This window comes from Octopus sinensis, linkage group LG4 (assembly GCF_006345805.1).
Source record: "Octopus sinensis linkage group LG4, ASM634580v1, whole genome shotgun sequence".
NCBI classification, from domain to species: domain Eukaryota; kingdom Metazoa; phylum Mollusca; class Cephalopoda; order Octopoda; family Octopodidae; genus Octopus; species Octopus sinensis.
In genome coordinates, this window is record NC_043000.1 from 152,846,141 (window position 1) to 153,081,140 (window position 235,000).

Here is a 235,000-nt window from a genome sequence, read left to right on the forward strand (position 1 = left end):
ATTTTCTTATCTTGTATTAGTAATTTGTGGTAAATCCTTTTACCTTTGCCAATATAATACAGTAAATGAATTGATTGCATCGCAATCATTAACATTTATGTATTAACTTTGTTGGGTACTTCACTAGCAGTATATTGGATATATGTTATCCCATGGAGGGTTGCATTTACAACCCCTATCTCAATTTGTATATATATATATATATATATACATCTCAGTCATTTCACATATCTGAGGAAGGGTTGTCAGTAAAGCGGGTGGAATAGAATAGGGGATAAAAATAATGGTTTAGCAAAGCTGCAACGACTTTCAAGATGCTCAAACTCATCTGGAGATCACAAAGTTCTTCAATGACTACCTTCGCACATCTGTGAATAGATGTATCCGTAAAATCCTTCGGGTGAGATAGCAAGACAAACAAAGCCTTGTGGCAACAGGTGACCCACAAAACTATCGAAATCCAGATCAAAAGAAAGAAATGGGACTCAGTAGGGAGACACTCTAGGGAAACCTGTTTCCAAACATTACAAAGTAGGTCCTCTGATTGGCACCACAAAGGGAAATTCAACATGGAGAAGTTACCCAGAAACTGATGCAGTGGTAGACAGCTACACCTGGGGATTACACAATCAAGGGCCTGAGATCGAGACAGACGAGGATCTCTTGTTGACACCTGGAGTCAAAGGAATTTCGAACATATATATATATATATATCCCAGAAAACCGGGGCCTTGCGTATCACGTCAGGTCGACGATGGGAAGGATGGCTTCCATTTGCAAATACTGATAGGGCACAGAAAGTGTGTCAATAGCCAGCTGAAGAAGATGTTCTCTGGGGCTACAAGCTACAGTAGCATCTACCCTTAGTGGTTAGTCACATTTAGTTGGCAAATATACTTCACACACACACACACACGCATATATGTATATATATATATATATATGTGTGTGTGTGTGTATGTATATATATTATTTCGCTTAGGCATAGCTATACTAATAACCTAGTGTTAGAATTCAATATACGTATGCTTTAGAACAAAGCGTCAGTCAAGTACACATCAGTAATAAGAAATTGAGAAATTTATGCTATGAACTTCATAAGCTTACAGATGTTTCTGTTATAAGGTACAATGCACTCATAACTGAATACTTAAGTATTACTCTATAGCCTCATCAGAACTTGAAACATGAAGTACTGTAAGCTAATGTAGTTCATAACATAATAGTAATTTCATTTCTCATATAGACACCAACAATCGCTTGTTCTTGAAAATTCAGATGGAAACGTTGCTGTTGCTTTTGTTATTGGCAGAACATTCCACTGCTTTCTGACACGATAAACTCGTTAAAATTCTTTTATCCATGTCGCGTTTGTTGTTAAATTCTTTCCTTATGTCTTCCACAATATTCCGCTCCAAAGTCATTGAGCTATTTTTGATACCAATGAGTCCAAAGGGGACACTCAACGTGACTACACTTCTGTTCAGAAATAGCACCGAATCATTCTTAGATCCCATCTCATTGTCTTATGACAAGGACACGCTAGCTAATGTAATCCCGGATTCCTAATTTCTTTGTCGTATCCACAGAGAGTAGTCTCCCTTATATAGCTGGCTTTTTTTGTTTTTCAGGAGGGACATACAGAGATATAGACCAAAATGAGACTAAGAGAGAGAGAGAGAGAGAGAGAGAGAGAGACAGACAGACAGACAGACAGACAGACAGAGAGAGACAGACAGACAGACAGACACACAGACAAGTAGGCAGTGAGAATTTGACTTGAAATCTATTTATCGATTCCCAAAGTGACGAAAAGTGGAGACGCAATGACCCAGTAGTTAGGGCAGCGGACTCGCGGTCGGAGGATCGCGGTTTCGATTCCCAGACTGGGCGTTGTATGTGTTTATTGAGCGAAAACACCTAAAGCTCCACAAGGCTCCGGTAGGGGGTGGGGGTGGCGACCCCTGTTGTATGTACTCTTTCGCTCCAACTTTCTCTCACTCTTTCTTCCTGCTTCTTGAGTAACGCTGCGATGGACTGGCCTCCCGTCCAGCTGGGGGGGGGGGGGGAACACATACGCCACAGAAACCGGGAAACTGGGGCCATGAACCTGGCTAGGCTTGAAAAGGGCGGAAAAAAGAAAAAAAAGTGACAACAGCAGGACGAGAAGTTGGTGCGCAGACATCCAGAATAAATACCGACAGGCATTCTATTTGTTTAACTCTTCACCCGTTTACTGCTTTACATTCTCTAAAAAGACGAAATGAACTTGGCTGCAATGCCTTTGATCACAAATCTGCTGTTATCCCGTTCCGCCCATAAAACGTGTCTTTTAGTGCAGATAACACCACGCTTCACATTTTTCATTACATAATCTTTTGCTCACAGGCTTACTCTCTCAGTTCACACGCAACTTAAAACACTTTGCTCTTACATACACTACTCACATGACCGATGACATCGAAAACGACCTCCAAGGACGACCTACTTACATTACGCAACCAGCAACACACACATACACACACGGGCGCGCACACACACACACACACACAAATATCTTTTACTTGTTTCAGTCATTGGACTGTGGCCATGCTGGAGCACCGCCTTAAGGGGTACAGCCGAGCAAGTCAATCCCCATACTTAGTTTTAAGTCCGGTATTTATTCTATCGGCTACTCTGGCCGAACCGCTAAGTTACGCAGATGTAAACAAGTGCCCACTGGTTGTCAAGCGGTGTGCAGAGAAAGGGGTCAAACAACACAAATACTTATTTCTTTATTGCCCACAAGGGGCTAAACATAGAAGGGACAAACAAGTACATGCAAAGAGATTAAGTCGATTACATCGACCCCAGTGCTTAACTGGTACTTAATTTATCGACCCCGAAGGGATGAAAGGCAAAGTCGACCTCGGTGGAATTTGAACTCAGAACGTAACGGCAGACGAAATACGGCTACGCATTTCGCCCGGCGTGCTAACGTTGCTGCCAGTTCGCCGCCTTCAAACAGCACAAATACTAAAACAGACAATAAACGCTTTGGTCGATCGGGGCTGCTGTAAAAGACATTTGTCCAAGGTGCCGCGCAGTGGAACCGATCTCCAAACGACACGGCTGGGAAGTAAATTTATAAAGTATAAAGCTACGTCTGCATAAATACACCCACACGCGCGCGCGTGCGTGTGTATATACATACTAAGGCGCGTGACTTGTGGTTAGTGTGTCGCACTCGTGATCGAAAGATCGTGGTTTCGATTCCCAGACCAGCGGTGCGTCTTGTTCTTGAGCAGATCATTTCATTTCGTGTTGCTTCAGTCTACTCATCTGTAGAAGGGTAACCCTGTGACAGACTGGCGTCCCTTTCAGGGAAATTAGCCAGCGAGGCAACATCACTTGAAAGCTGCAACAATGCGGAGAAGCGTATTGTGACCAGCGGTGTATAACCACATCCAAGAGTCTGGTCGATACAGTTATACATACATACATGTATACGTGCGCGCACACACACACATATACATACATACTCTTTTACTCTTTTACTTGTTTCAGCCATTTGACTGCGGTCATGCTGGAGCACCGCCTTTAGTCGAGCAAATCGACCCCAGGACTTATTCTTTGTAAGCCTAGAACTTATTCTATCGGTCTCTTTTACCGAACCGCTAAGTTACGGGGATCGTAAACACACCAGCATCGGTTGTCAAGCGATGTTGGGGGAATAAACAGACACACAAACACACACACACTCACCCACACACACACATACATACATACATACATACATATATATATATATATATATTATATTATATAATATATATATTATATATACATACATATATACACATATATAGGACGGGCTTCTTTCAGTTTCCATCTACCAAATCCACTCACAAGGCTTTGGTTGGCCCGAGGCTATAGTAGAAGACACTTACCCAAGTTGCCACGCAGTGGGACTGAACCCGGAACCATGTGGTTCGTAAGCAAGCTACTTACCACACATACATACACACATACATACATACATACATACATACATACATACATACATACATACATACATACCTATTTCTTTACTACCCACAAGGGGCTAAACACAGAGAGGACAAACAAGGACAGACGAACGGATTAAGTCGATTATATCGACCCCAGTGCGTAAATGGTGCTTAATTTATCGACCCCGAGAGGATGAAAAGCAAAATCGACCTCGGCGGAATTTGAACTCAGAACGCAGCGGCGGACGAGAGAGAGAGAGAGAGAGAGACTGAAAGAGAGAGAGAGACAGACAGACAGACAGACAGACAGACAGACAGACAGACAGATAGACAGACAGACAAGTAGGCAGTGAGAGAAGAGACTGAGGAGAAATTTAACCCAATATTTGACTTGAAATCTAGTTATCGATTCCCAAAGTGACGAACAGTGGAGGCGCAATGGTGCTAACGTTTCTGCCAGCTCGCCGCCTTAATACATACGTACATACATACATACATACATACATACATACATACATACACACACACACACACACACACACACACACACACACACACACACACACATCTACATATGAAAACATATACAAAAGTACTGTGAATAAAGATAGAGTGACCCGAGAATATTGTGCCAGACTTTAATAATAATAATAATAATAATAATTGTGTACAGTGCTCAGGTGCACTACAACTCATCTAAAGTGTATATATAATCAGGTGTAGTTTCGGCGGATTTCGGAAAGCATGAGGGCCTTAAAAGATGCAGTGTCATGGCAGTCAACAACTGACGCAGGCAGTTTATTCCATGCTTCAGCAACTCTGAGCGTGAAAAAATGTTTCCGAAAGTCATGGGAGCTGTGCTGTTTTCTGACTTTGTAGGTATGTCCATGTGTGTTGGACACATGGAGATCAAAAAGGTGTTCAGTGTTGTTGTTGGTGAGGTGGTTGATAACTTTGTGGGTGTTTACCAAGTCCGTCGCCAAACGCCGGAGCTTGGCAGTCCGAACTCTCCTCTTACAGCAAGAAAATATCTCACAATGCATTTGCAGTACCAGTGTTGATTCCGAGATTTGGATTACTTGACGGGTCTGTAGAAGAAATCCACTCCATGGACGTTAAAACCTGTGATGGCTTTCTCAGTCGGAATGAGATCCAGTTCTCCATCGCTCTTAAAGATTGTTGAAGGGTGAGTGAGTGAGTGGGTGTATGTGTGTGTGTGGTGTGTGTGTGTGCGTGTGTGTGTGTGTGCGTGTGTTGTTGTTATTAAGCAACAAGACGGGTAAGGGTGATTAGGTGATGGTCTAGGGCTTAGGGGCGGGAGACCCCAGACCTTGGGGAAAAAAAAACTTTGGTCGTCTTGTTGTAGTCTTCGTTGACGTCCAACACCACTGGAAGGTGGCCCTCGAAGTCGCTGGAAATGGAGATCTCCAGGTCCAAATTCTTGAACGGCTGTGTGCGTGTGCGTGTGTGTGTATGCATGTGTGCGTGTGTGTAAATGTGTATGTGTGTGCACGTGAGTTTGCGAGCACACGCGTGTGTATATGTGTGCGTATGCGCGCATATATGTAGAGGGGAACGAAGTGTTGATGAGGCAATCCCTTCGATTCGAAATTTCTTCGTGTATTGTCATGTCGCGTAAATGCAGGTTGCTCTGCTTGCCACGATAAAATAAGTTTATTTATAGATTAGCTTTAACTATTAATTAACCCTACCCAGAGTAAATATCCTCTGTGTAAAGACCGTTGACATCAAAGTTTTAGTCATTGTTGACATCTCGTCTAAACGAATTTATTAAGCGATGTTGGTGAGGGCTGTTCTTGGTCGTTTTCGCACCCCCGCCTAACAATCACTCGCAGTAAAACAGTGAAGGCTTTGGGTTACTTTTAGAGGGAAGTACTGGCTTTGAATGTTGTCGTAATTGTAATAATAATAATAATAATAATAATAATAATAATAATAATAATAATAATAATAATAATAATAATAATAATAATAATAAAAACATTGTGTACAGTGCTCAGGTGCACTACAACTCATCTAAAGTGTATGTATAATCAGGTGTAGTTTCGGCGGATTTCGGAAAGCATGAGGGCCTTAAAGGAAGCAGTGTCATGGCAGTCAACAACTGACGCAGGCAGTTTATTCCATGCAACTCTGAGCGTGAAAAAATGTTTCCGAAAGTCATGGGAGCTGTGTTGTTTTCTGACTTTGTAGGCATGTCCACGTGTGTTAGACACATGGAGATCAAAAAGGTGTTCAGTGTTGTTGTTGGTGAGGTGGTTGATAACTTTGTGGGTGTTTACCAAGTCCATCGCCAGACGCCGGAGCTTCAGTGAATCCATGCCCAGGGAAACACGGCGCTCAGAATATGGTAGGTGTCTGATGGAGGGTATGCGTTTGGTTGCACGTCTCTGAACATAATTGTGTGAGTATAAATGTTTTCTTTATTTCCGGATTATTTTTGTCATCTTCCTTCCATTTCTCTTATAAATCATAATCTCTCTTGTTGTCCATTTTGATATTTCTATCTTTCTTCTCACTCATCTTGTTTAATTCTTCCTTTATAATCTGAGCGGAAATGAACGTACTAAAAAAAGCACACACAGTCCAAGGGAGGTAACACGTATCTGCAAAACATTTTGTTGACGATTTGGCACGATTTGTTTCAGCGAATTCATTTCTTTATCATAAAACTAGCTGTATAGCCCAGCGTTGCTCGGGTTTGTTTTGACCCTTTAGAATTGGAATTTTTGAAAAGTAAAAATTTTGCATTATGTAGCTTCTTATTCTCTTTTAGTGAACATTTTTCTGGTTGAAATACACCGAAAAATGACCACACAGCAGTCAAAAAATCGTAAAAACCCGGGATTTTCATAGAAAAAAAGCACCTTTTTTATATAAATAATGTTTGGTCTTAACATGGTCTGATTTGAATTTTTTCTTCTATGGAAGGAAGAGCAAGCCTTCTTCTATCATATTCTCAATTTTGGTCTACTTGCGCCGGAGGAGATAGTGTTAGTTGAAGGCTACCAAACCTGCCATACACATACAACTTCAGCTTTATATAGAGAGAGATAATGTACTAATGTAACATAGCTTGCCAGTCTAAAATACCAATTCAAAATATTGGCAAAAGGCCAGCAATTTCGGAGAAGGGACTAAGTCGATTATATTGAAACCAGCGTTCTGCTGGTACTTAATTTATCAACTCCTAAAGGATGAAAGGTAAAGTCGACCTCAACGGAATTTGAACTCAGAACATGAAGACGGACAAAATGCCACCAAGCTTTTCCCCGGAGTGTTAACGATTCTGCCAGCTCGTCGCCTTGCCTGTTCAAAATATTCTTTTCTACTCTAGGCACAGTGGAGGTACATGGCCTAGTGGTTAGGGCAGCGGACAGAAGGTAATGGCGAACTTCTGCTGACTCTTTCGCCACAACTTTCTCTCACTCTTTCCTCCTGCATCTTGCAGCTCACCTGCGACGGACCGGCGTCGCGTCCAGGTGGGGAACCAAGGAAACCGGAGGAGGTCGAAACTGACATTTCAGAGTTCTTCGCTTTGAAACAAAAGAGTTTTACATTGGTGGGATTAAAAAGCTTGTAAATAGATGGAAGGAAGTCATAGATAATCAGGTAAAGTACATTGATGATTAAATTTCAATTAAATATAACATTTGATCACTTGTTTTCTTTATTCAAAATTCGGACAGAATTTATGGGATGACCATATATATATATATATATTAATGAGTTCAGTATGCGGCAAAGTAATTTATTTTACTAAGCCCTTTTATATAATGTAATATATATATATATATATATATATATATATATAGCAATTAAGGGTAAAACTAATTAATTACGAAGTAATCAATAAATTTCACCAAGTAGAATTCGGTATGAAATCAGGACCGTTATACGGTAAATTCTAGTAATATTAATATTGAGGGGTCAGCAAAAGAAATGCATCACCACATACCAAAGTTCAGAAATAGCAGCCAAAATCTAAGCCATTTCTTCTACTTAAAAAAAGGGTCTACCAGAGAAACCATAATACTTGAATCTTATGCCTGGATGAATAAGATTCAAGTATTATGGTTTCTCTGGTAGACCCTTTTTTTAAGTAGAAGAAATGGCTTAGATTTTGGCTGCTATTCTGAACTTCGGTATGTGGTGATGCATTTCTTTTGCTGACCCCTCAATATTAGTATATATATATATATATATATATATATATATATATATATATATATATATATAGCCCCTCCTAAGAAAACAAATCTTGACAACACTACTCAATTTACAGAGACAGTTAGTAGTAATTTGCGGTCACAGTCAGTTGAACTTGTCAAAAGATATTATCAGGTGTTCTTCAAGGAAAAAGGAAAGTAAACTATGAATGTTAATCTTAATTTTAACTTAATTTTTTTAAATAGTTCTTTTTTCTCTACATATTCCATTTTAGTACTTATTTTTGATAAGGTTTTTCAAAAACAGAAACATGTAAAAGGAAAATTAAAATGTACCCAATTTTAAGAAAGTAGCAGTTTCGATTTTTTTTTTCATACACATATGTGTGTGTGTGTGTGTGTGGTGTGTGTGTGTTGTGTGTGTGTGCATGTGTGTGTGTGGAGGCGCAATGGTCCGGTGGTTAGGGCAGCGGACTCGCGGTCGTAAGATCGCGATTTCGATTCCCAGACCGGGCGTTGTGAGTGTTTATTGAACGAAAACACCTAAAAGCTCCACGAGGCTCCTGCATGGGGTGGTGGCGATCCCTGCTGTACTCTTTCGCCACTACTTTCTCTCACTCTTTCTTCTGTTGGCCTGTTCGCTTAGCCAGCGGGGTGGCGTCATTTGAAGGCTAGTTAGTTAATTTTTTGGCTCAAAAAGCAAAAAGCAAGGCCATGTAGGGGGACATGGAGTTATGTACAGGGTGGTGTTCATGTAAAGAGTTCAGGCCACTTGAAGTCAAGGGAGACTTTGAACCGAGCGGTCGTCGGCATCTTCACCATCTCGTCCGGCAGCTTATTCCACGGATCCGCAACCCGGACGGAGAAAGCCCCTCTCCTTCGATTGAGATGAAATCGTCGCAGATAGAGCAAAGCGCATTGTGACCAGCGATGTGTAGCAACATCTGATAGCCTGGTCGGTCACGGTGATATATATATATATATATATATAAGTGTGTGTGTGTGTATTTATGTGTGTGTTTTTGGCCCCTGCCATCGCTTGACAACCGATGTTGGTATGTTTATGTCCCCGTAACTTAGGGGTTTGGCAAAAGAGACCGATAGAATAAGTACTAGGCTGACAGAGAATAAGTTCTGGGGTCAAATTCTTCGACTAAAACCCTTTAAGGTGATGCCCCAGCATGGCTACAGCCAAATGACTGAAACAAGTAAAAGAATAAAAGAATAGTCAAAGGGAGAGCACTCTTAGAAATAAAAAGTTTTAAAACTAGTTTTAATTTCATTGTGTACAAAAAATCAGCGAATTCTTTTGACTATTAAAAAACAATGTCGTTTAAATTCAACTTAATATTCCGGCATTTTTGTAAATCTCAGAGAAAATATGGGAAGTGTTTGCTGGCCATACACATTTTGTACTTTTATTAGATTATTATTTTTGCATATTTTTACATTCATAAGAAAGACATGAATTTTTTTCTATGAATATTTTGTATCATCATCATCATTGTTCGACCGTGGTCGAGACAATGGAATTTACCATGCTACGCCAGACTTCACGGTCCATCATGGCATTACGGAGGTCCTGTTGCTGGATGCCTGTATCCCTGGAGATTACATCAGGGTAGGAGACTGTGCGCCCTCTGGTATTGCGAGTAGATGGCTTCCAGAGGAGAAGAGTAAATGACTTAGCCAGAGGAGGAAAGCGAATTGATCGAGTCGGCAACGTGTTGGATAGATTCTCTCGTTTTAGTCGTTCAGATGTCTAAGCCCTGACTTCAAATTCCCCCGATGTCGACTTTTGATTTATACACAAATATCTCAGTTTATCAAAAATTATGATGATGTAGGCGCAGGAGTGGCTGTGTGGTAAGTAGCTTGCTAACCAACCACATGATTCCGGGTTCAGTCCCACTGCATGGCATCTTGGGCAAGTGTCTTCTGCTATAGCCCCGGGTCGACCAATGCCTTGTGAGTGGATTTGGTAGACGGAAACTGAAAGAAGCCTGTCGTATTTATATATATATTATGTGTGTGTATAAGTTTGTATGTCAGTGTTTGTCCCCCTAGCATTGCTTGACAACCGATGCTGGTGTGTTTACGTCCCCGTCACTTAGCGGTTCGGCAAAAGAGACTGATAGAATAAGTACTGGGCTTACAAAAGAATAAGTCCCGGGGTCGATTTGCTCGACTAAAGGCGGTGCTCCAGCATGGCCGTAGTCAAATGACTGAAACAAGTAAAAGAGAGTAAAGAGAGTATGTACAGCAAACGTGCGGCTAGATTTTAATATAATCTAAGAGTAAGTTGAAGAAAATAACATGTAATATAGTTGGCTGAAAACCTTCAAGCTTTCATTCTCAGCACACAAACACATCATAACCAAGAAACATGAGCTAGAAGGATTATAATTTCAGAGACATAGCTAGAGCATAAACTGAGAATAAATATTAGCAATGCCTACGTTACTAAGGTGGCAGGTAGACAGTATTAAAAGGCGGCGAACTGGCAGAAGCGTTAGCACGCCGGGCGAAATGCTTTGCGGTATTTCGCCTGCCGTTACGTTCTGAGTTCAAATTCCGCCGAGGTCGACTTTGCTTTTCATCCTTTCGGGGTCGATTAAATAAGTACCAGTTACGCACTGGAGTCGATGTAATCGACTTAATCTGTTGGTCTGTCCTAGTTTGTCCCCTCTGTGTTTAGCCCCTTGTAGGTAGTAAAGAAATAGGTATTTCGTCTGCCGTTACGTTGTGAGTTCAAATTCCGCCGAGGTCGACTTTGCCTTTCATCCTTTCGGGGTCGATAAATTAAGCACCAGTTACGCACTGGGGTCGATGTAATCGACTTAATACCTATGTCTGTCCTTGTTTGTCCCTTCTATGTTTAGCCCCCTGTGGGTAATAAAGAAATAGGTATTTCGTCTGCCGTTACGTTGTGAGTTCAAATTCCGCCGAGATCGACTTTGCCTTTCATCCTTTCGGGGTCGATAAATTAAGCACCAGTCACGCACTGGGGTCGATGTAATCGACTTAATACCTATGTCTGTCCTTGTTTGTCCCTTCTATGTTTAGCCCCTTGTGAGTGATAAAGAAATAGGTAGACAGTATTAAATCAACGGAAAAACTAGGAGGCAATCCAACGTTGTTACACGGACAATAACTTCAATGTAAAAGTCGAGCTATCGGCAATGGTGACGTCAGTGCTGAAATTATGTGAAATCTGGGAGTAAAGACATTGCGGTGTTAAGTTAGTCAGTGTGACTGGCCAGTTGGAGCAAATGCATGGCAGCATTTGTTTCGGTTTTATGTTCTGAGTTCAAATTCTGCTGGGGATTGACTTTGTCTTTGATCCTTTCGGTGTCGCTAAAGTAAGTAGCAGTTAATCACTGAGGTAGATGCAATCGATATCCCCTTCCACAGCTGTTTGACAAGACAAGACAGATCTCGTCCTTTCTTCTTCTCTAGCATCAGACAATTAAGCTAGCTTTCCACGCGTAAAGAATCCGTGGAACGTGAAAGTATTTTATTGTATTTTACTACAACAAACTACTAACATGTATATACACGAACAAACGACGCGTCGACGTCGTTTTTATTTTATATAGTAAGAAAAATCAGCGAAATAAATGGCCATCTTCACAACTAATTGTTCTTCACTCTTCAGTTTTACGCTGCACCATAAAATTATCAACCATCTTACAAACAATAATAATAATAATTGTGTACAGTGCTCAGGTGCACTACAACTCATCTAAAGTGTATATATAATCAGGTGTAGTTTCGACGGATTTCGGGAAGCATGACGGCCTTAAAGGATGCAGTGTCATGGCAGTCAACAACTGATGCAGGCAGTTTATTCCACGCTTCAGCAACCCTGAGCGTGAAAAAATGTTTCCGAAAGTCATGGGAGCTGTGCTGTTTTCTGACTTTGTAGGCATGTCCACGTGTGTTAGACACATGGAGATCAAAAAGGTGTTCAGTGTTGTTGTTGGTGAGGTGGTTGATAACCTTGTGGGTGTTTACCAAGTCCGTCGCTAGACGCCGGAGCTTCAGTGAATCCATGCCCAGGGAAACAAGGCGCTCAGAATATGGTAGGTGTCTGATGGAGGGTATGCGTTTGGTTGCACGTCTCTGGACAGATTCCAGGAGGTCAATGTTCTGAGCAAGATAGGGATTCCAAACTGATGATGCGAATTCCAAGTGTGGTCGTACCATAGCTGTATACAGTTTTAAATAGATGGCTGGAGAGCGGCTAACAAAAGTCTTGCTGAGTGATGCCAAGACACCCTCGGCCTTCTTGACAATTTTAGAGATATGCTTTGTCCAACGCAAATCACTGCTGACAGTGATGCCTAGGTCACGCTCGCAAGAGGATTTCTTGATATCAGTGTTGTGGAGGGAGTATGTGGACGCAGGGTTTTTTCTCCCAAAATGCATGGTGGTACACTTGTCCACAGCCAGTTTCAGTTGCCAGTCTGTGATCCATTGCTGCATTGTGTCTAGGTCTGATTGCAGGAAAGAGTTGTAGACATCAGGATCAGTCCTCTTGATTTCAAGGTACAGCTTGATGTCGTCTGCATATTTCAATACTGTGGCATTCTTTAAATTGGCATCTATGTCATTAATGTATGCCACAAACAGGAGGGGACCAAGGACAGATCCCTGTGGTACACCCGATGACATCTCATATGGTGTAGAGTGCTGTCCTAGAACTGTGACTACCTCCTTTCGGCTGAGGATGAAGGATTTCAACCAGTTAAAAAGGTCATCCCCCACACCCATTGCAGAGAGATTCACCATAAGCCTTTTGTGTGGCACAGAGTTGAAAGCCTTAGCAAAGTCAAGGTAGACAACATCCACCCATGAGCCACTGTCAGTGATCTGAGTAATGTCCTCAAGGAACTCGACAAGCTGGTCACTGCAGCTGGAGTTAGGGACAAATCCATATTGTGAGGGTCGGATGAGACTCTGAGAGCTCCAGAAGTTCCAGAGTGTTTCTCTGGCACACGATTCCATCAGTTTTGCAATACAGCTAGTGAGACTGACTGGGCGATAGTTGACAGGTGATGTGCGGTCACCCTTTTTGAACAGAGGAATGACACTGGCAGTTTTCCACTGCTCCGGAGTAGCACCATTGTTGAGACAGTACTGGAAGAAAATAGAAAGCTGGTGTAAAAGGAAGTGCCTGCCACGTTTGAGAAGCAGGTATGTAACTCCATCGAGACCAGGGGAGGCATAGTTGCGCTTATTTTGAAGGTGACGTCGCAGCATTGCAGGTGTAAATTCCATAGTTGTTATGGAGTTTGCTGTTAGTGATGGTGAAGATGGTACATTTTGACTTTCGACAGTGAATATGTTTGCATAGCACTCGGCAATGAGTTCTGCGCATTCCTTGGGGTCGTCAGTGATCTGGTTCGTGTGAGGGTTGCGAAGAGGGCCCACTGGAGAGTGAGGTCTCTGCTTTGAATGCACATATTTCCAGAAAACCTTGCTGTCAGGATTGGCTGCTATGCACTGTTCAAATTCAAGCACTGCATTTTTTGTCACTTGCATTTTTTGTCACCTTTTCAAACTCCACCCGTCTAACACCCGTGGACATATTTACAAAGTCAGAAAACAGCACAGCTCCCATGACTTCAGGAAGCATTTTTTCACGCTGAGAGTTGCTGAAGCGTGGAATAAACTGCCGGCAACAGTTGTTAGTTGTCGGAGCACTGCATCCTTCAAAACTTCCATGCTTTCTGAGATTCGCCAACACTACACCTGATTTTCTCCCCTCCATACACACACAGGCATATATCTGACTCATACACTGTTCGCTTTCCAGACATTTTTACATTACTGCATGTACTTTATATGCACTTTCTGACAAGTTGTGCACCTGAGCACTGTATACAATAATTTCATTATATTATTATTATCATCATTCAATCTGCAGTGTTACTCTCGACTTCTCTCTCTCCTCCCAATTATGTCTTTACAATTTAGTGACCCCAGAATAAAGAACAACAACATTCTTTACACATATATAATACAAAAATACCCAGATCTTTACCTTTTGACCTACAGATTTTAAAAATAATTTTTTTTTGTAACTAAACACTTAAAAACTTCGGACACTGACACAATGTGTCATATAAAACATCTTTTACTCTTAGCGTTTTTGAGAAAAAAACTTAATGAGATAGTCATTAAAATAGAAATGAAATTTCAAAATTTATCCTTTCTGTGCGGCCCGGTACTAGTGCACGGGCCACTAGTTGGGTCCCTTCTCGCGAGTGGCCTTTTGGGAAAAAAATATTGTAGAGGAGTGGCTGGGTGGTAAGTAGCTTGCTAACCAACCACATGGTTCCGGGTTCAGTCCCACTGTATGGCATCGTGGGCAAGTGTCTTCTGCTATAGCCCCGGGCCGACCAATGCCTTGTGAGTGGATTTGGTAGACAGAAACTGAAAGAAGCCTGTCGTATATATGTATATATATATATATATATATATATGTATGTGTGTTTGTTTGTGTGTCTGTGTTTGTCCCCCAAGTATTGCTTGACAACCGATGCTGGTGTGTTTATGTCCCCTGTTCATTAGCGGTTCGGCAAAACAGACCGATAGAATAAGTACTGGGCTTACAAAAAAAATAAGTCCCGGGGTCGAGTTGCTCGATTAAAGGCGGTGCTCCAGCATGGCCGCAGTCAAATGACTGAAACAAGTAAAAGAGTATGTATTTTCTTAGTTTTTACCCTCTTCCCACCGTTTCTTTTTATGTATACTTAAATGGTTTCCCTCTTTTTAACGTGCAGATATTTTTGCTTGTTATTATCATAAATGGTCATTAATCAGGCAATCGACCGACACTAATTGCATCCTAATTGCCCTGCACAAGAACCAGTAGAACAGGAGTGATGGTACAACACACTCAGCCTCTTTAGCGTGTATCTGCGTGTGCTTGTGAGTTATCTTCGAAAGTTTTGCGATGTATTTATTATTGTTTTCTTTTTACATTTATTGTTTTACTAATTGCTATCCGGCACCCGAAAATGACGCGCAGACTCGGTCAATGGAAAATCTAATTATTTCATACACGGTGTTTATGCTGTTAGTGAAAGCGATACAAAAGTTTACAAAGTTTCAATAAGAGACAATAGCAAGATATCCAGGCGGTGACAATCGAATACATACACACGCACAATCATACGAACCGGCGGACATACACGCTGACAAAAAGACTTTGTTTTTTTTTTTAATGCAGATATAAATTAAAAGCTACAAATACATGTATGTATTACATACACACAAACACACACTAATTTGTTAACTTGAAAGAAATAAACTGTCCGTCGAAGTGCGCCCATAAATTTATTTTGTGTTTGATCTCTGATGGTCCGCGAAGTAAACAAAAATATCGAATTTCTATTTTATACCTATTTCTTTATTACCCACAAGGGGCTAAACATAGAAGGGACAAACAAGGACAGACATAGGTATTAAGTCAATTACATCGACTCCAGTGCGTAACTGGTGCTTAATTTATCGACCCCGAAAGGATGAAAGGCAAAGTCGACCTCGGCGGAATTTGAACTCACAACGTAAGATGGTATTTTATACCATCGAGTCTTGCCTGTTCCGCGTTGTCAGTTCCAACTCCTCCAGGGTCGATTCTCAGGAGCTGGTAAAATACCAGACGTATACTAAAAGCTATTCTACTGACTATATCCCTACCCTTGTGTTGCTTCATCCTTTCGGGGTCGATAAATTAAGTACCAGTTACGCACTGGGGTTGATGTAATCGACTTAATACCTATGTCTGTCCTTGTTTGTCCCCTCTGTGTTTAGCCCCTTGTAGGTAATAAAGAAATAGGTATAGAAACGTTAGCACGTCGGGCGAAATGCTTAGTGGTACGTTCTGAGTTCAAATTCCGCCGAGGTCGATTTTGCCTTTCATCCTTTCGGGGTCGATAAATTAAGTACCAGTTAAGCACTGGGGTTGATATAATCGACTTAATCCGTTTGTCTGTCCTTGTTTGTCCCTTCTGTGTTTAGCCCCTTGTGGGTAGTAAAGAAATAGGTATTTCGTCTGCCGCTACCTTCTGAGTTCAAATTCCGCCGAGGTCGATTTTGCCTTTCATCCTTTCGGGGTCGATGAATTAAGTACCAGTTGCACACTGGGGTCGATGTAATCGACTTAATCCGTTTGTCTGTCCTTGTTTGTCCCTTCTGTGTTTAGCCCCTTGTGGGTAGTAAAGAAATAGGTATTTAGAAATTTAATGTACAAAAATTTTTTAATAATAGTAATAAAGATAGGTTTGCTGAGAAGATATATATACTTTGAGTAAAATCTTTGTTTAAATACTTTAATAGTTCTCTTGGAATAACGTCAGCTGGGTTTTGTTGCGTAGCGTGTGGCGCATAAGTCTATAAACAAGCACATGCCTAGCTGTGAATGAGAGAAGAAACGGAAGAATGTGCGATATTTCACGACTGGTAAAGAAACTATGAAAGGAAGGGTGGGGATACTGCCGTGTCTATAGCAGTATCGTGTCTTGTAACAATGGCGGACTGTCCGAACGAAGTGCGTAATCGGATTAGGGTTGGACTGCTCACAGGTAAACAAACCACTTATTTAAACTATATTTGAGACTCACATCGAATTCTTTTGAAGCCAATTCCATTGCCTTTGTTACTGACGTCAGTTGTCGATGCTGGCTTTTGGCAGCACCAACTTCGCTTCTTCACGTTATTATGGTTTATAATGTTGTAGTTTAACAAACCGTTTTCTTGTATTTATTTATCCTTTATCCATTCCCGATGATCTACGGTTCATAATTCACAGAACTAAAACTAACAGTTATAATTATTTTGCGTTGGATATATTCTAAAGAAATTCTTTAGCGTAAGATTCAATATTAACTAAGTCGCTCGGGTAAATAACCTTGTGCAAAATATGTATATTTGTACTTTTCATTATACATACACACGGCATGTACATCATGTGGTTCTAGTTTAGAGAGAGAGTCTGCTCTCTGCTCTCACATCACCGACTGCCGAATGCCTTTTCATTAACTTTTAGTATCGGCCTAAATAATATAGTTTTGAGTCCCTTCCTCTGTCTTTATAACGTTATATCGTTTTATATTCAATCTTATTGTTCAATTTGTAAAATTGCCGCTGTTTAATGAGTGTGTGTGTGTATATATATATATATAGCATAATTTTCACAACAGATTCCGATATAATAGTAATTTACACCATCTGAGACGTATTAACAGAAAATTTAATTTAAAAATAATATCCATTTTTCAGAAAGCTACTAGGAAACAAAGTTAGTGGTGATGCTTATTTCTGTAGTTATACCCATCTATCTATCTATCTATCTATCTATCTATCTATCTATCTATCTATCATCTATCTATCTATCTATCTATCTATCTATTTATCTAGCTAGCTATACACACACACCCATCATATATATATGCTTTAGAGTGTGCTTCTTTTACGGATATATATAAATATCCGTAAAAGAAGCACAGCCTAAAGCATAGAGCAGTAATGTATTTATATGCTGTTAAGTATATGTCTGGTCATAGTGACCAATGGTTTCGCATCCACAAAGGGCTTAGCCCCAAGAACGTCTCGTCAGACTCTAAAGCCGTCCTTGGGGCTAAGCCCTTTGTGGATCCGAAACCATTGGTCACTCTATGACCGGACATAGAATTAACTACATAACATATATTTCGTTTTTGTATTTGGTTTGCAAGATTCTTTCTGCGAATTCGTGTGTTGAAGCATATTTTGTTGTGTCTGTGAAGAGTCATTGTGTTTTAATGCCTTATTAATTAACACACTCACCGGTTCAATTTCCACTCATTTACTTATTTAATTTTTTATTTTGTTTATTATTTTAATTTTTAGTTTTTTTATTGAAAAATAAATAAATGAGTGGAAATTGAATCAGTCTGTGTTAATTAATAAGGTATTAAATCAGAATAACTCTCCCCAGACAATAATATACATATATATATATATATATATTATATATATATATATATATATTGAACTCATCTCCAGATATCTTGACCGTGTCCTTGCCCCTAGTAGCTTCCCTCCCCTCTCACATCCATGACACCAATCATGCGCTTCGTTTGTTGAACCCTTTCTCCTTCCCTCATAGTCCCTCTAAACTTCTCTTCACTCTCGACATCCAGAGCCTTTACACAGTGATCCCTCACTACGAAGGGCTGCGTACACTCCAACATTTCCTTGACCTTCGACCCAATCCCCAACCCGACACAACCACACTCGTTCATCTGGCCGAACTTGTCCTCTCACTCAATTGCTTCTCATTCGCTGGTGATTTTTACCAGCAAGTCTCGGGAGTGGCTATGGGAACAAGAATGGGCCCCAACTATGCGAACCTGTTCGCTGGCTATGTTGAGGCTCAAATGTTCTCAATTTTCACTGGTCCCACCCCTGAACTATACAGCCGTTATATTGACGACTGTATTGGTGCGATCTCACTCTTCTGTGAACATTCAGACTTCTTCCTCTCTTTTGTCAAATCTTTCCATCCTGCCTTCCACTTCTCCTGCTCTATCTCTGTCTCCTTCCTTGACATTTCAGTCAGCATTCATCACTCCTCTCCCCCCCCCCTCCATCCACTACAAACACACAAACTCACACTCATACCTCAACTTCTTCTCCTCCCACCATAAACACACCAAGCTTTCTATCCCCTATTCCCAATTTCTCCGTCTATGCAGGCTCTGTAGTGACACCCATGACTTTGAGACTTTGAAAAGTGTGGGAGCAGTGCCATCCATTGCACCCTCTTAGGAAAGGGCATGCTTTAATTTTTCTACAGATTTTAAAGTTAAGTTGAGTGGCTGTGTGGTAAGTAGCTTGCTTACCAACCACATGGTTCCGGGTTCAGTCCCACTGTGTGGCACCTTGGGCAAGTGTCGTCCACTATAGCTTTGGGCCGACCAAAGTCTTGTGAGTGGATTTGGTAGACGGAAACTGAAAGAAGCCCGTCGTGCCCTTCCTAACGCCAACACTCACAGAGTGGTTGGCGTTAGGAAGGGCATCCAGCTGTAGAAACATTGCCAGATTAGACTGGAGCCTGGTGCAGCCTTCTGGCTTCCCAGAACCCCGGTCGAACCGTCCAACCATGCTAGCATGGAGAACGGACGTTAAACGAAACGATAATATGTGTGTGTGTATGTTTGTGTCTGTGTTTGTCCCCCTAGCATTGCTTGACAACCGATGCTGGTGTGTTTATGTCCCCGTCACTTGGCGGATCGGCAAAAAGAGACTGATAGAATAAGTACTGGGCTTACAAAGAATAAGTCCCGGGGTCGAGTTGCTCGACTAAAGGCGGTGCTCCAGCATGGCCGCAGTCAACTGACTGAAACAAGTAAAAGAGTAAAGAGTAATATAAATGGAAAATATCTTTCAAAGTTAATTTGTTTTTCTTGTATGGTGATCTCAGTTTTCTATGTGAAGCTATGTGGCTAAAGTTAGATTTTCTATGAGGACTGTTTCATTCAATTGTTTTTGCCATTATAGTAACCATATCAAAAGCTGGTCAGTTGCCATGAGCAACCACTGTAAAAATAGTAAAACTCCTCGGCCAGTTGATATGATGAATTAAAAACATTTGAGATGTACATGAGGATTAATGTTATCTGTGATTAGATTCTGGCCCATATCAGGTAATATTCCTAGACTATCTGTTACCTATTCCAGACAACTAGCTGACCTGATATATATATAAAATGAATTGATTAGAGAGTAAAATTCCTGAAGCAAATTTGAAATCAAGACATTTTTTTTATTTTTTAATCTGAAGAAGGAAGTTTTATGACAAAGGCCTTTAAATGAGTTATTTATATTCACAGCAGTGGGATAAGCTATGCCACTGCTTGGTGGAGCACCCCTTCACTCCCCGTCCTCTACTGCATCATAGAGTTTATACAGCATATTTGAAAAAGCACTGTCTAGGGCAGACCATCCCCTTGTCCTCCCTTAGCTATGTGGCTGATGCATAGAGCCATTTTTGTTTTGGTACTGATAAGACTTCAGTAGATTTGGCAGTGATGTGGACAATCAAGCAAACTTAGAGACATACATTAAATTAAAGGATCTTTTCTTGCATTTGACAATGAGTTTTCACTTGTTCAATGAAGAGGATTATCTCTTTAATGAATTATAGTGTTAATGACTTAATATTCCATGGATACTTGTACTTAAATTTAATCCTCAGATAGAATCAGTGTGACACTGTGTAACAATGCTGGCCTTTTGAATTACTGGTACGGCGCAGTCATCGGGCTTCCACAATTTTCATCTTATAGCAATTTTATCTGCAGTTCTACCCTTAGGTAAAAGGCTATTGTTGAAGATACCCACCCAATCTGTTATTCAGTCAGTTCGCCTTGGGCAGTTCTACTTTAGCCCCAGGCTGAGCAAAAGCATTGTAAGTGGATTTGGTAGGTGCAAACTGAAAAAGCCCATCATATATGTATGAATGTATGTGTGTATTTGTATCTCCTTATCTGGACATCACATGATAGTTGTAAATGAGCATCACCATCATGCAAGCAGTGTCCTTCATTTCCAATCTTGCCCAACACAATTGACTTTCCGCTCTCCCCAAAATTTCAGGCCTTGTGCCTATTGTAGAAAGATTTTGTAACAAACATTATACACACGACAGCAAGCAGACAGGATTGTTGGAGCGTTAAATAGAATACCTTGTGGTATTTGTTCGATGGTGTTACTAGAATGTGTGACGCCCACGGCAGCCCTTGTGTTTGCCATCCCCACCGCTTATACTAGCCTAAAAAGTGCTCCACCCTCATACAAGCGCCATCTGAGACGGACTGTCTCCTCACAAAATCTCTCTGCTAGCTATGCTACTATGTTTGTTTCAACCTGCTGCTCTTAGGTAAAACATGTCTAGTCATGGGGAAACATTGCCTTGCTTGGAATCAAGTAAAGGTTGGTGATGGGAAGGGCATCTGGCCGTAGAAAGTCTGCATCAACAAATTCAGTCAGACTCATGAAATCATGGATAAGTGGACAATAAGACAATGATGGTGATACTCTCTTTGCTCTCTTTTACTTGTTTCAATCATTTGACTGTGGCCATGTTGGAGCACTGCCTTTAGTCGAGCTAATCGACCCCAGGACTTATTCTTTGTAAGCCTAGTACTTATTCTATTGGTCGCTTTTGCCGAACCACTAAGTTACCAGCATCGGTTGTGAAACGATGTTGGGGGAACAAACACAGACACACAAACATATACATACACACACACACATACATATATATACATATATATTCAATGGGTTTCTTTCAGTTTCCGTCTACCAAGTCCACTCACAAGGCTTTGGTCGGCCTGTGACTATAGTAGAAGACACTTACCCAAGGTGTCACGCAGTGGGACTGAACCCAGAACCATGTGGTTCGTAAGCAAACTACTAACCACACGGCCACTCCTACGCCTATAAGCATGATGAGACAAATTCAGCTAAAGTTAAATTCTACTCTTACTGTAACTATTATGTCGATTGTCAGTGGGAACAATCCCACTTACAGAACAGACCAAGTTCCCAGTTAAATAACAACCCTTGAATATATTGAAAATTCACTATTCCTGTTTCTTAATGTTCAATACCAAATTTTTGTTGAAGACAAAGGGAAAAATTTACAAACATCCTCAACTGTCACAAGATATTTGCAACATCCTTTTTCTCCTCTTTTGCTTTTCCAATATTAGTTGTCGGAGCACTGCATCCTTCAAAACTTCCATGCTTCCTGAGATTCGCCAACACTACACCTGATTTTCTCCCCTCCATACACACGCAAGCATGTATCTGACCCAGACATTTGTACACTACTGCATGTACTTTATATGCACTTTCTGACAAGTTGTGGTGCACCTGAGCACTGTATACAATAATTTCATTATTATTATTATTATTATTATATTAATAGTTATTGCCAAGGTAATATGGTAGTCCATAAATATAAGACTACCATATTAGCTTGGCGATAACTATTAATATCCAGTACCGCTGCCGTAATCTCCTTTAGAGAGACTTAGAAATTTAAAAATTTCTATTATTATATTCTTTTTCTTATTCTCTCCGTTCACATTCTGCACACCCATCACCTTTCTTGAAGGCTAACATGGATTGGAGGAGTCTGCTTTCCAACTTCTCTTCATCTATTTCTGTTTTATATTATCTTTAGCATAGAATATATTCTCTAGTGGTAGCATGGAATAAACTACTTATGTTGTTAACTACTGGGACTTGGCTTCCTTCAAAAAATTCTAAGCTTCTTGAAATTTGACATTGCTATTTCTGATGTGAATACACACCCTATTCTCCCCTTGGCCTATTTACTCTTTTCTGTCTTTTTTAAATTTTTTCCCCCGTGCTGGTGGCACGTAAAAAGCACCATCCGACCGTGGCCGTTTGCCAGCCCCGTCTGGCACGTAAAAAGCACCCACTGCACTCACGGAGTGGTTGGCGTTAGGAAGGGCATCCAGCCGTAGAAACATTGCCAGATCAGACTGGGCCTGGTGCAGCCTCCTGGCTTCACAGACCCCGGTAGAATCGTCCAACCCATGCTAGCACGGAAAGTGGATGTTAAACGACAATGATGATGATGTATACTGTGCATCTACTTTTGGCTTTTATTGCTGTCATTTTTCACTTGACTTGTTGCTTTCTGTCCCCTCTTTTACCCTTTTCCTATGAATTGTAGTGCATATGAGCACCACAATAAGATTATTATTATTATTATCATTATTATTATTATTACTATTATTGTGGTGAGCTGGCAAAATCGTTAGCACGCTGGCCAAAATGTTTAGTGGCATTTCGTTTGTCCTTCGTTTGTCAGATCTGAGTTCAAATTCCACTGAGGTTGATTTTTGCCTTTCGTCCTTTTGGTGGCTCTATAAAATAAGTACGAGTTGAATATTGGGGTGAATGTAATTGACTTAACTCCTCTCCTGAACTTGCTGGCCTTGTGCTAATATTTGAAACTGCCATTATTATTATTGTTAAGGTAGCAAGCTGGCAGAATCATTAGCATTCCAGACAAAATGTCTAATGACAGTTAATCTACCTTTACGCTCCAAGTTCAAATTCTGCTGAGGTCAGCTTGGCGTTTTTATCTTTCAGGGTAGATGAAATAGGTACCAGTTGAGCACTGGGGTTAATGTAATTGACTCCCCCTCTAAAATTGCAGGCCTTGTGTCTATAGTTGAAAGGATTATTATCATTAAAGTGGTCAGCTGGCAGAGACATTAACATGCTTATCAAAATGCATAGTGGCATCTGGTTTTAACTGAGTTAAAATTCTGCCAAGGTCAGTTTTGCTTTACATCCTTTTGAGGTTGATAAAATAAGTACCAGTCAAGTACTGGGTCAATTTAATTTCCTAAACCACTTCCCCAAAGTTTTAGGCCTTATCTTGTTCATGAGGCCCACTGTTCTAACCTAAGTGTTTTCTTCTAAATATTCCTTTGTTTTGCTAGACTATGAGCGATGGCTAGAAGTATATTGAGTTAAACTTCATAACCAGCTGATCTAGCAAGCGGGGCCTCATATCAGTGAGGGATCTGGTGCGCATTGATGCTGTCGAGAGGTAGGCCCCGAAACGGCACGCATTCTCTCCTGATGACCCCATACACTTGCTGGCTTCCGGTATACGGAGCTTTTAACTGGTAGCACTTGCATGTGCAAGTTGTTTGCAAGACATCTATGAATACAAAACCATTGTTGCATGACACTTGGAAACTATTGTTGCATGATGTTTTCTCAGAAAACATATGACAAATGTAATGGCATGTTGAGGGAAATCTTTAGAACTCAAATATTTAAAATAGTTAGAAGAAATAGAATGTGAGCCCACAAGAGTGTCTCTACGTGGTCAATTGATCTCAGAGAAACAGAAGTCAAGTCTTCTCAGATCATATGTTACCATCATAAGGACATTCAAAAATGTAAGTCCTGCATTCTTTTAAAAAGATGGAATGGTCATGGCTGAATGGAATATCTTTGACCATAAGTCTGTTTGCTCAGTGTTGACCTGGGGTTAAATACCAAAAGCTGAAGTACTGTTTTTGTCAATGAGGGACCCTGCTTGTGGTCTCACAATATCTTTGAAGTTACAAGAAAGATACATTGAGTAATGTAGTCCTAGATAAACTTTACTTGAAAAAGAAAAACACCTTGCTGGTTAGCTGGAAGGATTTGATCATGGCTCTCACCTGGGGCAAAATAACAGCTGAAATAGAATTGGTATTTTTAGTTCTTATTCCCAAGTCTCAGATCTTGTACATGAAGATTAAGAAGTTACGAGTTTAACATATTGAGTTCTGCTTTGTGTTCTGTTACGTTTTTATTAATAATTCTTTAATAATTTATCCACACTTTAACTTTTCCCTTTTCTTTAATCATATTTAATTTAATTAATTTCAGTGAGTGACACCTGTTTTTCAAAGAAAGCAGATGACAAAAGTGGAGCTGGTCTCCGTGCTCTCATTCTAGACGATCGAATGTAAGTATTGTGGTGTCTAATTTTATTTGTTTTTGTTGATGTTTTTCTTATTGTTGACTATCCTATCCTCAGTCAATAATAAATATTTATGCTATCTGTTTATCCATCAGTTGACTCCTGTGACGGTGGCTCGTAAAAAGCACCCACTACATTCTTGGAGTGGTTGGTGTTAGGAAGGGCATCCAGCTTTAGGAACATTGCCTGATTTTAAGTGTTACAAAAAGCAGAGCTACAAACACATCATTCTTATGCATTCTTATAGAAAATATCAAACGTATCACAATGAAGAGTTTCATCATCATTATAGTTTTAATGTCTGTTTCTATGCTTGCGTGAGTTGGATGGAATGTTTTGAGATGGATTTTCAATGGCTGGGTGTCTCTCCTGTCACCAACCCTCATGGTGATAGTAACCCCATACATGCACGTACATATATAAACACAAATATCATCTTCATCATTTGAGGACCATGTCCCATGCTGGCATGGGTTGGATGGAGTTGATAGGATCTGATACGTCCAAGGACTGCATTGTGCTCCTGTTTCTATGGTTGAATGCCCTTCCTAACTCCAACCACTTTATAGCATGTATTTGGTGCTTGTTTCATTTCACCAGCATTATCAAGGTTTCCATGCAGCTTGCAGGACTATGAATCCCATGGGAGGTGGGGCCAGCATCATGCTAGGGGACAAAGGGATAAAGTATGAGTGAAGTGTGGTAGGGAGTCAGAACTGGTTCTTGAAGAGGATCTGCGTGGCTGCTCATATTTAGCAGATGAAAGGAGAGGAAGAGAAAATGGAAATGATCAGTAGGAGCAGCAAAGAAATAATGAGGATAGGGTGCTTGTGTGGCCCCTCAAATCACAAGGTGAGTAGAAGTGGATAAGTGGGTGATTCGCAAGATTGTTTGGGGAGGAGAAGATGAGGGAATAATGAGGTAGATTAACTGTAAAAATTGGGTAGGGTTGAAGGATGGATGATCAATGAACCCTCAGGTAAGGAAAGTAGAGGGATGTATAAGAGAGTAAGATGGGGCAAGTGTCAGGATAACAATGATGATAGAGTTGACAGGCAGAGTACAAGATAGATGACAGGGCTGGGTAGTCTGCAGGAGCCAGGGTGGTGTAGTGGGGTGGGGCATAATGATGGGCTTCTTTCAGTTTCCGTCAACCAGATCCATTCTCAAGGCTTTCATTGGCCTGGGGCTATAGTAGAAGACACTTGCTATGCAGTGGGACTTAATCCAAAACCACATGGTGGGGAAACAAACTTCTTATCATACAGCTATGCCTGTGCCTAATATTTTCAAGGAATATCTGGATATCATTAAAAAAGGAAAAATGCATTCAAAAGTATTTAAAATGAGTGTGTGTGTGTACATTTTCTTGAGATCAATGCTACATAATTCTATTATAAAATTAGTTTTAATACCCAATCATCTTGGAACAAGCTTATAAACATTTTGTATCCTGTATGATATATATTTGGAAGATAATATAAACACAGAATGGGTTGAATGTTGGGTCTTCAGATTAAAAAAATATGAACGTGTCTCATTTCTCATCAAGTCTTTTACTATTACAAGTAAGACCTGACTGATCAAAACAGTTTATTTTCTTGCTAGAATATGAAACAAGTATGAGCAGGAGTTGTCCACCATCATAACCAAATAGTTAGGTCCTTTTTAGCCTGTTGAAATGTCAAACCGTTTTTGCTTCTTAGTCATAACACTGTTGGGCGTCTGAAGCACTTCCTCTGTGATACTATAATCTTGTTGGAATATTTCTTAGTCATAACTGTTTTGGGTGTTAACTTGTTTAGTTAAGGTTTGTTTTTTTTTCATATTTTTTTTAATCAGTAGATCTAATTTGTAAATAAAGAATAATTCATTAATTAATTAAAGTAAATAAATAAGATAAAATGTGATTAAATAAATTTCTGTATGACTTTTTTGTTTGTTTGGCATACTGCTGTTTGCTGCTTGGGTTAAAAAAAAAGTGAGTGAGAGAGAGAGAGAGAGAGAGAGAGGGGCTATGAGCAAATTGTTCTTGAATAAGTTGGTAAGTAAACTAGAGTTTTCGAATGAGGGAGATGGCCTATTTTTAATTTTATTTGTGGAGTCCAAAATGTGCAACATGAGTACACTGTCCAGTATCCTGTGAGCAGAGTGAATTGTGAAGCAGTTGAGAGTTGTTTTCATGGGAACAGAAGTCTAAAGAATAAAGTAAACACATGTTCTTGGATTCATAAATGTAGTCTTAGTAAAACACGAAGAATTACTGGTTTTACTCTTATAGAAAGTAATAGAACATAAATTTCTGTATTTTTATTATGATAATCCCTCCACTTCCCTAACAACTGGATCTATCTTATGACATTAGCAGTTGTCATTGGCATCGTCAAGGCAGTAGTGAGCTGGCAGAATCGTTAGCACACCGGACGAAATGCTTAGCGGTATTTCATCTGCCGTTACATTCTGAGTTCAAATTCCGCCGAGGTCAACTTGGCCTTTTATCCTTTCAGGGTTGATTAAATAAGTACCAGTTATGCACTGGGGTAAATATAATTGACTTAATCCATTTGTCTGTCCTTGTTTGTCCCCTCTGTGTTTAGCCCCTTGTGGGTAGTAAAGAAATAGGTATTTTACCTCTTACTACATTTTGGGTTCAAATTCTGCTGAGTTTACCTTTCATCCTTTCAGGGTCAATAAATTAAGTACCAGTGAAACACTGATTAGATGTAACCGATTAATCCCCTCCCCCAAAATTTCAGGCCTTGTGCCTATTGTAGAAAGGGTTATTATTATTATTAAGGTTGCAAGTTGGCAGAATTGTTACTGTGCAAAAATGCTTAGCGGTATTTCGTCCATCTTTACATTCTGAGTTTAAATTCCGTCAGTGTTGACTTTGCCTTTCTTCCTTTCGGGGTCAATAAATTAAGTACCAGTGAAACACTGGGGGGTCAATGTGATCGACTGTTCTCCTCCCCACAAAATCCAATCCTTGTGCTTATGGTGGACCCGTTTGAAAGGGCTAAGGTCAGACATTTTCCTCTTTGGCCAAGGCCTCATCAACTTTTTCAAGTTACACTTGAAAAGGAAGATGAGAGTTGAGAGGGAAGTGCTGCCTGGTAGCAAGTTTATTGAAAGGTGGGTGAATGTCGCAAGAATGGCCAGTATGAACGGACCAATTCTGAGGATACACCTGTGAAAAATTAAAAGGAAATATAAAAGGAGAAAGGGGCTCTCTACCCCCATTTTGACCAGGTTCCCGTGGTTTTTATGGGTTTTTCCACGAGTAACCTTTCGAAGCGCCTCCCCCTATTGGGAATGTTAATTGTTACTTATATTTCGTTGTTATACTGCTTTTGTACATGGACCTTTTTTCAAACGGACAAAACCCTTTGTAACTTTCATCCTGTGTTTTGTCCCTTTATGTTTTAATTGATTTTTGTTAGCCCTTGTGGCCAATAAACGAACGAATTATTATTATGGAAGTGTGCTGGCAGAACCATTAGCATGCTGGACAAAATGTTTAGTGGCATTTTGTTCATTGTTAGATCCTGAGTTCAAATACCACTGAGGTTGACTTGGTCTTTAATTCTTTCATGGTTGATAAGATAAGTACCAGTGAAGTACTGGGGTCAATGTAATCAATGATCCCCTCCCTTCAGATTTCAGGCTTTGTGCCTATAGTAGAAAGGATTATTTTTAAGGTAGCAAGCTGGCAGTATCATTAGCACAATGGACAAAATGCTTAGCTGCATTACGTCCATCTTTAGGTTCAAATTTCAACAGTCACCTTTGACTTTTATCCTTTTGGGGTCAATAAAATAAGCCCCAGTCAAAAACTGAGGTCAATGTAATTGTCTTCTCCCATCCCCAAAATTACTGGCCTTGTGCCAACAATTGAAATCTTGGGAAATATCATGGATAATTTCCAGATGTCCTTGACCTGGCAGTGCTACTTTGGCGGAGGGGTGCTATTGGTTCAAGATAAACTCTGCAGGCATGGATGGGCTGTCAGATGGTCTTGTCCGAGATGCATGCAGAGTGACGAAACCATTCTGCATAGACTTGTCCAGTGTCCAGGCATTGCTAACTTGTGGGGTTATGTTGAATAGCTACTGTCATGTGTTGGATGGATCCTTCTATCAGCTGAGTCTGTAGTGATGATTGCCCCGCTGCCCTCCTTCAATCAGGCAGGCAGGACAGTTTTCCTTTGCCTGGTGGCTGTCGCGAAAGAGGTTGTTTGGTGGACAAGGCCGAAAGGCATGAGGACAGATACATTCCTCTTTGGTAGAGATCTCATTGACTTCAAGTTTCACTTGAAAAAGAAATTGAGAGTGGAGAGGGAAGTGCTATCCTTGAGTGAATTTACTGGAAGGTGGGTGAAAGTTTTGAAAATAGCAAGGGTGGATGGTACCTGTGAGTCATCATCATCATCATCATCATCGTTTAACGTCCGTTTTCTGCGCTAGCACAGGTTGAACGGTTCGACCGGGGTCTGGGAAGCCAGGGGCTGCACCAGGCTCCAGTCTGATCTGGCAGTGTTTCTACTGCTGGATGCCCTTCCTAACGCCAACCACTCTGTGAGTGTAGTGGGTGCTTTTTACGTTCCACCTGCACAGGTGCCAGGGGAGTCTGGCATCAGCCACGATCGGTTGGTGCTTTTAACGTGCCACCGGCACGGAAGCCAGCCAAGGCGGCACTGGCATCGGCCATGTTCGGATGGTGCTTTTTATGTGCCACCGGCACAGAAGCCGGTCGAGGCGGCGCTGGCATCGGCCAAGTTCGGATGGTGCTTTTTATGTGGAAGGAATTGGAGAGGGCACTTGCTCTTGGTGTTCAGGGAAATCTTGGATAGTGGGGTTCTTCGATTATCCATAAATGTCATCCTGTTTCTAGGGGGCTGCATCTCTATCATCCTCTCCCCCTTTTTTAACCTTTGTATACTTGTATACTACATATTTGTCCATTCCATTTCATTGTATATTATGTATACTTAATTATTTTTTAATGAACCTCCACACTTTAGGCCTGACTTTGTAATGTCATCCTCATCCTTCGCCCTAGTGGCAAATAAATGAAATCATTATTATTATTATTATTATTACTACCATTATTATTATTATTATTATTACCATTATTATTATTATTATTACCATTATTATTATTATTATTACCATTATTATTATTATTATTATTATTATTATTATTATTATTACCATTATTATTATTATTACCATTATTATTATTATTATTATTATTATTATTACCATTATTATTATTATTATTATTATTACCATTATTATTATTATTATTATTATTATTATTATTATTACCATTATTATTATTATTATTATTACCATTATTATTATTATTATTATTATTATTATGATTATTATTATTATTATTATTATTATTATTACCATTATTATTATTATTATTATTATTATTATTATTATTATTATTACCATTATTATTATTATTATTATTACCATTATTATTATTATTATTATTACCATTATTATTATTATTATTATTACCATTATTATTATTATTATTATTACCATTATTATTATTATTATATTATTATTACCATTATTATTATTATTATTATATTATTATTACCATTATTATTATTATTATTATTATTATCATTATTATTATTATTATTATTATTATTACCATATTATTATTATTATTATTATTATTATTATTATTACTACCATTATTATTATATTACCATTATTATTATTATTATTATTATTATTATTATTACATTATATTATTATTACCATTATTATTATTATTATTATTATTATTATTATTACCATTATTCAGTAGTTTTATTTTTATTTTTATAGCGTGCTTTCACTTCACTACCGAGCGCAGCTCTGTGTGCCTTGGGTATGTGCTGTGATTTGTTGTGATGCTCTGATGGTTATTGTATGGAAAGTGTTCTGCGTAGGATGTGTGCAGTGCCTAGTAGTGCAATTTTCTGTATGTTATATGTTTTTGTAAGTCCTGGTGTTTTTGTTATGTATTTGTCTGAATATTTTTTTATCATGCCTAATGCACCTACTATGATAGGAATTGTTTCTGTTTTCAGATTCCACATTCTAGTTACCTCTATTTCCAGGTCTTTGTATTTTGAGAGTTTCTCCATTTCTTTTAGAGACACGTTGTCATCTGCCGGTACTGATACATCAATTAGAAAGCATTTTTTTTCTTCATGGTCTCTACAACTATATCTAGTCTGTTGGCCTTAATTTCTCTATCTGTGTGTATCGGCATATCCCAGAGTATGGTTGCTTTCTCGTTTTCTGTGACCTTTTCTGGTGTGTGCCTATACCATCTTTTTTCTTGTTATTATTCCATAATGTTGGCATAGCTTCCAATGTATGTAAGTTCCAACTCTGTCATGTCTGTGAATATATTCCTTCTTAGCCAGGACTGGGCAGCTAGAGATAATATGATTTATTGTTTTCTTGTCCATCTCCACATATTCTGCAGTGACTTGTAATATTTCTTTTCATTACATGTTTTTGGTAATTTCTGGTGGGGAGGCTTTGGTCTTGTGCTGCAATTAAAATCCCTCTGTTTCTGCTTTGAGTCCTGAGCTTCTCAACCATTGCTGGGATTTTTCTTTGTCTATTCTTTTGCGTTTAGTTTAGTCCATTAGAAAGAAATAGACAAGAAAACCTTATTATTATTATTATTATTATTATTATTACCATTATTATTATTATATTATTATTATTATATTACCATATTATATTATTATTATTACCATTATTATTATTATTATTATTATTACCATTATTATTATTATTATTACCATTATTATTATTATTATTATTATTATTACCATTATTATTATTATTATTATTATTATTACCATAATTATTATTACATTATTATTATTATTACCATTATTATTATTATTATTATTATTATTTACCATTATTATTATTATTATTACCATTATATTATTTTTATTATTATTATTATTATGATATTATTATTATTATTAATTATTATTATTATTATTACCATTATTATGATTATTTTATTATTATTACCATATTATTATTATTATTATTATTATCCATTATTATTATTATTATTATTACCATTATTATTATTATTATTATTATTATTATTACCATTATTATTATTATTATTATTATTATTATTATTACCATTATTATTATTATTATTATTATATTATTATTACCTTATTATTATTATTATTACCATTATTATTATTACATTATTACCATTATTATTTTATTATTACCATTATTATTATTATTATTATTATTATTACCATTATTATTATTATTACCATTATTATTATTATTATTATTATTATTATTATTACCATTATTATTATTATTCTTGTATTTATTCTTATTATTATTATTATCATCATCATTATTATTATTACCATTATATTATTATTTTTGTTAAAGTGGCAGTTAGCAGAATTGTTAGCATGCTTGACGAAATGCTGAGCAGTATCTTATCTGTTGCTATGTTCTGAGTTCAAATTCCATCAAGCTTGACTTTGCCTTTCATCCTTTTGGGGGTCAATAAATTAAGTACCAGTGAAACACTGGGGTCGGTGTATTCAATCAGTCCCCTCCCCATTAGTTTCAGGCCTTGTGCCTATAGTAGAAAAAAATTATTATTATTATTGAGGTGGTTAGCTGGCAGAATTGTTAGCATGCTGGATGAAATGCTTAGCAGCATTTTGCCTATTGCTACATTCTGAGTTCAAATTCTGACAAGGTTGGCTTTGCCTTTCATCCTTTTGGGGTCGATAAGTTAAATACCAGTGAAACACTGGGGTTGATGAAATTGACTGGTCCCCTCCACCGAAATTTCAAGGCCTTGTGCCTTCAGTAGAAAGGATTATTATTATCATTACTATTATTTAGAATCATTCAACAAAAGGCCTTAAGATATTTGTTTCATCTCGTTATGTTAGGGGTTCAAATCTTACCAAGGTTAACTTTGCCTTTCATCCCTCTGGGGTTGGGCATCCATAAAATAAAGTACCAATCAAAAACGAAGTCCATTTTATTGACCAACACTTCCCCAACAAATAATTTATGATTTTGTGCCTTTATTTGAAATTGTTATTATTATTATTATTACATTGTTACCAAAACAGTTCTTTGGCAGACATGCTAGTACTAAATCTAAATACCTTGCTGTGTGGTTTTCAAAACTGCCAGAGTTAGTTTTGCTTTCAGCCACTCCAAGGTTGTTAAAGTAAAAGTGAAAAAATAGGCTTGAGAATTAAATCAACTACTCTGTTTCCTTATTAATTTTTGGCTTTGTGTCACTGTTTGAAATTCTTTTTATACTTAAACTAAACAGCTGTTTATAATGTCCTTTGTTATTGTTTTATAGTATTCCAGGTGTAGTTGAAGTACAACAAGTGGTTGCAGATGAACTACTTGAAATTAAGGTTTGTCTTAATTTTCTTGTATGTGTATGTATATATAGCGTGTAATGTATATATGTTTATTTATATGTTTGTGTATATGTGTGTGTGTGTGTATATATATATACACATACACACACATATATATATTTATATATTTGTGTATATATATATATATATATATATGTGTGTGTGTGTTTGTGTATGTATATATATGTATATATATACACAAACACACATATATATATATTTATACGTTTGTGTATATGTTTGTGTGTGTATATATATTTTTGTGACCTCGTGTGTACCGTTGGCAATTTGTTTCCTTTGTTTTCCCTTCTCGGGATCTTTCCTTCTCCTATGTTTCCGACGAAGAGCTCCACTCGAAACGTTAAACCCTCCTTCTTCCCTTTCCTGAGCGTCCAATAATACTATATTTGTTCCACGTCCTTGCGTTGTTGTGTTTTTTTGTGTTTTCTTGTTTGGATTAACTATATATATATATATAATATATATATATATATATATAATAACATGAGGGAATATTATTCCAAACTTACAGGGAAAAATTAAATTTAGAAATACTAAATCAAATTTCACAAAATACAATATATATATATATATATATATATATATATATATATAAAAATTAGAAAAAAAACACCTATTATCAATTCAATAATGAAAAATTAAATTATATCATCTAAAAAATTACATATTATAGAAAGATTAAATATAAGATAAAACATATAACAATGATTAAGTAATGTGCAAAATAATAAATAACACGTATATATTTGGTAGAATATATATATATATATATATATATATATATATATATATAAATAGATGAGTGTATTTTACCTTGTTAACATTTAACACAGATAAATGAATGAATAGTTACCAGGACAGCAAAAATCTCACAAGTAAAGATGTTGTAACTCCTTGTTTATAAAGGTTGAAACTTCGTGTTTACGTTGAATATTTGAATAATATTTTTTGCTAAAATGTCGTATTGACAAGTTTCGTTTTTTCCCTTTCCCGAAGAGAAGATTGCATTGTTTATACCTTTTATTCTTTTGAATAAGTATCAGTGGAATTTTTGAAACATATGTAGAAAGAAAAAATACTTGTTTAAACCTGCGTTAACTCCATTTTTTATTCCTATATATATATATATATATATATCCAACCCATGCTAGCATGGAAAGCGGACGTTAAACGATGATGATGATGATGATGATGATATATATGAATGACATTCATGTACAATGATCACATGATGTCAAAACAAGGAGACATAAATATACTCATGTTCACACATACAATCATATATCCACCATCAACATTTAATGTTCACTTCTCCATATTTACATGAGTCAGACAGGATTTGTTGAGGCAGATTTTGTACAGCCAGATGTCCTTTCTGTTGCTAACCCTCACCTGCCTCCCAGCAAGGAAATATTTCCTCATGGCCAGGCAATGTTTTTCACAGAAGACTGGAAATAAACAACGTTTCTTGCATGATGATGATGCTCGTTTACAACCATCATGCCAAGACAAGAGTGCTTACAAACTCATATATGCATATACATATACAGGGTGTGTAAGATATTTGAGGACAGATTTATGTTTAAATAAAGAACAGATATATAATAACAGATAATAACTTTATTTATCAAAAAATGCTATGAGGATAAAAACAAACCTTTTCTATAATGTTATTCAATAAAGCCACCTTCAGCTTCAACAACTGCTTCCATATGAGATCTAAATCATCTACATGCTCAAATCAAGTGGTCTTGGTTCATTTTGGACATTACTCTGACTATGGCAGCTTTCCTCTCTACAACGCTCCACATGTAATAGTCCAGCGGATTGAGATTTGGGGAATTAGGAGGCCAAATGTTAGGGGTTATGTGATCATGAAAATTTTCAGCCATCCATTCTTGTGTTACTAGAGCCATGTGTGATAGTGCAGAGTCTTACTAAAACACATATGGCCTTCCATTGCATACACTGTCTATCCAGGGCTTACCAATTATTTCCAGGACTTCATTGTAGGTGGCAGAGTTAACTCTAAGACCTTGTAGAAAGAAGTAAGGAGGCATCACATGTCCTTCATTGCTGGCAACCCCAAAAACCATGACAGTTGCAGGAAATTTTCTATGTATAATACTTGGAACTTCAGAAAGGTCTGCACATAACCATCTGTCATTTCTTCTGTTAACTTTTTGAACTCAGTCGAAGTTTTTCTCGTTTGAGAAAAACCAAATCAAATCATCTGCTGGATTTTTCAGTTTGTTTAAGAACCTTTTAGATCTGATGTAGTGATTTTCTTTTGCATTTTTTGACAAATTAACCCTTCCCCATCATATAAGACTTATATCTGATGTCTTCATGGACAACATTTCTGACTGCTCCTTCTGACGTATGGAGATCTTTTGCAATTTACCTCATGGACTTTCTGGGACTGTAATCAATGGTCTGTTGAACTTGCTGGATAAATCCAGATTTTCCTTAAGATTTCAGAGTGTTTAGAATGCATTTCGTGCTTTGATACTGGTGATATGTTTCCATCTTCTGTCTCTAGCTCCTTACAAACTTTGTAGATGAAAGATCTGGTAACTTTTAAAAACAGATATTTCTAAATCGCTATGCTCAGACTTTCTAACTACAATAACAGCATGCCTCTTCATCTCTTGCGTAAGCTAAGGGCCTGCCATTATTATTTTCTGAAACAAAAATTATACAGAGTTAGCGAAAAATGCAGCAATGACCCAAAACAAGATATGTCCTCAAATACCTTATGCACCCTGTACATATAGGTGCAGGAATGGCTGTGTGGTAAGTAGCTTGTTTCCCAATCATATGGTTCTGGGTTCAGACCCACTGTGCTGCACCTTGGGCATGTATCTTATACTATAGCCTCAGACTGACCAATGCATTGTGAGTGGATTTGGTAGACGGAAACTGAAAGAAGCCTGTCGTATGTGTGTGTGTGTGTGTGTGTTCCCCCCGCCCCAATTGACAACCGATGTTGGTGTGTTTATGTCCCTGTAACCTAGCTGTTCGGCAAAAGAGACCGATAGAATAAGTACTAGACTTACAAAGAATAAGTCTTGGGGTTGATTTGTTCAACTAAAGGCGGTACTCCAGCATGGCCGCAGTCAAATGACTTGAAACAAATAAAAGAAAAAATATGTATATATATAATCTGTTACAGTTGTTATATAGCTGCTTGTATAAATACGTGTTTATATGTGTTACTGTTGTTAAATCGTCTATATATACCTCTTGTCACTTCTGTTATAGCAGTTGTATACTATATCTTGTTACTGTTATAATATACATACATACATATATACAAACATACATACATACATACATACATCTCTCTCTCTCTCTCTCTCTCTTTATATATATATATATATATATATATATATATATTATATATATATATATATATATATATATATATACACACACATTCATATATAATCTATTATTGCTATTATTATACAATTATCTGTTAAAGTTTACTTTAGCAAGCTTCTGTCCATGTGCAATATATTGGTTTGCCATTGGCTGTTGACTAATCTATTTTAAATCTCTTGACAATTACGGGAGACAACTCTGTACTTCGGTCCGTAACTGTCCTCACTGTTCTTGCCAAAGTGGTGACGATGGACTAAAGAAGTAAATGTCTAAGAATACACATTGTAGAAAACTTGAAATGTTTAAAGAATGTACAACACAGAGACTCTCCATCATCATCATCATTTAGCGTCTGCTTTCCATGCTGGCATGGGTTGGATGGTTCAACTGGGGTCTGGGAAGCCAGAAGGCTGCATCAGGCCCAGTCAGATCTGGCAATGTTTCTACGGCTGGATGCCCTTCCTAACGCCAACCACTCCTTGAGTGTAGTGGGTGGTTTTTACGTGCCACCCGCATAGGTGCCAGACGGGGCTGGCAAACGGCCACGATCGAATGGTGCCTTTTACATGCCACCGGCACGGGGACCAGGTGAGGCTGGCAACGGCCATGGTTGAATGGTGCTTTTTACGTGCCACCGGCACGGGGGCCAGGTGAGGCTGGCAAACGGCCACGGTCAAATGGTGCTTTTTACATGCCACCGGCACGGAGGCCTAATAAGAAATTCAGCCATTGTTACCATATTTAATACAACATTTAGTTTATTGGTGATTTGGTACAGACAGTGTGTGGGAAAGTTATTTAAATGATTTGATGATATCAGAATTGAAGTGTCATTGTGACGGTGTCCTTTTAAAGATAATTATTATTGATACCTGTCATCAAAATATTGATGTCTAAACAAGTCTAACTTTGTGCCAGTCGTAAGTTGATAGAAAGTGATGTGGCTTGTCTGACATTAAAACAGTTACTCTAATGAATGAATGTTTACTAGCTTTATCAGTAGATAATGTTAAATTTGAATGGCATTGAATTACAATGGATTCAAGCCTAACTGTTCAGGGTTAAATTTGGTTCACAACTTCATGGTTTGAGGTACAATCTGATGGTGCAGAAATCGGATTAGGCCCAAGTGTTTACTATCATAGTCTCTGGTTTTCCAAAAGAATTATGAGTGGAATTTGATAGGTAGAAATTGTAGGAGTTCCGTAGAATTTGGCTGATAGACTTCATCTGTTATCTAGTTCATCTGTTAGACTTCATCTGTTATCTAGTTCATCTGTTAGACTTCATCTGTTATCTAGTTCATCTGTTAGACTTCATTTGTTACCTAGTTCATCTGTTAGACTTCATCTGTTATCTAGTTCATCTGTTAGACTTCATCTGTTATCTAGTTCATCTGTTAGACTTCATCTGTTATCTAGTTTAACACAACTGCTTGACCCTTGAGTGTTATTGGCAGAGTCCACTTGATTGCAAACATTTGAGCCAGGTAACCTCTTTTTCTCTGCACTTACAGAGACTTTGAAATAGGAGTCATGGACTTCCTTTTCTGTCTACACCATTAAACAAAAAGAATTGTAATGAATGGTTTACAGTTGTGACCCACCTCCCCTCTTCTCTCCCATTCACCTGTCTTTTGCTCCCTTATACATTCTTGCAAACCAACACTCCTAGTTCCTCTCACTCCACTCATTTCTACTCACCTTATACCTTGAGGTCGGAAGGGCACTTGGACACGTCATCACCATTGTCTACCTGATTATTCTCCTGATTATTCGTACTTTCTCCTTTCTCTTTTAAATGAGTAACCAAATCATGTAGCTCCCCTATGACAAGAAACTACTTTACTCTCATATTTCGTGCTGTAACTCCTCATCTCCAAGCATAAAGCTGATTCTATCTTGAAGTTTATAGTCTTTTTGAGCTGCATGATGACTTGATTAGTGCTAGTGACATGAAAAAAAAAAGCACACTGTAAAGTAGTTGGTGCTCGGAAGAGCATCCAGCCAAAGAAACTTGTCTTTGGACCCATTGATCCTGGTACCCAACCCATGCTAATTGTAACAATGATGTTAAATGATGATGATGAATAAGGATTAATTAAGGTGCATAAATGATTGATTGAGAATATAAAATGTAAATTAAAATGGGCATATGCTTGATAATTTCAATATTAAAATTTAAAAAAAGAATACAACTAATGAAAAAATACTTTGGGAAATTGGAACACATGAATATGACGATGGATTCAAATCTATATTTAACTAGCAGTATCACCCGGCATTGCTCAGGTTTGTTTCGACCCTTTAGAATTGGAACTTTTGAAAAGTAAAAAGTTTGCATTATGTAGCTTGTTATTCTCTTTAAGTGAACATTTTTCTGGTTGAAATACACTGAAAAATGGCAACACATCAGTCAAAAAAATCGTAAAAAAATAGGGATTTTCATAGAAAAAAAGCACCTTTTTGATGTAAATAATTTTTGGTCTTAACATGGTGTGATTTGAATTTTATCTTCTATGGAATGAAGAGCAAGCCTTCTTCTATCATACTCTCAATTTTGGTCAACTTGTGCCACAGGGTCTCGGAGGAGATAGTGTTAGTTGAAGGCTACCAAACCTGCCACACACAGACAACTTCAACTTTATATATATTTATAGATTGTAAAGTGTATCTTGGGAAAAATCACTCATGAAATCCATACCTCTAAAATCTATATCCTTGTGAAGAGTTGAATATAATATAGTAATCTAACAAAAGGCTTGTAATTATACAGATCTCTATTGTGTATAATAATGTGTTGTACCATCCATGTTGTCTGTTTACAGTTAGGTGGACTTTTTGCTATGGTGACAGCATATTGTCAGATAAATAATGTAAACCAAGGGTACTTCATTAAAAATCTTTTATCATGTCGTAAGCTACAGCTTTCAGTGAATCTATAAGCTTTAATAAAAGAGAATAATATAACAAGTGGATTATGGGCCATAAGATAATTTCTGTTATAGGAAAATATAGTTTTTGCCTTAAAACCCTTTCAAAATTGTAATAAAATCTCTTAATGAAAAGATTCTTACTTAACAATCATTAATATTTTTTTTCACAGGATATTCTTAAAGATTGGTGTGATAGCCTGAAATTAGACCTAATTCTAACTACAGGAGGCACTGGTTTTGCCCCTCGTGATGTCACCCCAGAGGTAAGTGAAGACTGCACTTATTTTTATTTAGTCGAAAATAAACCATTTCTAATTCAGAAATTACTGTATTTACAGAAATTCATCTCTATTATCATGTGTGTATCCCTGTTGCTTTCCTCATTTATCCTTACAAATGGTCTAAGATGTAATTCATAGCTAGTATTTATTCATATTTGACTAGAAATGATATAATCAAATGAATAAAGGTAAGTGAGCCATGGTTAATGGATCATGTGTTCAAATCCACTCTAGGGTTTTCATTGTATTTCAGGCTAGGATGGTACTTTATCTTATTTTATTTATCCATTTATGCATGCCAGCATGGAAAGTGGACATTAAACGACGATGATGATGAATCTCAAGTATTCATAGGGTTGACACATATTAAATTTGGTGGTTCATAATATAAAATTAGAATGATTATTAGAATGAATGTATGAGAAATTTCATAGGTGCAGGAGTGGCTGTGTGGTAAGTAGCTTGCTAACCAACCACATGGTTCCGGGTTCAATCGCACTGCGTAGCATCTTGGGCAAGTGTCTTCTGCTATAGCCTCGGGCCGACCAATGCCTTGTGAGTGGATTTGGTAGACGGAAACTGAAAGAAGCCTGTCGTATATATGTATATATATATATGTATTTGTGTGTCTGTGTTTGTCCCCCATAGCATTGCTTGAAAACCGATGCTGGTGTGTTTACGTCCCCGTCACTTAGCGGTTCGGCAAAAGAGACCGGTAGAATAAGTACTGGGCTTACAAAAAATAAGTCCCGGGGTCGATTTGCTCGACTAAAGGCGGTGCTCCAGCATGGCCACAGTCAAATGACTGAAACAAGTAAAAGAGTAAAGAGTAAAAGAGTACCTTCATGTATGAACCAATGTGAGAGCTTGTGGATAGTTCCATGGCCTACAAGAAACTGCAACCAAATGTCCGTTAGATCACATTATCCTAAAAAGGTAAAGACACAAGGATAATGTTGTTCTAGATTTATTATTCTTTTACTGCTTTCACTCACATCTTTCAAGTGTTTTAGTCATATCGATTCCAGTACTTCTTTCCATCTGTTATTTATTTTTTCAGTCTCTATTGAAAGCTGTAAATATCATTTTTGACAAAAAAGGGACAGAGCCCATAAACGCTAGCATGGATACACAATGTGTGTGTGTGTGTGTGTGCCCTTGTCTGACTCATGCCCTCACCTTCCCACTGTTTGTGGGTGTATGTATATATATGCATGTATTCATGTGTGTGGTAAGAAGCTTGCTTCCTAACCACATGGTTCTGGGTTCAGTCCCACTGCATGGCACTTTGGGCAAGTGTCTTCTGCTCTAGCCTTGGGCTGACCAAAGCCTTGTGAGTGGATTTGATAGAAAGAAACTGAGAGAAGCCCATCATATACATATATATATATATATATACACACTAGCAGAGATACCCGGCATTGCTCAGGATTAAAATGGCACAGTTTGCATATATTATATTACAGTTTTGTTGAAACAGGTGATTATGGGAAAGTGCAGCATTGACAACAAAACATTTGTGGAGTAAATGATGGACTAATCTGACTAAGTAACATGCTATGCATTCGTTTGGAGTATTTCAGTCCCTCATCTGTCATAGAAAATTGGGGGTGGGGGTTATGTGATTTTTGAATGCACCAAAAAGCTGTCAGTGGATATACTCTCTTTTGCTGCAGTCTGCGTTGTTGTGGTCAATGGTGCCCACTGAAGCCCAGCAAAAGTCACCAGTGGTGTCCCTCAGGGGACTGTCTTGGACCCGCTCCTTTTTATAATCTACATAAACGACATTTCCAGCATCGTAAATCACTGCAAAGTGAAAATATTTGCTGATGACATTAAACTCCATCAAGACATCATTTATATGTGTGTGTATAAGTGTATCTATATATGTATATATATATAGGCGCAATGGCCCAGTGGTTAGGGCAGCGGACTCGCGGTCATAGGATCGCGGTTTCGATTCCCAGACCGGGCGTTGTGAGTGTTTATTGAGCGAAAACACCTAAAGCTCCACGAGGCTCTGGCAGGGATGGTGGTGATCCCTGCTGTACTCTTTCACCACAACTTTCTCTCACTCTTACTTCCTGTTTCTGTTGTACCTGTATTTCAAAGGGCCAGCCTTGTCACTCTCTGTGTCACGCTGAATATCCCCGAGAACTACGTTAAGGGTACACGTGTCTGTGGAGTGCTCAGCCACTTACACGTTAATTTCACGAGCAGGCTGTTCCGTTGATTCGGATCAACCGGAACCCTCGTCGTCGTAACCGACGGAGTGCTTCCATTTATATATATATAAATATATATATACATATATATCAGCTATGTTTAATGAAATGGTTGAAGGTGATTATGAAAATATAACATAAAATAAATTCATGGTGAATATTTGTCTCTCTGCCCCATGCCACAACTACCACCAGTGTGAAGTGTGGGTTTTTGAGCTTCATTAAAGGATGAACAAGCATTTATTGTATATCAGTTGTTTCGGTATTGTTGTTGATATAACAGTGAACAATATTTGATTCACTAATCTCTTTTTTTTATTATTTTTCGTTCTTTGGCAGGCTACCAAGATGGTCATTGAGAAGGAAGCACCAGGACTGTCCGTGGCAATGATTCAAAAATCTCTTGAAATCACTCCTATGGCTGTGCTATCTCGGTATGAAGGCATTTTCTTTGTATTGCTTTAACTAAGTTAGAACTTTATGCAAGAGAGATATGACTACCATTTGGATTGCTGCCATGACTATCATTGTCATCAATTTCATTACTATCATTCTTGTGTTTCATAGTTCTTATCATTGCCATCATATTCTACAGTTTTTTACCATCATCAACATTACCGTTTCTTATTTGTTACCATGAATGTCCTTTTTACCATGTTAGTTACCAGCACCATTATTTTCATCATATGATCATCACCATCACCACCTGAATAGAAGATAATTGTCCAAGGTGCCATGCAGTGGTCTGAATACGAAACCAAATGGTTAGGAAGCAAACTTGTTAACTATACAGCTGTACCTACATCTAGCAATTTTTGTGTCTAGATATGTCCAGAAGTGGTACTCTGGTGGCATGATACAATAACCATCACATGGTTATTATCATTATCAACACATGGTTGTTATTATCAATATCATTATCATATGATTGATATTATCTAACATCATTGTTATCTCATGATTGTTAGTCAATATCACTGTCATCTCATGATTGTTATGATCAACATAATTGTCACCTCATAATTGTTATTGTCAGCTCCATTGTCATTGAAGCTCTCTCTCTATTAACTCCATAATTCTTTTTACATTAAAACATAAAATATTGCATTTTGTATGTTTGATTTGCCAAGGCACATCATCATCATCATCATCATCGTTTAATGTTCGCTTTCCATGCTAGTATGGGTTGGACGATTTGACTGAGGACTGGCAAACCAGATGGCTGCACCAGGCTCCAATCTGATTTGGCAGAGTTTCTACAGCTGGATGCCCTTCCTAATGCCAACCACTCCGAGAGTGCAGTGGGTGCTTTTACATGCCACTGGCACGAGGGCCAGTCAGGCGGTACTGGAAACAGCCATGCTCAAATGTTGTTTTTTTACATGCTACCTGCAGAGGAGCCAGTCTAGTGGCGCACTGGCAACGACCTTGCTAGAATGTTTTTTCACATGCCACAGGCATTTTTATGTGCCATTGGCACGGAAGCTAGTCTGCTGCTCTGGCAATGATCACACTTGGATGGTGTTCTTGCCATTCCACTGGCATAGATGCCAGTTATCGAATTTGATTTGATGATAAACTTCTTTCAGTTTCCTTCTACTAAATCCACTCACAAGGCTTATGGTTATCTGATGGTTCTGGCAACCATAGCAGACAATTCTCGTCTATCAATGATGAGTCCTTTTATGTACCACAATTCCACATGAAAGGTCCTCTCAAGGTAAATAACACAGTAATCTGTGTTCTGACGCAACCTCTGCATTAAGCTGGAGATCAAGATTACTGAATAGAAGATAATTGTCCAAGGTGCCATGCAGTGGGCTGAATCTGAAACCAAATGGTTAGGAAGTAAACTTGTTAACTATACAGCTGTACCTACATCTAGCGATTTTTGCATCTAGATATGTCCAGGAGTGGTACTCTAGTGGCATGATACAATTTTCATGCATCAAGCTTGTAACTTGGTTTCAGTTCTCATTTCTAGCTTCTTCCTGGTACTTCATTGGTTACGACGATGAGTGTTCCAGTTCATCCAATTGATGGAACAGTGGCGGAGCATTTCACAGACACATGTACCCTTAACACTTTCGTTACTGCATTTATTCTGAGATGCTCTGTGTTTCTTTAAATTACTTTAAATATAACAAAGAATTTAATAAAATAACTTAGTTATCATTAAGTTAGTGTTAGGAAGATAAATTATGATTAAGGTTTGGTGGAAGATTTTAATTCAAAACTTATGAAAACAAGACATTTGTACTCAGAGCCAGAGCCAGTTTCAGCCGGGTTGGTAATGAAAGGGTTAATGTAATTCTCAGGGAGAATCAGCATGACACAGAGTATGACAGGGTTGGCCCTTTAAAATATAGGTGCCACTCATTTTTGCCAACTGAGTAGACTGGAGCTATGTGAAATAAAGTGTCATTCTCAGACACCACACATCACCAGGAGTTGAACTCACAACCCTATGATCATGAGCTGAATACCCTCACCACTAAGCTATGTGCCTCCTCAGCTTCTTCCATTACATCATTGTTGGGAAGTGTATGAATGTTGCAACTTAATTTCTTTTCCTAAAATCCTCAAACTTCCTGTTTGTTAGAAAATTTCATCATACATGAGTATATCTAATTAGCTTGGTTAATGATCTTGATATCTCTGTTATCTCCATAGATTAGTGTGTGGTATCCGTGGTCAGACCCTAGTAATAAACTTGCCAGGCAGTGCTAAAGCATCTAAGGTAAGATATATGCTTTATTTCAGATTTGGTATGCACATGCACACATACACACACATTTAAACACATGCACTTACACATTTGTAAATAAATATGTGTTTTAAGTGAATAAAAAAAATGTTAATTTCTAGAAAATACACTGATGTCAAGCACAAAGCAAAACATAGACCTTTTTAACATTCTTTTTTGTTTAGCCCTGGGCCACTTCTGATTTAGCAGACCTCTGATCAATGGCATGCCATCATATCATTTTGGGAATATGTCTAGGCTTACATTGTTTAATATGACTTTTATTTAAAATAGCTGTGATTTCATAGAGGTTTGGATGCCTTTTCTAGTAGGTTGATTTATATAGCTAATCTCAGCTCATATGCTTCTACTAGTACAGTAGTACTAGTAGACATCATCATAAGCTTATGACTGGTATTATCATAAGCATCTTGACCATAACCAGTGATGTTATTACAACCAACGGTATACCATTAAAGGCGGCGAGCTGGCAGAAACGTTAGCACGCCGGGAGAAATGCTTAGCAGTATTTCGTCTGCCGTTACGTTGTGAGTTCAAATTCCGTCGAGGTCGACTTTGTCTTTCATCCTTTCGGGTTCGATAAATTAAGTACCAGTTACGCACTGGGGTCGATCTAATCGACTTAATACCTATGTCTGTCCTTGTTTGTTCCCTCTATGTTTAGCCCCTTGTGGGTAATAAAGAAATAGGTATACCATTAAATGTCATGATGATAAATTTATAAATAGTTATTAAACAATCTCTCTCAGCAATCATCCAGTCAATGTATAGCTTTGTCCCATACATTTAATTATATGATCTAAGCTGTTCTTGAAAAAAAACTGAAGACCTTGTACTGATCATTTTCCATCATTCCTGAACATGAATTCAGGTCATAGGGATCTAACTAAATACTGCAAAACTTTTATCCCAGTGTTTTACTGATTTTTACCTCTCCATCTCTTTACTCTGCGCCAAAATAATGATGATGTTTGCTTTAATAAAAGGTAGGCACAGATATGGGCTGTGTGATTAAAAAGTCGCTTCCCAACTATGTGGTTATTATCACCGTGATCACCGTGACCAACCAGGCTATCAGATGTTGTTACACATTGTTGGTCACAATGCGCTTCGCATTGTTTTAGCCTTCAAATGACGCCACCCCACTGGTTAAGCGAGCAGGCCAATAGAAGAAAGAGTGAGAGAAAGTTGTGGCGAAAGAGTACAACAGGGATCGCCACCACCCCCTGCTGGAGCCTCGTGGAGCTTTAGGTATTTTCGCTCAATAAACACTCACAACGCCTGGTCTGGGAATCGAAACTGCGATCCTACGACCGCGAGTCCGCTGCCCTAACCACTAGGCCATTGCGCCTCCACATGTGGTTATTATCAGAAAGATAATTCCCGGTTTATCTTTTATAAAGTCATTGTATCAAGATCTATACTGCATGGTAACTTTATATGTATATATATAATTTATTTTCTTAGATAAACGCACGAATATAACTTCGAGTTTCTCTCAAGACAAAATAGCTCTCACCACTGAGTGTACCTCTAAGCAGTTGCTCAAAATGCTAGAAATAGTAGCTAGATCTCCTTTTGTCATACATTATGGAGTTATTATGAGAATACATATTGTAACATAAACCGAAATACTTACGCTGGAAAAATAGGCTGGGTGGTCATGTGTGGAGCGCCTTTGATGATAAGTTTCCTTCGTTGGGACTGACCTGCGGCTAAATCACCAGTCTCATCACATATTACTTGCAGAGTTATGTTATCTTAGATTGATCAGTGCAAGCGAGATAACTCACAAAAACCATAGAGGTATTTATTGCGAGTTGTGTCCCTTGCCTGTGATGTTGCTCCACGCATCAACGATGTTCCTGAGGGAGTTTTATCTCTGTAGTGTAAATAGGTTCGGTGGGTTAATGTGGGAGGAGGCGATGTTTGATGTTATTGTGATCTTGATATGACAGCAGTATTAACATTTTATATGTTCAAACGTGCTTGTTTTGTATCCTAGTTTTAGTTTTTCCAGTTCTCGGATCAGTTTTCTCTGCTTTACAAATAGTATAAGTTTGACAATTTTGCTCTGGTCTTCCTTATAAGGTCATAATTATTAAATAATATACTTTTCATTATACATCTCTCTAATCGTCACCTTTGTGAGTACAAAATTATAATTATAATTGCTTAATTATCCTACATCAGTGGTTTTCAACCAGGGTTCTGCGGAACCTTAGGGTACCGCCAGTACAGTTCAGGGGTTCCACAAGAAGTTATAAAACTGCTAAAATCGGCAGTAATTTTAAATTCTCCTGTGCAGATATGTGTGCATAAGACTATTAAATTATTGCACAGGGGTTCCTCGAGCCAGTGGAATGTTTCCTTGGGGTTCCACTCCAGCAAAAAGTTTGAAAAGCACTGTCCTACATGTTTGTATCATAAGTCAATTATTTAATTTTTTTGTTTAGTTCAGGTCTAGAGTTGTCACTTTGCTACCGAAGATGACATTCACTTCTCACAGCATTCTATTGTTAATAATTTAAATTTACTGAAATTCCAAGATTATCTTCATGAGAATGTATTTTAATAATGATTTACAGCATGTAATTTGAATTTAATGGAATGTCTTGGTTTACATATACAAGCATAGTTGTGTGGTTAAGAAGTTAGCTTGTCAACCACGTGGCTTTGTGTTCAATCCCACCATACAGAAACTTGGGCAAGGATCTTCTATTATAGCCCTGGGTTGACCAATACTTTGCAAAGGAATTTGGTGGATGGACACTGAAAGAAGTCTATTGTATATATATATGCAAACATGTGCATATGTGTTTGTGTGAATATCTTAACAGTACATTGAGCTACATTTATGGATAGTAGCTAGATCTCCTTTTGTCATACATTATGGAGTTGATATGGGAATACATATTGTAACATGAACAGAAATACCTATGCTGGAAAAATAGGCTGGGTAGTCATGTGTGGAGCGCCTTTGATCATAAGTTTCCTCCGTTGGGACTGACTCACTATTTGTGACTAGACTGCAACAGGTAACATTTTTTGACTTTTCCTCTCAACAAAGGGTAGTTTCCCCTCAAAAAAGGTAGTTCTGCCCTTTTGGGTTTCCTAGGATAAAAATAGGCAAGAATTGGTGATAGGAAGAACATCGGGCTTTTCATGTTGCTTGCATTCCTGAATAATTTACCCAGTAATTTCCATACATGTATGTGCATATGTGCATGTATATATAAACATATCTTTGTACATATGTCTGTCTGCATGTATGTATTGATATTTGTTTTGCATGTGTGTGTATATGCATGCTTGCACATATGAGTATAAACTAATATTAACACACGCTCAAACCAATGAACTCCAGTATTAATTTCAGTCTGGTATTTATTTTATTAATGTATATTGATTTATTGGTTGTCGTCCAAACCATAGTTTTGAGATTAGTCCTACTGCATGGCTCTTTGGTCCAGCGTTTTCTATTATAGCATTGATTCAACCAAACTCTTGTGAGTTGATATAAAGTGTATATCTCTTCTATCTTTTCATCATCATCATCATCGTTTAACGTCCGTTCTCCATGCTAGCATGGGTTGGACGGTTCAACTGGGGTCTGGGAAGCCAAAAGGCTGCACCAGGCCCAGTCTGATCTGGCAATGTTTCTACGGCTGGATGCCCTTCCTAATGCCAACCACTCCATAAGTGTAGTGGGTGCTTTTTACGTGTCACCGGCACAGGTGCCAGATGAGGCTGGCAAACGGCCACGATCGGATGGTGCTTTTTACATGCCACTGGCACGAGGTCAGTTGGGGCGGTGCTGGCAACGGCCACGTTTGGATGGTTCTCTTACGTACCACCGGCACTGGTATCACAGCTGCAATTTCCATTGATGTTGATCGATTTTGATTTTGATTTTCACTTGCCTCAACAGGTCTTCACAAGTAGAGTTTTGTGTCCCAAGAAGGAAAGGTATGCATAAGTGGACTGGCTATATCCCATGTAGAGGCCACGGGTTATGGTCTCATTTGTCCTGCCGGGTCTTCTCACGCACAGAATACTTCCAAAGTCTCGGTCTCTAGTCATTTCCTCGGTGAGACCTAAAGTTCGAAGGTCGTGCTTCACCACCTCGTCCAAGTTTTTTCTGGGTCTGCCTCTTAAATCTTCCACTAAAGTAGGAGCCAGTTTCCTACAAAAATACAAGGCTCCATCTTCAGAATATAGTTAACACGGACAAATTCACATTTGGAACTTGAGAAAAGTCTTGCATATTTTTACTGTTCCACTCACAGATTGCACTTGTAATGTACGAATTAGCCGGTCGATTTCTCTTTCTGAAAATCCCAGTTTAACCGGGTATGTATGTATGTATGTATGAACATATGTATGTATGGGTGTGTGTGTTTGTGTCTCTGACAACGATGACAATGTGTACACACACACAGACACACACACATGTATATATATATATATATATATATATATATATATATATATATATATATACGAGGGGCGTTCAATAAGTAATGCCTCTGACCCACTTGCAGTTGTTTGATCTAGCTGAAATTTTGCATGTGCAATTATTTATATCTCTATAGATTAAGTGGAAAATTACAGCTCTGAACTAATTGTGGTTTCTGATTTACAGGTGTTTGAACTGAGTCAAGTGTGAAACGGAGCCTGTTGAGTGTCGAGCAGTGATGCGGTTTTTGTATTTGAAAGGACGCACACCGTGGGAGACTTTTGATGAAATAAAAGTAAATTATGGTGATGATGCCCCATCATATGACCTTGTAAAACGCTGGCATCGTGAATTCAAACATGGTCGGAACTTTGTGGAAACAGCTCCCAAATCTGGTCGCCCCCTTCTGCCATTGATGAGGCATCTGTCCGTCAAGTTGAGGCTGCCATTTTGGAAGATCGACACATAACTATTCGCCAAATAGCCCATGAGGTCAAGATTAGTACTGGGTCTGTGGAAACTATCATTCATGACCATTTGCATATGCAAAAGGTGTCTGCCAGATGGATTCCCAGGTTGCTCACACCTTTCCAGAAGCAAGAACGCGTCGATTGCGCGAGGATGAATTTGAAGATGTGCCAAGAAGATGAGTCAAAATTTTTCAAAAGACTGATTACACAGGATGAAACCTGGGTCCATCACTATGATCCAGAGACCAAAGCCCAGTCAATGCAGTGGAAGCACCGTGACTCACCCCCTCCAAAGAAGGGAAGGGTGCAGCCCTCCGCTGGCAAGGTCATGCTCACAGTCTTCTGGGACCAGGACGGAGTAGTGATGACAGATTTCCTGGCAAAGGGTGCCACAATTACAGGAGTCTATTATGCTTCACTTTTGAGGAAATTAAGAGAAGCTATCAAAATCAAGAGGCGGGGCAAGATCAGCAAAGGCATTCTCCTGCAGGACAACGCTCCGATCAACAACTCGCGTGTCGCCAGATCAGAAGCACAGGCGTGTGGCTATGAACTCATCCCCCATCCCCCTACTCTCCTGACCTGCACCCTCTGATTTTCACCTCTTCCCAGCCATGGAGTTGTTTTTGAAAGTAAAGCGTTTCCCAGATGATGCAGCCTTGATTTCTGAAGTCACGTTGTGGTTGGAGGACCAAGCTGGGGTCTTCTACAAAAACGGTCTTCAGAGCTGCATCAAACAATGGGAAAAATACGTAACTCTGGGTGGTTCCTATGTAGAAAAAGACTAATAACTGTGCCAAGTTTCGTTGCTCTACTGCTATGGGAAGTGGGTCAGGGGCATTACTTATTGAACGCCCCTCGTATATATATGTATATGCAGGTGCTGGTGCAATGTAAAAAGCACCCAGTACACTCTGTAAAGTGGTTGGCATTAGGAAGGGCATCAGCCATAGAAACCATGCCAGAACAGACAATGAATCCTGCTGTGGCCCTCAGCCTTACCAGCCCCTAACAAACCATTTAACTTGTGCCAAGATGAAAACAGATGTTAAATGATGATGGTGCTGGTGGTGGTGGTGATGATGATGATGATGGTGATGATATATATATATATATATATATATATATATATCCGGTTTCTGACTGAAGATTAAAGGCTTTGAATGGCCCGTCTGTTTTCTGTGTTCGTCCCTTTGTGTATTTCACGTTCTTGTTTCTTTATATATAATTTTTATTCCTATATATATATACGTGTGTCCTTGTCTCTCCAGTCCTTTAGGACATTTTCATTTCCTTTTGCATTACCCATATTCATCTGTCTAATAACCACACAGCTTTTTTTTTTTTTGTTGTATATAATCATTATATTTATTCTAGTTTGTTTTTATCATTGCCCTGTATGTTCATTAGCTGTTCTCAATGACTTTTTTTGCACTGGTAACTCCAAGAAGGAATAGTCTTTACAGTAATGGCATGAAACTATGATCTCTTGGACATTGATTGATGAGGAATTAGCTACAAATTTTCTGTGTTATGGTTTTGTCAAATTTTCTGTTTTTGACTGAGGTTAACTTAGCCCGTCATACTTTTGGAGTTTGTAAAGTAAGTACCAGTGGTGCACTGGGGTCGATGTAATTGACTAGCCCTTCCCCAAAATTTCAGGCCTTGTGCCTCTAATAGAGAGGATTATTATTATTATTATTATTATTACTACTATTTCAGTCATTTGACTGTGGCCATGCTGAAGCATCACTCTTTAGTCGACATCAGTTGTCAAGCAGTGGTGGTGGTAGTGGGACAAACACAGACACACACATACATACATACACACACACACACACACACACACACACACACACACACACACACACACACATATATATACTAGCAGTATCGCCCGGCGTTGCTCAGGTTTGTAAGGGAAATAACTATATAAGCATTTTTAGAGAGTTACTTCCCTTATATAAACCGAGCAAAAAATGCATTAAAAATGCGAAAAAATGATGGTAGATATTTTATCATCGTAGATATTTTATCATGCGTGCTAATACCCAGAAGGGCTTGATATGAATCACGACTATAAGATACCCACTTTTGGTTAAACTGCACTGCAAAATGTGGGAGTAGTTAGGAATCTAAATTGGAGGAGACAGACTCTCACACACACAACTTCAGTTTTATATATAAAGATATGATGGGCTTGGAGATAGTGGTGTTGCTGGCTGGTGCGATTTTGTGGTCTGCTGGTATGCTGTGAGAGATCCAGCGGGCCTCTAACTGGTTCCCCAATCTTAAAGGTGTAATGTGGATGTGTAATGATGGAGTGGCTGGTGTAGTGGTGAGGCTAGCTGCTGTGGTGGTCTTCCTCACAGTACTTTATGGGAGACAAAATGTGTATGTCACACCACATTTTTGGCCTTGTCTGTTATCCCAATTGAGTGTCATAACTCTTACTTTGATATTGTTCATAGCTTGTGCTCTTGAAAATGCGACATATAATTGGCCATGAGAAAATACCGGTTGAGGCAAATGTATTCCAACTTTTTCAAATGTTTGCCCTTGAGCCTTATTAATTGTCATTGAATATGCAAGTCGAAGTGGAAACTGAAGTCTGTTTAGTGTGAATGGAATATTTGCATCACTTGGGCTTAATTTAATTCTAGGAATTAGAACTGTACGACCTCTGTTGGAGCCTGTTACCAGTGATGCCTCTACACAATGTTCATGAAGTCTTTACACTTCCATGTGAGTTCCATTGCATAATCCTTGGTCGATTGAAATATTTCTTAGCAGCATTATAATAGCCCCTACTTTTAAGTTGAGGCGATGAGGAGACATAGCGGATGGAGTGAGTGAGTTTATGAATTCAAATGAATAGTTCTGAACCTCCTCTTCATTATTGCAGGACACTGAATCTGTGCTTAAGTATGTTTTAAGTGCCTCTGGTATAATATTAAGAACTTTTTCATTTATTGCAAGACAGTCAGAATTTTTAGGAGATAGAATTACTCATTTTGCCATTTCTTCTGGCATGCAGTTGTTGAAAATTTCTGGGTACAAATGTACAAATTGAAATGCAAAAGAATGAAATAATAAATAGATTTATGAATGAAAGTTTGGTTATTGCATTTATTTTCACACTTATTGCAAACATGTTTTAACTAACCTATACTACACACACACACACACACACACACACACACACACAAATACATTCATATATATGTGTCTCAAGTTGTAGCTGTAATTCAAAGGGGCCAGCCTTATCATATTCTGTGTGAGGCTGAATCTCCCTGAGAACTACATTAATGTTATGTCTGTGGAGTACTCAGCCATTTGTGAGTTAATTTTATCCTTGTGTGGTAATGAAAAGTGAAATTGACAGCCAATATTTGCTGTGTCTATGTATCAATGAACTTTCCTTTTGGATTTATGTATCTACTGGCTCTCACTTTTTCTCTTTTTCTTTCTTTGTGTCACTCTTCTCTCCCACTTTTGATTTAACAGTGTGTATATGTCTCTACTTCTCTTGCGATGTGATAAACATTTGAAAACAAAACGAATGCCGTCACCACTCACTGTCTCTTTCAGTCTCTCTCTTTCTGTCTCACTGTCTCACTTTCTTTCTCTCTTATGCCATCTCTGAAACATTTAAAAGCACAAAATGAACACTGTCACCACTCACTCTCTCTTTCACACTCTCTCTTTCTCTTTCACCTTCTTTTTCTCTTACTTCCTCTCTGTCCTTTTGTCTTTCGCTTTGCCACTTCTTTGAAGTAAGTGTGATGCACACAACAAGTATGTACAAAAACAAATAGTTGGCGTATTAATATTATTGGTTATTATTATTATTATTATTGCTGTTGTTACTGGTAATTTATTTAAAAATGGAATTTCCTTGAAAATTAAACCTGTGTATCCCGAGTAGAAAATCTTTATTTGGCAGTTAGAAGTCTTAAAAGTTAATTAGTAAATTAACCATTTCTGAGTTTGCGTGCATGTTACTGTCTCTGTATTTTACACCTGTCACATATATCTTATTTTACATGGGAAAATCTAGTTTTGAAAGAATCTTGAACCTTCAGATTAGGCTAACAATGTTGAGTTATGCTAACAGTGACTATTGTAACTGTTTAGTTCTGGATCATCATTGCCATCTATCATGATAGACCAAATCTATGGTATTGAGCAGAATATTTGCTGTAGTTCATCTTTTATACCAAAACAAAACGATGTACATGATAACACTTCCAATCAGTTAAGATTAGAAGCCATGAGAGCCACTGCCTGGTACTCACCAGGGCATTTATTATTATTATTATTATTATTATTATTATTATTATTATCATTATTATTATTATTACTACTACTACTACTACTACTTGCTGGACCTGTGAAAAAATCACAGAAAACATAAAAAATGTAAGTACTGGTGCCATAAGAAATGTTCTTGGTCCTGCTCATGTTCTGTTGTCAGATAGTGTATATGGCATTTATCACACTTTTGATATCTTAGTACAACACATAACAGCCACAGTGGCGATACAAATGCATGGTGATATCAGTGCAAGATTTTACCCTCAGGTTTATGGTTACAGACAAAAAGCATTTCAGCTACTTTGTTTTTGTATTTGGTTTGCAAGGTTTTTTTTTTATGTGAATTCATGTATTGAAACAAAATTTTGTTGTGTCTAGAGAGAGATATTTAACCAATTGACATTTTGGCTCCCTTTGTCTTGAAATTGAAGGTGGCAGACTATGCTAAAGAATATGGTGATCGAGTGACAGTGAAAATCTTGAGGCACTTCGAAACACTGCCTGCTTTTTTCTTGCAATTTTCTATGTACAGCAGCGTTGCTAAGAGAATGGAGGAAGCAAGAACAGTTTGAGGCTGTTAAAATAGCGTAAAAATAAACCTTTGTTGTTCAGTCTCACATTGGCTAGAACTAAAGGAAGAGTTAGAAAAATACTGTTTGATAAATGTGAGGAATACAAAGAAATGCATTTCTACCTATATAAATAATTAATAATAATGCCAAGAAATAAAAAAAAAAAATATATATATATATATAGGCGCAGGAGTGGCTGTGTGGTAAGTAGCTTGTTTACTAACCACATGGTTCCGGGTTCAGTCCCACTGCATGGTACCTTGAGCAAGTGACTTCTACTATAGCCTCGGGCCGACCAATGCCTTGTGAGTGGATTTGGTAGATGGAAACTGAAAGAAGCCTGTCGTATATATGTATATATATATATGTGTGTGTGTGTGTTTGTGTGTGTTTGTCCCCCTAGCATTGCTTGACAACCGATGCTGGTGTGTTTATGTCCCCGTCACTTAGCGGTTCGGCAAAAAGAGACCGATAGAATAAGTACTGGGCTTACAATGAATAAGTCCCGGTGTCGATTTGCTCGATTAAAGGCGGTGCTCCAGCATGGCCGCAGTCAAATGACTGAAACAAGTAAAAGAAATAAAAGAAAAGAAATATATATATAAGGTTTTGCTGGAACACAAGTTTGGTGTTACCAGTTCACGAAAAAGGCAGATTTTGTTAATGTGTGCAAAATAACATTCATTGCTAAAAATATGCCAGTAGATTACAAAGAAAAAAAAATATTAGAATAAAATGCTTTCTGCTGTATACCCAAACTAATCTTTTTTTTTTTTTGTGTATGTGTGATGTTTTACTATTGTATTTATGTACAATATGATATTTTCACTGTACACGAGTGTTCTTCTTGGCTGATTTCCTGCTTTATGTTTAGCTATGCTGGTAACTTACTTTGTACACAAATGTGTTCTACTGATTCTAAACAGCTATTGTTTTTCTTTGCCGTGTTTTTATAATTGTGTTCATGTGTGATATTTTCACTGTAAATAACTGTTTTTGTCTGATTTCCTGATTTACCGATATTTTCATCTCGGCTAGTAGCACGCTTGTTATAAAATGGTTCCTGCTATGGTTAAGCTTCTTTTCTAGTCTTCTTTGTAAATTACAGTAGTATTGTTGTTAAAAAGATATTTCTAGTCTATTTGCATGTTTTGCTCTTCTTTCTCTTATGCTGTGGTTATATATTTTGATAGGCAATAAATGCTTAACCCCTTACCCGGCAGAAACGAATATATGCGTTTTGACCGAAATCGTTTTTTTCTATCTCTGGCGAGTTAACTCGTCAAAAGATAGACTCGCCAAAATCGACAGCAAATGAGTTCCTTCGTCTATTATAAACTCTTTTTTGACATATACGAGTATATTCGCTCACTTTATACGTCTGGCAGTGACGATTTCTGCCACCTTTCGCTTGAGTAAGGCATTGAAGACCGAGTATGATTTAGTCACCTGGAGACAGTCGAAGGGTTGGAAGGCACCTTTTATGAATAGAAGTATTCACTTTGTTTTTACGTTGTTTTTTTATATCTTTATATTATAACCCCACCATGTCGATAACCAAATAAAATAACATGATTTTTTGTAAAAGTAATAGGATTTATGAAAAAAACGGGTTAACTCGTTTCTGCCCAAAGCGGTAATTTAAAATCAATATTATTGAATTAAAATTCATAATAAATAAGGTTTGAAATATACCTTGAAATCACCATTCAAAACATAGTAAAATAAAACAATTAAAAAATATGTCTGAAAAAATACATTTATTTTCAAAATAATTGTTGGGCAAGGGGTTAAATACAAAAAAATAATCAGAAATATTAAATTTCTAAATGTCTCAGAGAGACATGAGCGGTGGAGGAGCAATAGAGTGGTTGTATAAAGTCAACTTAATGTTTAGCCCTAGGAAGCATCAAACGCTTCCTGTCGGCTCTATCGCTCCACCACCGCTCATGTCTCTTTGAGACATTTAGAAATTTAACATTTCTGATTACGGTAACCAGTGAATAGATTTCACTGTAAACATATATATTTGTGAAGGCTGGACAGGCTCCTCAATCAGCAGATCTCACTATCCTGGGCTGATGACAGGTTAAGACCCAGAAACATGCATGTCCTCAGGTGTGAATCTTGGCTGGTGGGGGTGCTTACCTCCCCTTCACAAACATAAGGACACAGGGGGAAAAAATGTGTCAAAGCCGACAGGAAGCGTTCGATGCTTCCTAGGGCTAAACAGCAGTGGTGTAATTCCCATACGGGACTGTCACATTAAGTTGACGGTATACAACCACTCTACAAAAAAATATTCTTTTTAATATTCCTTGTTGAAATTGTGTAGGGGGTGGGGACAGTATCACACATACTTATGAGCATTATATGGCACATCAGCATCGTTACATTGTTTTCCATGATGGTATGAGTTGGATGGGTCATCACAGGTAGGTCTTATTTAGAATTACTGCCATCTAGATGCGTCAGGAACCATTTCTCATTTTCGTATTTAATTTGTGACAGGGTTTTTATATCTGGACGCCCTTCCTATTGTACTGGAAATATTTGTGCGTGACATTAGCATTGTTGAAGTTGTTTTGCTCCCTGCATTTCTAAAAACTCCTCTCTTCCTTGCCTTATCTCTGTTTCTTCCTTTCTTTCATACATAGCTAAGTGGGGAAAGAACCAGGTTAACCCTTTCGTTACCAAACCGCCCAAAGCCGTCTGAAAAAAATTTTGGTTAATGTGACCAAACCGACCAAACCCGCCCATATTTACCTATTCATATTTAAATGAGAATATCAGAGCAAATCTCTTTAGTACATTTCTGAAAACAAATGATTATACTTCGTAAACAGTTCATCTACAGTTTTGTACAATGATCGAAGTGTAATTTTAATTCCGTGAATTTTGGGAGATTTTTTTCCGAAATTTGTTCCTATTGTGTTTTCAAAATTTGTAATTCTGACAAAAAATGGATACGAATTTCATTATATCAAGCAGCGAGTCAGAATTCGAAGGATTTTCTACTGAAGACCTTGATAAATCTAACTCTATGACTGAAAAAAAAAAGCACGTGGTATTTGATAATGAATCTGATGTTTCATTTTCCGAAAGTGAAAACAGTGAATCCGAGAGCTCCGACAGCAATAAAGAAAATGAATTGGCACCTGAATGGAGTGAAAATTTAAAAAGTTTCTTTCTGTGATTTTTCTGAAGAAACTGGACCAAGCCACAGACTTTCCCAGGAGAGTAAAGCCTTAGACTATTTCTTTTTACTTTTTCGAATGAGCCTATCTGAAATCATTACGGTGGAAACGAACCGTTACGCTAAATGTAAACAAAGTGAAAGAAAGGATAGTTTGTGGTTTCCCACAACCTTAAATGAAATTAAGACTATTTTGCCATAAATATTATTATGGGTATCAGAAAGCTACCCAGAATAACAAATTCTATCGTAAAATTTTGTTGTATACCCAATTGAAATTTTGTTCAAACATCGCTATAGAAAATGGGTTATTAGCTAAGCTAATAACCCATTTTCTATAGCGATGTTTGAACAAAATTTTAATTTTATATTTTGTTGAATTTACCTGTATCTACCTGCAATTAGAGTCACTTTGTGACAAAAATTATAGTATAGAATTGGTTGAGAACATTTCATTAAATTATCTTCCAAAAATCAAAAAGTTATAGTTGTTTATTGAAACCATACTAAATTTATGATTACGTTAGAAATTAATTGAAACACATAAGGGGTGTATTTTGGTCAGAAATATAGTAACGAAAGGGTTAAGAGCACAGCAAATAAGTGGGAGAAGAGAACCCAAGTGATAGGAGCAAGAGATGATAGGAGAGAGAGAGAGAGAGAGAGAGAGATGCATGATGGTTGATAGTAAGGAGATTGGCTAGAAGCAGTGCAACCAAAATGATATAAGAGAGAGTGAAGAAAAAGAGCCAAAGTGTGAAGGTGATAGAGGAGAGAAAGGGAAAGGAGAGAAGCTGGGTGAAGGATGGAGTTTTGAAAGTGAGAGTGTTGGGAAAGGTAGAGAGAATTAGTGATGAATGTAAATAATGAAGGAATAATGAGAGAGAAGTGAGAAATGATGCAAAAGGATAATGAGGAGAGAGTCAAGTATAAGCAGTTCTATTGTGATGTCTTCCTTTGTTAGACATGAGAAGCAATTAGGAGATACTGAGGTGTATTGTACTAGGAAAAGGGTGAGAGTAATAAATGAGTGAATAATGAAGGAGGGGGGGAGATTGGTAGAGGAAGAATCAATTTGAACACAATGGCTGGGAGACACTTGAATATATATATATTATACACCTGAATCTCAATCATCATGATCATTTTCATATGCTTGTCCATTCCTGCATTGATTGAGTGGATCTTCTCCAACACAGTATTTTGGGCTCATTAGGTCAGGTTAATCTTCATTACTTTGTCCCAGGCCATCCATAATCTCATTTTTCCTTTGTATACAATATAAAAGCATGATCGTTACCAGCGTCGTCTTACTGGCACCTGTGCAGGTGGCATGTATAAAAAGATTCGAGCAAGGTTGTTGCCAGTACCGCCTGACTGGCCCCCGTGCCGATGGCACATAAAAAGCACCCACTACACTCTTGGAGTGGTTGGCAGTAGGAAGGGCATCCAGCTGTAGAAACTCTGCCAGATCAAGATTGGAGCCTGGTGCAGCAATCTGGTTCGCCAGCCCTCAGTCAAAATCGTCCAACTCATGCTAGCATGGAAAGCAGACATTAAACGATGATGATGATATCTGAACACAAACACATCCTCGCACAACATTTTCATTTCTTGTACTTTTTCAATGCTGGTGCGAGTTGGATGTTGCTGCTCATGTCTACTTTCATTGGGAATTACTACCCTCTGAAGGGGTCAGAGGACAAAGTCTCACTTGTATGTTCTATTTCAGCTTGGTTCTTATGGCTGGATGTTTTTTCCTATCACCAATCACTTTACAAAGTATACTTGATACATTTTAGCATGGTACCAATACTAAAGAGGTTGTCATGTCTTTGACAAATCTAAAGCATTTCTCTTGATCCTATATTGTCTCTACTCGTTTGCCAATCAGTTTACAGGGTGTACTGAATACATTTTATGATGGCACCAGCACAAGAGAAATACTAGTCTGAATGGCTCCACTTGATCCTGTCTCCAACAATTCGGTGCGAGATGTCTATGTTGGTTGGGTCATGCCCTCCATCATCAACCAGGAGAATTCATCTATGAAGCAATTGCCCCAGCTCCCCTTCAGGGTTGGCGAAAGCGATGTGGTGGACAATGAAAAACCTGGCTGATGACAGTCAAGGCTGATCTGGAACCCAACCTGTGCCCCCATGACTACGGCGTTCACTGCTGGAATAAGGAGTGGTTGGAGATCATGTAGTCATTAGCCTCAAATCGCCAGGTCTGGTCAGCGTTTGTGAGAGATGCAGTATTGAGGATGAATGAAGCCAGCTCAACCCACCCTGGGTGAATGCTGTCTCAAGACAAGAAGACAAGACTTGATCCTGCACTGTCTCCACTTATTTGCCAGTTAGTTTACAGAAAGTACTGAGTGTATTTCATAGTAGTACCAGCAAACATCGGATGTCTTGTCTCTTACCACACTTTTACCACTCCCCACTATTTGTTTGCACAAGCTAATATTACTGGAAAGGAGAAGAGAAAGAGTAATGACAGAAAAACCAGGATGGATGGGTAATGAGAGGAAGAGTATGACAGCAGAAACTTAGTGGTTAGGTAGAGACGAAGAACAATGATAAGTATGAGTGGTAGATGTAAATAACCATCATCATCATCATCATTTAGCGTCCGTTTTCCATGCTAGCATGGGTTGGACAACCATGCTTTTCCAAATTTAATATCAAGTATGTGTATGTGTTATGAAGTGTGTGTGTATGTGTGTGTTTCTCTGTCTGTCTCTCTATATGTATAATATTTATAATTCATAAGACCATGAGCTGGCAGAATTGTTAGCACATTGGGCAAAATGCTTAGTGGCATTTTGTCCGTCTTTATGTTCTGAGTTCAAATTCTGCTGAATTCAACTTTGCCTTTAATCCTTTTCGGATCGATAAAATAAGTACCAGTGAAACACTGGGGTCGATGTAATCAACTTATCCCCTCCCCAAAGTTGCTGGCCTTGTGTCAAAATTTGAAACCAATATTCATCATTCATAATTATTGTTTGGTTTTACCTGCTAAATGCTTATCTTGTCCTCAGTAACCTTACTACTTGGATTAGGTTAATTTTGCTCTGCCATCAGCACTAAAGAGTTGTCTATAATGTGTAAGGTTTTATTCATAGTCACTATTCTCTTCAACAGGCTGTCTTCATTGCCAGTTATAACATCCACAACCCCTCTGTAAAAATTTTCATTTGGAGTTACTGTTTTACTAGACCAGTTGCCTTTGTTGTGGCTTTGCGAAGTCCACATCTCTCTCATTTAGACTTTTGTTTAGAGTCTATAATGCTGGTATTATAACTCATAATGTATCTCTTGAAAATTACAATTATACATCTTTAGGTTCAGAAACCGGTAGGTGGAAGAGAGAAACAACAACTTTTGAGAGATTAGGGGAGAGAGTGAGGATCATCATCGTTTAACGTCCGTTCTCCATGCTAGCATGGGTTGGACGGTTCAACTGGGGTCTGGGAAGCCTGAAGGCTGTACCAGGCCCAGTCTGATCTGGCAGTGTTTCTACGGCTGGATGCCCTTCCTAACGCCAACCACTCCATGAGTGTAGTGGGTGCTTTTTACGTGCCACCCGCACAGGTGCCAGACGGGGCTGGCAACGACCATAAGAGATTAATGGTGGGTGGTAGAATAAGCATGTTAAAGGAGGAGAGTGAGAAAGATGTGATGAAGGAAACAGAGATATTCATGTGATAGAGAAGCGTGCAGAGAAAGAGGAGCTTGTGAGAGATATAGTGAAGGGGTACAGACAGGGTCCAGATGAAAGGAGAGATGAAATGAAGGAGATAGCATTAAGTAGATGGAGAAAAAGGGACATGAGAAAGTGAGAAAGTGGGGGTATGTATGTCGTTTTAGAATAACAACATTGCCCTGGTGGAAAGAACACACATATCTCATTATCAGTTTTATGTTCTTTTTTTCCATGCTTGCATGAGTTGGATGGTATTTTGTTGAGGCAAATTTCGTATGGTTAGATGCTCTTCCTGTTGCCAACTCTCACCTGTTTCCAAGTAAGGTAATATTCCCCCATAACCAGACATGCTTTCATGGAAGATTAGGAAGTAATGAAATTGCTTGCTAGATGGTGACATTCATTTACAACTCAATATCCAGGAACAGAAACAGTAACACACGCACACACGTATATATATATATATATATATATATATATATAGACGTAACAGGTTTCTTGCAGGTTCTGTCTACTAATTCCACTCACAAGGTATTGGTTGGGCCAGAGTAGATGACACTTGCCCAAGATGCCACACAGTGGTATTGAACTTGGGATCATGTGATTGGGAAGCTGTATTTATGGATATATAAATATATATATATACACACACACACACACACACACACACATATATATGTAGTTGAAATTTACAGAAAAACAAAAGCTGAAGACAGGTGTGCAAACAACAAGCAGGTGTATTAGTTTCACACATATGATGATGATCATCATCATCATTTAACGTCCGTTCTCCATGCTAGCATGGGTTGGACGGTTTGACCGGGGATCTGGGAAGCCAGAAGGCTGCACCAGGCTCCAGTCTGACCTGGCAGTGTTTCTACAGCTGGATGCCCTTCCTAACGCCAACCACATATATATATATATATGTGTGTGTGTGTGTGTGTGTGTGTGCGTGTGTATGTGTGTGTAGCCTATGTAAATACATATGATGTGTATGTTGTACACTTGTAGGGAAAAGTGATATTTGGAAATCTGTGAAATTGTAGAAACTGTATATTATATCATATTCCATATATTGACTTTTTACAATTGTTTCATCATTTCATTACAGGAATGCTTTAGTTTTATTGCTGTTGCTATTCCCCATGCCATCAACGTATTGAAAGATGAACATGGGGAAGTAGCCTCAGTGCATCATTCAATGCAACGAAATCGCTGTTCACATGATGAAGATTCAAGCTGCAAAAATCAAACCAATCCGTTGCCAACCAGTTTCGGTCTCAGGGACAAGGTAAAATATTTAAAACTTTTTATTGATATTTTAATTTTAAAAAAACATTAAAGCTTGTCTGTATTCAATGTTTGTCTTCTGTGCCTCTGTGTGTGTGTGTGTATATATATATAATATATATATATAATAATAAATATTAGGGAATAAATCCAAATTTACAGGGAAAAAATCAGATTTAGGATTAAATCCAATTTTATAGTAAAATATTATAAAATATTATTAGAGACAAAACCACTATTTTGCAAAACAAACAAGGAAAGACTTAATCAATACATAAAATTTTAATAAATAGTCAAAAAAACCACCACTACAATTGTTTCTTGTCTTGATCGACAATCTTCAGGTGGACTTCCAATCTAAAATATCAATATTTTAAAATATAAAAATAATAATTTTAAAATAATTAAAGTATGAATGAAAAAATATAAAATATAATCCATATATAACCTATATATAATCCATATATAATCAATATATAAACAATATATAAACTAAAATAACCTATCAACAATTAAATATAAAATATAAAATATAAAATATAAAACAAACAAAAATAATAATAATATAATAATAAACTATATATACACCCATACACATATACCTAATTATATATACCATATCTAACTACATACACTAAATCACACCCCTATATATATATCCCTATACATACACATAAAAACGTCTAGGCAACTATAAATAAATAAAATAGCTAAATACTTCAACACAATACTTATTCATACTCCCACACACACACACATACAACCCACATTCACGCTCTAGAAAACGGACATCACTTAAAATTATGAACGGAGAAATGGAATAAATGGAATTAAAAATTATATTCACTTGGTAAAACGAACACTACTTAAAAATTATGAATGAAACAATGCAATAAAACAACAGACATCGCAAATAGACACAAATTACTACGAATTCCTTAACAAACCTACCATGATAAACCAAAACTCATAAAAACATATAATGATAAAATCTCCCTTTACTAAACTCTATAACATACCTATATAGCAATCCCCCTAACCTAAACATTCACATACAAATACACACACGTAAACCACACACCCACGACATATACAAATACCCACACCACTTACACATACCTATACATACATATAAACCTCAACATATACTCCAAAAACCCACTCAACCCCACACAGACAAATAAACACAAAAATTATGAATGGATTCTTTTATAAAACTACCATGATAAGCTAAAACTCACAAAACATAAATGATAAAACCTCCCTTTACTAAACACTATAACATACTTATATAGCAATCCCTTTAACCTATACATTCACACACAAATACACACACGTAAACCACACACCATAACAAATACAAACACCCACCCCACTCACACACACCCACAAGTACATATAAGCCTCAACATATACACCAAACAAAATTACTTTACCAAGGAACTTAACATATGTATAAAAAGTATAACCGCTCTGGAAACGAACATCTTTTAAAATAATGAATGGAGAAATGGAATAAATGGAATTAAAAATAATATTCACGTGGCAAAACGAACACCACTCAAAAATTATGAATGAAACAATGTAATAAAACAACCAACATCGAAAATAGACAAATTACCACGAATTCCCTAAAAAAAACCATGATAAACCAAAACTCTTAAAAACATATAACGATAAAATCTCCCTTTGCTAAACTCTATAACAAACCTATATAGCAATCCCCCTAACCTAAACATTCACACACAAAAAACACACACGTAAACCACAGACCCACGACTTATACACATACCTATACTAACTTATAAACCTCAATATACACCAAAAACCCACTCCCTCCCCACACAGACAAATTAACACATACATCCCAAAACCTAAATAACAAACCCATATACACATTCACACACAACACACACACACGCAAACCACACACACACAACAGATACATATACTCCCTCACATATACGCATATACATACTCACTAAACTCGATATATACAACAATATTTACACACCCACACTCATACAGATAAATAAATTATACAACTAAAAACTCACACACAATCTCATATACATAAACACTCCAATAAAAAACAACATTAAATACATCGTAATTAACCAGAATATCAAAAATAACAATATGACATAAGGAGAATAAAATACATACTTACAAGTCAGTTTCAAATTATGAAGTGAAATTAAATTCTTAGCCGTTAAAAAAACCAAACCAAAATTACGTTACCATAGAAATATAACTTATGTAAAAAAAGAATACGCGCCATGGAAAGTAAACGTCATTTAAAATTATGAATGGAGAAATAGAATAAATGGAACTAAAAACTATATCCACGTGGCAAACCAACACTACTTAAAAAAAATTTATTATGAATGGATTCTTTAATAAAACTACCATAATAAATTATTATATACAATTATGAGCTTTAGCTCATCTTAGCAGCTCTAACAAACAACTTGCAGTAACCCAAATCTATTCTCGATACCTGCCTTACTACTACACTATTCCATTCCCAATTCCAAGCACGCTAGCCCACCACCCGGTTACAATTCCCAACTCCACCCATTCATTCACAATTTCAACGACGTTCAACTCCACAGCGCTACATATAAGCCTCAACATATACACCGGAGATTCGCTTTCAATCCGTGCGGATGGGTGAGAGTATACATTAAGTGTAGTGATGGGGCTCCCATTACTATACACATTTGTACCTGTGTGGTAGTCTCCATGTGTATATTCACGCACGGGTATAAATGCAGGGGGTACACGCGCACGGCATGTACGTGTACCCCCTCACATGTACATATGCATGCTAGTTGGGCTCGACATGTGCAACAATGTAATCGCGCCCGCATACATGCATATAGGCGAGTTGCACAATCAAAATACGTACACGTGTGTGTGTGCGTTCCCTGGTTGTGCAATTCACCCATCTGGGTGTGAGTGGGTGTAAGCGTATTGCTGTGGATGTCGAGCTTGATACGTATGTATATGAGTGTGTATTGGGGGGTTGTACGTATTTATTGTGTGCATGTGCTTCACGCACGTGCGTCCATGTATGGATGATATGTTTCTTTATTAGCCACACAGGGCTGAACACAGAAGGGACAAATTACAAAGTATAGCTTTTCTTTTTGGGGAGAAAAAAAAAAACTAAAAATAATAAAAAAAAATAAAAAGGGGGTAGGTTTTCGATCAAAAGTGATCGTAAAAAGACAGAAAAAAAAGAAAAAAACGATCAATAGGGATCATGTATCACAGAAATGTCATGATGTAAAGTGTAAAGGGGAAGCAGATAAGGTTTATCTGTGGAAAGAAAAGCCTACGGAACAGACCACGGTAACCTCGGTCAATAATGTCACATGTTAACATATTTATTTGCAAGTAAGTAACTCTCTGTTTAAAATTTTTCGGGTTCATAGGATTATGTTCAAGGTAGCTTCGTCATTTGCCACTTTGTAATATTGTTAGCTTATGATATTGTTCTATAGTACAGAAATGTTCTATATAGTATATAGTGTAAATGTAGCATGAGCATTCAAACATCGTTACTATCTTTCTAAAACTTGCTGCATTTCACATAAAATTTTTGGTTCTTTAACCCTTTCATTACCAACCTGACTGAAACTACCTCTGGTTCTGTAGTACAAATGTCAAGTTTTTAATTAAAATCTTCTGCCAAACCTTAGTCACAGTTTATGTTCCTAACACTAGCTGAATGATAACTAAGTTATTTTACTAAATTCTTTGTTATATTTAAAATTAATTGAAAGAAACACAGAGCATCTCAAAATAAATATGGTAACAAAAGGGTTAAAGTTATCTTGGTGTATAAGTTGATGTACCTGCTTTGGCTTTTAATTTTGGTATGAAAAATTCAACTTGTATGCCAGAAAATATAGTGAGTGACCTAAGCCTTAAAATATGTGTCTCTTATTTTTGAAAAAGGTATGTGGAAAGCGCAATCAGTTCTGATTGAAAATGGATATCATTTCTACTATATCATCGAGAAGTTAGAATTAGGAAGCACTGCTCTCTGTAAAAACGTTTGCAATTCCAATCAGAAATTAGATGTAGTGTTATAAAAATAATTTTAATAAAGAAGAAAAAATTGTAACTAGGCGCAGGAGTGGCTGTGTGGTAAGTAGCTTGTTTACCAACCACATGGTTCCGGGTTCAGTCCCACTGCATGGCACCTTGGGCAGGTGTCTTCTACTATAGCCTCAGGCCGACCGAAGCCTTGTGAGTGGATTTGGTAGATGGAAACTGAAAGAAGCCCGTCGTATATATGTATATATATATGTACATGTGTGTGTTTGTGTGTCTGTGTTTGTCCCCCGAGCATTGCTTGACAACCGATGCTGGTGTGTTTACGTCCCCGTCTCTTAGCGGTTCGGCAAAAAGAGACCGATAGAATAAGTACTGGGCTTACAAAAAGAATAAGTCCCGGGGTCGAGTTGCTCGACTAAAGGCGGTGCTCCAGCATGGCCACAGTCAAATGGCTGAAACAAGTAAAAGTAAAAGTAAGTAAAAGTAAAGTTTATGAAATAGAAAGAGTTACTTAAACAGCAAACCTAATGTTTGCCAACTGTCTCTTGTCCTTCGGGTATTATCCTTTGGTAGTCTCCATCAGTTTATTTTACCATTACCAGAAAGACTTCAGTATTTTTAAGTTTAAACGATCCTTTCATTTCATACTCAGAGTTTCTGTCTCCAACTCTTTTGTCCTGCTGTTTTAGTTGTCTGTATGTCAGTCTGTCTGTTCATTCACCCATCCCTTCCTCTGTCTGTCTGGTTACCTCATTCTCTGTCTATCTCTTTTTCACTCTTCAAATTTCTGAAATGTTCCCTTTACAACAACAAAGCAAAACAAAAACTACATCTCTCAGTTTCATTGAGTCACTAATCATTCTTCTCCATCCTACACTCACAGATACATACTCTTACCATTTTCATTGGAGTACAACAATAACAACAACAACAACAACAATAATCCAAAAATTAAAAAGGAAAACTGTTCTCTTTTGTATTTTCAGCATTAATTTTAGTTGACAGCACGCTATTTAGGATGAATGTTTTTTGTCATAAGAAACCCCTAAATTTAGAAACTGTATATTGTAAACAAATTTTAAATATTCTTTGTACACCCTGCACAAAAATGACACTAACAAACTGTGACATAAGCAACAATGACAAGAACAATGGTACATAACATACCAGGTAGTGTTTTGGAGATTGATGCTGGCATATTTGGTAGAATCAGTTAATTGTTATCACAGCTTTAATTCACAAACTGTTAATTCTCCAAATCTCTGCAGTTCAAAATAATCCAACACTAAAATTGTTTTTTATATGTGTGTGTGTGTGTGTTTGTGTGTGTGTGTGTCTATATATATCTGTAGAAAAGGCATGGGTAGAAATTCCATAAGATGTGCCCAGTGTAAGCTATAGACACATAAAAGGTGCAGCAATATCAAAGGAAGGTTAACTGTGAAAATAGTTTGTGTGTGGCAGATACACAGGGGCAATAAACACCACCCTGTATATATGTATGTATATATGTCTGGTTTCGTATGGTCCATATGTCTTCTTTTATGCAACAAGAATGATCCGTTTCTCAACTGGATTATGACTTGCAATGAAAAGTGGATTCTTTATGACAACCGTCAACACTCATCTCAGTGGTTGGATGCTGACAAAGCTCCAAGGTACTTCCTGAAGCCAAAGTTGCACCAAAAGAAGGTCATGGTGACTGTTTGGTGGTCTGCGGCTGGTCTCATCCATCACAGCTTTTTGGATCCAAGCGAAACCATTATGGCGGAGAAGTACTGTCAGCAAATGGATGAAATGCATAAGAAAATCCGACAACAACAGCCAGCATTGGTCAATAGAAAATGACCAATTCTTCTCCACGACATCGCTTGGCCGCACGTCCCTCAGCCGACACTGCAGAAGTTGAACGAATTGGGCTACGAAACCCTGCCTCATCCACCTTACTCCTCAGACCTTTCGCCTACCGACTATCACTTTTTCAAGCATCTCGACAACTTCCTGCGTGAGAAATGCTTCAAAAACCAAGCCGATACCAAACACACCTTCAACAACTTCATCGCCACCAGAACGCAGGATTCTTACGGTACTAGCATAAATAAACTTGTATCACGTTGGCAAAAGTGTGTTGATTCTGATGGTGTTTATTTCGATTAATAAAGTTTTTTTTTGAGCCTAGATATGTGCATCTGAATTTAAAGGTTAAAAACCACAAGAAGTTTCTTGACAACCTAATAGAAATAGTGTGTTTATCAGAAAATGGCTTGGTCTGCCAAAACCCCTGAATACAACTGCACTATATGGAAAACCCGTGCTGCAACTACCAATAACATCAATCGCCAAAGAATATAAGGCAGGAAAGGCAAGGACAGTAATGATGCTAAGGTATTCAAAAGATCAGAGCATCCAAGAACCCCCCCCCCCAATGGTACGAACAGGGAGGAAATGGAAGGCGGAAGAGGCAGTAAACAGGGCGATCGGAAAACTAAGGCACGCAGATATAGTCAGAGCAATGCAAGAAGCAAGAGCCAGCCTGGGGTTGCACAATTTCAGGCCATTTTGCAAGAGCAGTATAAAAGAGATGAAAGAGGCAGTGGTATACAAAGTGAGAAAGGAGGAAGAAGAAAGGCGAAATGTACATTTGGTGCAATGTAGTCAACAGGGACAGTGCTTAAGATGGGAGGAATATGTGATCAGCTGCAGAATATCATGGAAGGAACTTAGGGCTTGGGAACAAGCAAGAACATTTTTCCTGATCAAGTCTACCTTTGACGTTCTACCCTCACCGGCGAACTTAGTCTGGTGGAACATAAAAACAACCGATGAGTGTAGATGTGGAGAGAAAGCAACGGTTAGACATGTTCTGTCAAACTGCAGACTAGCACTAGAAAGGTATACATGGCGTCATAATCAAGTCCTCAGTGTCATAAGTGCAGCACTCAAGGAGAAGATCAAGAGGTACAATAGGGGAGAGTACCCAAAAGTGGAAAAGCACAGGAAAGTATACTTCCAGAAGGAGAGAAATGGATATAAAACCAGGCCTACAAATAAAATATACAAGATAGACGAAAGATGGAAGGGATATTGGGAGGTGGCCACGGATTTGGAAAGACTAGTAATATTTCTACTTATAAAAACGACAAAAAGATCAGATTTAGTCCTATTGGACAGAGAACGGAGAATAGGAATTTTGTTAGAACTGACAGTGCCATGGGAAGAGAACATCGGCAATGCAGAGAAATGAAAGGAGAAGAGATATGAAAAACTAATCGAAGAGTGCAGAGAACAGGGATGGAATGTCGAGTATTACCACCTGGCAGTGGGGGCTAGGGGCTTCATTGAAAGAAAAATGACAACACTATTCAAAAGATTTGTTTTTTTCTAGCTCTGAGCTGAGAAAACTAAGGAGAGTACAGGAGGCAGTCGAAAAAGCCAGCTTCTATATATGGCTGAAGCATGAAGACCAAAAAGCATTGGTTGACTTGAGGCTGCAGTAGAAGATACTTCTCCAAGGGGCTTTGCTGTGAGATAGGACACATAATTACATGATTACCAATGTAAACTCCATATCTATTCAGCCATACCTGCACCTATGGCATCGGCCATGATCGGTTGGTGCTTTTAATGTGCCACCGGCACGGAAGCCAGCCAAGGCGGCGCTGGCATCGGCCACATTCGGATGGTGCTTTTTATGTGCCACCGGCACAGAAGCCAGTCGAGGCAGCGCTGGCATCTCTTCTGAAAATGAGGTACTTCAGTGAAATACTCTCATGAAGCTCCAGGTACTCCTCAAGTTACAGTAGGGTACATTACTGCAATTCAGTTTCATAATCTGAGCTTTTTAGTCTTTGCTGACATAAGAGATAATACACCAGGGTGGTATATCTAATCAGTGCTGCCAGTCTACTTGTTACATCTGTAGATGAATATCTTCATATCTGGTTGAAATTTGATACATCTGGAACAGTGAAGATCAGTGTAGGAATAAACTACTACATTTACATCATATAGATAACACCTACCACCACAGCAGTATTTGATGCATCCAACTGTGTTCATTTGTGTTCAATCTGAGCACCTCACTCATTCGCGTTTGTGCATTTCTACTCATAGAATTTTGATAATCATATGCAGCTGATAAAGTTTTGGATTACAAGACAGATGGTCATCAGCTTGTTGTTTGACACTTAGCTGTGTCCATATCCAATATATTTAACTCTCATGATTTCAGTCCATGTGGCAGTAACAGAAAAAACAAGATAGATTTACAGTTTATAATAAGCATTAGTGGTACTAATGTGAAATTGATGGGTGGTTCATCAACTTGCAGCGATGTGGCCAATATGACTACTGCTTGGAGAGGGATGGGTTCCATCAGGCAGGCTTGCTCCAGACTTGCTCTAAGAAGATGAAGTCTTCAGTGGTGTCCCGACAACTCAATAGTTCCAAGGATTCATCATTGCCAAGAAATATAAATACAACGATATGAGACTATATATACAGACACCCACATACACATACATTGCCTTTTAAAAAATTTTTGTTTTTCACACACACACACACAACTTTTCTCACATCAAGATGAACTGAGTTACATTTTCTGTCTAAATCTAAAGACAAATTACCACTGTATTTTTTTCTTTATATATATGTATATATTTATTTATTTATTTTGGCTGTTCTTGATACCAACTAAAACAAATGAAAAATTAAAAGCACAAAGAAAAAAAAAAAACGACAAAAACAGCAAAAGACTGAAAAAATATAACCTAGACAGAAAACAACTATTTTATTACATTCCTTCATCTTCAACGAACCTAGAAATTGGACACAGTTCAATAATATTAATTCACAGAAAAAAAAAAAAGAAAAAAAACAGCAAAAATTCTCCCACCCACTCTTTGTATTCTTAGATGGGAATTTTTTTCTTTACGGAAATAACCTAATTTTGGTTACAAAAAAATCAAAAAAATCTTACAAACAACTATGATGATGGGTGGTGGGTAGTGGTAAGATTCTCTTTTTAATGACTGATGGTGTAATTGGTGAATCTGCGTGTGTGTGTGTGTGTGTAAGAGAGATGACATTAAACTTTAAGTTATCAACAAGTAAATCTAATGCTTTATACTCTTTAATTATTCAGGGAGTTAGATTAACCTACAAAAAAAAAACAAACAAAACAGAAAAAAACCCCTAAAATATTCATTTTTGAAATCTTCTCAAAGCAGACCCATTTATTTAATTTATTTGTTTATCATTATTAAAGAAAAGGGTGGAAATGTTGGTGGAGATTACAGGATAGGATGGTAGAAACAGCAGCACTTAAGATTAAGCAGTTTTCTGGTATCTAGTTATGTAGTGCCAACCCTCTGTGTTCTTAGTTCATATCATGCCTACAATAACTATCTTCCATCATCTCTAAGGGTTCATAACTTGTGTTAGGCATTTATTTTTACTCAGAATCAATGGAGAAGGGGACCAAAATGCTACTGCAATAGTCCTTACTGCATCAGGCTAGCGTATTATGCACCTGCTGAAATGAGTTCAATGCACCTATTTCACGTCTTTACTGTCAATATGGGAATTTCTAGATGGTTGTTCAACCTGCTAAAAAGAGTGACCAAATCTCTCTCAAACCATACTCTAATGGATACTTTGCATGATCTAGTTGCAGATACACTAATTTAGCAGAAATGATAGGGTGGCCATAACTGGAATGCATGTCTGATCAGGGTTAACTTGGTACTAAACAACAGCAATTGCAGTCAGCCTGACTTTGTTTTACTATATCAGACCTGGTTATAAGACGTTCCCAAGAACTGCATCTCTCTTCTGTAAAGAATTTGACCTGCAGGAATTCAAACCGAACACTGACTATATCAATTCCAAAAGTCTGACAGGAGAGGGAAACATTGTAGGGTAGGTGTGAGAGACTGGATCTGGCCGAGTTAACCAAAAAACTGGTAGAATGTTTGGGTTACATAAGGCTGATTTAAATCCTAAATGTTTAATGGTTTGTGCCATATTCTTTCAAGTACCAATTCTGCTAAGGCTGATTAAATATGTACTGAACTTTTACATGAAAAATATTTCCTTTTAATTAAAGAAATGTGACTATTTTAGGAAGTAGCGGTTGTGTCATTGACTGAAATTGTGTTCTTGGTATATTTAGTTTAGAATATTGTTTTCATCCTCTCCATCACTTCTGCATATTTTCTCATCATAGTTTGTTTTATAGCTATAGAAAATATTTTTATTTGAAACAATAGGCGCAGGAGTGGCTGTGTGGTAAGTAGCTTGTTTACCAACCACATGGTTCCGGGTTCAGTCCCACTGTGTGGCATCTTGGGTAAGTGTCTTCTATTATAGCCTCGGGCCGACCAAAGCCTTGTGAGTGGATTTGGTAGACGGAAACTAAAGGAAGCCCGTCGTATATATGTATATATATATGTGTGTTTGTGTCTGTGTTTGTCCCCCTAGCATTGCTTGACAACCAATGTTGGTGTGTTTACGTCCCCGTCACTTAGCGGTTCGGCAAATGAGACCGATAGAATAAGTACTGGGCTTACAATGAATAAGTCCCGGGGTCGATTTGATCCAGCATGGCAGCAGTCAAATGACTGAAACAAGTAAAAGAGTAAAAGAGTAATACATATTATATGTGGTCAACTGAAAGGACTAGAGGGAGAAGAAGGGAGAGCGAGAAAGCCTATAAGTGACCATATGGGCATGTGAAATATTGTGTTGTAGCAGTTTCTGACATTGTGTACATGTTAGTGTTAGTGATTTTGATAAGACTGAAACTGTGACATAAGAGTGAATGATAATCCTGGATTAAGCACGAATGAAATTAGATTTTGAGATTTAGGCAACAATTTGTTGACTGGTTCTAGAAAATGAGGTTTTGATGAAAATAGATGAATAACTACAACTTGGCAATAATTTGTTGAATGGTTCCAGATAATATGTAATTTTGATGGAAATAAATGAAGAAAAATAACTTGGCAAAAATTTGTTCAGCATGGTTACAGTTCTACCAGATGGCAATAAATCATTGAGAGAAAGAATGAGGATACTCTAACAGAGAAAGGTTTCCTGCTGACTTCAGCAAATATTTGTTTTTTTTTCTAAATAATTTTGCAACTGAAGAAGATTTATTGAGAGTTCAGGATTCCAGTGCCAATTCAAAACTATAGGAAATTTAAAGTTTGTATTGGTTAGCAGGTATTATATTAAAACTCTCCAATTTGAACACACTAAAAGTAGTCTCTGTTAGCAAATTACTCTTAAATAAATAAAAGTAAAAATAAATAAATTAATTAATTAATTAAAAATAATAATGAAACTAGTGTGCAAAAATATAAGGGCTCACATTTCATGATGCATGATTTTTCTTTCTATTTGTTACTTTTAATTGGCTACCCTTGAAAACTTTGTAAAAAATCTAATATTAATGTACTTAAAAGCCTTTGACTGTCTGGTGCCAGAAACTCCTCTCTATAAATTAGTTATGTTCGTTAAGTTCCAAACATACTGAACTACAAAAGAAACGTCGCACTGTAACAGATTATTTGTTTCACACACGATTTTGAGATTATATGGATTTTATCACATTTCTAGGTAATTTGACACCAGGAAGATGTCACTGGTCCACATTACCACTCTCTTTTGAAAACACAAGGATTTTATGTTGGGTTCAAACTTGTTCACTTTTCATGAACATGGTAATGCTCACAAATGCATATTTATGAAAAGCATAATGTATGTACAAAGTGTTGACTCATTGGGTATAAAAGGCTCCCAAATTTACTAGCCTGTCATTTGTTTCCTGAATGCTGCAAGCATGCCAAGACTTACACAAAATCAGAGGGAGCAAGCCATTGGATGTCTCCATGGGTCATTGCTTATGACTTGAACTGCGGTATCCAGACAATTGAGCGACAAGGGGAATGACACAATGCCACAAACAGCACAGATGATCATCCGTGCAGTGTCTGACCGAGGGGTACAACAGTATATCAAGATCGCCACCTTCACCAACAGCATTTAATTCCAGAGGACAACGAAATTAGCTAGGCAGGCCTTAGGTACTCACCACAGTTTCATTTGTGCAGAGACGGTTCGCCGCCAGCTGAGATCTTTCGATCTGTCTTGTTGATGTCTGGTTAGGGGCCCTATCCTCACAGATCATCATTATGGGCGTGTCTGCAGTGGGCTCAAAAATATCAGAACTGGTGATATCAGCAGTGGAGGATTATAGCCTTCTCTGATGAAAGTCAATATTGCATTTCTGTGGCAGATTGCTGAGCTAGGGTTTAGAGAAGAAGGGGTGAATGTCATGCTGATGGCTGTGTGGTGGAGACTCATGGAGAGGACAGAGCATCATGGTATGAGGTGGGATTGCATTCAAACAGAAACTTGGACCAGTGGTCTGCCAAAACATTGGCCAAGGCTGGGATGATAAAGTAACTGCTGCTCACTACATCAACCGAGTGTGTCATACTTTGCCTGTCATCAGAATCACATGTTCCAACATGACAACACCCATGCCCATACTGCCATGTTGACAACAGACTTCCGCCAACAGCACAACATTCAGACACTGCCATGGCCTGCCCTAAGTCTGGACTTGCACCCATAGAGCACCAGTGGGATGAAATCCAAAGCAGGCTAAATGCCATCGTCCAAGGCTGAGAACTGCTGCACAACTCACTGCAAGTTTTAACAGGGTGTGGGCTGCTATCCCCTTGGCCTTCTTCAATCATTTGGTGCGTCCAATGTACAGAAGATGCCTGGTGGTAATCAATGCTAACGGTGGGTACATGAGATATTGAGTTCATCTCTTTGGATCTAGGACACTGTCATCATGTGACACCATATGTCAAACATGCTTCGGAAATGACATTTTATCATTAAAAAAGGATAGTTTCTTAATTAGCACTCTTCAGTCAATGTTATGGCAGTCTCTTAATAAACCAGTTTCTATTTAATATGTGTGCAATGTTTCTTTTGTGGTTCAGTTTATATCTTATTTCTGAGATTGATGTGTCTTATCAGACTGATCCTTTGCATTGTGAGACAAAAGGCAGTGAGATTGATTGAAGAAGCAAAGGCAGGTGCATACAGGTGAAAATGACGTTGTAGAAGGTTTAGAAGAATAAAATCTATTTTATGTATTGTTACACTTAGGAATGGTTATCTTTTGCTAATTGAACACATGCACAGTTTATTCCCTTTAGTTTTATTAGTATTATATATATATTTTTTAAATTTACTTGTCCATCAAAGTTCTTTTATCATACACTCTGTGACCTCTTCAGTGACTCTGTCTCTTGTGTCACTTCTTGCTCTGTCTATTCCATCTTGTTCCTAATTATTCCCAAATGAAATAGGCAGGACAAGAGGAGACACATGGGATAAAGAGTTGCTGAAGAGGCCACAGAATGTGTGATGAAAGAACTCTAATGGGCAAGTAACCTAAAAAAACTATAAATACTAATAAAACTTAAGTGAAGGTCAAATAAATAGTCTGCATGTTTAATTGGCAAAAAATGACCATCCCTAAGTATAACAATATCTGTTTCAGCATACATTTTCACAATCAAAAATCTTGCAAAATAAATGCATGAACTTAAACTATTTTATGGTCCTAAAAGAAATAGAGAAAGGACCAAACTGTTGTGGAACCAGTTTAGATTAAACGAAACAAAAAAAAAGGTAAAATAATAATAATAGAATGGGTAAGTAATTTTACATACATTTTGTAGATTCCATCATCTCAGATATATCTTTATATATAAAAGTGAGGTTGTGTGCTGTCTGTCTCCTTCGATTTAGATTCCTAACTACTCCCACATTTTCCGGTGCAGTTTAATCAAAACCGGGTATCTTATAGTCGTGATTCATATCGAGCCCTTCTGGGTATTAGCTTGCATCTACAATGAGTCTACGATTTAAAAAAAAATTTACCATCAATTTTTCCCATTTTTAATGCATTTTTGGCATATATAAGAGAAGTAACTCTCTAAAAATTTATTATTAAATCTCAGAAAGTAAAAAGCTACAGTAACCCCCCCCCCCTTTGTGGTTAGCCATATTGAGATGGCTATTATACTTTACATCTCTAAAAATGCTTATATAGTTATTTCCCTTACAAACCCGAGCAACGCCGGGCGATACTGCTAGTATGCTATACTTTAACATGGAATATATTTGTAAAGAGCTTACTTTTGGTTCTGAAGAAGAAAGTTTATATCTTGGGCCATACTTCATATAAGATCAATATATTTTTGTGAATATACATATGCAGTCATCATCATCATCATCATCATTTAATGTCCATTCTCCAGGCTGGCATGGGTTGGATGGTTTGACCGAAGCTGAACAGCTGTAGGCTGGTCAGCTTCTGTAATGAATCAAATATCATCTACTCCACTGTTTAATCAAAAAGACGTGAAATAGCCTTTTAAAAAAAAATATTGAAAAATCTCTAAAACAAAATAATTAGGGACAAAATAACTGTCTCCTGCATATATTAATTTCTAATGTTGGCACATCATCATCATCATCATCGTTTAGCATCCACTTTCCATGCTAGCATGGGTTGGACGGTGCAACTGGGGTCTGGGAAGCCAGAAGGCTGCACCAGGCCCAGTCTGATCTGGCAATGTTTCTATGGCTGGATGCCCTTCCTAACGCCAACCACTCCATGAGTGTAGTAGGTGCTTTTTACGTGCCAGACGAGTCTGGCAAACGGCCACGATCGGATGGTGCTCTTTATGTGCCACCGGCACGGGGGTCAGGCTAGGCTGGCAATGGCCATGAACGGATGGTGCTTTTTACGTGCCACCGGCATGGGGGCCAGGCGAGGCTGGCAACGGCCACGAACGGATGGTGCTCTTTACGTGCCACCGGCACGAGGCCAGTCAGGGCGGTGCTGGCAATGGCCACGTTTGGATGGTTCTCTTACAATGTCACAAATTCGGGACTGAGAATAACCAGTTCACTTGTCTTGATAACAGAAGTATGTAAGGCTTGTTGAACCTAGCAGGATTTGAACTAACACTATAAAGTGTCAACTATATACTGCAATACCTTTTATTTGCTAGTCTATGAACTCTGGCAATTCTTTACCTTATTTCTTTTGTTAATAAGCCAGGGGTGTAACCAGCCCACTTATGCGTACCTTCCCTTCATTGGATGCTGCTTGCGAAGACCTGTTGAGGCAAATGAAATCGTAATCAAATTTGATGACTGGCATCTGTGCTAGCGGAGCACTAAGAGCACCATCTGAGAGTCATCGTTGCCAGAGCGGCTAACTGGCATTTGAGCCAGTTTTTGTGGCCGTTGCCAGTACCACCTGACCGGCCCCCGGCACGGGGGCATGTAAAAGCACCGACTACACTCTCGGAGTGGTTGGCGTTAGGAAGGGCATCCAGCTGTAGAAACTCTGCCAGATCAAGATTGGAGCCTGGTGCAGCCATCTGGTTCGCCAGTCCTCGGTCAAATCGTCCAACCCATGCAACCATGGAAAGCGGACGTTAAACCATGATGATGATGATGATGATGATGATGAAAGTGCCTGTATTCAGTGTGATCTGAATACAGGCCCTTAACTGATTGCAATTAACTCATCATTAACTGTAATTGTGATGGTGAAGGTGATATTATAATTCCATATTTCTCCTTTCAAATACACTGAAGCATGTTCATATTCATATTTAATAATGCCAGTTCCTGATGTCTTTTCGGCATGCAATCTATGAGAAGCGAAGAATTATAACAACACGAAACATTATTTGCTGACTCCTATCTGTCTGATGTTTCTGTTTTGTTGCAGAAAATAAAAAGCAACAACAAATAAAAAAACTGCAACAACAACAACAATAAACGATAATTACTATAATTTGGGTGTTAAGTTTGTACTTTTCAGTCTTACATATTTGTTTCTTGTGTGTGCGCATGTGTGTGTATTCATGTATGTATGTATGTCTGTATGTATGTATGTATGTATGTATGTATGTATGTATGTATGTATGTATGTATGTATGTATGTATGTATGTATGTATGTATGTATGTATGTATGTATGTATGTATGTATGTATGTATGTATGTATGTATGTATGTATGTATGTATGTATGTATATTTATACACATACATTCATTTATATGTATGTAATATACCAGAGAAAAGTGTTTTTTTTACATTTGGTGGATATGAATTATAAATATGTGTCTTCCCATACGTCATCTTTTCTCACTCCACAATGTACGACAGATGTTAGATGGAAAAACAGATAAAAAAAAAGAAAAGAAAAGAGAGATAATATACCTTGTGTATATGTGCATAGAAGAGAGTAAAAAAAAAAGGACTGAATTAAAAAAAAAATATGAGAACAAGGGCACAAACCAGAAATATGTTGTAGTGTAAACAGAAAATTGTTTTATACATACCTTATGACAAAATAATGGTTTCTGGCATAGGCATGAAACCTGAGCCTCTAAGTTAGGTGAAGTGGATTGTAGTGGCATTCATGCTTTTCTTTATTTCTTTATTGCCCACAAGGGGCTAAACACAGAGGGGACAAACAAGGACAGACAAAGGGATTGAGTCGATTACATCGCCCCCAGTGCGTAACTGGTACTTAATTTATCGACCCTGAAAGGATGAAAGGCAAAGTCGACTTCGGCAGAATTTGAACTCAGAACATAACAGCAGACGAAATACTGCTAAGCATTTCGCCTGGCTTGCTAACGATTCTGCCAGTTCGCTGCCTTTATGCTTTTCTAAAAGCAGTTACTGATGTAATTATAACTAAAAACTGAGTCCAACTTATGCATTTAATTAATGTGAATTAATAGTCACACTAGTTCCGCAGTTCCGCATAGCCCCAGCCCATTCAAAGTACCTTGGATTCCAGAACATCCCGCTGTGCTTGAGGAGACCTATTGAGTCAAGTACATGAACATCGAAATATATATCAATGGAAATAGTAGTTGTGATACCTGTGCCAGTGGCACATAAAAAGCACCATCCGAATGTGGCCGATGCCAGCGCTGCTTGACTGGCTTCCGTGCCGGTGGCACATAAAAAGCACCATCCGAACGTGGCCGATGCCAGCGCCGCCTTGACTGGCTTCCGTGCCGGTGACACGTTAAAAAGCACCAACCAATTGTGGCCGATGTCAGACTCCCCTGTCACCTGTGCCGGTGGCACGTAAAAAGCACCCACTACATTCGTGGAGTGGTTGGCATTAGGAAGGGCATCCAGCTGTAGAAACACTGCCAGATCAGACTGGAGCCTGGTGCAGCCTCCTGGCTTCCCAGACCCCGGTCGAACCGTCCAACCTGTTCTAGCGCGGAAAACAGACGTTAAATGATGATGATGATGATGATGACTATGGTGATTACTACCATTTTATAAGTAAACATTAACAATAGGGTGAAGAGAAAGTTGCTCAAAGGAGTATTCTGTATTTGAATACTCATACAGTGTGTTAGGTATGTAATATAGTGAAGTGAAAAAAAAAAACTTCATTTGACTAAGATAACCTTTGCAATTAGAAGACAAAATCTCCCCTGAAATTGAGTTATTTTCCTCTTAGTTCTTTTGTTGATGTTCATAGCCATTGTCACAGCTTTTCCGCTTATTCATTTTATACTCATTTTTCCATGTTAGTTTGGGTTACATGAATATATTACCAAGGCATTGTTTTGCTGTTGTCCGACCTTCCTCTTGTTAGTTCTTACTATGAATAACAAAATGAATATTTTGTTCCACATAGGCAGAACATGGAGTGGCTGTGTGGTAAGTAGCTTGCTAACCAACCACATGGTTCCGGGTTCAGTCCCACTGCGTGGCATCTTGGGCAAGTGTCTTCTACTATAGCCCCGGGCCGACCAATGCCTTGTGAGTGGATTTGGCAGATGGAAACTGAAAGAAGCCTGTTGTATATATGTATATATATATATGTGTGTGTGTGTTTGTGTTTGTCCCCCTAGCATTGCTTGACAACCGATGCTGGTGTGTTTACGTCCCCGTCACTTAGTGGTTCGGCAAAAGAGACCGATAGAATAAGTACTGGGCTTACAAAGAATAAGTCCCAGGGTCGATTTGCTCGACTAAAGGCGGTGCTCCAGCATGGCCGCAGTCAAATGACTGAAACAAGTAAAAGAATAAAAGAGAGAGATATTTTTGAAGGCGCAAAGCTTGTGGGTGACTTGTTGATAGGGGTAAATTACAGCCACGCCACCACCTGTAGCAGTATGAGTTTAATTTGTTCCATGACTGAGCTCGTCTTACAATTTACTTGTTTTACAAATTGATTTTCTTCATTGAAATCAACTAAAATATAATTAATCTGTTATTAATTATAACAGATTAATCTGTTATTAATTATAACAGAGCTGGCAGACACGGTAGCACGCCGGGCGAAATGCTTAGTAGTATTTCATCTGTCGTTACGTTCTGAGTTCAAATTCCGCTGAGGTTGACTTTGCCTTTCATCCTTTCGGGGTCGATAAATAGAGTTCCAGTTTCGCACTGGGGTCGATGTAATTGACTTAATACCTATGTCTGCCCTTGTTTGTCCCCTCTGTGTTTAGCCCCTTGTGGGTAATAAAGAAATAGGTATTTCATCTGCCGCTACATTCTGAGTTCAAATTCCGCCGAGGTTGACTTTGCTTTTCATCCTTTCGGGGTCAATAAATTAAGTACATGTTATGCACTGGGGTCGATGTAATCGACTTAATCCCTTTGTCTGTCCTTGTTTGTCCCCTCTATGTCCCCTTTCATCTTCTTGGGCTCAATAAAATATGTACCAGTTGAAAGCTGGGGTTGATTTAATCAACTTAACCCCTCCCCTGAAATTGCTGGCTTTGTGCCAAAATTTGAAATCAGTATGTCTTGTGTGTGTGTGTGTGTGTGTGTCTGCAACTACAATTTTTGTTTATTATATCATGATTGAGTTCAGGAATACTCATTCTCGTTTGGAAAGTGTACCATTTGATCATTATCTTCTTGACAGCATTTGATCATACCATTTGATCATTATCTTCTTGACAGCAAAACATCATAAAGTCAGTTCCAACATGAATAATTTTACATATGAGAACCATATGATTGCCTTGCTACTGTCTCTGATCATAAGTTATAATGTTCAAAGTGTTATGTAAACAAAAAAATACAAAATCTGATGTTAAATCATTCTTATAATCATTACTGTTCTATTTACAAAAAAGCTCTAATCTGCTGTTAAGAGCCGCTCTATTAGAAATCCCTTTTCTTCTAGTAATTGCTACTTTTTCTTTCCCATTCAGCTGTTGTTGATCCACTGCTACATGAAGTTATTTTGCAAGCCATTTGCTAGCTTATCTAAGCTGCTTGTAAGCTCATCTGTCCATGGTGCTTATATAGTGTTAACTAAAATCTCCATGTGGAGGCACAATAGCCCAGTGGTTAGGGCAGCGGCCTCGTGGTCGGAGGATTGCAGTTTCGATTCCCAGACAGGGCATTGTGTGTGTTTATTGAGTGAAAACACCTAAAGCTCCATGAGGCTCTGGCAGGGGGTGGTGGCAACCCCTGTTGTACTCTTTTGCCCCAACTTTCTCTCACTTCCTCTTCCTGTTTCTTGAGTAACGACGTGATGGGCTGGCGTCCCGTCCAGCTGGGGAGAACACATACGCCACAGAAACTGGGAAACCAGACCCATGAGCCTGGCTATGCTTGAAAAAGGGCGCATAAATAAAAAATAATAAAATCTCCATATTCTATGGGGTGTCATCACCATCATAATGTCCACTTCCAATGTCCACAAGTTGAGGTGGATTTTCTCTGGCCAGACGCCCTTTCTATTGCCAATTCTTATTTGCTCCCAAGTGAGACATATTTTTACAGAAAATTGGAAATGAAGCCCACCACTTGCATGACGGAGACACTTATTTGAAACTATTAGGCAATGCTGAGGCAAGGAAACAATAATGCATGCATGCACAAACATGTATGTGTGTGCGCGCACACACACACACACACACACAGACAGACAGACAGACAGACAGACAGACAGACAGACAGACAGAGAGAGAGAGAGAGAGAGAGAGAGAGAGAGAGAGAGAGAGAGAGAGAGTGGGTGTCTTTCAGTTTCTGTCTATCAAATCCACTTGTATGGTTTGGGTCAGCCCAAGGCTATTGTAGAACACATTTTACTCAAGGTACCACACAATGGAACTGAACTCAGAACCATGCTTTTGGAAAGTAAACTTACCACACAGCCATGTCTGCATCTCATCATTTAACATCCATTCTCCCATGCTGGCATGGGTTGGACAGCTTGGCAAGAACTGGCAAAGGACCATACCAGGTTCCATAATCTATTTTGGTTTGGGTTTTTTCCTATATATATATATATACTAGCAGTATCACCCGGCGTTGCTCGGGTTTGTTTCAACCCTTTAGAATTGGAATTTTTGAAAAGTAAAACTTTTGCATTATGTAGCTTGTTATTCTCTTTAAGTGAACATTTTTCTGGTTGAAATACACTGAAAAATGGTGACACAGCAGTTCAAAAATTGTAAAAAAATAGGGATTTTCATAGAAAAAAAGAGCACCTTTTTGATGTAAATAATTTTTGGTATTAACATGGTCTGATTTGAATTTTTTCTTCCACGGAAGGAAGAGCAAAGCCTTCTTCTATCACACTCTCAATTTTGGTCAACTTGCACTGCAGGGTCTCGGAGGAGATAGTGTTAGTTGAAGGCTACCAAACCTGCCATACACAGACAACTTCAGCTTTATATATATCTTCTGTGTGTGTGTGTATGTTTGTAGAAATGGGGGTAGCTGAAGCCCAATAGGGACTGAACTGCTCAAAATGTCACTAAATAACAAAAATTGATGTTGAAAGCTAATAAGGTTTAAATTATTCAACCTATTAAATAGTTGTTTTAAGTTCTGAATCTTAGGACATCACAATAGTGACACAATTGTTACTACTGGAAACTAATCAGTTCATTAAGTTACCTATTTTTATGCTTCAAACCTTTTGAAGTTGTGTAAACCAGAAATATCCTAAGAATAATGACAAAGAATCCTGAGTGCTGATTACTAAGATTTTGCAGTATATTTGTTGCATTGTAGAATAAGGGTAACTAATCAAATGCCACGGTAGAAGAGCCCCACCCTCCCCTAAAAACAAACTTCCCTATGGTCATCTGATCTGGTAGAAATAACAGCCAAATCTCTTTAAATTTCTTGTAACCATTATTAAAAATGGTTCTAGATAAATGAAATAGATTAGTCACAGCTGGAATGCGTTTGATCATAGATCTGCTCAGTCAGGGTTGGACAGGGATTTAAAGAAGAAAAAAAAACCAAAAAAACGAAACAGAAAAAAAAAAGAAAACTTTCAACCCAACCATTAAGCAAAAATCTGACACATCCTTGAGATTCTTTAATTCTCTCTAAGTGACCTGTAATAGATCTGTCACAATTATGTTAGTGTTCACAAGTGAAATAAGTAAGTGCAACCCTGTTTTGTCATGGGGACTTGAACTTGTAACATAAAGCATTAAGAATAAAAATTGAAACGAAACTACGAATAAATAAGTGAATAAAAAAAAAAAAATTAGGGAAGTTGATAAACGAATGAAAGCAGGGCTGTTCTGGTAGACGCAGTGTCTAATCCTTGAGGTAGAGCAAATAGAAGCAAATAAATCAAAGAGTTGTTGCTTTTTAATAAGGCTGTGTCAGATATGGTTGCATGAGCATATATGTAGGGTGCAAGTTATATGTAAAGGAAATACTCTAACTGTGCAGGAAGTATTAAATATCTTGGGTATTTGTGTGTGTGTGTGTAATGTAATGTACATGCATACACAATGCATAAAAACGAAGATATGTGTGTATGTATGCATGTGAATGAATACATAGCTGAGTGGATAAGGTACTGGATTTTACCTCCCAGATTCTGATTTCAAATCTGCTGCAGACATTTCGGTATATTTAAGAAATATGCTTGGTCCACATCTAGTTGCATGTGAATGAATGCATAGCTGAGTGGATAAAGTTTTGGATTATTACGTCCCAGATTCTGATTTCAAATATACTGCAGGTATTTTGGTATATTTGAGAAATATGTTTGGTCCACAACTAATTGAACTTCATCATGTAGAATTATTTGAGAATGTTATCCAAACTAGGCTAGCATTCCATTTTTAAGTGAGATTTAGCCCTCTTTTAGTAATCTTGCTTTCTCCTTAATCTACAATTTCTATTGCTACTACAATAGGGTAAAAAAAAGGGTAAAGACCACCTTCGGTCATGAATGACCATGGGATTGCACCTAGAAAGTTCCCCACCAAGGCACAAGTCTGGGCAAAATTGTTTATGGAAGACCAGCAGTCACCCATACATACCGGCCTCCCCTCTCATGCCACCAGTGTTATCCAAGGCAAAGGCAAAGGCTGATACAGCTTGGCCCCAGTGATGTCACAACTCATTCCTACAGCTGAGTGAACTGGAGCAATGTGAAATAAAGTGTCTTGCTCAAGAACACAACACACAGCCCAGTCCAGGGCTACTACAATAGCCTCCTCATATTTGGTTGGTCTTGCACCCCCACAAAGCCCACTCTTCCTACTTAATTTTCCTCCTCTCATAACCTATATTACATCAGAAAGTTTTGTAATAACCACTCTAAGTAGTCCTTCTCCTTCCAGAATGTCACTCCCTGAAATTCCTTTTCTATCCATATTTTTCCTAAAGTTGTCAACTTACAGTTATACAAGTGTTCCATGGGCCTCATTAACCTTATCTTTCTCACAAGGCCTGTGGAGGGCATGGATACATCTTGTATGATCATGTTATGTATGAATGAGGACAGATGCATAAAGAAATGCTAATTTCTTAAGTAGATGGAACTTGTGGAAGAGAGAGAGACCCAGAAAGACATTGAAGGCTGATCTTCAAGATATTGAGCCTTACAAAGGAGATGACGAAGGACTAAGATATCTGGCACCTTACTGTACTCAAGAAGACCCACCTGCCACAGCAGAATTGATATCCTAAATCCACCTTGGTAATGCTTGTCTGTGAGGGGATCTTCTCCACTCCCACCTCTATCCTATCTGCCTTTTCAACCATTTCCACCTACATTTCATCCCCTAAATCCCATTTCTTCCCTATCACCTGAAAGTATAATTGGTACATACTACTGCCCCCTGCTTTCTCAATTACCTTTCTACCCCACCCCTGGATGACTTCCATTTACCATTATCTTCTGCTTACTGTCTCCACCAATCACCTCTTTTCTGTGCCTTCTCTCCTCTACTGTTTTCCATCATTAACACCTCACTTATCTGCCATCACTTTCATTGACTGTTGCCAATTTTGTACTATAAACAAAAATATAAAAAACATCTTGTGGTGCGAGGTCTGGTGAATATGGTGGGCATTCTATCAAACCACTTTGTCCAATCCACCTGTTTGACAAAAATCCCATCAAAAATAGGCCCTTTCATTACTATGGTAGTGTAGAAATGCCCCATCTTGCTGGAAGTAAAACTCCACATCTTCAAAGTCCTCTTGAATGCATGGCATGGCAAACTGAAACAGAAAGGTAATGGCACCATTCAAAGTACCATCATCAAAGAATGGCCCAGTTACTCCTTTTGATCATAAGCCAAACCAAATTGTTATCTCTTATTATAAAAGGCAGATTTTATCTGCCTCCCTTTGTCAGTTATAGAAATCTACAATATAGGATTTCTTCAATTACAATTTACTTAGTATTTTTAAGAGTAGAATGCATCGGGTTTTGCCAGGTCCACTTTTTAAAATTTAAACTCCAATTAAGCAAAATTTACAGAAAACTCACATTCTGGTGTGTATGTCAAATGCTTTTCTTAATGTGGTTTACACCACACGCACACGCACACACACAGTGAGCAACGAATAAAATGAAAGTAATTCACCTTTTGTAGTGAGTGACTCTTTCAGTCTGCCACTTCCTCTTTACACACATAGACACGCAAATATATAAATAAAATTGTAAACTAACGTGCGTGTGTGTGTGTGTCTGTGTGTACGTGTGTGTGTGTGTGAGGGTGTGTGTGTGTGTGTGCGTGCGTGCGTGTGCATGAGTGTGTGACAGGAAAATTTTTTAGGACGAATATAAAACCTATATCGGCGATGTTTCGCTTGTCGTAGCACAGGTTTCCGTCGATTTCCGTAAAAAACTTTTATGTTTTTACATAAGTAATGAGAGCGAAAGAGACTAAGTGAAAGCGATTGTATGACGAGGGAAGTTCTTTTGAAGTTACCATGCATGGGACGCATTGATGTACATGTGTGTGTGTGTGTGTGTGTTTGATGGAGTGCGGGAGACAGACAGTATGTTGTGTAAGTGAAGTGCTTCTGTTAGTGTGTGTGAAGAGACAGAGAGAGTAATGTGTGAAAGAGAGAGATAACTGAAATTTTTTACTCGGTTTATGTGTATATGTATGTATGCATGTATGTGTGTGTGTGTGTGTATGTATGTGTGTGTGTATGTATGTATGGCCGATTCAGTGTTTACATTTTTTACGGAAATCGACGGAAACGTGTGCTACGACAAGCGAAACATCGCCCCTATATCCAAGTAGCAGAAAGATCGCCCAAAAGTGTATATAGATATTTAAATGTATTTATATATTCATCTATACACAGATGTATGTATAATGTGTGTGTATATATTTCCATACACGTAACCATTCACTCCGCACAAAGTTTTTTAGGACGAAAATAAGATCTAAAGTTATCTCTAAGAAACAGAAAGATCACCCAAAAGTGTATATAGATATTTAAATGTATTTATATATTCATCTATACACACATGTATGTATAATGTGCGTGTATATATTTCCATAGAGGTAACCATTCAATCCATACAAAGTTTTTTAGGACGAAAATATTTATATATAAAAGAAAGGTTGTGTGTCTGTCTACTCCGATTTAGATTCCTAACTACTCCCACATTTTGCGATGCAGTTTAACCAAAACCGGGTATCTTATAGTCGTGATTCATATCGAGCCCTTCTGGGTATTAGCGCACGTCTACGATGAGTCTATGATTTTACAAATAATTTACCATCATTTTTTTCCATTTTAATGCATATTTTAAAAAATAAACGGAAGTAACTCTCAAACTTCACACCAATATGCGTGCTCATATGCGACGTAATATCACATCAGCAGCATTTCCTCACACCCTCCTTGCACTTGGCGAAGGCAAAATACCAGGGGATGAAAATGGTAATATTGCCATCGATTCCATTTGTACCATTGTTAAGACGCCTTCTGATCTCAGAGATGCAGTGTTCCCAGATCTACAAGCTAATTATCAGAATATGGATTGGATTGGCAAAAAGGCTATACTGGCCCCGAGGAATAAAACTGTTCACCATATTAATGATGAAATGCTAAAACTCATTCCTGGGGAAGTCTATGTATATCAGTCTATCGATACAACTCCTGACCCAGAGGACGTCATCAACTATCCAATAGAGGTACTCAATTCCTTTGAGCACCCCGGACTACCACCACACTTTCTCAAACTTAAAGTTGGTGCCCCTATAATGCTCATCAGAAATTTGGTTCCCCCAAAACAATGCAATGGCACACGTTTGATCGTTAAGTCCTTATCTCCCACCGTAAACTTATATCAATATTTGCCTGAATAATCATCATAATTCAGTGCAATCATTAACAGTACTTTCAAGCAATTCAGCCCCAAGCAACGCCGGGCAATTCTGCTAGTTCCTAATAAATTTACATGATATCTTTCCATAATATGGGAATTCTCAGGTTGCCAGTAGTTGCATTTGTAGTGGTTAATTCAGCCATTTAATTTAAATGTAGCCTCATCACTCCAAACCATTCTTTTTTTGGAAAGTGTGCTTCTTATACAGATCTTGCTGGTTTCCACTTGTAAAACTCCATTCTCCAGTTCAGATCGTCTTCATTCTTAAAATGTAACTTTTCCAATGACAATGCTTCAAAATGTGATAGATGCTTGATTTTGAAATTCCTCTCTCATGACTCATTTGCTATACAGGTTTTCTTAAACTACTAGCCAGCAAGATTCCGAGTTCAATTCCAGGCAGTGACCTGATTAATAATAATAATAATAATAATAATAATAATAATAACAACATCAAAAAATACCTTAGGAATGAGAACCCAGGTTCAAAATTTCTCCAAGACACCTGATGAAGGCTGGAAGGTATATCAGCTGAAACGTGTTAACAACAAACGAGATGAGGACAAATATCTGTCAAATGTAAATAATGCTGCTGTAAAGGAGATACATGGCTATCCAACCTGAGGGAAGAGAGAGAGAGAGAGAGTAGGAGACTGCAAGAGGTAGTAGGAGAGAGATGGTGGTGAAGTGCTAGTGCATACTCACAAGGAACAGGGATCAAAGTATAAAGGGGATGATAGAGTAAAGGAAGAGAGAGTTAGATGGTGGCAAGTGCCAGGACATTAACCTCAAGATATAGAGGTCATAATATAAGTGGTGAGGTATTGCCAAAGAAGCTTGCAGGTCCAAGAGTAGTGCAGTGACTGGTGAAAACTGGGTATTTAAAGAGGGTGGAGGACTGGGATAACAATGATGCAGTGAGCATGATCATGAGGACAGGATTGGGGATTGAGAGATAAGCATAGTGCATGAGAGAGGAAATGTGAGGAGGAGAAAAGATGTAGTTTGGTTTGTTGGAATAGGGTGGGTGGAAAGTTTTATTGTTACATGTGGGTGGAACACTCAGTGCTTCTAGAACTCAGTTTCACTGATGTGGGTGGGTTTTCTCAAGAATCTTATGCCACCAAAAATTTTGATCCATTGTTATTTCCTCCATGAGGCCCAACATCCTGAGATGGGTCCTCACCATTTCATTCCAATGAAGGCAGTCTGCTCTGTTGGATGTGTAACATCAGTGTGCATGTATAACAAAGTGTAAGTGTGTGAAGAGAACAGGTGAGCATAAGAGGAATCAAATGCAGCATGTAAGAGAGAAGACTATCTTGGTTTGGACATTTGATGTGTATGAATGACGACAGGTGTATAAAGAAATGCTGATCACTGAAAGTGGATGGTACTTGTGGAAGAGGGAGATCCCGGAAGACATGGGGTGAAGACCAATCTCAAGACCTTGAGCTTCATGTTGGAAATGACAATGGATTGAGCTGTCTGGCGATGTGAGGTTCCTGAGAAGAGTGCAGGCTATTTTTCTGTGAACAGCAAGGATCTATTGAAATAAACTTAATGGATTTTTTGAAGTCTCTATCTACCAAATCAGCTTGCAAGGCCTTGTCAGACCATAGTTATAGTAGACGACATTTGCCCAAGCTGTCATGCAGTGAGACAAATGTCTGGACATCCATATACATTTTGTGTAGCGAATTCTACTGTGAAGGCATTCACCAGTCTGATTCATCATCATCATCATCATCGTTTAGCGTCCGCTTTCCATGCTGGCATGGGTTGGACGGTTCAACTGGGGTCTGGGAAGCCAGAGGCTGCACCAGGATCCAATCTGATCTGGCACTGTTTCTACGGCTGGATGCCCTTCCTAACGCTAACCACTCCATGAGTGCAGTGGGTGCTTTTTACGTGCCAGACGTGGCTGGCAAATGGCCACAATCGGATGGTGCTTTTTACGTGCCACAGGCACGGAAGCCAGTTGGGGCGGTGCTGGCAACGGCCACGTTTTAATTCACTGGTAGAAATCACTTGTCGAAGGTGTTAATCTGTGGGATTAAACCTGATACGACATGATTGTAAAGTGTACTTCTTAACCACGCTGTCATGCCTACACAGCCAAGTTGGTAAAACCGTTTCAAGTGAAAAGAACAAAATAAACAATTTTTAATGGATTTTACAACATTTTCGTAAGAGAAATGGAGAGAGTGTGGGGTAGGTTGAAAAGCACCCACATGTAAATAAATGTTCAGTGGCATATGTGGCTAATAGTCAACATAGGTTAATGTCACCTTTAGTACCAGAGAGCAAAATTGACATCAATGTGAATATAATTACAAAGTATTTTATGAATTGGAAGTAATAAAACTGGTTGACTGCTTCAAAAACCATTAAATTTCACTGACGTACTTGGTTAATATTACGATATTGCTTTTGCCCGACAAGTGTTATGCAGTTTCGGTGGCTTTATTCATAACCTATTAATTAAGCTAAAGTTACCGTAGTAGTGTATATTACATAACTATATGCATTTTAATTAAGTGTTACTATGTTATATAACTGTTGTTTGTAATTTAGTTTTTGTTTATTTTATATATCCGGTCTTTAAAATTTTATTGCATTGAATGTGTAGAATTATTGTACAAAGTGTGTAACACAAGGGTTACATAATAACTGCTTTCATGAGGGAAGGAAAGTGAAACTGATGTTGTTGTAGCTGCTTAGTTGAAATGTTATATAAATAACTAGCAGTATCACCCGGCGTTGCTCGGGTTTGTAAGGGAAATAACTATATAAGCATTTTTAGAGAGTTATAGCCAAAAACATAGCAAAAAAATGCACTAAAAATGGAAAACAAATGATGGTAAATTTTTTTTTTTAAATCGTTGACTCATCGTAGATATTTTTAGAGAGTTACTTCCCTTTTATAATAGCGAAAAGAATGCATTAGAATGGAAAAAAATGATGGTAAATTTTTTTTTAAATCGTAGACCCATCGTAGACGCGCGCTAATACCCAGAAGGGCTCGATATGAATCACGACTATAAGATACCCAGTTTTGGTTAAACTGCACCGCAAAATGTGGGAGTAGTTAGGAATCTAAATCGTAGGAGACAGACACACAACCTTACTTTTATATATAAAGATATGAAATTCCAATAACCTTATTCTATCAATAATGAAAAACTGGGCCCCCCGGTTATCAGCTGCTGCCTATCTCTCTTAGATTATATTGTCTAAATACACTATGATTAAATCAATATGATTTGCTGGGTTGATTTAATCACTATAACTGAGCATGTACCACTTTTGTTTTTTCAAGAAAAACACGGTGGATCTGCGAATTGTTCAACTTCCTAGCAATAACAACTAGGTTGGTACTAGTCTTGTTTTGTACGATACTGAACAGATTTTCTTTCATGTAACAGCTGACAATTCCGATTTTTTTTTTTAATCTTCCTCTTTTTACTTGAATAAATCCACCCTCCCTCCATGATTGGTTTACAGATCTCCACAGCCTTTTTCTTAAGCATTTATAGGAAACATTGAAACAAATATTTCGTTTTTGGATTTGGCTTGCAAGATTCTTTATATGAGTTTGTGTGTTGAAGCATATTCTGTTTGTGTCTGGGGAGAGTCATTTTCTTTTTGTGCCTTATGATTTAACCCTTTCGATACCAACCCAGCTGAAACCAGCTCTGGATCTGTAGTACAAACGTCTTGTTTTCATAAGTTTTGAATTCAAATTTCAACCAAACCTTAGTCACAATTTACGTTCCTAACACTAGCTGAATGATAACTAAGTTATTTTACTAAATTCTTTGTTATATTTTAAAGTAATTGAAAGAAACACAGAACATCTCAGAATAAATACGGTAATGAAAGGGTTAACACACTCACCGGTAAAATTTCCACTTATTTCTTATTTTTATTTTCCTAAAATTTTCGTTGCTTCTTGCAATCTTTTCAATAGTCTTGACTCTGTCCGTTATTTACACTGCGTTACTTTTTGTTTGTTTGTGCGCATGTGTGCGGATCAGTGTGCATGCATGCCTATGCATGCATGCATGTATGTATGTATATGTGTATGTATGTATGTATGTATGTATGTATGCATGTGTATGTATGTATATATGTGTGTGTGTGTATCTGTATGTATGTATCCTGTATATTCATGTGCTTGCATGTCGTGTTTGTGTATTGTGTATTTTCTATGTATGTGTGTGTGTATTAGCATGTGTCTGTATATATATGCACTTCTGTCTCCTTGTGTGTGCATGTCTGTGTGTGTGTGTGTTATGCAACTATGTACCATGTTTGTATGTATGTATGGATGTGCATCTCTATATGTGTAGATCCATGTCTCCATATACTCTTTTACTTGTTTCAGTCATTTGACTGCGGCCATGCTGGAGCACCGCCTTTAGTCGAGCAAATCGACCCTGGGACTTATTCTTTGTAAGCCCAGTACTTATTCTATCGGTCTCTTTTGCCGAACCGCTAAGTGACAGGGACGTAAACACACCAGCATCGGTTGTCAAGCAATGCTAGGGGGACAAACACAGACACACAAACATGTACACACACATACACACACATATATATATATACATATATACGACAGGCTTCTTTCAGTTTCCGTCTACCAAATCCACTGACAAGGCTTTGGTCGGCCCGGGGCTATAGCAGAAGACACTTGCCCAAGATGCCACGCAGTGGGACTGAACCCGGAAACATGTGGTTGGTTAGCAAGCTATTTACCACGCAGCCACTCCTGCGCCTAACTGTGAAATCTCCCTAAACAAATAGTATAAAACAAGTCACTCCACTCTCCTGAAATATTGTTTGTGCATAACTAGGGGAATTGGGGTTATTGCTGGATTACATGTAATATCTGAAAGTATAGTTTCTTCAAAAATTTGCACTTAGAAGTTTGAGAAATCCTTCATCTGATCAGTGATTTTGGTATGTGAAGACATCTCCACCTCCTCTGCAGGTGCTGCAGTGTACTTCCACCCTGTATTGTGATGCTCCCTATGTGGTCGATGGTGAGCGAATCAGCTGCTTTAGTGCTGGTGGTGTGGAAAATGCCCTCTGTACATACTGCAAATTATTGAACAGCAGAGAAAGTGTAGGGTTGTGAGATTCCTTTAATACTGTGTCTCCAAGGACTTTTTAATGTCTCTAGTATTATGTCATGAGAAAATGCACCCATTACACTCTGTATAGTAGTTGGCAATAGGTATAGCATCCAGCCATAAAAAGCAAGTCAAACAACACATATGAACAGTAGCTTTGAAGAAGAAATGACTTTGATGACCTGTCTAACCCATACCTATTTCTTTACTACCCACAAGGGGCTAAACACAGAGGGGACAAACAAGGACAGACATAGGTATTAAGTCGATTACATTGACCCCCAGTGCGAAACTGGTACTTAATTTATCGACCCCGAAAGGATGAAAGGCAAAGTCGACCTCGGCGGAATTTGAACTCACAACATAACGCAGATGAAATACCAATGTGGAAAGTGGGCAGCAGCAGCAGATGACAATGACAAAGAGATGATGATGATGAAGAAGAAAAAGAAGAGGAGGAGGAGGAAGAGGCAGTACCTCCTCCCCATCTAGCCACTGATTGTTTGAAATTAATAGAAATTAATGCTGAAAGAAAATTTAAATAATGTCATTATCAAAGTGTGTGTGTTTGTGTGTGTGTATGTGCACTGGGAGTTGTGGACGTACATATATGAAGTGGTTACTGTTTGTTAGTTGGTGATTAATTTATTTTTGTCATTTAAACTACAAGGAACCTTGCTTAAAGAATCTATCACTATCCTGTGAAAGTCTGGTTAATTTCTTTGAGAAATTTCTTTAATGAATTAGCTGAAGTGGCCAACTTAATGTTGTTGACTTAGTGTCGTTTCTTGCAGACAGAAAGTATAAGAGAGTGGGAGGAAGAGAGAGAGAGTGAGTGACTGAGAGGTAGAGTAACAGCTGAGATGTTGGAGGAGTTTTGAGTAATAGGTTACAGAAGGCGGGAAGTGGTGTGGAATGATGGGTGGGCGTCGGGAGGGAGGGAAGAAGGATGGCTGAAAAAAAACATTTGAAGGAGAAGAGAGATTTGTCATTAAAATTCTTTCTCTACTTCTTGTCCTTCATATCTCCTCTTTATTCTCCTCCTCCTCTTTATGTATCTCTGTCAGTGTGTCTTTTTCTTTTTTCTCTACCCTTTCTCTTTCTCATTCTTTCTCTTTCTCTCTTCTCTCTTTCTCCTGCTCTCTTTGTCTGTCATTCGCTTTACCATATTTTTTTCACACTGCTGTTTATTTCTTTTTGTTCTTTGTTAATTGAATGAAACTTTAACTCTAGCTCTGTGCGTGTGTGTGTGTGTGTGTGTGTGTGTGTGTGTACGTATATGTATATATGTGTATGTATGTTGTGTATTTTACTATTCAAAAGCTTTGTTAATTTTGGTCATCCCATTAAATAGTATGTTGTCAACTAATTCCTTACTAAGTATTTTGAGTAAAAGTTATGTCTGGTGTAACCATCTGGAAATAATTAATTAGAAATCAGCTAATGAGTGGGTGTCTATGTAGTTGCTCAACTAACAAGAAATAGAAGCCAAATCTCCTTCAGATTGCACCCTACTGTCTTAAAAAGGGAAAGATATACAAGAAAGATAATGTAGCTTTAACCCTTTAGTGTTCTGATTATTCTATCAAACATAATACTTATTGATTCACATTGATTTCAATTAATCATGCATTGTCTCATATCTTCAAGATCTTGATGGTGTAATTACTCAATGTAGAATAACATTGTAGGGTAGGTGTGAGAGCCTGGATCTGGTCAGTTTGAACATAAAACAGATTAAGTATTTTGGCCGGATATGGCCGGTTTAAATACTAAAGGGTTAAATACCTTGTGTCTGACTATTCAACTAGTTACTTATAGTTAGAATGTCTTTGATTGTGGATTTGTTGGATCAAGGCCACCTGGGGCTAAACAACATTTAGAAAGGTTTTACAAAAAGACTTGCTCTGCAACCACATGTTTGCAGGCTCAGTCCCACTGTATGACCCCTTGGGCAAGTTTCTTCTACTATGGCCTCGGTTCAACCAAAGCCTTGTGAGTAGATTTGGTAGACGGAAACTGAATGATAAAAGACACTTGCCCAAAGTGCATTATAGTGGGACTGAACCTGAGACATTGTGGTTGCAAAATGAGATTCTTAACCCCCCCCCGGCCATGCTTGTGATTATGATGATGATGACAACAAAGATGTTGCCTCCAATGCCAGCAGCAGTAATGGTGGCCATTGATTGATTGATTGATTGAGACTTGTTGAATGTACTTTACTCTATTGAACATCCACCATCCAAATGTGGCCGATGCCAGTGCCGCCTTGGCTGGCTTCCATGCTGGTGGCACATAAAAAGCACCATCCAAACGTGGCCGATGCCAGCGCTGCCTTGGCTGGCTTCCGTGCCGGTGGCACATAAAAAGCACCATCCGAACGTGGCCGATGCCAGCCCCGCCTTGGCTGGCTTCCGTGCCGGTGGCACATAAAAAGCACCATCCAAACGTGGCTGATGCCAGCGCCGCCTTGGCTGGCTTCCGTGCCGGTGGCACATAAAAAGCACCATCCGAACGTGGCCGATGCCAGCGCCGCCTTGGCTGGCTTCCGTGCTGGTGGCACATAAAAAGCACCATCCAAACGTGGCCGATGCCAGCGCCACCTTGGCTGGCTTCCGTGCCGGTGGCACATAAAAAGCACCATCCGAACGTGGCCGATGCCAGCGCTGCCTTGGCTGGCTTCCGTGCCGGTGGCACATTAAAAGCACCATCCAAACGTGGCCGATGCCAGCGCCGTCTTGGCTGGCTTCCGTGCTGGTGGCACGTAAAAAGCACCAACCGATCATGGCCGATGCCAGGCTCCCCTGACACCTGTGCAGGTGGCACATAAAAAGCACCCACTACACTCGCAGAGTGGTTGGCGTTAGGAAGGGCATCAAGCTGTAGAAACACTGCTAGATCAGACTGAAGCCTGGTGCAGCCCCTGGCTTCCCAGACCCCGGTAGAACCGTCCAACCCATACAAGCGCGGAAAACGGACATTAAACGATGATGATGATGATGATGATGAAGAAGTGATTCAAGTAACTGAAGTACATTGAGGTGTGTTAGCTTCTTTGAACTGAGTCCTGAGATAGGATAGAAACTCAGTGCTGCAACCAGCCAAAGTATTCGTTAATGGTTCCAATTTCCTTTCTTTGGTAAAGTTACGAGCTGTGCCTTGTCAGCATATTTATTTAGTTTCACGAGAAGGGAAATGAAATAGGCGCAGGAGTGACTGCGTGGTAAGTAGCTTGTTTACCAACCACATGGTTCCGGGTTCAGTCCCACTGCGTGGCACCTTTGGCAAGTGTCTTCTACTATAGCCTCGGGCCGACCAAAGCATTGTGAGTGGATTTGGTAGACGGAAACTGAAAGAAGCCCGTTTGTATATATATATATATATATATATATATATATGCGTGTGTGTGTTTGTGTGTCTGTGTTTGTCCCCCTAGCATTGCTTGACAACCGATGCTGGTGTGTTTACGTCCCCGTCACTTAGCGGTTCGGCAAAAGAGACCGATAGAATAAGTACTGAGCTTACAAAGAATAAGTCCCGGGGTCGATTTGCTCGACTAAAGGCGGTGCTCCGGCATGGCCACAGTCAAATGACTGAAACAAGTAAAAGAGTAAAAGAGATATGCGTGTGTGTGTTTGTGTGTCTGTCTTTGTCCCCTTAGCATTGCTTGACAACCGATGCTGGTGTGTTTACGTCCCCGTCACTTAGCGGTTCGGCAAAAGAGACCAATAGAATAAGTACTGGGCTTACAAAAAGAATAAGTCCCGGGGTCGAGTTGCTCGATTAAAGGCGGTGCTCCAGCATGGCCACAGTCAAATGAATGAAACAAGTAAAAGAAAAGAGAAATAGTGACAGATGAATGCATTGGCTACAGGCACAACGCAACACAATTCTGGTGATGAGCTTTGAACCAGTTAAAATTCTGTGATAATGACTCCCATGATAATTGTCAAGAAAGATTTTTGAGGGAGACAGCAATGAATAACAGTGGTGGTCTGTTATTCTTTTACTTGCTTTGGTTATTTGACTGCAATCATGCTGGAGCAATACCTTATAGAGTTTTAGTCAAAGAAATCGGCCTCTGAACTTATTCTTTGTAAGCCTGGTTCATATTCTATTGGTCTCTTTTGCTCAACCGCTAAGTTATGGGGACATAAACAAACCAGCATCGATTGTCAAGTGATGGCAGGAGGACAAACACAGACACACATAAATACATACATACATATATATATCGATATATATATATATACACACACAATGCCTCCCCTGGCACCTGTGCCGGTGGCACGTAAAAAGCACCCACTACACTCACGGAGTGGTTGGCGTTAAGAAGGGCATCCAGCTGTAGAAACTCTGCCAGATCAGACTGGAGCCTGGTGCAGCCTCCTGGCTTCCCAGACCCCGGTAGAACTGTCCAACCCAAGCTAGCATGGAAAACGGACGTTAAACGATGATAATGATGAATGGGCTTCTTTCAGTTTCCATCTACCAAATCCACTCAAAAGGCTTTGGTCGGCCTTTGGCTATAGTTGAAGACACTTGCCCACAATGCCACACAGTGGGACTGAATCCCAAACCATATGATTGAGAAGCAAACTTCTTACCACATAGCCATGTCTGGACCTGTATATTTTTTGGGAACCCCTCTACATGTTACCAAAGTTACCAAAACTTTCATGTTACATTAAATTCTTCATACACACACATACATGCTTATTTATAGACAAATACTTTCTCTCCTCCCTGTATTCTGGTTTATCCATATTGAGTCATTGTGTATCATGTTATAATGTCTATTCTATCTGTTGGTATTACAGTATAGTATACTTGCCCCATTAGCTGATATGACTAAATGATACTGAAGTACCTATCTCCATTGATGTGAATATATTCTATACCAGTGGTTTTCAACCAGGGTTCCTCGGAACCTTAGGGTTCCGCCAGTACAGTCCAGGGGTTCCACAATAAGTTACAAAACTGCTAAAATTGGCAGTAATTTTTAATTCTCCTGTGCAGATATGTGTGCATAAGACTATTAAATTATTGCACAGGGGTTCCTAGAGCCAGTGGAATATTTCCTTGGGGTTCCGCTCTAGCAAAACGGTTGAAAAGCACTGTTCTATACTATGTTAGTGTGACTATATATTCTATTGATGTAACTCTTCTATCCACTCATGGGATTGTTATACTGATATAATTTTTTCCACATGTTGATTTGACTGTATACCACTTATGTGTTATATCGTAGATGTGTCTCTTCCATCTTCAGATGTGACAGCATACTCATATATCATTATGTCTTTTCTGGTTACTGGTGCAGCTGTGTATCATACTGACACACGGTTACATCAGTGTCTCCTTTGGGTATCTATATCCTGTGAAGTCAGTGTAGGAACCTATAAAGTTTACTCAACCTGCTACATATTGTAGCAGCCATATCTCACTCTGTTATATCCTTATGGATAAATGAATACACAGCAACAGTGTAATAACAATATCATCATCATCATCATCATCATCATCATCATCATCGCTTAACGTCCGTTTTCGATGCTAGCATGGGTTGGACGGTTCAACTGGGGTCTGGGAAGCCAGGAGGCTGCATCAGGCCCAGTCTGATCTGGCAGTGTTTCTACAGCTGGATGCCCTTCCTAACGCCAACCACTCAGAGAGTGTAGTGGGTGCTTTTTATGTGCCACCGGCACAGGTGCCAGACGAGGCTGGCAAACGGCCACGATCGGATGGTGCTTTTTACGTGCCACCGGCACGGGGGCCAGACGAGGCTGGCAATGGCCACAATCGGATGGTGCTTTTTACGTGCCACCGGCACGAATTAAAACAAATAGTAGTAACCTCATGGAACGTAACAACGATCTTTTAAGAACCAACAATCCAACATGCTAACTCAAACTGTGAACTTTGAACTCCAGCTTTGAACTATCAACACACGAACTGTGGAACTAGCATGAACTACCTCACTTACTCAGACTGCTACTATTCATGTGTAGTAGTCCAGTCGATTCTTGCCAGGAGGGCATCATACTCTTGTACAACATCTTCCCTTCTGAGATTTCATGTTCCACAGGAATATTCGCCTGGCCCCCGTGCCGGTGGCACGTAAAAGCACCATCCGATTGTGGCCGTTGCCAGCCTCGCCTGGCCCCCGTGCCGGTGGCACGTAAAAAGCACCATCCATCCGTGGCCGTTTGCCAGCTCCGTCTGGCACCTGTGTGGGTGGCATGTAAAAAGCACCCACTACACTCACGGAGTGGTTGGCGTTAGGAAGGGCATCCAGCCGTAGAAACACTGCCAGATCAGACTGGGCCTGATGCAGCCTTCTGGCTTCACAGACCCCAGTTGAACCGTCCAACCCATGCTAGCATGGAAAACGGACGCTAAATGATGATGATGATGATTCTTTCACTTGGGCGTTTTCTCAAGGTGTTTGGTCTGCTTTCTTTTTCTCACGCTGGTTCTACAGGACTCAATTACTTTTGATACTGGTGCATCGAATATTTCACAGAATACTTCCATGAGAATTTCTTCATGATCTTGGGGATGCGTCTTCCTTAGTTGGTTTATATGTCTCTGTTGTTCACTGTGTGACCCTTTAATTAGCTACATCATACTTCCAAATTTTCTGGTAACAAGGCCATCTTCCCAGCCTTCTTAATCATTTCTATAGGTTTTACAGGTTTTGGAATGCACTTTATTTCCTATCTAACCTACTCTTTTTTACTCTTTTACTTGTTTCAGTCATTTGACTGCAGCCATGCTGGAGCACTGCCTTTAGTCGAGCACATCGACCCCGGGACTTACTCTTTGTAAGCCCAGTACTTATTCTATCGGTCTCTTTTGCCGAACCGCTAAGTGGCGGGGACGTAAACACACCAGCATCGGTTGTCAAGCAATGCTAGGGGGACAAACACAGGCACACAAACATATACACACACACACTTATATATATACATATATACGACAGGCTTCTTTCAGTTTCCGTCTACCAAATCCACTGACAAGGCATTGGTCGGCCCGGGGCTAAAGCAGAAGACACTTGCCCAAGGTGGCACGCAGTGGGACTGAACCTGGAACCATGTGGTTGGTTAGCAAGCTACTTACCACACAGCCAAGTGTATTTCATTGGCTCTTTCGTATTTCCTTTGCATCTTTTTTCTCTGGTAAAAGCTTATCAAAAATGGATTTTATCCTTATTGCGAACATCAATTCTGTGGGAGACTTCCCTGAATTTGTACTTGGATTGGGGGGGGGGGGGTCACTCTGTATATTATTAAGAAATTTGTCAGTGCTTCATCATTACTTAATTCATTCCTCGTTTTTCTTAATGCTCTCTTAAAGGTGTCCACAAATCTTTCTACCTGCCCCTTTGCCCTCAGGTGGTAGAGTGGAGTGAAAATATGCTTTATCACATACCTTTTACAGAAGTTCTTGAATTCATACCCAGAGAACTGCATTCCATTGTCTGAAAGAAGCATGTCAGGGACACCGTATCATAAGAACTTTATTGTTGTTTTAGTGGTTGGTCTATAGCACCTGCAAACCTCCAGCCACTTAATATAGCTATCTACTATGATTACGTAATAAGCGCCATTTACCAGTCCAACATAGTCAATGTGTAACCTAGACCATGGGTTCTCTGTCTCTGGCCATGATTGATATTTTACCAGCAGGGTTTTGACTGTAAGTGTGCAACCTTGGCATGTTCTCACCAAGTTTTTGATATCTTGGTCCATAGATGGCCAATAGACATAACTCCTCTTCAGTGCCTTCATCCTTGCCATTCCTGGATGTCTGCTATGAAATTGTTGCAATACACCTTCTTGTTATGTAGTTGGAACCACCACTCTTGGGGCATACCTCAGAATGTTGTCGCAAATTGAAAAACTATTGGCATCTAAATTTTTATTCTGTTTATTTTTTAAATCTTTTATTTTTGTAATATACTCATCACCCACAGCTTTCATTCTTATATCTTGTGCTGTCACTGGTAGTTCTTGGATAACATTCATAATAACGCTATTAATTTCACTTTCTGCCTGCAGTGCGGCTATAACGGTCCCTTCTAGTGGTTCCATATTTTTTGGAATTAATCTCGGAAGGCAGTTCACATGACTGATTTTTTCAATGGAATGTATTGCATTTTGAAATTATAATTTAGTAATATTACACCCCAACTTTGCAAGTAGTTTGCAGTATGAGTCGGTAAACCTTTTTTAGACCCATAAATCAACTGCAATGGTCTATGGTCTGTTTGCAATAAAAAACTTTTTGTTTCTTTATTACCCACAAGGGGCTAAACATAGAGGGGACAAATAAGGACAGACAAAGGGATCAAGTCGATTATATCGACCCCAGTGCACAACTGGTGCTTAATTTATCGACCCCGAAAAGATGAAAGGCAAAGTCGACCTCGGCGGAATTTGAACTCACAACGTAACGGCAGACGAAATACTTTTGCTGGATGTACAATGTCAGTGTGCATGTAAGACAGAGTGTAAGTGTTTTAAGGGTAAAATTGGGTATAAGAAGCATCAGATGTTGTGTGCAAGAGAGAAAGCTGCACTGGTATGATCATATGATGCATATGGATGAAGACATCAGCATCAGGAAGTGCCAATCCTTAATGTGGAGGGGACCTGTGGAAGAAGTAGACTCAGAAAGATGTGGGATGTAGTGGTGAGAAGTAATCTTCAGATGTTGAGCCTCATGGAATAAAAGACAAGAGACTGAGACTTCTGTTGATTTGCTGTGTTTGAGAAGACATGTTAGTTAGTTAGTTAATTTTTTGGCTCAAAAAGCAAAAAGCAAGGCCATGTAGGGGGACATGGAGTTATGTACAGGGTGGTGTTCATGTAAAGAGTTCAGGCCACTTGTGGTCAAGGGAGACTTTGAACCGAGCGGTCGTCGGCATCTTCACCATCTTGTCTGGCAGCTTATTCCACGGATCCGCAACCCGGACAGAGAAAGCCCCTCTCCTTCGATTGAGATGAAATCGTCGCAGATAGAGCTTTTCGGAGTGACCCCGCAGCCGACGCTCTGGAGCAGGAGTGAAGAACAGCTCTTTCGAGAGGTTACACTTTCTGCTTATGATGTTGTGAGCAAGAATGAATCACCACAGCGTCGTCGTTTGTGAAGCTGAATAAAATTGTGGCCGGCCATGATCCCCTTGAACATACACACACACACACAGAGTCTGTCTTCTGTCAAAATGTCCCTGCAACCCATCTCTCCAATGTTATCCTCTATCCCACCACCCATGATCACTACCCACTATAGGCACCTTCCCTGTCTCTCATGTGCACGTGTTTATCCATGCACTCTCCATGCCCTCACATATTACCATATCCCTCCCCCCCTGCACCAGACACTCCAATTTCTCTCACTGTCACTTTCTACAATCACCACTTCTCCATCAATAAACATCTCCCTTCTCGCCCTTATGGAACACTCCCCTCTGTCCCTTCTGTACCACTTATCCTCACCCCCCACTGTTACATGTGGGTTGGTTCCTATGTATCTCCAACACCATGTTTCTCTCTCTCACACACACGCTCTGACTGCCTCTCTCTATCTTTTTCTCCAACTCCAACCCTCCTTCCTCTCCTCTTTTCCTACTGGGGTAGCCAAATACCTTCTCTATAGTAAGACCCCTATCTCTGTCCCTCTACCGTACTCTAACCTCTTGCCCTGCATGATGCCACTTCCTGTGCTACCACTCCCTCTCTCCACTTAGAGGTCTTCATATCAGTATTGCAAGTTATTTGGCAAACCCACTGGTATCCTGTTAAAAGCACCAGTGCTGGTGACATATAACAGTCACCCAGAATGCTCTATAAAGGGGTTGGTGTTAGGAAGAACATCCAGCCATTGAAACCTTGCCAAATCAGACAATGGGGCTTGGTGCAGCTCTCCGCTTGCAAACCGTCCAACCCATGCCAGCATGGAAGACGGGCATCAAATGTCAATGATGTCTATGTATAACAGTTACTGTATGTAAAACTCAAATATAACACATACTCTTTACTCTTTTATTGTTTCAGTCATTTGACTGCGGCCATGCTGGAGCACTGCCTTAAGTCGAGCAAATCGACCCCAGGACTTATTCTTTGTAAGCCTAGTACATAATCTATCTTTTGCTGAACCGCTAAGTGACGGGGACGTAAACACACCAGCATCGGTTGTCAAGCAATGCTAGGGGGACAAACACAGACACACAAACATATACACACACATACATATATATATATATATATATATATATACACATATATACGGCAGGCTTCTTTCAGTTTCCGTCTACCAAATCCACTCGCAAGGCATTGGTCGGCCTAAGGCTATAGCAGAAGACACTTGCCCTAGATGCCATGCAGTGGGACTGAACCCGGAACCATGTGGTTGGTAGGCAAGCTACTTACCACACAGCCACTCCTGCGCCTATTTATAACTTGTAGATAGCAAATGACTGCTTAGAGCTGAATAGAATCTGAAGAAGCCTAGTCATTGGAATGCCACCTTTTCAATGTAATAGATATGTGATAAGAGTTTTATTCAGTATGTTGTAGGTGTGTGGTTGTTGAATATTTAGTTATGAGTCCGACTACTGTGATAGAAGTTTATGATTATGTTGATGGCAATACTGTCATTTCATGATCCAGTTTTGGTCATAGCATCTATTATTGCACTGTTGCTTAATGAGGATATACATAATAGATTTACTTTTTATTTATATCCTTAGGATAAAGACAATAGATTTGTCATGAGGAGCTATATAATAGATCTAAGATAATAAATTACAAAGAAAGGAAAAGAAGAGGAGGGAAGGACCCTAATCCTAACAATTTTAATTTAATTAATTTCTTTTCTTTCTGTAAACGTTTGTAAATATGCGTAGGTGTGCATACTGACAGTAATTATATATTTTCTGTGCACTTGTGATTGAGCCTGTGTGTATATATTTGTGATTGAGCCTGTGTGTATATATTTGTGATTGAGCCTGTGTGTATATATTTGTGATTGAGCCTGTGTGTATATATTTGTGATTGAGTCTGTGTGTATATATTTGTGATTGAGCCTGTGTGTATATATTTGTCATTGAACCTGTGTGTATATATTTGTGATTGAGCCTGTGTGTATATATTTGTGATTGAGTCTGTGTGTATATATTTGTAATTGAGTCTGTGTGTATATATTTGTCATTGAGCCTGTGTGTATATATTTGTGATTGAGCCTGTGTGTATATATTTGTGATTGAGCCTATGTGTATATATTTGTGATTGAGCCTGTGTGTATATATTTGTGATTGAGCCTGCGTGTATATATTTGTGATTGAGCCTGTGTGTATATATTTGTGATTGAGTCTGTGTGTATATATTTGTAATTGAGTCTGTGTGTATATATTTGTGATTGAGCCTGTGTGTATATATTTGTGATTGAGCCTGTGTGTATATATTTGTGATTGAGCCTATGTGTATATATTTGTGATTGAGCCTGTGTGTATATATTTGTGATTGAGCCTATGTGTATATATTTGTGATTGAGCCTGTGTGTATGTATTTGTGATTGAGCCTGTGTGTATATATTTGTGATTGAGCCTGTGTGTATATATTTGTGATTGAGCCTACGTGTATATATTTGTGATTGAGCCTATGTGTATATATTTGTGATTGAGTCTGTGTATATATATTTGTAATTGAGTCTATGTGTATATATTTGTGATTGAGCCTGTGTGTATATATTTGTGATTGAGCCTATGTGTATATATTTGTGATTGAGCCTATGTGTATATATTTGTGATTGAGCCTATGTATATATTTGTGATTGAGTCTGTGTGTATATATTTGTGATTGAGCCTGTGTGTATATATTTGTAATTGAGTCTGTGTGTATATATTTGTGATTGAGCCTATGTGTATATATTTGTAATTGAGTCTGTGTGTATATATTTGTGATTGAGCCTGTGTGTATATATTTGTGATTGAGCCTATGTGTATATATTTGTAATTGAGTCTGTGTGTATATATTTGTGATTGAGCCTATGTGTATATATTTGTAATTGAGTCTGTGTGTATATATTTGTGATTGAGCCTGTGTGTATATATTTGTCATTGAGCCTATGTGTATATATTTGTGATTGAGCCTGTGTGTATATATTTGTGATTGAGCCTGTGTGTATATATTTGTCATTGAGTCTGTGTGTATATATTTGTCATTGAGTCTGTGTGTATATATTTGTGATTGAGTCTGTGTGTATATATTTGTGATTGAGCCTGTGTGTATATATTTGTGATTGAGTCTGTGTGTATATATTTGTGATTGAGTCTGTGTGTATATATTTGTGATTGAGCCTGTGTGTATATATTTGTGATTGAGCCTGTGTGTATATATTTGTGATTGAGCCTGTGTGTATATATTTGTCATTGAGCCTATGTGTATATATTTGTGATTGAGCCTATGTGTATATATTTGTGATTGAGCCTGTGTGTATATATTTGTGATTGAGTCTGTGTGTATATATTTGTCATTGAGTCTGTGTGTATATATTTGTGATTGAGTCTGTGTGGATAAATTTGTGATTAAGCCTGTGTGTATATATTTGTGATTGAGTCTGTGTGTATATATATGTGATTGAGCCTGTGTGTATATATTTGTGATTGAGCCTGTGTGTATATATTTGTGATTGAGTCTGTGTGTATATATATGTGATTGAGCCTGTGTGTATATATTTGTCATTGAGTCTGTGTGTATATATTTGTGATTGAGTCTGTGTGTATATATTTGTGATTGAGCCTGTCTGTATATATTTGTGATTGAGTCTGTGTGTATATATATGTGATTGAGCCTGTGTGTATATATTTGTGATTGAGCCTGGGTGTATATATTTGTGATTGAGCCTGTGTGTATATATTTGTCATTGAGTCTGTGTGTATATATTTGTGATTGAGCCTGTGTGTATATATTTGTGATTGAGCCTTTGTGTATATATATGTGATTGAGCCTGTGTGTATATATTTGTCATTGAGTCTGTGTGTATATATTTGTGATTGAGCCTGTGTGTATATATTTGTGATTGAGTCTGTGTGTATATATTTGTGATTGAGCCTATGTGTATATATTTGTCATTGAGCCTGTGTGTATATATTTATGATTGAGCCTGTGTGTATATATTTGTGATTGAGCCTGTGTGTATATATTTGTCATTGAGTCTGTGTGTATATATTTGTGATTGAGCCTATGTGTATATATTTGTCATTGAGCCTGTGTGTATATATTTGTGATTGAGCCTGTGTGTATATATTTGTGATTGAGCCTGTGTGTATATATTTGTGATTGAGCCTATGTGTATATATTTGTGATTGAGCCTGTGTGTATATATTGTGATTGGGCCTGTGTGTATATATTTACGATTGAGCCTGTGTGTATATATTTGTGATTGAGCCTGTGTGTATATATTTGTGATTGAGCCTGTGTGTATATATTTGTCATTGAGTCTGTGTGTATATATTTGTGATTGAGCCTATGTGTATATATTTGTCATTGAGCCTGTGCGTATATATTTATGATTGAGCCTGTGTGTATATATTTGTGATTGAGCCTGTGTGTATATATTTGTGATTGAGCCTGTGTGTATATATTTGTCATTGAGTCTATGTGTATATATTTGTGATTGAGCCTATGTGTATATATTTGTGATTGAGCCTGTGTGTATATATTTGTGATTGAGCCTGTGTGTATATATTTGTCATTGAGCCTGTGTGTATATATTTGTGATTGAGCCTGTGTGTATATATTTGTGATTGAGCCTGTGTGTATATATTTGTGATTGAGCCTGTGTGTATATATTTGTGATTGAGCCTGTGTGTATATATTTGTGATTGAGCCTGTGTGTATATATTTGTCATTGAGTCTGTGTGTATATATTTGTGATTGAGCCTATGTGTATATATTTGTGACTGTATCTGATTATGTATATAATTAGTAACTTTCATTGTTGTAGTCATTTGCTTGTAAAAATAACTTAAGGGTTTCCCTTTTAGAAGCTGATTCTATTTTAATGAATTCCACCATATTTAATAATGTCTCCATCTGCACATGGTTCTTCTTAATGATACTGTATGCAATATAAGAATGATACTGCACACAATATAATGCTTTGTGGTATCTAGTTACGTCCTTTTATGTTCTGAGCTCAAGTTCTGTTAGAATTGGCTTTGTTTAGTATCTTTTCTAAATTGATTCCTAAAGTAATCAACCAAATAATGGATGTTGATTTACTTGACTGTTGTTTTCCTTCAGATTTTAACTTTATATTGAAATAGTCATAACTGAGAAGCTATACCTTCTCATATTTTTCTGTCCTCTGCATGTGTCTCTTCCCAAACTTCTCTGTTGAACTTGTACCAAATTAGATTTGTCTGCAAAAGACCCCTAGGTGTTTTCTGGATACTTCCATATACAGCTATAAATAATAGTGACTTTCAGAGTTACCATGGTCATTTGAATGGTTTTTGAATGACCACAGCCAGTTCAGAAATTGCCAATTAAACGAAGTAATTAATAGGCATTTAATGATAATAATAAAACATTGTGTACAGTGCTCAGGTGCACTACAACTCATCTAAAGTGTATGTATAATCAGGTGTAGTTTCGGTGGATTTCGGAAAGCATGAGGACCTTAAAGGATGCAGTGTCATGGCAGTCAACAACTGACGCAGGCAGTTTGTTCCATGCTTCAGCAACTCTGAGCGTGAAAAAATGTTTCCGAAAGTCATGGGAGCTGTGTTGTTTTCTGACATTGTAGGCATGTCCACGTGTGTTGGACACATGGAGATCATAAAGGTGTTCAGTGTTGTTGTTGGTGAGGTGGTTGATAACTTTGTGGGTGTTTACCAAGTCCATCGCCAGATGCCGGAGCTGCTTATGTACATACATCACAGCTAATGTTAGCATCTTGTTTTCATATTTAGTCTTAAAACACCCTTTTAATGGTTTACATTGATTAAGAGGTTAGGGAATAAGCTGAGGAAGAAATTTCAATGCCCTGATTGGATAGACAGAGAGCAAACATTGAGAAGCTCTTTCGTCAATAACTGCTCAGGACATTTTCATTTCTTCTTCAAATACTGCTATAGTCTTTGGTTCAAAATATTCTATTTACAGCATTATTAAGAATGTGTCGCCTTACTGGTGCCTGTGCCGGTGGCATGTGTAAAAAGATTTGAGCGAGGTCATTGCCAGTACCTATTTCTACCCACAAGGAGCTAAACACAGAGAGGACAAACAAGGACAGACAAACGGATTAAGTCAATTATATCGACCCCAGCGCATAACTGGTACTTATTTAATCGACCCTGAAAGGATGAAAGGCAAAGTCGATCTCGGCGGAATTTGAACTCAGAACGTAACTGCAGACGAAATACCACTAAGCATTTTGCCCGGTGTGCTAACGTTTCTGCCAGCTCGCTGCCTTGCCAGTCATTGCCAGTACCGCTTGACTGGCCCCCATGCCAGTGGCATGTGAAAGCACCCACTACACTCCCAGAGTGGTTGGCGTTAGGAAGGGCATCCAGCTGTAGAAACTCTGCCAGATCAAGATTGGAGCCTGGTGCAGCCATCTGGTTCGCCAGCCCTCAGTCAAATCGTCCAACCCATGCTAGCATGGAAAGCGGACGTTAAACGATGATGATGATTGTCAGTTCTTCAACCAAGCCACATTGTCATCACCACTATCGTTGTTGTCATCATTATCATTGTTGTTGTCGTCGTATCGACTGTCCTAGTATTAGTTGGGTGAGGCTTTCTGAGGTAGTATTCTATGGCTGTGTGCCCTCCTTGACTGAAAGCCTTATTTGTTTTTCAGTTAAGCTATTCTACTGCTCATTGGATGTTTCACTCATGAGCTGCAGGACATATGTGGGAGGTAGACAAAACTTCTCACTGCCTAAATCATGTCAATGTGAAGAAACACAGAGATACACTCACATTTATGATGAGCTTCTATACACTTTGAGCTTATCTTGTGTAAGACATCAGCTAAGTTGTAGCAGGAGGCACATGCTCAGAATGTAACTATGTGATGGCATCCAAAACCACGTAGTTGCTAAACTTCTTAACCACAGAGCTATGTCTATGTTTTTTTGAATAACAAAGTTAAGAGTGATTATACTTTTGACCATTGGGAAATTATATTATTTACTGTGTGTATGTGTGTGTGTGCATGCGTTCGTGCTTACGTGTGTGTTTTCATTATACAGCCCACTCTGGTTTTGTTACTCTCTCTTTCTTTTACATGTATACTCTGTTCTCTGTGTATGTGCATATGTCCTAGAAGACACTTCATTGAGAACATGGTGTAAGGGGGTAGGGCTGGAGGAATAAAACTACTCAGGCATAACAGTTGGTGATGCAAAACAGCAAGGATATAGAGCAGTGGTTTTCAACCAGTGTTCCGCGGAACCTTAGGGTTCCGCCAGTACAGTCCAGGGGTTCCGCAAGAAGTTACAAAACTGCTAAAATTGGCAGTGGTTTTTAATTCTCCCGTGCAGATATGTGTGCATAAGACTATTAAATTATTGCACACGGGTTCCTCGAGCCAGTGGAATATTTCCTTGGGGTTCCGTTCTAGCAAAACATTTGAAAAGCACTGATATAGAGACATGAAAAACTCAGGAATGTCTCTTCCAGAATTTGTTTGGTTGGGTATGATGGGTTAATAAATTCATCATGGGAGCTGGAACAGTGCCCATTGCCTGTACAGGCCTTTTCAGTATCAGTCAGTTCAGTTAATTTCTTCTCTCCTTCTGGAACATAAATAAACCATCAATGACTTTTCTCCTCTGTTCTTGACTTTGGGTTGTCTTTCCTGTTTCTCTCCAATTGGATCCCTGCTTTTTTGACTCTGCTTCACTATCCTGACGAAGGTTCTCTAAAGAAAAGGCTTTCTTCCCCCCAGGACTTGTTGACTTTGAATTGTCATCAATACTTCGGTAACTTTGCTTTTTTCTAGGTCTAGATAGGGTTGTTGGCCCTGTACAAACCTATTTTTACCATTGAGAAGAGGTGATCCATATTAGTCAGGCCTCTGCTCATTGACCTGTCCAACATGGGAAGCCCTACTGGTAGCTTGCCCACCTCTGGCATAGCTCTCAGAGCCATTCAGGTATTCAGGTACAGAAACTGCTACACCATAAGAACTAGGCCTTGTGATGACCATATCAGAATGGTGAGATTGATATGGTCAATGACCAAAATGAACATCTGATGTTAAAAATAGATAACTTGAACATTGAGGGAATCAGGTGTCTGTTCTGAATATTTGCAACAGATTGGACTCTGCTTTTAAAGGATCCCATTGTTGTGCAGGTGCTGTTAAACCCCTCACCTACACATCCGAATGAAACATGCTATTGATCAGTGTCTAAAATCTTTATATATAAAAGTGAGGTTCTGTGCTGTCTGTCTCCTACGATTTAGATTCCTAACTACTTCCACATTTTGCGGTGCAGTTTAACCAAAACCAGGTATCTTATAGTCGTGATTCATATCGAGCCCTTCTGGGTATTAGCGCGCGTCTACGATTTAAAAAAAAATTTACCATCAATTTTTCCCATTTTTAATGCATTTTTGGCATATATAAGGGAAGTAACTCTCTAAAAATTTATTAAATCTCAGAACGTAAAAAGCTACAGTAACACCCCCCCTCCTTGGTGGTTAGCCATATTGAGATGGCTATTATACTTTACATCTCTAAAAATGCTTATATAGTTATTTCCCTTACAAAGCCGAGCAACGCCGGGCAATACTGCTAGTTTGATATAAATTTATTTTGCCAACTAAATTGTTGTCTAATGCTGTTGTTGATGTTGTCATACGTTGTTGTTATTGATGTAGTTGTTACAAGTAAATTACGAAGACAAAATATTAAATTGTAACAACAAACGAATCCTGAAATAATAAACAAACATGAAGGTGATGACATAGGGAATCTTATTTAAGGATTAATATTATAATGCCAACTGCACCTCCACCTTCTTCTACATCCACCCCGACAGTTGTAAAAACAGCCATGAACAATAACAACAAGAACAACAGCAGCAAAAGTAAAAACATCAGTGACGATTATAAATTACAACAGTAACAGGATCAACAGTAAAATGAATTGGAGGAGAATAACAGCTGGCTGGTGATTAATTTGTTTCAGGAACTGGAGGAGAAAATGTTAGGCATGTTGTAAATTTTACTTCAAGGTTTGACAAAGCTATAGATTTCTTGGTATTACCAAGCCTCAGGATATATACGTATTCGGAAGTGCAATGGCCCAGTGGTTAGGGCAGCGGACTCGCGGTCGTAGGATCGCGGTTTCGATTCCCAGACCGGGCGTTGTGAGTGTTTATTGAGCGAAAACACCTAAAAGCTCCACGAGGCTCCGGCAGGAGGTGGTGGTGATCCCTGCTGTACTCTTTCACCACAACTTTCTCTCACTCTTACTTCCTGTTTCTGTTGTACCTGTATTTCAAAGGGCCGGCCTTGTCACTCTCTGTGTCACGCTGAATATCCCCGAGAACTACGTTAAGGGTGCACGTGTCTGTGGAGTGCTCAGCCACTTACACGTTAATTTCACGAGCAGGCTGTTCCGTTGATCGGATCAACCGGAACCCTCGTCGTCGTAACCGACGGAGTGCTTCCCCCCATACATATTCACATATTCACATGTTTTATATACATATAAAGAAGTTGTATATGTATATATTTGGCTGTGTATACGATTGCACACTTACTTACACATACATATTTCTCTAACTGAACCCAGATATATGCGTGCGCACACACACACACACACACACACACGTGTATTGATCATTTTGTCCCTTAAATTTAGGTCATAAGAAATATGAGGGATGTGGTCTTTTGCAGTTCATCAAAGTTCATTCATATCTTGGAAAAAGAAAACAAAAGCATGTGCACGCATAAACACTCATAGTATACATGCATTTGTATATAAAATATATGAGTGTGTCTGTGTGTACACACACACTTACACACATAGGCGCAGGAGTGGCTGTGTGGTAAGTAGCTTGCTAACCAACCACATGGTTCCGGGTTCAGTCCCACTGCATGGCACCTTGAGCAAGTGTCTTCTGCTATAGCCCTGGGCCGACCAATGCCTTGTGAGTGGATTTGGTAGACGGAAACTGAAAGAAGCCTGTCGTATATATGTATATATATATATATATGTGTATGTGTGTTTGTGTGTGTCTGTGTTTGTCCCCCTAGCATTGCTTGACAACCGATGCTGGTGTGTTTACGTCCCCATCACTTAGCGGTTCGGCAAAAGAGACCGATAGAATAAGTCCCGGGGTCAATTTGCTCGACTAAAGGCGGTGCTCCAGCATGGCCGCAGTTAAATGACTGAAACAAATAAAAGAGTAAAAGAGTATACACACACACACACCCACATATATATATATATGTGTATATGCTCACACACACATGTATATATATTAGAGTGGCCCATAGCAAAAGGTAATTTCCTGAAAGTTAAAATGTTGCTGCTCCTATCCCTTAATTCTGTTCCAATAGACAACATAATAGGGTGTGCAAAATCTCAGCTTAATCAGACAACTGCTTGATGACCCCCTCAAACGCCTCTAAGTTGGAACATAGTATACGCAACTATTAATTCTGTTCAAAAGCGATATACTGTTCCCTTTCTCGACCATTTTCTTATTTCTTCTTAGAGAAATTTATGTGGGCACATCCAGGCAACCCCAACAGATGTTTAAAAATGTTCTGAATCAAATTTACTAAAATAGTTAATTTGAAAAATTCCTGGAATAAGATGAAAAACTTAAGAAATGTTAGGTTTTCTTAATAAAGCACACAACTTCTATAAGAGAAATGCATTTTTATTTACAGCAATCATTTCTATAGAATCAAAAGCATAATGTGAACTCTGGACACTGAATATTGAACATTATTTTCGCATAAGAGAAGATTTAGTATCAGTTGTGTATGTTTTACAGTTTTTGGTAACGATCTCATCATCATCATCGTTTAACGTCCGTTTTCCGCGCTAGCACGGGTTGGACGGCTCGACCGGGATCTGGGAAGCCAGGGGCTGCACCAGGCCCAGTCTGATCTGGCAGAGTTTCTACAGCTGGATGCCCTTCCTAACGCCAACCACTCCGTGAGTGTAGTCAGTGCTTTTTACGTGCCACCACCACCGATCGTAGCCATTGCCAGGCGAGGCTGGCAATGGCTACGATCGGTTGGTGCTTTTTACGTGCCACCAGCCACACACAATAAATACATAACAGGTTTCTTTCAGTTTCTGTCTACCAAATCTGCTTGTAAGGCTTTAATTAGCCCGGGACTGTAGCGGAAGACACTTGCCCAAGGTGCCACACAGTCAGACTAAAGCAAACTTCTTATGACATAGCCACCTCTGTGCCTAGCAAGCAGGTCTTCGCAAGCAAGACCCACCATACAGCTGAAGGAGTTTTCAGTCAAACTGTCCAACCCATGCCAACATGGAAAACGGACATTAAATGATGAGGAGGATGAGACACTTAACCTCTCAAAAGGAACCACCAGATCGCTGAACAGTAAATACTGAAGAAATAGAAGCTAAAAAATTTTATGAATCTTTAAAGGATGCAAAGGCATACAATGAAAGACAGCACACAACTATATTACCTACTGTAAAACAAATTGTTTCTCAGTTTCTTCTTTTGTAAGAATGTTATTGTAATCCTGAATGAGTTTGACCCCTCTTTCTGCAACATCATTCACAACTGTCTTCTCAAGTTTTTCAAGTCCACTTTTGTCACTAGGCTCATCCTTCCATGTTGAACGGTCTTTGTGGAGGAAATCAATGCTGATAGAAAAACGTCATGAAGAAAGTTTTTGTACCAGTCATTACAAAAGACGAAAAGTTGATGTTTGTAAAGGAAGGAAAGTCATTTTGGTGCCGAATGTACCTCTCCAGTTGATATTTTTCTTATTCCTCTTCTTCATCTGTGTCTACTTCCAGTATAACTTGAGCAATATTTGCCTTCACTTCCATTGGAACATTGTCATCAAATATGGATAAAGCCACAATTTCAGGAGCTAAGTACCAGAGATGGTTGGAAAATTTTTTTGTACCAACCTTACTGATTACTGGATCAATATCCTGATAATTTATCAATTGACACATGAATAGGAAATCCCGATAAGGTGCTTTAATTGCTTCTGATGACAGAAACCAGGCTCAAACATACACTTGAGCAAGAAAAATACATATTTTTCTGAAAGAGTTCTTCTCCTTAGGAGATAACTGAAATTGATCTTGAAACAGTTATATCTTGCATGTGTAAATTGCTTTTGACATCTACCTGGCATGACTTACAGTTCCTGGTGTATGAAATGATATCCCACTCTTCAGAATGCCACCAAGAAAGATCATCGTTAACTCCAACAGTTCTCAGTAATCATTTCATTGCTGCTTCTGCATAGAAAGGTGGTATTCAAGAAATTCAAGAATGGTAGAGTGGGCATCATCAGACACTTCATTGCTACCAGTTATGTAAACCTTCTTGTTGAGTTTTGTTTGGGTTTCTGTATATCTTTTGAAAAACACTATGTCTGGACCAGAAATGGCATGCATCAGTGAGTCAAAACAGCTCCTAAAAACTAACTAAAAAATGTGATGATAGCAAGATCATGATTGAACAACAGATCATGGTTGAACAATTTTTCTAGATTTGTACAGGCACCATTTACTTGATCTGTGTTCCTTGCTATTGTATCACAACAAAGTGCCTGAATTTGATCAGTTACACCCCACTTCTCCACTGCTTGGTAAACCGCCATGGTTTGCTGTTGTCCTGAAGATGTTGGAATTTCAGGGACTCCCAACAATTGCTCCTTGCCTTGAAAAGTTATTATTGCCAGTCTCTCAACCTTTTCAATGCCTGTGAGCGCTGGGAGGAGCTTTCCATCCCAGTGCAACACTAATTCTTGACAGTTGTTTAGGTTAAATTTGTGCTGTATGTCTGTGTATCTCACTTCTCTAAATTTTGTTCTAAGGTGTATATTTTATGTGTGAACACTTTCATAACTCAACTGTTCTGGACTAATCTGCATAGAGGATTTATATACATAACTAGCAGTATCGCCCGGCGTTGCTCGAGTTTGTAAGGGAAATAACTATATAAGCATTTTTAGAGAGCTACTTCCCTTATATAATCTGAGCAAAAATCATTAAAAATGCGGAAAAATGATGGTAATTTTTTAAAAAAATCGCAGACTCATCGTAGATGCGCGCTAATACCCAGAAGGGCTCGATATGAATGACGACTATAAGATACCCGCTTTTGGTTAAACTGCACCGCAAAATGTGGGAGTAGTTAGGAATCGAAAGAGACAGAGTCTCACACACACAACTTCAATTTTATATATAAAGATGTCTCTATACTCTATTACTGGTTCCAAACGGTTGTGTAGCCATGCTGGATCACCACCTTTGATGCTACTCCATCCTCTTTTGTTCTACAGTCAGTGAATGAGGGAATTTGAATTTGCAGACATCATCTATGTCTCTTGTTGCAATGATGATTCATCAGAATCTTATGCAGTAGAATGTCTAAGTGTTGTCTGAATTTGTTGGCATCTACTCCCTGCAGATCCTCTATGTTTTATGAAGTGAGAGATGGAATTGCAGAGCTGTGGTCTTTTGAAACTCTATAGCTATTACAGTATCTAGTCCTAATCCAATATGTAGTGTGAAGAACTTTTACCACTGTTCAATGGTACACAGTCTAGCAATTTGCATAGTTGGTATTATTTCCGTGTAAGATTATTCAGATATAAATTACAGCTAATTTTCCCTTCTTTAAGGCAGGAAATAAATTCTTAATACTTTCAACCCCTCTGAAGTGCAGCTGCTTTCAAATCATTTCATTATTTCTACTCCAGCAGTAAGGGTGATATTGTGAAGTGCCATAGCTGGGAACAATAACCCATATGACTGAGAATAATTATATTCTAGAAGACCAAATTGGCTTCTTGTTCTGTTGTTCTAAATTATCTCTGAATCTATTCTGCTAATTCTTTGAAAATTGTTATCTTATTAATATATCCAAAAAAACAAAACGATATGTTATTACTTATAAGTTGCAGATGTCACATAAATCTGAGTGCCATTGGAATCCTCTTTGTTTATCAAGTCTACAAAGTATTAGAGGATTGATAATGAAGTATTTGTAATTTTTCTGCATTGAATTTCATGTTGTTTCCATCAGCCCACTTGTAAATGAACGCAAAGTTTTCCTGTAGGTTGTTGACATCATCAGGGCTTGTGATTGCCTTTGCTATTTTGGCGTTATCAAAATAGTTAAAGAGCTTTGCTGTTCTGATAATTGGGGATATATCTGAGAAAAATTTTGCAAACAGTTTTATTCTCCAAAATGTTCCCCGAGGCAGTCTATTCAGAATTTTTTAGTGTTCCAAAAGCTTACCATTGGCTGCAACAACTTGACTTTTAATCCTTAAAATGTTAGAAAACACTACTACTAGTTTTCCAATTATACTGAGATCACATTGATAGTAACATACCTGATGATCTATTTTGCAATGCTCAGGCATATCACGTTTATGTTTGATTAGTTGAGCAGCAGCTTCAGTCATGATCTACAGAAGCACCGAGAAATTTAGCATATCATTTTCCTCCTTAGAACATAATCATTTTCTCTCTGACAATTATTTTGTTGATAGACATGTAATGATCAGTAGCTGCTATGCTTTTATTATTATTATTATTATTATTATTATTATTATGGATAAGACATATCATGATCTCTTTTAGCTTTTTGTATCTTGAATTTTAGGTTATGGGCAAAAGAAGTGTTATGGATTGCTTTGTGATGTTTCACAAATTAGGAAAACTGAATCTCTCCCACCTCTCTCTGATGCACTCAAATACACTTCGTGTGTTGTGTGTACGTATGTGTGTGTGTGTGTGTGTGTGTGTATCCCACACTCAAGTAATAATATGTTAGCGTTTGCTTATTGAAGTAACAGCGATGTTTATCTCATCATGCATCTAATGTTCTGTTCTGTCTCGTTTCCAACCAATTACTGATATTTAAAAAAACTTAAAACGTTAATATTGGTCTTCATACATTCTCTATACTCTTGCCTGCCTTGTCTTCTTTAAGTAACTGAAAGGAAAAAAAAAAGACCCCTAGAAAAAAAAAAAAAAGGCAAACACCATTCTCAATACAAAATAATGATATCATAGTGTGATGTTGTTGTTAGATGATATAGTATTTATTTTTGTATGCATGCTAAATGTTGTATTTTGGTTGTTTTTTTGTTGTTGTTGATGTGTTAAAACAACAGCTAGACAATAGAAATGAATATCTCAAGTGATGAAACATTAGTCTACTGTGCCACCTTGTATGAAAGGGTATGGGAAAATAATAGCTCATGTCTCACCACAATTGCTCATGCTTACAAGGCTTGTCTTTTTTGTTTTTTTTATTCTTGGGTGGCAAAATGGCAAAAACCTGGTCAATGTAGGCGCAGGAGTGGCTGTGTGGTAAGTAGCTTGCTAATCAACCACATGGTTCCGGGTTCAGTCCCACTGCGTGACATCTTGGGAAAGTGTCTTCTGCTATAGCCCCGGGCCGACCAAAGCCTTGTGAGTGGATTTGGTAGATGGAAACTGAAAGAAGACTGCCGTATGTATATATATATATATATATATATATATATATATATATATATATATATATATATGTGTGTGTGTATGTGTTTGTGTGTTTGTGTTTGTCCCCCTAGCATTGCTTGACAATCGATGGTGGTGTGCTTATGTCCCCGTCACTTAGCGGTTTGGCAAAAGAGACCGATAGAATAAGTACTGGGCTTACAAAGAATAAGTCCCAGGGTCGATTTTCTTGACTAAAGGCAGTGCTCCAGCATGGCTACAGTCAAATGACTGAAACAAGTAAAAGAGTAAAAGAGAGTAAAGAGTAATGTAACACTAATGAAAAGTTCTGTGCAGTATTGATGGATAAAAATGACTGACACTACTCTTTTCTCTAGAGAGTAGGACCTTATGTCAGTATCGTTGACTTTGTTACTAGACTACTTCCACTAAGTTGATACTGATCTAATCTGACCAGACCCTACAATAAATAGTCTATTGGTTTGATATCCACTATAGCAAGTGCTTAAGATGCTATCAGATCTATGCAACTGGTAGGGCCTGTCAGAATGCGTTTTGAGTATTTGTTATTAATTTACAGTACAAATAGTAGTTATACGCTAAATAAAATTCTAATGAAAATAATGTAATTTGCAAAATCATGTCTGTATGATAAAGAAAACAGTCAAGAGTGCAGAAGTTTTCAAAGATGAGAACACAAATGGGTGACTTGTTTTCATTAGATCAAGGAGTCAGTCTCAGGTAGATCAGAAAAGAAACTTGCTGGAATATCAGGAAACCGAGTTTATAGTTGATCAGGAAATATGAGTAAAAGTCCTTAATTCTATACCCCAAACCAATCTTGATATACGTAACAGATCATTTTGCATATGCTGATATTACTTCAAGATGATTAATTCTGTATTAGAATATATTTCTTGGCTCACGACTTGGTTACAATTCAAGCATCCACCTACATCCTCATATATACATAAACATACACATACACATCTCATTTTAGAGTCATCCATTATAATTTATTATTTACATTTATCTTTCCTTTTTTTACATGCTCTAGTTGTTTTACCCTCTATTAAAACTGTTAATCATCCCAGCATTTCAGTAGGCCATCTGTTTTATCATCTTACTACATCATCATAAAGCCACTCTTTATGTACAGTCTGCCTTCTCCTCCACTCATACTTTATCTTTTGATTTTGTTACAGTTATGTGTTAATCAGACACCACCTCCTCAGAATTACCGTCTCTATCATGACTCATCGCAAGGACCAAACCAGGATGACCATATTGAAATTCCTCCTATGTATTATGGTGGACTGCACTATGAAAGTATGCAATCTTGTTTCGGTCTAATATTATTACTATCATTGTTGCTCAGTGCTGTTAGTATTCAGTGATGTTATGCAATATCGTTGTTTAGTATTGTTGTTATTGTATGTTAGTATTGAACAGTATTTTTGTTATTGTTCAGTATTGTTGTTGTTGTACAGTCATGTTGCTCAGTATTGCTATTGTTGCTCAGTATTGCTATTGTTGCTCAGTATTGCTATTGTTGCTCAATGTTGTTTATCATTGTTGTTATTCAGTATCGATGTTATTGCTGCGTGTTTGTATTGAACAATATTCTCGTTATCTTAACAATAGTATTGTTCAGTATTGTTGTTGTTATTCAATGTTGTTATGCAAAAGTCACTGTTCAGTTTTGTCAATATTGTTTAGTACCATTGTTTATAAACAAACTAGCAGTATCGCCCGGTGTTGCTCGGGTTTGTATATAAGCATTTTTAGAGATGTAAAGTATAATGGTCAACTCAATATGGCTAACCACAAAGGGGGGGTGGTTACTGTAGCTTTTTACGTTCTGAGATTTAATAATAAATTTTTAGAGAGTTATTTCCCTTATATATGCCAAAAATGCATTAAAAATGGGAAAAATTGATGGTAAATTTTTTTTAAATCGTAGACTCATCGTAGACGCGCGCTAATACCCAGAAGGGCTCGATATGAATCACAACTATAGGATACCCAATTTTGGTTAAACTGCACCGCAAAATGTGGGAGTAGTTAGGAATCTAAATCGTAGGAGACAGACAGCACACAACCTCACTTTTATATATAAAGATATTGTTTTGGCTGTTGAGTGTTGTCCAGTGTTGTTGTTGTTCAATATTGATTGTGTTCAGAGTCACTGTTGTTCATTATGATCATCATACAACATCCCAGGTAAAATGTTTAGCGGCATTTCGTCCGTCTTTACATTCTGAGTTCACATTCCACCAAGGTTGACTTTGCCTTTTGTCCTTTTGAGGCAAGTGAAATCGAAATCAAATTTGATGAAATCGAAATCAAATTTGATGAAATTGAAATCAAATTCGATGAAATTGAAATCAAATTCGATGAAATTGAAATCAAATTCGATGGCTGGCATCCGTGCTAGTGGAGCGCTAAGAGCACCATCCAAGCGTGATCGTTGCCAGAGCAGCTGTCTGGCTTCCATGCCGGTGGCACGTAAAAAGCACCATTCGAGTGTGATCGTTACCAGTGTCGCCTTACTGGCACATGAAAAAACATTCTAGCAAGGTCATTGCCAGTGCTACTGAACTGGCTCTTGTGCAGGTGGTACGTAAAAAACACCATTTGAGTGTGGCCGTTGCCAGTACCGCCTGACTAGCCCTTGTGCCGGTGGCATGTAAAAGCATCCACTATACTCTTGGTGTGGTTGGCATTAGGAAGGGCATCCAGCTGTAGAAACTCTGCCAGATCAGATAGGAGCCTGGTGCAGCCATCTGGTTCGCCAGTCCTCAGTCAAATTGTCCAACCCATGCTAGCATGGAAAGCGGACGTTAAACGATGTTGATGATGATGATGATGATGCTGTTCAAGATTGTTGTGATTGTTCAGTTTTGCTGCTCTTCTTGTTATTGTTGGTTTTGCTCAATATTGCTGTTGTTAAATATTGTTGTTATTCTATGTTGTTGTTATTTAGTGTTATTATTGTCTGGTATTGTTGTTCTCTAACAGTGTTTATCATACAATGTTGCTGTTAGTCAATATTTTACAATAATATATTTTTTAATATTGCCCACTTATGTGTACCTTTCCTTCATTGGACACTAAACTCTGCTTGCGAAGACCTGTTGAGGCAAGTGAAATCGAAATTAAATTCGATGACTGGCATCCATGCTTCTGGAGCGCTAAGAGCACCATCCGAGCATGATCGTTGCCAGAGCAGCTAACTGGTTTCCATGTCGGTGGTATGTAAAAAGCACCATTCAAGCGTGATCATTATCAGTGTCACCTTACTTGCACTTGTGCCAGTGGCACATGAAAAGACAATCAAGCGAGGTCATTGCCAGTGCCGCTAGACTGGCTCCTGTGCAGGTGGCACGTAAAAAACACCATTTGAGTGTGGCCGCAAAGAAAAATCCTGTGATAATGATACCTAGCAATTGAAGTGATTGTGAGGATTCCAGTTGTTTGCTCTTTAGGTTTGGTGGTGATGAAATTGTGATAATGTATTCTTGGATTGTGCAGTGATTGTCTCTTTGTGCTGTTCAATGAATCAAGATTGTCATAATGTAACTGGAGGACACTCTTGATGTGTACACCATTTGTGGGGTCTGTGTAGGTTTGGCATTTTGATACATGTCAATGACACTTTGGTTTGGATGATTAGAGAGAAATAAAGGTAATATCTCCATAGGAGTAGGTGTGATTGGAGGTGACTGAGTAGGCAGGGCCAGATTAAGACCCATCAAGGCCCTAAGCACTTAAAAGATTTTGGTGTCCCCACAAAAGATTATGCAATTCAAAATATAAACAATAACAAACCATAAAATGATTTTTTTCATTTTTCAAGACAAAACGGTAAGAGGGAAAATAATGTTTATTTTTTTTATACTTCCACTTCATTTATATTTAAAAAGTTTCCTCCTACTTTTTGGAATTGCAAAGTCTTTGATCAGATCCTCAAAGTTAATCTTAGGTAACACATCTGCATCTACACTTAGTAGAGATAAAGGCATCCCGAATATTATTTTAGCAAGTTTAAAGTGGTTTCTTTTGTGCCATAAACCATTTACCATTTCTGTGGTGACCCCCCCTCCTTCTCTTGATGCCCTAAGCACGTGCTTGTTTTGCTTAATGGTTAATCCAGTTCTGTGAGTAGGTCATAAATATATAGAAGAAAAGTGCAAGAGACAGTATTGACTGTCGAAGCACCCTAAAGCTGATGGAATGTGACTATCTCTCACTTTCTCTTCTATTTCTCCTGCCTCTGTCACCTTTTTTCTTCTGTCCCTGTTTTTCTCACTATATTTACTCTCTCTCATTCTTGTTCATTCTCTTTCATCACTCTCTCTTCAATTCACTCTTTTAATTATGTTGCCTTGAATGAGTTTGACAACACAGGCTACAGAAGACTGTTCAGTCTTGTCAGAATCAAGGCAATATCTCTAGCACTGGTGCCATGATAAATTCACCCATTACACTCTGTAACATAATGTAGATAACAAAGGGTAGAGTGGACCCTTTAGTTTTTATCTGGGGTGTGGCAACATCCTTTGTGTCTGTGCCACATTAAAATGCACTCAATACACTCTGTAAAGTGTTTGGATATTAAGAAGGGCATCACCCATAGAAACGATATAAAAATGGAACATAAGATTGAAATGTGGGTGGGTAAATTAAACTTTGTGATCTCGTTTACTCGTTTACTTGTTTCAGTCATTTGACTGCGGCCATGCTGGAGCACCGCCTTTAGTCGAGCAAATCGACCCCGGGACTTATTCTTTGTAAGCCCAGTACTTATTCTATCGGTCTCTTTTTGCCGAACCGCTAAGTAACGGGGACATAAACACACCAGCATCGGTTGTCAAGCAATGCTAGGGGGACAAACACAGACACACAAACACACATACATATATATATATATATATATATATATATATACATATATACGACAGGCTTCTTTCAGTTTCCGTCTACCAAATCCACTCACAAGGCATTGGTCGACCCGAGGCTAAAGTAGAAGACACTTGCCCTAGGTGCCACGCAGTGGGACTGAACCCGGAACCCCGTGGCTGGTTAGCAAGCTACTTACCACACAGCCACTCCTGCACCTACTGTGATGGACATTCTTTTTATACAACTTCACTCTCTTGACAGAAAAAGGGGCATCGGTGGGACTAGTTTCAGTCTTTATTAAAATTCCATTTACTACTAGGTGCAGAAGTGGCTGTGTGGTAAGTAGCTTGTTTACCAACCACATGGTTCTGGGTTCAGTCCCACTGCGTGGCACCTTGGGCAAGTGTCTTCTACTACAGCCTCGGGCCAACCAAAGCCTTGTGAGTGGATTTGGTAGCCGGAAACTGAAAGAAGCCCTTCGTATATATGTATATATATATATGTATATATGTGTGTGTGTGTTTGTGTATCTGTGTTTGTCCCCCTAGCATTGCTTGACAACCGATGCTGGTGTGTTTACGTCCCCATCACTTAGCGGTTCGGCAAAAAGAGACCGATAGAATAAGTACTGGGCTTACAAAAGAATAAGTCCCGGGGTCGAGTTGCTCGATTAAAGGCGGTGCTCCAGCATGGCCGCAGTCAAATGACTGAAACAAGTAAAAGAGTAAAAGAGTACTAAATACTTGGTTTAATTAACCAAGCTCCCTACTAAACTTTGTGGCCTTGTACCCACGTTAGAGATGGTCATCAACATCATCATCATCACCACCAGCAAATTACTACTACTGCTGCTACTACTACTACTACTACTACTACTACTACTGCTACTACTACTACTGTTACTACTGCTACTACCACCACCACTACAACTACCACTACTACTACTACTACTACTACTACTACTACTGCTACTACTACCACCACCACTACTACTACTACTACTGCTGCTGCTGCTACTACTACTACTACTGCTACTACTACCACTACAACTACTACTACTGCTACTACTACTACTACTACTGCTGCTGCTGCTACTACTACTACTACTACTACTACTGCTACTACTACTACTACTACTACTACTACTACTACTGCTACTACTACTACTACTACTGCTGCTACTACTACTACTACTACTGCTGCTGCTGCTACTACTACTACTACTACTGCTACTACTACTACTACTGCTGCTACTACTACTACTGCTGCTACTACCACCACACCACCACCACCACTACTACTACTACTACTACTACTGCTACCACCACACCACCACCACCACCACCACTACTACTACTACTAATATAAAACCAGAGTCTGAAAAATCTAGAGGTGGTCTTGTGTTGGTAAAAAAATCATTTAGCAAAGCTGGCATATGAATAAGTTTGTATGTGTTGGGGAGAAGATGTTTACAGTAGCAGTGAGAAGATATCCTTGTGTGTTTTGCTTAAAACGTCAGGATTCTTGTCTCCCCAAAGAATACAAACTTGTCTAAATTTATGAACATTATTATTGTTGTTGTTGTTGTTGTTATTAATGTTGTTATTATGGCTGTGGATAGCCGAAACATTAGTGGGAATGTCAGATAAAATGCCTTGTAGTATTTTGTTTTGATCCTTTACATTCTAAGTTCAAATCGTGCAGAGTTTTGACCTTGTGTCTCAGGACTAATAAAATAAGGTACCAGTGAAGCACCAGGTTGATATAACTGACTGCTTTCTATCCTCAAATTTCTGTGTGTTTACATTAGAAATTATTATTATTATTATCTTCCACCAGGAACCTTTCGAGACGTCTCCCCCTTTTGGGAGTTTTTCATTGTTTTAATAATCATTGTTTTAAAGTTTTTTACACGGATTTTTTAACAAACGGACAAAACCCTTTGTAACCTTTCGTCCTGTCTTGTCCCTTTATGTAATCATGCGTGTCAGCCCTTGTGGCCAATAAAAAATTTATTATTATTATTATTATTATTATTGAGTGAGAGAGCAGCACACACCATCACAGTGGCACTGGGGTACGAATATACAAAACCCAATCTATATATATATACTCTTTTCTCTTTTTACTCTTTTACTTGTTTCAGTCATTTGACTGCGACCATGCTGGAGCATTGCCTTTAATCAAGCAACTTGACCCCGGGACTTATTCTTTTGTAAGCCCAGTACTTATTCTGTTGGTCTCTTTTGCTGAACCGCTAAGTGACGGGGACATAAACACAAACACCTCAAAACTGGTGGCCTTGAGCCTAAATTTAAAACTGTTGATGTTGTTGTGGTTCATGTTGTTATGTGCAATAATATGGGAGTAATTTTTTGTCATCTATAACTCTAATTACAACAATATAAAAAAAAAAACATTAGAATAGTACTGCCTTTCTAAGTTTATTAATCCCTTTCTTTTAAAATGAACACACACACACACATCAACATCATTGATTAACATCCATTTTCCATGCTGACATGGGTGGGACGGTTTGACCAAGGTCTGGAGAGCCAGCGGTTGTACCAGGCTCCAATCTGGTGTGGCAGAGTTTCTTAATGCAAAGCACTCCGAGAGTATAGTGGGTGCTTTTTATGTGCCACCGGCACAGGAGCCAGTCAGGGGTATTGGCATCAGTCATGATCGGTTGGTACTTTTTACAAGCTAGCAGCACTGGAGCCAGTCAGGCAGAACTGGCATCGATCACATTCGGATGGTGCTTTTTACGTGCCATCAGCATGGGAGCTGGTCAGAGGGCACTGGCTTCAGCTACAATATTTTTTTACTTGACTCAACAAGTCTTCTCAAGCATATCATATTGCCCAATGCATCAGGAGTATTCTTAACTGGGCCAGACATGCATGGCTGCGATCTCACTTTAGTTGTTGGGTCTTCTCAATCACAGCATAACTCCAAAGGTCCCAGTTTCCTGTCATTGCCTCTGTGAGGCCCAATGTTCGAAGGTCATGCTTCACCACTTATCCCATGTCTTCCTGGGTCAACCTCTTCCACAGATTCCTTCTATAGTTAGGGAGTGGCACTTCCTCACACAGCTGTCTTCATTCATATGTAACACATGGCCACACCAGGGCAGTTGCCTCTCTTGCACACCACATTTGATGCTTCCTATGCCCAATTTTTCTCTCAGGGCGCTTACACTCTGTCGTGTATGTACACTGACATTATACATCCAGCGGATTATACTAGCTTCATTTTTGCCAAGCCTACGCATGTCCTCAGCATTCATGGCCCATGTTTCTCTACCGTGTAACATGGCAGTTCACACTCATGCATCATACAGTCTACCATTCACCCTGAGTAGAGAGGCCCTTAGATGCCAGCAGAGGTGGGAACTCCCTGAACTTTGCCCAGGCTATTCTTACTTAATCACTACACTAACAGAACAACCACCCGCACTACAGACTTGGTTGCCTAGGTAGCAGAAGCTATCAACTACTTCTAGTTTCTTCCCCTCACATGTGATGGAATATGTTTTCTGTACATCTTCAGTGTTTATTGCTCTAGTGCTTCTGTCACACACAAGAACTATTTTCCCAGTTAACCTTCCTTTGATATTGCTGCACCTTTTATGTGTCCATAGCTTACACCAGGTACATCATGTGGAGTTTCTACCCAGGCCTTTTTTACAGATCGAGCAGAACCATCTACCTGAAGGGGATTGTGATTTGACAGCCTCCCTACTTACTAAGACTTTGGTTTTGACTAGGTCAACCCTAAGGCCCTTTGATTCTAGACCTTGCTTCCACTCCCTAAACTTTGTCTCCAGTTCTGGCAGTGACTTGGGTATTAGAGCAAGGTCATCAGCATAGAGGAGCTCCCAGGGACAGCCTGTCTTGAATTCCTCTGTTATTGCCTAGAGGACTATAATGAATAAGAGGGGGCTGAGGAGTGATCCTTGGTGAACCACAACTTCTACTCAGAATTCTTCACTATATTCATTGCATAAGGAACTAGGAGATTCCTGTCAAAGGTTTTCTCCAAGTCAACAAAAGTCAAGTACAAAGGTTTATCTTTGGTTAGGTATTTCTCCTGCAATTGCCTTACCAGATATATAGCATCAGTGATGCTTCTGCCTGTAACAAAACTGAACTGTGTCTCATCTAGGTTAACTCTCTCCCTAATTAGTTGGGCTATGACCCTCTCTGTTACTTTCATCACCTGATCCAATAATTTGATACCCCTGTAGTTATTTCTATCTAAAGCATCACCTTTACCTTTTGTAGCAGTTGACTATGGTGCTGCCATGTCAGTCATTGGGTATGACTCCTTCTTGAACTACCTGATTTACGATGCTGGTGACAAGACCATAACCTATATTGCCCAATATTTTAAGCATCCCAGAAGTGATTCTTGATAGGCCAGGTGTTGTCCGTTTTCATATCCTTAATTATTTTATCTACCTGGGTACTCTCGATTCAGATAGCTTGTCGCTCAGTTGGGTCAACCTTTGGCAGGCTCCTCCCATTCATTCTCCACATTCAGCAGTCTTTCAAAATGGCTTCTCCAAGCCTTTTTCTTTGCAGATTCATTAAACACAAGGGCACCATCATCTATGCAGACACATTTCTCTCCTATGACATCATGGTCTTGCAATCCAAAATACTTCAGTTCTCTGGTCCTCACATCACTGAACATTGGCAAACTTCTTCTTTTCTGCTACTCCCTTGGCTATATATATACATGTCTCTTAACTTCCCTTTTGGCTATCTGATACATTCTCCTGGTGCCCCCACTATTCCAGGCATTCCAGGCCTGTTTCTTGGCTCTAGTGGCCCTGTGTACAGTGTTGTTCCACCACCATGTTATCTTAGGTCTGGCCTGTGGCACTGAGCAAGCTGTCTCGCAGGAATTCCCTGCTGCCTTCTATGTCACAGGACTGTAGCTCCCCCTCCCTATCATTAAGTTTTTTGGTAAGGACATCCCTAAATCTCTGACCATGTGAAGGGTTCCTAAGCTTCCAAGTTCTTCTTTCCCCGATTGGTCTGGTTTTTGGCATCCTTCTGGCCTTGGGTCTAAAGTCACTAATAACTAGTCTATGATGGGGTGTACATTCTTCACCAGGGAGGGTCTTTGTATTTAAGAGCAACCATGCATCCCGCTGTCTGGTGTGAATGAAATTGATCTGGCTAGTGGAGCCACCTGATTGGTAGGTTATGAGGTGGCTGGCTGGCTTCCTGAAGTTGGTGTTGCAAATCGGTAGGTTATTTGCATCACAGAACTCCAGGAGCCTAGTTTCCTCTTCATTTCTGGTACCAGCTCCATGGCCTCCATGTACACCATGGGAAATACCAGATTGTTGTCTGATATGCCCATTAAAATCTCCAGCCACAAAGATGATATCATTATCACTTGTCTTTGAGGTAGCCTGCAGAAGAATATCCTAAAAGTGATCCTTCTGTTCATTTGGTAGGCCCGCTTGTAAGGCATAGGCAGAGATTATTGTAGCTATACCATTCTGCAAGAGTAGCCTGAGTTTAAGTTCTCTATTACACACCCTCGTACGTCTACGATCTTATCCACCCATTTCTCTACCTACACCCCCTATTCCATCACTATTATCTTCCCAGAAGAGTTTATACCTATGTGCTTTGCCTGTGAGGACTCTGGCTGAAGCTCTTCTCCATCTTACCTTTTGAACACAACATACATCAACACGTCTCTGTTCAAGCATCTCTACAATCTTGCTAGATCTACCTTTCAATGTGCCTACATTTAGAGCGCCAAATCTGAAAACTGGGAAAGAGATATGGGAGGTAGCACAGGAAGGAGAGGTTATTCAGTACCTGAAGAGAAGGATCTCGTGAACATTTGGTAACAGGCATCATAATAGTTGTTCTTGCTTTTAACCGACCATCATTCAGAGATGTCAGAGTTAAGGTTTTTACCGCTACTAGGTGGGTTGGGGTGGAGGAGTGAGAAAGCATTGTATATGAAAGTGTTAGGGGCATTGTAAATATAAGCGTTATGAGCCTTGTGGGAGAAGTGTTACTGATGCTGCAGAAAGAAAAAGGTAAGTGGGCTACTATCTGGTTTAGTTAGTCTAAGGATAGGTGGAGAGAGAAGAGAGGGTAGCAAGATTACCAATAGAGGAGGAGAAATGGGAAGGGCAACTGGATGTCCAGTAAGCGAAAGATTTCTGGTGAGAGAGAGAGTGAGAAAGAAAGATTTCCGGTATTGGTGGTGGGGGTGGGAAATGATGGGGGCAATCACCAACATGAAAGGTCATTTTAAAGGTTATAGCAAACAAGAAGTTATTTCAGAGAAAAGTATGAAATAAGTATATATATGTAGCCAAGAAACAAGGTTAGTCATTGTAGGGTTAGAACAAACAAGAAAGAATTATTTTAGAGAATGGATGAGTTTGAATGAATATATATATATAATCAAATCAAATCAAAATAGATGAACATCAATGGAATTTATATCTTTGTGGTACCAGTGCCGGTGGCACACCAGAAAACCATCCAAACATGGCCGTAGCTAGTATCGCATTGACTGGCCTCTGTGCTGTGGGCACGTAACAAACACCATCCGATCGTGGCCGTTCGCCAGCCTCATCTGGCACCTGTGTCGGTGATACATAAAAACACCATCCGAGCGTGGCCGTCTGCCAGCCTCGTCTGGCACCTGTGTCGGTGGCACAAAAAAACACCATCCGAGCGTGGCCGTTCGCCAGCCTCGTCTGGCACCTGTGTCGGTGGCACATAAAATCACCCACTACACTCTCGGAGTGGTTGGCATTAGGAAGGGCATCCAGCTGTAGAAACACTGCCAGATCTGACTGGCCTGGTGCAGCCTTCGGGCTCCCCAGACCCCAGTTGAACCGTCCAACCCATGCTAGCATGGAAAGCGGACGTTAAATGATGATGATGATGATGATGATATATATATATATATATATATATATATAAGGGTAAAGATCCCCTTTGGTCATGAATGATCATGGGATTGCACCTAGAAAGTGACCCTCTGAAGCACAAGCCTGGGAAAGATTGTTTATGGAAGGCCAGCAGTCACCCATGCATTCCAGCTTCCCCTTTCCATGCCATCAATGTTATCCAAGGGAAAAGCAAAGTCCAATACAGCTTGGCACCAGTGACATCGCACCTCATTTTTACAGATGAGTGAACTAAAGCAATGTGAAATAAAGTATCTTGCTCAAGAACACAACACACAACCCGGTCTGGGAATCAAACTTATTACCTCATGATTATGAGTCTGATGCTTTAACCACTGAGGCATGCACCTCCATTGGGTGTTTATATGTCTATGTATGTATCTTTTAAAATATTGGGTTGTCTGGAAAGTTCATGCCGATTTTTAAAGGAAAGAAAAAGGTCAATAAATACTTGCCATTAAATTTTTAATAAACCAAATATGAACCATTTTGTTCATAATGCGTCTCCATCTTTCCTTTAACTTGAAAATACCCTCTTTCTAGAATTGAAGGGGTTTCATGGCAATCAAGGTATCTTTTTACTTCATCCAAGGAATTGAAATTTTTACCATTAAGACTATTCTGCAGAGACCTGAATAAGTAGAAATCCGAAGTAGCAATATCTGGTGAATATGGAGTGTGAGGTAACACATCCCAGCCGAGCTGCAGCAATTTTTGTCTGGTTCCCAAAGTATCAAGTACCAAAAATGAACTTTCTTATCTTCCATTTTAAAGGGTCACAGAATTAGCACAGGTTATAGGAACATAAACCTTCTTCCACAAAAAGATAACTTAAACTGTGCTCTAAATGGCGGTGTTGTCAAAGCCTATTTTATGGATTCAACCATGTTCTAAAATAAGTCGAAAGGTAAGCTACTATGAATCGGCATAAGCTACTATAAATCGGCACAAACTTTCTGGACAACCCAATACATGAGTTTTGCTTTACTTAAATAATAATCGGTCTTGATCTCTAGTGGTAGAAAAGACTTGCCCAGAGTACCTACTGCATGATACCTTAGGTTTGTCTTTTATTATATATATAGTCTCTTGGCTGGCAATGCCCTGTGAATAGAATTAGGAATCAAAAACTGTATAGAACCTTGTTGTATATGTGTGTGTATATTCATGTGTGCACGAGTGTTAACATATCATGTCTTCACTTGCCACTGTCTTAATGAAATGGTGATACCATGTTTACATTTCTTGGTAACATTACAACTAATTGCTCTGCGATTTAGAAGAATAATGATATAGAAAGAAAATAATCCCTTACTTGACAAATTGGTAAGGATTGGCAACAGGAAGGGCATGATACTATAAAATGTTGCCTCACATAAGTCCCCATCGAATCCATGCAAGGAAAAAAACAGACATTAAATGAATAAATGAATAATCCGAGCTCTGTCTATATTCTTTGCATTTCTTCTCTTCTCAGGTCATGTTGATACTACCCATGTGGCCAACCGTGCCCGGCAATCATCATATAAGATGATTTCTGTTGAGTCTGCTTTAGACATAATTTTGGCAGAAACTCCTGTTGCAGAGACTGCTAAATTTAAGTACTCAGGTAAGTAGAATGACTTTCTTCAACTGATTTTTTTTTTTTTTTTCATGTGATGGGAAGGCTCTTTCTTGATGTTTATTTGTATATAAGATATATGGTTTTGTTTTAAACTGTTAATTAGTGATTTTGTAGTGGAGCTATTAAAGTGTATTTTTGAATGCATTCTTCATTAGGAAATTATTCAGTGTCATGCCTTAATTTTGATATATTTTCTGTATAAAATTTCATTTCACATTGCCTATTTTAATCTGTTCTATTGACAGAGTGCCTTGGTTATTATCTAGCAGAAGATGTGTTTGCCAAAGAACCCGTACCACCATTTCGGGCTTCAATCAAAGATGGCTATGCTGTGATGAGTAAGTTAATCATGATATTTTCATGTGTTCTGCCTTTAACCTCTTGGTATCTAATTTTTCATGTCAGCACAAATAAATTTGTTTTCATTAGTTTGAATGTTTACAAACAATTTGTCAAGCAAATGTTTTTACAACTGGATGTATTTCCTAACACCATTCACTCAAGTGTGAAATCAGGAAATCAGGGTGGTATTTGTTTTCAGTTATATTGACTAAGGCAAGAAATATAATGAGATTTTGCTAAAGAACAGAATTCAATAGTGAGAACAGTGTGATTCCACATCCTTGAAATAATTCATCTAGTAATTTAATCTTAACAAATACTGCTCTATAAATCAGTGTTCCTTCACTTTGAACTGCCTGTTTGTTTCTACACATTCAGACACTTGCATAACATTGGGATACAGATATGACCATATAGTTAAGAAGTCACTTTGCAATCCTGTAATTCTAGGACAGTGCCTTGGACAAGTCTTTTACCACAGCCTTTGGTTGACCCAATCTTTGTGAATGAAATTAGGTTGATGGAAACTGTGTGGAAGCCTATCAGATGACTGTACCTTTTCTTAGGTGTTATAGTTAATCAGTTGCTCAGTTTAACACCACTATCTGGCCCTCAAGTACCTTTAATAGAGTCCACTCTGTTGGAAACATTCAGAACAGGTTTTCAGTCTGAAGGTAACTCAGATTGTGTTTTCTTCTCCCCTTGTCAGAATTTCTATCAAAATCTTTCATCAAATAGAGTAAGCAAGTACGATGAAGCAAACTGTAACAAAAGGCTAAATACAGTTTCTGTGGTACTTTTAAATACTTGAACTGAGGAATAAAACTTGTACATTCTTTTAATAGTTAGATACTTCATTTGTATTCTTTGACCATATCTATCCATTATTAATGTTATTTTTCTGTAATTTTCAGGCAGGGATGGTGTTGGCAAGAGATTGGTTATTGGCAGTGCAACAGCAGGAAATACTGTAAGTGTATAATTAAACAGTTGAGAGTGTACGTCAGCCAGAGTCTTAACTTAATGTTAATTATTTCATTTTATTTTTTGAGACAGTCGGCACCTATCATTTACAATGTCTAATAACTGTTATGGCAAATATATTATCTGAAAATCTTAACACAGGTAAAACAGAGAATTAACAATTTTATAACAATTTGTCAGAGATTGCCTCTAATTTTATGATAAAGATCTATCTCTGTTAAAAAGTTCATATTTACATTAAAACTGTCCATCATAATTTTATTATGTTACCTTCTTACCATCAGCTTAACAACAACAAACTTAGTTGTGTCTGAGGAGAGTCATACTGTCTTAATTCCTAATTATCTAACACACTCACTGGTTTGATTTCCACTCATTTATTATTTATATTTTTTCTTCCAAATTTTCATTGTTTTTGCACCGTTGAGGGTGTTAGATAATAAGGCAGTATGACTCTATCCAGATACAACAAAATTTGCTTCAACACACGAATTCACATGAAGAATCTTGCAAACTAGATATAAAAACAATTTCCTAGAAACCTCAACTTCTTGATTATTTTCAAAATTTGAAAATATATCCAGTATATTTCATCATAAAATGTAGTAGCATAAGAGTTAACAACATATGCTAACCCTATAATCAGTGGATTAGCACAGTTGTTAGAAGAACATCAGGCAAAGCGTTTAGTGATATTTAATTTGAACCTTTACATTTGGAGTTCAAATCCTGTTAAGGTCAATTTTACCTTTCACCCTTCCATCATGTACTGAGGTTGATTTAATTAATTTACTTAATTGATGCTAGTGTCTCCAAGGCTTCTTGAAACAAATGACTACGGCTGAGAATTCTGAATGCATTTTCTTAGTGCTGCTGGGGCTTTAAAAGATCCCAATGGCTGTAGTATTCCTACGAGGAGCAGTGACATCAGCTATTAATTGCTTTGAAAGAAATAATCCTATAATTAACAAATTATGCGGCACATCACTGAACATATTCTGTTAGATCATTTATCTGTTTCACTTTCTCAAACTAAAGCTAGATACTGACCTTAAAAAAAAAAAAAAAAAAATTCTGTGGTGTATGAAAGATATTTATATTTTTATTATAGAAGATAGTTCTGGCATACTGAAAGTTGGAAGGTTGTTTAAAGGCATTCATACAGTTTGGGGTTACCAAAAAATTTGGTAAAGATATGCTGGCAGAAATATGGAAGTGGGGTTCCAGGAGGAAAACTATTCAAAGAAATTTTTCTAAGAATTGTAGCAGAGGAATGAAGAACTTTAATATTGTTTAATGTTGCATCAGAGAGAAGGAGGATGCTAAGAAGAAACACCCAGAATGAAACAGCGTGATCTATTCTTTTTTTAGCATTAGCCCCTTTCTCTCTCTCTCTCTCCTCTCTCTCTCTCTCTCTCTTTCTCTTGTTGCTGCTGTTTTTTTTTTTGTTTTTTGTTCTTGTTAGTAGCACTTGCATGAACTACAAGGTCTTCAGCATAATTACCAAAGTTTTATCACAAGTGTTGCCTCTCTCCTCTCTCAGCATTTCTGGAAGAAATTCTAGATTTTAATGGATGCTATTAAAAGAAGTCTGCACAATTGGTGGCAACCACCAACTGTTTGTTAGCTGTATTTATGATATATATATATATATATATGTATATATATGTATATATATGTATGTATATTGTCTGTCATTTATTTATACAGTCTGCTAATAGTAACTTTCTGGTAGAGTTAGTCGTAAATCTTAACCAACAGTAGTTCTTCATGGTCTGATGAATTCTTTACTTTTTGTTTAATAAACATAAATACATATGTGTGTATGTGCATGTGTGTGTGTGTATGTATGTGCATGTGTGTGTGTGTGTGTGTGTGCATGCTGAGTTTGTTTTTGTTCTGGTTCAGAATAGACAAACTAATATGGTAATGTTTAATTTTTCAGACTGTATTGTATAAGAATGGTAGAATTCCTCCATTCTCCAAAGACTGTCCTAGTGTAGTCCTTTAGAAACTATTTTTTTTTTCATATTCCACATCTTCCTTTCATTGCCCTGTAGTTGTCAAGTCTGGTAGTGCACACTCATATGTACAGGTGCACACACACACACACACATCTGCAATGACATTACATATATTTATGTGTATATTCTTGTGTTATATAACTGGCCAATACGAGTCTTTGAAATGCAGCTTCCATCATCGTCTTGTGTCTGTTTCCATACTGGAAATGGTCCAAGTCAGTTCTTATTCAGAGTTATTGCACTTCTCATCATTATTATTTAATGTTCATCTGTGCTGGCATGAGTTGGACTGTTCAACAAGATGTGGTAACAAGTCAGAATCATATATGTGTGTGTGTGTGTATGTATATATATATATATATATATATATATATATATATATATATATATATATATATATATATATAATAAATATTAGGGAATAAATCCAGATTTAGGATTGAATCCAATTTTATAGTAAAATATTATATTATATTAAATTAGAGACAAAACCACTATTATGCAAATCAAACAAAGAAAGACTTAAGCCAATACATAAATTATTTATATAAATTTAGAAATTTAACAATTATAAATAACCACTACGATCGTTTCATGTCTTATTTCAGCACATCTTTGAGACATTCTTCAGGTGGTTTCAAAACCTTCTTGGCGAATTTTAAACTATGAAATAATTTATGTATTGGCTTAAGTCTTTCTTTGTTTGATTTGCATAATAGTGGTTTTGTCTCTAATTTAATATAATATATATATATATATATCATCATTTAACGTCCGTTTTCCATGCTAGCATGGGTTGGATGGTTCGACCGGGGCCTGGGAAGCCAGGAGGCTGTACCAGGCTCCAGTCTGATCTGGCAGTGTTTCTACAGCTGGATGCCCTTCCTAACACCAACCACTCCGTGAGTGTAGTGGGTGCTTTTTATGTGCCACTCGCACAGGGGCCAGAGGAGGCTGATATATAGTGATCTGGGTTGGTTCTATGGCTGGATATCTCTTCTTATCACTGGTCAATTTACAGAATGTACTGAATGCATTTTGTCATTTCATTGCTCCAGCCCTAGAAAGGTTTCATATCTTTGCCAATATTAAATGGTTCTCTCACCCTTGCATTGTCTCTGCTCCTTCAACAGTTGCTGGGCAGTTATTATGGCACCAACACTAGAGATATCATGTCTTTGATAAAACTGTCTTCCACATGTACTGGCTTGTCCTTTCAGGTGCTGGTGCCACTTAAAAAGTACCTGTGCCGATGCTGTGTTAATGCACCTGTGCTGGTGCTGCATTAACATACCTGTACTAGTGCTCCATAGACTCACCTGTGCTGGTGGCACCTAAAAGGCACCCAACTTATTCTGTTAAGTGGTTGGCATTAAGAAGGGCATCCAACCATAGAAACCATGCCTCAACAGACAGCTAGAGTCTGGACAGCTCTCTACTGGCCGGCTTCATGTCAAACTGTCCAACCTGTGCCAGCATGGAAAACAGATGTTAAACGATGATATATATATAATCATCATCATCATCATCGTTCTACATCCGTTTTCCATGCTAGCATGGGTTGGATGGCTCGACCGGGGTCTGGGAAGCCAGGAGGCTGTACCAGGCTCCATTCTGATCTGGCAGTGTTTCTACAGCTGGATGCCCTTCCTAATGCCAACCACTCCATGAGTGTGGTGGGTGCTTTTTACGTGCCAGGGTAGGCTGGCAACAGCCACGATCAGTTGGTGCTTTTTACGTGCCACCAGCACGGAAGCCAGTCAAGGTGGCACTGGCATCGGCCACATACGGATGGTCCATTTTACGTGCCACCAGCACATGTATCGCAACCAATTTCCATTTGATGTACTTGACTCAATATGTCTCCTCAAACACAGCCGGTCACCCTGCGATCCAAGGCACTTTGGAAGGGCTGGGGCTTCTATGTGAAGCTGGTGCAGGAAACAGCCATGAACTCACATTATTTGTTGGACATACATATATATGTAATGCATATATTACACACAAACACACACATGTTCATATGCATATTATGCCTCCCACCCTCCATCACTACTACTATCCTCGTACAGGTTGGCAGGTCTCCTCTAACAACTGTGTGAGCAATCATTGGTCTTTTGTTATCTTCTCCATGAGACTCAGTACCATCAGTCTTTACTATTTCATTCTGTGTCTTCCTGGGTCTCTCTCTCTCTGATAAATTCTATCTACTACTTTATTCTGCTGTCATCTTCCATACATACCACATACATATACAAGCACAATATTCTCTCACACACTACATAAGCACCCACTACACTTGCAGTGGTTGGCGTTAGGAAGGACATCCAGCTGTAGAAACTCTGCCAAATCAAGATTGGAGCCTAGTGCAGCCATCTGGATCGCCAGTCCTCAGTCAAATCGTCCAGCCCATGCTAGCATGGAAAGCAGACCTTAAACAATGATGACTACATCTGATTCTGTTTATACTCAGTTTCTCTAACAGCTCATTCGTATTATCTCATTCATTGACATTATGCAGCTGACCACGTTTCCTTCATTTCTTTCTATTCTTCTCCAGTCCTCTACAGTGGATTCCCCCATTTCACTACCGGGCAGTCAGTGTTACACTTCATATATAACCATCTTAGATTCTGCCTTCCAACACTGATAGAGGAAAGCCTTTGTTACCAGTAAAGGTAGTAACTCCCAGAACTTAACCTGTTTAGTTTTGAAACATCTACCTCCACTGCTAATTAGGTTGCCTTCCTTAGTAACAGGAGCTTTCAACTACTTCTAGAAAGTCTTTCAAGCAGTTGATAGAATCTATTTCTGATGTGCTTTTAGTGCTTACTGCCCCTGTACATCTCCCATATACTAAGCTTACAGTCTCCAATAATCTGCCAGTGATTTCTTTACAGCATTTGTACATTTTTTGTTTACACTTAGTATATAGAATTCTTACCTACTTCTTTTCTATACATTGAGTAAAGACCATTTCCCTAACGATAGCTAGGTCCTGTCTTCTTTCTTATTTACCTATACTTTAGTGTTTGCTAAATTTACTTTTAAGTGTCTTGATTCTAGGTTTTGCATCCTGGACAGGAATTTTTCTGACTGTACTAAAGATTCAACTTTAAGAACTCGGTCATCATATATGAATTTCCACAGATGGTCTTAGGCCCCTCTGTTACGGCCTGTAGGGCTTTGATAAATAGGAAGAAACTACATTGTCGACTGTCACCTTGCTGGCAACTCCTTTGTATATGGCTCATACAATTCTCACTAGCCATTTGTCTTTCTCTTGCTCTTTCAACAACTACCAGATCACAGAGTGAGGCTCCTCAGCAAGGACCTTCTCCAGATCTATAAATGCGAGATGCAGTGATTTACAACATAGCCAATAGCTTCAGAGAGAATCTAAGTGTCCTATGCAACCAAGTTTTTGACTATTTTTATTCTTACTTGTATACATTTTTCTTTATATATGCCATAAATACTTTTGGGTAAGACATTATTTTCACAACACTTATTTCCACTTCTCCTAGAGCAGGCATCCTGATTGATTACCCATTGAAAAATACTTCTAATCATTGAAGTCATATGATAACACATGAGCGATTCTGTTAGACAGAAAGACTATCATATGTTGGATTCAGCCTTCTTCTTGAACAGTATCCTACCTGTCTCAGTGGCAACAAGCAAAATTTTCTCAAGGGAAGCTAGAAGCTATTTATGAACTGAAGAGAGTTTTGATTATTTGCTACTGAGAAGACACATGGCTGAGTGGTTTGGCAACTGGGTTGTTGATCATAAGGTCTTGGGATCAATTCCTAGTCCAGGAGGCTCATTGTGTTCTTGTGCAATGCACTTTACATCATGTTAATTCTATCTTCTCAACTGGCAAAAATGAGTAACAAAACTCAGACTACTCAGTCAGCAGCAAGTTAGCACAGCAGCATTAATGAGTCTGTAGTATGACCAAAAATCTTCAGGTATTATGATTAGAAATTTAGCAGTGGACATTTATATCTTGTCTTAACCATTATCTTCATCTGTGCTTGTTAGCAATTATCTCATCATCATAGGTCAGATATGGCTATGTGGTTAAGAAGGTTACATCTCAACCATGTGATGTGGGGTTCAACCTCACCGTGTGAGACCTTGGCAAGTATCTTCTTATATAGTCCTAGGTCAGCCAAAACCTTGTTAGTGGACTTGGGAAACAGAAACTGAAAGACGCCTATTCTCTCTCTCTCTCTCTCTCTCTCTCTCTCTCTCTCTCTCTCATTGTGTAATGGTTGTGAATAAGCAGTGTTGTTTATTTCCAATCTTCTCTGTAAACATATCCAGCCATGTGGAAGTATTACCTACCTTGGATACAAGTGGTGACTAAAAGGACTCTGACCTTAGAAAATCTGTCTCAAAGAAGTGTCTGACAATCAAGTGTGGAATAAACGAACATTACAATGATGATAATGACCTTCCTCTTTATTTTAATTGTGATTATCATCATCTTCAGCTACATTGTCTAACACCATCATCATTATCTGTATCATCACCTTAACAATATCATGATAATGTTAGTCTTTGAATTAACATCTTCATATTTCTTCTACAGTTTTCAATGTGAGTGTTTATGTGTGTGTATATGTGTTTGTATATATGTACATGTGTGTGTGTTTTGTTGTTCATCATCATCATCATCATCGTTTAACGTCCGCTTTCCATTCTAGCATTGGTTGGACAGTTCGACCAGGGTCTGGGAAGCCAGGAGGCTGCCCCAGGCTCAATCTGATCTGGCAAAGTTTCTACAGCTGGATGCCCTTCCTAATGCCAACCACTCCGTGAGTGTAGTGAGTGCTTTTTATGTGCCACCAGCACAGGGGCCAGAGGAGGCTGTCAGCAGCCACGATCAGTTGGTGCTTTTTATGTGCCACCAGCATGGAAGCCAGTCAATGGTGGCACTGGCATCGGCCACATTCGGATGGTGCATTTTACGTGCCATTGGCACGGGTATCACAACTACAATTTCCATTTGATTTTTATTTTGATGTTGATGTACTTGACTCAAGCACAGCAGTTCGCCCTACGATCCAAGATACTTTTGAATGGGCTGGGGCTGGTGGTTACACGAGGATACAGCCGTGAACTCACTTTATTTGCCGGGTCTTTGCAGTCACAGCAAATCTCCAGAGGTCTCTGTCTTTTGTCATTGCGTCTGTGAGACCCAATGTTTGAAGGTCATGCTTGACCACCTCATCCCATGTCTTCTTGGGTCAACCTCTACCCCAGATTCCTTCAACTGTTTGGGAGTGGCACTTCTTCACACATCCATCCATAGTACATGACCGTACCAGCGCAAACATCTCTCTTCCATGTCACGTCCAATGCTTCTTATGTCCAACATTTCTCTCAGGGTGCTTACACTCTGGCATGTGTGCACACTGACATTACACATCCAGCAGATCATGCTAGCTTCATTTCTTTCAAGCCTACCCATGTCCTCCACAGTCATGGCCCATGTTTCACTGCTGTGAAGCTGTGAAGCATGGCAGTTCACACACATGCATCATACAATCTACCTTTCACTCTGAGCGAGAGGCCCTTTGTCACCAGTAGGGGTAGAAGCTTTCTAAACTTTGCCCAGGCTATTCTTATTCTAGTGGTAACACTCTCTGAGCATCCCCTATTTCTTTTTTGTAAATATTAAAATAATTTTGTTTTGGTTTTGTTTTTGTCTTAGTCGAAGACCCGTCTAGAGTCCTCCTATTGTATGCGTATCACCACTGGGGCCCCTGTACCACAGGGAGCTGATGCAGTCGTACAAGTGGAAGATACTGAATTACTAAAGAAGGCAAATGATGGGAAAGAGGAGTTAGAAGTATTGATTAAGAAATCACCAACTACAGGTCAAGATATCAGGTAAGCTTGGTCTAATGAATATTATCATGGTCTTTAATTTACTGTATGAAATAGGCTGTAGAATCATACTTTTTAAAACACTTGTCACAATATCCCAATAAGATTAATGCTATTCTTTTACAGATGTTAGTTAATTTTTTGGCTCAAACAGCAAAAAGCAAGGCCATGTAGGGGGACATGGAGTTATGTACAGGTTAGTGTTCATGTAAAGAGTTCAGGCCACTTGTGGTCAAGGGAGACTTTGGACCGAGCGGTTATTGGCATCTTCACCATCTCGTCCGGCAGCTTATTCCACGGATCCGCAACCCGGACGGAGAAAGCCCCTCTCCTTCGATTGAGATGAAATCGTCGCAGACAGAGCTTTTCGGAATGACCCCGCAGCCGTACAATTCTATTATAGAGATGGCTTAGAACAAACTTCTTTGCAGTATTTGTTCTGACTTTCAGAGCTGAGTTTAAATCTTGCCAAAATCAGTTTCGCTTTTCAGCCTTTTAGGCTCAGTACAGTTTTGGATTAGCAGAAATTTTAGAGCATCAGACTAGGTGTGTTGCAATATTTCTTCTGCCTATTTTCTATTTGCATTCTAAGGTTTTAGATGGTATACTTAATCTTTTAGCACTATCAATTCATCGTTAGGTGCCTTTAGCACTCTGTTGTAAGCATTCAGGTCAGGGTTTACAATTTGTAGATAACTTCTTCCCTTTCTCTTGGCCTGTGTTGGAGCTGAAGAAAATAAACAGCCATGGGTATTGTCCTCACTGACTAGTAAAAAGCCACAAAACTGAAGAATAACATCTTAATTCTATGAACTATTGGAAATATGTCGTGCCAGTGGCACGTAAAAAGCACCATTCGAGTGTGATCATTACCAGCGTCGCCTTACTGGCACTTGTGCCGGTGTGCACGTGACACGTAAAAAAAAAACATGATTTTTCCATGACTGTTGCCAATACCGCCTGACTGGCCCTCATGCCGGTGGAATGTAAAAGCATCCATTACACTCTCACAGTGGTTGGTGTTAGGAAGGGCATCCAGCTGTAGAAACTCTGCCAAATCAAGATTGGAGCCTGGTGCAGCATCTGGTTTGCCAATCCTCAGTCAAATCGTCCAACCCATGCTAGCATGGAAAGCAGACGTTAAACGATGATGATGATGATCATCATCATCTTGAATTTTTCCTGAGGTTCCTTGGGGTGGCAGCAAAACATTAACACTGATTCTTAAGAGTCATATGAGTTCCACAATAATATTTTCCTTTTTTTCATATTGCCTTCAACCCTTTGATCTGATATGGCCATCTCTTAAAACTACAACCCTTTCCCTTCAGTTAGGTTATAAAATATTAAATTGCAATATATGTCACTAATTTTTGAAACATGTTCTAGATCCTCATGTGTCAGCTTCATTTCCTTATGAAGAAATGATAAATAGGTATTTATGGAGAGAGAGGGAGGGAGAGAGAGAGAGAGAGAGAGAGAGAATATGAAGATAGTAGTACTAATATCACGTGAATTCACGTGACCGACCAGACCATCAGATGTTGCTACACATCGCTGGTCACAATGCATTCGCATTGTTTTAGCCTTCGAACGACGCCACCCCGCTGGCTAAGTGAGCAGGCCAACAGACGAAAGAGTGGGTGAAAGAGTACAGCAGGGATCACCACCCCCTGCCGGAGCCTTGTGGAGCTTTTAGGTGTTTTCGCTCAATAAACACACACAACGCCCGGTCTGGGAATCAAAACCGCGATCCTCCGACCGTGAGTCCGCTGCCCTAACCACTGGGCCATTGCGCCTCCACAGTAGTACTAATATAACCACTAACATTTGAAGACAGAAAATACGTGTAATTGTGTGTGTGAAGGAAAGAGAGGAAATTGAAATGAATAAACAGATTGATAGATATCTACACATAGAGACAGAGACAGAGAAAGACAAGAAATGTAAGCTTACGTGTAACTATGGCTTGTTCGACTGAAAAAGGAACATAGATTTAAATTCATTGATAACACCATGATTTCAACATAAGGCTTTGTCTTCTTCAGGCCTGTTGGTGCTGATATTCCACAAGGTGAAAAGATCTTGAAACGGAGCCAAAGACTTGGACCTTCAGAACTTGGACTTCTAGCAACTGCTGGTGTGGTGCAAGCCAAATGCTTCCAGAAGCCAACTGTGGCCATCTTGTCAACTGGTAATGAGGTATGTTCTGCTTCACTTATTTTATATTGTAATTGGTCAACAATGGTATGATTGGTAATGAGTTTCCAACAATTCAGTTACTGGTTCGCTGCATCATTTCTGACAGCAAGAGTGACAAGGGATTGTCTATAACTCTGTGCAGAACAATTATCACAAGTGTCCCCCCACACAGTCAGTTTCAAAATTCTTTTGTGATGGCCTGGCAAAATATAATATACAGTAGAGGACTAAGAACTGAGCCTTGATCTGCACATATCTGCATATTATATTCTTTGCTGAACTCATTGCTAACTTTTACCTTGCTGATGGTATCTTTGTACAAGGCATGCATGGTCCTCACAAGTCATTCATCTATACTTAGTTTTCATAGCTACTACTGGGTGCAGTGCTTAGTACTTTGTTAAATTCCTTCTACTGGATGACAAATGTTAGATGTAATAGCTTATTCTTACCTAAGAATAAAGCATTATATCTAGCAGAGTTACTTCACCATGAAGAGAGCAAGCACCAGTGTAAATTGTCTAGTCTTAAATCCAAACCATCTCATCTAAATGATGGGCTTCTCAACAGTTTCCATCTACTAAATTCTACTCACAAAATAATTCCATCTAAAGGATCTGCCCAGCGAAAGCTAACTTGGTACTTTGTGGCTTCAAATCAAATTTCTTAACCTTATATTTGCATTTTTAATCAATCAAATATGAACCATTTTGTTGCACCATGCGTGTCCATCTTTCCTTTAACTTGAAAATACCCTCTTCCCAGAATTGAGGTGGTTTCATGACAAAGAATTCATCAAGGTATCTTCTTATGTCATCCAAGGAATTGAAATTTTTACCATTAAGACTATTCTGCAGAGACCTGAATAAGTGGAAATCCAAAGGAGCAATATCTGGTGAATATGGAGGGTAGGGTAACACATCCCAGCCGAGCTGCAGCAATTTTTGTCTGGTTCCCAAAGCATCAAGTGCTTTAAAGGGTTACAGAATTAAAACAGGTTATAGGAACATAAATCTTCTTCCATGATAAGATAGCTTACATTGTGCTCTAAATGGAGGTGTAGTCAAATCCTATTTTATGGATTCAACCATGTTCTAAAATAAGTCGAAAGGTAAGCTACTGTAAATCGGCACAAACTTTCTGGACAACCCAATACTTGCCAGCTATACTTGCTATCATTCTACTGCTTATGTTGTTTTTGTTTCTGTTTTGTTATTGGTTTTGGTGGTGGTGTTGATTTTGTTTAATGTTGCTGCTGTTGTTGTATCGGTCTTATTACTAGGTTTGATATTAGTTGTGATGATGGTATTGTAACTGGGTATCTACAGCTTAGCCTCGTTGGAACAATCTGTGACACTTATGCAGTCAGTTGAGTTACTGGGTGCAGTCATCAGATCCAGCACTTCAAATATATCCTACAGCTACCTGCTTAAGGATCACACTATCTGCTTTTGTATGCTATGAGTTTCTGGATGTAAGTACATCAGAGACTAGCAAACTGGAGTTGGTTTTGAGTGTGACATCTGTTGTAAGCTAGCAAGTTCAAGTGGGGAATAACAAGAGAGACTAGCAAAGTGGAGATGCTCAAAGTGTGACAGTTATTGTTCCTCTTCTCATATCATCATCATCATCATCGTTTAACGTCCGTTCTCCATGCTAGCACGGGTTGGACGGTTCGACCGGGGATCTGGGAAGCCAGAAGGCTGCACCAGAAGGCTGCACCAGGCTCCGGTCTTATCTGGCAATGTTTCTACAGCTGGATGCCCTTCCTAACGCCAACCACTGGCTTCGGCCACGATTCGGATGGTGCTTTTTACGTGCCACCGACATGGACGCCAGTCGAGGCAGCGCTGGCATCGGCCAAGATTCAGATAGTGCTTTTTACGTATCTCCAGTCCAGGGGTCCTGGCATCTGCCGGGTGCCAGTCATAGGATTGGTTCAATTTCGATTCTTTGTTGTTAAGGGTTAGTGAAGTCATTGATGATAGTGCTAGTTTTTATTGGTAATTGCTTTAGACTTTTATTTGAAGTATAGGCGCAGGAGTGGCTGTGTGGTAAGTAGCTTGCTTACCAACCACATGGTTCCGGGTTCAGTCCCACTGCATGGCATCTAGGGCAAGTGTCTTCTGCTATAGCCCCGGGCCGACCAATGCTTTGTGAGTGGATTTGGTAGACGGAAACTGAAAGTAGCTTGTTGTATATATGTATTTATATATATATGTATGCGTGTGTGTTTGTTTGTTTGTGTGTCTGTGTTTGTCCCCCTAGCATTGCTTGACAACCGATGCTGGTGTGTTTATGTCCCCGTCACTTAGCCGTTCGGCAAAAGAGACCGATAGAATAAGTACTGGGCTTACAAAGAATAAGTCCCGGGGTCGATTTGCTCGACTAAAGGCGGTGCTCCAGCATGGCCACAGTCAAATGACTGAAACAAGTAAAAGAGTCAAAAAGTAAGTGTAAAGGAGTAATAGTGTTGTATTCATTTTCTGGTGTATTTCAGATACGTTGGAGTGTGAGTAACGGGGATATTAATGTATCATCACTGTTGCTCTTGTTTGTTAGCTCTAGGCCAGACCTGATCAAGCAAACCTAGTTTTCTTTATTTAAGACAGTAGGGCATGATTTGAGGAACATTTTACCTGCTATTTTTAGCTGTTATTGCTGTTGATGTTGGTACTTATGGCATAATGGTTTTAGTGATGCTGATGGTGTTGCTACAAACAGGAAATCAGAAAAATAGATTACATTTTGAACAAAAATGGCCACCATATGATATCGTAGTGTTTTTGTGTTCCAAATTGTCATTTTGCAAGGTGTAGAAGTGTCTTAGACAGCAGAATATGTGACTGGATACTTGAATGCAATGAGTTTCATAACTCACTTTTACTAAATTTAAATTTTGCCCAAGACTACTCTGCACCATCCACCCTTCTTAACTTTGACCTGGACTACCTAGAAAAATATTCAAAGAAAGGAATGTTTAGTGAGAAATAACATATGTTATTGGCAGGAACAAGGCATGAGTAAATCTCAGCATCTAATTTCCAGTGATGTGACTGTGTGTAATATTCTAGTTCTCTATAATTTTTACCACTCCAACATCTTTATACATATTGATAATAAATAAGTGCATTTTTATCTGGAGACAAAAATTGGTTTGTACCTTAACAAAGAAATCCTTATGGTTATACTTCTTAATTTTAACATTTCCATGTCAGTGTTATTAATTGATGTGGAGGCGCAATGGCCCAGTGGTTAGGGCAGCGGACTCGCGGTCATAGGATCGCGGTTTCGATTCCCAGACCGGGCGTTGTGAGTGTTTATTGAGCGAAAACACCTAAAGCTCCACGAGGCTACGGCAGGGGACGGTGGTGATCCCTGCTGTACTCTTTCACCACAACTTTCTCTCACTCTTACTTCCTGTTTCTGTTGTACCTGTATTTCAAAGGGCCGGCCTTGTCACTCTCTGTGTCACGCTGAATATCCCCGAGAACTACGTTAAGGGTACACGTGTCTGTGGAGTGCTCAGCCACTTACACGTTAATTTCGCAAGCAGGCTGTTCCGTTGATTCGGATCAACCGGAACCCTCATCGTCGTAACCGACGGAGTGCTTCCATATTAATTGATGTGTTTATTACAATCACAGAAAGAGAATTTCTCCATTTGAAGAATGATACATTGTCAGGTAGTTTTTGTTGCTGTTGTTTTCTAGTATCTTCTGTTGTTGATGTGCAACCCCTACATGAGTATATCTATGATATATATCTGGTTGAATGTCTTTAGTGCAACCCAATGATCCATATTCTGGATAGTCATCATCATCGTTTAACATCTGCTTTCCATGCTAGCATGGGTTGGACGGTTCAACTGGGGTCTGGGAAGCCAGAAGGCTGCACCAGGCTCCAGTCAGATCTGGCAGTGTTTCTATAGCTGGATGCCCTTTCTAACGCCAACCACTCTGTGAGTGTAGTGGGTGCTTTTTATGTGTCACCGACACAGGTGCCAGACGAGGCTGGCGAACGGCCACGCTTGGATGGTGTTTTTTTTTGTGCCACCGACACAGGTGCCAGACGAGGCTGGCGAACGGCCACGCTCAGATGGTGTTTTTTACGTACCACTGGCACGGAGGCCAGGTGAGGCTGGCACGGCCACGATCAGATGGTGTTTGTTATGTGCCCACAGCACGGAGGCCAGTCGATGTGGTACTGGCTACGGCCACTTTCGGATGGTTTCCTTATGTGCCACCGGCACTGGTACCACAAAAATACAAATTCCATTGATGTTCATCGATTTTGATTTGATTTGATTTTCACTTGCCTCAACAGGTCTTCACAAGTAGAGTTATGTGTCCCAAGAAGGAAGGTATGCACAGGTGGACTCATGTGTCCTGCTGGGTCTTCTCGTGCACAGCATACTTCCAAAGGTCTCGGTCTCTGGTCATTTCCCCGGTGAGACCTAAAGCGCGAAGGTCGTTCTTCACCACCTCGTCCCAGGTTTTCCTGGGTCTACCTCTTCCTCAGGTTCCCTCAACCGCTAGTGTATGGCACTTTTTCACACAACTATCTTCATCCATTCTTACTATGTGTCCATACCAGCATAGACGCCTCTCTTGCACACCACATCTGATGCTTCTTAGGTCCAACTTTTCTCTCAAGGCACTTACACTCTGTCGGGTATGAACACTGACATTACACATCCAACGGAGCATACTGGCTTCATTTCTTGCGAGCTTACGCATATCCTCAGCAGTCACGGTCCATGTTTTACTGCCATGTAGCATGGCTGTTCGCACACATGCGTCATACAGTCTGCCTTTTACTCTGAGCGAGAGGCCTTTTGTCACCAGCAGAGGTAAGAGCTCTACAGTAATCTGGTTTAAGATTGCACTTAATACTACAACCCTCAGTAGTTTATCAAAGAAGGTGCCATGTTGCATTTCCCTTGCTATTCAGTCTGATCTTCATCATCATCATTATTTAGCATCTGTTTTATATGCTGATGTGGGCTGGACAGTTTGACAGGAGCTGGCAAGCCAAAGAATTGCACCAAGCTCCACTGTCTGCTTCAGTATGATTTTTATGGTTGAATACCCTCCCTAACATCAACCACTTAACAGAGTGTACTGGGTGATTTTTATGTGCCACCAAGAAGGTTATCATTTACTTGACAGAACCCTTCAAATGAATGCATATGTAGAAACGAAGGAGGTAGCCCCAGTGAAAGTTGCCAATGTGGTTTTGCTTGTTTCAATTCTTGTGGATCCAAAGTCACCTAATCTAGTTATAGCAACTAATTCCTCTAATTACATTCTGTTATCTCAGTAAATAAGTAAATAATAATAATGACGGTAATGTATTGCAAGGTTTCTCTGCATTGTAGTCAAAAGTCAGTCAAATAATGAAAAAAAAAAATTGACACTAATCACTATTACACTGAGCATGTAATAGTTTCTTTTGTTTTTTCAAGAAACAGATTATTACATGGCATTTGTCTGTCATATATTTAATTGTAGTGCACTAATAGTCATAACTAATGAGTCATTCTTGAGTGAAACTTGCTTTTGTTAGTTTTCTAGCTGTGTTGTTTATGATCATGTTGGATTGGCCATTACAAGATTCAACACTTAAAACTCTGTTCCTAACAGAATTTTAATCTCTTAAAGAAAATTGAAGAGATTTTTAAGCTGCTGTATTAGTTACTGTTAGGAGAAACTGTTTGATCGGCGGCGATGTACCAGACAGTGGCTCTCATGGCTTCTGATCTTAACTGATTGGAAGTGTTATCATGTACATTGTTTTGTCTTGGTATAAAAGATGGGCTACAGCAAATATTCTGATCAATACCACAGATTTGCTTGTCAGTTGTTTGACCTTAACCAGTTGACCATGTCCCTTAGTGGCTGACAATATGTGCATCTCTGATCATGAGCAGAAGTAGTGGGGGAGCATCATAGGTGTGTGTTGAAAGGAATTCTTAGAGGTTTGGATAAATCACCTTTGGAAACATGGGTGGTTCATTCAACATCCTTAAACAATCCTTATTCAGGGACTTTTTGAGTGGGATGGGCTTCTTGACCAGAAGAAAATTCTAACTGGGCCCCACCTGCAAAGTCATGCGCTGTTTATTTTGATATGAGATCACCATGTCGCACACATATGGTTGTGATGCATGTGCCTGGTGTACTCTTATTAGATGGGTAGTCATGATGGGAATACTGGGCATCGTATATTTTACTCCAGTGTCACTTTGATGGCATGCACAGCTCGCTCACTCAATAATAATAATAATAGTTTCTAGCATAGGCAAAGAGCCAAATATTAGCCTGAGAAGAATTATTGACTACATTGACTCCAATACATGACCGGTACTGAGCTTTTTTGGTCCCAAAAAGATGAAAAACAAAGATGACTTTGGTGATATTTCAATTCATAATTTTTAATTTGTGCACAAGGCCAGCACTTTTGCAGGGATGGGATTAGGTAATTAAATTTAGCAACTCAAAAAGAACTGATGAGCAAGTTGACCACAACAGGATTTGAACTTAGAATGTAAAGAGTCAGAAAAAATACCACAATGCATTTTCTCCAGTGCTCCGACAATTCTGACAATCTGAAGGCTTTTTAAAAATACTAATAATCATTTCTCACAGAAGTGCAGGCATGGCTGCACCACTGTAAGAATCTGAAACCATGTGGTTGCAAGGCAAGCTTCTCAACTACATGGTTTCAGGTTCAGTCCCACGGTGTGGCACCTTGAGCAAAGTGTCCTTTGATAGATTCCCAGGTTGACTTAATGTCTTGTGAGTGGAATTGGTTGATGGAAACTGTGTGGAAGCCCATTATATATCTATGTGCATGTGCATCTTTGTAACTACATTTGTTTCCACCACTACTATTTGACAACTGGTGTTGGTTTGTTTATGTGCCTGTAATTTAGTGGTTTGGCATATCCTTTAGTGCCCCCTAGCATGGCTGCTGTCCAATGAGTGAAACCAGTGAAAGATAAAAGATAGGCACAAAGACACAAAACTTGATAGGTGGAGGGGTTATCTGATTAAGTCAACCCCAGTACTTGAGTAGTACTTTATTGACCCCAGAGGGATGAAAAACAAAACTGACCCTGGTGGGATTTGAATTCAGAATGTAAAGGCTGGAAGAAATATTGCAAGGCATATTTTCCCAATGCTCCAATGATTCTGCCAGTCTACAATGATAATGATAATGATAATAATAATAATAATAATATAATGATGATGACAATAATGATGAAAATATAATTTGTATGAGCATGTATGTAGTTGTACATAGCTGAGCGTATGTATGTAGAACAGTAAATTGATTGTTATCTTGGTGTGTATATTATGTATGGTGGGGTTTTACAGTTGTGTTTTTGTGTATAGATTAGTCTAGTGTAGTGTTGTGTGGCAAGGTGAGGAGAGGAATGGTTGAGGAATTTACTCCCACCATCCCTACCTTGTTCCATTGCTACTCCATAGTGGTGAAGCTAACCATGTGTTTCTCATTTCCTTTGACTCAATCTCTCTCTCTCTCTCTTTCTCTCTGTCTCTCTCTGTCTCTCTCTCTCTCTGTTTTCTCTCTTTTAGAACAAAGATGAAATTCTAAGATACTCTATAATTCTTCCCTGCTCCCTTAGTTGTTTTGCTTTATTACCTTGTTCTTCCTCCCTGCCCCCTACCATTACCCTACTCTCACCTTCCCATCATTACCTCATTCTCCCTTTTCACTTCTCTCCTTCCCTCACGCCTCTCCTTTTTCCCTCCGGTTGCTCCCTCTCACCTTCACTTCGACAACCCCTCCTACCCACCGAGCCCTGTTGTGCCTTCATCCTCCTCTCCTCTCTATTCCTACCAGTGGTGATGGTGTTAGATGTGATGTACAAGTGGGGCGAGTGGGTAGGTGGGTGTGAGCCAACTTATGATCACTCATCATAAATAAAATACACAGGGAGGAGGAGGAGGAGGAGTACAATCAGTTTTTTTTCTGTTTTTTTTTTGTGTGTGTGTATATTCAGTGATTGCTGTTATGATGTATGTAATTTTACTACACTTCTTAGCTCAGTACCCTTGCTTGGTAAGTAAGTTGGTAGATAGTTCAGAAGGTAAGTAGGTAGGTAGGTAACCTTGGGGATTAAGCACCTAATTTTCACTATCATTACTTTGTTATAGATTGGTACCTTTTGGCATGATAATACTATTAGTAGATACAGACATGTTGCCAAGCTTGAGTACCTCACTGTCCCCACCATATCTTACCTGCACAAAATACTAATGAATCACTTGATTTCTTATTCAGGCAGTAGGTCACACTTTCATAGAGAAGCGAAATTTCAGAATATGTTGCCTTCATGCTTTTTCCAAATATGTTAGTAGCATTGGTAAAGAGAAATTTTGGCTTTGACAAAGAATCAGTGTGTTCATAATTGTTGAGTGGTTAACACTGCATATTCTGACCATGGTAACCCAAGTTTGAATTCTGGTCATGTCAGTCCAATTTAATTCCAAAGGCGCAGGCATGGCTGATGGTTGAAAAGTTTGCTGCCCAATCACATGGTTTTGGGTTCAGTTCTGCTCTGAGGAACTTTGAGCAAGCATCTTCTACTATAGTTCCAGGATTACCAAAGACTTTTGAGTAGATGAAAACTGAAAGAGGCCTGTTGTGTGTGTGTATATATATATATATATACATGTGTAAGCACAAATGCAAAACAAGGTGGGAAAAAATAGTACTCAAATACTGAAGGTAGAGAAATATAATTTACATTAAAACTGAAAAAGCTTCTCAAACTGTTACTGAAAGTTTTACATTAGTTTTACATAGGCGTAGGAGTGGCTGTGTGGTAAGTAGCTTGTTTACCAACCACATGGTTCCGGCTTCAGTCCCACTGTGTGGCACCTTGGGCAAGTGTCTTCTACTATAGCCTCGGGCTGACCAAAGCCTTGTGAGTGGATTTGGTAGATGGAAACTGAAAGAAGCCCATCCTGTGCGTGTATATGTTTGTGTGTCTGTGTTTGTCCCCCCCCCCCCAACATCGCTTGACAACTGATGCTGGTGTGTTCACGTCACTGTAACTTAGCGGTTCGGCAAAAGAGACCAATAGAATAAGTACTAGGCTTACAAAGAATAAGTCCTGGGGGTCGATATGCTCGACTAAAGGCGGTGCTCCAGCATGGCCACAGTCAAATGACTGAAACAAGTAAAAGAAAGATTACTGTTTGTTGGACAGCTGGGATCATACTACTTGTGTGAATATGTTTATGCTTGTGTTTCCTTGTCTTGATGTTGTGTGATTGTTGTAAACAAGTCCTTCATCTTCAATATTCTACAAAAACATGTCTGGCCATGGAGAAATATTACTGAACTTGGAAATGAGTAAGGGTTTGTGACAGTAATGGCATCCAGCTGTAGAACTCCATCTAACCCATGTGGACACAAGAAAATGGCCATTAAAACAACAATGATGCTGATGATACTCAACTTGTTGGGATATTTTCTTTGTTCCAAAAATGGTCTAATTTTATTAAAGCCATTCTAGTTATTGTAATCTGACTTCTTTCTTTGTTATTACATTTCTGATTTTGTTCTTCCTAAGTGTTTAAATTCTGGGTACACACACACAACACATTCACACACACACACACACACATATATATTCATTTACTTTTTTCTACTTGTTTCAGTCATTTGACTGAGGCCATGCTGGAGCACTGCCTTTAGTTGAGCAAATCGACCCCAAGACTTATTCTTTGTAAGCTCAGTACTTATTCTATCGGTTTCTTTTGCCGAACCACTAAGTTATGGGGACGTAAACACACCAGCATCGGTTATCAAGCCATGTTAGGGGGACAAACACAGACACACAAACACACACACACACACATACGATGAGCTTCTTTCAGTTTTTGTCTACCAAATCCACTTCAAAGGCTTTGGTCGGCCCGAGGCTATAGCAGAAGACACTTGCCCAAGGTGCCACATAGAGGGACTGAACCCGGAACCATGTGGCTGGTAAGCAAGCTACTTACCACACAGCCACTCCTATGCATACTTTCCACACAGCCAGGTAACCATTTGCAATAATAACTGTTTCTAATACAGGCACAAGACTTGAAATTTGGAGGAATAAGGGACTAACCAATTGTATCAACCTCACTGCTTGACTGGTACTTTATGTTATCAACCTTGGAAATATGAGAGGTGAACCTGATCTCAGTGGGATATGAACTCAGAATATAAAGAGTCAGAAAAACTACCATAAGACATTTTGTTTGATGCTCTAATGGGTCTGCCAATTCAACATCCTGATAACATCATCATCATTTAATGTCCATTGTTTCATGCTTGCATGGGTCAGACAGAATTTTTTATGGCAAATTATCTATGGTTGGATGCTCTTCCTATTGCCAGCTTACCTGTTTCCAGTAAGGTAATATTTCACCATAGCCAAGATGTTTTTGAAATGAATAACACTGTTTGTATAATGGTGACTCTTGTTTACAAATTGTTGCTATTATTTAAAGTGTCGTATGTCCAAATTTGACCAAATGCATTTTTTTCAATATTTATTTTTGCTTGCAGTAGCTGTTTTTTTTTTTTTTTGGTCAAAGTGTAGTACAACGGTTTTGCTATGGAATAGTCAAACTATTTTTTCATTTTCTGACAAAGCAACACTTTGAACTTATGACATTTTTGCATAATAGCAATCATCATCATCATTGTTTAACGTCCGCTTTCCATGCTAGCATGAGTTGGATGATTTGACTGAGGACTGGCAAAACAGATGGCTGCACCAGGCTTCAATCTTGATCTGGCAGAATTTCTACAGCTGGATGCCCTTCCTAATACCAACCATTCAGAGAGTGTAGTGTGTGCATTTACGTGCCACTGGCATGAGGGCCAGTCACGCAGTACTGGCAATGGCCACGCTCAAATGGTGTTTTCTATGTGCCACCTGCACAGGAGCCAGTCCAGCGGCAATGACCTTGCTCAAATGTTTTTTCATGTGCCAGTAAGGCAACGCTGGTAACGATCACACTCGAATGGTGCTTTTTACATGCCACCAGCACAGAAGCCAATCAGCTGCTCTGGCAACAATCACACTTGGATGTTGCTCTTAGCATTTCATTAGCACGGATGCCAGTCGTCTAATTTGATTTCGATTTCACTTGCATCAACAGGTCTTCGCAAGCAGAGTTTAGTGTCCAATGAAGGAAAGGTACGCATAAAGTGGGCTGGTTACACCCCTTGCATAGGCCACGAAGTTATGATCTCATTTGGCTTGCCGGGTCTTCTCAAGCACAGCATATTTCCAAAAGTCTCGGTCACTAGTCATTGTCTCGGTGAGGCCTAATGTTAAAAGGTCGTGCTTCACCACTTCATCCCACAACATGACTATGAAGCAAATTTCTTAACCACTCACCCACAGCTGTGCTTAAATAGCACTAATAATTTTATAATGATCATGTGTTGATATGCGTGATCAAAACCTCTCCTATCACCCTCCCTGAGCAAATTAAACTATAGAAATCTCAACTATTAATAATTTTAAGAATAGAACAAAACTTCATCAACGTGCTAAAACTTAGGATTTATATTTTCAGTCCGACACTCTCCCATCTGAACTATTTCAGTTTTCAGTAAATATCATCATAATTCATATATATATATACTAGCAGTATCGCCCGGCGTTGCTCGGGTTTGTAAGGGAAATAACTATATAAGCATTTTTAGAGAGTTATAGCCAAAAAATGGCAAAAAAATGCATTAAAAATGGAAAAAAAATGATGGTAAATTTTTTAAAAACTCGTTGACTCATCGTAGACATTTTTAGAGAGTTACTTCCCTTATATAATAGCGAAAAAATGCATTAAAATGGAAAAAATAATGGTAAATTTTTTTTTAAATCGTAGACTCATCGTAGACGCGCGCTAATACCCAGAAGGGCTCGATATGAATCACGACTATAAGATACCCGGTTTTGGTTAAACTGCACCGCAAAATGTGGAAGTAGTTAGGAATCTAAATCGTAGGAGACAGACACACAACCTCTCTTTTATATATAAAGATATATATATTATGGTTAAAAGAGTAAAGACCCTCTTCAGTCATGAATGACCATGGGATTGCACCTAGAAAGTTCCCCTCTGAGGCACAAGTCTGGGCAATCGTGTTTATGGATGACTGACAGTCGCCCATGCATACCAGCCTCCCCTCTGCACACCACTGATGTTATCCAAGGGTAAGGCAAAGACCAATACAACTTGGCACCAGTGACGTCGCAACTCATTTCTATGTCTGAGTGAACTGAAGCAATGTAAAATAAAGTGTTTTGCACAGGAACACATCAAACAGTCCAGTGTGGGAATTGAACTCACTACCTCATGATTGTGAGTCCAACACTCTAACCACTGAGCTATGCGTCTTCATACACACACACCACACACACACACACACATACATAAGTGTATGTGTGTGCGTGTGTGTATATATATATATATATATATATATATATTTCTATAAAACATATTTTGTGTCATTAATGAGAATATTTGCCTCTACTGTACCAAAATGGTACAATAGATTATGGCTAAAGAAAAATACATATTGAATTAAGAAGTATTTCTAAATGTAATAGGTTTGTTCTTTTAGATGTCTTGTCTGAAACCTTATATATTTACCTAAATAGTAGAACAGGTCTGTCACGTTTCTGCAAATATTTTTCTGCAAAGAGGCTAATTGGTAGAATCATTAGACCATTGGCCAGAATCCTTCAGGGTATTTGTTCCAATCCTTTATGCTTTGAGTTTAAATGTTGCCAAGGACAGCTTTGCTTTTCATCCTTTCAATGTTGATAAAAGAGTACCATTAAGAATTGTGGTGTTAATTCTGGTTCTTTGGGTTTGGAGTTCAAATCCTACCATGGCCTACTTTGGTGGTTGACTTAACCCATATTGTGTTTAATATGCCTAACCACTCCGAGAGTGTAGTGGGTGCTTTTACGTGCCAGTCAGGCTGCCAGTACTGCCTCACTGGCATTAGGAAGGGCATCCAGCTGTAGAAACTCTGCCAGATCAGATTGGAGTCTGGTGCAGCCAGACATCAGTCAAATCGTCCAACCCATGCTAGGATGGATAGTGGCTGTTAAACGATGATGATGATGATGGTGATCTATCACCTTGAGTGCCTTTAGCAGAGTCCCCTCTGTTGCAAACACTTGGGCCAAGCTTTCAGTTTGAAGATTCCGCTTTCCTTTCTTTCCACAAGTCTCAGAGGCCCTATGAAAGGTTGCCGGCATTGTCTGTATATTAAAATAACTATTAAGCTAGTGTTTGGAACATAAGTCAGCATGAAATTTTTATAGGTTTTAATTTAAATAATTTTAACCCTGTAGTATTCAGATTACTCTATCACAGTGGTTTTCAACCAGGGTTCCTCGGAACCTTAGGGTTCCGCCAGTACAGTCCAGGGGTTCTGCCAGTACAGTCCAGGGGTTCCGCAAGAAGTTACAAAACTGCTAAAATCGGCAGTAATTTTTAATTCTCCCGTGCAGATACGTGTGCATAAGACTATTAAATTATTGCACAGGGGTTCCTCGAGCCAGTGGAATGTTTCCTTGGGGTTCCACCCCAGCAAAAAGTTTGAAAAGCACTGCTCTATCAAACATAATGCTTATTTATTCATGTAGTTTTGAATTTATCCGGCATTATCTTGTAGCCTTGAGATTTTGATTATGTGGCTGTATACTTTTTTAGACTAACATTGTAGGGTAAGTGTGAGAGGTTAGATCTGGCAGTTTGAGTATAAAACAGGGAAACTATTTTCGCCAGATATGGCCAATTTAAATGCTAAAGGGTTAAAACAGGGAATTTGTCTCATTGAACTAAGGGCTGTTTCAGGTTGGTTGGTATTGAAAGAGTTAATGAACTTAATTTTCAAAGGATGGTTAGAATTAATAATCAAAACTAGATTATGGATAATGCTAACTCTGTGGATGAGATCTGTATATTTGAAACTGAAGTATTGTATATTATGTCATTTTTACTGGATTTTGTCAACTGTTTTGATAATTTACTTACAAGTTCGGTAACCTGGTGCCAAATCTATTTGGGTTGGCTGAATAACCCAGTATATCATCCAGGACTGAGTGCTTTTTAGCCTTATTTCTTGCATCTGTAACCTTTTGAAACACAGCTGTCTCACTCATAGCTATCTTAATTATTCTTAGACTTTGTGAAGTTAAGGCCATTACTATGAGTGTGTGTGTGTGTATATGTGCATGTGTGTGTGAATGTGTGTATGTGTGCATGTATGTGTAAGCAAATTTTGGTGGGTGTATGTTAGTATAGGATGAGGTGGGTAATTCTTTGGTGAAATAATAGTTGTGTGTTTATTTATATATATATATGTGTTTGTGTTTTTATGTGTGTGTTAGCATATGTGTGCGAGATGTAGTAATGTGGAGTAGGGTAGTAATGAGGTAATAGTAATGTATGGATGCGTGTTTGTGTGCAATGCTGCCTGTGTTTCGTGTGTGTGTGTGTGTGTGTGTGTGTGTGTGCGCGTGTGTGTGTGCACAGGCTTGCTCGAGTATGTTGATGTGTGTTTCTGTATTGAAGTATTAATATCCTACTGTGAAGATGGTGATGATGAGTTACTATTATTATTATTATTATTATTATTATTATTATGACTACTACTACTACTGCTGCTGCTAATAGTAATAGTAATAATAATAATAATTCTTTCTACTATTTCAAAGGCCTGAAATTTGGGGGAAGTGGGTGTAGTCAATTGATTGATGCTAGGACTTGACTGGTACTTTATTTTATCAACCCCACAAAGATGGAAGGCAAAGTTGACCTTGGTCAGATTTGAACTTGGAATGCAAAGAGCTGGAGCAAATGCATTTTTTTTCTGATGTCCTTGCAATTCTGCCAACTTACTGTTGTAATAATAATAATAATAATAATAATAATAATAATAATGATAATATTAATAATCCTTTCTACTATTGACATAAAGCCTGAAATTTTGGCTGAGGGAGATAGTTGATTACATCAACCTCAGTGCTCAACTGGTACTTATTTTATCAACCCTGAAAGGATGAAAGGCAAAGTTGACCTCAGCAGAATTTGAACTCAGAACATAAATGTGGATGAAATACCACTAAGCATTCTGCCTTCTGTGCCAAGGATTCTGTCAACTTGTTACTTTAGTAATAATAATAATGTTTCTACTATAGGCACATGGCCTGAAATTTTGTCTTTACATTCTAAGTTCGGGTTCATAAAATAAAGTACCAGTTAAGTACTGGGGGCCAATGTAATCATTTATCCCCCTCCCTTCAAAATTTCAAGCTTTCTACCTATAGTGGAAACGATTATTATTATTATTACTAAGGCAAAAAGCTGGCAGAATCCTTGGCACAGCAGACAAAATGTTTAGCAGCATTACGTCCATTTTTACATTCTGAGGTCAAATTCCCACATCAGCCCCAGTATTTAACTGGTATTTATTTTATCAACCCTAAAAAAATGTAAGGCAAAGTTGACCTTGGTGGAATTTGAACTCAGAATGTAAAAATGGACAAAATGCTGCCTAGCATTTTGCCTGCCGTGCCAAGGATTCTGTCAGCTTTCTGCCTTAGTAATAATAATAATAATCGTTTCCACTATAGGCAGAAAGCTTGAAATTTTGAGGGAGGGGGATAAATGATTACATTGGTCCCCAGTATTTAACTGGTACTTATTTTATCAACCCTAAAAGACCAAGTTGACCTCTGTGGAATTTGAACTCAGAACCTAAAGATGGACGTAATGCCGCTAAGCATTTTGCCTGCTGTGCCAAGGATTCTGTCAGCTTTCTGCCTTAGTAATAATAATAATAATCGTTTCCACTATAGGCGCAGGAGTGGCTGTGTGGTAAGTAGCTTGCTTACCAACCACATGGTTCCGGGTTCAGTCCCACTGCATGGCACCTTGGGCAAGTATCTTCTGCTATAGCCCCGGGCCGACCAAAGCCTTGTGAGTGGATTTGGTAGACGGAAACTGAAAGAAGCCCGTCGTATATATGTATATATATATATGTGTCTGTGTATGTTTGTGTGTCTGTGTTTGTCCCCCTAGCATCGCTTGACAACCGATGCTGGTGTGTTTACATCCCCGTCACTTAGCGGTTCAGCAAAAGAGACCGATAGAATAAGTACTGGGCTTACAAAGAATAAGTCCCGGGGTCGAGCTGCTCGACTAAAGGCGGTGCTCCAGCATGGCCGCAGTCAACTGACTGAAACAAGTAAAAGAGTAAAGGCAGAAAGCTTGAAATTTTGAGGGAGGGGGATAAATGATTACATTGGTCCCCAGTACTTAACTGGTACTTAACTGGTACTTATTTTATCAACCCTTGCTCAGAATGTAAAGACTGATAATAAATGTATTTGTTTAAAGAGTATTTTGTGAAGATGAATTGCGTACCAGTATTTAAACAAATGTGTGTACGAGCCAGTGTTCTTCTGTATTAGTGAAATATTAGTGGAGTCTGTATTTTACTTTCTTAGTGTATTTGTGCTTTAGCACTTTAATAGTAATGCTGATGGTGATGGTGGGATTGATAGCCTCTTAATGTGATAATGGTAAGTATTTGTCTGTGTATTTTGTATGATTTTGTGTCTTTTTGGTGAGTGTGTGTGTGTGTGTGTGTGAGAGAAAGAGACAGAGATAAAGTTATCATGTTGTATTATTGTTTGTAGTAGTGTGAGTGTGTTCCTAGTATTTTGTATGTATGTGTGTGTGTGTACAGTAGTACATAAATGTATTTGTAATGTTGGTGGTAGTGGAGAGAGGGGTAGCAGCACTTTGTGATAATAATGTTATGTGTGTTTAAATACATGCTAGCAATGTGGACAGTATGTGTGGGTTACACCAAATTTTAAGTAAATGACATTTGTGTATATGTGTATATGTGTGAATGTGAGTGGGAGGTACAGAGATTAAGAAGCTATTTTTATTTCCTTTTTCTTCTTTTGTTTTTCTTTTGCCATTTTGATAAAAATTCCTTCTTAGCTGGATGGGCAGTTTTCTGTGTAATAGATATTGTAATTCTTGTTTGTGTAAAATCAGTCCAACAGAGTATGACTATTTAATAGTCACTGATGTTGCTTTAACCAACGAAATACCCCCTCCATTCATCCATAATAGAAGTCTTTTTTTTACATGTTATTATTTATTTGGATTGGCAGAATCGTTAGAGCGTTGGACAAAATGTCTTCTGGTATTTGTTCCAGCTTTTTGCCTTCTGAGTTTAAACTTCGCCAAAGTTAACTTTGCCTTCCATCCTTCCAAGGTCAATAAAATAAAGTACAAGTTAAGTGCTGGGATCATTTTAATTGACTAACTTCATCCCTCCACCCCACCATCAAAAAAAGAGAGGAAAAGCGAAAAACATTGGCCATGTGCCAATGCAAGAAATTATCATTAATTACTGGCTTTGATTCAGTCAACTAACCCTCACTCCATATCTGTGGCTTTGTGTCTAATCAAGGGATCCTTATTATTTTTATCAGTGGAGGCGCAATGACCCAGTGGTTAGGGCAGTGGACTCGCGGTTTCGATTCCCAGACCGGGCGTTGTGAGTGTTTATTGAGCGAAAACACCTAAAGCTCCACAAGGCTCCGGCAGGGGATGGTGGTGATCCCTGCTGTACTCTTTCACCACAACTTTCTCTCACTCTTACTTCCTGTTTCTGTTGTACCAGTATTTCAAAGGGCCGGCCTTGTCACTCTCTGTGTCACACTGAATATCCCCGAGAACTGCGTTAAGGGTACACGTGTCTGTGGAGAGCTCAGCCACTTACACGTTAATTTCACGAGCAGGCTGTTCCGTTGATCGGATCAACCGGAACCCTCGTCGTCGTAACCAACGGAGTGCTTCCATTATTTTTATCATTTTGCAAGGTTATACAAGAAAAAACTGTGTGGCAAAGATATCCTCTTTACACTCATGAGTTGTAAGTTCAAATCCACTGCTGGTATTTCATTGACTATTTGTGATGATGATAGTGGGTCTTTATTCCATCTGCCCTCACTTCATCTAGCTGTTTAGAATAGCTATTAGAACTTCTTTAAAATATAATAACAGCAGGAGTGGCTGTGTGGTAAGTAGCTTGTTTACCAACCACATGGTTCTGGGTTCAGTCCCACTGCGTGGCATCTTGGGCAAGTGTCTTCTACTATAGCCTCGGGCCGACCAAAGCCTTGTGAGTGGATTTGGTAGACGGAAACTGAAAGAAGCCCGTCGTATATATGTGTATATATATATATATATATATATGTTTGTGTGTGTGTTTGTGTGTCTGTATTTGTCCCTCTAGCATTGCTTGACAACCGATGCTGGTGTGTTTATGTCCCCATCACTTAGCGGTTCGGCAAAAAGAGACCAATAGAGTAAGTACTGGGCTTACGAAAGAATAAGTCCCGGGGTCGAGTTGCTCGATTAAAGGCGGTGCTCCAGCATGGCCGCACTCAAATGACTGAAACAAGTAAGAGTAAAAGAGTAAAAGAGTATCCTATCCAGTTGTCTCAGGATGCATAGACAAGGACAATCATTGATACTAAGGAATGGGGTAGATGGTGGTGGTGTGGGTGGGGCTTTCAAGATTTTCCTGCAGTGGCTCATGAAACTTGTTTTGTTTAGTGCCAGGACAATTCAAGTTCAAGTGACCTATAATAAAAAACATTCTAGCCATGAACAAGGTGCAGGAGTTGCTATCTGGTAAGTAGCTTGCTTACCAACCACATGGTTCTGGGTTCAGTCCCACTTGGGCATGTGTCTTCTACTATAGCTTCAAGCCAACCAAAGCCTTGTGAATGGGTTTGGTAGATGGAAAATGAAAGAAGCCTGTCGTGTATATATATATATATATGTGTGTGTGTGTGTATGTTTGTGTATCTGTGTTTGTTCCCCACCACACAATCTCTTAACAACTGATGCTGGTGTGTTTACGTCCCCATAACTTAGCTGTTCAGCAAAAGAGACTGATAGAATAAGTACTAGGCTTACAAAGAGTAAATCCTGGGGTTGATTTGTTCAACTAAAAGGTGGTACTCCAGCTTGGCCGCTGTCAAATGACTGAAATAAATAAACGAATAAAAGAATATCGCCTTTCTTTCAGACACTGTGTAGCTAGGACAACATTATCTGGTATTAGCTTTCTTTTATTAAGATAATAGAATTTAATTTCAGTGTAATTTGGCCTCTATTTTTAGCTGACTAAGCACCATGGGAAGGATACTTTTGTTGGTTTATTATGACGCTGTTATTTCACTTTATTATTTTTTTTTATATATATAGGTGCAGGAGTGGCTGTGTGGTAAGTAGCTTGCTAACCAACCACATGGTTCCGGGTTCAGTCCCACTGCGTGGCATCTTGGGCAAGTGTCTTCTGCTATAGACCCAGGCCGACCAATGCCTTGTGAGTGGATTTGGTAGACGGAAACTGAAAGAAGCCCGTCGTATATATGTATATATATATATATATATGTGTGTATGTGTGTGTTTGTCCCTCTAGCATTGCTTGACAACCGATGCTGGTGTGTTTACGTCCCCGTCACTTAGCGGTTCGGCAAAAGAGACTGATAGAATAAGTACTAGGCTTACAAAGAATAAGTCCCGGGGTCGATTTGCTTGACTAAAGGTGGTGCTCCAGCATGGCCGCAGTCAAAATGACTGAAACAAGTAAAAGAGTAAAGAGTATATAATGTTGATGTCCTTGTTCTCATAGTCAAATCACTTCCAGAACTAGAGAAGAAATTTCAGGTGTGGAAGCAAAGTCTAGAATCAAATGGCCTTAGAATTAATCTAGCAAACACCAAAGTCTTAGAAAGTAGGAAAGCAGACAAATCACAAATCTGCTTGATCTGTAGAAAAGGCATATGTAGAAACTCCATAAGATATACTTGGTGCTATGGACACATAAGAGGTGCAGCAATATCAGAGGAAGGTTAACAAGGAAAATAGTCTTTTGGACTCCATCAAATGCCAGTGGGGGAAAACTAGTAGTTGATAGTTTCCATTACCTAGGTGACCAAGTTAGTAGTGGGTGTGGATGCTCCAAGAGTGTAGCTGCGAGAATAAGAATAGGCTGGGCAAAGTTCAGAGAGCTTCTACTTCTGTTGGTAGCAAAAGGTCTCTCCCTCAGAATAGAAGGCAGACTGTAAGATGCCTGTGTATGAACAGCTGTGCTCCATGGCAGTGAAACATGGGCTGTGACTGCAGAGGACATGTGATGGCTTGAAAGAAATTAAACCAGCATGCTTTGCTGGGTCGAGGCGCAATGGCCCAGTGGTTAGGGCAGCGGACTCGCGGTCGGAGGATCGTGGTTTCGATTCCCAGACTGGGCGTTGTGTGTGTTTATTGAGTGAAAACACCTAAAAGCCCCATGAGGCTCCGGCAGGGTGTGGTGGCGACCCCTGTTGTACTCTTTTGCCACAACTTTCTCTCACTCTCTCTTCCTGTTTCTTGAGTAACGCTGCGATGGACTGGCGTCCCGTCCAGCTGGGGGGGGGGACACACGCCACAGAAAGCGGGGAACGGGGCTCATGAGCCTGGCTAGGCTTGAAAAGGGCGAAAGAAGATGCTTTGCTGAATGGGCAATGTCAGTGTGCCTGTATGACAGAGCATAAACGTCTTGAGAGAAAAACTGGGCATAAGAAGCATCTGATATGGTATGCGAGGGAGACAAATATGCTGGTATGGTAATGTGATGCATGTGGACAAGGACAGCTGTATAAAGAAATGCTGAGCTCCAACTGTGAAGGGAACCTGTGGAAGAGGAAGACAATGGGATGAGGTGGTGAAGCATGATCTTCAAATGTTGCACCTAATGCAGGTGATGACCAGTGACGAAGACCTTTGGCGATAAGCTGTGCTTGAGAAGAAACATCAAGCAAGTGAAATCCTATGCATGACTGAGACCTTTCATGATATACTGTGCCTGAGAACACACAATAAAACCAAATGAAGTCATAGTTGTGATTGTTGCCAGTATCATGAAATATCACCTGTGGAATGATAGTCATGGCTGTTGCTGGTGTCTTGTAAATGGCACCCACACTGTTACTAAAAAAAGACACCCATTGCACTCTCAGAGTGGTTGGCATTAGGAAGGACATCCAGCCATAGAAACAATGCCAAATCAGATTGGAACCTGGTACAACTCCAGTTTATCACTTCCAGTCAAACTAGCTAACCCATGCCAGCATGGAAAGTGGACATTAAATGATTATTATAATTATTATTATTATTATTGAGTGAGAGAGCAGTTCATGCCATCAAAGTGACACTAGGGTAAAATATACGAAGCCCAATACCCATCTGATAAGGGTACACCAGGCACATGCATCACAACCATATGTGCGCGACATGGTGATCTCATATCAAGATAAACAGCACATGACCTTGCAGGTGGGGCCCAGTTAGAATTTTCTTCAGGTTGAGTAGCCCATTATTATTATTATTATTATTTGACATCACTCTGTAAAGAGGTTGACATTAGGAAGGGCATCCAGCCATAGGAACAATGCCAGAACAGACATATGGAGCCTGATGTGGCCCATGGAGACATATATTACTTTACTTAGAAACAGTTGAAGGTTGGCAACATGAATGTCTTCTGGTTTTAAAAATCTACCTCAGCAAATTCCATCTGACCCATGGAAAAGTGGGCATTAAAATGGTAATGATGATTTCCATTATGGGCTTCCATACAGTTTCTGACTACCATCCAGTGGAAGCACTCTGTCGGTTACGACGACGAGGGTTCCGGTTGATCTGATCAACAGAACAGCCTGCTCGTGAAATTAACGTGTAAGTGGCTGAGCACTCCACAGACACATGCACCCTTAACGTAGTTCTCAGGGATATTCAGCGTGACACAGAGAGTGACAAGGCCGGCCCTTTGAAATACAGGTACAACAGAAACAGGAAGTAAGAGTGAGAGAAAGTTGTGGTGAAAGAGTACAGCAGGAATCACCACCATCCCCTGCCAGAGCCTTGTGGAGCTTTAGGTGTTTTCGCTCAATAAACACTCACAACGCCCGGTCTGGGAATCGAAACCGCAATCCTACGACCGCGAGTCCGCTGCCCTAACCACTGGGCCATTGCGCCTCCACGACCATCCAGTATGATCATGTACTCATGCTTTAGCTCTGTTTCATTCTTTTACTTTTGTTCAGTTCACTTTTATTTTCTTTACACAGTCAAGCTGACTTTGTAGGTTGGCCGGGCATAATGTATAGTTTAAATCAGTGTAAAATCTCTAGATTTCTTTTTCCTGCTTAACCCTTTGTAGCTTGGAAATATGAGACAAAACGACAAGGAAGCTGTGCTTGTTAACTGCAAAATCACTGTTAATTTCACTAATGCACATAGACCTGCATGTTATAAAACCCTGCATACATTGAGTGCATGTGTTTCAGTTTTGTTCACGTGCACCAAAAAAGAGTGGGAAAAAAAATTCAACGGAAAACGGAAGTGATATAATTGACCATAACTGTATCATATTCCTCAGTAAAGAAAAGAAAAAGGCTGAAAACAAGAAAAAAAAAAAAAAAAAGAACTTTGCAAATTTTTAATTAATCTGTTATATTTTTACTTCATTCACACCACCTAATAGCATGGGGTTAATTGCAGGTTAAGGTTGAGTTAGAGCTCTTATTTTATTTCACACTATTAATCTCTGGATGTGAGCATTGCAGTTGGTTGAGTAACTTGTATATTAACAGTTACCAAGCTGTAGTAATTATTATGACTAATTTTTTCATATGGTTGCAAAAGGCCCTAATTATTAATGATTAATGTGTTTTATTGGATTCTAATATCCAAACAAGTTGTATCTGGCATTGAGGTTCTAGAACATCAGTCGAGTATAATAGGATTATTCACGTGATCACGTAACCGACCAGACCATCAGATGTTGTTACACATCGCTGGTCACAATGCGTTTGCATTGTTTTAGCCTTCGAATGATGCCAGCCCACTGGCTAAGCGAGCAGGCCAACAGAAGAAAGAGAGAGAGAAAGTTGTGGTGAAAGAGTACAGCAGGGATCACCACCCCCCTGCCGGAGCCTCGTGGAGCCTTTTTAGGTGTTTTCGCTCAATAAACACTCACAACGCCCGGACTGGGAATCGGAACTGCGATCCTTCGACCGCGAGTCCGCTGCCCTAACCACTAGGCCATTGCGTCTCCATAATAGGATTATTAGTGTACTTAATCGTTATTTTACCCATTATTATCTACATTGAATATATATTTTTTTTTTACTACCCACAAGGGGCTAAACACGGAGGAGACAAACAAGGACAGACAAACGGATTAAGTCGATTACATCGACCCCAGTGCGTAACTGGTACTTAATTTATCGACCCCGGAAGGATGAAAGGCAAAGTCGACCTCGGCGGAATTTGAACTCGGAACGTAAGAGCAGACGAAATACGGCAACGCATTTCGCCCGGCGTGCTAACGTTTCTGCCAGCTCGCTGCCTACATTGAATATAGAACATTTTTCTGTTTTGAAAAACATCCTTATCAATTTTATCACACAAATGGATGAATTATATGTTTGTATGAGGAGCTGTCATCCTTTATATGTATGTATGTATTAGAATGCTACCCATCATATGATGAATAACTTTGGAAGTATTTTTATGCCACCATGGAGTAATATCAGGAAATATGGCATGCATACAATACTTAACTATTGAATTATACAAAATGATGAAATGTATACTCTTTTACTCTTTTACTTGTTTCAGTCATTTGACTGTGGCCATGCTGGAGCACCGCCTTTAGTCGAGCAAATCGACCCCAGGACTTATTCTTTGTAAGCCTAGTACTTATTCTATCGGTCTCTTTTGCCGAACTGCTAAGTTACAGGGACGTAAACACACCAGCATCGGTTGTCAGGCGATGTTGGGGGAACAAACACAGACACACAAACATATACACACACATGCATATATATATACATATATACGACGGGCTTCTTTCAGTTTCCGTCTACCAAATCCCCTCCCAAGGCTTTGGTCGGCCCGAGGCTATAGTAGAAGACACTTGCCCAAGGTGCCACGCAGTGGGACTGAACCCAGAACCATGTGGTTGGTAAACAAGCTACTTACCACACAGCCACTCCTACGCCTATGTAAGTGAAGTGAAATGACTACAACCTCAAATTAATTGTATACTAATTTTCAAAGCAAAAATATTTATTTCCTTAACAATTAAAGTTAAATAAAACAAATTTCCCATTTGTATAACTTTTGTCCCATAACAAATCTGTCATTTACTGCTTCTTCTCCTCTTCCTCTGTCTCTGATTCTTTCTCTCTCATTGTTTGTGTATGGCACTCTTTTTTCTTTGTCTGTCACTAAGCTTTATATATACACTCATCTTACACCTCTTACAGTAACTCTCTTCCTGTCTATCTATTACTCTTTTCCACCACCTCTCTATATGATGTAAAGCATGGCTAGAGAAACCAACAAACATAGGCGCAGGAGTGGCTGTGTGGTAAGTAGCTTGCTAACCAACCACATGGCTCCGGGTTCAGTCCCACTGCGTGGCACCTTGGGCAAGTGTCTTCTGCTATAGCCCCGGGCCGACCAATGCCTTGTGAGTGGATTTGGTAAACTGAAAGAAGCCTGTCGTATATATGTATATATATATGTGTGTATGTGTTTGTGTGTCTGTGTTTGTCCCCCTAGCATTGCTTGACAACCGATGCTGGTGTGTTTACGTCCCTGTCACTTAGCGGTTCGGCAAAAGGAGACCGATAGAATAAGTACTGGGCTTACAAAGAATAAGTCCCGGGGTCGATTTGCTCTCGACTAAAGGCGGTGCTCCAGCATGGCCGCAGTCAAATGACTGAAACAAGTAAAAGAGTAAAAGAGTAAACCCACCAACCAACATTTATATCAGCTATTATTATGCAGAGATCACTTATATTACTAATGCATTTTGAAAGTGACTTAACACTCATTTTAATCTCTTATATTAGAGCAAATAATAATATCCTATTTTAATATTTTAATTTGAGGTTGTAGTCATTTCACTTCACTTACATTGCTTAATGCTCTTTGGAAAATCATCACTGACATGTTTTTCTATGTGCCTTCTCTAAATACCTAAAGCTGTATGAGTATGTAAGAAGCAAAATGTACTTTGCTTATTTAAAACAACATAACTCAGTATCAGTGTAAAAAAAAATGCTCTCCTGTTAGGTTTTGGAAATGCCAGCTGTTTAGTTTCCTATTTAAGTATGTTTTCTTATGTATGTATGTGTGTTTTTTTGTGGGAATATATCAGTATATGTTTATATATGTGTATATACATGTATTTGTCTATGTATGTGTATGTATTTTATTTTTTCTGTTGTGTTTCTTTTGGTCTGTACATATGTGTGTGTGTATGTGCTTGTTACACACATGTGTGAGAGCGAGAAAGAAATTTAGTGATGAATACATTCTGGCTGTTATCAATCACTGCCTTGTTACATTATAGATGATTCCAGAAAGACCTAAGCTCAGAGATTACACCCTGAAAAGAAACTGTAGTAATAAACTTTTCAGAGTTGATATGCAGTATTTTCCATTATCTTTAGTCTCTCTTGCTACCGGGGTGATCAGCCTGAGCCCATCTTTGTTGTTTAGCACTGTTTTCCTCCTGCAACTAGACTTTTGCTCTCTTCTGCAGCCCAAAGTAGCTTCTTCAACCTATAGTTCTTAATGTCTCTTTCCAGATGCTATCTTATTGCCTTGCAGAGAACAAAGCACTGCTTTTATATAATCAAAAAAAAGAATAAATTTCCTTCCTGGTCTTGACACTATTCCCACAGAGATCATGAAGGAGGATAAATATTTCTTTACAAGAACGTCATTGTTGCATTGCAGAAGAACAGAGCTAGGAGTATACAGCTTAACATTGGGAGGATTCTAAATCATTATCATTTACAGAAACAAAGGAGATGAAAGAATTCTTTTCTTTTTTTTTGGAATGGTTCAACTTGAAGTTTCTTTATTCTTATGACTAGCAGTATCGCCCGGCGTTGCTCGGGTTTGTAAGGGAAATAACTATATAAGCATTTTTAGAGAGTTATAGCCAAAAAATAGCAAAAAAATGCATTAAAAATGGAAAAAAAAATGATGGTAAATTTTTTTTTAAATCGTTGACTCATCGTAGACATTTTTAGAGAGTTACTTCCCTTATATAATAGCGAAAAAATGCATTAAAATGGAAAAAAATGATGGTAAATTTTTTTTTAAAATCGTAGAGATCATCATAGACGTGCGCTAATACCCAGAAGGGCTCGATATGAATCACGACTATAAGATACCCGGTTTTGGTTAAACTGCACCGCAAAATGTGGGAGTAGTTAGGAATCTAAATCGTAAGAGACAGACACACAACCTCTCTTTTATATATAAAGATGTCAAAGGAGATAAGTGTATTTGCTGTAATAGTAGGGCTATAGTAATCTTGTGTCTTCCTGAGAAGTTCATATTCTAGTTTAGTTGAATCAATATCAGAAATCATTGCACCAGAGTCAGAGTGCAGTTTCTGCTAAAAAAGATAATTGTCATTATCTTTATTGCAAGGCATCTGTAGGAGAAATGCAGAGAGTGACATCAGGACACATTCATTGCATTTCTGGATCTGCTAATAGCTTTTCATTTAGTAACTTTGAAATTATTTCTGACTCGGACTCCAGTTTTACTTTGTCTGTAAGTGTTGCAATTATTTATGCCTGACTACCAATCTTGTACATAATACTACCAGATTAGTGGTTGGGCATAAATAGCTAAACTACCAGTTAATATCTCCAGAGGTGACGTCTTCAATGAGTGGTACACTGAAATATATCCAACCATGTAAGAAAAGGGTTGCTTTAAAAAGGAAAGAAAAGAAAGTAACAGAGTTAACTGGTTATCGTATGAGGGACTACAACTAATGACAAGACACCATGAAATCCTTCAAATCCATGCTAGCATGGGTTTTGGACGGTTCGACCAGGGTTCTGGGAAGCCAGAAGGCTGCACCAGGCTCCAGTCTAATCTGGCAATGTTTCTACAGCTGGATGCCCTTCCTAACGCCAACCACTCCGTGAGTGTAGTGGGTGCTTTTTACGTGCCACATGCACAGGTGCCAGGCGGGGCTGGCAACGGCCACGGTCAGATGGTGTATTATTTTGTGCCACCGGCACGGAAGCCAGTCGAGGCGGTGCTGGCATCGGCCACGAGTCGGATAGTGCTTTTTACGTACCACCAGACCAGGGATCCTGGCTGGTTCAATTCGATTTCGATTTCGCTTGCCCCAACATGTCTTCACAAGCAAAGCGGGGTTGGCATGGGTGCCTGTCGTACGGTCGCATTGGAGTATTTTACGTGCCACGGCCACGAGTCGATAGTGCTTTTTACGTACCACCAGGCCAGGGATCCTGGCTGGTTCAATTCGGTTTCGATTTCGATTGCCCCCAAACATGTTCTTCGCAAGCATGGGGGGTGGCGGGGTGTCGTGTGGGTGTCTTTCGGGTGAGGTTCTATATCGACTTCGCTTGCCTCAGCCGGTTTGCGTCCAGGGGAGGAAAGGCATTCATAAGTGGGCTGGGCTCACTTGTCCTGCCTGGTCTTCTCACGTACAGAATATTTCCAAAGGTCTCGGTCGCTGGTCATTTCCTCAGTGAGGCCTAAAGTTCGAAGGTCGTGCTTCACCACCTCGTCCCAGGTTTTCCTGGGTCTACCTCTTCCACGGGTTCCCTCAACTGCTAGGGATTGCACTTTTCTCACACACCATCTTCATCCATTCTCGCCACATGACCATACCAGCGCAATCGTCTCTCTTGCACACCACAACTGATGCTTCTTAGGTTACAACATTTCTCTCAAGGTGCTAACGCTCTGTCGAGTATGTACACTGACATTACACATCCATCGGAGCATACTGGCTTCATTCCTCACGAGCTTACGCATGTCCTCAGCAGTCACGGCCCATGTTTCGCTGCCATGTAGCATGGCTGTTCGTACACACGCATCATACAGTCTGCCTTTTACTCTGAGCGAGAGGCCTTTAGTCACCAGCAGAGGTAAGCGCTCCCTAAACTTTGCCCAGGCTATTCTTATTCTAGCAGTTACACTTTCAGCGCACCCACCCCCACTACTGACTTGGTCACCTAGATAACGGAAGCTATTAACTACTTCTAGTTTTTCCCCCTGGAAGTGACGGAAGTTGTTTTCTGCAGATTTTCGGAGGTAATGCTCCCGAGCATCTGCCACATACAAAAACTATCTTCCCAGTTAGCCTACCTTTGACATTGCTGCACCTCTTATGTGTCCATAGCTTACACTGGGTACATCTTATAGAGTTTCTACCTACACCTTTTCTACAGATCGAGCAGGGCCATCTTCCTGAAGATATTTGTGGATTGTCTACCTTTCTACTTATTAGTACTTTGGTTTTAGCTAGGTTGACTCTAAGGCCCCTTGATTTAAACCCTCCTTCCACACCTGGAACTTCTCCTCCAGTTCTGATAGTGACTCAGCAATAAGAGCAAGGTCGTCAGCGTAGAGGAGCTCCCAGGGACAGCCTGTCTTGAATTCCTCCGTAATTGCCTGGAGTACTATGATAAATAGGAGGGGGCTGAGTACTGAACCTGGTGGACCCCAACCTCTACTTTGAATTCTTCTGTGTACATGTTGCCAACCCTAACCTTACTTACGGCATCTCTGTACATGGCTTGCACAGTCCTCACCAGCCATTCATCTATCCCTAGTTTCCTCATTGACCACCAGATAAGGGATCGGGGGACCCTATCAAAAGCTTTCTCCATGTCAACGAAAGCCAGGTACAGGGGCTTATCTTTGGCTAGGTATTTCTCCTGCAGCTGCCTTACCAGGAATATAGCATCAGTGGTACTTTTCCCTGGCACGAACCCAAACTGCATCTCATCTAACTAACTCTCTCTCTAATTAGTTGGGCTATGACCCTCTCCGTAACCTTCATTACTTGATCCAACAGCTTGATACCTCTGTAATTATTTGTATCTAGGGCATCCTTTACCTTTGTAGCAGTTGACTAGTATGCTGCTGCACCAGTCATTGGGTATGACTCCTTCGTGTATCACCTGGTTGACTATACGGGTGACTAGGTTATAGCGACACTACCAGATATTTTGAGCATCTCTGCAGTAATTCCTGATGGGCCTGGGGCTTTCCCTGTCTTCATGCTTCTAATTGCCTTAGCTACCACGGAACTATCAACTCGGATAGCTGGTCCCTCTGTAGGGTCAAGATTCGGCAGACTCTCTTTATCCCATTCATTTTCCTCATTCAGCAACCTTTCATAGTGGCGTCTCCAAGCTTCTCTCTTTGCATCCTCATTTAGCGCAAGTGAACCATCCTCCATGCGAACACATTTCTCTCCTACCACATCACGATTCTCTCTCACACACTGTCTTGCAACACGAAATACCTCAAGTCTTTCATCCTCACGGCGCAGGACATTGGCAAATTTTCTCTTATCTGCTTCCCCTCTGGCTAGATAGACCTGTCTCCTAGCTTCCCTTCTGGCAGTCTGATACCCTTCCCTGCTACCACCGTTCTTCCAGGCCTTCCAAGCCTGTTTCTTTTGTCTAATAGCCCTGTCAACAATATTGTTCCACCACCACGTTATTTTGGGTCTTAAGGGGACTTTGCACCAGCCACAGATCTGGTCAGCGGCTTTCAGCAGGTTGTCCCTCAGAAACGTCCAGTTGTCTTCTACCCCATGTGTAGCTATACCCCCTTCCACTTCGTCAAAGGCTTCAAGTAACATATCTCTAAATCTCTGTCCATTCGCAGGGTCTTTAAGCTTCCAGACCCTTCTTCTCCATGTTGGTCGTCTTCTAGTCGCCCACTTTGTCCTGATCCTAAAGTCACTAACTACCAGTCTATGTTGTGGGGTGCATTCTTCGCCTGGGAAGGTTTTGGCATTTATAAGCAGCCATCTTTCCCTTTTTCTGGCAAGGATGTAGTCGATTTGGCTAGTATGCCGGCCCGATCGGTAGGTGACCAGGTGGCTTGTTGGTTTCCTGAAGTTAGTGTTGCAGACCATAAGACTATTCGCATCGCAGAACTCCAGCAGCCTGGTTCCCCCCTCGTTGCGGGAACCATAACCGTAGCCGCCATGTACGCCATGGAAGCCCCCAGCATGTCATCCAACATGCCCATTGAAATCACCAGCCACAAACAGAAGGTCCCTGTTGTTCGTCAATGAGGTGGTCTGCAGTAGGGTGTCATAGAAACTGTCTTTCTGTCCATCGGGTAGCCCTGGCTGAGGGGCATAGGCCGATATAATGGTTGCTAATCTATTATGAAGCACTATTCTAATCTTAAGTATTCTGTCACTTACTCTGATTACCTCAATTACTCTATCTATCCATTTCTCAGCGATAAGTATACCCACGCCACCAACCCCGTCAGTGTTCCCTGCCCAGAAAATCTTGTACCTGTGTTCCTTGCCTGTGAGGACCCTAGCAGATCCTCCTCTCCACCTTATTTCTTGCATACAACATACATCAACACGTCTCCGTTCAAGCATCTCGACTATCTCGCCAGACCTACCTTTCAATGTGCCAACGTTGAGGGTGCCCACCCTGAGGGTGTGGGAGGTGTGGGCCTCTGAGACCCTGGGATGAGGGACAGCAGTGTTATGTACCTGAAAAGAAAGCTTGCATTTGCCAGATATCATACTGAGACTCTAGACTACAACCTGCATAAATTTCACAGTTTTTGCGCTATATGATCACAATAAACCCTACATAGGGGTGCGGGGGGGGGTCAAGAAAGATAGAAAACAGAAACTTCCGGTTCTGGTGGATGGGTGGTAGGGCGGGGTCACCTCGAAGGAACCACAGGTTTTAAGTTAATACGTAGGGAATTTTCTGCGACAGAAATTACTGAACATCTAGAAACTTCGGGGTTCGAGTAAAACATAATATAAATAGGGGAGAGAGAGAGAATATTGTAGTGAATTCTGGGAATGGAATAATAACGGGATGACACTGAAATTAAAGGAGGAATTTAAAATGCATGACAGACAGGAAGCCATGCATACAAGATGGCGAAATAAATAATAGAGAAACGGGATTTAGAGTTACGAATCAACGCTTAAAAAAATGAATATGAATGACAGGTTGTAAGTTAAATTCGCTTAGCTGGTCATTTTTCGAGTCAGTGTTTTGTCAGCAAGATGTAGAATCGAGAAGAGGGACGAGATAAATCGAACACTGCTTTATAAGAGTTAGGGATTGGGGGGGGGGATTATCAGGTGGCAGCATGAGGAAAGAGAGAGGGGGAAGAAAGAGAGAGAGAGAGCTAAGGAACAACAGGTTTTAAGTTAATACGTAGGGAATTTTCTGCAACAGAATTACTGAACATCTAGAAACTTCGGGGTTCGAGAAGAACGTAATAAATAAGAGAGAGAGAGAGAGAGAAAATATTTTGTAGGGAATTTAGGGAATCTTTGGGGAAGGAATAACAACGAAGGAACAACAGGTTTTAAGTTAATACGTAGGGAATTTTCTGCAAACAGAAATTACTGAACATCTAGAAACTTCGGGGTTCGAGAAGAACGTAATATAAATAAGAGAGAGAGAGAAAATATTTCGTAGGGAATTTAGGGTATCTTTGGGGAAAGGAATAATGACGAAGGAACAACAGGTTTTAAGTTAATACGTAGGGAATTTTCTGCGACAGAAATTACTGAACATCTAGAAACTTCGGGGTTCGAGAAAAACATAATATAAATAAGAGAGAGAGAAAATATTTCGTAGGGAATTTAGGGTATCTTTGGGGAAAGGAATAATGACGAAGGAACAACAGGTTTTAAGTTAATACGTAGGGAATTTTCTGCAACAGAAATTACTGAACATCTAGAAACTTCGGGGTTCGAGAAGAACGTAATATAAATAAGAGAGAGAGAAAATATTTCGTAGGGAATTTAGGGTATCTTTGGGGAAAGGAATAATGACGAAGGAACAACAGGTTTTAAGTTAATACGTAGGGAATTTTCTGCGACAGAAATTACTGAACATCTAGAAACTTGAAAAACAGAAAAAACAGAAACTTGAAAAACAGAAATGAAATGATGATAATGATGATGTAAATCAATGTCTGATTTTTAAAATTTTCCACTCAATGCTTGAAAGTGTTTCTTTCTCTTCGTTATGTTTGTCTGTGTCCATTCTAATTAAATGTACACAGCGCAGGAGTGGCTGTGTGGTAAGTAGCTTGTTTACCAACCACATGGTTCCGGGTTCAGTCCCACTGCGTGGCACCTTGGGCAAGTGTCTTCTACTATAGCCTCGGGCTGACCAAAGCCTTGTGAGTGGATTTGGTAGACGGAAACTGAAAGAAGCCCGTCGTATATATATATATATATATATATATATATATGCGTGTGTGTATTTGTGTGTCTGTGTTTGTCCCCCTAGCATTGCTTGACAACCGATGCTGGTGTGTTTATGTCCCCGTCACTTAGCAGTTCGGCAAAAGGTATCGATAGAATAAGTACTGGGCTTACAAAAGAATAAGTCCCGGGGTCGAGTTGCTCGATTAAAGGCGGTGCTCCAGCATGGCCGCAGTCAAATGACTGAAACAAGTAAAATAGTAAAAGAGATATTCTATTTGAATAATTGTAGCTCTTTAGGTTCATTCTTTCATTTAAAAATTTCAAAAATGTAAATATTTATTTCTAAACTGGTCTGTGATTTGCGAGATTCTCTCTACTCTGAGATAACATTGAAGAATGTTAGGTTAATAATGAGAGCCCAGCTATATGATGTTAAGTTATAAAGTTATAATTATGCTGATGAATATTTCATACATACTGTCTTTCTTCCTCTGTATTTTCCTGTTTGACTATACTCACAAATAATATATATGCACAAATATATACTTTGAACAATCATAGAGCGTAAATATATTTGAGTTTGAGTGTGTGTTTATATCATCATCATCATCATTTAGCATCCGCTTTCCATGCTGGCATGGGTTGGATGGTTCTACTGGGGTCTGGGAAGCCAGAAGGCTGCACCAGGCCCAGTCTGATCTGGCAGTGTTTCTACAGCTGGATGCCCTTCCTAACGCCAACCACTCCATGAGTGTAGTGGGTGCTTTTTACATGCCACCCGCACAGGTGCCAGACGAGGCTGGCAATAGCCATGATCGGATGGTGCTTTTTATGTGCCACCGGCACAGAGGCCAGCCATGTATATATATTAATATGTATATTTATCTGTACTCATGCACACATATATACGCCTACATACATAAGTGTATGTTTATTTATATGTATGTGAATAGGTACATGTGTACAAATATGCATGTATATGTGTGTATGTATATATGCATAGATATATATATATACACATATGTATATTCAAAGCTATTGCCTTTAAAATATTTTTCTTTAAATTTTGACATCTTTTATGCAACTTTGTTTTATAATGAACAGATGTGAATGATTTTTGTGCAAATGTATGAGTTTGTGTGCTTTGTATATATATATATGTGTGTGTGTGTGGTTGTGTGTGTGGTTGTGCATGTGTTCAAAAAGATGAAAGCAGTATGTAGGTAGGAAATGTACGAGAGAGGGTGCAGGCAGAACAAAGAAACCAAAATTAAATAATAATAATAATATTGATGATGATGATGATGATGATAAAAGCTGATAAAGGTTCCCCTCTCCATGAAACCTAGTCTAGAAATTCTAAAATGATGCTAGAAATTAACAGAATGTGTTGAGATGATAAAGATGTAAACAACTCTGACTACAAGTTTACTAAGTGTACAAAGTATATTTAGCAGTCATGCGGAAATTGTTGTTGTAGGTAGTAATGATGATGGGAGTGGTGGTGGTGGTAGAAGTGGTAGTATTGGTGTTGGTTTGTTGGTGGTGGTAGTGTTGATGAGTGTAGATGATGGGGTACATTATACTCTCTTACTCTCTTTTACTTGTTTCAGTCATTTGACTGCGGCCATGCTGGAGCACCGCCTTTAATCGAGCAACTCGACCCCAGGACTTATTCTTTTGTAAGCCCAGTACTTATTCTATCGGTCTCTTTTGCCGAACTGCTAAGTGACGGGGACGTAAACACACCAGCATCGGTTGTCAAGCAATGCTAGGGGAACAAACACAGACACACAAACACGCACACACACACACACACACATATATATATATATATATACATATATACGACAGGCTTCTTTCAGTTTCCATCTACCAAATCCACTCACAAGCCATTGGTCGGCCCGAGGCTATAGTAGAAGACACTTGCCCAAGATGCCACGCAGTGGGACTGAACCCGGAACCATGTGGTGGTGAACAAGCTACTTACCACACAGCCACTCCTGCGCCTATGATGCTGTTTGTAGTATAAGTTGTAGTAGTGCTGGTTGTCGTGTCGTTGGTACTAGTGCTACTATTGAAGCTGTTGTAACTAGTAAAACAGGGTTAGGGATTAGTGAGAAGCACCAGTGAGCTGAAGGAAAGAAAAAAAACCCAAAAAAACATAGCTTTGAACTTTGAACATTGTTGGGCCTTTTACCTGCTTTGAGGAAAGTGAAAATCGAAATCGAAATCTTTCAACATGAATGGAAATTGTAGCTGAGATACCAGTGCCGGTGACACGTAAGAGAACCATCCGAACGTGGCCGTTGCCAGCTCCGCCCCGATGGCCTCCGCGCCGGTGGCACGTAAAAAGCACCATCCGATCGTAGCCGTTTGCCAGCCCCGTCTGGCCCCCATGCCGGTGGCACGTAAAAAGCACCATCCGATCGTGGCCGTTTGCTAGCCTCAGCTGGCACCTGTGCAGGTGGCACATAAAAAGCACCCACTACACTCTCGGAGTGGTTGGCATTAGGAAGGGCATCCAGCTGTAGAAACACTGCCAGATCAGACTGGAGCCTGACGCAGCCTTCTGGCTTCCCAGACCCCAGTTGAACCGTCCAACTCATGCTAGCATGGAAAACGGACGTTAAACGATGATGATGGGCCAAATTCTATTTCCTTCAAACTAACCGATGACCATTTAGTCTGCCAACCAGCCTACCACTACTGTTACTACTACTCAAATGTCCTCTGTCTTTCTGGTCTTTACTACTGTGGACCATCCCTACTTAAATCCATCCATTACTCTCCTTTTCTTGTCTATTACTCTCCTTTTCTTGTCACCCCTGTTATGTCTGTCCAACCTTTACTATGGTAAATTCTTTGTATTGCTTTTTTTCTCTTATAACTGTAACTCCCTTCCTATCTACATGCCTCTAACAACCACCAACATGCAGAATTTAGAAGAAAACCAATAAATCAAATCCGTATCATCAATACATACCTAGCCTCATTGATGCTAGCTACCATGCAACACCACACACTTGAATGTATCAAGTGTGTGGATTGAGAAATTCTTTGTTGTTACATAAAGTGTCAGCTCCCTGAAATGCTGTTTCCTTTTTTACAGAAACTACTATACTTCTGCTACAATACATCTGACATTAACTGTTGTTATTTAGCTCCTTATCAGCCCTTGTCAAGCAAACTTATTGTCAGAGACATCCTACTCTCCAGTCTGAGAGAGCCTGAAAAGCTTTAAGCACCTGAAAGTACTTTTTCTGGGTTACTTTGCTGTAATACTAATCATAACTTACAGTAATTTCTTGATGCATTTTTCAAATAAAGAAGGTAAGCTGTATTTAGGAACTATATTGTATTTAGGAACTATATTGGTATTGTAAATACCTTGTCTTTTCTACAAGTATTTGTGACATAAGTTGAGTGGAATGACTTCAGCTGAGCACCTAAAGCAGGATTAAACACTGTTCAGAATGGGAAATTAATCAATTGAAAATATCCCATCATAATTCATTAATACTGCTGTTCTCTGGAGATAACATTTATTATCCATTCTCATGGACTAAACAGAATAGGAGAATACAAAGAATGGACTAAATAGAACAGGAGGATACAGAGAATGGACTCAGCAGGACAAGAGGATACATGTGGGATAGAAGAGTTTTTGAAGAGGTCACAGGTATGTGATGAAAGATTTCCAGACAATGGACATAAGATAAAACAAGAACAACAATAAACAAGTGAAGAGCGAATATATAGTGCTTGTGTTTTTTTTTAAATTTATTATGTTATTTATTTTCTTCTAGCTTGTTGACCCTGGTGATGTGCTTGAACATGGAGAAGTGCGTGACAGCAACCGCATAACGTTAATATCTTTAATGAAGGAACATGGTTTCAAGACTATTGATCTGGGTATTGCTGAAGACAGGTAATGTCAGTTTGAGATTTTCTTAATAAAGTAATTGTGATGCAGTGTGAGAACATTTGGTTGAGGGTGCCATCATATTGCAAAAGTTCGGGCATGGCTGTGTGGTTAGGGAGCTTGCTTCCTAGCTACATATGGTTTCGGGTTCAATCCCACTGCATGGCACTTTGGGTAGGTGTCTTCCACTATAGCCCCGAGCCGACCGGAGCTTTGTGATTGAATTCGGTAGGTGGAAGTTACTGCCGTGTGTATATGTGTGCGTATAGCTGCTCAGTGCCTCTCCGAAAGAGAGAGAGAGAGAGGGTATGGTTGATTGGGTGAAAAATAATTATACAACATTGAAATAAAATATTCTGAAACCAGTATTAACCCTTTTACCATGGAGATCTGGAGATCATATATATATGCTCAAAATTTCATAACTCTTAACTACAGAAAACAGTTTTATATATGAATCTATCCTTCGTTGAGGAATGTCATTTTTGAAACTACTTTTTGTTGAAATGTTGTCCAGTTTATTGAAGCACTGTGACTTGCAGAGGATACCAGGTCTATTTATTTATTAGGTATTTAGCGTCATTACTAGAATAACCATGAAATTTAAGTATTACTCACTAAGAATTTCATTAAAAAATCATTATATGTGCACTTAAATGAATTTATTGGTGTTCAAAGATTATCAGGTCACAAATGTTCATTTTTCTTGAAAAAACCAAAAGCAGACCAACTTTGAATTTCTTAATGATTGAAAACAATGTTGATGTAAGTTCATTTATTAAATAATGTTAGTGAAGTGTTTGATGAGTAGTTCTTAATATTGTCATCACAACATTTCTTTCAAACTGTAGTTTCAAAGCCATTCCACTTGAATTTTGGTCTTAATGCCATATAGGCGCAGGAGTGGCTGTGTGGTAAGTAGCTTGTTTACCAACCACATGGTTCCGGGTTCAGTCCCACTGCGTGGCATCTTGGGCAAGTGTCTTCTACTATAGTCTCGGGCCGACCAATGGCTTGTGAGTGGATTTGGTAGACGGAAACTGAAAGAAGCCCATCGTATATATGTATATATATGTATATATATGTATATATATATGTGTGTGTGTGTTTGTGTGTCTGTGCTTGTCCCCCTAGCATTGCTTGACAACCGATGCTGGTGTGTTTATGTCCCCGTTACTTAGCGGTTTGGCAAAAGAGACCGATAGAATAAGTACTGGGCTTACAAAAGAATAAGTTCCGAGGTCGAGTTGCTCGATTAATAGGCAGTGCTCCAGCATGGCCGCAGTCAAATGACTGAAATAAATAAAAGAGTAAAAGAGAGAAAGAGAGAGAGCTTAATTGTCTGATTGTAATCTCAACTGAAAACTCTACTTGTTTGATTTCTTTAAGGATTTTATAAACTGCTTATAAGATTAACTAGACTTAGCAAATAGTTACTTACTGTCATCTAGATAAGTGGTCTCAGGGAGTTTGTAAGCAGTTGCACAACCTGTTAGAAATAACTACCGATTCACCCTCAAATGACATTTTATCATCTTATGGAAAATATACTTTGGACAACAATATGAAAAACTGGAATGTCTTTGATCATATGTCTGCTTGATTGGGGTTGACATGTGGCTAAATACCAACAGCAATGCTGGACATAGTCGTAATAGAACTACAGAAGTTATAGTACCAAAGGAATAGAATATCAGAGAACTGCTCCTTTTGCAACAAATGGGCTCTCAATCTATACTTATGACAATTATAGTAAGAATGTGTCAGACGTGTGATGTTGCACAGTAGTAAGGCATGGGATGCTGGATGGGGAAATAAATGCAGAAACAGGAGAGGGAGCAATGTGAATGAAATAGATGATGAGTGAAAAAGAAGTGCCATGAATTGACAATGGAACTTATTTGTGAGAAAAGATTAAGAAAGATTATAGGAGCAGGAGTGGCTGTGTGGTAAGTAGCTTGCTAACCAACCACATGGTTCCGGGTTCAGTCCCACTGCGTGGCATCTTGGGCAAGTGTCTTCTGCTAATAGCCCCGGGCTGACCAATGCCTTGTGAGTGGATCTGGTAGACGGAAACTGAAAGAAGCCTGTCGTATATATGTGTATATATATAAGTGTGTGTGTATATGTTTGTGTGTCTGTGTTTGTCCCCCTAGCATTGCTTGACAACTGATGCTGGTGTGTTTACGTCCCCGTCACTTAGCGGTTCGGCAAAAGAGACCGATAGAATAAGTACTGGGCTTACAAAGAATAAGTCCCGGGGTCGAGTTGCTCGACTAAAGGCGGTGCTCCAGCATGGCTGCAGTCAAATGACTGAAACAAGTAAAAGAGTAAGAGTAAAGGCTTTGGAAAAGTGGTGAGGTCAATATCTCAAGATATTGGTTGGGCCTAATTGTTGACATGACACGAAATTAAGAGGATAGTAATATTTTATACTGTAAACCTGTTCCAACCTATGTTAACCTGGAAAAACAGATTTTAAAAGTATGATGATGATGACGATTCATACATTCCTGATTACAGTGTTGATAATTACAATTCTTTCTAATATTACATCATCATCATTATCATCCTTTAACATCCGCTTTCCATGCTAGCATGGGTTGGACGATTAGACTGAGGACTGGCGAACCAGATGGCTGCGCCAGTCTCCAATCTGATCTGGCAGAGTTTCTACAGCAGGATGCCCTTCCTAATGCCAACCACTCCGAGAGTGTAGTGGGTGATTTTACATGCCACTGGCACAATGGCCAGTCTTGCAGTACTGGCAATGACCACACTCGAATTGGTGTTTTTGACGTACCACCTGCACAGGAGTCAGTCCAGCGGCACTGGCAACGACCTCGCTCGAATATTTTGTTCACGTGCCAGTAAGGCGACACTGGTAACGATCACGCTGAAATGTTATTTATTTAAAAATAGCAACTTATTTCACAAAGTTGGATAACTGAAAAATATTAGCTGAAATTGCATAAAAAATATTTGTGGTAACAACAGCAAGAGCTATGTGGCTGCTTAAATATTTTTTTGTCAAATAACTCACCCGCACACATGCATGTGTACATGAATGCACACACACACACACACACATACACACACACACACACACACACACATATATATATATGTTTCTTTACTGCCCACAAGGGGCTAAACATAGAGGGGAAAAAACAAGGACAGACAAAGGGATTAAGTCGATTACATCGACACCAGTGCGAAATTGGTACTTTATTTATCGACCCTGAAAGGATGAAAGGTAAAGTCGACCTCGGCGGAATTTGAACTCAGAATGCAGTGGCAGATGAAATACTGCTAAGCATTTCGCCCGGCGAAATATATATATATATATATATATATATATATATTATATATATATACACACCCACTGAATCTGATTTAAGCAATTAAACATAAGGAATATAATCTTAATTTTAATAATAATGATGATGATGATGATGATGGAGTAGGAGGTGGGGAACGTTGTTAAATGCCCCATGGCTATGTATATATTTCAATATTTTTCCTGTTTCCTACTTGATTGATTAGAGCAGAAGTGTTACACTTAGGTGCCCTTCTCGTCTTTGTTCGCACTCACATGTGTTGCGTGGGTGTCTCCCCATTAGCAATCAATTGCAGCTGAATTGCACACATGGTCCCCTCCGATAAATGCTTGGTATGCAACAAGCTTGCATTTGTTATGTTTTCCCCCTCTCACAAATGACAATCTATCCACATTGCTGTACATATGGTTATTTTTTCAACCATATCTCTCTCTTGCCAAATAGTTTCTCAGTACATGAAAGAAAAGCACAAAAAAAAAAAAATATATATATATATATATATATATAAGTAAATAAATAAATAAATAAATAAATACAACACAAAGAAACAAATAAAACATAACTGTATATTTATTAAATATGATATTGGAATATGTTTCTGCTGAGATTTCTTGTCTGGGACTAGAATTTGACTTGTAGTTTTTGTTGTTGTTTGTTTTATTTATTTATTTTTTTCTTAATGTATGACTGAAATATTGCAATGATATAACTTTTGGACAAGCTGCTCTAGCCTGCTGCTCACTATTATTTCCTTTTAATGCCTCACCACCAATCTCTGATAATGTTTTGATTGATGATTTCTGAAGCTATGCCTGCAGTTTACCAATGATGTTTTTAGAGGCTTTCAGTTGACGGGGTCATTAGGCTCTGGCCAAAAAACTGTAAAGGTCATTGTTTGTCATATTGTGTCATCTAAACTGTACTGTATCCTTTGTGCCTCACTGTGCCTTGTTTGCACTCCACAACTCTTGCTGGTCTGCCCTCCTGCCTGTTGAACCAATCTGGTGGTTTTCTTCAAACAGTCCACCAGGCACCGTCTTCACATGCATAGGTAGACAAGTCCTAGCTCACCAGCGGTTTGGAAGTGTCAGCTTCCCTCATCATGGTTTAGCTGGTCTGTGGATGCTGTAGCTGGGGTGTGGCTGCTGTTGCATGCAGACAACTTTGAGGAGCCTGAGGTGAGAGCTGGATGTCATGAGTCCTAGAGTGGACAAACTACTTCAAAGAGCACTACATGTTACCTTATCAGAGGTACTAACCCACCAAGACACCCCATGCACATAAACACTGCTGAAGAAGGTGCAAGTCACGAGGGCAGGCCACATTGTTTGAATGCCTGACTCGTCACTCCTTTAGAGACTGTCTTACAGTGAAGTGGCAGAAGGCAAGTGCATGCAAAATGGACAGAAAAATATGCTTTAAGGACATACTCAAATCTTCACTGAGAAGCTTTGAGATCAACCCCCAACACTTGGGAAACACAAGCACAAGACTGCCCTTCCTGACAAAGCTGTGCTGACAGAGGTACCACCTCCTGTGAACAAAACAGGGTTGCTAGGGCTCAAAGAAAATGTGAACTATACAAGCCCAGAGCTGACTTCTTGCCTTCAGTCCCAACAGACCACCAGTGACTGAGCATGCATCAGACTGGTTAGCCACTGTTGGACACACTGTGCCCTGTCTTCTTCACCCATGTGTTGTCCTTGGTTATTGTTGACAAAAACAAATGAACTAGTCTCTTCTACTATAGAGGGGGATAGTTGATTACATTGATCCCAGTGCATAACTGGTACTTATTTCATCAACCCCAAAAAGATGAAAGGCAAAGTCGACCTTGACGGAATTTGAACTCAAAATGTGAAGACACAGGAAATACTGCTAAGCATTTCGCCTGGCTTTCTAATGATTTTGCCAGGTTGCCACCCTAATGAATGAACTAATAATAACTGTATCCTAGGCAAAGATGCTTAACCCCCAGTGGGCCAATCTACCCAGCTATGGGTAGATACTGTGGGATGGTATAATTCATTGTTGTAGCAGTGCAGGATTTAAACCTTTCAAATTACAAAACTATCATCATCATCATCATCATCATCATCATCATCATCATCATCATCATCATCATTTAGCGTCCGCTTTCCATGCTAGCATGGGTTGGATGGTTCAACTGGGGTCTGTGAAGCCAGAAGGCTGCACCAGGCTCTGTCTGATCTGGCAGTGTTTCTATGGCTGGATGCCCTTCCTAACGCCAACCACTCCATGAGTGTAGTGGGTGCTTTTTACGTGCCACCCACACAGGTGCCAGACGGAGCTGGCAAACGGCCACAGACGGATGGTGCTTTTTACATGTCACCGGCATGGGGGCCAGGTGAGGCTGGCAACGGCCACGATCGGATGGTGCTTTTTACGTGCCATAGACTATTATTGTATTTAACCCCTTTGTTTATTATATTTCTTAGAAAATACACTGCCTTTGTATCAGTTAATTATGAAAATAATGAAGAATCTTTAGTTTGGATGAAAGAAAAAAATTATCTGTCTTTTCATCTCACTTTTTGTGGGGAGAAACATTGTCAGGTTGTTATTTGTATCTTTGCATATTTACTTACTTTTACTTTTACTAGTTTCAGTCATTTGACTGCGGCCATGCTGGAGCACCGCCTTTAGTTGAGCAAATCGACCCCGGGACTTATTTCTTTGTAAACCCAGTACTTATTCTATCGGTCTCTATTGCTGAACCGCTAAGTGACGGGGACCTAAACACACCAGCATCAGTTGTCAAGCAATGCTAGGGGGACAAACACAGATACACAAACATATACACACACATACATATATATATATACATATATACGACAGGCTTCTTTCAGTTTCCGTCTACCAAATCCACTCACAAGGCATTGGTCAGCCTGAGGCTATAGCAGAAGACACTTGCCCAAGATGCCATGCAGTGGGACTGAACCCGGAATCATGTGGTTGGTAAGCAAGCTACTTACCACACAGCCACTCCTGCGTTTCAGTCTTTGGATTTTAGAAAGGAAGAAAATTACTTGAAATAAAACTTTCTTTTGCTGTTTTTAGCTATGTGTAAAAGAAAGTAATAATTTTGAAATATGTTGCTTGTCAAGGAAGCGAGAAAAGATAAAGTGAGAAAAAAAAAAGAAGAAAAAGACAAGGTTGCCAGATCAGATTTTAAGGAAATTGGTTGTCATGGGTGAAATGATGAAAGATGGAGATGGATGGGAAGTGGCAGTTTTGCATATTCATTTAAACTGGCTTTGAGAAAAATAGGTACTAATTAAGCTCTCTGATGGGAAGTGGTATATAATTTATTATTTAACCACCAGACACCCAATCTGGATTGTCACTTTCAAGAAAAATATTAGTCATCTTTCATGTTTTTATTGATGTTGTTCTTGCTATTTAGGTTGCATAACTGCAAAATTTGTTCAAGTTATGGTATGGTGGTAACTGATTAACTTTTTAGGAGAATATATGTAGCCATAGTAACTAAAATAGGAGTTTAAAACAAAAGAGTAATGGTAAAAATTAGTCCAGCACAGGAATCATTGCAGGGCTTAGAATTTCACCTTAAAACCATGTGATTCTGGGTTTGCTCTTACTACTCTTTTACTCTTTTACTCTTTTACTTGTTTCAGTCATTTGACTGCGGCCATGCTGGAGCACCGCCTTTAGTCGAGCAAATCCACCCCGGGACTTATTCTTTGTAAGCCCAGTACTTATTCTATCGGTCTCTTTTGCCGAACCGCTAAGTAACGAGGACGTAAACACACCAGCATCGGTTGTCAAGCAATGCTAGGGGGACAAACACAGACACACAAACACACACACACATATATATATATATATATATATATATATACAACAGGCTTCTTTCAGTTTACCAAATCCACTCACAAGGCATTGGTCGGCCCGGGGCTATAGCAGAAGACACTTGCCCAAAGTGCCACGCAGTGGGACTGAACCCGGAACCATGTGGTTGGTTAGCAAGCTACTTACCACACAGCCACTCCTGCACCTGTATACTACTGTATACTATCTTGTGCATTTGTCAACTACCAGATCCTTAGTTTGACCAATATCTTGTGAGAAGAATTTGGTAGATAGAAATTGTGTAGAAACATAGTGTGATTGTATATCATCATTAATGTCTATTTTCCATGATGACATGGATCAGATGGTTTGACAAGATCTGATGGGGCCAAGGGCTGCACAGTACTCCAGTGTCTGCTTTGGCATGGTTTCTATGGCTGGATATCCTCCTTAATGCCAACCATTCTTCTGTATGTATTGGATGTGTTTTTCATACCTCTGGTACTATTGAGATTGCCATGCAACTTGTTAAATTATTAACCCTGAGGGAGTGGGCTCAGTTTTCTACTTGGGTGTGAGGTGTTAAAGTATGTAAAGTGGGGTTACAAGAAAACCAGTGTTACACTGCTCTCATTTATTTAAAAAGTGTTAACTTGGCCTTTCAATAAAATAAGGAATGTTAAAGTTGGTACCAGACTGAAATAACATATGGTTTTTTTCTTCTTTTTATGAATTTGAAAATAATTTGTAGGGTCATGTTTGAGAATGTTCAGCATCACAGATGAGATGATACAAGATTTTAAAGAGTTGAAGAGATTTTGTATTGCAGGCTTCCATCCAATGTTATCTTTGTGAAACAGACTTTTAAACAATTATGTTGATGAGAATTATAACACATACAAACACATTTTCACATTGTTTATTAATGTTTGCTTTTCAATTGTATTGTTCTTGTAGAAAGTCCCTTCATATCTAATTTTGTCTGCATTCCCATTATAGTCCTGACACACTGTTTACCAAGTTATCCATTGCTATTTCTGAAGCAGATGTTGTTGTGACGTCTGGTGGTGTGTCTATGGGAGAAAAGGTGAGTGACTTCTGGTTTCCGGTTGATTATATTTATATATTTATTGTGGGGGAAGGAAGAATTTCATGGAGGAATTCCTATTAAGCCTTTGTAACTAAGTTAAAAATGTCAGTAAAATGTCACTTGTTAGGTGTTGTGCTTATATTATTAAGAAAGCAAAGAAACTGTGTTATTGACATTACACTCCTTTGGCTCTCGGCAATCTATGTACTTTGCACATCTTCTGTATATATAAAGGTGATGTGGTCTGAGAATTGTGGAAATGCAATTTCTATGTGTTCGTGTATATGTGTGTGAGAAAGAGGAGAGTGTGGGTGATTTCATTGGAGGTCCTCTGCATGTTATAAACATAACTTCTAAATCTGAACTTGGAAGTCTTACAATGTAGCTATTATATGTATAAAGTATAATAGGCGCAGGAGTGGCTGTGTGGTAAGTAGCTTGTTTACCAAACCACATTGTTCAGGATTCAGTCCCACTGCATGGCACCTTGGGCAAGTGTCTTCTACTATAGCCTCGGTCCGACCAAAGCCTTGTGAGCAGATTTGGTAGACGGAAACTGAAAGAAGCCCGTCGTATATATGTATATATATATATATATGTGTGTATGTGTTTGTGTTTGTCCCCCTAGCATTGCTTGGCAACCAATGCTGGTGTGTTTATGTCCCCGTTACTTAGCAGTTCAGCAAAAGAGACCGATAGAATAAGTACTGGGTTTATAAAAGAATAAGTCCTGGGGTCGAGTTGCTCGATTAAAAAAAAAAAAAGGCGGTGCTCCAGCATGGCCACAGTCAAATGACTGAAACAAGTAAAAAGAGTAAAGAGATCACATCAAAAACAATTTCTTTTATATAATGCTATATCTAGATATCATTGCATTTAAGTTGTTGTGGTCACCATATTTTATTTCTTATCTCTACTGTACCTGCATGGTTCTCTTACAGTCTCACAGTGTAGCACCTTAGGCAAGGTCTTCTACTATAACCTTGGTCTGTTCCAAATTTTGTGAGTGAAACTAGGTAGACTGAAAATATGTCCATTGAATGGAATGTACCTCTTCTTGATGTACCCAGTTTAATACCACCTCGTAGCTCTTGGGTACATTTAGTTGGATCCACTTCATTACATTTGGATCAAGTTTCTGGTTTGAAGATAATCTAAGAATTCATGATCTCTGCTTGAATTTTCCTCACCACTCTCAGAGACCAGAAAAACGGTTACGGGCACCATTTGCTTTTACCTTCTGACTAAGCCATAAAAAAAAAAAATCCCATTCTAAACATTTCAGACACTTCCTTGTTCCTCAAAATATATCTCACTGAAGTTACCAACTGCCTCTATTATTCATTATCCTTTTTTTTTGTTTTTATTTGATGCAAGCGAGCTAGGAGGTGGTTTGAGGGAGATTTCACTGTTGATTTGTAGCTTATCAAGCTATGACATAGAGACTCGCATGTTGATTTGTTGTAAAATGTTCACCATTGGTCAATTATCAACTATTTCAAAACAATTACTGAGGTCATTTGAGATAACCATTTTGTATTCTTTCTTTTACTTTATCTCAGGATTTATTGAAACAAGTTCTTGAAGAGGATTTGGAGGCTGTAATTCATTTTGGAAGGGTTTTCATGAAGCCTGGGTAAATACATTCTTTTTATTTGTTTAATTAGAGTGTGTCAGAGTGTTTTTCCATACAGCTATAAGGAAGACCATATTGTTAGCATTTGTGTCATGAATGAAGCAAAAAGAAGTCCGAAACTTAGTGCTATCAGCTGTCAAAACACTTGATAACTTTTACAGTGTAGTTCTGCTGTTTCAACTTGTGATACCTATGTATAGCTAGATGCAGTGGGCTGTTGAAAGCTGGTACTTTCTTGGTTAAAGCTCAGTGCATGTGAAATACTATCCACTGCCCACTCATACCAGCATACCATGATTTTAATATTTTGGGTATCTTATAGGCAGAATGAAGTCTGACATGGATGAAATTGAAAGAAATTCACATGGATGAAATTCCAACAATTTGCAAAATTGTTTACTACAAGTTTTTGTACATGACACAATGAGGTTATTTTGTGGAAAATGTGAGGTAAAGAAAGTGAATGCATTAACCCTTTAGTGTTCAAATTTCTCTATTAAATGTAATACTTTTTCACTCAAATTGTTTTGAATTAATCCTCCATTACTTTATAGCTTTGAGGTTTCAATGATGTGATTGTTTATTTTTAGAATGTCAATGTAGGTTAGGTGTGAGAGGCTAGATATGGCCAGTTTGAATATAAAATATGTAGAATATATTGGGCCAGATTTGGCCAGTTTAAACACTAAAGGGTTAAATGACTTTAAACGAGGCTGGTATAGAGGATCAACTCTGGTGCAAGCCAGAATACATCCCACTCCCTCTAGATGTATATCAACATAGGTTTGCATAGAAATCATTATACTCTTCAATTTTGTTTTGCTTCTCCATTGATAATCATCTTCGAGATGATGTTCCTTATTTTCTTTATACTTTTTTTCTTTTGTAGGAAGCCCACAACTTTTGCAACCATCGACACAAAACATGGCCGGAAGTTAGTGTTTGGTCTTCCTGGGAACCCAGTCTCTGCAGTAGTCACATGCAACCTCTTTGTTATTCCAGCCATCTATCACATGTCTGGTTGTCCAACACCTCGGAGAACAGTTGTAAAAGCTAAAGTAAGGCCTGACATTAGTTTTTATTTCTTCTTTTCAGGACAGTTCAGTTTGTGCAACAGTTGGGAGCTAGACTAGAAGCAGTATATTTTTTCTTTATGTTTCTTGATTAATCATCATCATCATCGTTTAACGTCTGTTTTCCATAATATCTTTAAAATCTGCTGTTAGAATATTGTAGTTACCATTTATGTACAGGACATCTTTGAAGGATGTTATTTTAATCATTCAATATAAATATAAACAATAACTGTACAAATTGGGTCATAAGTTGAGTGCATGCTTACATGCTTAGTGTAGTGAACCAAAAGAAATTTTACACCTGTACTGAGAAGTAAAACCCATTATTGTTAATTACAGTTCTTGTCAAATAAAACAAGGCAGAGAACTCCAAAACTTAAATAGATTAAAAATTTAATGAAAACATGCTGCAGATTATTTACTGCTACAATGAAGTTTATTTTTAACATTTTGGAATTGTTCTTGTACACAGGCACAGCTGTTGCTGTGTGGTAAGAAGTTTGATTCCCAACCACATGGCTTTGGGCTCTATCTCACTGTGCGGTACCCAAGGCAAGTGTTTTGTACTAGAGCCCCAGGCTGATCAATGCCTTGCAAGCAGATTTGTTTGACAGAAACTGAAAGAAGCTTGTCATGTATATATATGTGTGTGTGTGTGTCTCTCCTTGTCTTGATATTGCATGATTGTTATAAAAATTGTCGCAGCAGTGATGTCATTCCTTTCTAAATCTTCTTTTAAAACATGCCGGGGTCATGATGGTAAAATATTATCATACTTGGAAACAGGCGAGGGTTAGTGACAAGTGAGGCATCTAGCCATAGAAAATTCATCTCAGCAAATTTCATCTGACCCATGGTGAGCATGGAAAAGTGGACATTCAATGATGATGATGATGGTCTTCTTCAATATGGTCAAAATTTGTAATCCATAAACCCTTTTGACTCATATACACAAAATTAACTCACATCTGAGAAAAGCCGCATGGTTAAAAAGCATATTTCACAAGCATGTGGCTCCAGGCTTGATCCCTTTCCTCTAGTACCATGGGCAAGTATCTTCTGTTGTAGCCTAGGGTTGGTCAGTTACTTTGTAGTGAAACTTCAGAGACAAACTTTAGAAAAGTTCTTTACTAAGGTATTGGATAAAATGTCTTGTGGTATTTCTTCTGCTTCGCTGCACTCCAAGATCAAATCTTGCTGAAATCAACCTTTTGAGATCAATAAAAATTTTCTAATGGAAAATGGTAATGGTGGAACTGTTAGAGTGTTGGGTTGGATACCTTGCAATATCTATTCTAGCTTTCTATGTTTTGACTGCAATGACACTGGTGCCAAGCTATATTGGCTTTCACTTTCTTTGGACATCATCAGTGGGGAAAGGAGCTTAGCATGCAAAGTCAGCTATTAGTCTTCACAAAAAAAAAAATCCTTTCCCAGGCCTATTCATTGAGGAGGAACTTTCTAGGTGCATAATCTCATAGTTAACCATGAAGGAAGAGCAATACACTCACACACACTACTGGCACTCTATCACTTATGGCAACGAGGGTTCCTGTTGATTTGATCAACAAAACAGTCTACTCATGAAATTAACATATCTTGCTCAAGGACATGCGTTGCTGGAAATTGAACTCATGATCTTACAATTGTGAGCTAAATACCCTAACCACTGAGTCACACACGTTCATCAGCATCGTTATCATTGTTTAACGTCTGCTTTCTATGCTAGCATGGGTTGGACGATTTGACTGAGGACTGGCGATCCAGATGGCTGCACCAGTCTCCAATCTGATCTGGCAGAGTTTCTAAAGAGCTGGATGCCCTTCCTAACGCCAACCACTTCAAGAGTGTAGTGGGTGCTTTTATATGCTACGCTCAAGTGGTGTTTTTTACGTGCCACCTGCACAGGAGCCAGTCCAGCAGCACTGGCAACGACCTTGCTCGAATGTTTTTCACATGCCACCGGCACAAGTGCCAGTAAGGCGACACTGGTAACAATCACGTTTGAATGGTGCTTTTTTACGTGCCACCAGCACTGGAGCCAGTCAGCTGCTCTGGCAGCGATCATGCTCAGATGGTGCTCTTAGCGCTCCACTGGCATCAGCTCCTTTTATACTCATGAAGATCTTTTATTGAAGATCTATGTTTTACATAGATCTTCAATAAATGTTGATATGGTCAACTAAAATTCTTGATGCTGATGCCCCAGTATGGCCATAGTTTGAGACCAGAATACAGGTAATATGTCTTGACAATGAATTATCTTCTATGATGCAACATGTCCCATTGATTACTGGTACTTACTATACTAAATTTTACTCTATTTACTCTTCACTTTCAGGTGGACCGGAATATCAAGTTGGATCCCCGACCCGAATTTCATCGAGTGGTGCTGTCATGGGGACCTGGCGGAGTTGGGGATGATGATGGGTTACCTACTGCTTCCAGCACAGGCAACCAGCAGAGCAGTCGGTTGCTCAGCATGCAGTGTGCTAATGCCCTCTTGGCACTGCCGCCACATGCTGATGGCAGGTCTCTGGTCACAGAAGGAGAAGTCCTTGATGCAATTCTCATTGGAAATATTAGCTCAATGTAACAACATGACTTTCTCTCTTCCAAAATTCTCTCTTTCTCTTTCCCTCTTTCTACCCTTTTTTCTCTACTTCTTTTTGCTCCCTGCCCTCAATTTTTTTTGTTTTTATTGCTTTTTTTCCTGGTCTCCCATTATTTCTTCCTTTTCACTTTTTCTTTCTCCCCCCACTTCTTATTTCTCTTTTCTCACTGTATCCTTATCTCTCTCTCTCTTCTGTTTTCCTCTGTTATCCCTTGTTGACAATAATTATCTCTGTGTTTTGCATTGTGGAGTGGCAAAAATGATAATTCATCTTGCCAAATATCCTATTATTTTCATAGTTCAGTTCCACTGTGATTGGGTTTTTTTTTCGTCCTCTTCTGGACTCAGTGAAATAAGTACCACTAATACACCCAAGATCCAGATAGTGTTACTTCACTATAAGGCGGCGAGCTGGCAGAAACGTTAGCACGCCGGGCGAAATGTGTAGCTGTATGTCGTCTGCCGTTACATTCTGAGTTCAAATTCCGCCGAGGTCGACTTTACCTTTCATCCTTTCAGGGTCGATAAATTAAGTACCAGTTACGCACTGGGGTCGATGTAATCGACTGAATTCCTTTGTTTGTCCTTGTTTGACCCCTCTATGTTTAGCCCCTTGTGGGTAATAAAGAAATATATAGTGTTACTTCACTATATATTTGTGCCAAATCAATATTATTTCAATGTATCAGCATGGCTCTTTTTCATTCTTCCACAAACTTCTCAACTGATACTAATAGTGCAATGTAATCCTTCCCTGACTACCTCCAGCCCCCCTCTTCATCCCCTTCCTTATATTTCTTTTATCTCATATCATTTTCTTTCATTACCATTACTAGCTCATCATAATGCCATGTCTTTCACCCTGTGTCTCTGTTCTTCCCCTATGTCTGTCTCTCTTTCTCTCTCTCTGTATATATATATATATATATATATATATATTAATAAAAATGGTAAGACAGCAAAAGAAAGGGACCTTGATATTATGTAAATAGAGGAATTTATCTGTAAATGTAATATGTGACAATTATTCGGTAGCCATGATAAAACTCTGAGTTTCGGATGCTGAGGTGGAAATCCACGCCACCATCTCTTCAGTTATCCAACCATCGGAAAAATGCTATAATGGGATAGCATTTTTTCGATGGCTGGATAACTGAAGAGATGGCAGCATGGATTTCCACCTAGGCATCCGAAACTCAGAGTTTTATCATGGCTACCGAATAATTGTCACATATTACATTTACACACACACACATCTATATATATATATATATATATATATATATATATGTGTGTGTGTGTGTGTATATATCCATTTATCTTTCTTTCTCATTCTACTCATTACCAATATTTAGTTCATCATAATACCTTGGCTATCACCTTTCTCTCTTGCATTCTTCTTGCTCTTCTTTCCATGTCTATCTGGCTTCTTCATTTGGTATGATGCCAATAGCCAAGACAGCAGGACACTAATCTAAATACTAAATATCATAGAATTTAGTTTTCTCTCTCTCTCTCTCTCTCTCTCTCTCTCCCCCTCTTCCTCCTCCTCAATTTAGTTTTTAGTGGAATTAACTTTGCTTAGTCTCTTATCTCTTTGATATTGGCAAAATAAGTAACTGTGCTATACTAGAGTGAGTTTATTGACTACAGTCCTTTCTCTGAAACCTTGTTCCTAGTTAAAAGAAGTCAATAGGCGCAGGAGTGGCTGTGTGGTAAGTAGCTTGCTAACCAACCACATGGTTCTGGGTTCAGTCCCACTGCGTGGCATCTTGGGCAAGTGTCTTCTGCTATAGCCCTGGGCCGACCAATGCCTTGTGAGTGGATTTGGTAGACGGAAACTGAAAGAAGCCTGTCGTATATATGTATATACATCTATATGTATGTGTGTGTATGTGTGTGTGTGTTTGTGTGTCTGTGTTTGTCCCCCTAGCATTGCCTGACAACCGATGCTGGTGTGTTTACGTCCCCGTCACTTAGCGGTTCGGCAAAAGAGACCGGTAGAATAAGTACTGGGCTTACAAAAGAATAAGTACTGGGGTCGATTTGCTCGACTAAAGGCGGTGCTCCAGCATGGCCGCAGTCAAATGACTGAAACAAGTAAAAGAGTAAAAGAGTATGCTCACTATAAATTTACTGTTCTCTTTTTGTCTCCCACCTTTTCCTTCTCTCCCACTTAATTCCACCAGCTCCTCTTTCTCAGTCTCATCCTTCCTCTCTCCTTTGCCTCTCTGTTTGACACTTATTCTCTTTCTTTCTTAATCTTACTAGCTCTCTCTCTCTCTCTTACCTCTGCTGGTTTTCTATGTGGTCAAGCAATTTCTTTGAAATAGCTTCTCAAAAAAAATCTGGTTGTCTTAAAAATAGGAGGAGATAACCACCCCCGCTCCCAAGTATGATCTCCTTCTACCTGTTCATTCTTTCACTCCTTGGTCAGCTTTACTTCTCTTAGCATAGCACCTTATCTCACCATCCTACTTGTTATCTTGTTATCTCTAGCGGTGAGCTGGCAGAAACGTTAGCACGTTGGGCGAAATGCTTAGTGGTATTTCGTCTATCGTTACGTTCCGAGTTCAAATTCCGCCGAGGTCGACTTTGCCTTTCATCCTTTCGGGGTCGATAAATTAAGTACCAGTTACACACTGGGGTCGATGTAATCAACTTAATCCCTTTGTCTGTCCTTGTTTGTCCCGTCTATGTTTAGCCCCTTGTGGGCAATAAAGAAATATATCTTGTTATCCCTATGTACTTGATACATAGGACAACGCAGTCTCAAATATGCAAATATAATGTGTGATGGTCAGATCTGCTCAATCAGACATTTTCCTCCTTGTCCCCACCTCTGTCTATCTCTCTTTCTCTCTCTCTCTCTCTCTCTCTCTCTCTCGCTACTCTTTGGTCTATTTTCCTGTGATTTTCTTTTTACTATTTTCATTCTGATACCTTCCATTCTTTTTACTCTCCTTCTCTCTTAACATCTCTCCTTCCTCATAAATTTCCCCTACTAATCATGTCTCATCAAATTTCCCATCATGTTCAACTGGTATGGTTTATATACCTAACTGAATTCAAATAAACAATAAAACAAATGCAAAGCAAAATCAAAATCAAAATAGGGTGGTGGGGTAAGTTAGGGCACTGTGAAGGTTTAGTATTTCAAGGTTCTCCAGGTGAGAATATTTTCATTTTCCTTCATTTAAAGGCTCTACCCAATTTACAGAAGATAACTTTTCTTCCTATAAGCTATCATTATTTACTTGTACTAACAGGTTTCTCTCACAGACTAATAAGAAAACCTTTAAACAGTTGCTCAACCTGTTAGAAATAGCAGATAAATTTCTTTTAAATCAAACCCTACTTTTAAAAAGTTAGTACATATTTGAAAATGTGGTTATAGATATAATGCAAAAATGGATTGGTTGTGGCTGGAATGCCTTTGACTTTAGATCTGTTCTTTCAGAGCCAATCTGGGGCTAAACTACAAACAGCAGTTTTGCAAATTGAGCTGGCTCTTCTTGTTGAGCCTGTCTCTCAGCTGCTGACTGACTGCTATTTGTCTGAATGTGTTCAGTCCCACTGAGGAAACCAAAGCCTTGTGAGTGGATTTGGTAGATAGAAGCTGAAATAAGACCATTGTGTATGTCATCATCATGCTCCGTACTGGATTTTATATATATATATAAATATATATGTATATACATACATACAAACATACAGTCATCTAAGAATCCCTAAGTTGGAAAGAATACACGCATGTATATTTGTCAATAGAGTGGGTACAGTAATCCAAGTATACAGTATTATAGATTCATTTCAGTTAATCTTACCAATTGGTTTTGCTCTGGATATCAGATAACTGATTATTAGATAAGTAGTTAAGTAGCATTACATGCTCTTCAGAGAAAGCAGTGCATATTTTTTCAACTTATGGATTCTTAGTTGACTAACACATCCCCTCATATTGCAGCATATATTGCAATAGACCACCCACAACTTGTGCCTTATAGATGCTATCCCTGGATGTGCACTCCACATGGTCATCGAAGACTCTCCACAGGTACATTTTATACATCTTTTTACCACATATCTGTCATCTCTGAGGAGCATATGGTGTTACTTAACCACACCGTTATTTAATATCCAGTGTGAAACTGATTGGTAAGATTGGCCGAAATGGATCTATAACACTTTACTTGGATTAATGAATATGTATGGATGAATGCATATGAATGTATATATGTCTGTTTACATCTGCTATGTCTTGTGCGAAAGTGAGGCAGGCAATGTTGTTAGATTCTCCTATCAACAAATTCTCCAGGCAGTTTGTGCCTTAGAAACTGTGGAATAAGTTTTCTCTTACTTGAGGTGAGGGCATTACACTGTAAAACAAAGCATCAAAAAAGATTATCTGGCTGTAAAACAAGGCCTTAACATATTCATCCAACCTATGGAAGTGTGGCAAAATGGATGTAATATGAACTGATGAACAAATGTCTAGCCCAGCCAACAAGTTTCAACATATTTTCAAATGTTTTTGAATGATTAGAGATCCTGTCTGCTTCACTGTTTTATTGAATGGGTGAGAATTGGTGACAGGAAGGGCATTTGGCTGTTGAAAATCTGCCTCTACAAATTCCATCTAATCCATACAAGCATGGAAAAGTGTGTATGTTAAATAATGATGTTGATTGAGAACACTAAATTACAAGTTGTTATTTAGCCCAAGGCATTTCAGTTGTGGCCATCTGGTCTTTCTTGTAAAAAAAAATAATTGTATACCTAGAATCACATTATCAAATGTGCCTCCCAATTTTTTAACGATAAAGGTGTGTTATGAGAGAATTTTGGCAGCTATATCTAGCAAGTCAAGCAACCACATAGAAGCTTCCTTGCTGAAGATATAATATTTAAATGTTACAGTCATTGAAAGCTTTTGACAAATCAAAATTGCAATTTAGTTTCCATTATGAATTGAAGATTTTTTTTACTGTATCCTTAGATTCTTGGGGAAGGGTATGAAAGTCTTAAAACTTCATGAACATTCTCATCCTATTAGAAAATAAAGCTTCTATATAACAAAGAAAGAAAAAAAAAGAACTCCAGTTATTCCAAAACATAATGAGAAACAGAATACACATGCCACAAAAACATATAACAATAACTTGGTGATTATTTTTTAAATTCTGCTGAAATTATGACAAATCTGTTTTTAAATACTCTCTTGCATATATATGCATTTACATACATGCATACTATCTAACACAGGCCTGGCCAACTTGAATTGCATTGCAGGCCACTTTAATCACAGAAAATTTTTTGAGGGCTGCTTGTATACTGACAGAATTGAAAGCATTTTGCTTTCTCATGCTATTATTACAATAATGAACGAATGATCTTTGATTCAACATGAAATACTATCGTTGCAAAAACGGTAGTATCGATTTTTTTTACTTTTCATTACAATCTTTAATTTTTGATATAATTTTTAAAAAATGTTTGTTTAAATAAACCCATTTCAAGAAAGTATCAAGTGGGTTGCATGATAAAAGTTTGCGAGCTGCATATAGCCTGCGGGCCTCAGGTTGACCAGCCCTGATCTTACACATACATAAATACTTAGATATATGCAAATATTTACACACAAAGACTTTCTCATTTCTTTCTTTACTCTAATTCACTTTCTTACACATACACACACGTACACACACACTAACATATATGCTCCCTCTTCTGCCATATATACTCAGAGAAACACACAAGTATTTATTCCACCAACACGACTTCATCACTTCCTTACCTACACAAAGCTAAGCAGACAGTTACAATCCCTAAAATGCTGACACAATCATACACACAACCCCAGATAGACAATGACAATCACTCACATATTCACAAACAGGTCCTTTAATTTTTTTATTACTCAATCCTTCAACGACACATATTTAGACACTCATGCATACATACACACATTGACACCTACATACGCTTTATTTGCACCGATGCAGAAGTGCATTAAGGTGTTAATATAATGGTGATATACTTGTACTTACTGTGAAAGAAGATTTTCAGAGCAAGGACCTCGCTCTCATTTTTATGCATGAAATCATAAGTGCCTAATTTAAGATAAATTTATATAACAAATATATTTGTTTTATGTGACTACTAATGTTTCTTATATTATTTTTGAATATAATAACGATTTATATATATATATATTATATATATATAATATATATATATATATATATATAGTGTGTGATTTTAGGTATATGTATCAATTTGAAACAAGAAAGAAAAGCAGGCCGTCTAGCAGGATCTGAAATGCACACACATACACACACACACACACACACACACACATACACACTACGTGCTGGATGACCAGCCAAACTTGATGGATATACAGTTTGGATTCTGTTCGTAGGCTTGTTTTTTTTTCTCTTTTTCTGCCTTAAATTCATACTTACAATGCCTATTATCATTTTACTAGGAAAATCTTAGCAGTTAATTCACATGAAGCTGGAGCTTCAAATGAATAAACTCTACTACAAGCATTGAGTAATTTTTTTTTTTGTCTCTTTGCATTTAGTTGGAATCACCAACAGTCATAGCATCTCACTATGATAGGAATATTATACATCATCATCATCATCATCGTTTAGCGTCCGTAACACAATATAATGATGACCACACAAAGTATGTGTACTATTCCCTGTATTGAGAGCATGCAACTGATGAGTTCTGCTATGTATATGAATAAGAATAGTTGTCACATGTTTTCATTTCATCAGTTATGTTTTTAAAAGGTTTATATGGAGCTCGTGGAGCCATGTGGCTTAGTGGTTATGGTGTCAGCATCATGATCGTAGGATTGTGGTTTCGATTCCTGGACTGGGCGACGCGTTGTGTTCTTGAGCAAAACACTTCATTTCACGTTGCTCCAGTCCACTCAGCTGGCAAAAAGGAGTAACGCTGCGATGGACTGGCGTCTCGTCCAGCTGGGAAACACATACGCCATGGAAACCGGGAAACCGGGCCCATGAGTCTGGCTAGGCTTTAAAAAAGGTGCATCTATTTATTTTATTTATATGGAACACAATGTTGCCTAGACAAGAAAAACAAAGTACAGTCAGAGTGTTCAGTTCATAGTTGTAGAATGTGTATTAAGACAAGAGCAGGAATATGCTTGTGGAAGTGGTGAATGTGCTAATACTAGTTTAGGTGGTTCATTTTACTAATGCAGCCTTTTGATAGTCATAACTGTGGAGACTGCTAAATGCAAAGATTTGCTGGGAGGTCTTGTTTCTCTGTTAATGTCACTAACCTCCTAGCATTCAGACTACCTGCCTGGCAAGTTCTATCTTCTCAGATCTAGTCTCTTTTTATGTACTGCAGCACAAATTTTATGAAGCTGATTTATAGTCGCCTCATTGCTAAAACATCCCGTAATTTATGTACGATTTCATTGGCCAGCTAGTTTTTGCTGGTGTCATCACTCAACTGCCAAAACTCCAAAGTTCATTGTTCAGATCAATGTGTAGACCTGCTACACACACACACACACACACACACACACACACTGTGTGTGGTTTTGTTTGTGAATGTATGTCTCTTGACATCATGGGCTGGCTTTGATTGAGCATCACTGTCATAGAAGTGATGTCCTCTTACAGTTTTCTGTGAAAAACATGTCTGGCCATGAACCATTACATTTCTTAAAAACAGGTGAAAGTTGTTGGCAAGAAGAGTATTTAGTTTTAGGAAATCTACCTTAAGGAATTCCATCTGATCCATGCTAGTATGTGTAAAAACGATCATCATGATAATAAATATGGTGCAGGCATGACAACTGTGCTACTTGGATTACATCCAGCGATAGTAAAAGCAACAACAGCATGAGACCCAGCTGTAGCATCAATAGCCTTAATGACTAACATCACCAGCGCAAGAGCACAAACGTGGAAATATGTCAGTCCCACAGGCGGCCTGTCCAAGCAGCATCTGAGTAACCATAGGTCCTCTTTTAGGATATCAGAGAGACACGTGTTCCTGGCCGGCTAAGTATTGCATTTAAAGAGGAGAGTGCACCATATATAATTGAATGGAGGATCCTAGAACAACTGGGACTATATCTAAACAGGAGTAAATTATGTAAGCTTTGCTTGGCCAAAGGAGCAAGGGTCCTGAGAAAATCACTTGATCTGGGGACATTTTTAAACATCAGAAATGTGTGTGTATATATATATATATATATATATATATCTGAAGTTAATAAAAGAAAATGGAGAAGAAAAATATAATAGATACTTGGTTCATTTTATTTGTATCACAGTGGAAAAGTAATGCAAAGTAAAAGTGATAAGAATATAGATAAAAGAATCCAGATCAACAAAACAACCAAAAAATATCTGGAAAAAATTCTACACATGTTTCAATCCGACAGTATGTTTGAATCAATATTTCAACGATCAATATTAGCTAAATTTCATCGACCAGTATCTAATCACATGATCTCTGAGTCCTAATAAGTTGTTTACATTTGAAAATTTCAATGAACAGTCCTCAAATTAGGTATTTTGTAATTCAAGACCGGAAAATATACTTGCTTTTAAAACTGACCAGAAGACTGTGTCTGTTTAGAAAGAAGGGCAAGAGTGAGTGGAGAGCTCATGGCCAGGTATGGTCGTAACTATTGTCAAGATTTTAGGAGTAGTAATGGGTATAAAGTATTTGTCTATAAAGGAGGCTATGTAGGGGAAGACCCCCAAATCATGGTGTTAATTATCAGTTAATGGGGCAAGACGCTAATAAAACTTGTGATGATAATACATGGGAAATTTTATGATGGGGTACCATGCATAGGTGGTTGTTTATAAACAGCATTGTTATGTTATATAGATAAAATTTTAGATTATCAAGCATATCATAACCAAAATAGATAAAATGTGTATGTATATCAATTTTCAACATTAAAAAGGAAAGATTACATAGCATCAGTTTAATATTCATTCATATGCATAATTATATACTTATTAGATGGTTTGTCTAAAGACTGCTCTTGGCATTTACTTATGGAATACTGGAAAGACAATATATTAATTATAAGCCACGGATCAGAAAAAAATAAAGTTGTGTACAGATACACATATTTATGTGCACACATATACGTTTGTATGGATATAGTATAAACATCTCGCATAGACATAAGTTACTAGAAAGTATCAATCTCTATTTCAGAACAATAACAACTTATAGAGATAAGAGGTTAATAGGTAAGGATGTCAAAAGTAAGAAAACAAAATAATATATATACATCAACCTATATATAGGTAGATATATAGATATATATATGTATAGGTAGTTATACAGGTAGATATAAATAGATATATGTATATATATATATATATATATAAAAGTAAATAAATGGCACAACGAAGCACCGATATTTACTGGAAAATAGCGAACGTATATATATATATATGTGTGTGTATGCATATATATATGTATGCATATATATATATGCATATGTGTATATATATATATATATCACCTTGATCGACCAGTCCGTCGGGCGTCCATTTGACACCGCTTGTCACAGCACGCTGTCCACACCTCTGCATAAATATATACATATATGTATGCATCATATATATATGCATATATATATACATATATATATATGTATACATATATATATATATATATATATATATATACACATATATATGTATATGTAAGCCTGTATATATATATATATGTATGTATATATATGTATGTATATGTATGTATGTATATATATGTATGTATGTATATATATGTATGTATATATATGTATGTATGTATATATATGTATGTATGTATATATATGTATATGTATGTATGTATATATATGTATGAATGTATATATATATATATGTATGTATATATATATGCAGATATATGTATGCATATATATATATAATTTAGAGACAAACCGCTATTTAGTTAATCTATCAATATTGAAAAGGTGTTATCTATAATAACCACATAGATATTAATTAAATATCTTATAATTATTATACTAAAAATCTCATGACGAATGAAATATTAAATTAACTACGCGTGTTTCATGACTATATATATAAATCGTTAATATTAATTCAATTTTAAAATATATAGCCACTCTTCAGGTAAAAAATTAGCATAAATTAAGATATTATAATAAAACTATAAACATATAGGAGGCGCAATGGCCCAGTGGTTAGGGCAGCGGACTTGCGGTCGGAGGATCGCGGTTTCGATTCCCAGACCGGGCGTTGTGTGTGTTTATTGAGCGAAAACACCTAAAAGCTCCACGAGGCTCCGGCAGGGGATGGTGGTGATCCCTGCTGTACTCTTTCACCACTCTAAAGGCGGTGCTCCAGCATGGCCGCAGTCAAATGACTGAAACAAGTACAAAAAAATATAAATATATGTATATTAACAGTAAATAATTCAATAAAATTTTACAATATCAATGCAAAGCAAAAACATGACTTATCTTATTGATGAAAACGAGTTAAAAGAAATTTTTAACTGTAAACTAACAACCTAGCGTAGTAAAAAAAACTATCTCGTTAAACGTGACGTAAACAATAAATAAATAAACAGATATGTATTTAACGATAAAAATAATCAAATAAACGTGACGTCATATACCGTTTACGGGGGAAATTCTAAATTTTCAATAGTGTAAAACTACATTATATGTAAAAAAAAAAATTAATTAAATGTCCATAAATTAATATATATTCTTCAATTAATCTTATCAATCCCTTAGTTTAAATTTATTCTAGTTTTGTTCATGCACTACATAACCTATAACTAATTTATTCTCATTATAATACTACATAATATAACTTTATAAATTAATAACATAAATTAGGGTATATTTATTCACAAATTATCTAAACTTATGATATAAGTAATTCGACTTATGTCTACATTTAATTTTCCTCTCATCTTGGGAATTAGACAATTGTTTTTTAGATAGTAATATCTCCATAAATTCATTTGTACATAGTAAACAAAAATTATTACCTATTCGATAAGATTTAGCTTTATAAACTATCTCCCATTTTAAATTATATTTAATTCCTTTAGATTTTAATTCCCATATATATTTGCTATGGCTAGTAGAATTAATGTTTTATTCTTAAATGAGTGCATGTATTGGGCCACCCTTAATTTAATTTTATTAGACGTCGACCCCAGGTAAATCACATTTATATTATAACTATTCCTATTAATATTATCATCTATCAGAGTCACTACACATTTATATACTACATCAGCCAAGTTACATTTATTTTAAAATTTACATTTCGTCGTGTCTCTACACGTACAATTAAATTCTGGTCATTATTATTCCTTTTTTTCTTTTCCTTTTTCGCCCTTTTCAAGCCTAGCCAGGCTCATGGGCCTGGTTTCCCGGTTTCTGTGGCGTATGTGTTCCCCCCAACTGGACGGGACGCCAGAAACAGGAAGAGAGAGTGAAAGAAAGTTGTGGCGAAAGTGCAACAGGAGTCAACCACCACCCCCTGGCGGAGCATCGTGGAGCATTTAGGTGTTCAATAAACACACAACCGATCCTCCGGCCGCGAGTCTGCTACCCTAACCACTGGGCCATTGCGTCACAAAATAAATGCACCCTTTTAAAGCCTAGCCAGGCTCATGGGCACGGTTTCCCGGTTACACACACACATACATACATATATATATATAAAGTTAATCCAAACAAGAAAACACGAAAAAAAAACAACAACGCGAGGACGTGGAACAAATATAGTATTATTGGACGCTCAGGAAAGAAGGGAAGAAGAAGGGTTTAACGTTTCCAGCGGAGCTCTTCGTCGGAAACATAGGAGAAGGAAAGATCCAGAGAAGGGAAGACAGAGGAAAAAAATCGCCAACAAGCCAGGATGTGCGTGTGTGTGAGGGAAAGGGTAACAGCGTACGTTTTTAAAATTCATTTTTCCTCGTATCTTTTTTGAGTGAGTCTGATTGACTGAAAGAGAGAGAGAGAGAAAGGTGTGTGTTGTCGGAAAGAGAGGGAGAGAAAGTGTGTGTTACTGTGTGTGTGTGCGACAGAGAGAGAGAGAGAGAGAGAGAGATAGCGTAAATTTAATCTATTTACTTTTTCTCGCATCTGTTTTTAGTGTTTGACTGAGAGAAAGAGAGAGGGGCGTTACGCTATCACACACTCTCCCTCTCTCTCAGTAAAAATCACTCAAAAAAGATGCGAGGAAAAATAAATTTTAAAATGTACGTTGTCACTCTCTCTCTCCCTCACACACACATACACACATCAACACCCCCCTCTATCTCTCTCAAACATACACTTACTTTATGCTGACATCAAACGAAATGTACATTTCCACTTCAAAAAGCAAATAAAAAATTTTTACGGAATTTACCGAACGCTGTACCTTAACAGCTGATAGATCATTGACAACTCTGTGACTCAAAACAAAGGATAGTCCTCGCCGAAACTTATCTCCTGCCATAAAATCTTCGATGATATAATGATACCAGAAATAAATCACTGCTTTAATCCCCACCTTTAATCCTCTGCATCGACAACAGGTTGCATTTCCAGAATACAGAATGATACCCTTTAGTGAACATATTGAGAAATGTGCAAAGCAACTACTACCACAATTTATAATCTCCATTCTATCAATGTGCTACTGGAACACCAACACAAGTTAGATTAAACAAGGAAACCCTCTTCATTGAAAAATATAAGCCAAAACTTAACCACTTCTAACATTTTTAAATAAGGAAACTCACCTCATTGAAAAAATATAAAGCAGCACCTAACCACTTGTAACATTCTATTTCTTCTAAACTAAACCATGTTTAACTAGTCATTCCCAACATGTTTGATTATCTCCCTTATACCGGAAAAATCCCTGGTTACCTTCCCCTGCCTGGAACTTCATATTTCAAAACATAGCGAAGACATGACACGATGTAGGTAAAGAAATTTGAAAAGAAAATATGAAACCGGTTATTTCTCCAAAAACTATGTTACCATACGCAAAATTTTATAACATTTTTCTAACGTAGCGACATAAATATATTCTTTAACCATATAACATAACCCTTCTGTAGTTTTTTCACTAACTTTTGTTTTGCACATACACACACACTCATATATATATATATATATATATATATATATTATATATATATATATACTTTGATACTTTGATAGGTTTCGGCCATTATTGGCCCAGGCCATGTCTAACTTAATACCACCACCTGGTGAAGTCTTTCAAGTCAGAATTTGGGCACTATGGCCCACTCAAGTAGAGAGTTATTGTTTACAGAGACATATCCGGGTGTAGGGGGTTTATCCGGGATTTCTTGAAGGAATCTGTCCAAAGACTTCTTGAACCCTATAGGGTCTGTTTCTGTTTTAATGTGTTTTGGTGTAATGTTAAAGAGAGCGGGGCCAATTGAGGTGAAATAATTGTGCCGTATTGTTGTTATGAGATGAGAGTGCGATTTTTGTTGTGGGCGGATGGCACGGGGCCCAAGCCTTGGATGTACCTTAAAGGTGATGCCAACATCATTTGGGCAATGCTGATGGAATATTTTCCACATCATGCAGATGATGTAGCGCTCACGGCGACGTTGGAGAGAATAAAGTTTTAGCTTTTCTAGTCGACCTCAATAGTCGAGGCCTGTCATGCCATCTATCTTTTTTGTGATTGCCCTTTGAGGTGCTTCAACTTTTATGATACTTTGTTTTGTGTGGGGAGACCACAGTGGACAACAGTATTCAAGGTGGGGTCGGGCAAAAGCGGAGAAGAGAAGGATAATGTTGTGGATATCTCTCGACTGGAAAGTTCTGAGAATCCAGGAACACATTCTGCGGGCCATGTCAACTTTGGTGTTTATATGAATGGCCCAGCTTATGTTGTTGTCCACAATTACTCCCAAGTCTCTGATGTTGTTGGATGCCACGAGAGTTTCACCTGAAGGAAGGGAGTATGGGAGTTTCAGGGCATCCTCTTTTCTAAAGTGGATTAACTCGAATTTATCCTCGTTCAGCAGCATATTGTTCTTTTCTGCCCATTGGATAACAGCCAGTAGATCTGACTGAAGGCATGTCCGGTCACTCGCCTCATTTATGACCTTCTGGAGCTTGGAATCATCTGCAAAGATTTTTATGTTGCTGTGCTTGATGATGTCATTAATGTAGATGATAAAAAGAAGTTGGCCCAGCACAGTGCCTTGCGGAACGCCACTACTGACTTTGGCTGGGCTTGATTTTACCCCTTCAACTACAACATGTTGAGATCTGTCTGTCAGGAAACACTTGATCCATTTCAGTAACTTTCCAGAGACACCAATGTTGGATAGCTTTTTCAATAGGATCTTGTGATCAACCCTGTCGAAGGCCTTGCTGAAATCAAGGAAGATGACATCGGTGTTGGAGCCCTCTCCCAAAGCTCTCAAAATGTCATCAAAGTGATGCAGGAGCTGCGTTAGGCAGTCCCTTCCATTACGGAACCCATGTTGGTTAGAGATCAGCCGTCTGTTGCTTTCCAGAAATTGGGTTATTCGAGATCTCACCACCCTCTCAAATACCTTGATGATATGAGAGGTGAGTGAGATCGGACGGTAGTTCACTGCAAGGGACAAGTTTCCCTTTTTGAAAACTGGGACAACAGACTGGGACAGAAAGCTTTTAGGAATATAGCCAGCATCCAGTGAGTTTCTCCACAGATTAGCAAGGGGAGATGCAAGTTGGTGTCGACACACCTTCAGGACACAAGCAGAGAACCTATCGGGGCCTACTGCTGAATTGTGTTTTATTTCGTTTATCGCCGCTAAGACATCAGGGGCACCAAACTATATGTCCGATATAGTGTGTTGGGGGTTGACATCACTGATACAGCCCAGATCGGCCATATCAGGATTGCTGAAAACAGAGCAGTATTGTTTCTGCAGTATCTCGGCCATTTCCATCAATTAGAGGGCCAACAGTGGAGACAGTGACCCTGTGTTTCCTCGCAAATGAAAAGAATACTTTGGGGTTGAGTTTGATTCTTTCATTATATCAACTTCTCCTCAACTGATCTTTGGTTATTGATGAGGGTCTTCATGCATTGTTGGAGGTTATATTTTTGGGATATATATATATATATATTATATATATATATATTTCTCTCTCTCTCTCTCTCTCTCTCTCTATATTATATATATATATATATATATATATATATATATATATATATATTACAAAATAAGGGTAAAAGAAAAATTCTAATGCCAAATATGCCGAAAAAAAGACAAAAATTGTCAATAACCATTATAATTTATGCGTCTCGAAACAAACCGATAGAAATTTCTAAAAAGTCCGTTATTACCGTATTGGTCCCAATTTCGGGGTTAATTCATAAGAATTTTCCCCTCTTCAGCGATAAATACGTGAGATATAAGTGAAATACTTACTCATACCCACGGAAAAAGCAAGTACTAAGTCCTGAGCAGACCTAAGTACCCCAAATATATCCAAAATAGAAAATCTTCCGCATATCTCGAGACACGTGTAATTCGAACTAGAAACTTTCACAGAGTGAGAGAAACTGGAAGTGAACACTATTAAATTTATAACTAATGTAGAATAACATTTTTTTCGGGGAAAAATGTTATCAATGGCCAGCATACCAAAAAATACCTTTAACGGTTAAATTTATAAATAATTTACAAAATAAGGGCAAAAGAAAAATTCTAATGCCAAATATGCCGAAAAAACAAAAATTGTCAATAACCATTATAATTTATATATATATATATATATATATATATATATATATAAATGAGGAGTCGTTCTTTAATTGGAGTAGTTTCCAAAAGATTTCTAACGTTGATTCTTCATACTTTACTTTGGATTTACTGGTGTAAAATGGCGTAGATACAAAAAGTTATGTAAGTATATTAAGTATATGATTTAAGTTATAGAACGAAGTTCGACAAATTCAATCATATTTTTCAAATATGTAGGAAATTAGATGTTAATATGAGATAAGATATTTATTCAAGTCGCTAGACGATCGTTTCGTACAGGACAAGAATCCGTGTTGTCAAAGAGTACTCATCAGTAGCATAAGAAAAATAGGAGGTTAATAAAGAAAAGGGTGGACTTAACAATTACATGGGTATTGTGTTCTTACTAATTTCTAATGTGCAATTGTTATAGGAGTCATGTCTATTTAAAACACGTCTAACGAGTAACGGTTTGGGGATGATACATATAACATAGAAATATGGGTAACCTTATTTCTATAGATTAGTGTAAATGAGCTAGTTTAAAACTCCATATAAGAAGTAAGAAGCAAGTGTGTTTGAAAATCCAAATAAGGGAGTATGGAATATTTAAATACAGGAGACTGAAATTTATATTCGACGGTTAATAATCATTTTGGTTTTTTTTTACAAATTAGAAAAAAATGTTTAAGAGCCCTCATAAATGGTTAGTGGTATATAATATAAACTTTATAATAGAATGTTTATGTAAATAACATGCCAGAAATATAAAAGGAAATAATTTACAGGAAATTGTTAAAGCAGTAAAACTTAGATACTAATAAGCGGTTAATACGATAATATAAGATAAGTATAAAACCTATACTCTTTTACTCTTTTACTTGTTTCAGCCATTTGACTGCGGCCATGCTGGAGCACCGCCTTTTTAGTCGAGCAAATCGCCTCTGGGACTTATTCTTTGTAAGCCCAGTACTTACTCTATCGGTCTCTTTTGCCGAACCGCTAAGTGACGGGGACATAAACACACCAGCATCGGTTGTCAAGCAATGCTAGGGGGACAAACACAGACACACAAACATACACGCACACACATATACATATATACCACGGGTTTCTTTCAGTTTCCGTCTACCAAATCCACTCACAAGGCTTTGGTCGGCCCGAGGCTATAGTAGAAGACACTTGCCCAAGGTGCCATGCAGTGGGACTGAACCCGGAACCATGTGGTTGGTAAACAAGCTACTTACCACACAGCCACTCCTGCGCCTATAAGGATAATAAATGAATATATGATGATTATGGGGTATGTTACTTAAAATGTTCGCTGCTAAAACTATAAACATATATGGAATGGTATATAGAAAAAATATTTCGAAAAGATTAGAGAATAATTTTAGAGAAAGTAGATATTATCGAAAGTCGAGTAGTGTAGAGGAGGTAATAAATAAGGGGAAAATGGTCTAGTTTATATCTACTAGCAGATAGAAAAATTTAAACTATTGGCATTATATGTATATGGATAGAGTTACTCAAAAAATATTTTTTACTTGTGTCATATATATAGTTATACATATAGAGGTTTGGGCATGTAAATACCGATACAACTGAATATGCATATATAAAAAAACATGATTTTTGTACAAGTAAAACAACGCTATTGTGTATATACTTGCGTATATACACATATACATATATACACTGACAATTATGGACAAAAATGTTATCAGACATCGAAACATACGATAATGCATATGTGCACCCTATAGACGACAGTAACAAAAAGACACTTTTATACACTGAACACCTGTACCCATGTACACATATGTACATAAATAATTTTTATATATGTGCCTGAATTTTTAGTGGCGATATAGGTATAAACATACATCATTATATTATAAAAAAAATCAAATATACATTATAGAAAAATATATAAAAATTATAATATTTGAAAATTATTTAAATATATCAGTGGTGGTGCCCCAGCATGGCCGCGGCCTTCGGGCTGAAACATTTTAAAGGATTTTAAGGATTATACCCTAAACATTTGAATAAAAAAAAAAAAAAATAGTTGTGAAAATAGTTATAAATCTAGCTGGCTAAAATATACCTATATATAAAAAAGGTTAAATTAAAAAATTAAATAACAAAGATTATATATGTATATAGGGGAGGTCATAATCAAATACTTATGTATGATTTTATGTACAATTATATACTGGGATACTTCTGTACATATGTGAGAAGTATCCAACTACAGAAGATGCATTTTTTAGATCTGAGCATATATATAAATAAATATGCGTACGGAAATGGTTCGCAAGGTTCCGAGCTGGAGATTTTAGCCTTATTGATAAAGAGCGATCAGGCAGACTATCCACTACAGATGATGACACACACACACATATAGGATCTAGTTTTTTCATTCGCAAAATATGCTTTTTGTAGAAGACAGTAAGAAATCTGAAAATTGGCTATAATAATGTAGCATTCCAGTCTCATTGCTTTGAAGGTATGATGTTGTGAATAAAAAAAAAAATTGGAGAAAAATGTTACAGAGGTTTAAACATCGAAAAAAACTGGGTATTTTTAGTCAATAGTGAGACAGAAATTTTCTGCGTTTAACGGAGTGATGTCAACTTTAAGGTTGTACCTTGTGAAATGTAGCGTCTGACCTGTTCATTGTAGGCTTGTAAATAAACAGAAATCTTTATATATAAAAGTGAAGTTGTGTGTCTGTCTCCTACGATTTAGATTCCTAACTACTCCTACATTTTGCGATGCAGTTTAACCAAAACCGGGTATCTTATAGTCGTGATTCATATCGAGCCCTTCTGGGTATTAGCGCGCGTCTACGATGAGTCTACGATTTAAAAACAATTACCATCATTTTTTCCATTTTAATGCATTTTTTCGCTATTATATAAGGGAAGTAACCCTCTAAAAATGTCTACGATGAGTCAACGATTTAAAAAAAATTTACCATCATTTTTTTCCCATTTTTAATGCATTTTTAAAACTATTTTTTGGCTATAACTCTCTAAAAATGCTTATATAGTTATTTCCCTTACAAACCCGAGCAACGCCGGGCGATACTGCTAGTACCTAATAAAATCAACATCTTCTGGATTTAGTCTTTCTCTTTCATTAATTGTATTTTTAAAATCTTTAAAAAATTTATATTAATACATTTGTCTGGATGTGCTTACTTTGTGCGTATTTCAGTATTATGTATATCTGCCATGTATCTTTTTTTTTTACTTGTTTCAGTCATTTTGACTGTGGCCATGCTGGAGCACCGCCTTTAGTCGAGCAAATCGACCCCGGGACTTATTCTTTTGTAAGCCCAATACTTATTCCATCGGTCTCTTTTGCCGAACCGCTAAGAGACAGGGACATAAACACACCAGCATCGGTTGTCAAGCATGCTAGGGGGACAAACACAGACACACAAACACACACATATATATATATATATATATATATATATATATAATATATATATATATATTATATATATATATATATATACGACAGGCTTCTTTCAGTTTCCGTCTACCAAATCCATTCACAAGGCATTGGTCGGCCCGGGGCTATTATAGAAGACACTTGCCCAAGATGCCACGCAGTGGGACTGAACCCGGAACCATGTGGTTGGTAAGCAAGCTACTTACCACACAGCCACTCCTGCGCATAAGTGTGTTGCGCGTGTGTGTGTGTGTGTGTGTGTGTATGTGTGAAAAGGGGGGCGTCTGTCTCCAAAACTTCAAAGTTGAGTAACGTTTTCATGCTTGGATTTGTAAACTACGATAAGAATAAATACGGAAAGAGCACAGAAAAATGCTAACGCTCAGAAGCAGAGAAAAATACGTAATATGCTAGCACAGAAAAAAATTAAAACAAAACATGCAGGTGAAAAGAATCTTGTGGTGTGAAGAACCATTTGTAAAAAAATCAACATAGAACAGCGTGCGTCACAGACAACAGTGAGGTGAACCACAACACAGCGTCCTGTTGCCATGGTAACAAGCTGCTAATGCCACGCTGTCTGTTGATTGGCTAAAATTTCCCAACTTTAATTCCAAATAACATCAGATTCTTTAATTTACGAGATAAAGTAATTGGTTGGTCGTAATCAAAATTCAGAGTTGTATCGATACACCGAAATTGAAAGCAATCTGAGCAGAATTAAGCGGGGCTGATTTTGCGAATGAGATAGACTAGATTCCACCCCCCATATATATATCTTTAAAATATTTTTTTTAGACTTAGGGAATAATAATTACTCCAGGTTATCAGGATATTTACTATTTTACACTTTACTAATGCAGAGCAAACAGTATCAATTATAATATTATTATTACAAATTTGAGATTTTACCAATAGGACCGCAACTTCAATTTCAGGACAACCTTATTTTCTGGAGTACACATAGAAACTTATATCCAAAATACTAATCTAATAATATACGCATTTTAAAGCCTACTATAACATACAATAAGAATAAAGTACATTAGAATTAATTATAAATTATTTAAACATATTTAAATATATATATATATATATATATTCACCTTACCTGTTATTAGTCTGTGGGGAAAGAAGATAATATTAATCAACGCTACACGTGTTTCTGTCTTGGTGGTTTGTTTTACCAGGCTATACCTAATACATAAGTCCATCAGTGCGTCCTCAGGCTATTTATCTTTTTATTATTAATGGATCCAACTTAATCCAAAAATTCTAAGATATCTTCATTAAAAAATAAGAACACACACGCGCGCGCGCGCATACACAGAGACACATGCACACCACACAAAACACACACGCACAACATATACATTCACGCACACACATACATACACTGGCACACACATACTTCAAACTGCCGGTCAAACACCTTTCTACTGACCATTCCTCTACGCACATGTGAAGAGACACACAGCGACACAAAGAACCACCACTCTTGTTCCATGCTGCTGAATTCTTCCCACAATATTAAGAGACACAAAGTTCACTCACACATACACATATAAACAACCAACACCACACACACAACACACACATACACACACACACACACACAGACGCACAGATTTGCGCGCACGTACATGCCCCCCACACACACACATATACTTCCTTCTCTTACACTCTCCTGTCTTAGAAAGAACATTTTCTTCACCCATTCCCTTCCGGTCATTTCAAAATCTAACCACATGTGAATCGTTGGCGATTTTTTCCCTCCGTCTTCATTTTCATTTGGACTTTCCTCTGTCTCCTGTTTCTGAAGAAGAACTTTGCTCGAAACGTAAAACCACCTTTCTTTCTTTCCCTGAGCGTCTGCTAATAGTTTGCATGTACCACGTTCTCACGTTGTTGTTTTATTCTTGTGTTTGTTCTTCGTTTTTTATTATTTACTATGTATATATATATATATATATATATATATATATATATATATATATATATATATATATATATAGATAATATTATTACAAATTAGTGTGAGAGTGTGTGTGTGTGTATGTGCATGTGTATGTGTGTGTGCGTGTGTGTGTGTGTGTGGAGTTATATGTGCGTTCCTCTGTGTGTGTGTGCGTATATGTGCGTGTGTATGTCCATGTATGTGTGATTGTGTGCGTATATGTATGAGTGCGTGCTGTGTGTGTGGGAGGTATGTGCGCGTTCATGTACGTGTGCATGTGTGTGTATGTGTGTGCGTACGTGGCGTTGTGTGTCAGGTATGTATGCATTCCCATGCTTGTGTGTGTGCGTGTGTGTGTATGTGTGTGCGTGTGTGTGCGTGTGTGTGCGCGCATATATGTATGTGTTGCGTGTGTACATGTATGCGCGTGTATGCATGCGTGTGCGTGTGTGTATGAGCGTGTGTATATGTGAGTGTACGTGGGTTGTGTGTGTGGAGCTATACATGCATTCCTGTGTGCGTGCGTGTGTCTATGTGTGTGCGCGTGTATGCGTGTGAATGTGTGTGTTTATGCGTGTGTGTATGTGCGTGTATGTATGCGTGTGTGTGTGTGCGTGCATGTATGTGTGTGGGAGGTATATGTGAGGTATATATGCGTTCATGTCCGTGCGCGTGCGTGCATGTGTACGTGTGTGTGTGTGTATATGTACGTGTGTGTATGTATGTATGTGTGCCTGCTTACAGAAATAAAATAAAATATAATAAAATAAGATCGATAAAAAGGGGTAAGAGCGGGAAGGGTACAAGATGAAAAAATTTGAAATGAATAAAAAATACAAGGTAAAAAAATAAAAAAATAAAAATAAAAAAGAAAGAATAAAAAATAAAAATAAAAAGCTTTAAGAATTATAATTAAAGGGATAAAATAGAAATTAATACAATAATAAAAATTAATATAATTAAAAAATTCGACAGAAAAAAACACGATAAAAAATCGAATAAAAGGTAACAGTGTAAAAAAGTAAGTTGGTATAAGAGAGGATAAAATAAGATAAAATAAAATAAAGTGTAGCTTTTTTAATGAGGGGGTAGAGACAGTCGTTAAGAAGATGGGGTTGTGTTGAGTCCGAAAGGACTTTGTGTTTGTAGACTGATAATGTAATGCTGTTCCAGGCGGAGTTGGGAGCTTGTGGATCCGTGGTGTAGGGCGACGCCAAAAACGGAGATATTAGAGGTGGAGTGGTTGGCCAAGCGGAAATGACGGGTAGATGTTCGATGAACCGGTCGGCCATCCGGCAGGCCGTCTGACCAACGTAGAGTTTATTGCAGTAATAAAGCTTAAAGGGGTGCAGGAGGAGTTTCTAATGTAGAGGGTGTGCTCGTCGAATCCAGTGAGGGAAGTGGTGTTGGTGATGAAAGGGCAGGTGTGGCAGCGGGATCTAGAGCAAGGAAGGATCCGGATGGGGCTGGGAGGAAAGAAGGGAAGTGCTACGGACCAGTAGATCGTGTAGGTTACAGGCGTGTTTAAAGGAGTGCAAGGGTGGGTTGGGGAAATGGGGTGGGTGTTTGGATCTAGCTGGAGACCTGAATATCTTACAACCCGACTGCTATTTTTGAAATTAAAAGCGAAATATTTTGTTGGTACCCTCATGAATAGAAATTTGCTTTATGAACGTGGTCGTCCTCATATTTGGATTAGAGAATGACAAACTTGGAACCCATACACAGCAGAAAACAATTCGTAGGAGGAAACTCTCCCTCGGAAAATGTTATAAGCTTGCACACGTTTTTGTTCCGATCCATTTTACCATCAGCGAATCTATCTATCTATCTATCTATCTATCTATCTATCTATCTATCTATCTATCTATCTATCTATCTATCTATCTATCTATCTTCTATCTATCTATCTCTATCTATCTATCTATCTATCTATCTATCTATCTATCTATCTATCTATCTATCTATCTCTGTCTCTCTCTGTCTCTGTCTCTGTCTCTCTCTCTGTCTCTCTGTCTCTCTCTCTCTCTCTCTATATATATATATATATATAAAATGTCGTGATGGAACGGAGCGTATGCCAGCCAACGAGAGGGCTTCGACGACTCCCTTTTGGTCCCTAATTCGCTAGATATATAAGTCAAATTCTTTCAAACTATAATCACCTACTGATCTAGGAAAATGAGAGTAAATAGTCCTAGTCATTTAGTTTGTGGTTCTACCTATGCTACTAACTCATGCTTCCTTTCATTTGCAGGTTGGTGCTTTATTAGAACATTTAAAATGTAGCAAATACTTCTTAGATGTCTGGGTATATTTACTTCCCTAACTCTTGATTCCGTATTTAATTCACCGTAGATTACAGATCGAATTCTGGTGTGGTACATTTTTTTTTATTATTCTCTCCAGAAAATTTATTAAGAAAAAAAAATTCATTCATATCCTCGTATAGTTTAAAAGTTACCATATATATTTTCATATATGAGTCACTGAAAATATGCGATTATGATTTTTTTAAAGTTTGAAAACCACCCAAATTAGTGTGCTTAAAATCTTTAATCAAATTATTTATAATTATTGAGTAAACCGAGTTCACTTCAAATTATATAATTATAGCGAGATTAAATTCCTACAGAACAAAAATTGATAAATTCCCATGAAAACTATATCACGAGAAAAAATACTCAAAGGAAAAAACAAAAATAAACCGACGGAATGCTGAGCAAGTCTTTTTATTCTTTTTTCTCGGTTATGATCGAAAATTAAAATTTTAGTGGATTACATCTAAATGTTAGAGGAAACACGCCAAGGTCATGAAGTGAGAACTTCCAAATCTAGCGTATTTCTTAGACAGGATGTATACCACTGAAACTGCTGTGGTCATTTCTTACGAAGTCGGGCAAGTGAAAATCCACGGCTGCAGAAAAACTTTCAGCAACAGTTAATTTCACAATGAAAATTCATTTCATTTTGGTTCTAAATTTAGTTCGTCCAAAATATGTCAGTAGCGGTCTATTAGTTACTCTCCCGTCATCTCGCGTAAATTTCTGGAAAACAAACAGCCAAAGTACTGCACGTGTTCTATGAATGACCTTGAAATTTTTCTCACCCAAAAGGAAAATAAAATGGAGCACTATCAGATATATATCTCTGAATTGAATTCAGTTCTTTCTCAGAATCAAAACTGTTCTTGGAATTACTTCACCTGTCTTCTGTTGCCGAGCTTCGGCAATTTTCCACATGCTTGGAGTAGAGAGAAAAAAAAACGAAAAGAAAAACAGCGGAAATAAGATAAATTTTTATTACTGAAAATCTTAACTCTTAATGCCAACGCGAAAAACTGGAAGTTAAACATATGCTTAGTGAAAAGGGCTGGGATTAAAAAAAGATATAATGGTGCTGGGTAGAGAAGCTCTTGTGCCAAAATAGTACAAAATCAAAATGTTTCAGTAGTACAGTAAATTCAAAATCACTCTATAAAAATATAAATACATGGATGTGGGGATGTGGGCTACGTGTCTCCAGATACTGAGTAGTTTGGTATGCAAAACGAAGTCCCTAATAAAGGCAATCAAAATTAGTACTTCGAGTTTTCTAAATATCAATCGTGCCAAACATACAAACGACATCGAAGCGAAATCATGGTTTCAGCTTAATATATTACGGATATTTATCATCAAATCACTTAATTGATTATTAAGAAATTCCCTTATAAGAGGACAGGTTTTTTTGCTGGTCCATCTAAAATTTTAACAGTAGCGGAAAATGTTAATAGTAGCTGATGGACATAAGTTGATTCCTTCATCAAGTGGTTGTTTATACTCCTACGAAGATCTGGCGGTAAAATTCAGATGAAGCCGTTTTCATAAACTTCTTACTCGGTTAAACAGTGTTTTCCGGAAGACGTTTATTGCCTTACAAAAGTAGAAATAGTATTGCAGACGATTCTAAAAGCAGATGTCCAGCTCTATGCATTGATGTTAATACAATTTACGACCGAGAAGCATGACAATTAATGTATTCTCGATATTAATCTATTTTCAAATCAAATAAGAGGGTGAAACGAAAAAAAAAAATGTAGATTAGTTGATTATTGATTCAAATATAATGTCATCCCATAAGTAATGTCCGAATTTTAAACAAAGAAAACAAGACCTTAAATCTTACATTTTAATGAAACTTAATCGCCAATATAGTTTCCATGATTATCTATGACATCTTTCCATCTACTCGTAAGCTTTTTAATACTATTAATGAAAAACTCGATTTCAAAGAGAACTCTGAAAGGTCAGTTTCGACTTCCTCAGTTGTCTCAAGAGTTAATCAATCCAAATTATTCTGTAAGCTACAGAACAAATGGTAATCTGAAAGAGCAAGGTCTGGGGGAATAAGGCAGATGAGCGATTTTCTTCCAGCCAAGTTCCTCGATATTCTGTGACGTGATCTTTGCAGTGTGGGGTCTTGCATTGTTCTGATGAAACACCACTCCCTTTCGATTCATTAAAGCAGGCATTTTTTCTTCAAAGCAGCATTCAAACTCTTTAATTGCGGACAGTAAATCTGAGCATTGATTGTTGCCATAGTTGGTAGCAACTGAAAGTTGATGACTCCTTTGCAGTCCTATCAAACGGAGAGAACTTTCTTGGCATGGAGTTCCCATTTCGGTTGTGGTTAGGCCGTTTTCCCTTCAATCCAATGTCTATAACGCTTAACATTTGGAAAAAGACCCATTTTTTTAATCACCGGCCACTAGTCTGTCCAAAAAGGGTGAAATGAGTTCATGAGAACAAAGAGAAAAGCTGATGTCCACTCGGGATTTGCGGTTGGCTTCAGACAAATCATGAGGCAACCATTTTCCGAGTTTGAGGATCTTTTCAAGCTGTTGAAGATGGCGGTGAACAAAGCTTGCTTGCCAGTTCTTCAACTGAAATTGCATAATCTTTTTCAAGTTTTGCCAAAAGGAGCTGGTCATCAAACTCAATTGGGTGTCCTGCTTGGACCTTATCTTCACGGTTGAAATCTCCACTTCTTAAATTTACAAACCATTTTCTGCAAGTTCTTTCCTTAAGGCATTCTCCTCCATAAGCTGAGTGACTATTTCAAGTCTCTTCAGCTACAAAGTTCTTTTTTTAAACTCATAAAGCATTATGTACCTCAAATGCTCCTTAGACACTTCCGTGTTTGAAGAGCTATATTTAGTGAAATTTCAATTAGATTATCCTGCAAAATGAAATTTAATTAGTTTAAATATATCCAAAAACATATAAATATCACTTGATGCCATTAGACATTCTAGAATATTGTTAAAACGTTTAAAAATTGAAAATATATTGAAGTCTGGACATTACTTATGGGATGGCCTAATATGTACAATTTGAAGCTGCTAACTAGGTTCATTCAATTTCTAAATTAACAATCAGACTGACAGATGAGAATAGATTTAATTTTGTTGTGTCAGCAATCAATTTATATGGCTAGTTTCGGTCTCCTTTTTAAGTTTAGGATCATAAAGTTGAAAACGATGTTTGTGGTGGAGACCAAGACCATACAACAAATGCCTCTGAAATAGAATTAGTAGAGAATATTAGGAATTTGCATTAGTCAAGCCAAGTAGAAATAATGGAAACAAGGAAAATCTCAGTTTAAAATAATTTGAGGGAACTCTTTCCAAAAAGGTACGGGAAAGAGAACAAATATTAGTTATTTGTAGACTGAAGAAAAGGATAACTGTGAGCTAATACTCTTAATTGTTGACAGTAATAGTAATGAAAACTAAGTCATTAATATAAAGTTTATTGGAAGTACAGTGGATTAGAAACTTTACTGAGTAGGTTGTTGAAGTGCAACTCGCCATTGTTTCGCGTCGCATTCGGCTATCCTAGTGAGGTCGAGGTTAAACAATGCATTTGAATTGAGTAGCATTATCAACCAGAGTTTCCGTGGTTGATGTGTCTTAGATGCTGTGGTGAAGCACAAGTAGATAAATTCTATGAGAATAGATGCGATGAGCAAGAGAAAGCTGAATTTAGAAATAAAAAGAAATCGAAAATGATCGGGTAAATATATGGTCAGGCAGGATTACACAAGTCGGTGGCTCGAGAATCAGTAAATACAAAAGAGATAAGATCCGCCCTTGACAGGTCGAGCGTGTAACTCAAAATGGTTTAGTCTATCCACTGAGTAGATGTCATTATACATTGAAGTGATCCAATGCCTGAAAATGAGCATCACGATCCTTATCCCTGACAACGCAACCGTCGTTATCGAAACACCAACACCTAATTTGCTTTTAAGTTCCAGTTTCTGGTTTACAGATAGACCCACATGCTTCTTCTTACAACTATTATGAAGTAACGAAGTAAAAAAAAAATACAAGTTAGGCGCAGGAGTGGCTGTGTAGTAAGTAGCTTGTTTACCGACCACATGGTACCGGGTTCAGTCCCACTGCGTGGCACCTTGGGCAAGTGTCTTCTACTATAGCCTCGGGCCGACCAAAGCCTTGTGAGTGGATTTGGTAGACGGAAACTGAAAGAAGCCTGTCGTATATATATATATATATATATATATATATATAAGTGTGTGTGTGTGTGTGTGTGTGTGTTTGTGTGTCTGTCCCCCTAGCATTGCTTGACAACCGATGCTGGTGTGTTTATGTCCCCGTCACTTAGCGGTTCGGGAAAAAAGACCGATAGAATAAGTACTGGGCTTACAAAGAATAAGTCCCGGGGTCGAGTTGCTCGATTAAAGGCGGTGCTCCAGCATGGCCGCAGTCAAATGACTGAAACAAGTAAAAGAGTAATGAAGTAAAAAAAAATACAAGTTACTTAATTTACTGAATTGCTGGGTCACGCAAGTTATGCTTGTGTTAATTATTGTAGTTGTTATACCGTGCATTGTGCTACCATATTACTAGTCTAGCATGCATATTACTAAAAACCTGACCCGCAAACATTAGATTACTTCAACCTGCCTTAATCTTTGTTTCTGAATTCGTATTATTAAATTATGAACAGATTATATCCCGACTCAGCATTAACAGAATTAGGATATAAAAAATCAGTTTCAGTAAATTAAGTTATACATACAACTATAAAAACATAGTGTGTATTAGTTACAATGCTAGTTCATTCAGAATATATACCTCTACAATGATGCACAAAGATGGCAGCAAAAATCAACCCTGACAGTCTATTTCTTCAGTCAGGTTTCGTCCGGTTTAACCGACATCCTGCTCAACGGAATATGATTCAACGGGGCTTCACTGTATAACCCCTCCACATACACACACACTCCTGACGTATTCTCTGTAGACGTGCAAGAAATAAACTACGAGGCAAACAAAGGAGTTTACTTCGTATAATTTAGTGTCAATTGACGGATCTTTTATGTTTGGCTGCTAATTTACAATCTCCTCAATTCCTGCTCGAATTGTTTTCATATTCCGTGTAATATGGTTTTATATGCTTTGAAATTCATTTTTGCAATAAATAAATAAATGAATAAAGGGTTATTAGCTTTTAAAGTTTGAAAATTTTTAGTAATTTTAGTCAATCGTAAGCCACATATTCATACTTGTTTCCATAATAACAAGCCAAGCATGAGTCGACAAATATTTCCACTCATTGAGGTTGTGGTGAGACGTACAAAAGAGATAACCAAATAGGCCTTAAATCACGCACCAACATATTTTTTCCTTTACTTTTGGATAATCGAATGAATTCCCGCGTGTAGAATACAAATTCACAAAATTTTCTGAAAATTCCCCCAAATAAAAAGTTATGTGGTGCTATATGGCGTGCTTAAAGCAAAATTTAATTTGTTGCAATTGACAACACATGCTTTCACGCACAAAATGACTGCTTCCAAATCCTGTTTTCTGACTGGGTAAAAATGATCAAACTTTAAACCTCTATAACTTATTAAAAATCTTTTTCTGAGATTCAGCATGGAAAACTACATCAATGTAACAAATTTCAAAATTTTCAATAAACTTTAAATTTTCGAAAATTGGCAGCAAAACTGAAAAGAGCCCAACTGACGGACTTGGGGGTTAAAGTTTTAAGAATTTTCAGAATATTATCTCGCAAATGTAATGAAATAATGATTTATTTGTGCAAAGCAATTTTAACATTAGGTTCAAAGATGATGAAAAAAATGTTTACTTACGACAATAATATAGTGACTTATAATAAACTGAAACCAATGGTTACTTGAAAATAGAAACTTTGTTGACATACATACATATATACACACACATGCATACGTACATACATACATACATACATACATACATACATACATACATACATACATACATACATACAAGGTGGCTTTCCCCTCGTTATCGAGTATGGCCATTGCACGAAGCTTAATCAATGTTGTTATCGTGCAATGCCTGTGCAAGAAGATTTTTTTTAAAGTGAGGAAAGGCTGTGCACTGAGTCAATCCCACTCACTAAGCAACAGCAGCCATAATCCGGAAAGAAGAACAAGTCAACATCATCGGTAACCACTGAGCCGCAGGTTTTATGTCGGAGTTATCCCAGTTACCTGAGTTACCTTCTCCTTGAAGGATGCCCTAACAAAGGCTAGGAGTCCTTCACTCCCAATGGTTTAACCGCGCGATCGGGTATTCAGTCCGATTATTTCTATGTCCCCGCGCATGATACAGCCCCAAGACATTTATTGGATGGCCGTTGACTCTCAAGAGTTTCTCCGCCCTTTGACGGTTTTTTTTTCATCCCGCAGGGTGTCCAATAAACATCCTCCTCACCAAGCAAGCTTGGTGGGGTTGCCGGTTTAGTCGCCTTCGACCCGACCATGCAACAGGTTGTACTGGGTTACATGTTACCAGTAGCACTCGAAAGTGACCAGTACATACATACGTACGTACATACATACAACATACATACATACATACATACATACATACATACATACATACGTACATGCATGCATACATATATATATATATATATATATATATAATATATATATATATATATATATATATATATATATAATTTAATGTACACTGTATTGAAAATAAGGGCTACTAATAGCTTCTTGCCATAGAGACATTCAGATTAAGCAGATTATATAACGTGCCTTGTTATATACAGTCTTCAAGCTCATGGCATACAGTCTTCAGGCTCATGGCACATGATTAGTTGTTTGTATTCGATGGTGTAGGTATATTCCTAATAAATTAGTCCATGTGGTATAAATCCATAATTGTGTGTTAGTTAGTTAGTTAGTTAATTTGGCTCAAAAGCAAATAGCAAGGCCATGTAGGGGGACATAGAGTTATGTACAGGGTGGTGTTCATGCAAAGAGTTCAGGCCACTTGTGGTCAAGGGAGACTTTGAACCGAGCGGTCGTCGGCATCTTCACCATCTCGTCTGGCAGCTTGTTCCACGGATCCGCAACCCGGACGGAGAAAGCTCCTCTCCTTCGATTGAGATGAAATCGTCGCAGGTAGAGCTTTTCGGAATGACTCCGCAGCCGACGCTCTGGAGCAGGAGTGAAGAACAGCTCTTTTGAGAGGTTACACTTTCCGCTTATGATGTTGTGGGCGAGAATGAGATCACTACGGCGGCGGCGTTTTTCAAGAGAATAAAGGTCGAGCGTCCTCAGCCTTTCTTCGTAGGACAAATTTTTGAGACCATGAACCATGCGGGTAGCCAGCTTCTGGACTCTTTCGAGAATTGGTAGAACCCTTAAAACCCTTAGAATCACTCAGCTTAACGTAGCTATAATGGCAAACGTATGGATTTTACACACACACACACGCACACATACACACACATGCGAGCGATCACAACGGTTTTATTCTATTTTTTCTCATTTTTCGACTCACTTTCATCCTATTTCACATTAAGATAAATTATTGTTAGTACTTTTTGTAAACTGAATGTATACCTTAATTATACTGTTTTGAATTATTCGTTCGCAATTCATTCTTAAATTCCAGACATTAAGCCCTATTGATTAATACTATTCCGTTTCACAGAAAAACAAAACAAAAAAAATCCCAATAAAAATACCTCCAAATATTTTCAGAATGGATACATAGTTGGTGTTGTAAAAAATGTGAATGGAAGAAGAAATTAGAAACCTAAACGAGTACCATAACACAATATATTGTATATGTGTGTACGTATGTGTTTATGTGTATGTGTGTGTTTGTGTGTATGTATATGTTTGTGTGTATGTGTGTGTTTGTGTGTATGTATATGTTTGTGTGTGTGTGTATGCTTCTGTGTATGTGTGTGTTTGTGTGCATGCGTATATGTTTATGTGTATGTGTGTGTTTGTGTGTATGTATATGTTTGTGTGTATGTATATGTTTGTGTGTACGTATGTGTTTGTGTGTATGTGTATGCTTCTGTGTATGTGTGTGTTTGTGTGCATGCGTATATGTTTGTAAGCCCAATAATCCACCGATTCTTTGGAATACAACTGGAACATAAGACTTCGTCATTACACACGTCATTGCTTTCTTTATTTCAAACATACTTAATCTCTGGCTTATTAAATGGCTATTGGTTATTAAGATGTTGGCCTTGAAGTTGGTTGTGTTTTCTATGTGATGGGTTCTAATCGAGCCCAATTTAAACCTTAAAGGAAGTGTGCTTCGGCTTACCTATGATCATAGAGGATGAAAGGCTGGGAAACGATTCTATCACGAAATAAAAACACTTTATCTTACAGACATAGAAAACTTCCAAGAACTTCGTCAGTTGTACAGTATCCTCATACATAATAATTTTGGAGTATATTTCGTAGGAGAGTTTCTTTTACAGATAACATTTAAATGGCTAAGTAACGAAGTGGACATAATTTGTTTGATAAAGAGTAGGATCCGTAAAACGGTTTGCCAGGAAGAAGAGAGTCTAATGTTTAGAACTGTACAATTCACTGGGAGAGGTGAATTTTGGTAGTGACAAATGAATAAATTGAGAAAGAGAGAGAAGGAAAAAAGGGAAAGATAAAAATTAAGTAAGGGTGAGTTGGGGATCTGACAATTTTTTATTAGCAGTCTGACACTCTATAGACGAGACTGATAACCTTTCTCAAAATAAACAACAATGAAATGTTAATTTAAAATTCATAAATGAAAGAGAGGGTATAAAATAGAGTTTAGTAAGGGAATAAAAAAATTATTACATGAATTCTAGATAGGAAAGAGAAGGACAGTTCTTGTAATTATAAGCAAATCTACAAAACAAACTTTGAAATTCTGTTATTAAACGTTGATATAATTAGACGTTGAGTTTGATTATCTTTGAGTAATTAGAAACCACAAAAGTAACTTAAATGCTTTGTTTATTTTATTTGTAACATGCGTGTTCTGTGACTGAGTTCAAGTTTAGCCACTTGAGATGTTTCGAATGTAGCTACACATTTCATATCACTGGCACCTTGCCTACTTCCTATAATAGTAAAAGCTTATTTCCATGAATGTACTCTATATTCTCCAAATTACCTTCCCAAGACACGAAACACTCAAATCAAAACCTTTGTTTGTTTGTTTCTTTTTTTTTTTTTTAGTGAATGAAACTAACACGAAATCTCTACTGTTTGGCGAACTGGCTGGCAGAATCGTTAACATTTCTTCCGGTTTTATGTTCTGAGTTCAAATGCCACCGAGGTCGAATTTGTCTTTCCTCCTTTCGGAGGGAGTCGATAAAATAAATAGCAGTTAAGCACAGGAATCAACTAGACCCTTGCCCACCAAATTTCAGACCTTGTGCTTATAACAGAAAGGATATTTTAGGAGTACAGTAAGGCGTTAAGCCGGCAAAATCGTTTACGCCTCTGACAAAACGCCTTGTGACATTTTTTCTGATTTTACGGTCTGAGTTCAAATTCTGTCTGAAAATCACTTAAGGTAGACATTCCACAGAAATGTTCCATCTTTCATAGAATGCTCCATGCTAACACATCTGGTCTTCCTGATTCCTTTCTATTGGTCCAAACATTACGACTTTATAACCAAACTAGCAGTATCTCCCGGCGTTGCTCGGGTTTGTAAGGGAAATAACTATGTAAAAATTTTTAGAGAGTTACTTCCCTTATATAACCCGAGCAAAAGTCATTAAAAATGCGGAAAAATGATGGTAAATTTTTTTTAAAATCGTAGACTCATCGTAGACGCGCGCTAATACCCAGAAGGAGTCGATATGAATGACGACTATAAGATACCGCTTTTGGTTAAACTGCACCGCAAAATGTGGGAATAGTTTGGAATCTAAATCGGAGGAGACAGAATCTCACACACACAACTTCAATTTTATATATAAAGATAACATTTGCGGAACATTTGCCTGATAAATTCGATGAATTTCAACAGTAAGTTCTGTTGTCTGTTAATCCATTTCCGTTGAGTCCGATTACATTAACCGACATGGAGACGTTAACTTCTTGTCAATCTTCCAAGTAATTTACTCTGATACAAATATATTTGTTTTTATAGACTAAATTTCGCTTTACGCTATCGGATTCAATGCTTTACTACCGAGTACCATGCAACATAATCTTCGAACAAAATAATGAAAGAAACCCTAAAAAACACCAATAATCTTTATAACACAAGTGTACTGTATTCTAAAATCAGTTATGCGTGCATTCAAAATAAATATGTAACCTAAGAATAGTTATCAAATGCACGATTACTTTGCACCAACAGTTCTACGTAGTACAAAATGGGGAGCATTCTATTGTTTAACACATGTTTAAATCGAGAATGATTGCTGCTCAAATGTATTTTGAAGAGAATTTCGTATAAAGGTTTGTAAAAAAAAAAAGAAATGATAATGATGGCCTTCATTTGACAAATGTCTAGCTTTTCGGGTTTTAGCTTAAAGATGAGAATTATGGTATTGTATGTTCCACCCGTTTTTTTTTTCTTTTGGCTTCCCAATTCTCTGCCAGCAACAATGCTAATTTGCATCTCTAGGACTTATGGTATTGTTATAAAGCGGCTTTCTAAACAGAAAACTCCGCATTTGTTCGCCTCTTATTTACGGTTCACTTCAAAGAGACAAAAAGCAGATTTTAACAGCTAGAGTGCTTATGATAACAAAAGATACATATGTGCATTTATACACGAATGCATAAAATGAATCTCGTATTATATATAAGACTATATGTATACATATGTCGGTATGTATCCATGTGTACTTATAAAGTTAATGACTATCATTGTATGTATATATTTTTCTCTTTTATACGTTCATATAGCCATATGCATATGCACGTGTGTGCGCGCAATTTTGTGTCAATTTATATGCATTGAAAATAACTTTTTCTGTAAAAAAATAACTTTTCCTGTAAAAAAATGTTAGATGTTTCGTGGTATTTTATACAAACACATATACACATATTTGTGTGTGCGTGCTTATGTATGTTTATACAATATACATACATTTCACACATACGTAATCACATACACATAAAACAGTCAGTTTTTAATATATATGTATGTGTGTATGTGTATTACTCTCAAATTTGATTACTTTTGCATTTATTATTATTAACGTTGAAATATAGTGTCAATACATGAACTGTAACAATAACTGGACCTATATTAAATATTTTTTCACTTTGCTAATTTGATTACATATAATATAGTTACATCGAATTCTGGTATAGCCGACCATTTTCAAGAGTTAAAGGAGATAGCAGATCACGGAAGGACAGACATTCACACAAACTGTACTCATATAAATACAAATTCCAACTAGAAACAGAAAGAGCGTTTTATTGAAAAGGAAACAGAAAGTCCATTGCAATGAAATTAGCAACAGAAGCTTACAATTCACAAATTTAGAGTATGAAAGTGTTCACTTATATATATATAAGTTATAAACCTGTATATATTAAAGTTTGAAGGCGGCAAGCTGGCAGACACGTTAGCGCACCGGGCGAAATGCTTTGCGGTATTTCGTCTGCCGTTACTTTCAGAGTTCAAATTCCGCCGAGGTCGACTTTGCCTTTCATCCTTTCGGGGTCGATAAATAAAAGTACCAGTTTTGCACTGGGTCGATGTAATCGACTTGATCCGTTTGTCTGTCCTTGTTTGTCCTCTCTATGTTTAGCCCCTTGTGGGTAGTAAAGAAATATATAACTTGCTTTTCAGGTCGCAAAAATAAAAAAAAATGAAGGCGGCGAGCTGGCAGAAACGTTAGCACGCCGGGCGAAATGCTTTGCGGTATTTCGTCCGCCGTTACTTTCAGAGTTCAAATTCCGCCGAGGTCGACTTTGCCTTTCATCCTTTTGGGGTCGATAAATTAAGTGCCAGTTACGCACTGGGGTCGATATAATCGACTTAATTTGTTTGTCTGTCCTTCTTTGTCCTCTCTGTGTTTAGCCCCTTGTGGGTAGTAAATAAATAAGTATATATTAAAGTTAGATAAGACCGATTTATGGGACTACCTTAAATTTACGTCCAAAAACGGCTTAGCTTTATGGCGTATCATCAGATTCAAAAACCTATTGGCTAAAGGCCTCTCTCGCTAGAGACAGATTTTGGGATTTGATTATACACCATAAAGCTAATCCCTTTATGGAATTGAAACCTAAGGTAATCCCATAGACCGGCCTTATCTAACTTTAATACATATGTGTGTTTGTGTGTTTGTGTGTATGTGTGTGTGTGTTTGTGTGCGTGTGTGTGTGTGTGTGAAATATTAAAAGGTTGCACAGAAAGTCGACAAGGGGTGCATGGGAAACATACACAAAAGACGTGAATACGATCACTCCCTCATCAGTTATATCCGAGTTTGTATCACTGTGTGTAGAACAATATGTTAATCAATGAAATTCCAACTAAATATTATTCTCACGTTTTATTATTTGCAATTTTTACAATTTTACAATTTTACAATATTGAAATAAACTAGTACTTTCATGCGTCACGCAATCATCAGGTTCATATAGTGACAGTCGTGTTCCACGATTGACAATTGTCGTCAATTGTGGAACACGACAGTTACAACAAAAATCTGATGATTGCGTAGCACATGAAAGTACTAGTTTATTTCAATATTGTAAAATTGTAAAATTGTAAAATTGTAAAAATTGCAAATAATAAAACCTGAAAATCACACTAAGCTGGATTTCATATATATATATATATAATATATATATATATATATGTGCTCTACCTTTAAGCTAAACTGCCCACCGACAAACTCTTCTATTTTAGAAGTTATAAAGTCATCCAGAACGCTTGATGTCATATAGATTACGTCATATGTAAATAAACATATATATACTGTTCTATCAGTATTTACGTGATGAAAAATATATCTTTCCACTTGTTCTACACACACACACACGTATATATATACATGCATACATACATATATACTTACATATATAAAAATATTTAGATATATATTCATATATATATGTGTGTGTGTATGTATGCATGAATGTATGTACGTATATATATATATATATATATATATATATATATATATGTATATGTATGTATGTATATATAGGTGTGTGTGTATATGTATATATATAACCTGATAGCTTCCTAATAAAGTGCAGTGCTAAGCAAAATACTACTAATCGGAGTCATTATAATGTGGAATAAATTAACAAAATGAACGTGATAAACATCGCTAAATGATTGAACAATCAAGCAGATTCAGTGCCACACCCTGCGAACACATAGTACTTTTGATAACTTTACGCATTGTAATATAGAGTTATGGTGAATTTAGAAAATTAATTTATTCAGATCTACTTTTTATTATAAAAATAATTAAAGAGATTAAATTAATTAACTTCAAACTGGAGTATATTTGCCTTCTCACAATTAATGCAGTTTAAAGGCAACAGTGTGAAGTAGTACAGAAGATGCTATATCTGGAATGAAGAGCCAAATTGCAGCTCTTCCTCTCATATTGGTTGCTCTTCGAAGAAACGCCCCAATACCGCCTGCAGTTTCTTGAACATTTTCTTGTGAAGCCTTTCGTGAATAAAACACTTCTTTTTGCCTTTCTACTGGACTCCTGATCAAAGCCATTTTCTATAAAGTAAACCATGATTTTCTTAAGATTGGTGATACTGTAACTGAAGAATTCTATAAGTCTTTCCAATGTTCCTGGCTCTACAATCTTCAGGCTCGTTTTGGATGAGCTGCTATGATAACTCCTGCAGCTCTTTAATAAATAAACTCTTGCTGTGGAAGTCCATTAATTTATCCTTATCTTCTGTACCGCCATTTTGCATTCACCCTTCGTTAACCAACTCAACGATTTCATTGATTACTACTGTCCCTGTTGCTTGTAAAATTCCAATAAGTCATTTCATACTTGTGGTTATGGTTTCTTCCAAACTCTGTTAACACAGTTCTCAGTAACTACTTTACGAAGCTACTTTGTTTTCAATGGTTATCAAAGAATACTTTTTTTCCAGAATTCGCTGATTATCTTGGCCATATCTTCCACAAGCCATTTGAAAGGCAATAGACTTTGATATTAAAAATTACACTTTCGATAGTTTTGAGCAAGAAAGATGTGTTTGGAAGCAAACAAATGCGACATAAATGCAGGTCTGAAGAGTGTCCGAGATTCTGCTGGGAATCATTATTAATCAAGAATACCTTTGTTTTTACTGTGAGATAAAAGTATGACACAGACCATCTTGTGAAAATTTCTATAGTCACCTTGGCTTATTGATTTTAGTTTCAAATTCGGTACAAGTAGATGGACTTTTGGTATTACCCTCATTCATCCTGGTGTTCTTAAATGATAACTACTGACGTCTTGCGTGTGACGTTAGCAACACAAGAGAAAATTTAGTTTCTTACACTTAAAATATATCCCTGTATGTAATACTTCCAAGTTTAAAACCAAATAAATCCCAAAACAAATTTCAATAAAGTGAGAAGATTTACTCTCTTCGCTTTTAACAGAACTAAAATTGTCTTAAAGTAAGCTTCCCTGGAAAAGATATGAGTACGGTATATAATTCAAGAGTTGTCTTCTCTACAACATAAAATTTCTATCAAAAACCTATACTATGCACCGAAAACATGACATAAGTTCACAAATGAAATAACTTCGTTGTCGCTGCATCATGAAAATATTCATTTTAACCAATATGATATCACCTCAAAAATCGCGAAACAAGTGAAACACTGAGTAATGGCACAGGCTTGTTCAGGTGCGTACAAGAAATACTTGCTACAATAAGCATTGAGAACTTTTCTACAGTTTTATATATATATATATATATATATATATATAATATATATATATATATATATATATATATAGAGAGAGAGAGAGAGAGAGAGAGAGAGAGAGGACGGATAAATGAACACTTCAAACCTGACTTCATCACCAAGGCCATACGCCTGGCACTAGAAGAAAACACCTTTAGATTCGATGATAAAACATATCGACAATTAATGGGCACAACAATGGAGAAGCTGTTTGCACCCTCATATGCTAACATAGTCAGGGGATACTTGGAAAAAAATATTTATGAGGAAGTAGAGAGAGCTTTTAATCAAGATTAGAAAAATACATCATTAAAATGGGGAAACGCTTCCTCGATGACTGCGTCATCTTTTGAGACAAATCAAATGAGGACCTACAAATATTTGATAACTGCACCCTCCCTACTTTTCTTATTCTCCCACCCTACTTCTTAACATTGACATCTTTGAAAGGTCACCAGCCCTTTTAAGAAAATGTGTTTGTTTACAAATATATTGATAGGTATACAATAGAAAGAAAATAGAAAGGAGAAAGAAAAACAAGAAAAATACTTTGTAATGAAATTTCAATGAATTGACTGCATCAAATTGAAAAGAAATCCCTCTCTCTCTATCTGTCCTATCCTTTCCCCACGCTTTATTATTATTCTTTCTCTACTTCCTTGATTTTCCTGAAACCTTTCTGTCTCCCCTCACCTCTTTGCTTTTCTTTCTCTCTCCATTTTTCCAAAAGCAAAAAACAAAACAAAGAAAAACAATATCCTCCTCTTCCCAACAAAGCATAAAAACTGATTCATATAAACCAACAACGAAGCGTTCTGTTTTTACCATTTTGATTTTGATTTTGTCTTCAGTTCGGAAAACGAACGAAAGCACTATTATTCAAAGTTCTGACTGCCCCTTTTGTCTCAATATACAATATCTGTACACCACTTCAAACACTTTATACATACATACATACATACATACATACATACATACATACATACATACATACATACATACATATATACATGTATACACCCACCCACACACACACACATATATATATATATATATGCATATATATCTGTGTTTATAGTGAATTCTGGAAGTCACTGTATGATAATTCTCATCGCGGCTCTTGTATGAAATTTTCTTTAAATTATGCAAAAACCATCTGGAATCTTTTAAACAAGCTTTTATTCTCGCAAATAATGATTGAAGATTCTGAAATCTATTTTAGTTTGCATGACGAAAGGAAAAATGGGAAGATATAATGTAAACAAAGAAATAATGCTCTTATACTCAGCATATTGCATTATTTAAAAATACATGCATACACAGAAACATGCTTACACACGCATACTCACAAATGGGGAGGATTTTCCCCTGAAATTATTTCCGGAGCGAAATGCTTTCCTACGTCCGAGTGTACACGAGAATGTTAGATGTGATTCTACTCCCGTTTAGAGTACTTACCGTCCTTTTTAGATATAAATCTTATTTGAAAAATACACAATGTATGGGATTAGCTGTGAACTTAATCTTGGTCTGCTTGGCATCCTTCTTCATGTTCCTGAAATTCATATCTACAGCTTTATCAGTATATTTACCTTCTCTAGGATGTTACTAATTGATTTGAGAACTTTTCATTGTTGGAAAACCTTTATGAAATTAGCTGAAGATTACGTGACATATTATATCTGCAGTAATATTTGCAGCTTTAATAAATTGTTATAGTATGAAACAATTGTACTAAATTACCGGATCCATTCTTGTTGCTTATTTTTGGTTATTTGAAAAATAGGTAGAAGTTAGTGACAAGAAAGACAGCCGGCTGTAACATACGGTCTCCTTAAAATATATTCCTCTAGCCCTTACTACACACAGACACACACATACACACATAGACACGTACACACATAATGCATGCATACATACATACATACATACATGCATACATACATACATACATACATTGCATACGTGTGTAACTCTTACCGGTTTCAGCTCGAGAGCTGTGGCCGTGCTGGAGACACTACTGTTGCTGTTACTGGGTTTATTTGCCTTTCTTGTTGTGGGGTTGGTTCATTCAGGTCTCTTGACAGTCGGCGACCCGGTCCTATTTTAAAACATCAACAACCAGCCCATGTAGGTCTCTCAAAGTTTTTCTTGGGTTATTGAAGAGCTGTGAACCCTTGAATCCCAAGCTATGACAGTGCATGGTCATGTATTTTGATGACAAGCGTAGGATCTCTGGCTATGCAATGATGCCCTGGTTTGGCATTTGTATATCTTTTAACGCTAGTGTGGGCCAAGTCCTTCTAGATATACATTATGGTATATCTTTCCTGCCTTCTCTCTAGAGAGCAGATTCTTAACGTCTTGAATCTTTTCCAGTAGTTTTGAAACAATCTTCTTTGTGTAGCTTCGTCGGATCGCTTCGGGTTCCTCCATTAATTTTACACTGTATGTTGACTACATTTGGAAGCAGTAGTCACAACGGCTGAGAAAAATGTCCTCTAGAACACTATCATGGTTTCTAGAAAATCCATCGGGCTAGCTGCCTGCACTTCATTTGGATTGGAAGCACTCCGTCGGTTACGACGACGAGGGTTCCGATTGATCCGATCAACGGAACAGCCTGCTCGTGAAATTAACGTGTAAGTGGCTGAGCACTCCACAGACACGTGTACTCTTAACGTACTTCTCGGGGATATTCAGCGTGACACAGAGAGTGACAAGGCTGGCCCTTTGAAATACAGGTACAACAGAAACATGAAGTAAGAGTGAGAGAAATTTGTGGTGAAAGAGTACAGCAGGGATCACCACCATCCCTGCCGGAGCCTCGCGGAGCTTTAGGTGTTTTCGCTCAATAAACACTCACAACGCCCTGTCTGGGAATCGAAATCGTGATCCTACGACCGCGAGTCCGCTGCCCTAACCACTGGGCCATTGCGCCTCCACTCTGCACTTTATTAACATCTTAGTAATATGCATATGGGAAGGTACATCGTTATTCATGTTCCGGGACTCCAGTTCCTCCTGGTCCAGTGTGTTTTCTCTGCATTACATTCATCTGCAGATGGAGTAAGGTTTAAA

At 38.5% G+C, this 235,000-nt stretch overlaps 1 protein-coding gene and 1 long non-coding RNA gene across 2 annotated transcripts; one reads left to right on the top strand and one right to left on the bottom strand.

Moving 5' to 3' along the window:
• Window positions 1–16,622: 16,622 nt before the first annotated feature.
• LOC115210672 (gephyrin-like) lies at window positions 16,623–193,965 on the top strand. The gene is made up of 18 exons (XM_029779333.2): window positions 16,623–16,773; window positions 24,668–24,746; window positions 33,171–33,228; window positions 39,748–39,840; window positions 42,423–42,517; window positions 44,757–44,823; window positions 62,690–62,869; window positions 119,744–119,867; window positions 131,882–132,013; window positions 132,274–132,366; window positions 133,285–133,340; window positions 141,104–141,282; window positions 143,328–143,481; window positions 179,739–179,860; window positions 188,029–188,116; window positions 189,682–189,755; window positions 190,645–190,813; window positions 193,173–193,965. Exons 1-18 carry the CDS (start codon window positions 16,719–16,721, stop codon window positions 193,425–193,427), a joined length of 2,073 nt encoding a protein of 690 aa, XP_029635193.1. The 5' UTR covers window positions 16,623–16,718; the 3' UTR covers window positions 193,428–193,965.
• LOC118763166 lies at window positions 154,628–164,780 on the bottom strand. The gene is made up of 3 exons (XR_004998929.1): window positions 164,764–164,780; window positions 163,074–163,078; window positions 154,628–154,786 (listed from the first exon to the last, which is right to left on the bottom strand). It is a non-coding gene; the product is annotated as an uncharacterized LOC118763166 (long non-coding RNA).
• Window positions 193,966–235,000: the final 41,035 nt, after the last annotated feature.

Bases quoted from the DNA above. Each gene is read 5' to 3' on its own strand.
- LOC115210672 (XM_029779333.2), top strand. From the start codon at position 16,719: ATGGCGGACTGTCCGAACGAAGTGCGTAATCGGATTAGGGTTGGACTG. The intron at 62,870-119,743 runs GTAAAATATTTA...ATTTTGTTACAG, and splicing joins GTTTCGGTCTCAGGGACAAG to TTATGTGTTAATCAGACACC. The intron at 133,341-141,103 runs GTAAGTGTATAA...TTTTTGTCTTAG, and splicing joins GTGCAACAGCAGGAAATACT to TCGAAGACCCGTCTAGAGTC.